Source organism: Emys orbicularis, chromosome 6 (assembly GCF_028017835.1).
Source record: "Emys orbicularis isolate rEmyOrb1 chromosome 6, rEmyOrb1.hap1, whole genome shotgun sequence".
NCBI classification, from domain to species: domain Eukaryota; kingdom Metazoa; phylum Chordata; order Testudines; family Emydidae; genus Emys; species Emys orbicularis.
The window spans coordinates 4988770-5251455 of NC_088688.1; the positions used below are offsets into that span (position 1 = coordinate 4988770).

At 46.3% G+C, this 262686-nt stretch overlaps 6 protein-coding genes across 11 annotated transcripts in view; 3 read left to right on the forward strand and 3 right to left on the reverse strand.

The window, feature by feature from the left end:
* The window catches only part of MYORG (myogenesis regulating glycosidase (putative)), a 2037-nt gene extending 916 nt beyond the window's left edge, over nt 1-1121 (forward strand). Inside the window, exon 1 of the mRNA XM_065407065.1 lies at nt 1-1121. This exon is cut by the window's left edge and continues 916 nt beyond it. Coding sequence (XP_065263137.1) covers nt 1-1121 — 1121 coding nt within the window.
* Nucleotides 1122-13050: 11929 nt separating this feature from the next.
* LOC135880709 (myogenesis-regulating glycosidase-like) lies at nt 13051-15147 on the reverse strand. Its single transcript, XM_065407066.1, has one exon. The coding sequence runs from the start codon at nt 15145-15147 to the stop codon at nt 13051-13053; it is 2097 nt and encodes a 698-aa protein (XP_065263138.1).
* A 46227-nt stretch (nt 15148-61374) lies between these two features.
* NUDT2 (nudix hydrolase 2) lies at nt 61375-72242 on the reverse strand. Of its 2 annotated transcripts, none has more exons than XM_065406237.1 (3): nt 72191-72242; nt 67808-67957; nt 61375-62325 (listed from the first exon to the last, which is right to left on the reverse strand). In XM_065406237.1, exons 2-3 carry the CDS (start codon nt 67941-67943, stop codon nt 62012-62014), a joined length of 450 nt encoding a protein of 149 aa, XP_065262309.1. In that variant the 5' UTR covers nt 67944-67957; nt 72191-72242; the 3' UTR covers nt 61375-62011. The 2 variants fall into 2 exon arrangements, with proteins under 2 accessions (XP_065262309.1, XP_065262310.1); XM_065406238.1 differs by having other exon boundaries at nt 67808-67953; nt 72191-72236.
* A 9002-nt stretch (nt 72243-81244) lies between these two features.
* On the forward strand, nt 81245-109682 carry KIF24 (kinesin family member 24). The gene is made up of 12 exons (XM_065406944.1): nt 81245-81861; nt 86672-86861; nt 88641-88738; nt 90062-90277; nt 92349-92436; nt 94963-95084; nt 96266-96371; nt 99295-99366; nt 100454-100563; nt 101598-104084; nt 105916-106009; nt 109542-109682. Exons 1-12 carry the CDS (start codon nt 81245-81247, stop codon nt 109680-109682), a joined length of 4341 nt encoding a protein of 1446 aa, XP_065263016.1.
* A 7964-nt stretch (nt 109683-117646) lies between these two features.
* On the reverse strand, nt 117647-176935 carry UBAP1 (ubiquitin associated protein 1). 5 transcript variants are annotated; one of them, XM_065405874.1, is made up of 10 exons: nt 176797-176935; nt 172774-172885; nt 165293-165392; nt 142645-142685; nt 135187-135311; nt 130141-131055; nt 124807-124842; nt 124030-124230; nt 120942-121043; nt 117647-118914 (listed from the first exon to the last, which is right to left on the reverse strand). In XM_065405874.1, the coding sequence occupies exons 4-10, from the start codon at nt 142676-142678 to the stop codon at nt 118774-118776; spliced, it is 1554 nt and encodes a 517-aa protein (XP_065261946.1). In that variant the 5' UTR covers nt 142679-142685; nt 165293-165392; nt 172774-172885; nt 176797-176935; the 3' UTR covers nt 117647-118773. The 5 variants fall into 5 exon arrangements, with proteins under 5 accessions (XP_065261946.1, XP_065261947.1, XP_065261948.1 ...); XM_065405875.1 differs by lacking the exon at nt 172774-172885; XM_065405876.1 differs by lacking the exon at nt 165293-165392.
* Nucleotides 176936-194370: 17435 nt separating this feature from the next.
* Nucleotides 194371-243250, forward strand: DCAF12 (DDB1 and CUL4 associated factor 12). The gene is made up of 9 exons (XM_065406406.1): nt 194371-194451; nt 196872-197126; nt 208588-208794; nt 212491-212551; nt 226029-226222; nt 227300-227365; nt 238339-238501; nt 240942-241126; nt 242525-243250. The coding sequence occupies exons 1-9, from the start codon at nt 194371-194373 to the stop codon at nt 242681-242683; spliced, it is 1371 nt and encodes a 456-aa protein (XP_065262478.1). The 3' UTR covers nt 242684-243250.
* The last annotated feature ends 19436 nt before the right edge of the window (nt 243251-262686 follow it).

The window sequence follows — 262686 nt, forward strand, 5'->3', positions numbered from 1 at the left end:
ACCGGTTTAATTGCAGCCATATTGAAATCGACGACACCTACACACAGACTTATGGCGACTTCGACTTTGATCCGGTAAAGTTCCCTAATGTGACAGAAATGTTCAAAACGCTGAAAGAAGAAGGATTTAAAGTTACCCTGTGGACACATCCCTTTATAAACTACAATTCCTCCAATTTTGGAGTGGGGATAGAGCGGCAGCTCTTTATCAAGGAGCCGACGGGGAAACTGCCCGCGATGGTGAAGTGGTGGAACGGCATTGGCGCCATATTGGATTTTACCAATCCCACAGCCAGGGAGTGGTTTCAGAGCCACCTGAAACAACTGCGGTCGAAGTACGGCATAGCGTCCTTTAAATTTGACGCTGGTGAGGTAAGCTACCTTCCAAAGCAGTTCAGCACCTTCAGGCCCTTGTCGGATCCCAGCATCTGGTCCAGACGGTACACGGAAATGGCCATTCCGTTCTATGAGCTCGCCGAAGTGAGGGTCGGCTACCAGTCCCAAAACATCTCGTGCTTCTTCCGCATCATCGATCGCGACTCAGTTTGGGGATATGAGCTTGGCCTCAAGTCCCTGATCCCTACCGTGCTCACCATTAGCATGCTGGGATACCCTTTCATTTCAGCTGACATGATTGGTGGGAATATTTTCCCCAACAAGACAGAAGGTGCTGTTGAAATCCCGGACCAGGAGCTATACATCCGCTGGCTGGAGCTGTCAGCCTTCATGCCCTCCATGCAGTTCTCCATTCCCCCCTGGCTCTATGACAAGGAAGTGATTGAGATTGCACAGAAGTTCACAGAGCTGCATGAGTCCCTGGTTGCCCCTCTCCTGTTGGAACTGGCTGGAGAGGTCACCGACACGGGAGACCCCATCATACGGCCCATCTGGTGGATTTCTCCCAGTGATGAATTCGCTCACAAGATCGACTCCCAGTTCCTCATTGGGGACACCCTCATGGTGGCCCCTGTCCTGGAGCTGGGCAAGCAAGAGCGAGATGTGTACCTCCCGGCCGGCAAATGGCGCAGTTACAAAGGGGAGCTGTTTGAGAAGACCCCAGTCCTGTTAACAGACTATCCCGTTGACTTGGACGAAGTTGCTTATTTCCTCTGGGTATCTTAACAGACTCCTCCATCCGCTCTAATCTTTGTGATAACCATGCCTTACTTTAGGATCTTAAAACAAATAACAATTCTAAATGCACCGTACATTTCTTTCGGGGGGGTGGTGGTGCTGGAGGGGAATGGGAAATTAACAGGACTTTGTTTGTTTTTTAAATACCCTATATCTTGTCCATAAGAGATGCTCCAGTTTGGGCTGTGGTATCTATAAATGCAGAAGGGATAATAGCATCACAAGATGCATACAGGAAGGCAAGGCCTTTTCAAATCTCTGAGCTCAAGAGGGAAAAGCAACCCTTGGTTTTTAGCTGGGCAGCATGTGGGTTGTTTTTTATTATTATTATTATTTTATTTCTCCTTTAGAAACATGGCCCCTGGGGGGCCTACAATATTTGCCTTAGGCCCCCCTCTTCTAGGTGCAGCCTATGAATCCAAATCCCATAGTGCAATGCTCCATCTTGATCTCAATGAAAGGCTGTGTGCTTCAACAGGGAGCAGTGCATGCTGGGGCCTGTAGTTTCTGGGCCACGCCTCTCCCCAAAGCAGGTGCAGCTGCAATCTGCTGTTTTAATGCAAATGAAATGCAGTCTTGGAGTTGTTGCAAGTTGCCAAGATGGTCTGCAGCTGAACAAAGGGAGGACTGCCCTGATCCCAGGGGTGAAAGCAATGTTGGAAGGGAACAAGGAATGACTCGAACACGGGAAGCAATGGGTTACTACAGCACAACCAGCCTTACATTTTATAATGTGGCAAATATTATTTTCAAATGACTTTTTTAAGAGGATAAATCTAGCTATATATTTTATTCCTTAGTCCAGCATTGGACTGGACCTCAAATGCCCAACCCCCCCATCTCTCTCGAGTACCAGGCTGGCCAGGCTATTCGACTTACCTGCAAGTATTTTAACTGTATGTTACTTACCTGGGCAGGCTGCATTAGTCCGTCCTAGCCCGTTGCTAATATCTACTGGAAGGGTCTCCTCCTAGAGCACTGACTCTGCTGTTAACACTGTTCCCCATTGAGCAACAACATTTGTACTGTGTATTTTCTTTCAAGGGAGTCAAATGGATTTCTTTGTTACACACCTACCCTGCAGATACTTCTCTTTCCCCTTTGAAAGATGTGCTTGCAGCTATTTGTCAGAGGAATTGCCAGAAGCAAAATAACCTCTCAAAAGGTGCATGTGACACTCCCCAGAGACTGCAGGTGCCTGCCCGCCGCGCACAAACGGATCCACCAGGTTTGCTGCCGACCAACGTCTCCATATGAAAAGCAATGATGTTTGCACTGAACAGGGCTGTGTCGATGGGGCTTTTTCATCCTTTCCAAGGAAAGGTTATGGTATTCATAGTCCAATTAAGCTAGTATTGCATGGCAGGCTCTTTTAACTGTCTCAATTTTGTCTAAAGTTTCTTGGACCAGTTTTTCTTTGTTTGTTGCTATTTTTAAAAAGCCCAACGCTCACTAGCTCTCACGCAGGCATCTAAATGAAGTGGCTCAGTGGAAGCCGTTGAGTGCTGAGCACTTTGGAAAACTGGGCCCCATGTAATTTACTGTCATGCTAGAAGTAGGAAATCTGAAGTTTTGCCCCGAAGGTAAAATGCAATTCTAACCTACCTGTGAGTGTGTGTTACCCATTGTCCTCTGCACCTGAGCCATAGAGGATGTGAGTCTACCGCTGCCCCTCCTACGAAGCCAATCTCTCTATCTCAAGCTGCAGAGACTTGTGGTGTTTGCTCTGGAAGTCCCCGGTTCAGTGCCTGGGGTTGGCTGAGATAGCAGTCACTGTCGTCCTAGGGGCTTGATCTTGCACCATTGAAGTCAATGGGAGTGATGCCTCTGAGTTCATTCTTAGCAGGATTTGGCCCTGGGACTGCAAGGCAAGGATAGAGCTGAGTTGCTGCTGGTGAATTCCAGCAGCCACCCAATTCTAGTCTCCTATCAGGGAAGATGCAGGTGCAAGCGAATGCCATGTGCTCTGTCTCTAATTCAAGTGGTTTGAGCTTAAATGTGCAAAGTAGGTGCTCGGCCTGAGCTCATCCCGAAGGCTACATTAGCAACTTGCTCTTGCAAAGTTTGGATGCCCCAGGTTAGACCCACTCCTTCATGGTGCGACTTGAAATGTAACAAACTGATTTGAGCACTGAAAATATGTCAAGACTATGTCTTGGAGGACTCCTGACTGTGCCTCATTTTCAACTCTTGTGGGGGTTTTTTCCTTTGGTTAGATGTATTCATAGTTTTGGGGAAAGATTCTTGGGAGGGCGGCTTTGCTACAGCCTCTGGATAAGATCAGAGATCCTGAGTACAGGGCAAATTGACCACAGCAGCCTTGCACCATTAAAATTTTGGCATCTGCTAGCATGGGGTTTTGCTATATTGACTGGTGAAATGAGCCAACCCTCCCTTTATCCGAGAGGACTGACAGACATGACAGTGCCCCTACAAAACAGCTGTCTTCAGTGCAGAAAAGCTGGGGTATGGGTGCGGGAGGGAATCCTGAAGAGGGAGAACATGCCTGGCTCTGCTTTCAGTGTGAGCTTGAAGACTTCAGCTGCACAAATCTCTGTTCCAGAGGTTCCAGTTGGCCGGGGAACTCTTCAATGAAAAGTTTTCATGGGTGGTGGCAGGAAACATTTGAACCTCTCCATAAGATTGTTGCACTTTTTGTTTCCTGCCACCGTTGAAGCAATGGGGTTGCAGAAATGCAACAGAAGGTAGAACCAAGGCCTCTGTGTCATTGGATACCTGAATTAACCACAGGCTGCTCCCAAAGGTAGAACACCCAGAATTAACTAGCAGCTGGAATTCCAGGGTGCTTTGTAACTGCCTCTTCGTTGTGTAGAGGTTGACTAGGGAGTGAGAATGTGAGCAATAGTATGTCAAGTCTCTGTTTAATGGAACTGGATCCTTGTGGTTGTGCAAAGACGGTATTAGATGCTTAATTGGGCCACTGTTGTGAAGGCTACAAAGGAACTTAACCAGAAAACTCATCACGGCTTAGATACATCCAAGTTTCCTATAGACACATCCTCCCCTTCAAAGGAAAGAATTTTATTATTGAAAGTTGAACTATTTAATTTAACTGTTTAGGAAGAAACGTTAGTAACGTGAGCATCCTTATTTCTCCACCAAATGCCACAGCGGCTGGGAGACAAAGTGAAACAGCTGCTAGGAAACTACAGAAGAAACGGTTAAACCTGTGTCGCACGCAGCTGGACCGCAGCACAAATACATCCCCAGGTTCTGTGGCAACCTCCGTCCTGTGCAAAACTGGTGTTGAGAGGAGCCTCAGCATTGCTATGTAGAATTCGTTTAGCAGCCTGCCTTCTCCTACCACTGCAACAAAATGGGAAGTCGCTCAGCTCCTTAATGACACTGAGCAACCTGATGGGGGCCAAAAAGGTGTCTGTCTTGAAGTTCCACTTCCCTGCTCTGAACTAGGAGGGACTGGGGGAATGGATTGATCTGGATCCTCTCCGAATGCAAGTGTTCCACACTAGAATGTCCTGGGCTTGAATTCTACTTACTGTACCACTAAAAGGGATGAAGTGACCCAGATTGTTCTAGGCTTGTAAGGTGGGTAACTGCCCAAAACCCAGGGTCAAGGAAATACCTGTGGTGATGGAGTTGGGTGGACTGGTTCAGATTTGCCACCCAAATGTCTGTCTATCCTTGCCTCTGGGAATGGCTGAACTGCAGTTGGACCTGATGCAGGGATGGCCCAGATTATGTTTGTAGTATTATTTTATTTGAATCCTGCACAACTGTATTGGTTTTGCACAATGCTGTAAATCTGCACATGCCTTTGCAAGTCAGATTCTAATGTTCGTTTTAACCAGTTTTCTAAGGCCAGGTCTACACTACCGCGGTAGTTCGACGGCTGGCAATCGAAGTTCCGGGTTCGATTTATCGCGTCTGGTCTGGACGCGATAAATCGATCCCGGAAGCGCTCGCCGTCGACTGCGGTACTCCAGCTCGGCGAGAGGAGTACCGCGGAGTCGACGGGGAGCCTGCCTGCCGTGTGTGGACCGCGTCTGAACCGCGGTAAGTTCGAACTAAGGTATGTCGACTTCAGCTACGTTATTCACGTAGCTGAAGTTGCGTACCTTAGTTCGAATTTGGGGGTTAGTGTAGACCAGGCCTTACTCTCTTAATTACTGAAGAAACAACGCAACTCTCCTGTTAACTGAAATAGCTTTGGGAGGATAAAGGGCATTTTAACTAACTAGGTCCATCTGCAACAACTTTGTGGGAACAATTGCATCAGCAGTGATGAATGTAGGTTGTAGGTTACTTTCACACCTGACATTCTATAAAATTAAAGCTGAATCACAAGCCCTTTTTAATTGCTCTTTTTAAAATGTAAAAGCCTCAGAGAATCAGGCTTGTTTTCCTTCCCTCCTCCTCCTTCCCCCCCCTTTAATCTCTCAGGGGTCAGGGCTTGATGTATAAATGGTCCGTCCTAAACTATAGATCTGTTTGCTTTGTCGGAGGGTTTTTTTCCTTCTTGTGAGCTCTGCAGTCAAGGAAAGATGTACGTTTAGGGCTGGCCTATAGAAGATCCTTCTCCCACGGGATAAGGGGAAGTTCCATGTGCCCTTTTCTTTTGGAAGATCAACAGAGCAAAGGGAAAGAAGAGAGACAATTTTGCTCCCAATTCCATTGTGTGACTATGGAATAGCCCAGCTGACGCTGGAATTATTCAACACTGGTGAAAGTGAGAGCAGAATGTAGCCCAGAGAATGCACCATGTCCAGGATTCAGCAACGTATCAAAGCATGCACTTGTCTTTAATGGGACTATTTACCGGCTTAAAGCTCGGCCCACACTGAAGTACCTTGCTCAGTTGAGGACCATATCTCTGGTAAAGAAAGAAGAGAGGCTATTTCTCTGATTCACAATAACAGTCCAGAAAATCATTTGGGGACCTAACCACTTGCTTATTTACAGCACAGGGTGCATTTTCTATTTTAACATGACAGGTTTCACTTACAGCGGAGCGCTGGGAAAAGAACGTGGCATCTATTTGGTGCGAAACAACACAATTCACTTATGCCACCAATCCAGCCCCAGTACATATGCTCCCTGCAATGCTGGCTGTCAAATTTCAAAACTGAGATCTACACGAAGAGTAGATGATGATTAAACTTTAATTTAAGAACCTGTGCAGAGCTCCTTTGCTGCAAATAGTGTTTCCCTCCTGACTTTTCTTACTTGTTTTGGTATGAAACTTGGCCCTGCCTTGTTCCACACTAACCAAAAAGAGAGGGAAATGTTTGCATTTTGTTTAACATTGACTTTGGGGGGGTCACATGATCACTGATGTGTCATGTTTCAAACTATTCATTTTGAATAAAAGACACTTTCAACCCCTTGACTTTGCCTCCTTCCTTCAGTGTGAGTGACCCCATACACCAAGACCAACTGCCATTATATTGAAAAGGGTAACGCTGCAGTCAGTTTGTTTACACAACCCCCCAGTGCATGCTCCCGACTGGAGCTCTTTAATGGGAAGCATGAACCTGGAAAGTAATGGAGCTGAAAGAGACGCAGGGCTGAGAGTGGGTGGTAAATTACAGCTGGGTTTGAAGGAGGAGGTGGCTGCAGAATGGATGGGTGTGATTTGGGGCTGTGTATACAGCACAGAGCTGGGAGTAAGTCCTGCTCTATCTGGATCTGGTATAGCTAAACCTTCTCTTAGTATTACAGGAGCACATAGCGGCCCTAGGTGAGGGGGTATTGTGCTGTACAAATGCAGATAGTGAGAAATGGTCCCTTCCCCGAAGAGCTGACAGTCTGAATGACAAGGCAGGCAAAGGGTGGGCACAGAGAGGCATAGCGCCCTGCCCGTGGTCACCCAGCAGGACAGTAGCAGAGCTGGTAACAGAATCCAGATCTCTTGAATCGCAATCCAGTGCCCTACTCCATAGCCCCGGCCATCTCTCCTGTTATGGACACCTCATTAACTGAAACAGAAAGGAATTCAGGGCATAGCAAAGTGAAAGACAGAGGTGGCTGAATGAAATGATGCGTGAGGAAAGGTTAGAAGGGCTGAATATGTATATCTTGGCTCAGAGATGATGACTAAAGCCTTAATTCAGCAGCTCTTGTTCCCCTGCATCATCCATTGACTTCAGTCGGAGCACTCCTGTGGGTGAGACCTGCGAGGCTGGGCCCAGTGGAGGTGGGAGATGATCATCGTCGTTGAATATTTGAAGGCTGCAAAGGTTGTAGAAGAATGGGAATTGCTGAGTGTGTTACAGGGGCATCTAAGTGGAAGCAACAGGATTAAGTTAGGAAAGGGAAAATGTAGGTGGAGTATCAAGGGAAAGCCTTCCTGAGGGTGAGACATAAGCTGTACAGCAGAACTAAAATTCATTTGCAAATTTAACACCATTAATTTGGGCTTGAACAGGGACTGGGAGTGGCTGGCTCATTACAAAAGCTGCTTTGCCTCTCCTGGAATTGACACCTCCTCATCTATTATTGGGAGTGGACCACATCCTCCCTGATGGAATTGGCCCTATCAACACTGGTTCTCCACTTGTGAGATAACTCCCTTCTCTTCATGTGTCATTATATAATGCAGGGGTCGGCAACCTACGGCACGCGTGCCAAACATGGCACGCAAGCCGATTTTGACTGGCACGCTGCTGCCTACCTCGGTCCCGGCCCCCAGCCCCACTCAGCCCCCCCGCCTCCCTCTCTCCCTTGTGGGGGCAGGAGGCAGCTCAGAGGGATAGCTCAGTGGTTTGCGCATTGGCCTGCTAAACCCAGCATTGTGAGTTCAATCCCTGAGGAGGCCATTTAGGGATCTGGGGCAAAAATCTGTCTGGGGATTGGTGCTGCTTTGAGCAGTGGGTTGGACTAGATGACCTCCTGAGGTCCCTTCCAACCCTGATATTCTATGATTTATACTTAAATTGTAAGCTCCTTGGGGTAGGGGCTGTAGAGCACAGTGGTGGACTGGGTCAATGAGTAGGGCACCTAAGAGCTGTGGTAATAGAAATAACAACACACCATACATGTGGGAAACCCAGGGGAAGGTTAAATCTTAGAGCTATTGGGTTTAGAAGGCCGTTGTCTCCATTTGCATCCCGATTTATTATAATCACTCACAAGGCAAAGGTCTGTGGGGCTTTGGCTAAGAAGCAACTACCTGATTCTTCATGCTGCAGCCCATAAATGGGCTTGGGGGGTCACTTGCGCGGGAAGCTGCCCCAGCGCCTCACACCCACAAACAGAGGTGTGGTGAGCGAGATGGGGCACCTGCATGAGAGTGGCCACAGGCAATACACTGCGTAGGGAAGAGCCAGACAGGTTACTGCTGGGGATGCTGGATAGTTCAACAGCCGTGATCACTGCCCCTTCGAAAAGGGTCCCCCTAGGCTCTGGGCAGCAGCACGACGGCCAGGGGGACGGTGTCCTGATTGCACACCTGCCTAACCTGTGGCAGCTTTGGGCTAAAGACTCTGGATTTCAGGCCTCGCCAAGGAGTCTCCAGCTGCCCTCCCCACAGCCTGCACCTGCCCTCCCCACAACTTTCCAGTGAGCGACCCAGAGGGGGCAGGGGGAGGAACCCAGAGCAAGGTAAGAGAAGAAGCAGCAGCAGTCAGAGCCTGCTCAGCCCAACCTAATCTGCTAGGATGGGGTAGCCGGGAGACAGGGAGCTTCAGCAGTACATGGAAGAGAGGATGGATGGAATGGGGGGAGGAGAAATGCATAGACTCAGAGAGTAGAGGGCCTTGGTGCACTGGGGGGGGACTCTGCACCTGGGAGCCCAGTTCATGCTACATGCACAATGTTGTGTAAAATTCTCTTTGCTTTGTGCTGAGCCCAGATAGGCAGATCTACCTGGCCACATCCCAATCAGCTGGCCTCCTGCTCCCCCAAAGTGCTGCCTGTCCGAAGCATGGGTGAGTTGGAGCCACTCACTAGGCACAAATTGAAGAGAATTCCTGCAGCTGTCCCTATGAACTCTGGCTCTGCGCTGACCAGCACAACAACTGTGAGTTGCGCGGGGGGGCATACTACAAGAACTCGTGTGTTGGACTCACGAACCTGAAGCAAAAGACACTGCCCAGTGTACTCTGGGGAGGGTGTCTTGCTTATGCTTTTATGTTTCTGAATCCCGCTTGTGCTGTTTTCTCAGATTAATGCTAGAAACGCTTTCTACCTCCGACTCTGTGCTTGCGAGAGGGGAAGTATGGCCTCTTAGAGGTGCCCAGAGGGTAGAGTGACATTCTCCCGGGTGGGGGCCTGAGCCGGTTTTGGTTATATTGTTGAAAAGGAACCCCCTGAGATATTGAACCTGGCCCTTCTTGCTGCCCACGCCCACTGGCAGAAGGGTTACACAGGTTTGCACATAAACCACTTTCATGTGACTGAAACAACCCCCTAGTCCTGCCCCCCCACACACCCCTTTAGCACTGCCAAGCACAGCGGGTACACCCTGGTGTTCCCTGCACTTGAACATCCTGTCCTGAGAAACATTACTCTGGGAAAGCCTCTGTTCCCAGACACAGCTGCCTGCAACGAAGGGGTTAAGAGAAGTATATCTCCTCCAGGCAGTGCTGGTAGGAGCCCTTTCTTTGTCCAGTAGGTATCAAAAGCACAGGAACTATATTTAGCCCTGAGCGTCGGTCTGTTATGTAGAATTGCTTTTCTTTCATGGTCTCAGATAAAAGGCCTCTCTCGGTATTTTTCCCCACCACTGCGTGTGCAATTGGCTCAGGGTTGTTTTTAATCAATGCCCAGAAAAAATGTTTTGCCCTTGGCTCTGTGCTGCCCTTTCCAACCCTGACACTCAACACGGCGGTGTTTGTACAGAGGCTGGAAGGGGGTTGGGACAGTCACCGGGGGATGGGTTCATGTTCTAGGTTTTTGCAAGGAGTGGGCAGGTTGCAGGAGGCATCACCCAGGGGTTTCCTCGGCCTTATGGCAGGCAGCTCGGAGCTGCCCGATAGGGTGTCCTCACTAACTAGGTCCTGCCTCTGTGAGATTGGGGAGGTGTGTTCACCCCCACAGAGGCAGCGGAGGTGTGTTCACCCCCACAGAGGCACCAGGTGCTGCTGCCCTAAAGCCCAGAGCTCATTTCGCCCGCTGTGCTCCTCTGCCAAGCACCAGCGCTGTGTGGCCCACGGGAATGGAGAATCACGCGGGAGAAGGGCTGTGCACAAGGGTGAAAGTAACTTAAAGGACTTACTGGTATACCGAAGTGCGGAGCAGGGGGCGTGACCTCAACCGGAAGAGGTGGGGCCTTTACATACCTGGGCCCTTTAAATCAAGATTTAAAGGCCCCGGGGCTCCGGCTGCAGTAGCAGTGGCCGGGAGCCCCTGGCCCTTTAAATCACCAATGGAGCCCTGTCACTGCTACCCCAGGGCTCCAGCAGCAGGGCTCAGGTTGCGATTTAAAGGGCCCGGGGCTCAGGCCACTGCGGGGAGCCCCCCCCCCCCCGCCCTTTAAATCGCCAGCCTGGGGAAGCCGCTCTGGTCGGGCACGGCACACCGGCTCTTGCCAGTACGCCGTACCGGACCAGACCAGCTTACTTTCACCTCTGGCTGTGCAGTTCATCTTTTGTGTTACAAGAGGAAGGCTGGTTCAGTGGTTAGAGTGCTAGCCTGGACTGTGGGACACTCAGCTTAGATAGTCTGGAATTAATCCATCTGCGGGATTTATATGGCCACCATCACCTTGCAACCTTTAATGTATTTATTCACACACAGCCCCCTGCCCCATGAGGAAGGGCTGTGCTAGTATCCCCATTTTATGGGGGGAAACTGAGGCACGGAGTGATTAAGGGACTTGCCCAAGGTCACACAGGGGCTCTGTGACGGAACAGGGAATCAAACCCAGATCTTCCAAGCCCCTAGCTAATGCCCCATCCACCAAGACCATCCTTCCTCTCCCTGTGTGACTGATAATAGCCCTGCTCTATCTCACATTCCGGGAGGAGAGGGGGTGAGGATGAATACACTAATGACTGTGAGGTGCTCAGACACTGTGGTGAGATATGTACCATAGATAGATCATGCTGTTTGTTTACCTTGTGAGTTCAAAAACCTGCATCACTTTTGTAACAATAAATTCTATTTACTATTTTTTCAGGAATAACAAAACTGAAGCGTAAAACAGAAAAGGGACGTTACAATTAGGGTGACCAGACAGCAAGTGTAAAAAATCGGGACAGGGGGTGGGGGGTGATAGGTGCCTATATAAGAAAAAGCCCCCAAAATTGGGACTGTGCCTATAAAATTGGGACATCTGGTCACCCTAGTATCAATGTAACCAATGCCAGCGTATATTCTATGTGTAAACCTTATGGTCAGAAGCTCCAAAGGAGAAAGAGCTCTCTACTCCCTCTGTTGGTGAAAAGGGAAAAGTGCTGCCATACAAAGCTTTAATTGCATAGGCTACCGACCCCCAATTCCTCAAGTGACACTTACTTGGGAGCTCACCATAACTACACGTAAACTTGGATTTTGGGGGGTAGACACCTCCCAGAGAGGCTGGGAGAGTGGATCGAGTTTTTAACCTTGTAGTAAGGAATAGATTTCTAAGCAAGCAGGGCTTTGCTGATGGGTTCTAAGGTTCTTGACTCCCCTCCCATGGAAGCTTAGGTGAGAGATGTTGTAGATGGAAAACTTTGCTGCATGAACCAGCTATTGCAAAAGGCAGTAGCAGAACTAAATGGACTCCAGGGAGGTCCTGCCAACACAGTACCTTAATAAAACTGACTCACTAAACTGGGTTAAGTGGGGGGAGGACAGGTGAGAAGCTCCGTAGCTGCTGGAGACAGATCTTCTAAGAGATGCTTGGCCTACTGCTACTCGCTGAGCCAAACCATGAGTGGGGCATGGTGGATGGGGGAGGTGGTCTGGTTGTTTTCTGTGGGATATTCTCAATGGTGAATGGGAAGGGAGTTAAATGAGTATTGCCAAAGTTATTGGAAAGGGGGGTGGTACTTTTTAATAATAATAATTCCTGGCTCTTAGGAGTTCCGATCATTATCCCCCTTTTACAGATGGAGAACCTGAGGCAAAAGGAAGAGAAGTGACTTGTCAGGGTCACCCAGCAGGCCAGTGGCTCATCCAGGAATAGAATCTCGGTCTCCTGAGTTCCAATCCAGTGCGCTATCCCATATAAAAAGACTGCATAATAATAAAAGCTCCTGTTCCACAAAGCACTTAAGCAACGCATTGGCTTTGGGATTTAATCTTTGAAGTCAATGGGATTTAAGCGTGTGCTTAAGTGCTTTGCTGAATTGGGGCCAAAGGTATGCTAGCTTAGTTTTACTATCTATAACAGTCACTAATATTTCCCAGTGGAAGGAAATTATTGCCACAATGTTACTGAGTGCCAACATTAATTTTTGCTTGTTCTGATAAATCAGTCTGCAGTAGATTGTTACCATCCTTTGCTACTGCATCAAACGCATGTGGTGGTGGCAAGAACCTGAAGGCCCCAGTCTCTGCAGGAGTGTCACTGGTTGACTTTTAACGGACTACGCTGCTCTGAGCAATTCCTCAGCCAATGACAAAGTAATTTTTAAATAAAATAAAGATATGCGATCAACAGAGTCAGTGTGGAATAAAGGAAGCCATCTAATGTACCTTTTAAAAAAAGAGCATCAATGTCATTTAGGCCTGGGGGAAAAACCCTAGTAGACTCTTTGTTTCTATATGTTATATCTATAAATAATACCATAGCCAGGACGAAGTTTTGGAACTGGACCTTTTAAAGGATGAAATATATACAAAGATATTTTAATTGTCCTGTTTATTAACACACAAAAATGGTTCTGTGCAATTGGAATCATGATCATTATTTAGAACGTCACAGAGACGTTATCTCAGGAACTCAGAGCTACCTAGTTTTTTCAATCCATCACCCATTCACAAAGCTTAAAACTGATGGCTACATTTGTTATGATACCCAAAGGAAATAAGCAACTTCGTCCAAGTCAATGGGATAGTCTGTTAACAGGACTGGGGTCTTCTCAAACAGCTCCCCTTTGTAACTGCGCCATTTGCCGGCCGGGAGATATACATCTCGCTCTTGCTTGCCCAGCTCCAGGACAGGGGCCACCATGAGGGTGTCCCCAATGAGGAACTGGGAGTCGATCTTGTGAGCGAATTCATCACTGGGAGAAATCCACCAGATGGGCCGTATGATGGGGTCTCCCGTATTGGTGACCTCTCCAGCCAGCTCCAACAGGAGAGGGGCAACCAGGGACTCATGCAGCTCTGTGAACTTCTGTGCAATCTCAATCACTTCCTTGTCATAGAGCCAGGGGGGAATGGAGAACTGCATGGAGGGCATGAAGGCCGAAAGCTCCAGCCAGCGGATGTATAGCTCCTGGTCCGGGATTTCAACAGCACCTTCTGTCTTGTTCGGCAAAAAGTTTCCTCCAATCATGTCCGGTAGTATGAAAGGGTATCCCAGCATGCTAATGGTGAGCACAGTAGGGATCAAGGACTTGAGGCCAAGCTCATATCCCCAAACTGAGTCGCGATCGATGATGCGGAAGAAGCACGAGATGTTTTGGGACTGGTAGCCGACCCTCACTTCGGCGAGCTCATAGAACGGAATGGCCATTTCCGTGTACCGTCTGGACCAGATGCTGGGATCCGACAAGGGCCTGAAGGTGCTGAACTGCTTTGGAAGGTAGCTTACCTCACCAGCGTCAAATTTAAAGGACGCTATGCCGTACTTCGACCGCAGTTGTTTCAGGTGGCTCTGAAACCACTCCCTGGCTGTGGGATTGGTAAAATCCAATATGGCGCCAATGCCGTTCCACCACTTCACCATCGCGGGCAGTTTCCCCGTCAGCTCCTTGATAAAGAGCTGCCGCTCTATCCCCACTCCAAAATTGGAGGAATTGTAGTTTATAAAGGGATGTGTCCACAGGGTAACTTTAAATCCCTCTTCTTTCAGCGTTTTGAACATTTCTGTCACATTAGGGAACTTTACCGGATCAAAGTCGAAGTCGCCATAAGTCTGTGTGTAGGTGTCGTCGATTTCAATATGGCTGCAATTAAACCGGTACTTTTTAATCTTTTCTGCAAAACGCAACAGCTTGTCCTGGTCAATATCATTTTTGTACAGAGCCCATGTAGACCAGATGGGGTACCGGAAGGCGTTTTCTGATGGGATCTTAGAAGGCTTGTTAAAGTACCTGCGCACCATGTATTTGTGAATGGAGGTCACATCCGAGCCAACGCAGACACGGTAGCTCAGCTCCGGGAAAGGCTGCTGCCCAAGGGGAGGTTTGTAGGGAGAATCCTTATACCTGGCTTGAAAGAAGAGCGACCGTTCACTGGCGTTAAACCCCAGGTGGAAGGGCACCAAGTCGTTGATCTTTATAGCCGCTGCTTTCGAGGACAGCCAGTACCTTTCCAAGATGCCTCCAAAGCTGCCCCGGAAGGAATACACGTCGCTCGTCACAAAGGGCATGGGCTCCTGGTACCCTGGGAGTCTGATTGGCCAGTGCTGGATGCTCATTTCACAGCCCCCGTACCAGTGAGCATCCTCCCAAAACATGGTGTGCTCGACCACCGTGTCCACGACAAACTCCTCCCAGCGGACGCGGTAGCACATCACCGTGTCCTTGGGCTTGACCGTCTGAATGAAGAAATTCAGCTTCCCTCTGTCCGACCTGGTGCAGGTTAAAATTTCCCCTTCTTTCGAGCAGGACTCCAGGTCGAGGGTGCCCGACTGGAAAGCCAGTCTGAAGACCACCTCCCCGTTGTGGTTTTTGATGATGAACCCATCCTTCCTCAGGTCCATCAATTCCATCTTTAGCCGCTCTGCCTTCCTGAGAGACGCCATGTAGTAGCACCAAGCCACCACCGCCGAAATGAACAAGATGAGCCCGACAAGTACTGCACCGATCATTGGCTTCCGCTCCTTGGACGGCTTCGGCTTCCCCGGGGTGAAGCTGTCAGGCAGGTGTGTTCCCATGGCATTCCCCTTTTCAGAGCTCCTGTTCTTTCTTAAACGATGAAAGGGCTGATTTTCCATGAGCCCCTGAAGCCAAACCTTGTGGCCAGGAGCTTTGTTTCTTACTGTGTTGTTCTTCTCTGGCTCGTCAAGGAGAAATACGAACAGGAGAATCAGTCAGTCGTAGTGTCCCCTCCAAACCCATTCAGTCCTGCGGCTCTGATCCCTGACACAGCACGGGAGTGAAATGTTACAATCATCAACTAAATGAATCCGGTGAAGAGTCCCTGTCCGTGCTGCTTTCACTTGCAGCTCTGCTCCAGTCTGGTACATTGTGTTCACTGGCAGCTGAGCGAGGGTTATTATAATACCACTCTCTCAGCCGTGGGTATGCCAAGGTTCCCGTGAGCTCTTGGCTGCAAGGTGGCTCGGCTCAGCCAAGCTGGGAGGAGGGGACGAGACAAAGCTAGAGCACCGGGGAGAAGCAGACAGGGCTCTACGGAGAAACATGGGTAGGTAGCAGAGAATTCAGGCTGGAAGCTCCGCAATGATCTCGGGCTTCTTGTCTTTTGGTCAAGTAGATTCCTGGATGTATTTTCCCCACCCTGGCTGTATCTCTCTGCCTTCATGCTGTAGTAAATGTGAGCATGCTGGCAGCTGGGGCATGCACGTCCCTGGACCAGTTACAAAGAAGTGATGCATCATTTCTGAGGGGACCTGGTAATCACAGCCATCTAGTAGCATGGAGGTTAATTGTCTGTCTTCACATTGCTCCCTGAACGCCATTAAGCTGCTAAAATAGGAAGGCGCAAGCTCCCGCAAGAGAGCTATTTATAGCCTCACCGTGTAGGCCCTGATTCAGCAGCTTGGTTGTAGGACACAAACAGGTCCGGCCCATCAGACTGAGGGTTCGCCGAGGGCAGGTTCAGTTGCTGACTGGCAGAATCGCAGGTGGCGCTGGACCATTCAGCCAGGTAGGCATTGAGTGGCGTATGGCACTATCAGCGCCGGCAGGTGTCTCCTTCTCTCAGTGCTGGAGGCCAGTCTCCACTCATTCACACTAGCACAGCTCTACTAGCTGCAGGGGAGTGGCTCCCGGTTTACCTCAGGGTCAGTGAGAAAAGGTGCAGTGTCATTGGGGTAGAGGGGAGTGTGCGTCCCACTGTCAGTGGAAAAAGGGTTTGACAGAAACCTCAAAGGAGAGCAGTGTGGGAGGGAAGATTTCCGGGGAAAGCGTACGTGGGTTTTTAACTGGGGTTGCCGTAATAGAAGGAATGTGTTCATCGTAGAAATGTCGGGCTGGAAGGGCCCTTGAGAGGTCATCTAGTCCTGCCCCCTGCACTGAGACAGGACCAAGTAAACCTAAACCAGTGGTTCTCAATCTTTTGGGGCTCAGGACCCATTTGTAAATGTTTACGGCCTTTCGCAATCCAGTAACTAGTCTGGTGGTGGAGGCCCTTGGGTGGTTTTGGTCGGATCCTGTCTCCCGCAGGGGTTGGATCCTGCACGGCACTCACCCCATAGTGGCGGCTCCTACAGCTTCTGTGCTGTAGGACTGGCTGGGCTTGGCTCTCTGCTCCGGGTATTGCAACCTCCAGGTTTGCAGCGCCTCTCAGGTTTGGCCACACACGCTCATTCAAATTTGGCCTACCCAGACTCCCGTCATCATGACACCTGGGCTAAACCTGAGTGGCTAACCCCAGAGGTTGCAGTGCCTGGACCAGGGAGGTGAGCCCAGCCACCCCCATGGGACAGGAGCCACAGGAGCTGCCATGTAACCCTTTGAACCATTCTGGAGACCCAATTTTGGGTCCCGATCCACGGGTTGAGAAACCCTGGCTTAGACCAACCCTGACTGGGGTTTGTCCAACCAGTTCTTAAAAACCTCCAATGACGGAGATTCCACAACCTCCCTTGGAAGCCTTTCCAGAGTTTAGCTACCCTTAGAGTTAGGAAGATTTCCTAATATCTATCCTACATCTCCCTTGCTACAGATTAAGTCCATTCCTTCTTGTCCTACCTTCAGTGGACACAGAGAACAACTGATCTCTTTATAACAGCCTTCAACATATTTGAAGACCGCGAGGTCTCCTCTCACTGTTCTTTCTCAAGACTAAACATGATACCCAAGCCCAGACATCTACACCATAATTAAACAGCCCCTTAGCTCGAGCCTGCAAGCCCAAGTCAACTGGGGCGGGCCAGTCGCGGGTGTCTAATTGCAGTGTAGACATACTCAATGAGGCACAGAGAAGGGAAGGGACTTAGCAAAGGACACCCGGCTGGTCACTGCAGTGCAGGTCAGCTCAGAATAGACTCCAGGTTTCCTAAATCCCAGTCCAGTGCTCTGACCACCAAACCACACCCTTACTTTGCTCTGTGGAATTCTCTCAGTCAGGTGAGAGATCTGTGAAATCAGTGGGGGTTAGGAACCTAAACTCCTTTGAGGATCTGGGCCTGAGTGGTTAATAATACAATATATGGAGATATACCTATCTCATAGAACTGGAAGGGACCCCAAAAGGTCATCGAGTGCAGCCCCCTGTCATAACTATAAAGGGAAGGGTAACAGCCCTCCTGTGTACAATACTATAAAATCCCTCCTGGCCAGAGACTCCAAAATCCTTTTACCTGTAAAGGGTTAAGAAGCTCAGGTAATCTGGCTGACACCTGACCCAAAGGACCAATAAGGGGACAAGATACTTTCAAATCTTGGTTGGGGGAAGGCTTTTGTTTGTGCTCTTTGTTTTGGGGGTTGTTCGCTCTTGGGACTAAGAGGGACCAGACATCAATCCATGCTCTCCAAATCTTTCTGAACAAGTCTCTCATATTTCAAACTTGTAAGTAACAGCCAGGCAAGGCGTGTTAGGTTTATCTTTGTTTTCTCAGCTTGTAAATGTACCTTTTGCTAGAGTGTTTATCTCTGTTTGCTGTAACTTTGAACCTAAGGCTAGAGGGGGTACCTCTGGGCTCTTTGAATCTGATTACCCTGTAGTTATTTTCCATCCTGATTTTACAGAGATGATTTTTACCTTTCTTTCTTTAATTAAAAACCTTCTTTTTAAGAATCTGAGTGATTTTTCCTTGTTTTAAGATCCAAGGGTTTGGATCGGTGTTCACCAGGCAATTGGTGAAGAAGTCTCTCAAGGCTACCCAGGGAAGGGAGTTAGCACTTGGGAGTGGTGGCAGCAAAACCAGATCTAAGCTGGTAATTCAGTTTTGAGGTTCTCATGCAGGTCCCCCACATCTATACCCTAGAGTTCAGAAGGACCCTTGACACCCCCTGCCTTCATTAGCAGGACCAGATCTCTAAGTGGCCCTCTCAAGGATTGAACTCACAACCTTGGGTTTAGCAGGCCAATGCTCAAACCACTGAGCTATCCCTCCCCATCATTGGGCTGTGTAAAAACTAATGAGTTTTAGAAATCAGATCTATCTATCGCTTTTTAAATGTTTTGTCAAATTTATCAATAAAGGAACAGAACAAAACAAAACAAGGCTTCCAACGAGACCTATCAGCACAGCTTGCGGAGGTCTGGTTAAGAAGCAAGTCCTCAGAAACATCTTGTGGGTGATGGTGGGAAAAGACAATAAGCTTGACCATCTTAGCTACGCAACAAGCGTCTCAAAGTGTTTTTCCATCGTTCTTAATGACATCAGCAGCTCGACAGCGTAATACTAAGCTGCTTGAAGGTCCATTAAAAATGCCATAAATCAGTCATTTCAATATCCATCAGAACGGCTTCCAAGTGACCTAAACGATCTGCTGTGGTTTTAATAAGATCTCAGAAAAGATATTTTGGCTGATCTTTGTACAGCCTGGGCTTTGCTGCCCCGAGGCCTGAAATGGAAAAAAGATCAGCACTGAGAAAAAAATAATTTCTTCTGTCTAACTGACATGGCCCTGGAGGTAGCTGGAAATGGGGAGCGAGTGAGTTGTATTCTAGTAGCACCCGAGAGCTCCAGTCATAGTCCAGCAGCCCCATTGCTCTCGATTTTATAGGGACAGTCGCAATTTTTGGGTCTTTTTCTTATATAGGCTCCTATTACCCCCCACCCCCATCCCGATTTTTCACGTTTGCTGTCTGGTCACCCTATCGGTGCTGCCCAATACAAGGAACAAAAGAGGCCCTGCTCCAAAGAGTTTACGATCTAGGCATTTTCTATACCTTGAAAGTAATAAACAAGAGAAAATGGGGAGCAGGAAATAAACCCACAGGCTCAGGAGTTTTAGCACCAATCAGTGGGGGGACAGCATGCCTGGGCCTGGCCAATAGGAAAGACAAAACCCATCAGCACTCCTCCCCTTCCAACTTCCTTGAGACTAGGGCTTTTGTTTTGTGGTTGGAAAATTCCCTAACTGGAAATGTTTATGAAAATGTTTTGGATTTTTTCCCCCAGAAAAGTTTCTATTCCCCCTCCCCCCCCACTGAAACAGGAAAACTAAACAAAAAAATAGTCTTTTATTTTTTATTTTTTCAGTTCATCTTTTTTTTTAATGCACTTTCCCCTCCCCCGTTTTCGGTGGCAACGTGGAAAGGGTGAGAAATGGGAGGCAGCAAGAAAAAGGGGGAAATGAAGAATTTCAAAACTAGTTTTCAATAAAACTTTGAGTGAAAACTTGTTCCCCTTTCAGAACCTGCGGAACAAACAAATGTTTCAATTATATTTTTTCCCTTCCACTTTTCAATCATCTCTTCTCCCACCCCAGCCTTATGGTGCCCTCCCTCCTGCTGGGGGCAGGGGGCAAGGCACAGGCTCCTTGGGGCAGCAGGCCCAATACGCCCAGGGGCACAATGTCACAGAAGCACCTGCTGCATGTGGCTCCACACTGCCCCCTGCAGTTCTCAGTAGCACAATTTAGTCATCAAGGCGACGGTGGGAGCTGTAGCGGGAGAGGTTCTCGAACCAGCAGCAGGATCTCTTGGAAAAGGAGGAAGGTGGGAGGCAAGAGGGAGGAGCGGGGAGGGGAGTAGAGAGAAAGAGACAATGTGCCTGATTTGCCAGGTGCAGCTTCATTGATGTGAACGGAGTCACTGGTTCTCCTGATTTGCACCGGTGCACATGGAATCAGAATCAGACCCAATGTGCATGAGGGAGCCTGGGGCAGGTCCCAAGCTGGAAATGTCTGTACTGTGAGTCTGCCTAGCACCATCCTCCACCCTCCATCCTGAGTTCTCCTGAGGGGCCTTTGTTCCTTAGGGCTGGCACTGGAAAGAGCAGCCTCAGCCCTGGGAGTTTGCAATTTGCCCTATTTCTGTGTCCTTGAAACCTTCCGAAAGGCTTTCTGTGTCAGCAGAGAAGGGGGCGGGTGGGCAGCTGCTGGAGAGCGCTGCTGGGGACAGAAGATGGGCCCATCCCTTTTCCACCCTGACAGCGCCAACCATGGCATGTGACAGCCCTGACAATCTCCCCGCAGCAGCTGTGCCCATCTGTCAGCGGGGATCCGGACGCCAGCGCTCTCCGAGCTGCTGCTGTCCTGGTGTCACGGGTGGGACGTCTCGGTTGGCTGGCAGATTTCTGCAGCAGCTGCCGGAATCCATCATCCAGTTCCAGGGCAGTCGAGGCAGGAGGGGAGAAGGGTCTCATCCATGCTGAAGGGGCGAGTGCTCCCCGTGCCCGTGCTCTGCATAAAGACTTCTTCATAACCAGATTAGATACAGAGTGCTGACCGGACAGATGGAAACACTCCACTAGGAGGTGCTATAGATGGCTATAAGAAGACTGTTGGACTCTATAACAATTAATTTACCATTTATTAACACCGCTATTAATCATTTATTAGCCATTTATCAACTAGTGCTAGATGGAACCGTAATATAAAGTATGGCCAAAAGCATATATACTTTCCCACAGCGGTCTGGCATATCGGGTAGCTATGGCTGGCGCGTAACTTCGTGTTACGGGATTTATTATTGAAGGAATTTGGAAGCATGTTTCTTCACCAGTCTCTTTCCTGTGTGTATAGCTGACATGATAAAATAGGCATCGGCGATCGCCATGGATAGGGGGAAAAGCCAAGTTTATCACAAGGGATGCTGCCAGGCTACAAAGACCACGCGCTTCGCATGAGCAAGAGATAAATCATAGAGTGGATACAGATGGTGCAGTGACATTCTCAAGGACTCTCTATGATCTATAAGGATGGAGAATAAGGACACCTGCTTCTCTGTTAATAACAATACATAGCACTTATGGAGAGCTCTGCAATTTCAAAGCAGTGTGTGAGCTTTAACTAACCATTCCCCGCAGTGTCCCCATGCAGCTACTAAGTAGCAGGGTTGTCTTTAAAGGAGCTGTTCCTTTCCTACCAGGATGCTGTGAGATCTCTTGTTCCTCTCAGACGTCTCTAAGAAAACTCAGTGCTGGAGACATGTGCCTGACCAACAGCACTAGAGATTCATACCTGTGTCTGTCCAGAACAGGGATAACATGGGCAGTGGCAGTGCACGCTTCCACTACCTCCCTACCAATGTGCTTCACTGCTGTCTTAGAGTGATTGCTGCTATACCCAGAGGGGAAATGGGAATTCAGGCTCCCTGGTCCATGCCGTCCTTGGCCTCTCTGCCCAGACTCTCAGCCAGGTGCAAATGGCCACTTGTGATGTGGATACTTAGACTGAAACCATTATTTGCTGTAATGAGCTGTAAAACCAGTGTCCCTGTTGAGTCTGTGGTTTTTAGTGTCCAGCAGAGTTATGAATTGAAATTCCTGGGCTCATCTTTTGAAGGTGTTGTGCAGGTTTCCTTTGAGGACGAGGACTGAGGGTCAGCTATGGAGTGATCGCTTTGTGAAAAGTGTTCACCCATGGATGATGTGTGGTTGTTTTTGATCATTTTACTGGGTGAATTCATTTGAGAGCTTAGCAATTGTCTGGTTTCACCCACATTTAGTGCCCAGCATGAGGTACACCACATGTTGTGACAGGTTTCAGAGTAGCAGACATGTTAGTCTGCATCCGCAAAAAGAACAGGAGTACTTGTGGCACCTTAGAGACTAACAAATTTATTTGAGCGTACAATCAACTTAGGCTTGAATAGAGACTGGGAATGGCTGAGCCATTACAAACATTGAATCTATTTCTTCATGTAAGTATTCTCACACTTCTTATCAAACTGTCTGTACTAGGCTATCTTGATTATTACTTCAAAAGTTTTTTTTCTCTTACTTAATTGGCCTCTCAGAGCTGGTAAGACAACTCCCACCTTTTCATGCTCTCTATATGTGTATATAAATCTCCTCAATATATGTTCCATTCTATGCATCCAAAGAAGTGGGCTGTAGCCCACGAAAGCTTATGCTCAAATAAATTTGTTAGTCTCTAAGGTGCCACAAGTTCTCCTGTTCTTTTCACATGTTGTGACAGGCCCATGTGGGACCCCTGGATCTTGAAAGGCATGTGGTGGTGATATTGATCATTGTAGCAGCAGAGATGTGTCTCTGGGGTTTGCATCTGTTGTTCCAGCAGGATCTGCTGCTGCTTTGAGTTGGTGTGTCCTGCAAACAAAGTCAGCAAATACAGAGAAAATCCCAGAACCTAGGACTCTTGCAGCAGCCCTGACAAACATCCATCCATAAGGCCATAGCCTGCTCTGGACATCAGTGAGCATCTCACAACAGCAGGCAGTTTCACCTTGGATCGAGGGCACAACAATTAATGATTGTGCGCTGACGCCGTCGAGGTTCCATTTTTGCCATCTCTCTAACATCCAGTAGATGGCAGCACTAGGCAAGCATTTCCACTCTGAAGTGATTTGATTTAATACTCTCTTATGGCCTGGGAGATATTTCCTGGAGTGGTAGAGGCCAATGGATAGTTTTGTGTAACGGGCTACAGACAATGACTGGCTGAACAGACATGAAGGGAAATCTGGAAAAAAAATTCCAGGCACCATCTCACTTTGAATTGTGAATGTGGCTCGGTGTAGATAGAAACATGATCTGATTGCAGGATCTTGGTTTGAAAATAATTAAATGGCGGGGAGAGGGGAAATCAAGGAGTGCCAATTCTCTAGAGAGACCACATAAAAGAAACCAAACATCTCACTCCTAAAAGTATTGTTACCTGCCCACATGTGTAGCCAGACCCACGCTCGCACCTGGACAATCTGGTTACCTCTTCAGCCATGCAAGCCAGTAATCAGCATTGAGGGAAACAAGACTGCATGGAATGGCTTATTCGAAAAACAATGTTCATCAGCGTGTGTCAGGCCACTGAAATCAGACGAGGAGATGGGACAGGGGGAACATTGGGACTGGCTGGACCAGGAGACAGGGATGAGGAACCAGTGGGGAATAGGTGTAGAGGGGAGGAGAGACAGATCTGACCAAGATCCAGAGTATAGGGGGAGAACTGGGAAAGGCTGTGCAAAAGGACCTGGACAAGGAGCCAGGGATAGAGAGTAGGAGATTGAGATTGTACGAGGAGCCTGGGAAGAGAGACTGGGACTGGGAGCCGGTGGGGAGAGTAGGAGAGAGACAGATCAGCCGAGGATCTGGGAGGGGGAACTGGGACTGGCTGGGCAAGAAACCTGGGATTGGGTGTGGGGAGGGGGAGAGACTGAGACTCAGCGATCTGGGAGGGGGAGACTAGGACTCCTCACCCTATATACAGTGGTTATTGTTAGGCTTCCAAATGAGAGTGAACACATATGAGGAAAATAAGAAAAATAGCAGCTGTGTATTGAAAGCTAAATTCAACTGCACAAGCAAGCTGAACGGGACTGCCCTTGCTGAGTCCAGCACGCCCAGCACAGCGCCCCTCCTGGGGTGCTGAAACCAACAGTCACAGGAGTACGGATACCTCAGCCCTGCCACTCATTCTCTGTGTTACCTTGGGCAAATCACTTAACCCCTCAGAGCCTCGGTATTCCCTCTATAAAATGGGATTTAAAATAACTGTTTCCTTTACAGGGGTGTTGCAAGGTACAGTGAATTAAAAATGCTTTGAGAGCCTTGGCTGAAAGGTAGTACATAATCACAGAATCATAGAACATAAGGGTTGGAAGAGACCTCAGGAGGTCATCTAGTCCAAACCCCCTCTCAGAGCAGGACCAATCCCCAACTAAATCATCCCAGCCAGGGCTTTGTCAAGCTGGGCCTTAAAAACCTCTAAGGATGGAGATTCCACCACCTCCCTAGGGAACCCATTCCAGTGCTTCACCACCCTCCTAGTGAAATAGTGTTTCCTAATATCCAACCTAGACCTCTCCCACTGCAACTTGAGACCATTGCTTCCTGTTCTGTCATCTGCCACCACTGAGAACAGCCGAGCTCCATCCTCTTTGGAACCCCCCTTCAGGTAGTTGAAGGCTGCTATCAAATCCCCCCTCACTCTTCTCTTCTTCAGAATAAATAAGCCCAGTTCCCTCAGCTTCTCCTCGTAAGTCATGTGCTCCACCCCCTAGTCATTTTCGTTGCCCTCCGCTGGACTCTCCAATTTTTCCACATCCCTTCTGTAGTGGGGGGACCAAAACTGGACGCAATACTCCAGATGTGGCCTCACCAGTGCCGAATAGAGGGGAATAATCACTTCCTCGATCTGCTGGCAATGCCCCTACTTATACAGCCCAAAATGCCATTAGCCTTCTTGGCAACAAGGACACACTGTTGACTCATATCCAGCTTCTCGTCCACTGTCACCCCTAGGTCCTTTTCTGCAGAACTGCTTCCTAGCCATTTGGTCCCTCGTCTGTAGCAGTGCATGGGATTCTTCCGTCCTAAGTGCAGGACTCTGCACTTGTCCTTGTTGAACGTCATCAGATTTCTTTTGGCCCAATCCTCTAATTTGTCTAGGTCCCTCTGGACCCTATCCCTACCCTCCAGCGTATCTACCACTCTTCCTAGTTTAGTGTCACCTGCAAACTTGCTGAGGGTGCAGTCCACACCATCCTCCAGATCATTAATGAAAATATTGAACAAAACCGGCCCCAGGACCGACCCTTGGGGCACTCTGCTTGATACCGGCTGCCAACTAGACATGGAGCCATTGATCACTACCCATTGAGCCCAATGATCTAACTAGCTTTCTATCCACCTTATAGTCCATTCATCCAGCCCATCCTTCTTTAACTTGCCAGCAAGAATACGGTGGAAGACCATATCAAAAGCTTTGCTAAAGTCAAGAAATAACATGTCCACTGCTTTCCCCTCATCCACAGAGCCAGTTATATCATCATAGAAGGCAATTAGGTTAGTGAGGCATGACTTGCCCTTGGTGAATCCATGCTGACTGTTCCTGATCACTTTCCTCTCCTCGAAGTGCTTCAAAATTGATTCCTTGAGGACCTGCTCCATGATTTTTCCAGGGACTGAGGTGAGGCTGACTGGCCTGTAGTTCCCTGGATCCTCCTTCTTCCTTTTTTAAAGATGGGCACTACATTAGCCTTTTTCCAGTCATCCGGGACCTCCCCCAATCACCATGAGTTTTCAAAGATAATGGCCAATGGCTCTGCAGTCACATCCGCCAACTGCTTTAGCACCCTCGGATGCAGTGCATCCGGCCCCATGGACAGGAAGTACTGGTCATATGCACTAAGTGAGTGTACATCCAGGCCAGATGTATCCTGGCAGGTCAATGCAAATGCTTTCAGGGCCATAACATTTTCTAAGTATTGGACACGGAGAGAAACATTTCACTCTCTGCTCCAGAGGGACTATTCCATCTTTGCCTGGTGTCACTGATGTCTCTGCATGTGCAGCCCCAAATTCAGCTTGTCTCCTTTTGCTGTCATATCATATTTGCAAGACTCAGAAAGCCCTAGATCTCTGAATGGAAAAGAACATCTGCAGTGACCTCCAGATAAGATGGAGTTCTGAAGCTGATTGCAGGAAGGTTTCCTGCAGCCTCTCTATACCATGCACAGTTGGTCTGGTGCATTAGGGTGGGGTGGGATCGCCTTCCTGTGATATATCAGACTCTGGCTGCTGCCAAAAGCAGTTTGAGAAACTAGAGAACCCAACAGAAAGGAAGTATGGTCCAGTGGTTATGGCTGTGATTCAAGGGTTTAGTTCCCTGGTCTGCCACAGATGTTGTTTGACCTTGATCAAGTCACTTAATCTCCCTGAGACTCAGTTCCCCATCTGTGAAGTGGGGAATCACAGCACTGTACTGCCTCATGGGGGGATTGTGAGGAGAAATACATTAAGACTGTGAAGCATTCTCAGACCCTTTGGTAATTGCAGCTGTAAAATACCCAAGATGGATAAGATATAAGAACATAAGAATGGCCATACTGGGTCAGGCCAAAGGTCCATCTAGCCCAGTGATGGAATAGTCAATGATACCTGTAACAAGGATTCCTACAAAAATGGACCTATTACTTTGTGACAAAGCTACTGTCCCAGGAAGAGGGATGGGGAACTGAGTAATTTGTTTTCTCATTGTAACAAACATCCTTTCTCAAAAGGAAGGGAGGTGGAACCACTAATCAAACAAATGGATTTCCACTTGGCTGGGAATGTTTAGACTTTGTATCTGAGAAACAAACTGAATAGGTTGAAAGAAGGGGCAGTGGGGAGAAGAGGTTTTAAGGAGGAAATGCAATTCCTTCATGGCCACTTCTCAAAAATGCCTGATGTTTTGTACAATCTGGCCCATTCCAATGGAAAACATAACAACGAGAAACCATTGGTCTTAAGTATTTTTATGAGCCCACAGGATCTGGCAGGGATAAGTCTGCAGAGATGGGGTGACTCCATCAGGGGAAAGGAAATTGCTTCTATTGTCCCTTCAGTTTGGTGGTGGAATTTTAACAAGGCATTCCCCTGTGATCCCATCGGCACTTGACTGGGATGAATAGTCCATTCTGGTGATAGTAACCCCCATGATCCCATGGGTAAGCAGGATTGCCAAGAACCTTTGTCCTTGATCACTGGGTTACATTTGATTCCCAGGTAAGACACACAGGAAAAATTGCATAGCATGCAGTAGCAACCTGCATGGAACTTGAAGGGAACGGGTTGCAGGAGGGAAGAGTCTGGGGGAGGCAGAGGAAGCCAGTCTGTGTGCACATGGCTAGAATGCTAGCTGCAGTTGCATCGGCTACATCTACACTACTATACAGCTGGGATCGACGCTCTGAGATCGATCCACTGGTGGTCGATTTAGCGGGTCTACTGGAGACCTGCCAAATCAACAGCAGATCGCTCTCCAGTCGACCCCTGTACTCTACCGCCGACGAGAAGAGTAAGGTAAGTCGACGGGAGAGTTTCTCCCATCAACCCCCCGCGGTAACTCGACCTAAGGTACGTCGACTCCAGCTACGTTAGTCACGTAGCTGGAGTTTCGTAGCATAGGTTGACTTACCGCAGTAGTGTAGACATAGCTGTAGTAAAGAGACATTTTAGTTTTAGAAGTATGGAGCCCTCTCATGTTATTACTCAGCACATGGTACATGAAACATGGTAGCTGTGGCCAGCCTAGTGAGACCCACAGCAAGGAACATATAGTGTGATTAACAGGCAAGCAAAGCAGCACCTGGAAACAGTGCGAAAAAGTCAGCATGGAATGACTCAGACAAGCAGGAATGCTGGATTTCCAGGTGTAAAAAAACCTTGCACGAGATGGAAGCAAGATCTGTTTCTGTATCCAGATCTGGCCCTGGGGGTGTCAAAATGAAGGTAAAGCTTTTTTTACTATCTCATGGGGAGGGAGGGGGAGGAAGAAGAGAAGTGAGTGACACAGTGTTGCCAGGATTAATGCCCCAAACATTGGAACAGCAGATAAAGGAGTGTGATCAATACTGTGACTCCAGACAAAATGAGACCGTAGAGAAATACTATGGGTTTTTTTACCCAAACCCAAGAAGCAGGACAGAGAGTAGATACTCATGTTACACAGCTGAGAACTCTGGCATCCACATATAACTTTGGCGCTACTCAGGGCCGGCTTTAGGCCGATTCCCCGGAATCAGGCCCTGTGCTGAAGAGGGCCCCGTGCCCGCACCTAAGAGGGCCCCACGCCTTACTCACCCACGGCGGTCCGTTCCGGGTCTTCGGCGACACTTCGGCGGCAGGGGGTCCGCTCCGGGTCTTCGGCGGCATTTCGGCGGCGGGGGGTCCTTCAGTGCCACGGAAAACACGGAGCAGACCCCCCGCCGCCGAAGTGCCGCCAAAGACCCGGACCGCCGCCGGGTATTTGAATTGGGCCCCGCAGGTCCTAAAGCTGGCTCTGGCGCTACTAAAGATTCCCTAATTAAAAACAAGATCATTTGTGAGACACGTGATTCCAGCTGACAGCAAAGAGCTGTTTTTCTCAACAGTCTAACCCCTAAACTAGAGAAATGTCTCCAGAGAGCAAGGGCAGATGAACTGTCCAGGGAAAGGATGAAAACAATCGGAGCAGCTAGTGCAGAACAAGTAGACAGGCTCAAAGTAAAGGAACCCAGGAAGCAGGACTGAGACAGAGCAGGGAGTGGAGAACCCCAGGTGCAAACCCCGTCAGACAGTTCATACAGAGGGTACTCTCGCCTACGGCTCAGTCTAAGGGTATGTCTACACTACGAGAGTAGTTCGATTTTAGTTAAATCGAATATGTGGAATCGATATTACAAAGTCGAACGTGTGTGTCCACACTAAGGACAGTAATTCGACTTTGTCAGTCCACACTAACGGGGCAAGCGTCGACATTGGAAGCGGTGCACTGTGGGCAGCTATCCCACAGTTCCCGCAGTCCCCGCTGCCCATTGGAATTCTGGGTCGAGCCGCCATTGCCTTCTGGGTAAAAAAATGTGTCGAGGGTGGTTTTGGGTAACTGTCGTCATCCAACCGTCACTCCCGCCCTCCCTCCCTGAAAGCGCCGGCGGGAAATCAGTTCGCGCACTTTTCTGGTCAGTGACAGCGCGGACGCCACAGCACTGCGAGCATGGATCCCGCTGCGACCATCGCTGCAGTTGTGGCCGTTGTCAACGCATCGCAGCTCATCATCGACCTTTCACTGAGGCAGATAGAGAGAAATCAGGCGAGGAGGCTACGGCACCGGGGTGAGGACCTGAACTCCGAGAGTAGCACACGCCTGTCTGAAACCACGACACCCAGTGCCGAGGACATCACGGTGGCAATGGGTCTTGTGGATACTGTGGAACGGCGATTCTGGGCCCGTGAAACAAGCACGGACTGGTGGGACTGCATAGTGCTTCAGGTCTGGGATGAATCCCAGTGGCTGCGAAACTTTCGCATGCGGAAGGGGACTTTCCTCGAACTTTGTGAGTTGCTGTCCCCTGCCCTGAAGCGCAAGGACACCCGGATGCGAGCAGCCCTGACTGTCCAGAAGCGAGTGGCCATAGCCCTGTGGAAGCTTGCAACGCCGGACAGCTACCGGTCAGTCGCGAACCAGTTTGGCGTGGGCAAATCTACCGTTGGGGTTGTTGTCATGCAAGTAGCCAAGGCAATCGTGAAGGTACTGCTGTCAAAGGTAGTGACCCTGGGAAACGCGCAGGCCATCATAGATGGCTTCGCCGCGATGGGATTCCCAAACTGCGGTGGGGCTATAGATGGGACTCACATCCCTATCCTGGGACCGGACCACCAGGCCAGCCAGTACATCAACCGAAAGGGCTACTTTTCAATGGTGCTGCAAGCACTGGTGGACCATAAGGGACGTTTTACTAACATCAACGTTGGATGGCCGGGCAAGGTTCATGACGCTCGCGTGTTCAGGAACTCTGGTCTGTTTAGACGGCTGCAGGAAGGTATTTACTTCCCGGACCACAAAATAACTCTTGGGGATGTGGAGATGCCTACAGTGATCCTCGGGGACCCAGCATACCCGCTAATGCCCTGGCTCATGAAGCCCTATACTGGCGCCCTGAACACAGAAAAAGAACTGTTCAACTACCGGCTCAGCAAGTGCAGAATGGTGGTGGAGTGTGCTTTTGGCCGTCTCAAGGGGAGATGGAGAAGCTTACTGACTCGCTGTGATCTCAGCGAAACCAATATCCCCATTGTTATTGCAGCTTGCTGTGTGCTCCACAATCTCTGTGAGAGCAAGGGGGAGACCTTTATGGCGGGGTGGGAGGTTGAGGCAAATCGCCTGGCTGCTGATTACTCCCAGCCAGACAGCCGGGAGATTAGAAGAGCCCAGCGGGACGCACTGTGCATCCGTGAGGCTTTGAAAGACAGTTTCCAGACTGAGCAGGGTCACCAGTGAATTTTAAGTTTGTGGACTCAGAACCTGAACTTGCCACCGTTTCTTTACCCAGTTACCGTTGACTATCCTCTCCAGTTACATACCCCCTTCACCCCCTTCCCAAAAAATAAAATCTGTTCTGTTTTGTTAATGAACACCGTTGTCTTTATTACTGTTTTCGCGGGAATGTTTTAAACCTGGACGCAGACTGTGGCGGGGTGCGGGTTTAGTGTTGTGATGCAAATGATGCTTCTAAACTCCAGGAATGACGGGTTCCGCAGTGGTGGACTGGTTGTTTCAACAGAGCCTGCCAGCCCTCCTGGGCGGGACAGCGTGTATGTGTCGGCTATGTGACTGTCTGGCAGGGGGAGGAGGGTTACAGCTCCCCTGCTGCGGGGCTCTGTGATGCATTAGATCTGTAACTGCCCTCCCCCGCCACAAAGTCACAGAGCAACCCCCCCCCCCGAACATGAAAACCACCTCCCAGATTGAACAGGGTCACTAGTCACTGCACTGGGTATGTGTCCTGATCCTGGACCTGTCCAATTACCATGCCCCTTCCCCTCGTTCAGACAGACTCTCCTCCAAAATAAAATCATGGAAACAGTAATTAACAGAAACGAATATTTTATTATGAACCAGACATGAAACGTGGGGGTTGAAACTTGCACGGGGGCTTCTGTGAGGTGTGTAGGAAAGGACTTTTAAAATTTTGGGGAATGAGAGCCTTCTAGTGCTAGAGCAGTCTGCAGGGGTTGACTGAAAGTTTTAACGGCCCTTGCCGCCCCTCCTTCTTTGTACTTTGGGTGAGGGGGGTGTGGGACTTGGTGGCGGGGGAGGGCGGTTAGAGATAGACTGCAGCGGGGCTCTGTCCTCCTGCCTCCGGTCTTGCAGAACATCCACAAGGCGCCGGAGCGTGTCCTTTTGCTCCCTCAGAAGTCCAAGCAGCTTTTCAGTAGCCTGCTGGTCCTCCTGACGCCACCTCTCCTCCCGTTCCATGACTGCTCGGTGCATTTGGGACAAGTTCTCCCTCCACTGTGTCTGCTGGGCTGCCTGGGCTCGGGAGCAGCTCATTAGTTCAGAGAACATGTCCTCCCGCGTCTTCTTCTTCCTCCTCCTAATCTGCGCTAGCCTCTGGGAGTGTGCTGACAGGCTGGGTTGGGAGACAGTCGCAGATGTGTGTGTGTGAATGGGAAAAATGGAGTGAATTCCTGAGACAGATAAATGAAGTTGTGTACAAAGAACCTAGTCTTTCTCTGTGAACAAGACCATGCACTGCACCTCTCACATGCGCACTCAGGACAAGGTCGAATTTTCGGCCGTCGCCTTCAGTGCCTGGGGTCCTGAAGTGGTCTTGCAGTTATCTGAGAAGCGTGGCAGGACACCTGAACTTCTGTAGCGTGCAATCATGGTAAGCCGTAGACTTCTGGCTGCTTAAAACTGTACTAGTAGCACTGGCCTCCTTTCACATTGAAAGCAATGCCAGTCTCTGCTGCCAGCAATCAGGACAGCATGAACTATGCCCCTGTCCCACCCCCTCGCGGCTGTTCCAGGGAAAGATCCCTGTATGCTGCCCCTCTCCCTCCACCGCGTGGCTGTAAAGCAGTCCCAATACTAACATTCCCCTCCCTAATTCAAAGCAGGGCGTAATGAGCGACATCACCCTGCTGAGGATCTCGGAGTCCCAGAGGGAAAGGATGTTTCGAGAAAGCCTTCAGAAACCAGGGCCGTTTGCCGCTATGCTCTGCAGGGCAATGATACCAGAGTATCTGATGGTGTCGTGGCGCGGTAACGTGTCCTACCACGGAGGGCCCAATAAGATCGCCCTACCCAGGAACCTGATGAACAGGCTGGAAATGTACCTTCATGAGACCTACGAGGAGTTCTCCTATGAGGATTTCGCCTCCATCCCCGGCCATATTGACCGGATTTTCGCATAGGTGCACTGGGACTAAAGAGTGGAGCGTCTTGGGCAGCATAATCATGACTTACCGGACATTGTAAAAAATTTTTTAAATACTTGGGACTAAATTGTGAAGAGCCTAAGGCAGACAAATCATGAAAAACCCTTTGTTACTATTGTAAATATTCCCGTTTTTTTGCAGATAATTGTTTACATATTTAAGCACTTTAAGAAACAGCCATTGTTAATATTATAAATATTTCAGTTCTTGTAAAAATAAATGTTTAGATATTTAAAGCACTTACTGCTTGATCCTTCCCCTGATTCTGTCTCCGGGGTAAGGGATGGGGACGGTTGGTAGGGGATCTCGGTAAGGGTGATGAAGAGATCCTGGCTGTCGGGGAAATCAGCGGTGCCAGCGCTGTCGACTGCCTCGTCCTCCTCATCTCCTTCTTCATCTTCCCCGTCCGCTAACATGTCCGACGAGGAACCTGCCACGGACAATATCCCATCCTCAGAGTCCACGGTCAGTGGTGGGGTAGTGGTGGCGGCCGCACCTAGGATGGAATGCAGTGCCTCGTAGAAACGGGATGTGTGGGGATGGGATCCGGAGCGTCCGTTTGCCTCTTTGGTTTTTTGGTAGCCTTGTCTCAGCTCCTTGATTTTCACGCGGCACTGCGTTGCATCCCGGCTGTATCCTCTCTCTGCCATGGCTTTAGAGATCTTCTCGTAGATCTTTGCATTCCGTCTTTTGGAGCGCAGCTCTGAAAGCACGGACTCATCGCCCCACACAGCGATGAGATCCAAGACTTCCCGATCAGTCCATGCTGGGGCCCTCCTTCTATTAGATTGCACGGCCATCTCTGCTGGAGAGCTCTGCATCGTTGCCAGTGCTGCTGAGCTCGCCACGCTGTCCAAACAGGGAATGAGATTCAAACTGCCCAGACAGGAAAAGGAATTCAAATTTTCCCGGGGCTTTTCCTGTGTGGCTGATCAGAGCATCCGAGCTCGGACTGCTGTCCAGAGCGTCAACAGAGTGGTGCACTGTGGGATAGCTCCCGGAGCTATTACCGTCGATTTCCATCCACACCTAGCCTAATTCGATATGGCCATTTCGAATTTAGCGCTACTCCTCTCGTTTTGGAGGAGTACAGAAGTCGAATTTAAGAGAGCTCTATGTCGAACTAAATAGCTTCGTGGTGTGGACGGGTGCAGGGTTAATTCGATGTAACGGCGCTAAATTCGACATAAAAGCCTAGTGTAGACCAGGAGAGTCTACAAGAGTGGAGAGAATTGTGGATTTCACCACAGGAGAGGTAAAGGCACAAGGCCGGACACCTGAGAGCGTGCACTCAGAGATGAGACATAGGTGCAGAGACCCCTATAGCCTGAGGGTATGTCTACACTACGAAATTAGGTCGATTTAATAGAAGTCAATTTTTTTAGAAATCGATTTGATACAGTCGATTGTGTGTGTCCCCACTTAAGACCATTAAGTTGGTGGAGTGCGTCCACAGTACCAAGGCAAGCGTCGACTTTCGGAGCGTTGCACTGTGGGTAGCTATCCCACAGTTCCTGCAGTCTCCGCTGCCCATTGGAATTCTGGGTTGAGCTCCCAATGCCTGATGGGCATAGGCGTGCGCAGCACATTTCATTAGGGTGTCCACCCAGGGAATTTTATTTATTTATTTATTTTAAAGGCGAACATCATAAAGGTTGGGGTGCGGGAGGGAGTGTGGGGTGTGGGAGGGGGTGCGGTGTGCAGGAAGGGGCTCAGGGCAAGGGATTGGGGCAGAGGAGGGGTGCGGGGTGTATGAGGGGCTCAGGGAAGGGGGTTGGGGTGCAGGAGGGGTGCGGAGTGCAGGAGGGGGCTTAGGGCAGGGAGTTGGGGTGCGAGAGGGGAGTGGGGTGCAGGCAGGGGGCTCAGGGTAAGGGGTTGAGGTGCAGAAGGGGTGCGGGGTGTGGCAGGGGGCTCAGGGCAGGGAGTTGGGGTGCAGGAGGGGTGTGGGGTGCAGGCAGGGGGCTCAGAGTAGGGGGTTGAGGTGCAGAAGGGGTGCGGGGTGCGGCAGGGGGCTCAGGGCAGGGAGTTGGGGTGCGACGTGCAGGCAGGGGGCTCAGGGCAGGGAGTTGGGGTGCAGGAGGGGTGCGGGGTGCAGGCAGGGGGCTTAGGGCAGGGAGTTGGGGTGCAGGTGGGGGCGGCAGGGGGCTCAAGACAGGGAGTTGGGGTGCAGGAGGGGTACGGGGTGCAACTGGGGGCTCGGAGTTGGGGGGTGGGGTGCAGCAGGGGGCTCAGGGCAGGGTGTTGAGGTGCGAGGTGCAGGAGGGGGCTCAGGGCAGGGAGTTGGGGTGTAGGAGGGGTGTGAGGTGCAGGCAGGGGGCTCAGGGCAGGGAGTTGGGGGGCGGGATGCCGGAGGGATTCGGGCTCCGGCCCGGCGCCGCTTACCTGCAGCGGCTCGGGGTGGCAACGGCGCGCTCCCTGCCTGCCTGCCCTGGCCCCACGCCGCTCCACTCACCATGTCCCTGCGCAGCCCCGGGGGGGGGGGGGGCCACAGGGCTCCGCGCGCTGCCCTTGCCATGCCTCCAGGTACCTCCCCCGAAGCTCCCATTGGCCGCGGTTCCCCGTTCCCAGCCAATGGGAGCTGCGGGGGGCGGTGCCTGGAGCAATGCACGGAGCCCTCTGCCTCCCCCACACACACCCCGGGGCTCCAGGGACGTGGTGTCGGCCGCTTCTAAGAGCGGTGCGGGGCCTGTGGCACCACGGAGGGCAAATCCCACAGGCCGGATCCAAAGCCCCGTGCGCACACCTGTGCTGATGGGGCAAAAACATTGTCGCGGGTGGTTCTGGGTTCATGTCGTCAGGCCCCTGTCCCTCCCTCCCTCTGTGAAAGCAACGGCAAAAAATTGTTTCTCGCCTTTTTTCCTGGGTTACCCATGCAGACGACATACCACGGCAAGCATGGAGCCCGCTCAGCTCACCGTCACCGTACGTCTCCTGGGTGCTGCTGGCAGACGTGGTACTGCAGTGCTACACAGCAGCAGCTCCTTGCCTTTGCAAGTTAGCGAAGATGGTTAGCAGCCATATTGTACCGTCTGCTGCTGTCTCCTGGTTCCTCCTGGACGGCCTCGGTGAGGTCGGTCGGGGGCGCCTGGGGAGACATGGGTGCTCCTGGCCGGCCTCGGTGAGGTCGGTCGGGGGCGCCTGGACATAAATGGGAGTGACTCCAGGTCATTCCCTTCTTTAAGTTTCGTCTAATGGAGATTCAGTCCTGCCTGGAATATCAGGCAAGTCTACCAAAGAACCAGAGAGGCAAATGGCCGCTCCGGGTCAGAGCCCCAGACATCCCGCTTCTATGATGAGCTGCATGCCATTCTAGGGGGTGCCCCTACAACTACCCCACCCCTGTGCTTCCCTCCCCCCCCACCCCCCCCCCAAGCTACCTTGGCAGTTATCCCCCCATTTGTGTGATGAAGTAATAAAGAATGCATGAATTTGAAACAATGACTTTGGGTACGTCTATACTTACCTCCGGGTTCGGCGGTAAGCAATCGATCTTTTGGGATCGATCCCGGAAGTGCTCGCCGTCGACGCCGGTATTCCTGCTCCGCGAGAGGAGTAGGCGGAGTCGACGGGGGAGCCTGCCTGCCGCGTGTGGACCTTTGGTAAGTACCTTTAAGTTCGAACTAAGGTACTTCGACTTCAGCTACGTTATTCACGTAGCTGAAGTTGCGTATCTTAGTTCGAACTGAGGGGTTAGTGTGGACCAGCCCTTTATTGCCTCTGCAAGCGGAGATCCAAGGCGGGAGGGGAGGGCGGTTGGCTTACAGGGAAGTAGAGTGAACCAAGGGGGCGGGTTTTCGTCAAGGAGAAACAAACAGAACTTTCCCACCGTATCCTGGCCAGTCATGAAACTGGTTTTCAAAGCTTCAAAGCTTCTTCTTTGCTCTAACCGCCCTGGTGTCTGGCTGCGCGCAATCATTTAGTCTTTTAGAACGGAGTTCTGATAGCACGGATTCATCTCCCCATACAGCGATCGGATCCAGTACCTCCCGTCCGGTCCATGCTGGAGCTCCTTTGCAATTCTGGGACTCCATGGTCACCTCTGCTGATGAGCTCTGCATGGTCACCTGTGCTGATCAGCATGCCATGGTGGCCAAACAGGAAATGAAATTCAAAAGTTCGCGGGGCTTTTCCTGTCTACCTGGCCAGTGCATCTGAGTTGAGAGTGCTGTCCAGAGCGGTCACAACGGAGCACTCTGGAATAGCTCCCGGAGGCCAATACCGTCGAATTGCGTCCACACTACCCCAAATTCAACCCAGCAGGGCCAATTTCAGCACTAATCCCCTCGTCGGGGAGGAGTACAGAAATCAATTTTAAGAGCCCTTTAAGTCGACAAAAATGGCTTCGTCGTGTGGACGGGTGCAGGGTTAAATCGATCTAACGCTGCTAAATTCGACCTAAACTCGTAGTGTAGACCAGGGCTGAGACTAGGCACTGGGTGGACCCCGATCTAAAGCAGTATTATGGCCTTTGCCTTGTGTATTGTCCCATAGCCCCAGCTGAGAATGGCCCCAGCAGTGGGGGGAAGGGGTAGATATACCTGTATATCCCTGTGAAAGGCTGGGAGCGTCTGTCTAGCTCAGTGGCTTTCAACGTCTTTTCATTTGCATTTGCATTTTGCTAAAAAAATTTTAATGGAGATGTGGGACCCCTTTGGAAATCGTAGATCTAGTCTGCAGACCCCAGGTTGAAGACCACTGTTCTATGGTAACAACAACCTTTCACGCACCCCTTAGACACAGTCAGATCCCGCAGACCACAGGTGGGAAACCACTGGTCTAGCTAAAGTACTTATATCCCACCCCATCCCGTTACAATCTCATCTGAACACCCCACAATCTTTAATGCATTTATCCTCGCAGCCCCAACACTTTGAGGCAGGGAAGTGCTGCTACCTGCTTTTACAGATGGGAAACTGAGGCACAGAGAAAGTGACTTGCCCAAGGTGACCCAAAACAGCTGTGGCAGAGAAAGACTTGAACCCAGATCTCTGGCTAGTCCCCTAATCACTGGACCAGACTTCCCCTGAATGAGCCTGTAGTAAGATGAGGCCCTGAAACATAAACCCTTGGTATCAGAGGCCCAGTATGAGGCCTGAGGCCTGAACTAAAGTAATGGTCAAGACTTTGCTAACATAAAGCAAAGTTAAGCTGTGAGCCAGAGGCAGGCCCTGCTCACAAAAATTGGCAAGAAGAAGGCTGCTAATTGGACCTAAACACATATCTAAAGGGTATCAAGCACTAATATGATAAACATGGACCAGGATGGCACCAGAACAGTCCGGTACGAACACATTCCACAGAGATAATGCGGAACAGGCTGACCCTGTATCCTAAAAGACAGGGTCAAAAGGATACTATGATGGATAGACTTGTTTGTTCAAACCAACATGTACCAGGAGAGAGACAGCACTCCCACACGCAGAGGGGTTGTACCTTGCTATGTAGAGGGGTTGCACCTCAATACCTCAGGAGTGATGTGTAACTTGTTTGTACCTGTGTATAAGAATGCACCCCTGAGGAGTTGTCTTTGTCCAGCCTAGGGGGCAGTGGAGTGTCCCGCCACTGACTGAGCTGTGTCCATTGTCAGGGAGCACATATGTACTAGCAGAACTGTAGACATCTGATCCAGGGAGCTAGAGACTGTGTTTTGTTTGGCAATAAACCTGGCCGGGTGCCTTCGTACCTTATCGGAGTCTGTGGTTATTGGGGGTTCTCTCGGGGTCTGCTGTGCAGAGCCGGGGCAGCACCCAGAGGGAACACACGCACGCAGCCGACTGTTATCAACATTGGATAGAGCAGACAGGGCCGGCTCCAGGCACCAGCGGAGCAAGCTGGTGCTTGGGGCGGCAGCTTGTAGGAGGCGCCATTCCACCCAATCCTAGGGCGGCACGGCCGCTTTTTTTTTTTTTTTTTGGTGGTGTTCTGCTCCGGCCGCCCTGTAGGGGGCGGCAGCGTGGAGGACGGGAGCACCCTGCAGCAAGCCCAGCAGGGCAGCCTGCGTCCTTCCCTCCCAGCCGACCGGAGCAGCACAGAGCCCTCCCGGCAGGCGGCGGGGCCGCGGGGCAGCGCCCCGCTGAAGCCCTGGCCACCCCCCTTCTCTCTCTCTCCCCCCCGCTCCCTCCCCTTCCCCCTGCTAGCCGGGGCACATCTGCAGAACAGGGAAGTCCCCCTGCACCCGCGCTCCGGCCACGCCACAGGTTTTTTTTTTGCTTTGCCATTCTGGCCGCCCCGTTTTTGTTGTTGTTGTTGTTGTTGTTGTTTTTTTGCTTGGGGCGGCCAAAAAGCCAGAGCCAGCCCTGAGAGCAGAGCACCACACCGGTGGCGTCTGACAACAGAGCCCTGCAACCTCCCCCATCTTTCTGTTGCTCTCTGGCCCAATTTATGGGAAATCTGCTGTGGTTCCATTTGCCAACAACCACTTTTGTAAAATGCTGGAACTGAGCACTTACAAAGGCCACCTGCGCTCGATCAGCCCAGGCTCTGCAGGAACATGTCTCTTTAGAGACAGCAAACTCAAGCAGCCAGGACCAGAGCCACCGTAATCTCAGTGTGCAGCATTCAGTAACTGCCCTGAGTACCGGGAAACTGTCTGCTCCAGCAGCTTTGCCTGCACTTTCCCTTTCTACTCTTAAACCGATCTCTGGATCCTTGGCCAGCCCAGCCTCTTTAGTATTCTCGCCTTGTTGCCCACTAAGCAACTGCAGCTGCTAAAGAGCTGAACTTTATGGCCTCTGACAGCTTTGCTGGTGTGTTTCCCCTGGTCTGGATTGTCATCCAATTTCCCATAAGGGATCTGCAATTCCAGCTGGGCGTGGGAGCAGGAGTCCCCTGAGTGGAGCAGCAGGATTCTCTGGAAAGCAGGAGCTGAGCAGAGTGTGTCTGGAAGCTGGTTCTTTGCCAGTCCTACAGTGCTAACACAGAAAGTGGGGACTTTTTTTTCTTTCTTTCTTTCCCTTTCGCGTTGATTTTGAATGAAAGCAAGAGTGAGAAAAACAAACCAGCTCCCACTCTCCAGTCCTGGTCGTTCTTTTCGGGGGCTCCTCTTCCCCCTTTGTTGCTGGGAAACAATGGAGCTTTTCAAGTGGAGCCTGAGATGGATGTGCCTCCTTCCTTTGCTACGGGGTAAGTTTTTCTCCTTGGTGATTGCCAAACAAGAACCCCTTTGCCCCGTAGACCTGAGTCCGGTTTGCTGCTACTGTAGAGCCTGTATTTGTTTTATTGTAAAGCTCTAAATCCAGTAGCAGGGAAATGTGTTATTCTGCAGGTGCACCTCCACATAGCATTTAACAACCGCTGGGTTTAAATACATAGAGTGACCAATTTCTAGCTGTAAGCAGACAGGCATCGCATGAGGCTAGAGAGCATTTACGACAGTGTCCCAGCTGCACTGGGCGTTGAGAGGCATTGCTGGCTAGTGGTCTGCAGTCAGAACTCCTAGGTTCTAATTCTGCTTCTGACCTTGGGTAAGTCACTTAACTGTCCAGTGCCTCAGTTTCCCCATCTGAAAAAGTTTGTCAGAATGCAATGAATTAGTACGAGTGTTCAGGGTGTGCTAGGAAAGATGCTTAGCTGCTAGAGCCTGAAGGACTACAGCTCTCATTGCTCATGAGGGATGCTTTCATCTAATTCATTTATTTTTGAAACTGCAGACAGAAACACAACTGTTTGCAGAGACGAACCGAACCCATTCACCCCAGAGTTTAGAGGAGCTCAGGCATAACGAGACTCTAACCCAAGCCAGCCCGACTTTTGGTCTGCAGGACCACAGCCTGCCTAACAAGATTTTGCAAAGCCACAACGAAAGCTATCTGCATAGCATGCTCAGGGCTGGAATATCTCACAGTACTTTTGAGATCCTTCCCAGCTGTCACTCAGAACAGCAGCGATGAGCTCCAAAGGGTGCCCTGTCCCCAGGTCAGAGAGGGCCACCACTGTGATGTAGTATGTGTGATGTTGGGCAGCAGTAAAGAGTTAAAATTGGGGGGAACCTTAAGCATCATGTCCCCACTCAAAAACAGTCACTAGTAAAATGAGCAGGGACAGATACAGCTATAGATCAACTGAGGGGCTCTGGGTGACGATGGATGAACCTCTCCAGCGGTATGCGTAGTGCACATAGCTATCAAACTCTGATGCCTTTTGTCCTGCATAACCCCAACCTGGATTTCCCCTTCCATCCGGCACAGGCTGAAAGCCAAGACGGCTGATTTACAGCTCATGCTGTAATAGCATGGGATGTGGATTGCACTCTGCTTGGTGATGACTGAGAGCTCTGAAATGATAGTAACATGAACCATTTGGAGATAAAGGACATTTTCCCATTTATCCCAGCCCGGGCTGGGTAGCCTCAGAGTGGCTTTCGCCACTTCCTATTTTCATCATAATAACAGGAAAACTCTATCCACTTTTACCCTAATACCAGCCATAAACACACATGCCCCAGTTCCAGACACATTCTCTCTAGGCCCCTGTTGTGGGACAAAAGTGAAGAATCGCCAAAAGTATTGCTTTCTTCTAACACTGACCAAGGAACTTTATTGGAATAAAGAAAAACAACATGATTCCTAATGCTTCTCTCTGTCTCTCTCTCTCTCTGTGTATTTCACTATAGAACAGGGGTTCTCAACGTTTTTCTTTTTAAGGCCCCCCAACATGCTCTAAAAACTCCACGGCCCACCTGTACCACAACAATTGTTTTTCTCTATATAAAATGGCTGGCATTAAGGGTTAGGAAGCAGGGCAATTGCCTGGGGGCCCACGCCACAAGGGGCACCACAAAACGAAGTTGCTCAAGCTTCAGTTTCAGCCCCAGCTGCTGGAGCTCAGGGCCCCGGGCTGCAGTCCTGCATGGTGGGGCTTCAGCTTTCTCCCCTGGGCTCTAGTGAGTCTAACGCAGGGGTCGGCAACCTTTCAGAAGTGCTGTGCCGAGTCTTCATTTATTCACTCTAATTTAAGGTTTCGCGTGCCAGTCATACATTTTAACGTTTTTAGAAGGTCTCTTTCTATAAGTCTATAATATATAACTGAACTATTGTTGTATGTAAAGTAAATAAGGTTTTTTAAATGTTTAAGAAGCTTCATTTAAAATTAAATTAAAATGCAGAGCCCCCCAGACCGGTGGCCAGGACCTGGGCAGTGTGAGTGCCACTGAAAATAGGCTCGCGTGCCACCTTCAGCACGCGTGCCATAGGTTGCCTACCCCTGGTCTAACGCCAGCCATGCTTGGCGGACCCCCTGAAACCAGCTTATGGCCCCCCAGGGGGTCCCGGACCCCTGGTTGAGAACCACTGCTATAGAGCTTTTCCCTAACCCCCAATTCCTTCCTGCTGTAGCTTTTTAAAGAAACAGTACACACCCTTATACCTCCATAGGAGCTACCCTGACTCCTAGCTGACAGGAAAGCAATTTGGGAAGCAAGTCATCACTGAATCTCGGGGCTTAGAAAGCAAGCCCTCATTGAAGAGCTTTGCAGTGGGCACCAGATTTGCTTGAACGGGCCCTGGTTTTAGGTACCCGAAATCAACATGTGAGAGAACAAAAGTAAAGTTTCTGTGGGAGAGCACAGTGCATACAGCAACGATGTCCTAGGCTGTAGCCTCCGGCTGCTGATTCTATGAGCTCTGCACACAGCGAGTCCTTAAGAATGTAGGGCAGAGAAATCAAAAGGCATCACGGTCGTAGCGGCTGGGGTACAGGTTCAGCTTGAACGAGCAAAAGTTCAAACCGTCTAAAGATCACTGGTCTACAGGACTGGGTGCAAAATCTCAGGAGAACGGATTTCGGAACAGGAGATTTGGAATACAACTCTTCCTGCACCTCTAGGGACAGAAAAACTGCAGATGGAACCTGGAAGCTCAGAGGCAGCCGCAGAAAGAAAAATAAAAGGGAAATGAACTCCTTGGTTGAGTTCTGGTGGGGCAGGTCTGGGCCTGACCTGGTTCTTATCTGAACTGTTTCTCTGCAGCCACCACTGGTTTAGATGTAAGAGTAGAAATCACAAGTGGGCAGCTCACGCTATTTAGGATATCGGAGCATTACAGCTGGTCTAAACCAGAGAAATTACCCAGATTAAAGCCTCTCAAATGTTTGTAAAACACTCTGCAGACAGACACCCAAATGGTCTAATGAGCTTGAACAGATGATCTTTCATCAGGTTTAATAACCATCTAAAGCTTCACAGGTTCGAACCAGTTCAGCACCAGTGTGGACACAGACAAGCTGAAACAGATCAGTTAGTTCTAGGGTTACCACCTTTGAAATGCAAAAGAAAAATGCCACCTCCCCCACCTTCAAAACAAGCCCACTGCAACCTCAACCACAAGGCAACTCTGCATCCTCCTGCCCCCTTCAACAGCCACTTAAAGTGACTCACACCCTCTCTCACTGTTGGAGGGCCGACAGCTGCTGTACTTTCAACAGTATTGATCTACCACTTAAACTGCGGAAGTGGGAACACTGCAGCATCTTTTCTGGACACAAACTTTGAACATTAGATACCCCAGTGTATTGAGATAATAATGCAATCTTTAAACACACGTAAAAAAAACCCCAGCAGATTAAATTATTTTTCTGGCAACTGGCAAATCCATAAAAAAAAACGGGCAGGCTGGTCAGATATTGGCCAGGTGGTAACCCTAGTTAATTCTCTCAGGGCTGACAATGCCAAAATATCTCCCAGAATGCACAGTGACTGGGAGAGAGTGAAGAATTATGGGATAGGTACCCAGAAGGTGGTGCAACCGAAAACAATCTAGGTGAATGCTTGAACCCATTCAATACAACTGGGTCAGTTCTGTAGTGTAAACAGGGCCTAAGTCTCCAGACATTCTCCTATATGCAGCCTCTTTCTCCCCCACCTAACACAGTCCTGTCCTGCTGGCATCTTAAAATCCCACCCCACCCCCTGCCGCTGCTGCCACCTGCAGCCAGGGCGGCTCTAGGCACCAGCAAACCAAGCACGTGCTTGGGGCGGCACATTTTCAGGGGCGGCATTCCGGCCATCTTTTTTTTTTTTTTTTGCACTTTGGGCGGCAAAAGCCTAGAGCCGGCCCTGGCAGCAGCAGCGCGTCGTGCGTGGGGGCGCCCTGGGGCTGCTGCGGTTCGCGCCGAGGGGGAGCAGCACCCACACCTTGTGGCTGGGCCGGGCAGGCTCCGAACAGGGGACACTCGGGCTGGGGGCTGCCCTGCGGGGTACACAGAGCTGCCTGCAGGTGCCCCCCAGCACTGCAGCTGGAGCTGGGCGAAGCGGCCCGAGCCACTCAGGGACTGCGGCAGGGCGGCCAGGAGCAGCAGCAGCAGCAGGGCCATAGAGGGCGGGGCGCTGCCATGCGGGGCCTGCGTCCCGCTCTCCGGGGCTCCGCTCCCTCTGGGGCTACCCTGCCCCGGCTCCTCAGCCCCCTGCCGGGCAGTCCCCCAGCTCTGCCCTCCCGGGTCCCACCGGTCCTGGAGGCGGGAGCCCTGGCTGGAGGGACCCTGGGCTGAGGCGCGGCCCAGGAGCCCTGCTGCTCACCCTGACCCTGCCAGCGCCGGACCGGCTGGAGGCGAGGGGGGAGCCATCACTGGTGGGGGGGAGCCCAGGGCTGGGGTGGCAGGGGGTGTGCAGGGGGTGTGTGGAGAGCCCAGTGCTGGGGAGGCAGGGGGTGGGAGTGGGGGGGAGAGAGAGAGCCCAGGGCTGGGGTGGCAGGGGGTGCGGGGGGGGGTGGAGAGCCCAGGGCTGGGACGGCAGGGGGTGCAGGGGGGGGAGAGAGAGCCCAGGGCTGGGGCGGCAGGGGGTGCGGGGGGGGGAGAGAGCGAGCCCAGGGCTGGGGCGACAGGGGGTGCGGGGAGGGGGAGAGAGCGAGCCCAGGGCTAGGGCGGCAGGGGGTGCGGGTGGGGTGGGGGGGAGAGCCCAGCGTTGGGGCGGCAGGGGATGCGGGGGGGGGGGGGAGAGAGAGCCCAGGGCTGGGGCGGCAGGGGGTGCGGGTGGGAGAGGGCACTGGTGGGGGGAGTGAGAGCCCAGGGCTGGGGTGGGAGCAGCCAAAAAAATTTTTTGCTTGGGGCGGCAAAATATCTAAAGCCGGCCCTGCCTGCAGCAAAGGAAGTGTCTTTCGTTTACCAGCACTCGGTGTGTTCAAATTCTCTGCTGGGGTGTAATCAATGGAATGATGCCAGCAGAGAATTTTGGGTCAACGTTTTTCACTGGAAATCCCCTGCAGGACAGCTGGGGATTTGAGCCTCCTGGTCTGTGTGCAGAATTTTTCTTAAAAGGAGCAAACCCGTGTTTGTAATTGTGTGGATAACTCACGGCTGTTAACCAGGTTCATGCGTGCCACGGGAGACCCCCTTCCCTGGGGCATGAAGGAATCTAGGGTGGAGTTTTCAAAAGGGCTCCGCAGTGTCCTAACTCTGCTCCTATTGAAACCAGTAGTAACGTTCCCATTGCCCTTACCCTATTGAGTAGCTGAAATAGTGCTCTTGAAATAACCCTCGCCGAGCTGGGCTGTTCCTTAGGGTATGTCGCCACTGCAGTCGAAGGTATGACTGCCGCCCAGGCCAGCGTGCCCGAGCTAGCTTTCATCTAACTAGCGTAACTAAACATGGGCGTGAAGATACAGTGGGGCGGCTTCGCGCACTATCTGCACAAGCCCGCCTGGAACCCTGAGTACATACATTGGAGTCCATGCACGGGTATGGCGAGTGCTCAGCCCTTTTGAAAATCACACCACTTATTTATCTATCTATCCATGGGCTTAGGCTCCTAATTTTTTGTCCCCTACCTCTGGCCTTAATCTCTCTGTGCCTCACTTACCTCTCTCTCCAATTGGTAAAGACTCTTCTTACCTACCTCACTGGGGTGTTGGGTGGCCTCGCTGCCATATGCAAGCTCCAGCGATATATTTGGATGTGGGGCAGCAGCTTAGATTTATGGAAATCAGAGACGGAGCAATACGCGCCTCGCTTGAGCCTCCTGTTCAGTGCGTTGGAAGATGCACTCCTTAGGGTTTGTCTACGCAGTACGGCGATGCGCACTTCTCTAGAACTCACACTTCCGGTGTGCGGGTTGCTGTGCCATGTAAACCAACCCTAAGAGGGGACCTAATGCAGGGATGTCAGACTCATTCTGTCCCAAGGCCTGAATTACCCTTTTGGTCAGAGGTCACAGCAGAGAGGCAGGTGGCAGCAGAAGGTGACTGACAGTCGGCTGGCGAGGTGGCCAGCGGAGAGGGACGAGCAGCTGGCGGGGCGGTCAGCCAGCACAAGTGCTCAGGTTGCGAAGCGAGCAAGGTGCCTTCTTCCCCAGGTGGGAGGTGAACTCACACAGATGCACCTTTGAACCCTGGGGCCTCACTGACCCAGGACAAGCACTGTGAGTGGGGTATGGTGAGGGGAGCAGAGGAGGGCACAGAAAAGGAACTTTTGGTGGTAGAACTCAAGAACATGAGGCAGAAGACACTGCCCCACGCACTCTGGGGTGGGTGTCCTGCTCACAGTTTTAGGTTTATGAATCCTGCTTGTGGCATTTTCCCTAATTAACGCCGAGTTACTTCCTTCCTTTCATTAAAAGTTTCTTTTCTACACTCAGACTCTGTGCTTGCGAGAGGGGAAGTTTTGCCTCTCAGAGGCACCCAGGGGTGGGGTGTAATTTTCCCAAGTTACTGGGTGGGGGCTCGAGCCGGTTCTGTGTTGTATTGTTGAAAAGGGACCCCTAGGTATTGAACCCGGCCCTGGTTGCTGCCGGCTCCACCTGGAAGAAGGGTTACAGGTGATGGGCTGTTTGAGCATCCACATGAGGGATGAAATTGACCTCTGTGCAGGGGACCAGTACAGGGCTTATCCACTACTTAACGTCCTCAGAGGAGGACTTAATCCCTGCATAAACCTTGTGCTGGTCTTTGCACAAGGGCAAATTTCACTGTAGAGGAGCTGTAAGAGAAATGGCCACAGACCCACCTGTGGCATAAGGAGCTGTCAACAGGGAATGGCAGGTCAGCCCTTGCAGTATTTTCCAGAGATGGTATTAACCACAAAAGCCTTTGATGGTTGAGTGTTTAACCAGCTGCCTGATGGGTTTTTCTTTAGAAATACTCTGTGACTGTGTTTCTCTGTCTGGGCTTGAAAGCATGAATGGGCAAACACATGTATTAAAACACTGTGGTGTTTACAGCCCCGCTTCAGGAAAAGGAAACAACCATACCCACTCCTTTAATTCTGGCATGGCTTGTTACGGGTGCCCATATTTTAGTTCTTGACACTATGATCCTTCCTCTCCTTTCTTACATGCTTTGACAAGCAGTGAAATAGGTACGCTGACCATTAAAGTCTCACCATTGCATCTGCATCCAGTGAAATGGATGGGGTAGTTCACACTTCACAGCTATTGTTTCAGGCTCTCTGCAAACTCAGATGAGTTCACTTGGGTCACATTTTGAAGCTTTTCTCTGCAACCATAATAGTTAGAGACTAACTTTTTCTTTCAAACAAAAGCTGAGATTCTGGAGAACAGTTGAAAGGTCTGTCAGGGCCTCCCCCGGCAGCTAGAGCTTCACACCCTCAAGAGGACACATCCTATGCTTTGGATAATGCTGGGGGGGGAGGGTTACACTGAAGTACAGTTTTTCCTTTGGGACTGATATTTGGAACCTAGCGCTCTATGTTACTATGATATCTTCTCTCCCTCTCTTTGTCTGCAACCTTATAACTAAGCATTAAAGGGTAACATCCACCCCTGTTCAGAGAGCATGCACAAGGCCCATGTAGCACTTGTCTTAAGCCCTAAAGGGGTTTAAAATCTGGATCCAAATTTCTGTGCTCTCCAATTGCTAATATTTAACTATTTCCCTTATATTATTAACCTTCAGGTTTTGAGCTTTAGGAATCTGCGTTTGCTTTTACAACCATTTGCAACAGGGCTTTCCACTGCTGTCTTCCAAATTGAGGCACTTTAAAAACAAACAAAACCCTCCTCGCTTGGCAAACTGTCCTTTGACTTCGCTGTGAGTTTTACCTGTGTCACAACTGCTGGGTAAGGCCCAAAGGGCAGCTACCAGAACAGCCATCCTGTAGCATTCACTGCCACCTTCTCACCCCTCGGCTCTTCTTGGTTTGAGTCCTTACTGATCTCTTTGCTGATTGCCAGGGGCTAGGCCCTCAGCTGATGTAACCTGGCATGACTTCCACAGAGCAGTGCTGCTTTAAACCAACCGAGGCTCTGGCCCAATAATTGCTTGCTATCTTTGGTACCCCTGGTAGCGCCAGGAGAGCGAGCTGGATTCATTCTGCCTCATGCATCAGCCATAAAATTGCCACGGCATTTCAGCTGCAGTGTCTATTACCGGATGTGACGGAAGAGGCAGAAAGACACAGGGGTAGATTCACCTCTGAGCACTGAGACAGAGGGGATGCCGTTTGTACGCCCGTATTCAGCAGCTACAGGGGGCCTAGTGCAGGCTGAGGCAACTCCAAGGGCTGCCCTAGGAGGTGCCTCTGCTTCATTGGTCCCTTTGGGGCTTTGCAAGGGTGCAGGTCCATTGCAGCCATGCCCCCCCTTCCTCCTCCAGTCCACCTCTGCCTTGGAATGCCCCTGTGATGAATATTGCAATCCCATGCAGCATGTTTGGGGACTGCATTGTGTTAAGTGTATGGATCACTGTGGGCCAGGGACTGTGTGCAACTGCGGGGGGAGGGTTACCCCAGCTCCTCCAGGAACCAGAAGCAGTGGGGGGTGATTCAGGTAACCCCCCCACCGAGAGGCACTTCCACCCCCCTCACCCCCACGCCCCAGGAGGCTCATACAGACTGGCTCAAACTGGATTTTCAAAAGACCAGCAGACAAAGAGAGGGCTTTGGATATAAAAAGGCTGGGATTAAACTGACTCAGGGCCTTCTTTCTGAGCCAGCAAACGGACAGGACCTTCTGTCTAAGGGGGCCCCCAATCTTGCGGAAGGACTGGGAAAACATTGGCCTACTAGGGCCCCATAAGACTGCGGGGTGATTCCTGGTATGCTTAGTGTGTGTTTACATCTGTTTGCTTTTGATGTTTTCTCTGTAATGCTTTTACCTTATGAATAAAGGTACTGGCTTAGAAAGAGTTTGGTGGTAACTTGTAACAGCGGGCAATGTACTCTGGTCATAGCCCTCGGAGAGAAAGCAATGCACCAGTGCTGGCCTTTAGGCAGACTGGCTCGCTGGGGTTATGACAGTGTAAGGCAGGGAGCTGCCTTAAAACTCCCATCAGGAGGGAGAGAGACATGGGTCTCCACCCAAGAGAAGTGACAGCTCAGAGCTGGGAATCTTAGTGGGTGCCCTCAAGGGACCATAAAGGTGCAATACAGGTGCAGTTACCCTTGACATTGACATTGCCCAGATTTGCTGCAAAGACGGTACAGGGCCAGCGCAGGGTCTGGGAGGGATAGAAGCCCTCTGCCTTTAGGGGTATTCCCCAGGTTGAACTATGCCTGCCTGATGCCACCTTTGCACCAGCCTTACTGTCAGCCCAAGACACGTCTTTATAGAAAGGGGGTTCCCCTGAACTCTGCTAGATCTCAGACACCTGAGATGAGTTTCTCAAGGTGGGACATAGGCTTGGTCATGAGGTTACTGGGGCCATTTGTAAAAGCCTGATACTATCTCAGCCAAACTAGGATTGCTGGTCACCGGGTCTTTCCTGCTGCCAATACTTTAGCAAGGGGCTGCTGCAATCATTTCCCTCCCTGCTTTACAAAAAGGCCCATGTCCCGGGGGTACATGTGCCACTGAGAGGAGAGGTAAGTGACTGGGGAAACCTATTCATTCGTTTTCCTTTCTCATAACCAGGGAGGAAGGCTGCATCTCTGAGAAAAAAAACTGATATCAAGTGCCGTTTACTGGATACATTTACACTGTTCCTGAAAAAAATGTGTGGATCGCGGATTGGATGTGGATACAAATTTTGTATCCGCGCAAGGCTCTAGAGATACTTACTCTGCTGTGGACCATACTGTAACCTGTCTATAGATAAACTTCACTGTCTAGGCCTCTCTCCTTGTTCACCAGCATTAAGCATTTAATTTATTAATATTTCAGTGAAATAACATTTTAGAAGCTGAAAAGCAAATTCTGCCCATTCTCTTCCCAGTAGGTTCAGAAACAGCCAGAAAGTCCCTTTGTACTTTTTCCTGAATTAACAAACAATATTAGACATGTAGTCTAGCAGGAGACTGGAGTTTCCTACAAGCAAACCTAACAGTTCTTTAATCTATTGTTTCCTTCGCCCCCTGCTGTGCTCTAAGTTTTGTTTGCCCTGTTGCTCCCTCCCTTCACATACTGAGCTAGTGACTTCCTGCCAATGAAAAGCATTGTTCTTTGTGCCAGGAGGGGAAATTCTGCAGAGGAAGGTGTTAAGATCATTATCAGGATTCCATTCTAAAGTCATCATTCAGTCTCCTTCTTGGTCTTCACATTTCAGACTTTTTCCTTCAGGCTTTGCAGGTTTTAACTCTCGGGGTGAATGTGAGAATTTTTCACCACTGGGGGAATAAATGATCAAATTCTTAAAGTTACAAAGATTTTTTTAATGACCTAGGGGAAATGTGGTGAGAATCTGAAACATTTGTTTCCATACCTCTTTCTTCAAAACCAAATTATCATTCAAAATTTGGTAGGGACATAATATGTTTTGTGCAGCAGAAGAGATGCATCTATTAGAGATGTACGGCAGAGTGTTTAAAGGGTATTTCAGGATGCTCGTGGGTCAGATTTAGGTTGATTTTGGAATGAATACAGATGCAATCCTTTCGGTTGACTGGCTGGGATCTACCCTTTAAAGGTCCCAGAACCTTTGTTGCTCATTGCAAAAAATGATCAGTACAGAAATTCAAAAGCTAAGAGTATTGTGACTCGGGCTGTCTTCCTACAGTTATGAGAGAATTATAGGGCAGTTCTATGGACCATCACTAGGTGGGTAACTCAGTTGCCTGGGACTTCTCGGATCTGGAACCCTGACATCTGGGCAGTGATATTGGACGCAATAATTGTATTGTTGATTGAATAGTTGTGACTCACCTTATCTAATCATTTCCAGTGTTTATAAGGCTTACCATTTTATTTCCATTGTTGCCATAGGAAGTAGCCACAGAGCCCAGCGTAGTGATCCACAGTGAAGTACTAAGTGAGATTAACTGAGCTTGTCAACATTTTTTGAATTTCAATGAATTTTTTCATAGGAAAAACTTAATTCTGATAGGGAAAAAATCATCAGATTTTGGGAGGTTTCTCACTGGCTCTATAGCTGCCTGAAATTTTCCAATTTTTTAAAAATTTCATAGAAATTCAAAAAAATGGTTGTGAAATTTGTAAAAAAAAATTCTATTGGCTTTACACATTAATGACGATATTATTACTTCTTCCCAACCTTGTTCCTTGGTACCAATGCACCATGCCTTCCTCTAAGAAATGCAACCCTAGGAAATTAAAACTTAGAGGGTGGCCTTTTTTTCTCTCTTATATCTAGAATATGAAAATGCAGCAACAAGTGGTAGGCTAATACCACTGTTGATATCCAACAGTTGTTGTCTCTTGCCTTAGGCTTGGTCTACACTTACCCCCCAATTCGAACTAAGGTACGCAACTTCAGCTACGTGAATAACGTAGCTGAAGTTTGAAGTACCTTAGTTCTAACTTACCTCGGTCTACACGCGGCAGGCAGGCTCCCCCGTCGACGCCGCGGTTCCCCCGTCGACGCCGCGGTACTCCTCTCGTCTAGCTGGAGTACCACAGTCGACGGCGATCACTTCCTGGTTCGACTTATCGCGTCCAGACAAGACGCGATAAGTCGAACCCAGAACTTCGATTCCCAGCCGCCGAACTAGCGGCTGGGTGTAGACATACCCTAAGAGTCTCTCTTTTCCTAGGCATTAGCTAACAACTGATGCTCTGCAGAAGCGTGTTTGTCTTGTGCATGTAAGGTACTAAACTCTGCTTTGATTGTACTGTAGTATCAGAGGGGCAAAGCTTCCTCATAAAGAACATCCGGCTGGAAAAGTGCATGCAGGTCACCCACCAGGAGAGCAACCAGATCAGCCTGGCTGATTGCAAGCTGCATGCCCAGCAGCAGCAATGGAGGTGGGACCCCAGAACAAAGTCCATCGTCAGCCTTAAAACCAAACAGTGCCTGACCATCCAGAAGCCGCAGGAGTTCGCATCAGCGTACCTGCAGCCATGCGGGGACAGGGAGCGCCAAGCGTGGGCTTGCAGCAAGAAGGGACACTTGACTTTGCATGGCCTGGGCTTGCATCTCAACGCGAAGCAAGGCCACAAGGTCTTTGTGTCTCGGGAGAAAGACAAGTTCAGCAAGTGGAAGACCCTGTCAGATGAAACCGTCTGTGCTGTCAGCCCCACAGTGGCTCCCAGGCTTGGTGACCTGATGCAGGAAGCTGCGTTGGTGGGGGTTCACAAAAGTAAGAGGTGGATTTAACCATTAGTAACCCATTTACTCTTTGGGATCCATCACCTAGAATCCATCTAACACCTGACTTAACAGGCTTGTAGCTCATGTAAAATCATTCTCATGCATGATTGCTCTGGCCCTGATCCTGCGAGATACTGGGAAGCTTTAGGGACATCCCAAACACCCTCAGCTACCATTGATTTCAGCGGCAAATGACAGGTGATCAGCACTTCACAGGTTTGGGTCCCTATATATCAACATATAAAACTAGTGATGAGCAAACCTCAAAAGGTTTCTGACAACCCTGCTTGTCAACTCTGCCTTGCTACATAGTTTAAAGCCTATTTGGGGGATGAGCACTTTATAGTTTGGAATATTCTCTGAATCGCCTGAAACTTTGGGGTTTGCTAAAAGTGGGGTGGCCATTTCACTAAAGTCAGACTTTCGTTCATGGGATTTGTGATACTTCCTGCTACTGGATGGGCCCTAAGGCCCCAGACTAACTACCTCCTCTTTCATCACACCCCTACTCTGGATTGATCAGAAAAACAGTCTTTTTTTTTTTTTTTTAAGTTACCTGCATTATTGAGAGGCTGTTTAAAAAAAAGAAAAGGAAAAGAAAGCTTGATTCAATTTTCAGAGCAGTAGATTGCAGAGAATTCTCTTTCTCTGTTCAGTTCCAACCAGCTCACTCATCCCTGATGAAATCACAGGTCTTTCCTCACCCTTGTGATCTGCTGACCACAATCATCTAATCGGATCTTCTTATATTGCAAACCACCGCACCCTAACCCCAGCAAGGAAGGGGAAGAAGCAGAAATTGGTATTGCTCATTGTGAAGCGCCTGGGGGTACTCAGAGTTGGGAGGCACCTCACCACTATCTGCCCTTAGCGTGAAGCAGTTCTGCCTCATGCCTGCTGAAGCACAGTTCCCTGAAACCAACAGCCTCTGGCCACCGACAAGCCCTGCTTTCCAGGTCTCTGCAGTCTCTCTGTGCAGGCTAGTGACAGACACACCCCAGCCCCTTCTATCAGCATCCCCCTCTGTAGCATCCAGCCCATCACTGGACTCTCACAGGACTTACCAGGAGAACATAAGAACGGCCATACTGGGTCAGACCAAAGGTCCATCAAACCCAGTATCCTGTCTGCCGACAGTGGCCAATGCCAGGTGCCCCAAAGGGAATGAACAGACAGGTTATCATCAAGTCATCCATCCCCTGTTACCCATTCCCAGCTTCTGGCAAACAGAGGCTAGGGACACCATTCCTGCCCATCCTGGCTAATAGCCACTGATGGACCTATCTTCCATGAATCTATCTAGTTCCCTTTTGAACCCTGTTATAGTATTGGCCTTCACACACCCTCTGGCAAGGAGTTCCAGAGGTTGACAGTGTGTTGCGTGAAAAAAATACTTTCTTGTGTTTGTTTTAAACTTGCTACCTATTAATTTCATTTGGTGGCCCCTTGTTCTTGTATTATGAGAAGGAGTAAATAACACTTCCTTATTTACTTTCTCCATACCACTCATGATTTTATAGACCTCTATCATATCCCCCCTTAGTCGCCCTCTTTTCCAAGCTGAAAAGTCCAAGTCTTATTAATTTCTCCTCATACGGAAGCCATTCCATACCCCTAATCATTTTTGTTGCCCTTTTCTGAACCTTTTCCAATTCCAATATAACTTTTTTGAGATGGGGCGACCACATCTGCACGCAGTATTCAAGGTGTGGGCGTTACCATGGATTTATATAGAGGCAATATGATATTTTCTGTTTTATTATCTATCCCTTTCTTGATGATTCCCAACATTCTGTTCGCTTTTTTGACTGCCGCTGCACATTGAGCGGATGATTTCAGAGAACTATCCACAATGACTCCAAGATCTCTTTCTTGAGTGGTAACAGCTCATTTAGACCCCATCATTGTATATGTATCGTTAGGATTATGTTTTCCACTGTGCATTACTTTGCATTTATCAACATTACATTTCATCTGCCATTTTGTTGCCCAGTCACCCAGTTTTGTGAGATCCTTTTGTAGCTCTTCTGCCTGGGACTTAACTATCTTGAGTAGTTTTGTATCATCTGCAAATTTTGCCACCTCACTGTTTACCCCTTTTTCCAGATCGTTTATGAATATGTTAAATAGGAGTGGGCCCAGTACAGACCCCTGGGGGACACCACTATTTACCTCTCTCCATTCTGAAAACTGACCATTTATTCCTACCCTTTGTTTCCTATCTTTTAACCAGTTACCAATCCATGAGAGAACCTTCCCTCTTATCCCATGACTGCTTATTTTGCTTAAGAGCCTTTGGTGAGGGACCTTGTCAAAGGCTTTCTGAAAATCTAAATATACTATATCCACTGGATCTCCTTTGTCCGCATGCTTGTTCACCCCCTCAAATCAATCTAGTAGATTGGCAAGGCATGATTGGTGAGAGACAGAGTACACACAGCTTGACTGGAACAACTCAGGATCAGGCCCTTTATAACCACACAGCACTGTAATCTATTTCTAGTGAGAACAAATATGTTTATTAATGAAGGTTCCGATTTTAAGAGATGGTAAGAACAACTGGCTATATGTGACACAAAAGGTATAATATGCTTCTTAGAGTCTAACCCTGATTTTAACAAGCTAAAATCCCTGTCTAAAGCTGTTTCTCACACAAAGCTTCCTTCCAGCGTCACCAGCCCACAAGGTGGGGATCCACCGTTCATGGATACAAAAAGCACTGTCCTTTTTGTTCCTTCAGTGGTGGATAAAAGAGGGGTCCTTCTAGGCTGCCTCCTATGCCCCAAAGCTAATTGTCTTTGCACCCCAGTGATAGGACAAATGCCTGCAGTTCTGTCTCCAGTGTCTTCCCATGCTGACATCACATCCTTATGTTAACTGGGAATGCAAATGTAGCTCCCATTGTGTTTGGCTTACAATGCTTAATTTTACTTTGGAGACAGGGATAAGTGAACAAACATGCTTTGTCTGGCAGAAAAACCTGTTTGTCAACTGTGCCTTGTTCCATAGTTTAAAACATATTTTTAGTAGGCCCATAGAACTCCTTATATAGTGCCAGTACATACATTCAAAAGCAATAGTAATGACCGGTGTGTCATCAGCTTTAATTTGATACCTTACAGGACACTTTTTGGATAAATACTATGGAAGTAGTGTGTTAGGTGTAGTGAATTTGTCAGGCCTGACAAGAGTTGCTGATACAGAGTAGTTGGCATTGAGGGGCTCTTAGGGTCACACGTGATCCCAGAATTGGGAACAGGGCCGGCTCCAGGGTTTTGGCCGCCCCAAACAGCCAAAAAAAAAAAAAAAAGCCGCGATCGCGATCTGCGGCGGCAATTCGGCGGGAGGTCCTTCGCTCCGAGCGGGAGTGAGGGACCGTCCGCCGAATTGCCGCCAAATAGCTGGATGTGACGTCCCTCTCTGGAGCGGCCGCCCCAAGCACCTGCTTGCCAGGCTGGTGCCTGGAGCCGGCCCTGATTGGGAAGTAACCAATTAAAAGTCACTTATGTTCGAAAAGGAGAATAGTGGGGGGAGGTTGGTTGTTTCAATATTGCCAACCCCAGATGTTCAAACCTCATGCTGGGGCCTCCAAAATAATGAGATCATCTTTGAAATCATGATATTTCAAACTGATCATTTTGGGGTTCTCCTTATTTGCCTTCTGGTTTTGGGGCCTTTAGGGTGCCCTTAGATCATGTTTTCAAGCCTTCGTCAATCATGAGAAACGTACTTTATGTTAAAAAAAATGAAGGCTGAGGTTACATGATTCCACATAATGGAACTTTAAGCCAAACACCAGAAATCAAGAGACTTGTGATGAAATCACAAGAGCTGGCAATGCTATTGAGAGAGTTTTCTTTTTGATTTCAAATGAAGTATAATCTACTGGCTATGAGTTCATAGCTCTGTCCCTGGTCCTACCTCAGGGAGCTGGGCAGTGCAGCTCATGTGGTAGTCAGAGTTAATTTCTAAGAAGGAGAAACTAGTCTAGAATACAGAGCCAGCCTGCCAAGGAGCTAGAAAAATCCTTTTGGGTCCTTTGGCATCACCATTCTTACTAGAGACTGGAGACAATATGGTCTGCTGGCCTGAGCGCAGGTCTGAGAGCCAGGAACACCTGGGCTCTAAACCTGACTCTGCTCTGGTTCCTTTGTGCAGGCCACTTAGCTTCCCTGTGCTTCAGTTTCCTCATCTGTAAAATGGGAGCAACACTTTTAAGTGACTGTTGCCGTCTTAGTCATAAAAGTTAGAACAGGTTAGACGAACACCTATCAGGGTGGTCTAGCTAATACTTAGTCCTGCCTCGGTGCTGGGACTGGACTAAATGACCTGCCTAAGTCCCTTCCAGTCCTACGTTTCTATGATTCTGTGCTTTCACTAGTTCTAGTGTCTAAACTCTAGGATAGCTCCCAGCAATAGATATCGGATGGTGGTAGCGTTTCCAGGATCTTTAGTTAGAAGCGATGCGGATAATTAGCCAGCTCACCATCCAATCAGATTCCTCCTTCCTTTCAGCCCATTTGGGTTATAAACTGGGAGATGGGTTCATGACAAGAACATTTCCCTTACAAAGTTGTCTACAGAATTAAACATCTGGAGATCACATCCGTTCCCCACTCTTCAGCTCCAGGGACCACAAAAGGATTGGGACATGCAGTGAATGGTCCAGTGCTTTCTGTAAGTGACCCATGTAATTCCCTTGGGGACACTATTTCACTGTCACAAGGTTTTTCCTGACATCAAAGCTTCACTCTTCTCTTGGGTTGTTTGAGTTGCTTGGTAAATTAGTCCCTTGCTCCCCACAATCCCTTTACTTTCTCCAAGACTAAGACCAGCTGGACCCTCCAGCTCTTCATTCGGACAATGAAGCTGTTGCCCCTGGAGTGCAAGTCTCCTTTTATTCTTTATACTGTTTGGTGTAATAGCATCACTCCTGGTTATACACACTGTGAGTTCTCCAGAGAGGCTGGCATGACACCTCTGCTCCCACAGCAGCGTCTAATGGAGCAATTGTATGCCAGAGGCAGGGGACCTCCTCTCCTTCTGCTACCCAATCTAGACTAATGATCAAGAACAGGGGAAGGGGGCTCTGATTTGCCGCTCTCTTAAAGGGTCTACCCTTGCAGTGCCAAGGTCAGTATGCTAGTCATGTACCCCCAGACCATCCGAAATAACTCCCCTAGTCTTTGGTGCTTAGAACTTTCAGATACTTAATCACCAGCATTTGATAACTGAAAAGCTTGTGCCTACTTCATTTGTCAGTAATGCTCATAACAACATATCCTATCATTTAATATCCATTTGGCCACGTCCAGTCATTTAACGTGTCAGGAAGGCGTGTGTGTGTATCTCAGCTCGGACTCTGCCTGCACCCTCCGTCACGCTTCAGCTTTTAACTGTTTGTTTGTATTGTGCCCATCCTCCTTAGACTGGATGTTCCTCAGAACAGGGACCTTGTCTAACCCCACGGGCCAAATTCTGCCCTGACTACCGGTCTGATCTTGCAAGCTGCTGAGCGCTCTCAGTTTGAAATTCATGAAAATTGAGGGCCCCACTGGATCGGGCCCTTGCAAATCATGCAATCCAAACTACCTCAGGGAGGCTGCAGGAGAAATAAGCCAGGGCAGGCTTTGTCCCAGCGTGGTTTGCTGAGGGACACGCAAGCCCATGGTGCTGTATAGTGAATAAACAATAACTGTCTGCATCTTTGTTTTTTCTTTCTAAGCTAAAACCATCAGTTCCTCAGCAAAGATCCACACCAGCTCCAGGGGCTCTCTGCTGGAGTTGCCTGCCTCCACGTTGGCTGAGTTTAACAGCACAGTTTCTCCACCACGGAGCAACCAGATGCTTGAAGTTCTAGCAACGGACAAGGGTGGGTACTTTGCTTTCCTGAATGCACATGTCCGAAGAGCAGCAGCGGCTGTAGTTTGGTCCCTGTCACGTCACACCGCTGTGACGCTTGTCTTGCCAGTGGGAAGCAGTGCACTGATGTGGGGCTCTGGCTGCCCCAGATGTGCTACAGTCAGAACGATAGTGGTGCACAGCCACTCTTAGCACCCTAGCGCAACAGCAGGGCTCCCAAGCTCTTTCCACCCTGATAGCAAGGGGTCCTGCAACTAACACGTAGCCATAAAGAGAAAGGATAATGCAGTGCAATGCTCCCTCCTGTTCGGCAGTACAGCCCACTAATGTGTGCGTCTCTGCTCCTTCCCCACCCCCACAGAAGTGTCTGGCCAATTTAAAAATCAACCTGGACACCGAGGGAAAGGTGCTGGGGCCAGGCCTACAGGTATGTTGAAACAACCAATGAGAAAAGGGAAAAGTCAGGGTGGAGTGCGGGTACCAATGTCCCTTCCTCTCCCTGCAAATAGGAAATTGATCCCCCCCCCACTTGGTGCTATCTGATGCTGATGCTGCTCAGTGCTCCAGAAAGAACTAAAGCACCCCCCTTCATCCAACTGCCTGCAGTATGCCCTGGGGGGAGAAATTCCTCCTGGGGATCAGCTGCACCCCCAGCATGGGAGTAAGAGTTACCATGATGGAGCGCTGAATCCCACTCCACCCTGAGCTTACTGTTGATATCCAACAGTTGTCTCCTCTTGCTCCTGCTACCCCTTGCATCCCAGAACTCTGGATTGCAGGGCAGAGAATTCTGAATATTCATTACCCTCTGAGAAAGCGGGGGAAGCTGCCAGGGACAGGCTGTAAAAATGCAGCCCTGAGCATATGGCAAAGCTGGCCCATGACCCCATGAACAAGGAGACCACCCATAAGTCATCTCACCCACCCACATCCTCTGCTACTCTTGATGGGGCTATAACGGTCCATTTGAGTCTGGAGCAATATTACAGAATAACAAAGCAAAGGGGTTAAGTGAGGAAATGTGTGTGATTGTGCAATTTGATTCCATTTCAGCCACCAAGTGGAAGACAGCCATGCTAGTCCTCAGCCCCTTCGCATTTATACTGGGGCTGATTATACTGACATTGAATGTTCGCTACAACAAGTAAGTGGGATGAAGTTTCTCCCTTAGCTGCTTTTCTGTTGTCACAGCTGTGCAACTAAAGGCTTGAAAGCCACAAGTGTACTAGCATATCAACCCCCAGGCCACATGTAGGCTCTCACCAAGTCCTGTTACTATGTCCCCACCTCTTCCCATCCCCATCTCTGAAAGTTTTGTCCATGTTCTGGTCATCTCTCCCCTTTGACTATAGTAGGACCTCGGAGTTACAAACACCTCAGGAATGGAGGTTGTTCATAACTCTGAACAAAATGTTATGGGTGTCTTCAAAAAATTTACAACTAAACAATTGACTTAATACAGCGTTGAAATTTTACTATGCAGAAGAAAAATGCGGCTTTTAACCATCTTAAATTAAATTAAATGAAACAAGCACAAAAACAGTTTCCTTCCGTTGTCAAATCTTTTTTTAAAGGGAAAGTTTAACACAGTAGTGTACTGCATTTGCTTTTTTGTTGTCTCTGCTGCTGTCTGATTGCGTACTTCTGATTCCAAATGATGTGTGTGGGTGACTGGTCAGTTCGTAACTCTGAGGTTCTACTGTATAATCTTTTCCTCTCTGGCCTCCTGCTGCTTCATCCCTCCTTCCCTCCAAAATGCAGCTGATGAAGTCTTCTCCCTCTCCCGTTTCAGTCACATGATACCCAGAGAGGGGCCGGTCTGTGTGGGAAGCTTGCTGCTGCCCATAGCATACCTGTTCTGGGGATAAAGGATTCAGGCTCCAGGGCTGCTGATTCAGCTCTAAATTCACATAGGAAAACAAGTGGCAGGCAGATGCAATTACTAAGTCTGTTGAGAAGGGCATTGCCCACCTTGGATATAAATGAAATTTTAGATGAAATAACTGATTTTTTGGTCCCACTTTTTTCTGTCCTCTTAGGAAGAAGAAGCTCTCTGCTCTGAAGAGCTACCCGGAGAGCTGCAGCAGAGCTGGCTTACAGGAGCAGTCTCCACTAACGGTGACAACAGGCAGCTGGCAACGCAGCATTCCAGCCTCTCGTTCCCCTTCCTTGCAGCACGGGGAAATACTGATTGAGTGGAAGGATGGGACCGTCACTCCCCTTTTTGATAATGCTAACTTTTAGATGGGCTACCTCACGACTAACTGAGCCCGTTGCTTCTATACTATAGTGCCCTCCAATAAGATACTCCCACTGGGAACAATCTATCCTTAGTGAATTTTTTTCAGTAGCCTAATGGTTTTGATAGAAACCAGCAAACACTGTTTAACACTTGAGAACAATCACATGATGCAGCACAAAGTTATAGCAAACAGGGCAGATTGTGTTCTGTTTGTTGAGGTGCTCAGTGCTTAAACTTTCTCCAGGGTTCTGATTTATTCTGTAAGGAGGCCCATGTGTAACCACAGAGTGCCTGGCTGGTTCCTAATGCTCCTTGCCTTTTGCTTTCCTTTGGATTCTAACACCACTGATCACACGAGAAATGTTATTCCTCCAAGTCAAATGGAAAGGTGAATAAACAAATCCTGGTAGGGTTTGATTTGACTTCAAAGAGGAAAACTGGATCCCCGAGCCAGCTACGCACTCAAAAAACTGCTCAGTGACTTTGGCCATAAGAGAATTTGTGACTTATCAGCTCCGCCTTCAGCAGCCAAAAACAAAATGACCGTCCCTGACATTCTCCAGCCATTTGCTGAAGTTTCCCCCCCCCTCTAAAATATTAAGGAAGAACAGTTTCTTTTCTCTAAATAAAAGACATTGCACGCCACCTTTCCACCCTGAGCCATTGCCAACCAGCCGATGGCAGAGCAGTGACTCACCAAGAGTTTTATATTCCTGGTACACAACACTAATTTACAATTCTACAGCACTTACCATCCCTCCAAACCATAAAGCATTTAACGAATGCTACATATGCAGTGCCATTAAAATGCAGCTACCAACCATGGCTTTAACTAATACAGCACTTTTTGTTTTGGCCAATGGCGGTTCACTACTGTTGACTGGGTAGAATGGGTTACTTGAAAATGGCTCTGTATTCTTGTTTAATATATATTCTTGCACTTAAACAAAGCAATGCCATTGTTTACATGGTGCTGGTTAAGCAGAAGCTGAAAAATAACCATGAAAATATGACTGTGAAACAGCACACGTGGTTAGTAATTTCTCTCGCTTGTTTACTGATTTTCTTTAAAAAAACAACAACTTTGCTCTTTTATTGTTCTGCCTGTTACTAAAACACAACACCCCCCACATGCTCTTCATCACTCCCTGACATTTGGTTTGAAACAGTGTTCATAATAAAGTTGAGTTTAAAAAAATATCAGGAGAGTTGAAATCATTTCTCTTGCTAAGGCACAATGCACTGCTGTATCCGTGCAAATCATTCTGTAGAGATAAAATGGTCTCAATCCTACAAGGAGCTGAGTGCTCTCAATTCCTACTGATGTTAGCGGGAGCTAAAGGTGTTCAATGGCTTAGCACCTTGGGAGATAAGGCCCACAGACAAGAATTAATTATAGCTCTCACCTCTAACGTTCTAGCTCGTGTGTGCGTAGCACTGCTAGCTATTGCATGGAATGCCAGATGTGCTCAACGGCAAGTGACCACATTGCCCATTAGGGACTGCAACCCATAGGGAATATTAATACAGCTACTGGAGATTCAGCATTAGCTTAGATTTCTAGAGCAGAAGGTCCTCAGCTCAAAGTAGGCGTAGACTCATTATGCCACCAAGACCAAGTGTATAATATACTGCTGACCTTCAACGTGTGAGACACAGACCAAAATAAGAGACAACAAAACTAGCAGAGGGAGTTGGAAATTATCAGTTAAATTTTGTTCATCTCTAACAACTTCCATCCCAGGCTCTCAAAGCACTTTGCAAACATTAAACGCACAAGGTAAGGAAATACAACTCATGTTACAGTTGGCAAAGATGAAACGATTTGCCCAAGTTACCAGAAGGAGTCGGTGAAGCTGGGAATAGAGCCCAGCAGTTCTGGCTACTGCTCTTCTGCGCGAAACTCAGGATCTAATTTTTGTCATTGTATTTTATTATTAAAATTCTCCGTATGCTCCGTTTCTCAATACCGTCCTTCTGGGGTCAGGAGAGGTCAAGGATTCGATTTTCAATAGGCCCTGCAGCTGCTCAACACTTCTGAAATTCAGGGCATAAGTGACCTGATCAAAGCAACAAGGGGAGGGAGGTCAGTGCAGGGATCTCATCTCAGAGCTCTCTGGTTCATGCTTAGATCAGACCATGCTTTATGTGAGCTAGGATAACCTAGGGGAGATAAAAGCATAAGCGCCACAGAAGCTCAGAGTATCTTAACCCCATACAACAGGTTGGTATAAAATTTACATTTCTGCACAACCCCCGTTTTAGTCTTGTTAAAAGAGCAGCCCAGGTGTCTTTTAAAAATCCCCATTTTCCTCCATGAAAGCATTTATGCTTTGGAACAGAGAAACTGATGCACAGCTCTGAATGCGGCCTGCATCTCCTTATACTCAGCACATTTGCAGGCCTCTTCCAGGTTCAGCCAACGAAAAGCCTGATGCTCATCTGAGAGCTTGATCTCCGTGTTACAGTCGTTCATTTCTGCCAGCCAGTAGATGACTGTTTTGGGTTTGCTTCTGACAGTGTATTGCAGTTCCTTCTTAAACCCTTCAATGAGGGTGAACTGACTGGAATTGAGTCCAGCCTCTTCCTGTGTCTCCCGCAGGGCTGTCTGCAGGTCATCTTCACCCGGATCCACATGGCCTGCCCAGGGAGGGGAGAAAAATAAGTCTCTGAGAAAAAAACTGGCTGTTCTGATTGTGTTCATTCAATTGGCAATAGGGAAAACACATGTGCAGTATCTGATTTGCCACAAAGAACAGCTCACATGTCCTGTTGTTTAGACCCATTTGCATTAAAGATTGCAGAACACACATTGCAGTTCAAACCTTTTTATGTCCCTCTCAAGGGTTTTAGGATTAGGGTTCATCCCACTGCCAATCAGCACCCAGTGCACCAAATATGTGCCAGAAATCTCTTCCCATGTTATTCTCCTCCTTTCCAGTTCTGTGTTCCTATTGGAGCCCTGCACACCTGCAAAGCCCCAGATGAAGAGACCATCTTTCTGGCTAAGGAGAACAGGATTCATTAATGCTGTGCCTTAAGTGGCTTAGGGCCTGATTCTGCATCTTTTAATCAAGCAAGCAAGCCCATCAAAGTCAGTGGGATGTCCCACATGAACACAAACTAATCAACAAAAGGGATGCATAAGCAGGCCAGAACCAGAATGAGGAAGTCAACAAGCCTGATGCTCATGAAGGGCAGCACCAAGCACTTGATCTTCAGTTTTCATCATTGTTTTATATCCAAACATGAAAACTGCTGAGTAGTGAATCACAGAATCATAGAATATCAGGGTTGGAAGGGACCTCAGGAGGTCATCTAGTCCAACCCCCTGCTCAAAGCAGGACCAATTCCCAACTAAATCATCCCAGCCAGGTCTTTGTCAAGCCTGACCTTAAAAACCTCTAAGGAAGGAGATTCCACCACCTCCCTAGGTAACCCATTCCAGTGCTTTGCCCCCCTCCTAGTGAAATAGTATTTCCTAATATCCAACCTAAACCTCCCACAAAATAATAATTATTTTGTATCAACATACAAAAAATTTTGGGACAAGGAGTGAAGAATGCCAAATCTGATTCAAACTGCCTGGGGAAATATAGGTAGGCGTAATCTACCCATGTTGGATCCAGGACACGGACTAGCACCCTTCTCTTATTAAAAATGCCAGGGGATTGTTAATGATCAGGAACCTCCCTTTTATATTTCGGATGAAAGATGGCACTTCCTGCGCACAGTGCCCCTAGCAAGCCAATGGTTCACTACTGATTCAGAGGAAAGAGCATGTCCTACTGACCCATGAAACCAGGTGTTCCTTAGAGGTCTTTCACCCAAGTATTGACCTTGTCCAGATCAGCGTGGCTTGTGACTTCTCATAAGATGATATAGCAGCCTTCGTCCTTCATCGGTCCCCTTTTTGCCAGTCTCTGAAGCAGTCTTGGTGGCTGACTGCTTAGATGCCCTGGGCAGGAAGGGAAGCCTAGTTTTATTTATTTAGTCTGCAGAAGAGAAGAGTGAGGGGGGATTTGGTAGCAGCCTTCAACTACCTGAAAGGGGGTTCCAAAGAGGATGGATCTAGACTGTTCTCAGTGGTGGCAGATGACAGAACAAGGAACAATGGTCTCAAGTTGCAGTGGGGGAGGTCTAGGTTGGATATTAGGAAACACTATTTCACTAGGAGGGTGATGAAGCACTGGAATGGGTTCCCTAGGGAGATGGTGGAATCTCCATCCTTAGAGGTTTTTAAGGTCAGGCTTAACAAAGCCCTGGCTGGGATGATTTAGTTGGGATTGGTCCTGCTTTGAGCAGGGGATTGGACTAAGTGACCTCCTGAGGTCCCTTCCAACCCTGATATTCTATGATTCTATGATTATTAGTGTAGCTCTGCACTGTTAAAGTGGAGCTGTGGTTCACCTCCCGTACAGGTGGCTGCATTTCAGTGGTGAATCAAGAGATTATGAATACTACACACACACACACACACACACACACACACACAATTAGTAATGTTTCTAAAGTGGTTTGGATGGAAGCTGCTGTGTAGCTGTATGACTAATATCAAATTCAAGAGACCAATATCGCTGCACTGGGATGATAGTCCCGTGGCATGCAGCAGCTTGGAGTAAGGTTATTTCTCTTTCCCTCTCCAAGCCAGCCCTCTAGCCAGCCAGGTTACTATTCTAGTTCTTTCCATTCACTCTGGATTCCTCAGGATCACAATCACCATTTCAAATAGGGATAAATATAACATTCCCAAGTTGTTTTTACTTTCCCTGAGAAAAGCCAGATTTAGTTTTCTCATGAAAATTCCAGACAGAGACACAAATAGAACAAACCAGGCCAGGGCTCAGAAAAGCACATGCAACTGGGAGTCAAAGTAACTTTCAGAAGGAGAACAATATAAAGGGCTCAATTCATTCATGGTGTAACTCTACTGGTTTCAATAGAGGGCTATAATGGGATGTGCAGCCTCCCAGCCATCTATAGAGGGAAAGACTTATTTCATACCACTATTTATAACTGCAAGTCTAGGATCACCAAAGGGTCAAACAGGCTCCTAGTAGTGGGCACTAACTTGATAATCTGATGGCAGACATCCTCCAGAAAGGCAGAGGTCGATGTACCAGCTTCTCTAATAATTTCCCTCTCCTATCAGCATGACCTCAATTTTATTTAGGTTGAAAACACTGCCTTATATAAATTTGTTGAAGCCCAGATACCATGCTGATGGGAGTGTCAGTAATCTAGATGCGCTTCATCCACCCTTCTTAAGTACCAGGGGCATATGGGCAATGACACTGACTACCCCAGCTAAGGTAATAGAGGAAGGTTATGGTGAAAGTAATGGTAAGACAGCTGTGGCATTACCAGGAGTGAACACGTATTTAGACCTGCTATAGAGACAGCTATAGGTTTTTTTGGTCCATACCTGATGATGGGGAAAGACAAAGACCCAGATCCTCAAAGGGAAAATCAATGAAAGTTAGGAGCCTAATACCTTTGAGAACCTGGGCAAAAGTGTCTGTGTTGATTTCCCCCCCCAATCTGCAGCCTTCAGTGTGACTGATCACAGGGTGTTGTGCACAACACTTGCAGAGCCCAGAACTGCCCTCAAGTGGCTCTGCTCTTTTTCCCCTGAGAGAACCAGAGACACGAGTGGCATCATTCTGCCTATGTCCCAAGATCTCTGCCATGTGTACTACGAGGCCCAGTACTCCTACCCCTCCTGTTAGGTATGCATGCAAGGCGGCTATGGGGGATGTGGTATCGAAAGCATCACAGTGGTTTGAGCATTGGCCTGCTAAACCCAAGGTTGTGAGTTCAATCCTTGAGGGGGCCACTTAGGGATCTGGGGCAAAATCAGTACTTGGTCCTGCTAGTGAAGGCAGGGGGCTGGACTCGATGACCTTTCAAGGTCCCTTCCAGTTCTAGGAGATAGGATATCTCCATTAATTTAAAGTGTGAATGGCCAGCATAAAAGACAAAAAAAAAGACCTCCATGCAGTCCTGCTGTAGCATGATGGTGAGCTTCAGATGGTACAACATGCAGTAGCCTGAGCAAGAAAGGCCAACGAAAGTCCATCACACTGGGGGTCCCTGCTCTCCAATGACTCCCCATCTGAGACCTGATCCACTTCAAGGGTTAGGCTGTCATGCCATTAGGCTGTGGGAGGACAGTTAACTCTACATCTCTCTTTTCATCAGGGTCAGTTTTCTAAGTATGTAGCTGAACTTGGGACTCACGTCAAAGGAGATGTAGTTGATGCTGGTAGGCTAAGGGAAGCATCTGGAGATGACAACGCAGAGCTCTGCCTGCCTTTTGGTATTTGGAAGTACGAAGTGACACTATGGGGCTGGGAGCTGCATAAGTTACTTTTAAAAGATCAAAAAACAGCTGTGGCTCAAAGTGGCTTTTCCACCCATGTGCTCTTGGCAAGATGGTTATGACTTTTTCTTTCAAATCTGGACCTTGCCACGTTTATCCATGACTTCATCACCTCCAGATTTTATCAGTGCAATGTGCTCTACCTATGCCTGAAGCCCTCTCAGCAACTGCAGAACGCAATGGCTCATTCACCTAGTATTCCAGGATCTGCAATGGCTACCAGTTTGTTTCCATATAAAATTAAAGATTGCCATAATGGTATGGACCTAAAAAGTCCTAAATGGTGTGGCTCCTGGCTATCTGAGGTGCCTCTATATCCCTTTGGGATACTGTGGCAGCTAGGATCAGCTGGAACACTTGTGGCTAGCGTCAGGACATTCTCGATGAGGAACGCTCAATCACAGAACTCTCTTTACGCAGTGGATGGTCACAGTCCAGATTTGTTCGCTTTCCGGCACACTGCAAATTCTACTTACCCATGTTTTTGACTCGGAGGATACGGGGAGAGGTTTGCCTACCTTTTTCTTTATATGGGGCAGAGTTGCACTGAGATTACGCTATGAGATTGTTTTGGTTAGTGCACTGTACAAAATAAATATTTATCTAGGTGTGGTCAGCGCATGCGACATTGTGTCTGAAATATCCAGGAACTATCAAGACGAGTTGAGGAAGTGGGGGAAGAGAGAATAAAATCTGAAAGTTAAAAGTGATTTCTGCGTTGAATGCTCCCCACTACCAGAGTCTGAGGGAGGTTCAACCAAATGCCTTCTCTGCCATTCACCTTGAGTGATGAGCAAGGCTGTGATTTAGTCACAGAGGTCAGGGCAATCATGGAGTCCGTGACCTCTGTGACTTCTTTGGCTTCAACTGTCAGAAGCTGAAGCCGGGCCGGAGGTGGGACTATGCATCCCTGCCCTGCAGCTGTGGCTGGATCTGGGGCCGTGAGCTCCTGCCCCACAGCTTGCAGCAGGGGCTGGAGCCGGGGCTGTGTGCCCCTGCCCTGTGGCTTGCAGCAGGGGCTGCATCCCCCTGCACCAGGGGCGGGGCTGCAGTGGGGGTCGTGTGCCCCCCTCCTCCCCCGACCCAGCTGGGGCTGTGCGCCTGTGGCTGGGGTTGAAGCTGGGACTGCGTGCCTCTGCCCTGCAATTGTGGCCAGCTCCGGAGTGGGGGCTGTGTGTCCCCGCTGTGGCTGCGACTGCTGGAGCACGGGCTGTGTCCCTGCTATGGTGGGAGGGCTTGGCAGTTTTCCCCCATACCTCCCAACAAGACTCCAGCTGTCATTCCCCCCCCCCCCCCCGACCTAGCCCTGCCCCCCGGTTATTTTTAGTGACAGCACAGACAGGTTACGGGCTCCTGTGAATTTTTGTTTATTGCCCGTGACCTGTCCATGACAAAAATCTTAACCTTAGTGATGAGCCTCTGTACTACGCCCCAGGGCACTACCAGGGCCTGCCTCCCAATTAGTTATGCACATTCTACTTGCCATAGAGCTTCGGCTAATGCAAACCCAGGTCTGGCCATTGCCCAAGCTTCAATGCAGGATAAGGTGCATGCAGTTGAGTAAAAGGTGGGTGACACAGCTCTGGTGTTAATATAGTTAATTGTCTCAACTGCCACAAAAGACTGGTAGCCATTAGACTATTTGCCCTCAGAGGTCTTTACATTCTATAACGTCTCTGGTTCTTGGATACAAGGAACATTAGTGTTGATCTCTTTTAGCGTTATTGGAACAAACATCACCTTTGGGCGGGGTCCAGTGATGACTGCCATAGGATGTCTGCAGGAGAAGGTATTCAATGTTGTCACCGACTTTAGAAGAAGGGGATCCTGCCTGTAGCCTCCTGTAGATTATCAAACCACATGCTCTTAGAGCCATGGTCCTCCTGCTACCTGCAATGAAAGCAAATATGAATGCAGAGGATTAATCATGACAAACAGGAATAACAGCATCTACGGAGGCAATTGCACTAGATGTGAAGTATGTGATGGGGTAAAGCCCTTATTGAACCAGAAGTGAGGGGGAGAGAGCTGATTTGCTCGACAAACTGTCAATCACCCAGACAGACAGGGGGGAGACTTCCTTTCTCTGCAGGATTCTGGATAAGGAAGCCCTCTATAAAACTCCTGTCTCCATCTCAGCTAGAGTCATAATTTTAGGACTGGTCATCTAGAGGAAGCTAGGCCTGTTATAAAAAGTTGGGAGTACTCTGGATGGGTAAATGGACTCATATTATAGTATAGAAAGGTGTGTTTTGCTTGTTGGTTTTTTTTTTCTGATTTAAAATATATTTTTTGTTATTACTTTTTGTTAAACTCCTCTGAACTGGCCCCTGGTGATTTGTTTGGACAACCTTGCTACGGCGCTCTGCTAGAGTTCAGATGGACACCCCAAACTTCTCCATGATATTTATCTCCAGCATGCATGAAGACATGCACATAACAATGTCAGTAGTTATAGTTACACCTCTGCTTAGCAGGGTGAAAGCATATCCTCTTTCCTTTGCCTTGAAACCACCAAGTCACGAACTACATAAAACCTGACACAAAAATCAAACAAGCTCAGCTGGTTCCACCCATTTGAGCATGAAATCTTAGCAGTTGTTAACTACAAACCACAAAGAATATTGGAAGAGAAGAGAATAAAACAAAGGGAAATTAATGATAAATACTCCGTTTCTAAGTCTTCTATCCTCAGAGACTGCTTACACCTTAAAACTCACAGGAAGTAGCACAGCATTAGACAAGCTCTTTTCCAGATGTGATACAGGTTGCCCGGGGCTGGCCAGCAAGTCAGTGGTAGAAGTGAGAAGGGGAAGCCCAGTGGCCCGGGACCCCTGTTTCCATGGCTCTAGCCATTAGGTTGTAATGGAAAAAGGCACAGAAGTAGTTTAAGCCCTAATATGATGTTCAGTGCCACATTTAAATAATACATTTAAACATAACATGTTTCATGTTTGGATTGTCTAGTTGTATACAGAGGTGATGCATCTGAAGAAGTGAGGTTTTTACCCACGAAAGCTTATGTCCAAATAAATCTGTTAGTCTTTAAGGTGCCACCAGACTCCTTGTTGTTTTTTTAGAGGTGATACTGTTACCTCTATTTTACAGATGGGAAAATTAAGGCACAGAGAGGGGAAATGACTTGTCCAGGAAGCTGTGGCAGTCCCAGGTTAGTATCCAGCTGTCCTGACTAACCAGTAGAAAGGCTGCTCCCCTACTGTTTAGTTGCTGTCAATAGGCTGCAAGCTATGCCGGTATTTCCACCCATTGGTACGGCACCTGTGGCACGAGGGTAATCAGCAAAGCTCTGAGATTTGTATGTATCCATTCTGGAGGATCTGAAATCATTAGGAGTGATTCTACCTGCTCTTCAGGTCTGTAGCAATGCAAACCAATTATGTAGGATATTAGCACCATCTCCTGTACATGCCTGGAAATTCCATGCTTCAAGAGTATGGAAGCTAGACATGGGAAGAACCTCCACTCTGAAACCTGTCAACAATTCTCATTTGCAAAGCACATCTGTGTACAAGCAAACAAGTCCAGCTGTGAGTTGTGCCTAGACAGCAGACACCAGCCCTGCTGCGAAACAGGTGAAAGCAGGATTAGCCCTGGTGTGTGTCGACCTGCAAACATGTCCCCCACCACCAGCTGGTTCATTCTAAACATCTACCCAGGACCTTAGCTCTTTGCACCCTATGTACATATTCATAGCTTTTAAGGCCAAAAGGAACCATTATCTCATCTAGTGAGTCTGACCTCCTGTATAACACAGGCCAGAAAATCTCACCCAGCCATTTCTCCATCAAGCGCACGTGATTCTCAAGTCCCCTCACCAAACTTTTCAGTGACAATTTAACACTACATCTCTTCAACCTCCCTCTCATTCCTGTATTTCTCACAGAGCCATTTCAAGAGTTTGTCACCTACAGATATTAACTGATTCATCCTCCAACCCTCCATGAGCAGGGCCCTACCAAATTCACTGCCATGAAAAGCGCGTCACGGACCGTGAAATCTGGTCTTTTGTGTGCTTTTACCCTATACTACACAGATTTCACGGGAGACCAGCATTTCTCAAATTGGGGGTCCTGACCAAAAGGGAGTTGTGGGGGGGGGTCACAAAGTTATTTTGGGGGGGTCACACTGCCTTCAGAGCTGGGCGGCCAAAGAGCAGCGGCTGTTGGCAGAACACCCAGCTCTGAAGGCAGTGATCCGCCAGCAGCAGCACAGAACTAAGGGTGGCAATACCATACCATGCCAGTCTTACTTCTGCACTGCCGCCTTCAGAGCTGGGCGGCAAGAGAGTGGCGACTGCTGACCAAGGGCCCAGCTCTGAAAGCAGCAGCGCAGAAGTAAGGATGGAAATACCATACCATTCTTACTTCTGTGCTGCTGCTGGCGGCGGCTCTGCCTTCAGAGCTGGGCTCCTGGTCGGCAGCCGCCATTCTCTGGCTGCCCAGCTCTGAAGGCAGTGCCGCTACCAGCAGCAGCGCAGAAGTAAGGGTAGCAGTACCGCAACCCTCCCTACAATAACCTTGCAAACCTCCCCATAACTCCTTTTTGGGTCAGGACCCCCACAATTACAGCACTGTGAACTTTCAGATTTAAATATTTGAAATCATGAAATTTACAATTTTTAAAATCCTATGACTGTGAAATTGACCAAACTGGACCATGAATTTGGTAGGGCCCTATCCATGAGGGAGGTAAGGGCTGTGATCCCCGTTTAAGAAAGAGCAGTAGAGAGACATCACTCTCTCTGGTGGAGCTGGCTGTATCATTTGTGGGTCCCCAAAAACCCACCGGAGAATTAGGCAGGGAGCAGCCTCACCCTCTGCTCCCACCAACTGCCAGCTGGCTCCTACTATGCGGTGTTCTAACTTGAACCAAGGAGGTAACAGTGCTTGTTGGAGACACGGAGTTCAAGGCCACTAGGGTCGAGGCAGGGTATGAAACAGTGAGACGTTTAGGTGGAGGTGGAGCAGTACACATTGAGAAGTGATGGGAAGTGGCTTGGCCCACTTGCATGCTAGGAAGTGGGAGAGCCAGGCCTCTCCATTCAGGGAGGAATAGTGTACATGGGGAAGAGAAGGAGCTGGCCTGCTGGAGGTTGAGTAGGAGATGCAGAGGGAAGAGGAAATCCAGGTTGCGCAGATCAAAGCTGAGTAATAATATATCTACCTCTTCTATAGTGCTTTAACTAGCGCCAGGGTCAGCCAGGTCAGCGGCAGAGCTGGGAAGAGAACTCAGCCAACGTGATTTTATTGTGATTCTTGTACTATGTGGCGTGTTTTTTAAAGCCACGTGGAAACGTGAGACCCTCAGTTTTCATTTAAAACTAAAAAATAAGTGTCTAATCCTGACTGTGGTGCAAAGCTTGAAAACGTGACCCCAAGAGGCACGAACCCCAGAAGGCAAGTAAAAAGAACCCCAGCTGTGTTGTGTTGTTAGAAACCTTGTTATGATTTTCAAACCAATCCCATAATTTTCTGCGGCCCGACTCATGATTTTTGAAAACTTGGAGCTGCAATGCTAGTAATGCATGGGAGTGGTAGGATGGGATGGGGTCTGGAACTCTTCGGTCACGGCAACGCAGCACATGCTGGGAAGAGGAGGGGTCTGGGTGCTCTGGGTCGAGAGAGCAGCGTACGCACACTAGGAAACAAGGGGTGTCTGCGCCCTTCAGACTGAGCCAGGGCAGCGCACTGTGCAAAGCATGTGCCGGAAAATCTGCTGTGGAGGTGGGACAGTAAACTGGGAATCGAGAGGCTGGGTTTGCCCACTCCCACAACAGTGTTAGCTCCCCCCTCTCTCGCCCCCAATCAACCCCAGGGTTCCCCCTTCCCCCAATCAACCCCAGGGCCTGCCTCTCTCTCTCCCCCCCAATCAACCCCAGGGCCCCCCCTCCTCTCCCCACCCCCCACTGCCCCAATCAACCCCAGGGCCCCCCCTCCTCTCCCCACCCCCCACTGCCCCAATCAACCCCAGGGCCCCCCCTCCCAATCACTCGCAGGGGCTCCACTCCTCTAAACACCTCCCCACCCCGCCCTCTCAAATCACTCCCAGGTCCCCCTCCCCCCTAACCGAGCCTGCCCTGCCCCCAACCCAGCCCTCTCTCACCTGGCTGCCAGCTCCTGCTCTTCCGGGACAAAAGGAATCAGCGCTAAGGGGCGGGGCTGATACACACTGACACCAGCCTCAGCCAATCACACATGCAGGAAAGAGCCAATGGGAGGGCTCGATTTGGGACGCTCTGAATGGGATTTGGCAGCTCGCGCGGTCCGTCACACACCCCTAGCTTCCGATTGGTCAGCGGGGAAAACGCCGCCCCTTCCTTTGCGTCCCATTCGCTTGTTCCGGGTACGGGCGGCGCCAGTCTGGGCGCGAGCGTTCGAACAGGGCAGGCGGGGTTGCTATGGGGACGCGGCCTAGTCGCGGCTGCCAGAGCCTGCGTGGGGTGCGAGTCACGAGTCTGCCGGGGTCTAGCCCCGGGGAGGGCGGGAGCGGTGCTGCCCGCAGGTAAGTAGCACGTGGGCTCATGGGGTGAGAGGGCAGCGGGGTCAGAGGGCGGGGGCACCCCAAATTGGGGGAGGTTAGGGTGCAGTTGCCAGAGAGACGATGGGCCCGGTGGGCCCTGACCTGTCTTGGTCCTGGGCGTTACCATGGAGACAGCGGGGCCGAGGGGGCGCTGCCCATCCTCGATCCGAGCATCGTGCAAACAAGCAGGTCAAGTGGGGCCCGTTCTCTAGACAGCCGTGGCCATGGAGATGGTGGGTCCGGATGCCTGTCTCCATCCCAGCATTAGCAGGCATGTTACGGGTCCCACTGAGCAGGTGAATGTCACCAGCGGGTCCCACACTGCCCCAGAGACCAGGAGGCCCAGATCTGCCCCTGCCCTTTCTCAGAATGGATGATGCCATGGAGACAATGGGTCCTAGGAGGTGCTGCCCCGTCTCATAGACACCCAGAGTCCAAGGCCAGCAGCAGCGACCACCAGATCAGCTAGTCTGACCCCTGCTTAGCACAGGCCGCCCAGCTCCCGGCACTCGAAATGAGACCAAAGTATTATAGCATACCGAAAACCAGAGTATTGAAATTGAAGGAGATATCCCATCTCCTAGAACTGGAAGGGACCTTGAAAGGTCATTGAGTCCAGCCCCCTGCCTTCACTAGCAGGACCAAGTACTGATTTTGCCCCAGATCCCCAAGTGGCCCCCTCAAGGATTGAACTCACAACCCTGGGTTTAGCAGGCCAATGCTCAAACCACTGAGCTATCCCACATAATCATTTCCCTATTATGTGCCACAGGCAGAGAATAGGAGGGACTGAGGCACAATAGGGAAATGATGAAGTGAAATACACCCAGGTAATCCCGGCAAGTGCCCGCACCTACATGCTGCAGAGGAAGATGGAGGGAAAAAAACCCAAGGTCACTGCCAGTCAGACCTGGAGGAAAATTGCTTCCCAACATATAGCGATCAGTTAGCACTGATCTGAGCACTGCCAAAGAAGTGACAAGTCCCAGCATGCATTGCCTCATTCTTATTTGAACATCGGTGTTGAGAATATGGATTCTACTGGGCACTACCCCATTGTGAGCCAAGTGCCACCACAGAGCTGCCAACTGCCTTTGGGCAGTACCCCGTCTCGACCCTCTGCTGTTGCCAAGCCAATGGGTCTCATCAGGCCCTGCCTTATTTCACTGTGGATATTGCCCTGTGGAAACAGGATCTCAGCAGGTGCTGCCACATCTTGATCTGAGCATCGCCACAGAGATGATGGGTACCAGTGGGCACTGCCCCATCTCAGTCTGAGCTTTGCCAGGGAGTGACAAGTCCTAATGGATGCTCCCCATTGTCTGATTCGGTTTGAGTGTCACGAAGGATGTGACTACTGGACCCAGCGTGGAATGCTCTGCCTCGATCCTCTTGGTTACCCTGACATTGTATTGTGGCTTCTGCAATCTCAGGTGGGCTGCCACCTCCCCATATCTATTAAGAAAACCAGATTGGCTGCAATTTGCTCTATTTTATGCAAATGAGGTCAGGCCCATGGATTCCTTCCAAGTTGTGAACATGACACCTAGTATGGTCATTTGCCTGCTCAGATTTATATTCAGCTCATTATGACAGAATGTTTATTTAGATTGTAAGCTCTTTGGGGTAGGGACTGTCTCTTTTTCTTTCTTCTGTTTATACAGTGCCTGGCACAATGGAGTCCTGGTCCATGACCGGCTGTGAGGAGCCACAATAATATAAATTATTAAGAATAATAGTAGAGATAAAAGTCTTTTTGTCTCAAAGCATCCAGCACATGGATATGCTGATACACACCCAGGAATCACTGAAATGCAGCCTGCTGAGGGGAAAGGCCTAATAGATGTTTGAAATAGACGCTGTTAAGTTAGACAGCATATTTATAACAATTATCCTTCTTCTCACATACTCTGAAGGAGTTCACTGACATACCCAGTCTATCTACTTTTATGGCCCCCACCACGTCTGAGTGCCTGGCACTTTCTCTTTGGGTGCACTAGCAATAGTGACTGGATCACGTTCATTTACCTCTCTGAAAACCATATGCCCTCTTACCCATTCACTCTTTAAGAGCACTGTGCAATGAGATGAACTGCTCAGAATTGTCCGACCGAGAGCGTCTCCATGACAGAGCCTAAATTGATTTTGATTTTTTCTTCTCCACTGAACTGGAAAATCTAAGCAATTGGTGAAATGTGGGGGCTTTTGAGTTGGGGAAACTATAAATACAGAGGAAGTTGGTTGCTATGAAACTGATTCAGTAAACACACACACAGAGTGAAAGGATAACTTCAAACATACAGCAACTTGCCTTTATGTAGTTACAAAATGAAACAAACATTCTAAACCATTTGGAAGCGTTGCCTACAGGAGGAGCCTAGGCACAATTTTCAAATAATCAGCATCCTAATATAACCCACAGATTATTTTTCATTAGCATGTGGTTGAATATTAGACATTTCCCATCTCCATTCAGCTGTTGTTTTAAGCAGTTGTCGAGTATCAGCTGTGGAATGGAGTCTCTTCTGCTGAGGTCATCAGCCTATAATTAATAAGAGGGAATGATTATAATAATTAGCAGGCTTTTGTAAATTAAAAAAACCCTAATTTATTTCAAAAGAACAAAATTTGTGTTTGGTTGTGGCTTTTTAATCAGTTTCAGATCACGCTTAAATTTAATGGTAGTCCAATTACCAGGTTGGGGCACGATCATTAATGTATCAGTAACATAGGAATTAGGAAACTTGGTGTATGGGGAGGATAGAAATAGTTTTTCATTGTCCAGATGTAAAATGTTTATCAGATAACATGGAAGATATATGCTCCTCTTCCAAATGCTTTTCTCATACTAGAATATGTAAACAGTTGTCCTTTTCCAGTGTTCAGCTTTCTTCCCTGTTTCTTCAAAATGGGCTTGTATAATTCTTGTTCCAGCAACATATAGAAGTATATAATATCAAGGTGCATAAATACATAGTGAGTAGCATGGTATAATATTGTGGCCTTACAAATGTGCCCTCTGCTCTGATAAATATTTTATATCCACAAATCACATAACTAATTTATGGAAAATTGTGCTCGTATTACTGTTATCCCATTCCCTCTCACACTTTTGCACCTGTTTGATTCCTACCCCCATCTATTGCATTTTGTATTCACTACAATTGTGAGTTCTTTGTTGAAGGGACTGTCTTTTACTATATGTCTTGTACAGTGCTTAGCACAATGGAGCCTTGCCATGGCTGGCACCTCTAGCCACTGATGTAATACAGATCATAATAATTGATAAAATGATAGGGAACTACAAATGGTCAGAGAAGTGTAAAATACCTTGCAGAGTGTAATGGGATAGTGCACTTGTCCAGTAGTGCACAAAATTTCCAGTCATGCTCCCCCTTACCATTAATGGAATCTCTCCACGCCCACCCCGCCCCCTTCATTACTGCACAGCCAAGGCTTCCTCAGCAGCGGAGCTTGGGCTGAAGGTGGAGCTGGGGGCAGAACTGGGGATGGGGGAAGAGCTGGGGCTAGAGGCAGAACTGGTCTGAGAGTGGAGCAGGGGGGAGGAGTGGTACTGGGAACGTATCTGGCATGAAGGCAGAGCTGGGCCTGGAGGTGGAGCAGGACTGGGGGCTGAACGGGACAGAGGTGGAGCTGGTCTGGGGGCGGAGTGAGGCTGGAAACATGGCGCTCACTCCCCACCCTTGTGGGGGCCAGGCCGGGCACTGCCGCAAGCCCTCTTGAACATTCCTCTGTGCCCCGCTAGGCATACCCCCCCAGTTTGGGGACCACTGAATTAGCCTTTCACCTCTAGAGTCCTGAGTTCAGATTCAGCCTTGGGCTACTGCTGAAAATCAGTTTGGAGTTCAAAGAAGCTAGAGATGGAGTGAGATCTATGAGGTCATGTAGTTTATCTCTACCCTTGCACCCGAGGCCAATGCAGAATTGTCTGGCTAGACTGGTCTCATTCTAGTCCCCTATTTATATACTTCATAAAACCACCAAGAACTTTGGCATGATTGGCAGTCTGTGCTCAAGAGAGGTTCAGGGCTGGAGTAGTATTGTTGCAGATGACAAGTGAGATGTGTTGGTAGAACTGTGAGCTGGAGAGGTAACATGCATAGGACTTGCCTATTCTGTGTCTCCCAGTTCCTCACATTCATGAACTTATTTTTAAAAAGTAGTTTAAAAAGCCAGAGATACTGCAGTGATAGGCACCATGCAAATAGGTAAACAAGGTTGTAGGACATAGATCACCAATTATTAGTTAACCTTGTCTGACATCAACTAAAATCACCATGAGTAAAACATTAACGATTAAACTATCATTAAGATTTAGAGAGACAAGGTGGGTGACGTAATATCTTTTATTTGACCAATATCTGTTGGTGAGAGAGACAAGCTTTCAAGCTTGCCTCACCCACCTTGTCTTTCTAATATTCTGGGACCAACATGGCTAGAACAACACTGCATACATTAAGCTTTAGAGTTAACACCCCACTGACTTGAAGGCAGACATTTCATGCCTCCCTTACACCTGTTGATTTGAAAGGCATCATTGCATTTGTTCACATTTTTAAGGTTGTCACCACTTTGTGCCTCCATTTCCCCATGTCTGAAATGGGGATAAAGATACTCTGGTTTATAAAGTACTGTGAGAGCTGTGGATGAAAAAGTCTATAAGAGCTAGTTTATGATTATGGTTATTATTATTAGAAACATTTTTAAATGATGGCTCTAATCCTAGAGTACAATTTTGTGGTAAGAGGCGGATTGTCTAGCAAATTCCCTGGCTTCTGAAAACAAGGTTTCCATTGGCATCCACTCCTGTTGCCCAGTTTTTCTCTATCTGTATGTCTTTTTTTAGAAAAGCAAACATCTAATACCACGCACTGGAATTCTTTTCTGATGACAAACCATTCATGGTGTGATTCTATGATTATGATGCCACCATGATATAAAACTAAAGTACTGCATTACAACACTATTTTTCTGTTGTTTTGCTTATATGTATATTAGCCATCTGTTCCAGCAAGTATAACAGGCACAGGATTGTCAGAAGATAAGTTCATAGTATAAGAAAACATGTAGCACTTTACACTAAGTTTTGGATATAGGTTATGATAATATTGTTTTATATTCTCATAATGCTTTTCAACTTACATATATTGGTACTGAAATGGAGTCAAATGGTTATTTGGCACACAGCACTGCATTGTGTGTGTGTGTAACACTTTGGCTGAGGACATTCCAGCAAGCCCCTCTTATACCAAAATACCATGGCATTTTTAATGTCCATGCACAGCAGACAGGCCCTCGTTTACTGTCCCTAAGCCAGAGATCCTGGATGTTTCAAATCTGAAACTTAGAAGAGTCAATAACTATCCCTCTGTCAGGGTGTGTGTATATTAGTAACTAGGGTACTGTAGGTAACAGACTCAATATGTTTCATTTTTGATATGACAGGCCTGCTTCGGTGTCTTCTGTCAAAGCAACTGTGTCACTTTGCATGAGACGAATGTGAGCACTACAAAATAAAGCTGAATCTTTGTGCCATCCAAAGATGTGAATGGCAACCACTTTGAATTGCAAAGAGTTGCAAAGCGCCCTGTGTTTCTATGAAGAACAGAAATCTAAAACAAATTGAGTGGCAAATTGCTCTCTACACTTGATGTGGCTTGACCTTATAAATATGTTTCGATAGAAAACTCAACTTGCACAGAAACAGCTCCCCTTTTTCCAAATGTATTTCATAATCAAGTATTTTAACAGATCCTAGGATTGGGGCTCAATTCTGTTCCCACTGGAAGTTGTGCCATTGACTTCAATGGGAGCAAGATCAGGCTTTGATATTAAAATATTGTAATGAAGTATGTTGTTTTAGATTTTTGCTTGAGAGAACATCATTGCCTGATGTGTACAAAATGAATGTACTTGCATCCTGATGAAAACTCAGAAGACTGATGGTTATTCACGATAAGAAAATCAGGGAAGTCTCCTTCTTCACCAGCAGATGGCACTGGAGTTAACAATATAGTGTTTCTAGAAAACATGCAAATAACTGGGCTAGCCCCTCTCAAGAAATGAAACAAGAAAGCAATTTTTTTGAAGAATTGAATTTTTGTTTGAAAATCAAAATGTGTACTCTTCTTGATGCCTAAAAATTATTACATAAATTAAATTATCCTTTTTTGGGGGAAAAGCCATTCAACTCTTTGTACACTTCATCATGGAATATATATAAAAACTTAATTTCTTATAGAATTTTGGAACTTTAAAAAAAAAAAAAATCTCATAACTTCTGTACCCAGGCAAGTCTGCCTATTTTCCCTTCTTCTTTCACTCGCCACAAAGCTGAACCCAGTTCAGTTATATGGGAGTAAATATTGTAACTGGCTTTTATGCTGCTGTTAATGTGTTTGTGTTTAATATTATATATAATATAAAGATGGTAAATATAATCTAGGGCATAATCCTGCACTGGCCAACAAGAAATGGACAGTATTTGGTCCTGCCATGAGGGCAGGGGACTGGACTTGATGACCTCTCGAGGTCCCTTCCAGTCCTAGAATCTGTGAATCTATGAAACATGGAATCTAACAGATCTTTTCCATCTTGAACGTCTATGATTCTTGGCATCTGAAATGAGTTTGCCAGCCTAGTGTTCCATTTACTCTTTTCACCACACAGACAAGGTCATCTGTACCAGTGAGTGGGATCCTAACTAGAGTTACTGTTTGAACATATAGGCTGGGATAATGATGGCTTAACTTTCTCCCATTAACTTCCAAAATAGTAGAGTTAGCAGAATGCTGAGTGCTTTTAAACATTCCACCCATACTGTATATGGCGGCTAGACTACGTGAGCTATTGGATTCCTCACACCTTTCTCTTTTAATTCTCTGTTCTGTTTTTTCCCGAGGAACTAATAATCTCAGCAGCAGCTCTATCTTTACTTGGACTTTCCCACCGAAACATTGAGTAGGACTCCCCATTTAACAGTGGTTTTGCCTTCAAACTTGTTAAGTTTTATTGCTCAACCACTGGTAATTTCATTCTGGTTGATCCTTCTTTATAAATCAGACCCTTGCTCCTAAGTCTAATGCAGCTTTTAAATTTCTGTAATATCCTATTCAGTCAGCATATTATTAGACAGAAGGTATATTTTTACTAGACAGACTTAGTTTGCCATTGATTTTAATGATAGCAGGTGAAGATTTTGGGGGGGGAGGTTTCCAGCAAGTTAATTTTCTTAATATATTAGGCTAGGTCTACACTACGGGGAGGAGGGTCGACCTAAGATACGCAACTTCAGCTACGTGAATAGCGTAGCTAAAGTTGCGTATTTTAGGTCGACTTACCTGGCTGTGAGGACAGCGGCGAGTCGACCGCTGCCCTGCTGCCGTCGACTCCGCTTCCGCCTCTTGCCGGGGTGGATTTCCGGAGTCGACGGCAGAGCGATCAGGGATCGATTTTATCGCGTCTTCACTAGACGCAATAAGTCGATCCCCAATAGATCGATTGCTATCCGGCGGGTAGTGAAGACGTGCCCTTACTGTGGAAATGAATGTAACCAGCATTACTGGTGGGGGGGAAAGGCTTTTAGTAACACACAATTTCTTATTTGTAGGCTGATGTTAACAGTCAAAAATCTCCAGTCAGGAGTGAAGGCCCATTGGTTTTAGATTATGTACAAACAGCTAGAAAGATATTTTCATATATATAGGCAAGGATATAGGTTGTTTTAGGATTTGTTTTTCTTATACAATAAGTAAGAATTTTTGCAGATGTTAATTGTGCTGGAAATAAACATTTGCAAAATACATCATGGTAGGAAGACAAAGGTTTGAGAATTGAGAGTAATTTTCACATATTTAACTACAATGCCGGATATTTTTCAAATATTTCCAGAAAACCTGAGTATGGAGTTCCAATAACTTTATACAGATTTGGAGAGGCTACAATACATTTCGGTTTATGGATAATATGTTCCTGTCAAATACAGCTGAGAAAATGCACATGGTCCACAGAATACACAGGAAATCTAAACTTAAAAAAGAAAGCATGTAACTATGCCTATGCTCTAGAGTGTGATTTTTCTATATATAATACATATAATAATCCTTTACCTTTTAGGCTTGATCTTTGAATCTGTCCTTATCCATTTCTTACCCATGATTAATTAACAAAAGTATATCAATAGGACCACATGCCTGGACATTAAGTTGAGCATCTAAAATTAGGCATGTTACATTCTGTAGCTGGTGGACTGGGTTTCCGTAGCCTGTGGCATTCATTGAGTAGACATCACAAGTGCAGGGAGTCTGCAGCAGTAAGTGACTGTGGATATGTGGATATCTCTGTTTGTTGTTTTATTGTACATTTTTGTATGTATAGAAATAATTTGCTTTCCCTTTATTTGGTATATTTTTTCCAGTTACTACATTTCATAATGTTAGACAGTTCAGTCTATGGCAGCCTGGATTTTAATTTGTGCCTAGCCTAGTTGTAGATAATAACATCTATAGATAGCTGGGGAAATGCTATGTTTTTTCTTTGTTACCTTTGTCCGCTATGACTGTTTTGTATGGATCTAATGTTTCTTTCGTTTGATTTCTAATAGAGCTTAAATTGAAGATGGCATCGTGTCTGTACGAATGCCTTTGTGAGGCAGAACTTGAAAAATATTATCCTCAGTTTGTTGCCCTTGGCCTTCAGAAGATAGATGAACTAGCCAAGATTGCCATGAAAGATTATGCCAAACTAGGGGTTCATAACATGAATGATCGCAAGCGCCTCTTTCAACTCATTAGAATCATCAAAATTATGCAGGAAGAAGAGGAAGGCGCAGACACAACCAAGCAAGATTTTCAACCATGTGACCTCTACATCCAACCTCAGGTGACCAGGTCAGGTCCTCGTAGACAACTACATTTTGAGTCCCTCTTTGAGAAAAAGGATGGAACAGGTAAAGACTGTGAACTTGAATTGCAGAGTTTCTCTGATTTCTGTGCTAACAAAGAGAAGGAAAGTTTGGTGGAAATGTTAGGACATGTTCTACCAGGGGACTCAGAGGACAATAAAATAACCAGAAGAGACATCCTGAATGTTCCTGGAACATGCACACAAAATGAACTGGCAATATATTCATCAAATAATATTGCCCCTCTATTGGGGGATTCTGAAGCTCCCATCATACAAAGAGTAACTCATATTTCCGGGTATAATTATGGACTACCTCATTCTTGTATCAGGTAATAACTACTAACTTTTATTTCACTATGTTTGGAGTTAACCGGCACAGTTAATCACGCCTTTAGGAGTTTAAAAAGGAAGATCCTTCTTCATAGACTCTAAATGAACATTATGTATAACTAGAATCAAACAATGCATAACTTCTACAAGGGTGATGGAAAATCCTGTGGGGAGGGAAACATTAATTAGCACTTGGGACTTTCCAACACTGGAAAAAAAAAAAAATTCAGTTGAATTCACCAACTGCTATTTACCAGAATTGGATAAGAATAAGCTTTAGTATCTTGCGGTGCTTATGCTTTCGTTTTGCCTTTGTTCTGGTCAGTTTCTCATATTTTTCAGTATAGCCACCTTGCATAAGCAGGGGGTTGGACTAGATGACCTCCTGAGGTCCCTTCCAACCCTGATATTCTATGATTCTATGATAATTAAAACTCTTTTTTCAGAAAATCTTGCACTCCAAGCTGAAAGCAAACTGTGTCACAAGTTTTCCCCAGTAAAAGTGACACACATTACAGTGGATATAGTTTTTTGTTAAGGGAACTCCCGAGGTATCACTTTAAAAAAGAATCTGGATAAATTTAATGTTTATGAAAACTAAGAACTAATAGTATTGACTTAGACTGGCAGAGTGCAGGCAAGTACTGTATAAAGATCACCTGCATGGAGACCAGCTGATGAACTTCCTTGCTGAGCTGCGGCACTCCCAAGTTAATCCAGTCATGGAACTCCCATGCTGCTCTGCCAATACACCTCCGTACTGAGTTACTGACCACCTCCATGCTGTTCCAATCTAGGGCATTTCTTAAGTCTTGGGTATTTTATGATGTGCGTAGATGAGACTAGAGAAAACCAACAAAGTCATTTTCATTTGTGAACTAAATCAGAATTTGAACCAGAGTCTCTAGAGGTGAAAATGTAGTGCGTATAATGCCTCTGTGTTTCTCAAAGAGCATTACACTTTACTGGAAATACATCTGAAAACCTGTTAGCATTTTCTCTTATTTTGCTTGGACTATTTCCATGCACACAAATCCAAATCAAAACCAAAAGCACTACATTATACAGAATGTTTCTGAAAATACCTTTATGGGCGTGGCAAATTCTACAACGACATGAGGTTTATAAACTGCCCAAGACTGAGTCGCTGTCAGAAGCTAGTTTTACAGCTGTACTGCTGGAAAATGATGTGAAACATACTTTGGCATGGAGAATTTTTAATCCACATCATATTTAAATCTATGTTTTCCTGCTTATAAATGGGTTTAGGATCAAATTAAGTAATATTTATTATTATTGCCATTTGTATTACTGTAATATTTAGAAGTCCTAGTCAAGGATCAGGACCGCATTGTACTAGGTGTTATACAAACACAGAACAAAAAGACAATCCCCGCCCCAAAGAACTTATAGTCTAAGACAAGAGACAGCAGATGGATACAGATAGAGGAGTCCAAGGAAACAATGAGACAGTATAGGTCAGCATGGTGGGCACACCAGCAGCTTAAATTGTTAGAGAGTTTTAAGGAGGGAGTGAAGGTAGATAATGAGGTGGCTTTGTGGATATTTATGGGGAGCTCCTTCTAAAGGTGAGGGGCATCACTGGAGAAAACATAAAGGTACTTGTTTGAAAATCTAATAATGGGTAATGGAGGCTGGCATCTTGGGCCAATCAGAAGTGGGAGTTTACATTTCAGGAGTGAATGAGAGAGAATAGGCTGAATGGGGCTAGGTTCCGAAGGGCGTTGGAAGTGAAGGCAAATATTACTACATTCTCAGCTATCAGGAACACATAAATAAAGCTCTTGTTAATGTTTTTAAATGTTTTTCACTTGCTCATAGCAAATGATTTGATGTTAATGTTAGCAGACAGGGTCACTTGTAAGTTTCTTCTGCCCTTATTGCCTCTGCCAGGCTCCCAATTGCCTCTCTTCTTTTGAAAATAATATAAAATATATCTCTCTGCCACCTGAGAACAGAATCATTATTTGTTTAGATTTCCTATAAATCTGTCTTAAATGCCAAGTGCAGTACATGGAATTAAAACAGATACTTTCATCCAGTACAAAGTATATGTAATACAATGTGTGTCTCAACAAGACAGAACTTCTAAAAATCCTGTCTCTAACATCAATAAGGTCTCCATTAAGGCTTCAAGCATTCCTTTTCATCAATCCCTCACTAATTCTCCCTGCTTCCTCAACACCCAGAAAAAGCCTGGGAGAAGAAGTGACTCCTTCATTGTGTCCTGAAAGTCACCAAATCCAGGCTCTGGTGAACTGAGCTGGGAAGTAAGTTCCAGACCCAGTGACCCTTCACTGAGAACATCTGTCCCCTAGCATCATCCTGCTTATACAGGGGGTTCCCGGTATACATCTCCCCCTTATCCATCGTTTTGCGTATCCATCGCTCGTCAATAGGGGAACGTGTTCCGATTCACGTTGGTTCCGATCCGCATATCTGTCACTTCACCTTTTGCATGACTTTTCTTTCGGTGTTTCCCCTGGCATTCAGGAGGCGCGGGGAGGAGTGGGGACGGGGTGCGCTTGAAGAAGGGGGTGGAACTGCACGGGAAAAGGCGGGGTGGGCCATTATTTCTTATGGGGAAAAATTCCCCGGTATCCATCGTTTCAGTATCCATCGCCCTTTTCAGGAATGCAACCCAAACGTATACCAGGGACCTCCTGTATCAGGAGGGGACTTTTATCTCAAGTCATGTCAGATGATCTCAACTGTAATGTTCTCTCAAGGGTGAAGAGGTTTCCATTCAAATATAGAGACTGTAATCCTTATTCATGTGAGAAGTTCTACTGAGGAAAATTGATGGGAATACATGGTTGACTAAGAGCTATAGGATCAAGCCCCGTATTTGAATGGAAACCTCTTTTTCCCCTTGAGAAAACAGCTCTTAACATTTATTTCTGAGCACTGTACTTTTAGATTAATCAAAACTGGCAATGCAATAGCATTGAAATCACAAGCCTATAGTCCCAATAAAAGTGGAAGAGCTGGTACAAATACCCTTGTTATATTGTTGTTTTTAATATAATGGAAGTCTAGTGCATGTTTGCTTTAAAGTTGTGCATTAAAAGATTTTGAAAGAGCTTTTGGACATCAGGACAGAAATTTTACTTTCAGGTAAGGCAAGGGTTTGATTAAAATGATAGTTACTGACTCTAATTCACATTCACAGCCAGGTGGAAAATCATTTTTCATTTGGCTGAAGAGTGCTTGAAAATTGGAAATGACCCACTTTATTTTAATGACAGCATCTTCCATATATTGTATGTCAAGGTGTTTTACACAGTGGGTTAATCAGCTAGAGAAGAAATGACTTAGGCCTGGTCTACACTGGGGTGGGGGGGAATCGTGAATAACGTAGCTGAAGTCAACATACTTAGATCGACTTACCGTGGTGTCTTCACCGCGGTGAGTCGACTGCTGCCGCTCCCCCGTCGACTCTGCCTGTGCCTCTCACCGAGCTGGAGTACAGGAGTCGACGGGAGAACGCTCGGGGGTCGATTTATCGCGTCTAGACTAGTGTAGACATACCCTTAATGTCTCTGAGGGTGGCGGGAAGAGAGTTGAAGTAGACTTGGCAGGCAACATAACTGCTCTGATTATAGATCGTACCCCTCTCTTTCTTAGTTCTTCTTAGACTGAGCATTTCAGGTTACAGACAATGTCTCATGATCGGGTTATACAGCACCTTGCACATTGTGGGTGCTACTGTCCTACTACAACTAATTATTATGTGATCAGAATTTAAGGGTCAAAGAGGTATGAATTCTAGCAACACCATACGGATGGTAATGGGCAGATTTACAGCCAAGGGAAATGTGGGAGGAAAAGATCATTCAGAATCAAGTTTGACTGAGATTTATGGCCTTGGAACATAGGGGTTATATCTGAATTATGGAGTGTGACAGATACTAGGGATGTGGGAGAAAGGGCTTCTTACCAACTAATCAAACTTCAGTCTCTGAAGCACTGAGTAATAGAAAGTTATGGTGGAGCCAGAAGCTGGCAAAGTAGAGACACAGGCCGATAGAAAAGAGAAGGATTAACGGGTATGTTGAAAGATATATAATGCTGGATGCCAACCACACAAAAGTTGTGTCCACAGCTGAAACTGGCAGTGAGACAAGAAAGGGTGCTAAAGGAAAAAGCTTGTGGTATTCCATAGTGAAGGGGGTAGTGGGAAGGTGTAAGCCTCTACCCAAAATGAAAAGGAATGATTAGAAGAACAGGATTCAGGCCAGGAGAAGAGACTGCAAGAGCCACAGGTTTCTTAATGAAAGTATTCAAGAAGGACAAAGAGAGACTGATATTAATGAAAGCTGTGTGGAGATCTATTAAGAGAGCTAGGTCCGTTATGAGAGGCAAAGAATATGTCATCGCCTGGGGCAGGGCAATCTTATTATGAAAAAGTCCAAAGAAATTCCTGGTCACAACAATCTCCAGAAAATGGGATCTTATGTTATTTTGGATCATCAGTTTGTGGACACCCGAAGTTATGCTGGGTCAGCAATAGGCTCAGAATTACAAGGAAAATAGATGTAAAAAAAATCAGTGCTGTCACTTTAACAAAAGTACCCAAAAGAATTGCATCCCTGCTTTTAAGAGAAACAATAGAAGCTTTCCCATTTATAATGTCTAATTCTTGGAGAGCTTTCAAAATGAGAGAAAAAGGGCTAGCTTCACTAAACAGTAACAGCTAAAAATTGAGTTTATGGCCAAGTCCATGGGTAATTTGAATTGTCTAGCATCCTCTTTTTTTAAACACAAATTTGTGATCCTGTGTTCTAGATCTAGTACCGCTGAGAAGGAGATGCCGTGGACAGAGACTGACAAAATCCGAGTGTGTGTCAGAAAACGCCCGCTGGGCCTGAGAGAGGAGCGGCGGGGGGAAGTTAATGTCATCAGAGTGGAAGATAAAGAAACTCTTCTTCTCCATGAGAAGAAGGAGGCAGTTGATCTTACCCAGTATATTTTGCAGGTAATGTGAGCTTACTTGCTCTTAAAACCCCTTTCCATTTATAATACGTAGGAGTAGTGTGCTAGCTGCCTGAATGGTGGAGCGACAGCGTAATGCATTAACAGTCAAGTGAGAGATGAAAACAGGCTTGGGATTTCAATAATGGAAATAAAAAAAGACCTTTCTTTCTTTTTCACATTAAACACATTTCTGGGTTCTTCTCTCCCTCATCCCATGTAAATCCATTGGAATTACTCTTGATTTACACGAATGTGTGAGAGGAGAAGCGAGCCCAGAATTGTAATCCCCAATAAACACCTTTTTTCTCTAAAAACTATCATTTGCTCCCTGTCTACCTTGCTCCTCAAAAAATGAACATCCTTTTTCTGATCCCCGGGTGCCAAAAGAGGACCCTCTGCCAGGGTCTAGAATGCAGTTGCCTGCTGAGTTCCCTATAGCCCCTTTCCACAGGACTTCAATGCAGTAGTTCTATTTTAATGCGTCACAAACGTCCTCTGCTTCTTTCCTAGTTTTCCTTCACTCCAGAGCCAAATGCTTTTCAAAGTGCAGTTCTCATTTGGTCTTTGTTTCTAAATCCTGGGTACCTTCTGCTGCCATAGTTCAAATTCTCATTCTGACTGACAGCACCAGGAACAGAACTGATTGCTAGAGAGCAGAAGCTATCCTGACCCGAGTGTGTGTTATTTTTATAATCTGAGGACTGGCAACAACTGGTCAGGGTAGTAAAATGAAATTTGATAACTCTCTCAGGCACCATTCATATATCCCCTTTTACAATCCGATACATGCTGTAATTCCACTCCCTCAGTCTCCATGTAGCTAGCTAGCTTAGGTGCTATCTAAATGCCTATCACCTTGGCATCTAAATGCTGAAATAAATCTCCTCAACTAAATTATATTCTGGCAATACTGTCAAAACAAATCTTGCTATAAATCACTGTAGTGCAAGCAGAAATATGCCATAGCCTTACTGAAACTGATTTAGATTTGCATATATGTTAGTGTGGATCATTTATGCATAATTCATGTAGTCATCAGTTCTGCAACTCTTCTATTTGAGATTGCCCAGTGCTGTTTTGTTTGTACTGTACTGAAGTATAATGTTATAGACGCTGTCCTACTGGGGCCCTCACGGAAGTGAGATGTGTATCTTATAAAGCTACCCCACTAAGCGAAATTTAAAATCTGTAAGGGGCTGATCCAAAGTCCACTTAAATCAACAAATATCTTTTCATGGACTTCAGTGGGCTTTGGATCCGGCCCTAAGTGCAGGAGTTCTTCTGCTTCTCAGATAGTAAAATCCAGCTTTGCATGTGAATGGTTTGATCCTCTCCAGCACAAAGCATTTGAAGTGTGTGGACTAGATCACAATGGATCTATGACCTGATTTTGATCCTCTCTACTATATAACCATACTGTGTTGCTGTGGGTTGGTTCATTTCAGGAATAGATTAATTTTCTTTTTAAGTTACTCTCGTGCTTTTGTTTCTTGGCTGCTGTACATTCTGCTTGAAGATGATGGGGTCCGGGGACACAGAATCTTCTCTTAATTTTCTACTTGCATATTCTATTTCTTGGTGGGTTGTGGCTGCATGCTGCTGAAAAGTGAGTTTTACTTGGTTACTTAGGACCAGCTCCAAAGCCTCCTGAAGTCAGTGGAAAGACTTCGGTTGACTTTAGTTAGCTTTGGATCAGGCCCATAGCATGTGCTACACATTATGGGGTAAAGGAGAACTGAGAGAAATTTCTTTTCGTATAAAAATCACATTTATTTTTCAGCATGTTTTTTATTTTGATGAAGTCTTTGGGGAGGCATGTACCAATCAGGATGTGTATATGAAGACTGCTCACCCCCTCATTCAGCACATTTTTAACGGGTAGGGAGCCATTGCTTGCATTTATTCCTTTTAGTTTTCATTTTTCATGTATGACTTTGGTGTAACTTAAGTTTTCTCTAAAAAACATTAATTTCACCTTTTCAACTTACCCTGTTTTTTTAAGTGTGTGTGTGTGTGTGTGTGTGTGTACACAAAATATAGAAAAATGTCTGTTTATACAATTTTGACAAACTAAGGGCCTGACCCTGCAGTCCTTATTCAGGCAAACCTCCCCTTGTATTCAGTGGGAGATTTGTCGGCAGAAAGAGTGCACAATCAGACACCAAGGATTACTAGGGAGTCAGTTTGGTCTAGTTAGAACAAGAGATTCGGTGTCAGGATTCCAGGATCCTAATTCTCTGCTCTAACAGACTTTCTTGTGATTTAGAGTAAGTCACGTAGAACTCAGTTACTCAGTTTACCCATCTGTAAAAGAGAAATAAAACACCTTGATGAGACTGTTGTGAGTATGTTTGTAAAGTACTTTGAGATGTATGTATATCGTTCACAGTAGTATAAAGGAATTATACACTTTATCAATAAAACTGTGGTTTAGCTTTATTTTATTTACTTATTTCTATTTAGAGAGAGAATTATAATATACCTTCTGGTTAATGGAAAAATCAGGGTGGTTTTACATGTATAATTGTATTTGAGTACAGAGAACAGCAAGCTTGAATAGGTCATAATTTCATTTTGACCTCTTGATGGAAAGGAATTACATGTCTATACTGGAAAATTAACAAGATGAAGCTTTCTGTTATCAAGAAGCTCCAAGTGTCATCAGCTGGGCCAGAAATTCTATCACTAGTGTTCTCACTGTTGGGTTTACAGCATGCAAAGTGTAGTGCTGGGGTTGTTAAGCTTTTTTCCTTGAGTGGACCATATGTTAATATGGAAGTGGCTTCATGGACACCCTACTCCTTGCTTTCATAATCATGCAGACTTGCTCTCCTTCAATTCACAATCAGTCCTTTCCCCCACTCATGATCACATAACATCCCTGTGGTAGCTACAATTTTTTACTTGGAAAAGTAATACCGCAAAAGTATTTAATGCATTTTTAGTTTCTTTTAATGTGGTTTTAGCACCTGGAAACAAGGACAAGAGTCAGCACTGTGTCTCTACCCCGCTGTCCACAGAACACAATTTGAGAATCTCTGATATAACAGATTGTATTTTTCAGGATCTCAGATGGCTATGAATGATAAAATCCCATCGCTGAGGGTCAGCAGTGTGTGTAGATATTAATATTGCAGAATCTCTTTTAATAGACCTCAATGGATCAGATGTATTTTTAAAAAATAAAAATTATCTTTACAGAGGCAACGCCACTTGCTTTGCATATGGACAGACTGGTGCTGGCAAGACTTACACTATGATAGGGAGTCACCAGAACCCAGGACTCTATGCACTGGCTGCTAAAGATATTTTTAGACAACTAGAGGCATCCCAGTCAAGGAGAGAGCTCCGTGTATGGATCAGTTTTTATGAGATCTACTGTGGACAGCTTTATGACCTGCTAAATGGAAGGAGAAGGTATTTAAATAAGAGACACGTTGCTGTGAAAAAAGGATGATACATCAGTTTGTTATTTCATTATGGAGTTGGATTGAACAGAATTAAGTTTTCTAATAAGTGAAATTGATTTAAATGGAGCTATTTATGGAGTAAGGTATTGCTCAATGTGAGTAAACATAGTCGAATCTGGCCCTAAATTTTGTCACATCTATAGATACTCCCCCTTTGGGTTATTTCTACAGGAATAAAATAAATCAAAGCAAAGACACAAATCTGAGGGATGAGCTCTGTATTAGATACGCTCTGCCAGGCTTCACCCCTTGTGATGAATAGTGACAAGACAGTATCATGTGGCACAGTCACATTAGCTTTTCACCTTTCTTTAGCAAGGTAACCTGAGATTGAACTGGAATTTTACACACTCTAGGAACAGCTGAGTAGCACAGAGCAGTTGAAAAGAAGCAGAATGAATTATTGATAGGAGTCCCATAGGAAGGGAAAAATGCAACCTGCTCCCCAATCGTCTCTCCACCCTGGCAATGCAGTGGGGCCCCTGACTCCCCTAAGATGGCTGTTTAGTAATCTCTTTTCTGAAGAGGGTGTGACTTGGAGTGTGGACATTAATAATTCTGTAGCAAAAGTATCTAGGTCAGTACTGTGGCACTAAACCCAAGGAAAATCAAAAGAACTCAAGATGTTCCTCAGATTAAAAAACTTACCTGACCGAAAATATCTAAACACAACAAAGCAAGATAACGTTCAGTCTAAATCCTGCTGAAGAATAAAACCATCCTGCCAGGCTTTTAACTTTCATCTGGAACTAGTGGGGCTCTTGAGGGGAGCGCACTTTGAGAGCATGTTGCAATGCTTAGGAGAGTCTGTGCCTTATCATGAGGCAAGCATGTTTCTCTGTGTTGTCTCTCCTGCAGCCCTTTTTGAAGGCCTTCTTAATGTTGAGCTATAGTCCATAGGGCTGTGGAAGTTCCTTTTCCTTGGACGTAAGCCAACCAGTTGGTATTACCAACTATACCATAACATTCACTTCTCTGTAATTTGTAGCAGAGAGTCACCCGTGTACTCTGATTCTGCAGCTGTCGGATCTGCTGCAGAATCCACCTATTGCCACAGAACTATGTTCCAGAACCTAAGCTGTCATTAAAACGAATTTTTGAACCTTCGTGGTTGTGAAGATAACCTTGAAAACATGAATTGAGTATAAGTGATGCAGTGTAATCTTCCTGAGCCTGGAGACAGCCTGAAACAAAAGCTCTCAGAGAGGTGTGAACTCTGAAATCTAAAGATGACAATTTAAATGCCATCATTAACTATTTGAGTGCTGATCATCTTAGCAGGAACATCCAGCTAATAAACACTTCCAGTGTCCCTTTAACAGTGAAATTTGAAAAGTACATATTATACATGACAAGTGGTATATTAATGACAACCTGATTTGTAGCCTTGCTAGTCACTACTTGCAGTACTTCTCTAGAGCAGTGGCTCCCAAACTGTGGGGCACGCCCCCCGGAGGAACATTCAGGGAGGCATGCGGCAGGGCTGGGGCCAGTCCCAATGGGGGGCAGAGAGGGAGTGCCACACTTCCAGGTGCGCGGTAGGGCCAGGGGCAGGGAGGGAGTGCCACACTTTCAGACCTACTGCGCCCTCAGTCCAGCACTGCCTCCAATCCTGTTCAGCCCCCAGTCCTTCTCTGCCTCCAGGCCCAGCTCTGCCCTCACTCCCTGTCCGCTCCCAGCCCAGCTCCAGCAGCAGGTCCATTCCACCCCCTGCTCCAGCCCCATTCCCTCTCTGCCCCCAGACCAGCTCTGACACCAGCTGCAGCTCCTCTTCCATTCCCAGTTCTGTCCCCCACCTCCGCCTTCAGCCCAAGCTCCACTGCTGAGAAAGCCTTGGCTATGTAGTCATGGGGGAGGGAGGCATGGACAGATTCTGTTACTAGTAAGGTGGGGGCGCGACTGAAAAAGTTTGAGCACCGCTACTCTATAGCACTGAGATGTAGCCAGAATCATTACTACTATATAAGACTTTCTTCAGAATGACCCTTTCCTACTAAGCCCTGTTGTTTCCTCTGCAGACTTTTTGCAAGAGAAGATAGTAAGCATGTTGTACAAATAGTTGGCCTGCGTGAGGTTCAAGTGGATACCGTAGACCTACTATTAGAGGTAATTTGATTGTCAATGCTTATTTTATCTTCTAAAGCCCCTGTTGCACTAACTCATCCAATAGGTTACCATGGAGTGGAGAAGGTCATTTCTGGCATACGCAGGTGTTGCTGCTCCAGGTTGTATAATGTACACATTATGGGGCTCCAAAAGAGCATCAGAACAACTTTGAACAGCTTGGTGGCCCCAGCAGAGCATGAAGGGACACTTTCAAAACTGCCTTTAATGAATGAGCTCATGTGCAGCTCAGACAAGTTACAGGGACACACATCAAAAGCTGCCTTGGAGCAGTCACTGCTACAGCCACACCTCAGGTGGGATCTTTGCCAAGGGGTTGAATGAACCACCCAAGAAATGACAATATCTCAGCAAAACAAACCCTGAAATATCTTAGAATATAAAAAAAAGGCTATGTCCATATTTGCAGAAGAGATGTATGAAATATTTTTGCAATAACCTTACATCACTAAAAAGAGTTCTAAAAGGAAAATGTAAGTAAACTTTACAAACCGGCACGCACTGCATTTGGCAAACAAGTCAAGACACGGATGGCTGATCTGAAAAGTTTACAGTCTAAGTTGAACACGGCCCAACAAGTGAAGGCAACAAAATGTCAGAAATAGCGAAGAGAGAGGGACAGGATTACATCAATAAGATCATGTGGTTGCTTAGTTTATTTTTCACTTACCTTCATGGTTCCAGGTTTTTCTCCAAAGAGGCCTTCTTTGGCTCCTACAGTTCTTTTGTTTTCTCTCTTCCTTCTGTCTTCTGGGTAGTTTGATGGTTTTTGTGTAAATTGGAAAGTAAATAAAGTTGAATTAGAAATTATAAAATACTTTGGATTCAGCAGAATTATGATGGAGAAACCACGTGGAGTAACGAACTGTGCTGGCTGGCAGCTAACTTTTTTCTTTTGATAAACAGCTGATACTCAGCACAAGCAGCGCTTCAGTCTTCTTATCCCTTACTCAGCTGAGTAAGACATGGGCACAGTCTAGTTCTCTACTGTGTCCTGTACTGAGCAAGCTGGTCCTGAGTCCAACTGCCATCAGACTTGGATTTTGTGTAGTTTAATTTTTGCTCAGTAAGGAATTGAAAACTACCTGATAGTGTAGTTGACTTATTGTTTCAGACTTGGGACAATATTGTTCATTTATATACCACTCGACGGACACTGTCTTCTGGGGTTTGTTTTTCCATTAACTCTAAACGCAGGATATGCTGGAGACATTTCTGCAAATTGGAGTGCAGATCTGGTATACAGTAGATTAATACATTCCTCTAGATTATCCTGCCCACAGAAGAGTTAGTACATGGTTTTGTTCTCACAGGTATCTTGGCAAAACAGCTCGTTTCATATTGTTCGTGGGCTCTTTTGAACACAGAAAGAGCCTTTAGACTGATTTGATGCTCTTGAATAGCATGCTACCAAATGTATTAGAAGAGTCTTCAATGCATGCCTCATGATTATTCATTATTTATGATGCATTGGCCTCCGTTCACAAACTCTCCCTGAATTTAGCTCTGGTTTAACAAATATTCAGGAGCTATAGCAGCCAGCTAGATTGCTGATTAAGAGTGGACAGCCAGTAGAAGGCATGAATACTGTATATTTGTATCTAAAGAGTGTCTTGATTTTGCTAGGTTAACATTTTATTGTATTCTTATTTTTCCAGAAACTATAATATAGACTCTATTTTGTTTCCTTGTGATGCCCATTGTTGGTGGGCTCGCTGAAGCAATCTTGTGACTCTTCAGAGATTTGGGACAGAGACTTAACCAGAGTTGAGTATCAGAGGGGTAGCCGTGTTAGTCTGGATCTGTAAAAAGCAACAGAGAGTCCTGTGGCACCTTAAAGACTAACAGATGTATTGGAGCATAAGCTTTCGTGGGTGAATGCCCACTTCGTCAGATGCAGTGGGTATTCACCCATGAAAGCTTATGCTCCAATACATCTGTTAGTCTTTAAGGTGCCACAGGACTCTTTGTTGCCTTTAACCAGAGTTGTAGCCCTGAAGGTCCCTTAACCCATCTTCCACCTCTCGCCTTGTTCTGTTCTTGGTAGTTAAGTCTGAGTGTAATTGATCACGTCAGCCTTGCTGCTTGCTTTGGCAATGTTTCATTTGCTCCTGGGTACAGAGATGGAGGAGTGGATTGGCAAGTGGTGTCACACTACATTACATGCTTCTTAGATTTCTGGCTGACTAAACCTTTCGATGAGATTAGAACATGCATTTTTAAAAAAATCATCCTGCTCATGAGTTCTTAACAGTAACCTCTGAAGCCTCATTTTGTTCTTTTCATTTCCACCATACATTTATTCCACGTGATTTTGTATTGTAGTAATTTAACAAATAGGAATGGAAGTTCAGTACACTGACATTCTTACGGATGGTCTCACTTTATAAGCCCTTTGTCAGCTGCACCGAACACCAATACGTGGGGTTCTGAATCGATATGCGATATGAATAGTGTGCATGTTTTGTATGTACAATTTACCTTTGTTTTGTCCTGTTTGTTTTCCAGGTAATTTTGAAGGGTGGGAAGGAGCGTAGCACTGGGGCGACTGGAGTCAACTCCGATTCCTCCCGTTCTCATGCTATCATCCAGATTCAGATTAAAGACTCTGCAAACAGAGTGTTTGGGAGGTGAGGTTGGAAGCTGACTTATTGAATTTGATAGAGATATTTCAATTTCATCCGGTTGGCTTTAAATGAGACCATGCACAGCTGCAGTGGCAGAACAGCCATAGATGGTTAGTGAGTGGTAGTGAAGAAGTCAAGTGCAAGGACAGTCAGGATGCAAGCTGTGATTTGAAGGGGTGTTTGCTGAGCTCCTGGGCTGTGTAGAATAGTGACCCAGTACCAGAGGCCCTTACTGAATGGTTGCAGCAGTAAGTGGGTATCCTTCCCACCTAGTCAGAGAAAAGATGGTCAGCTGCTTATTATTATTTTTGCATGTCAAAAAATGTGGTAGGCACCTTCCAAACAAGTAAGATACAATCTTTATCCCAAAGAGCTTATTCTAAATGTAAGACAAGAGAGCAAGTCTGAGCAACAACTAATTGGGAGGGTGGGGGAAGAAGGAGGGAGGAAGAGTGCATAAGATTACAAAAAGAAGGATATGTGGTTATGTAGGTGTGCCAGGTTTTTAGTTATTGAAGGAGTGACGAAGCTGGGAGGGATGCAGGTGATAGGAGAGGATAGGGATATTGTGGAAGAAGAGGAAGAGAGAGGGAGAAATTACAGATCGGTAGAATAGCTAACAGCCAAAGAGGAAAGTTAGGGAAGACTATGAGAACAAATGGAGATCTTGAGGGAAGAAAGAGCAGCAGGAACATAGCTCTGAAACCATCTGACAATTCAGTGCATCAGTTACTTCCCTTTAATTTGCTTTATAAACTGCACTGCATTTCTATCTGATTAGGACAGACAACACTCGAATGAAACATCTGTCTTAGCTGGAAGGAGACCCAAAATGTTATTCTTTTTTAAGTAATCTGTGTTCTCTCTCAAATTACTGGCATTGTGATCATCTAGAGATGAGAATGTGTTACACTTGAAATAGCTGTTCCATTAAACCGTGGAGCACTCTCATCACAAGTAATTAAACTTCCTGTTATGACTGTTTGTTACAGTGCCAGAATGCTCTGACTCTGTTCCAGTAGCTACTGGTATTTCATTACTGTGATGCCTCTGAGACACTTGCAGTGGGTATTTCACCCTGTTTCATGGTAGTAATGTTTCATCTTTCTACTGATGATATCGTGTGTTGCTGCTATCAGCTTAAAAAAAGAAGCTAAAGTAAAAGCATCTTTTGTTTTTTCTAGGATCTCTTTCATTGACTTGGCTGGCAGCGAGAGGGCAGCTGATGCCAGAGACTCAGACAAACAAACAAAAATGGAAGGAGCAGAAATAAACCAAAGCCTTTTAGCTGTAGGTTACTCACATTTGTAGGAAAGATTTTTGTAATTGTTCTTTAGGTTGGTTCTTAGACTGACAGTAAACAAGGAAGTAACATGTGGATGGATCCCAGTGGAAAATACACAGTGCTAAATGCTGACAATTAAATTGCTCTCTAGTCATGAATCAGATTAGAAGAAAAAGACTTTGTGAGGAAAAACAACTTTTTAAATATATTCCTACAGCCAGATAAACATAGCACTGAAAAGTCAGATATTTTATAGTAAGTCCATGCCATATTTTCTATAGTAAATTCAGGTTCTCTTTTTCTGTGAGGCTTAATGCAAGTTGTGAAAACACTAAGATCCACTACTGAAAGGCCCTCTAGAATTGGAGAGTATTTATTATTATTATGGTGATAATCTCAACTCTAATTTTGTGCATATAAACACATTCTAATACCCCAGAACAAATGGTTGGAACCACTGTCCATTAGTATACCACAAAAAACTGTTACAGGACACAGAAATCAGGCAATTTAGACCCAGGGTTCCTACAACAACCTTATCTCCATCCACTTGAGTCATATATGCAGGTAAATATTTTACATTTCACACTGCTGTGTGATTTTTATGTGGTGGAACCTATTGTAATATTTGTGTACAACACCTTTGTTTTGTTATCGGAATGCAAAATTATGCCTCTGAAAAGTGGGAGGAAAACCATTCCCCTGATTGCCTCTGTTCTCATACAGTAGAACCTCAGAGTTACGAACTGACCAGTCAACCACATACCTCATTTGGAACCGGAAGTACACAATCAGGCAGCAGCAGAGACAAAAGAAAGAAAAAAAGCAAATACAGTGCAGTACTCTGTTAAACATAAACTACTAAAAAAATAAAGGGAAAGCAGCATTTTTCTTCTCCATAATAAAGTTTCAAAGCTGTGTTAAGTCAATGTTCAGTTGTAAACTTTTGAAAGATCAACCATAATGTTTTGAACAGAGTTACGAACAGTCTCCATTCACGAGGTGTTCGTAACTCTTAGGTTCCACTGTAATTCCAAAAAATCTGGATGAATTTTTATCATACTTTCCAGAAAATTTCCCTTCGGGATGGGGAAAAAGCATGAGACTTTTCATGCTGAAAGGAAATATTATGAAGACATTTATAAGCTCATTGAAACAAGTGTTTAAAGAGAGAGAGTCAACTTGATATTAGTGAGTTTATGAGTTTAAAGTATTTTCCTGTTAAAAGGAGTAAAGCCCGCTCATGAGTCTCCCTACCAATTTTGGTTGTTTTAGAGTTGAAATTTTTTTTTCACTTCTTGCTGTGTGAATAACCCACACAAATTAGAGGAAATTGACTATGCAAGACAGAGTGAAACTGACTAAAGGTGCATTACAAAGCAATTTGTGAATAAATTGAAAAGAGAAACTTTTTCTTCTCTAATCTCCCCTCAAAGTGCGATCACAGGGGTCTACCATTGAACCCTACCCCAAGCAGAGTTTTTACCCCAAAAAGGGAGAAATACCATAGAATTTTAAGAGTAATTCACCACTGGAACAACTTACCTAGGGCTGTGGCAGATTCTCCATCACTTGAACTCTTTAAATCAAGGTGGACATCTTTTCAAAAGATCTGCTATAGCTCAAACAAGTTTATGGGCTCAGTGCAAAAATTATTGGATGAGGTTCTCTGGCCTATGTTGTTAGTAGCTCAGACTAGATGATCATAATGGTCACTTTGGGCTTTAAAATCTATGACATTCACTAGAGACTTTGTTGCTATTGATTTCATGTGGAAGGTGCTCAGATACTTGTTATGGTCAGCAGTATAAAACCCTAAAATAGAGAATCTCTTTCAGTTAGAGTCCTTTTAGGTGTAATTTCTAACAATAATTAAAATACATTCAGAAAAAAATGTGATTTGAAGTGGATTGTGTCTCATTAAGAATGCAATGTCTGTCTCAAGCTAGAGTTACTACCACAGTACTGTAATCTATCTCAAGATATTTTCTCCTCTCACTGCTAGTACTCTCACTAGTAATGGCTTGCCTCAATGAGCCCACAGTCCATTTCCTCCATCGTAGAAAGCATCAGAGTCTGGTATGGATTGTGACACACTTCTACTGTAGACACATGGTAAAAAGAGAGGGACATTTGAAAATATCAGTCTTTTAATAGGCACCGAATAAATCAAGAGGCAGATGTTTCTCCAAGATAACGTGCTGTTCTTGCCGATAATTATTAACAAGAAAATAGATCATGGGTATCTTTTTCAGGAAGGCACACTTGCATTTAGCTGCTCAAGACCCATTAATTTTAATGGGAGTTCTATAGCTAAACTCCCACTCTCTGTGTTGAAAGTGTAGCCCTGATGTTTTGTGTGTGTCCATTATTAATCTGTCAAAGGGACTCTTTTGTTATGGGATGGTGAAATAGTCACTCAGGCTTTAAGACTGCAAGTGTTATTGTGCACATGTTTAACTGTGGGTCTCCAGAAGTTGGCAGCCTTCCCCACTCCTTAGTGTAAGGATGCGTAGTCTAAGGGTACGTCTTCACTACCCACCGTATCGGTGGGTAGCAATCGATTTATCCGGGATCGATATATCGCGTCTTATCGATCCCCGAATGCGCTCACCGTCGACTCCGGAACTCCACCAGAGCGAGCGGTGGTAGCGCAGTCGACGGGGGAACCGCGGCCGTCGATCCCGCGCCATGTGGACCCCAGGTAATTAGATCCAAGATACTTCGACTTCAGCTACGCTATTCGCGTAGCTGAAGTTGCGTATCTTGGATCGACCCCCCCCCTAGTGTAGACCAGCCCTAAGGATATAAGGGTGATAGGCGCTATTGCCAGATAGGGGAAATAGTGACCTCATAGTTTTGGGTGCAGGTTCAATCTCTCCTTTTTGTTGCGTGACTGATACATTTTGTTCTCTCTCTCCTTTTTAGTTAAAGGAATGTATTCGGGCTCTGGATCAGGAACATGCTCATACTCCTTTCCGGCAAAGCAAATTAACTCAGGTAAAACCAAAAACAAAGCCAGTGATTGACACTGCACTGAACAGAGTTGAAATGATAGTAATAAAATGAAATAAGCCGTGATTTGGTGACTGTATATTGCAGGGGTCGGCAACCTTTCAGAAGTGGGGTGCCGAGTCTTCATTTATTCACTCTAATTTAAGGTTTCGCGTGCCAGTAATACATTTTAACGTTTTTAGAAGGTCTCTTTCTATAAATCTATAATATATAACTAAACTATTGTTGTATGTAAAGTAAATAAGGTTTTTTAAATGTTTAAGAAGCTTCATTTAAAATTAAATTAAAATGCAGAGCCCCCCGGACTGGTGGCCAGGACCCAGGCAGTGTGAGTGCCACTGAAAATCAGCTTGCGTGCCACCTTTGGCACGCGTGCCATAGGTTGCCTACCCCTGGTATATTGTTAACCCCTTGGAGACTGGACACTTGCATAGCTTCCCAAGCATGCATTCTGATCATAGAGGAAACATCAGCATTCATAGCAGGGCTTTGGAGCTGTGCTCTGGCTCCGCTCCAGCTCCAGGCAAAAACCTGCAGCTCCTCTGCTCCAGAGCTGCTCCGTGCTCCAGCCCCAGGCTCCGCTCCAAAGCCCTGATTCATAGGGTTAATGCCAGTTACTCCCTGGGGAATGGTGTGGTGGAGAGTTCACTAAACTCCAGGATAACATTATTTTATTCCTGTGTGAAGTTCTATATGGAGAATCTTGTAGGCCAATTGTTCTGAGATGTTCATATGGCGGACAACCACTTAAAGAGATAGTCTTGTGATTACATTCTTTGTGGTACTATCATGCAAGCTTTAATTAGTATTGGGTTACTCTAATTATAACATATGCTTTATTCTCCCAAACACACCACCAGTTTTGGGGTGCCCAGTAAGAAAATGGGCTTGTTTAAAGGACAGATTCAGCACTTGAATTCATTTTAAATCTTACATGAAAAATTGCAACAGAGACAAGTTGTTTAGGTGGGAGAAGAGAGGAACACTTGGTTCTAAACTGTAAACTGGATTGTTTAAAAGAAATACACTAGTTGCTAAGAATCTTAAGCTATATTTTCCCTCCTCCTCCAAGGTACTAAAAGATTCTTTCATTGGAAATTCTAAGACGTGTATGATAGCTAATGTGTCACCTAGCCACATAGCTACGGAACACACCCTGAACACGTTACGATATGCTGACAGGTAGGTGACTTAAATTTTCCATGTTGAGAGTCAAAAAGGAGTAATGGTTTGGGATGAAAATATTTAGATTGCATCAACTGGTGAGTTCATAGGGCAAAGAGCAAAAAATGCAACTTACAGTGCACAAACAATCTTCATCTGCTACACTATTATATTGGGGCACTTAATTCGCTGGGTCTTTTAAATTCTTCTTTCAGATGATACATAAATTAGGTCCTAACAGCTTGTAGTGATTCAAATCTCATGGTACTCCTCATAACATAACCCCAACATCCTTGACAAACTCTAGTGTTATTTGTATTCTGGTACTTCCCAAAATACGTTAGATGCTGTCCATACCCAGAGGAAGATGGATTGTGAACTCTTCGGGGCAAGGACTCAGAACAAAAGCAACACAGAAAAGGGTGGAGGAGAAAGATAAAAGAGACAATCAAAAATGTTCTTGATACCAGCTGTCACCAAAAGCCATGTTGTTAGTTCATTAATTTCCTATAGACATCAAGATGGACGTGGGTCTTGAGGAGGGATTTGGAGGAGAGGAGAAGTAGATACAATTTCCTTCAGTTTAAATTGGTCAGAGGTATTCTTCACTTCCTAATTTAAACTGTTGTGTACTGTTATTGTTCCCTATTGAAACAGCTGCTGCAAACCTCCATAGAAGTAACTGCATTTCTGTAGCAGATGATCTGATGCCTTCATGGATTAGCCAATGATTAAAATCCAAATTGTGACATTGAAGTCAATATTTAATGTACCAAAGTATTAGTTTGCTCTAATGAGATTGTAAATTACACCTTTACCTCAATATAACGCTGTCCTCGGGAGCCAAAAAATCTTACCACGTTATAGGTGAAACTGCATTATATCGAACTTGCTTTGATCCACCGGAGTGCGCAGCCCCCCCCCCCCCCCCTCTCCGGAGCACTGCTTTACCGCGTTATATCCGAATTTGTGTTATATCGGGTTGCATTATATCGAGGCAGAGGTGTATTTGAAAGCATTTAATTTTTCTAATGCACAATCCTTATTTACAGGGTAAAAGAACTGAAGAAAGGGATTAAATGTTGTACCCCTGTCACAAACAGACGTCGGATAGCTGGAAATGTATCTCCAAAACGTATCCAAAACTCTCCTTCCACGCCCATGGGAGATAAGAGCTCTCCAAAGAAAGTAAAACTAGGACTCCATCATCCTTTAAGTTCTTTGAGAATAAAGGCATCCCCTTCAGTGTTCCATCCAACCAATGTCCCTTTTTCCTCTACCCCAAAAGGAGCCAAGGGTCATGCCCACAAAGGAAATCCTAGCTCACCATGGCTCAATCACACCAGTCCCATTAAAGGATTGCTAAAGATAGGGCATCATCCCATGAAGAAAAAGATTGATGATCTGACACTGCCATCTGAGAAGCATCATACTGCAAAAGATTGTGTTGTCGCTACAGCTGCAGTCCCAGAGACAAGAGAGAGTGGGCAAGGAGATCATTGTATTCAAGATAAACAACCTGTCAGATGCCTGAAAGTACAGACAGTGCAACCTGTACAAAAGCAGCTCATTTCCAGAAACGGCTTTTCCTTTGGAGATGGAAACCGCCCACCAGACAGCAGTCAGCGCTCTGCAAATGTTTTTACCAAACAGTGCATTGAAACCTGGGCAAATCTCCCTCCACATCAGAAAGAAAGGGAACAACATTTGCGCCTTTACCACCAGCAGTTTCAGCAGCCACCTATTCTACAGCAGAAGTTGAACTATCAACCACTTGAGAGGTTTTTAGCCCAATACAAGCCCCAGGAAATTAGAGTTAAACAAGACCGGAGCCTTCCTCCCACGGACTCACAATGCAAAGAGGGGATGCTGCTGGAAGACCTGGACGACAGTGATTTTAGTGAAGACTCTTTCTCACCTATATCCAACCAAAGGAAAGTTAAAAGAAACACCAGCGAGAGCAGCCAACTTTCCTTTTTCCTTCATCAGAGAGAACAAGAAAGTGAGGAGGAGAAAGGCCGAGAGAGACAGGGTTTATTTTTCGAACATGCAACACATACACAAGAGCATGAACTTAATGACAGCTGGGACTACGGGAAGGGCTTTGCATTTCCAGAACCGGGGGAGCCCATTAGAGATGGAGAAAGCAGCAAGACTCAGTCTGACTGGAGCACAGAGGATGACTTCACTATTGATTCTTCTGTGAACAATAATACTGCAGAAAAACCTTATTGCTTGCGGGAAGAACTTGTCAGTACCTGGAAAAACAGCAAGGATTTACCAGCTGATCACAAACAATACAAATCCGAATACAGACATCTAGTTTATCCCGGTGAAAGCTCCTCATTCCCAGAAAAGGGGACACAAAGCCCACATGTTCCCCACGCATTGGATTCAGGGACTACAAAATGCAACAAGATCAGCCTTCCACGTGCACAAAGGGAAGAATCCATCGAAGACGGACAAGCTCCAGTTGCAGGAAACTTCGAAGGGAAGAAACTAAAAAATGGAACTGGCCCCTGTGGAGCTTTTAATACTTCATCAGAATTCACTTCTGAGCTGATGGCCCCTCTGACAATGTCTCTCCTTGACAGTGAGGAGGCAGCTGATCAAGAGAACATCCTTTCTGATCAGGAAAAGGCTCTCCAAGTGAAACAGATGTTGGAAAGAAAAACCTGTAGCCCCAGCAAAAGATTAGAGGGAGAGGCCAGGCAGTTTCCTAGAAATAAAGCCTCACCAACAGGCAGCATGCCAGAGCTGGGTGAACAAATGTACCACGGTGAAAGGAAGTCCACTCCGCAGCACTCCCCACAAACTGAGAACAAGCGGCTCTCACAGTCCTGTCGTGCTGCAAAGCCTTCTGGTAGCCTTGGAGGTTCATCTCCATGGAACACACATCAGAGTTCTATTAATGGTTTATTTGTCCGAGATGAAGACTTGACAGAAGCATCAGCATCTGTGAGAGTCAAAAACCCTTGTGGAGAGAATGAAGATGAATTGTTTCTTCGTAACTTAAAGTGCAGAGAATACCTGGATAACAGCAGGCAGTATGATGCTGATACTGAGAATACCACTGGTAGCCTGTTGAGCGGCCCAGAAAAATCTAGCATGGGTAAAGGACCCATTGCTGGGCCCACGTCTCAGACTATACATGCTGATTTGCCTGAAAAGGGTTATTTTTCATGTGCCCCATCCATTCTGAATGCAGGAAGAGTGGAGTGTACAACTTCATCCCCCTCTAGAGAAAGCAGCCCACTGCAGCCCAGATCAGAATTCAGGAGCGAGGACTTGAACCATGCTGAAGATACATTCAAGTTGTCATTCAGTGGTGAGGAAATAGGGCTGCTTAAGAATAAACTGATGCAAAGTATTTTTACACCAGACTGTTTTGATGCTGCAGAACAGGATTCAAGATCCGTTACCAAAGAGATCAGATCATTAGCAAATCAAAACACTCGCCGAAATCCATCCATCATTAGTGCCCAGATTGATACGTCAGAAACATCAGACCGGCACAGAGAAGCCCTGGGAAAGGCACAGTAAGTTTGTATCTACTACACTATCTTCTGTTGTGTGAACTAGAGACACTGAACAAACACATTGTACGTTTGCTTAAATGTTTTATATAGTGCTATATGTACTATACAAACACACACACACACAAGCACACTTGTTTGGAGTCAGATATATAGAGAAGTTGTTAGATAACTATTGCATCCCTACAGAAACAAATATGAAACAGCCACTCCAGTTAACCAGATAGTGAAATCAGACACCTACATTCAAGTTAGTAAAAGCTAGACCAGGGATGGGCAAACTTTTGGCCTGAGGGCCACATCGGGTTTCTGAAATTGTATGGAGGTCTGGTTAAGGGAGGCTGTACCTCCCCAAACAGCCAGGCATGGCCCGGCCCCCGCCCCCTATCTGATTTCCCCCCCCCCCCGCTTCTCACCCCCTGATGCCCCCCCCGGGACCCCTGCCCCATCCACCCCTCCCTGTCCCCTGACCACCCCCAGACCCCCCACTGCCCCATCCAACCCCCCTCTCATTCCTGACTGCCCCCCTGGAACCTCTGCCCTATCCAACCACCCCTTCTCCCTGACTGCCCCCAGAACCCCTGCCCGACTGCCCCCCGCTATTGCATCCAACCCCCCGTCTCCTTCCTGCCTGCCCCCCCTGGACTCCTGCCCCCATTCAACCCCCTGTTCCCTGCCCTCTGACCGCCTCGACCCCTATCCACACCCCCACCCCCTGACCACCACCCCGAACTCCCTTGCCCTCTATCCAACCCCCCTTGCTCCCTGCCCCCTTACCACGCTGCCTGGAGCACTGGTGACTGGTGGCACTACAGCCGCGCCGCCCAGAGCACCAGGACAGGCAGCCGCATCGCCTGGCTGGAGCCAGCCACGCCACCGCGCAGCACAGAGACCGGGTCAGGCTGTGGCTCTGTAGCCCCGCCGCCCAGAGCATTGCGCCGGCGGCGCAGTGAGCTGAGGTGGGGGAGGGGGAACAGCTCCTGGGCCAGGAGCTCAGGGACCGGGCAGGAGAGTCCCGCACTCCGGATGTGGCCCGTGGGCCGTAGTTTGCCCACCTCTGAGCTAGACGTTGCCCTCCCATTATCTAACAGCCATGGATCCAGATGAACTGGCTGTGACCCAACCCATTTCAGACAGAAGCAGTGCTTGCTGGCAGAGAGAAGCACCTAGAGGAATTAATAGAGGTGTCTGCACTGTGTATTGAAGGTCATGTGCCTGACTTTCACCAGCATGGTTCACAGTCCGTCCTACTGGGCAGCATTTTTGCTCCTGGATTCCAGCTGGTAAGAGGCATTATGGGCCACTGTGCCATCAATGACTAGCCAAGAAGCTGTGGGCCACTCCCTGCTTAGTCATCCATGGCTAGACTACTGCAATCCACTGTCCTTGGGGCTCAGACCTGTGCAGGTAGCTGCTCAACCTTCTTTGGGGTGTGGGCCAGCATAAATACATAGCTTCTGTGCTAAGGTCTCTGCACTGGCTTCTTGCTTACTTCTAGACTCAGTTCAAGGTGTTGAAGACTCTTCTTTTCTTGTACCCCATCATCACAGCAAAGACCAGCTGAGAAGTGCTTGCAGCTGAAGCCTGTTCAAATACCCCAGGCCAGCTCTTCAGCTGATGTAAATTGGCATAGGCCACTGAAGTCAATGGAGCGACATCAGTGTGCACGACATGAAGATCTTGCCTGAATATGTTCAGTGGCAGGGCTTTCCCAGCTGAAGCCCTCCATCTGTGGAATTTCCTGTCCTTAGAAGTTTGTCAGAGCCCACTAACAATCGTTACAGGTGGAACGGAGGGCGACGTAACCATCATTATTTTTTGTTATGTTAATTAGGCAGGTTGTGATTCAAGCCCATCGAGAGCAGCTGGATGAAATGGCATCCCTGTGTTTTAAGGAAGAGACCTTGATCAATCAGATGTCGGCAGCAGTAAGTGTTTGTTTCAAATGATGACTTCAGTGCTCACTGAACTTCTGTAAGGATCCTAAATCTGAATTAGTGACATCCTACCATCAATTCCTGTTCTCAGTCTCTCCCCTTTTTTGGAGCCTACCTTTATCTGATCCCCGAGTCAGATTAATAGGAGACTGCTCGGTTCCAAGACTCGTTGTGCTTTCGCTGATCTCCACTCTGCCAGTTACTTGGCTAGAGATTGAGAATGACATGCTGACTACGAACAGTTTAATTTAAAACATCTTTTTCTTATCTCACACCAGTCTCCAGGGATATCACAGCATTCACGTCCCGCATGAAGCTTTTGTCACTGCAGTGTGGGTTAAATGACAGTCAGTAGTACAGAAACATGATGTCTCCCTGTACATAGACGTTAGTAAAATGTCCTCACACATCAATCTCTCATCTGGGATTCTCTTACCTGTCCCACCACAGATCTGCTGATTCCTAGTCAGCAAGGCCTCGCTCTCCCAGTTCTTTCTACTGTGCCCTGCTCCATCACCGCAGCTCTGGCTGCTTCCCTCAGTCACATTACGGATTTCTTAGGACAGTGGCTCTCAACCAGAGGTACATGTGCCCCTGGGGGTATGAAGAGATCTTCCAGGGGTACATCAACTCATCTAGATAGTTGCCTAGTTTTACAACAGGCTACATAAAAAGCATTAGTGAAGTCTGTACAAACTAATACTTCATACAGACAATGACTTGTTTATACTGCTCTATATACTATACACTGAAATGTAAGTACAATATTTATATTCCAATTGATTTATAATTATATGGTAAAAATGAGAAAGTAATCAATTTTCCAGTAATATTGTGCTGTGACACTTTGGTATGTTTGTCTGATTTTGTAAGCAAGTAGCTTTTAAAGGAGGTGAAACTTGGGAGTACGCAAGACAGATCAGACTCCTGAAAGGGATACAGTAGTCTGGAAAGGTTGAGAGCCACTGCCTTAGAATATCCTTGTCACAGTTCAGGGCAACTGCCCCTGTATTCCCCCTTTAGGGTCCAGGCAGGGTTCCTACTCCAGGCTCCTCTCCTATCCCCTCTCTGGGGTGGAGACCCATGTGTCTCTCCCTCCTGATCAGGGTATTTCCAGGCTGCACAGTTCCCAGACTATGTTGTGATATCCCCAGCAAAAGACAGACTACCCAAGCAGGCCTGCTTCACTTCTCTCCTCAGAGAGAGTTAACAGTGTAATTGACCACAGGTTAGTTACCACCCAGCTCATTCTACAAAAACACATTGATCCTTAGGGTAAAAGCATTACAGAGAAAAGATATTAAAACAATAAAAGAACCTGTGTGTATGCTAATAAGCTTACCAGAGATCACCCCAGCTGCAACCAGGACTCAAGGTGGTGATCAGTCCTTCAAGCTCCACCCAGGGGGTTTTCTGTGGTCACACGTTCATAACAGCTTTCGCTCAGAACAAGCACACTCATTAGTAAGTCAGTTACTCCTTTATACAGTTTGTCTTTGAACTTCCCTAATGTAACAGGTGAGCAGCAGGCAACCCTCCCCTCCCCCCCCGCCCCGCCCCTCTGAAGCTTCAGAGGTTGAGGCCGTAGGGGGAAGTCTGCAATCCCCTCCTCCTAAGTAGTTCCTAGGAATTCCACTTCTCAGAGATTGTCCCAAAAGATCAATCATGTCTGCTACATTGTTCAGCATAGTCTTTTGAAGCTCACAACACTTCCCAGAGATTGCATGAATCTTGTCTTCCTACTAAAGAAGTTCCATACAGTCCCACAATAATCCATACTCCTTTGCATTTGTAATACAATGAACTCCGAAAATACTTAGACTTAATTCAATAAGGTTTAACTTAATTCAGTCAGTTTTGTCCAGGATATCACAGGAAATTGGATAAGTGTCACAATCCGCACCTTGGGTGCCATTACCTTGTGCAGGCATCCGCCCAGCCCCATGTGCATCATTACCAGCCAGTGCTCTCGGGTTATCCTCTTCTATTGCTTGTAAAAGCACACAGCTCTCAGCTGGTTTTGTAACAAGGCCCTCTGCTCCTCTAAACCCAGAATTGTTTTACTTTACATGTCCCCGATCAAAGTCTTGCTGCCGTTTCAGCTCTCTGTCCGTATCACTGAAGCTAAGCTCCCCTTCTGCATCACCTCTGGTCAAAGGCATTTTCATTCCAAACAGCTTCAAACTTTAAGTGTGGCTGCAGGGACTCTTGCCTCAGAGAATTCAGAATGGGAGCCACCATGTGGCAAGTCTACCAAGCTTTCCAGCTGACAGCACAGGTGCTTCTTTACTGTTAACGTACCAGGGATGTTCAGTAAGGGGCTCGACAAGCGCCGTCCTAATACTCCTTTGGTTAGCCAGAGGCAGTTCTCCTTTTTTAATATTTCAGTCTTTCCTCCTGAATTTCTATCATTCACTGGAAGGGACCTGGAAAATATATTCACCTGCTCCCTATGGGCAAGTAAGAGTCTTTCCATGGCATTGGTGTGTTACCCTGAAAAACAGGTTTTGGGGTGCTCCTAGAATAGCCCACCTATTGCCCCCTTAATCTCTTTCCTTGGGCATGGGTCTTGAAGGTAGCTTAGGAAGTATATGGAAGACACAGATACAGCCTTCCAATAAAATGATTGACACAGGCAGTATTCTTTCCCTAATAAAACACCAACTAATAATCCCTGATACAATAATAATCTAGAAACGCAAATCCCCTTATAACAAGTTGTAGAGCATCCAAACTGCATAACACACAGTTCAACTGATTCTAAGTGATTGTGCTCTGTAACCAATCGCTGACAGCAATTCTTTAAATTTAAATTTACTTTGGGATTGAATCAGAGCTTCCTTACCAAAACCACAAATTCCTACCATGTGACCTAATGGACTCCGTTCAGTTCTTAGTATACAGGTATCAATATCACCAGCCCATCCCCACCACCTTCCCTGCCCCCCAAAAAATCACATGGACAGGCCCAAGTGAGGGGGACCTAAGACTGAATGGGCTATGGAGACTGTCACAGTGCTGATTCCCACCAGGTCAGGACTGAGGTGCATTGCATCTTTCCTGTAGATTGGAGAGAAGGGGGGGGGACAGCTGAACTGGAGAATGGCAAGAGCAGAGCCCATTTCAAATGTGCTTTTCTTACTACTGTATCTGGCACCCAATCAATACCATAGTGATGTAGGACTGTTACCATCCCGACCTATGATCCAGCCCCTTTGCCAGCACTAACTTCACTGGAAGACAGAAATACAGGGGGATCAGTAAATAAGCCAGTTAGCCCCAGGAGCCAGGGCCCCGAGACTCTTGCCAAAAGAGCTGTGCTGTTTTTCAAGGTCAGGCCTTTAACAAGAGAATATTGAGTGCTTTGATGACAATGGAAGTAGAATGCAAAACGTACTTTTATTTACTGCTTCCAAAGAGCAGCTCTTTTCCTCACGCCTCACTCTGTGCGTGCTAGTTATTCCCCTTCCGCCCCATCATCCACCGTCCAGCATTAATTCTGTTGATTTGTTTTCCACTCTAGGATTTTGAAAATTATGTGACCAAACTGGACGAAATCCTGATGCTGAAATCAAAGTGTATCCAAAGCATGCGAGCCCAGCTTCAGCTCTATTTAGCCTGGCCCGAGCCTGACGCTACCCTGCAACGAACTACACCACCTTAGTCCGCTTCAGATTGCATTCATCCCACACGGACTAGTTACGGCAACAAATGCTCACTATTTCCCCACCGTTGGGGGTTAGGTTCCCCTGCAGCAAGGGAGGTGGTTAGTGTCAAATTTGGTGTTTATGATTAACATATATTTTAGATAATGGCTGAGAGAAATGTAAGTCAATGAGAAATCTTTATAGATCTGGTTTGAAGCCAGAGGCTCTGCATTCCCAGGTCCATCCTTATAATAGGAAACCATGTGCTTTGAAGCAATAATTCTGTCGCCTTCAAATGCACCCCACAGCAGCAGGAGTCCCCGGCTGAGGTTTTCAGACTCGCTTCTCTCGTTAACGGCACTTGTGTGCTGCTGAGAAAATGACGCCGCTAGGAAAACCCTTTGAAACCAGAAAAGTCTGTGAAAAGAAATATTCCAGACTTACAAGAACGGTTTTAAGAAGCGAGTGAGGACATGAAGGGGAACAGCTGTTTGCTGGAGTAAAATAACCAGGCAGGTGTTCAATGAAAATCTAGTTAGAGCCAGACTGGTTTATAGTTTCGGAAGAACCAAGGAGGTGGCTACAGTCATTCTGTGCCTGGTACGAACATTGCAGACCTAGTGTAAGGATGCTTTAAGTGATAGACAATAAATGACTTCTTAGAAGGCTCAGTGCAAGAGAACTTGCACTGAAAATTCACATGCTGCTGCCTGTATTGATTTTACATTGGTGCCAGTTAATCAGAGGATCTTGGCCTAGTGGCAAGTGGGATGGCTGTGGGTCTGTCCACTGCTGCAGCTTACGCAGTAGTACAGTTCTCCCATTCAGATCAAACTGCAGAACTGATTTTCCCCCTCAGAGCCAGCTGCAAAATATCACCAGCTTGTTTTGTTTGGGTTTAGACACTCATTAGCCTCACTATTTCCTGAAGTTGGCTGCTGAATCCCACACCTCAGAGCCATCAACTGGATCCCTCCACAGATACAACAGACAGGTCTCTTACGTCCCACGTTTGCTCCACAAAGGAGTATACCAGCTTAAGCCATAAGTGACCTTGAAGAATGTGTATCTCAGATCATGTACTCCAGAAACTGAACACATTCTAAAATCTATTCTCAGAGAAATCTGAGTTTATAAAGAACTTAGACATAGGCAAAAGGGGCTTGATTAAAATATTGGAGTTAATCATAAATGTCAGGGGTGAAATAACAGCGTATCCTCTGAGAATCTGAATTTCCAGTCTGCAACCATAACTGCACTGGAGCCTGGGCTTGTGACAAGCAGTAGTACAGTAACCTTTCAGCTAGACAGACAGACAGTGTTAGCCAGTGGCTTGGGGCTTTGCAAAGGTAGCATCCCTGTGCAAATGCTCCTAGAAACTTTACATATAACAAATGCTCAGGAACAGAATTCTAAGGCAAGAAATATGCAAAGCAACCTTAAATTCAGAAGTGATCTTTCGAAGTTCTCTGACTTCCCTTGCTGTCAGGTCTCCCTCTCGCAACCGGCTGGCTTATCTCTGGGAGCAGAGAGGCTGTATTCCAAGATGTGAGGAGTTAAGGTTTTTCATGTATTCAGATTCCAAGCCAGCATCACATCACAGTTGAAACCAGCAGCTCCAGGAAGCCAGCCAGGTTGCCTTTGCCTCTTAGAAAGCAGCTTTCACTCCTCAGGGAAATGAGGCATTCAGACATGGAGCGAGAAAGTACCTGTTTTATATCCTTTAAGCATAACACCTTGGCATGTACCAAGGCAGACATGTTTGATTAGTCAGTAGTCAAGAAAAAAAAACATGGAGGAACATGGATTTCCTTCCACTAGTTCCTAGGTGGGGTGGGTGGTTCTAATTACTGAGTGGTAAGAGGAGAGGTGACACTGAGTTTCTTTGGGAATTTTCCTTTAAAATACATGATTGTTGGAAAGCCCTTTCCCCTCCCCTCCGTCCCTTGTGGGTCAGGAATGCTCAGAGAGGGGCCAAGATACAGCAGAGAGTCTATCATTGAACGTTCCAGGACTGCAAGCAGGTAGATACTGACATTTTACAATAGCGTCCATAGCAATTTCTTAGCATATTTGCAGAAGACAAAGCTTGGTGGTGGAGTGCTGTGGCTAGCATGCAGGTTAGGCAGGAGGTGGGAGGGAAGTGTGTGGAGCCGTCACAGGAAGAGGAGAGGGTTCCTCTGGGCAGATGGTTATATACAGAGCAGGAAGTGAGCGCCTGCCAAGGCGAAGACTAGAAGCAAGTGGCAGGACTCTGTGTCTTTACATTTGGGAAGCAGAGGGGCCCCAAAGGCACGCAGGCAGGCACAGGTGAGTAATAAAACCTCCACATACCAGGGAGAAGACTTTTAAAGAAAGGCTCAGCAAAGCAAAAGCCTGAAAGTTCACCGGGAGAAGGGTTAGACATGTTCCTACGGGGTTATTAAAATGGCCATTTCTAAGCAGGCGGCCGGAGAAGAACCATTTGTGACACCAGTTGCATGAAAAACCCATTGATCTTACCTCACTAGTTTTCCAGGATGTATCAGTGACAATATGGATGAGCAAACCAGCCATCCGTCCAGGAGGTGGGAGCCAGTTTGGATACAGGATTTTTGCACCCAGCTGAATGTAAACCTTAAATGCTCTGTCTCAGTGCTCAGTCTTCAGTGCTGTATGAAAGGGATTAGAACTGGCACATTTCAGCCTAGCAAACCCATTTCACAAGGAGAGTTCACTGAGCAGAGCGTGATTCTCCCTATACATTTTAAGTTAAAAGGGCCCCCAATAACTTGAAATCTAGGCAGTTTTTCAAAAGGAGTTAACTCCTCTCAGATACTACATGTGTCCTTGGGTTGTGGTGGCACAATCTAATATTTCTACTTAATATTTTTCTTGCCTGTTACTGAGTAAGACACGCTCATAAACAGGAGAGGAAACTAAGGCACCAAGCCTGGAAACACTTGCACGCATTAACATTAAGCACAGCAGTCGTGTATTACAGGCCCACTTGTTTGGAGAATTGGATCCTGAGTATAGAGAGGAAACGGTAATATTGACTACACGAACTGCTGTCGAATGCACTAACCATATTTCTCCCCTCCAGTCTTTCAGTTCTGTTACTTAGATGTTACTTTAATTCGTGTGCAAGTTGGCGTCCCTTTACAGGTATGCGCTTGCTGTCTATTACAGTGAAGTCTGATCGAGATGGTTTTCATTTCAGATTGATGAATGGGGTGTGTACTGTTTATAAAACAACCTGGTTGTATGAAGAGCCTGACCATGTAAAAATCACGTAAACTAAAAACTAAAATGAATTCACTTTTGAATTTGAGTGCAGTGAGTGGATGCTAGCGTGCATGGCCGACTTTTGTGTTGTGCTTAAATTTACTGTATTTAAATTAAAATTCTATTGACTACAAAAGGCTCTTGTACACTTTGTCCACGATTAAATGTATTGTTGTGATCTAATCCAAGTTAGATTGTAAAAGATAATGCTCAACGGGGCAGAAGTATAAACACCACGTCCCCACACACAAGCCCAGCACTTCCCTTGACATCTTGGTTCACAAGCATCATGCCAGTAACTTGGCCAGCTGCACGACTGATCATTTAAATTTTTTTTTAAATAATTTGCAGCCTGCAGCACCTCCACTCAGAGGGTCTTGCACTGTTACAATGAGCACAGTGACAGGGAGAGATGACTGACCACACCAGAAACCTGGGGCAGAACAAAGAATCGAAATAGGTTTTGAAGTTTAAAAATGGACCCTGGTGTAACAAGCGCCATGATAGGCTGCCACTGGCAGCCTCGTGCCTGTGTGCTCCGGAGACAAACAGAGGACGCTGAGGCAGAGGTAGAGTCAGTTATAGCAGTGAGACAATTGTGGACTGGTCCCTAAAAGGTTCAGGGGCAGCTGTGCATGTGAGCCACAGTGCTGTTCTTAACTCACGGAATGCAATGGGCACAGAGTGGCAGCTGCCACCACCTCTCCCAGAGCTGCAGAACATGGGCTTTCTTCAAGGCTTTCACCATTAAAACTGGTGGCAGCCATAAGGTTCTCTCTCAGCCAACAGGCAGGGTATGATTAGGGTTTTGCAGCCCTGTCATTTTAATTAACCCTTAACCATTTGGAAGGCAGACAGCTTCAGAGATTCTAAGGCCAGGAAGGACCAATGTGATCATCTAGACCAACCCCTAGAGCAGATTTTAGAAAAACATACAACATTGATTTGAAAATGGCCAATGATGGAGAATCCACCACAGCTCCGGGTAGATTGTTCCAATGGTTAATTACTCTCACTATTAAAAATGTTCACTGTATTTCCAGTCTGAATTTGTCTAGCTTCAACTTCTAGCCATTGGTTGGTGTTATACCTTTCTCTGCTAGACTGAAGAGCCCATTATTAAATATTTGTTCCCCAGGCAGATACTTCTAGACTATAAACAAGTCACCCTTTAACCTTCTCTTTGTTAAGCTAAACCGATAGACTCAAAGAGCTCAATCACTATAAGGCAGGTTTTCTAATCCTTTAATCATTCTCATGGCTCTTCTCTGAACCCTCTCCAATTTATCAACATCATTCTTGAATTGTGGGCACCAGAACCAATCCCTGTGGAACCCCACTGGAAACAGATCCGCTAGATAATTCCCCATTTACAGCTGCACTTTGAGAGCTATCAGTTTAATATGTGCCCTGTTAATTTGATATCATTTTTGTTTTTTAATCAAAATATCTTGGAGCAGTATGTCAAATGCCCTACAGAAGGCTAAGTATATTACATCAACATTATCTTTTTGTCAATCAGATGTATAATCTCACCAAAAAAAGATAGATAGTTTGACAGGCTCTGTTTTCCATAAACCCATGTTGATTTGTATTAATTACATTATCCTCCTTTAGTTCATTAGTAAATCAAATCCCGGATCAGCCACTCCATTATCTTGCCAGGGATCCATGATAGACCTATAATTCCTGCATCATCCCATTTCTCCTTTTTAAAAATTGGCACAGCATTTGTTTTCTTCCAGTCTTCTGGAACTTCCCCAGTGCTCCAAGACTTACTGAAAATCAACATTAACAGTTCAGCAAACGCCTCAGCCAGCTCTTTTAACACACTTGGATGCAAATTATCTGGAGCTGCTGATTGAAAAATATCTAACTTTAATAGCTTCTGTTTAACATCCTCTAGAGATACTAGTGGACTAGAAAGAGTTATTACCATATGAGACTGAATCGTCTTTTTCCCCAATACAGAACAGAAATATTTATTGAACACCTCTGCCTTATTATTGATAATTCTACCATTTCCATCTAGTAATGAACTAAATACCATTGTCAGTATTTTTTGTTCCTAATATATTTTAAAACCTCCTTATTGTCCTTACCGCTGCTGGCCATACATGTCTCCTTGTGTCCCTTAGCTTCCCTTTATCAATTTTCTACAGTTCCTAACTTCTGATTTATATTCATTACTCTCCACTTCCCCTTTCTACCATTTGTTTTATATAATATAATTTAACCACCACCGCCTTTTCCCTAGATTATGGCTTTTGGGGCATCTCATAAGACATTCATAAATAATTCCCAATTATCATTCGCATTTTTCTGATTAAATTATTCCTCCCAGCTGATTTGGCTCCTAATTTATAGAATCATAGAATATCAGGGTTGGAAGGGACCCCAGGAGGTATCTAGTCCAACCCCCTGCTCGAAGCAGGACAGGTACTTGTTTTCATCTTTGTGAAACTGGCCTGATTAAAGCACCAAGTGTGTATATATTACTAGTCTGGACTTTATTCTGCTTGAACATTATAAATGTGATCAAATCATGATCACTTGTAACTAAACTACCATTAACCTTTACTTCTGTGATTATGCCTCTGTTTAGACAAACTCTAATCTACAACTCCCCTGCGTTGCCTACAACACTTTTTGAGTTAGGAAATTGATATAATGTTTAGAAATTCCAAGGCTGTTTTAGGCCTGGCAGTATGAGAACTCCAGCATGTCACTCAAATTGAAGCCCCTTGTGATCTCACAGGTTTTTTTCCCTACCCATCGGCTAAGGAAACAGCCATCTTATACCCTAGTGTGATTTGTGGTCTGTAGCAGACACCAACTACTACCCCAGCTTGTGCTTTAGCTGTTAGCACATTGATCCGTAGGCATTCAAAATCATTTTCTTCAGTTATCAGTGACTCGGAAACAGGTAAATCCCTTTTTGACAGAGTGCTTTTCCCCCTTCCCTTTTGCCCATTTGGTCCTTCCTAAATAGGTTAACCATTGACTAATATTCCAGTTGTGTAAATCATCCCACTAGCTTTACGTAAATCTCATTTATGCTCATAAACAAGCACTTCCTATTCCTGTTACCCAGGCTCCTAGCATTAGTGTGCAGGCAATTCAGGAATTTCTTCTCTTCAGGGCCTTTGGTTCCTTGATTAATTTGTTCTCAACATCCCCATTTTGTGCTAAATGAGTGCTCAGATCTTCCCTCTTTTTACCCTCCTCTTCAGCTATTAGTTTAGCCCCCTCCTGAGTACTCTAGCCAACCTATTCCCAAGGAGATTGGTCCCCCTACTACACAGACTGCTGCTTTGAACTGTCATACACTGGCCTCTCTGAAACAGATCTGCTTTCAGAGGATATTCACCTGGACACTACAATGGGCAAATATTCCTCGGGGACCTTTCATACCAATATTAGTTGAGAAAAATACACCCCAGGAAAAAGGTGTGTCAATGTAAGTGTGCCATGTCGTTCACCTACCACTGGTTTCCCACTCTCTACCAGCAGGGGGAGACAGCCAGGGCCCTGTGAATTTCTGGGCTGTAGAATCTGTTTCTTGCCTCAGAGTTGTGCTTCAAAACAAAACCTGAGGGTTTTTTGTTTTTTTAAGTTACTGTTTCTAGCCCTCACAGTTGGATTGCTTCCACGCCTCATGTTTTCACTGTTTTCTGCCTCAGACAGTATCTCTGGAGGCTGCAAACTGCCCCATTAATTTAAACGGGTTAACTCTGAAATCTAAAGATGTCAATTGAAGTGTGTCACATTGATCATTTTGCTGCTGATGGTTTTAGTAAAAAAAAAAATCCCCCAGATGTGCTTATCCCAGTCCCAAACTTCCTGAGGTGAGGAATAAGTACTGGCTATTGCACTGACTGTATTAAGTTGTATATATATAAGCCACTAATCTTCCCCCCACCCTTTCCTTAAGGTAAAAATGAAGGTGCCAGAGAATTTCCACCCTGTTGCACCAGGTACTACAGAATTCAGAGACCCTGCTCCATAATTTAGGACCAGCTGGCTGGGGAAAACATTGCTTGGGGTCTTCCATGACAATTTTTGTTTAACAACCTGAAGCAGGCTGGCTCTGTATATGCCCACTGGTAAGTGTCTCAATAGCTTCTCTCACAAGCTGGAAAGTGATATTGAAACTGCTGTGCGAGTTAGCATGAAGCAGCTAACCGCTCCAGGGTAAATCGGCGCCACAGCAGGTTAGTGTGTGCTTGGATACTCGAACAAGTGCTGACATATTTGCTCTCCTACAAGACTGTTTTTTTTTTTTTTTTTAAATGTGCTGACACAGAACCACAAAGAGGTGAATCTGTATAAAAGGAGGTTTGGTTAAAGTAGGCTATGCTTCTCTGGCGATGCATTTCATGCCCATTCTGAGGGGGGTTCCTTCCTGGGCAGAGATTTTTCATGGGGAAAAATTCAACTTTCAGAAGTAAGGAGCAAATAACACAGACAAGTGAGAGTCTCTGTAACAGCGACATTTTAAAAACTGTTCTGATAGTTCCTTGTGAGTTGTGTCCAGCTCTGTCAAATAGACACAATACAAGCCTGGAGCATTTGGGTGTGGCAGGAACTGCCTGGGTTTGGAGGACCTACTAGGTGGGACTGATTATGATTACATCCCTCCTCCCAATTGTAACAGGAGTTCACCTCCTCTACTGAAACCAGAGCGCAAGAGATAGAAACGTGACACTGGGAATTCCATTTTAGGGTTTTATTAGTAGTTTTCTACAGAATCAAAATATTTAGCAAATTAAAGATTCAATCAAGAAACTGCTTATATTTTATGTATTTAGATCTTTAACAATGTACAACATAATACAGTTTGAACTATCAAAACCAAACGAAAAAAAACTGATGTCTATTACTAGATGTTATTGAATATGTAAGTAAAGCAGTGTGGAAAAAAATGGAACTAATGCAGTGAGTATATCGTTTGTATTTAAAGAAAGTGCTTGAAAGATAAACCCCCTGCTTCACACTGAATATCATTTAAAACAGACCATCAACTGATTTCCTAGGAGGGCATTTGTTTAAATAACCTATAAACCTGGAGGAGAGAGATTGCAGCGGCCCAGTTGACCTCTTCGGTTCAAGCCACTGGCTGTGAGTCCAGCTAGAGTTCAGAGCTTACCTGTTTTGAAAAAAACTCTGTTTACACACCACTCAAGCACTGGACACCTACGCCTGGCAGAAGTGTGTGGCAGAAGGGCCAAAAACAAGAGGGAAAGGAACAGCTTCTCTCTTTATGCATAGTGACAGGTTAGAAACCAGTGTTCCACTAAGTTACAGACTAATTTTCAACCCAATAAAAATAAAGATCCATTGCACTAAACGTCAACTTCAGTTACTCTGAACTGCGATACAGTCCGTCAGTGTTTCAGTAGAAGCTGACACCATGAAAGCAGCTTCAAAGAACCAGAGCATTCTTGTTTCAAAACCAACTTTGCATTCCTCTGTCCAAGTCCAGTGCAACAGTGAGAAAAAAAAAATACTTCCAGCTTTGTCTATGTACAATTCCAGTCGAGGTCGGGCAGTCTAAACTCTTCGTGGCCAAACCAGAAAAGGGAACCTAGGAAAGGGCACTTTCAAAATTTAATTTAAGAAAGGAAGTTAACTCCTCTCAATGGGAAGAGCGCGCTGGAGTGACGCACGCAGATGGGCTCGGTCAGTCGCATTCTCCAATGTACACGAAACGCAGGGCTTCTTCCCAAAGAGAGAGCACATCACACTCTTCGGCTGCGAAGATGGCAGAGGTCTGGTTACATGGGCAGGCTGCCTTCCCCTGGAGGCACTCTCCATTATACTCCAAGAACCACAGCGTCTTCAGCTGGCTCCTGCCCGGGCCATTAGATCTTCCAAAGCATTGTCCTGGTCATTGTTATGTAATAATAAGACCTCCTTAATGTCTTTCAGTTCAAAGCCCATTTCTTTAAATTTACTCATGAGCTGGAGAAGTTCTGTTGTCTAGAAGAGAGAGACACATTCAGTGTTTGAGAAGGGGAAGGTTCCGGGGAAGGGTCAGCTTTGATTCAGGGGATGCCGACAGGGGGCTGGGAAGGTAATGCAGGGCTGGTCTCTTGCCACTGGCCAGAATGGGGGCTGCTCAGTTAATGGCCAAAACTCCCAGATGCCCTAGACAAACCAGTTCAACCGCACTGGTTTAAAGGACGCACACTTAGCGGCATGGCGGCCATTCGGCTGTCCTCGTTATCCACCTTCAAAACCCTCCTTTGCCTTTGTAATCCCTACAATGGTTAGATGGCTGGTGTCAGAGACCACTGCCCAGCATGCTGACCTACACTGCCTCATGGTTTCCTTGTACTCCCCCGTCAGTCTCGACTCACACTTAAGACTGCTGGCTCTTTCAGACAGTCCTGTGTTCATACAAGATCTAGCACAAGGGGGGCCTGATCTAGGATGAGGGCTCCTAGGCACTATGGTGATACTATTACTACTAAAGAAAACAGCAGGCAATGAAGCTTGGGCTGCAGTGCGTCTGTTATGCCTCATTAGCTTCTGTTGCGTGAATTAACCATTCTAGGCTAAAGACCATCATTGGGGCCTACATAGTCTCCATCAAGAGTTGGGGATCAGTCCCCAACATGCTCTTCACTGAGGCCACCCAGCAGCCTGCTGGTTTCGTGGGCCTTTCCCAAGGATTGGACAGAACCAGTCTGAACCCTGCATTGGCCACGTAGGCCAAAGCCTGCCCTTTCCGTTTCTGCTGCATCAATTTGAAGTCGTGACCATGCTCGTTGGAAGCTAAAGGCTCCTGGGGCTGAGTCTGGGACCTGTACAACTGCCCTTGCTATCAGATGGCTCTTCAGAGCTTACGGGACATTGGTGGGATCAACCCAGTGTCCAGCAGACAGGTGTCCACCAACAGCACCACCAGAACTGGGAGCCCCGAGTCTCAGCAGAGACAACCAGGGCTGACAGAAGGAGGAGACACCTGAATCGTGAATTCACAGAAAGCGGTTTCATTTGCAACTCACGTCCCTAACAAGTCCCCTGGCTTCCTCCTCTCCCACCAAACTTATGTAAGCTTTTCCCAAAGTGGGTGTCACCTAAGGACTGGCTATTTCCTGGGTTTGGGTGAGGCTGGTTCTGTTGCCAGGTTTACAGGAGGGGCTGGGTGCAGATTCCTTCCTGCAGCCAAGTCCACGCCACTCCACCTCTGCCATGCCAGGAGCTGCCCCTCGTGCTTGCCTGACCCTCCTTCTGCCAAGTCCCATTCCCATCCTGAGCCCAGGAAAGAGCAGGGGAGTCGGCATGTACCAGCAGCACAAGCTAAAGAGGGAGCGCGGGCACTGAAGGAGCAGCGACTATGTGGAACAGACGGGTGGGGCGAGGCTGGCTGCCTAGTCTTGCTGTCAAAGCCGTAAGTCAGGAGACGGCTTGTTTTAAAGAGGAAATGGTACAGTAAAGGGGGCACAGGGCACAAGCTGAGGGCACAGCCTCACCCTTGAAGTGCTCAGGACACGAGCCCCAGGACCTCAGTGCAGTGTTTGGAGAGTGAATGCAATGATCCTTAGCGTCCGGGAGATTAAACACCAACCCTTCCTACAGTCAGCTTCCCAGCCTCACAGGAGCCAAGTCTCTGGCATTAAAACAAAATCGGAGTTTAAAATAAATTTACGGCTGCTGAAATCAGTCCTTTGTGACATCGGCTGCAGCAAGCAGTTGGTGCCACAAACGGATGCAGGACTTCAAGCAAGGCAGCTGGAGCAGATGAGATCTCAAGGCAGGTCTCCTGTTTTCATGCAAATGTTGCAGTAGCAAAAATACTGAAAGTGGCTGATATTCGGAAGCGGAGGAAACAATTCTGTAATCGGAGCGGAACCGCTCCCAAATCAGCAGTTTCTCAATGGCCGAACAGGCATTCGCTCGACTTCCACGGCGAGAGATGCTCTCTGAAAGTCAGTGAAATAACCCTGCCGCCACAACACAGCAAAGCACCTCCCCTTGGCATGTAACCAGCACAGCCTCACCTTCTCCTCTGAACACTGGTACATTTCCAGAGCTGCTTCGACAAGGAGAGGATCGAAGCCCTTCTCACAGAGGTGGCTGTGTGCAAACAGATAATCAAGCACCTGTGGGGGGAAAAGTAAGATAGGAGAGTAACTCACCACTGGCCCCACAGCCCATTGACAGGGCTTCACTAACTGCTTAGAGAAAGTCCTTCTTGTCGCGACTAACAGGTTCTCAGCACGGGAACTAGTTCAGAGAAGCTGAACTAAACTCTTTGGGCCTTTCATTCCCTCCCTCCGTGAGCTTTGGTTTTCACTCTTTCAGCCAGAAGCAGTCTATAAATTAAAGGCTGGCCATTCTTTTGCCTTTTAATGCTGATAAAATCTCTGCCATCAAGTCATTTTTTCAGAAGTGGCTAGTACTCCTACACAGCAACCATTTTTAACACCCTCCTGAGCGTTCAGTGATCAAGATGAAAAGTCTTTTGAACCCTGGTTTCCCCACAGACTTCAGGGAGCTGATCCAATCTGAAAGCTGTCGCACCTTTTGAGATCAGTTCAGCTTACTGGATGCTCTCCTGAGATAAGAGCCAAATTCACGGTCCATTTTGGTCAATTTCACAGGCAGAGGATTTTAAAAATAGTAAATGTCATGATTTCAGCTATTTAAATCTGAAATGTCAGGGTATTGTAACTGTAGGGGGTCCTGACCTGATAGGGAGCTGTGGGGGAGGTTACTGTAGAGAGGAGGGGGATCATGGTACTGCTACTCTTACTTCTATGCTGCTGGTGGTGGTGGCGCGGCCTTCCGAGCTGGGCAGCCGGAGGGCGGCAGCTGCTGGCTGTAAGCCCGGCTCTGAGGACAGAGCCACTGCCAGCAGCAGCACAGAAGTAAGGATGGCCTGGTATGGTATCACTTGATGATAACCTCTCTGTTCATTCCCTTTGGGGCACCTGCCATTGGCCACTGTCAGAGGACAGGATACTGGGCTGGATGGACCTTTGGTCTGACCCAGTACGGCCGTTCTTATGGTGTTGCCACCCTTACTTCTGTGCTGCTGCCTGCAGAGCTGGGCCCTCAGTCAGCGGCTGCCGCTCTCCAGCCAACCAACTCTGAAGTTGGACTTTTCATAACTTGGCACCTTATGCAGAGTCTCCAGAAGTCACACACACCAAGACTGCCAGCTCTTTGTTGCTCCTCTAGACTAGTGACTCTCAACATGTCCAGACTACTGTACCCAATTCAGGAGTCTGATCTGTCTTGCGTACCCCCAAGTTTCACCTCACTTAAAAACCACTTGCATACAAAAAATCAGACACAAAAATACAAAGTGTCACAGCACATTATTACTGGGAAATTGCTGACTCTCTCATTTTTACCATATAATTATAACATAAATCAATTGGAATATAAATGCTGTACTTATATACTTCAGTATATAGAGCAGTAGAAACAAGTCATTGTATGAAATTTTAATTGGTACTGACTTCGCTAGTGCTTTTTATGTAGCCTGTTGTAAAACTAGGCAAATATCTGTACGCGTTGCTGTACCCCCTGGAAAATTCGTGCGTGCCCCTGGTTGAGAACCACTGCTCTAGAGTACAAAAGAGGCTTTACGTTTGCTATTGGCTGGAAAGAAGATGAATCACTCAAGCAGCCAATATGAAGTATCCTTTCTACCAACTGCAAGCACTAAAGAGGCACTAAACCCATCCCCCTCTGTGCTCTTGGTGGCCAGGGAGACGCTCTGAAGAGGGCGCAGAGCAACTGTAAGAACAAGGAAAATCTGGCAGCATTCTTCCCCTATTTGTTTGGGTAGAAACATTTTCTGGGTCTGAAACAGATCCGACAGACTCGTAACTGCCACTTCACTATGCAATAAAGTGAGCTCTGTGACCTGACCTTTCTGAGGCCATCTGCACCATACGCTGCAGTGACTGAAGAACGCCACACTCTCAACAGAGCCAGCTGCTGCATCACTGCTAAAGCCAGCATGTGTCATTTGTACCTCATCAAACCCTTTGGGGCCAAGACTACGTTCCCTCTAAGCTGCGTGGCCACCCAGCAGCCTATTAAGCGCCGCACAGGTGCTCAGGGCTGCAGCAGGGAGAGATGCCTCTCCCCGTTGGCTCCAGCCCAGACCCGGACCTGCTGCGGCCGGGGGAAAAGGTGCCTATAATGCAGCCCCAGCCCATCCCTGGCCCTGCCGCGCCTACCCCGCGGCCCCACCCCAGCCCCAACACAGACCTGCCACAGCCGGGGGAGAGGTGCTTATCCCGCGTCCCCAGCCCCAGAGCTCCTGAGGTGGGGAGAGGCACCTATCCCCCACATCCCAGATGCTGCTGTGGGGAGAGAGAGCTGCGGGGGGGAGAGAAGTACTCTCTCCCCACTGTAGCCCCAGGGCAGCCTGCACCCCAAACCCCTCATCCCCAGCCCCACCCGAGCCCGCACCCCCCTGCACCCTAACCCTCTGCCCCAGCCCTGCCACATGAATTTTGTTATGTGCCCCAATATGGAGGTGAGGTGTCACACATCACCTCCATATTGGTGCACATAACAAAATTCATTCCGCACATGGGTGGGAAAAATTAGAGGGAACACTGGGCCAAGATCTCCCAAACAGTGAGCCTGCAAAAAAGTCTTCAGGCACCTGTAACTGCAGTTGGCCCAGTTGTGTGGCTTTCACCACCGTTGTATCTGAACAAGGCGAAGGTCCATGCTGAAATTCCTCACCTGAAGTCTAGATCTCCAAGCCCAGCCTCTCTTCCCCCCAAAAGAGGAAAGGCCACGTGTGGTTGAAGTTCCCCGATTTCAGAACAGTGGGCAGGAAGCATTTCTAGGCTGGTGCTGACCTAAGGAATGTCTCACGTCTGAAGCTGCCACTGGCGGCAGCCAACGGACGCGCTTTCCTTGTAGCCAGTTCACCTGGTACTAGTGACACCCACACTTCACCTCCAAAATTCATTCCCCGTTAATCTGCAAATTATGGAAAACTCCAGACCTCCATTAGGTCTTAAGTGTTTTGGTTTTTGTAAGGCCATGGGGTTCACACTACTGACAGAGATGGCTGCACCTTTGGAGCTCCCACTCCTTTGCAAGAGCTTTTACCTGTTCTATATTCTGTCCTTTCTTCTTCATGGCTGTCATGACGTCTTCGTAAGAGTATCCCATGTTGACGACTGTTTCCACACACTGCCTCTCACTGGCAGACAGGGCCTGCAGCACGTCTGAGTACGTGGGGCCGCTTGACCATTTAGTACAGCTGGTATTACTGGGCACTTTAGACACTGTGAAGTTTTGGTGCGTTACCTAGGAATGGGAAGCCAAGCAGAAATGAGTGGTGATACCTCTCTATCCCAGCACCAGGCCTTATCCCTCCCTGGCCAGTGTAGGACTACTCCTTACAGGACTCTGAAGGAGTTATCTGATCTCGTTTGAAATTAATGAAGCAGGGCTTCCCACACTTCCTTTGGGAGACCAATCACTGTTGGGATGAAACTGAGCAGTGGTGTACAAAAACATTCCCTCCACTCCCAATGATCTCTTCTAGGTTCACCCTAGGCAGTTCCTCACTTGATATCCCCTTCTACTTCTACGTACTAGAACTACGTTTGCTAATTTAGCCGAGCTCTGTCATCATCAGATGACAGCCAACTAGAGAGATTAGGTAACAAAAAGAGAGCATTTATGGAATAAGCAGAAGCAACTCCTGGCCCTAAGAAGGTACAGATGACCACACCCAGGTGCTGACCACTTTATTAACTGCCAGTACACTCATAGGAGCCATTCATTGCTTCTTTCACACAAAAGAGCATTACCAATGTATGGGTAATTTAAGAATATACTATGCAACATACTAATTTATGTAGGTATTTGGGGACTTACCATAGGGAACTCTGATTCCTTGTAGTCTGGCTGTACCTGTAAAAACAACAGATTAATGAGAAGCTTGAAGAGATGTCTACTATACTGGCAAGCAAAGTGCCTACTGAGAGGGGGGCCTGGAAGGACAGAGATAGGAAAGATGGGTAGAGGAGCAACAATTGCCATACTGGGTCGGACCAATGGTCCATCTAGTACACACCTGTCACTGACAACAAAACGTAAGACCTCCTGTAGTGGAGAATTACGGAATAGCCTGCCCATAAAAGAGGTTTCTTCCCAACCTGTCAGTCAGCAGATGGCCCAAAGAGGAAAGATTTATAGAACCTTCTCGGAATAATTCTAAAACATTTTAATCTAATGTAATTGTGGATGCTAATTATCCATATAATTGTCCAATAGATTGCTGAAGCCTACTAAACTCTTGACCTGAGTGATGGCTTGCAGCAGAGTTCCACAAGCTGATTTTGTGCTATGTAAAAGTATTTCCCTTTATCAGTTTAAGGCTGTTGCCGATAGATTTCACTGAATGTCCCTCCGAGTTTGTATTATGAAAGAAAGTAAAAGGGACACCCAGCAATTTACCTCCTCTCACCCATTCAGCACTTTGTGTCTCTTTCATCCCCCCCTTACTGGTCTTCTCAAACTAAACTAGCCCATTATTTCTACTCTCTAGGCCTCTAACTACTTCTGTGGCCCATTTCGGTATCCCTTTGGCTATATTCTTTTCTGAGGTGTCTACAACTGACTGCAGTATTCTAGATGAGAGCATAACATTGATATTTACATGACAAAATTGCAGTATTTTCAACCTATCCCATTCTTGATACATCCAAACAAGGCCTGCTTTTTTCACTACCCTTTCACCGATCGACACACACTTTGTCTAGAAGCTGGGGGGTGGGAAGGGCTCACTGTTAACCTTTTGCCGTGTTGAAAATTGGCCGTTTATTCTTACTCTGTTTGGTCTCTGAGCCAGTTTCTAATCCTCCCATCCCAGGCTCCAGAAAGCAGCTTTGGGTTCTCCCGTGACTGTTTAAAATGCCCAATGGATCTTGGGTTTGCCTGTTATCTAGATTAAAATTCTAAGTTCAGGAGCATTTGTGTATCAAATACTGGAACGTGATCAGCTGCGTGTCTCTATCCCAGTGAAAGATTTGCTCCCCTTTCACATGCGCAGTAGAAAGGTGTTGCTTACCCACTACTAAATCAGCACAGGCCCCCATCCAGCTAGCTGGAACTCGGGCCAACTCAGATTTATTCCAGGCTGGACCAACTTTGCCCAACCCTGGGCCATGTTGGAAACTCGCCAGGAGCCTGAGGGCCCCATCTATTTGAACAGAAAGGTGCAGGCTGCACCTATCCATGGAGAGAAGCCTTCAGACTACACATCCCAGCATGCAATGCTTCATCACAATACAATAGCTCAAAAGTTGGTTGCCAGAACTTTACAGGCCTGAAGTATGAAGTGAGCACGCTCTCAAAACTCACCAGCACCATTTTCAATCTTACAAAAACGTAAATTGCCTATTTACATGTTTTTCTTGTGGGTGTGGGAGCAGGACATGGATTGTAACTGGAGCTAAGAGGAAGTCACCATTGGAGTTCCCTCTTCAGAAAGCTTTCTCCCCACAGCTTCCTCTGACCACATGGCTAAGAGCCATTTGGAGAAATGTAAGTACAGAGATTTCAAGCAGAGATTTGCTTGGCGAGGGAAAGCGTTGTATACTAGCAGGCTGCATTCTCCATAGCTGAAACCACTGATGATCCTGGACTGCATCTGGCCCACACGCCAGCCAGATCTGGCTTACATAAAAGCATTTAAATAAGAAAGCCAATGAGCAGCACCCAACTCATGGAGGTAGTTTCATTTCACTTCACTTGTTCCAAATCAGCTATTCCAGCCTCAGAAGCCCCAAGAGAATGTGACTTTACAGTTATTCATAGTTGATATCACTTCAGTGCTGGCAGGACAGTAAGTGGGTTCTCTTCTGGGAGCAGATGCTTGTTAGAGAAGGCTCATGTATTTGGATACTGATTTGTCCCAGAATGTCTGATTTCTGTGGGGCAACAGTAGGTCAAGTTAATTAATGGTACATCCCAGAGCTGCTTAATCTTCGGGCGAGGCAGGAGACATGAGAAGAGGACAGTTGCTCCTCATCATCCCCCTCCCCAAAAATATTCCCAACCAAAGGAGGAAACTAAAACTCCAGAGGAAACTAGTGAGAAAGGAACAAGTGAACTCTTTTCTTTGCAAAGTGAAAACCATTCACCACGCTCACCAACCTGCACTTCTATAAACCACACGCCTGTGTTTAATGTACATACAGGATTGTGGCTCAGCACCTGCCCTGTGCATGCTTTGACAATACCGCACAGTCCAGAAACCACAACAAAGATCAGATAGGAAGTCCACTGAAAGTGTAGAGTAACATCAAAAATTCAGTATATAATTATACCAATAGCCCAACTGTCAATACCCACATCCTAAGCAGCACCAGCTAGAAACAGCACGCATCACAAAATGAAGCCTGCACTTCATTTGTCAACACTACACCCAGATCCATTTAATTTCAATCCATTAGTCCTCATAAGCAGTTTTTCTATTTGTCTTCTTGCCTACTTTGTGTAAAATGAATTGTGAAGATCACCAATTGTCAGACACTGTATGACATCCAGCAGGGCAGAGGCCAAGAAGTTCAGCATCTAAAGATTTAAACTCAGAAGAGGAAAAGGAAGCCACATTTACAACAAAAGGCAACTTGTGTAGTTTCAGGTAAGTCCCAGTTTAAAATGACTAGTATTCTTATGCAACCACCATAAAAATCTAGTCTCTATCGGCAGTTATTAAAACATTAACGAGTAACTCAAATCCAAACCACTAAAGTCTATCTCGACTACAGGAAAAGAAGTTGTGATGGGACACCAAGACACACGTGGATGATCCTGACGCTTCCCAAATGGGGCAGACAGACAAGAAGAGGCTCTGTATGGACATTTTACCCCAGATGTCAAGAGCTGCTCTTAATAGACGAAACCTTCAAAATTACCTCAGACAACCCCTGGCTTTCATCCATACAACCATGATCTTCTGATGCTCAGGACCATAAAACTCAACAAGAGCAGATTTCCCAAGTCCTTAGGACCATAACATGGGAATCCAAAAAACCCTCAAGCTTATTGTTAAGACTCCTAGGAATTCGAGACAGGAGAGCCCAGTTACGTCAGCGTACCTATTTCTTAGCTCTAAAATATTGTTCCCAACAGCATTTTTCCCTACAACTTTGTCCAGTCTAGCATTAAGTGTCTCAACTAAGGAGACATCCATCCCCTTCCTTGGGAAACCGATCTCAAGTGTGGGAAGCTTTCCTTGCTATTCAGTCTAATTGTTGAGCAATTTCCTTCATGTCAGTCCACAAGTCCTTATCCTCCCTGAAGCATCCTAAAGAGTGCCTGCCTCCTTGGGGCTTGCAAGGGTTTCTCTAGTGTAGATGGGCCCAGCGACGGTCACATCTCACCAACTCTAGCTGCTCAGCAGAGCTATTATTTAGATTTTCATCTTTCTCTTCTCAAGCTCTTTAGAGCCACAGGATATTCTGCCTGAGACATGTGTGAAGATAAAGCTATCACAGCCACACGATTTGATGAATGATGCGCTCTAATAAGAAACAACATTCAGAGCAATGACTGCTCACTGATGGGTTGGACATATTTTCTTTTCCTGCTGCTTTCTGGATTAACCGTGTTTGCCTCTGCACAATGCTATTTTTATTGCTAAAGGTAAAACTCATCACTTTTGCTCTGCTCCAACGGGTTTCTGTATTAGCATTATGCGTGCATACGCCTGCCAATTTATTGATGGACTTTGGTTTCAAGGCTGTATGTACTGACTGTGGAAGAATGATCACCAAAAGGCAAGTATTCCTCACGGGCTCTCTACCCCTTTGTTTGGGTGTGTGCTAGGTCATTTGCTTTCTGAACTCCAGTGTCATGTATCAATCTGCAATGCCTTTGAGTGGAGAATGTATACCAGTGTTACCAAGGCACCATGATGTAATGTTTTATATGGAACACGAGGGGTCTCCCCGCACCCTACCTTCAAACCCTTCCCTGCAATAGCTAGGGTTGAGATTTTCAGAGCCAACTTTGGGTCTGACGGTCCAATTTCCATTCATTTTAACGGGAACTGGATGTTCAAATCCCTTTGGTTCTTTGAGAAAGTTCAGCCTATGTTTTGAAGGGAAAAGGAACAGATGGAGTAAGCAAAGTTTGCTTCTTCCCTTCAAGCTGTGCTGGACTGAAATGGTCTCTGATCTCTAGGCCAGAGCCAAATGTTTAGAAGCATTTACCAGTCATGACAAAGTAGTTCTAGAACTCAGAGCACAGGAAACATCTAACTTATTCCAAGCACTTTTTCAGACCGTTTTTATTACTGTACAGCAGCCGATTTTACAGTCCTGGTGGTTTGAGACTGATCTGTAGAACTGTCAAAAGGACCTCAGAGCAGCAAGGCACTTTTGGCCCAGGTTCAGGCCTGAGAAAAGCAGGTACCAGGTTTCAGACAAGTGTCATTTTCACTCAAATAAAAGCCCCCTTATGCATTTGGCGGGGATGCTGGAGGGAAGAGAATTAAAAGGAGAGGCTGCCAGTGCACACATTTATTGTACAGGTCAGAACTGAAGCACACAGCTCTACAAGGGAAGTGGGGATACTTGCACTACCACTGTCTGTAGCAAGGCTACGTCAGCCTCTTGAGCTATAAGCCGTATCACTTTTTGCAGCTTGATAAAGTCATCTAAAAGTGTCCTGCGTGGAGATGCCATGTCTCACTACTGACCGTCCTCGGACGTTCCTAACACAAGCATTTCAACGGAATGTTTGCATAAAGCATTTGATTAAATCCATCATGGTAGTTTAGAAATGAATGTCTCAGTTTGGGGTGAACAGCCAGAATGTATGAAAATATAGCAGTGAAAAAATCTTACCAGAGCCTTAAACCCAACGTGTCCAAGATCTCTTACCACGAATACCTCTAGCAACTTGCCAGGAGCCAGAGAACACCTCATGGCCTAAAGTGAATTAGATTACAGCTGTCTACATCCAAACCAGTGACATGTGATCCTCTGAGACTAACTCCCAGCATCCAGTGTTTCATCTTTAGCTGATCAGTTTTCCATTTAGATCAAGATGGAGCAATACATGAGAGGACACGTATTGTCTGCAGCCCACATCCGAGTATTAAATCAAAGGAAGCTACAGGATACATTTTAGAAATATGAGTCACATTCACCTTCCCCTTGAACACCCCAAACCTATTTTAACCTGTTGAATCCTTACCTTCGTTGCTGTGTTTTGAGATGATTGTTCTTCTGTACAAGGTGTTGACATAGATAGGGAAGGCAGCCTGGATGAAGAGGATAATGTTGACGTCTCCATTCCACTGTCCACATTTAAAGCAGGAAGTCCAACAACATGGTGTCCGTTGAGTTCGCTAGCCTTACTCGGAGAGCAGGCCTGTAAAGAGCTGAGGAAAGTGCCGTTGTGGAGACAGGTAGCGCTGTGGAAAGTGCTTGTGAGCTTTGACATTTTTTGATCGCTCTCATCTGAGTCGAGTTTGGGAAAGGAGAGAGATTTGATATTGCTCACTGATGTGATGGGTGAGAGGGACACTTTGGAAGACAGGGACATCTTTTCACAGTTTTCCAACTGTGGTAAAGTGATAAAGCCATTGGGTTTGTGAAGGGGCTTGAAGTCCAAGGTAGCCCTTTCTATGGATGCCAGAACTTCCTGATCTTGTAACACAGACTCCGGCCCTATTTTGGGCAAGTTATTCTCCAACAGTTGGGTGACAATTGGCCCAGTCGTACCAACATGAATTTCAAGAATATTTTTCAGTTCTTCTTTTTCATCAATAGTTTTTAGCTCCAGATTGTCAAATGGGTCTTCTTCACATTCAAAATCTGCTGGGTTGAAGTCTGCCTTTGGGTAAGGTGGACTAAGGACCTTTTGCTTTATGGCACTGCTGTTGGCTGGGGTGGGAGTAAGAATGTTATTGTGCTGTAGACTAGCGAGAATAGGGTTAATGGGGAGCGGCACAGCCTCTGAGAAGCCCATTTTGCTGTTGCCGTCTGAAGCAGCCCTGGAATTAGCTATTGCTTGCGCAGCCTTTCGCTCGGCTTCTCTCTGAGCTGCTTGGATTTTTTTGATGTCTTCCGCCCACTCGATAGTTCTCTTTTCCAGGGAGAAGTCATACTGTAAGGAGAAATGAGATTCAAGGGTAAGGAGCATATCCACTACTTTATGACGGCAACATCATCCCATACGTAGCAAGGAACGTGGAGTAACAACTTAGGTATATTACCCAAAGGGGGTGGGGATGATTTCTCTTAACTAATATCTCTGTTGCTCACCTACAGATAAGTAGAAGATGTTCTTTGTGCCTCTAGAACAGGGGTTCTCAAACTTCACTGCACCATGACTCCTTTCTGACAACAAAAATTCCTACATGACCCCAGGACAGGGGACCAAAGCCTGAGCCCGCCCTGCGAAGGGGGGGCCAGAGCCAAAGCCCAGACCCCACCACCCCAGGTGGGGGGCCAAAGCCATAGCCGAAGGGCTTCAGACCCAAGTGGGGAGTCTGTAACCCTGAGCCCCACCACAAGGGCTGAAGTCCTCAGGCTTAGGCTTCGGCCCCGGGCAGTGGGGCTTTGGCTCTGGGGCTTGGGCCCTAGCAAGTCTAACACCAGCCCTGGCGACCCCATTAAAAAGGGGTCTCGATCCACTTTGGGGTCCCAATCCTCAGTTTGAGAACCGTTGCTCTAGAACAGGGGTTGGCAACCTTTCAGAAGTTGTGTGCCGAGTCTTCATTTATTCACTCTAATTTAAGGTTTCGTGTGCCAGTAATATATTTTAACATTTTTAGAAGGTCTCTTTCTATAAGTCTATAATATATAACTAAACTATTGTTGTATGTAAAGTAAATAAGGTTTTTAAAATGTTTAAGAAGCTTCATTTAAAATTAAATTAAATTGCAGAGCCCCCCGGACCAGTGGCCAGGACCCGTGCAGTGTGAATGCCACTGAAAATCAGCTCGCGTGCCACCTTCGGCACGCGTGCCATAGGTTGCCTACCCCTGCTCTAGAAGCTAACCTTGGCTATATGCCAATGGATCTATTATATTCCTCCTTTCCACATGGTTTTGCTTAAAAAACTGTTACGTAGATTAACACAATACCACAGCATCTATCTCCCACAGAAGAGAGCATGTGTAGAGTAGAAATCAAGCACACTACTCAACGGTAGACCTCTACTATGATCTAGCTTCAGGATTTGCTGGTAGGCTGCAAATTTCCCTATTGATGAACAAGCCACACAAGAATAGAGTAGATTCTGGATTACTGCATCACTGGAAAGATCATGGAATTTTTTACCTCTCTTCAGAAGAGGTTAAAGTCCAAATCAGAGTTTAGTACCCAACAGAAAGAAGAGGTACTAACCTAAGTACTGCCCGTGCTACCAAGTCAAGAACCCAGCAAAGGAGTCATAAAACTGGGATATTAACCTCTAGCTTAGAAGCAGATCTGTGTCGCTATTACCAGCATGACAGGGCCCCCTGAGCTTTTTCACATTTTAATATGAGCTCTTCCAAGGAAGTGCAAGCACAAGGATCAACTCTTACATAACCCGCTGTGGTCGAATGTCCCTCCCCGTATTCACACACCACATACCACTGTAATAATCTTTCTGCAAGGCATACCTTGTGAGGTATCATCTGAACAGTAATAAACTTGCTGGTCAATATCATGCTGAAATGTACGTAGTAACATGATCTGCAAAGTTATGAACCCAAGCTGAAATGAGGATGGAGATGTGTTTACCAGGCAAGTCTGGGGAGGGGGCAAACCTGTTTCTCAAAGACAAAAGACAAGCTGACACCTCTAGCCAGGTGTCAAAGTTGACTGGCAATCACCAGTCAAGTGGCCATTCTTTGGCAGTGAAGGGGGGCAGGAACAGATTGAGAATCCATGCCTCCATCCTCATGGCTGGAAGGAACTTTAACTGGGATAACCCTCAGGAAAATGCATTTCAAAGGGTGACTGGACTATAAATTGAGGGACAAAAACACCCCAGACTCTCTCCCCCCCTCACCCCATTCCACCCAGGAAGATAAAGGAACCAGCCTTTGGACTTTGTGTGAGATCCTGACTTGAAAGTTTGATCAGTAATATTGCTGGAAACCTGTGGTAAGGATTTTATCTTGAACCAAGCCTAGTTTGTTAAGTTCACTTACTAAAAAGCATTTTTCTCTGCTTCTCGTGTAGCCATTTCTGACTTTAATGCCTTATACTTGTACTCACTTAAAATCGCTCTTTGGAATTAAATAAACTTGTTTTACTCAATCAAAACCAATCCAGTGTTGTGTTTCAACTGAATTGTTTGGTAACTCCAATTAAAGTAGCAAACTGTTGTATACTGACCCCTTGCAGTGTCAATGGACCGCTAATATCCCAGCTGTCCAGGAAAGGGCTGGGTAGTGCAGAACACGCGTTTCTGGGGGAAATCTGGGACTGTGAGTGTCTTGGGGTCACCCTGCAGGTCGTAACCAAGGCTGCTGGAAGCCAGAGTGGGGCTGGTGTGTACCTGACAGGCTGCTGGGGTCAGAGTTGGTGGACCAGGGCTGTGGCTATACGCAGACACTCAGCATGTGACCTGCATGCTGTTTGTGAGAGGCCCAGGTTGGGAGCTACAGCAGCACCCAAGGCTGCAGGATGGGTTGTGACAAAACCCCTCACTGGTCTGGGCAGCACCCCAGAATGTAAGACCTGCCCACAGCCAGTTTGCAGGACAAGAGAATTTACAGTTGCACAAGTGACAGAACAGTCCAGAGCCAGAATTACTTAACGTGCTAATGCTTTATAAGAGCAAACAGTGGTATGTTCCGAGAACGCAGGCTTAGCCTGTGGATATTCAGTGCAAAGGGCAGACACTTCACAAAGTGGCCTTGGTCCTTACGCCGCGCTACAACGCTTGACATGCTGAAAGCAGACAAGCAAGCTGGACTGTCTTCCGCTGCAGAGAGTCAAAGGAAGCAGTGCGCCATGATACATGAGCAGCACCTTGACTTCACTGCAGCAGTCACGTCCAATTTGTGTGTCGCTGGCGTGGAGGGGAAGGAAAAGGAGTGTTAGCACTACATCCCAGGCTAGCCATTTAGTGTTAACATAGACCTCGAACACATCAGATCAACTCCTTGGAGAAAGTAAACTATGAAATCAAAAGACTTAACTATGGATTTGATTGGCTCTGTGGTCATGACCCAAAATCCATATTCCAGGGAACTCTGTGGAAACATCACATGGCACAAAGAACACCAAGCCACTTGATTGAGACCTGCCATTCTCTCTGCAGAAGGATTGGCAGTAAACAGGACCTCGGTTCCTAATTTAAACGTCAATTAAATTAGCGCGGTTGGATTCCTAGTACCAATTTTCAAACGAGAAGCATGCAAGGATTTTTTTTAAAAGTTCGTCTATTTAATCTGTCGATTTCAAACTAATCAAAAAATTAAGGCAACTTAAGGCCACGTGCCTAGAAGAGAGTGGAGAGATTTACCTGCCAAGTGACATAACTTGGCCACAGGGCTGGGTAAACAAATGGTCACTGAGCAGTACAAAGGAAAGCAAGAGGTAGAAGTGTAGCGCTCCACCCAATAAAAAGCAGGACAGGGGAAGTCAGAAGCCAGATAACATCATAAATATGCACCAGAGATTTTGTGCTACTTTTTACACAATTATACAAAAAAAATTAAATGTATTTGGCAGAAAAAAAAAAAAAATAATATCCACTAACTCCAGACAACAAGGATTTTGTTAAAGTGCTATAGCGCCTATCTTTGAATTTTCCACTCTTGTTCAAACAAAAAAATCCAGACTTGTAAGTGAAAACTGCCAAAGTGTAGGATAGTCAGGGATAGAAGGAGCAGAGTTAAGGTTGTGGTTGGAATCTGGACTCTGAATTTCCCAACTTTCCCACTAAAAAGTTCCATTTAAGTATATGTTTACAACTTGAACTGTATCAAAGCTCTGCTTCAGAATTTCCTGGGCTTTTATTCCTTTTTGATAAGTGATGACATGGAAAGCATCTGTGATCAGCACTGTAAAACTTGCAATTATAGCAGGAACATAAAAATTGCCGTATCTGTCTGTGCAGCCTAGTATCCTGTGTAGGACAGTGACTGGAACCAGAACTTTCAGAACAGGGGGCAGGAAACCCCATAAATGGGCAACTGTAGAACAACCAGGATAAGACCTAAATCTGGATATTTTAAATGTATGACAAAAATTAACAACAAAGGGAACAAACAAACAAAAAACACCCACTTACCTGGACTTCTCTGACAAGCTGGGGAAAGTCAGGCAAGCAGAAACCCATGGGTAAGCCAACCTTGGCTGGTGTTTTGAATTTGTCTCCAATCTTAAATGGAACATCATCAAGGTAACTGAAAGGCCCTAAGATCAAAAGTAAAAGTTACATCAGAGACTCAAAATGTATTATGCATTCCTATTAGCTTTCAAATATGGAAATGTGAATCTATTTTATCTTTGCTAACCTACCTGCACAAAAATGAAAATAGCATTGAGCTGAGAGCATGCTTGAGTTTGCTGCCCCACTTTTATCCAAAATATTTTGTTCAACCTTTTAGCCGTTTGAAAATTGTGTAGATTTGGTATCAGATTTCTGGACAGATCATCAAGTAAGTTTCCCTGCACTAGTTTATTTTGCCTTTAGCTCTTTGTACATGTAGTGGGGTGATCACCTGCTCCTGCCCAGAAGGGCTTAAAACAGCCCTGGGGCAGGGGAAAAACTGGGCTGATTGGCAGAGCAGCAGTAGCTGGGGCCACGCCCCAAATGGAGCACAGCTGGCCCTTATAAAAGGGCTGTGAGCCAGGGGCTGAAGGAGTCTCTCTCCAGGCTGGGATAGAGTGGGGCCTGGCTGCCTGCAAAAAGGGTACTGGGAGTGCAGCAGGGCTGGGGAGAGCCAGGGGAGCTCCGGACTGGCAACTCCCCAGGCTGCAGGGCCTGGTCCAAGGCCCACAGAGGTACTGGGAGGCAGAGGAAGGCAGCAGGTCTGAACCCCCTTGCTGATGAGTGGCTTTTACACTGCAGTCTGCCCCAGGGAGCAGGGGCTTGGTGATGACTGGCAGTAGCCCAGACTGAGGCAAGGTGGGGATTAGAGGGTTGGGGGTTTCCCAGAGAGGGGAGACCCATAGAGACTGGTGGGGGTATTGCCGGGGGCAGCTCCTGGGTAAAGGGGCACTGGGGTCCGGGAGGAACACAGGGGCCAGCTACAAGCAGGACACCGGCCTGCAGAGGGCGCCCAGGCTGGAAAAGAGCTAATTCCCAGAGACGACCAGCAGGAGGCACCACAGGGGTGAGTCTCGCACGTTTACAGTACACCTAAAAGTTATGTTGACATAGTTGTTATGACACCATAACCAGTGGTGTGAAACAATCACACTCCTGACCAATATAGCTAGCCAACAAAACCCGTGTAGATACTGCTATGTTGACACAGCTAACGTTTGCGCAAGGGGTGTTCCTACACTAACAGAAAAACTTCTGTTGGTGTTAGTTGTGTCTACACTAGGGGACTGTGCTGGTATAGCCTCTGCAGGGCAGACAAACCTTTAAAGATGTGTCTGCACACAGATCCTTATTTCCAGTTGAACATGCGTGATATTTTGATATCCCTCTATAAAATAAAAACCTTCACTGCGAGTCATTATTTCAAGTTATTCAAGAAAGAGATTTAAAAAACAGCCTCAGGGCGAGGGTGGCTGTGGTTAGATAAAACTCAATTTGTGGCTGAAGGAAGGGGCGGGAGCAAATCTGGTCTAAAAACATGTCCAGAGTTAGGTCTGCATAGTGATGCTCTTAAAACAAAAAGTACAATAGCCTAGAAGAACCACACTGAACCTCTTACACACAAGTCACTTCTCCTTAGTGAGAGTCTACAGTGACTCAACTTTGGTACAGAAGCTGGGATCCCTAAACTATTCTAATTTCACTTCCTTGATCAGTCAGCTGGTATACTGTGACCTCTGCTTACCACGCTCATCACACACGTCTCACTGTTACTGTGTTCCCCTTGTCCCCCCACAATCCGTCAGTTTTATCCATCTGTTATCTAGTCTTGTACTTCGATGGTCCCTGCCCCAGACAGTCTAGAATCCAGGTGTTCTACGTTTGTACAGAGCTCAGCGTAGTTGGGCTACCAGAATACAAGTAATAAACACCAACAACCATCCGCAGTTTTATGACAGCGCCCCCAGCTGGGAGAATAAAAGGAGTTCCAAAAGCCAATCTGAATGGCACTTTGTTTGAAAGGGATATTAACCCCACTCCTATACCAGTATTCAATGATCAGTTCATCTGTACGTTCACTGTTGGGGTTGGAATATTATAAAAGATGCAGCTACAGAGTACGGCCACCACCTTACAGGAGAGGCTGAGCTGAGTAACTAACCACTTTTCACAGCTTGAGCAATCCCAAAGATCACCAATATGTCATCTCCCTCTGACCAAATTTCAAACTTAAATGGCCATCCATAAATACCTCCTGTGCTCCTCTATTACTGAATCATCTACAAGAATGCAGCCAGGCGCTTTAATGAAGGACAGGTTTTCAAAAACAGGCAACACCCTATCACCTGGGGGCTGAAGACTTTCAGCAGGCCCAAGCGATGACAGCATTGCAGTATGTAGCATATCTGCCTGCTCTCAGATCCGTGCTAGAGAGATAGTGGCCTTCCCGCTTTGAATCCCTGGGACGGACTATTCTAGAGCCGATCTTGTTTCTCACCATGACCGTGAACTGAAGAAGTCTCTCAGAGAATTTAACAGTATTTGTATGCATTGCAGCTGCAGCAGAGAGAGCAACATACTCCGTGACTGCTGAACAGCACCGCAATTTCAGTGTCTGGAGGGGACCACGGCCATTACTGCAACAAGGCATCTAGCTTAAGGATTTGTGTATTTGAACTGGGAAACTAACAACTCCGAAGTGTTACGTTTATGCAGAGATAGTGACTATAGAGTGCCAATCAATGGGAATGGGAATCACAACCCATCTGAACTGGACTAGACTCCCTTTGATTGTATGGGAGAGACAGGGTGGGTGAGGTGATATCTTTTATTGGACCAACTTCTGTTGGTGAGAGAGACAAGCTTTCAAGCTTACACAGAGGTCTTCTTGAGGTCTGGGAAACATAAGCCTGGTCTACATTACAGACTTAGGTTGAGGTAAGGCAGCTTACAGTGAGTGACCTAACTCTAAGTGTCTACACTAAAACTCAGCTCCCACTGATGCAAGTTATCCACTACACCGATAATCACTCCACCCCCACGAGCGGCGTAGCGCTTAGGCGGATGTAGTTAGGTCAACGCAGTGTCAGTGTAGTCACTGCGTTGCTGACAGCGACTGCTGCTGCCTTTCAGAAACCATCCCACAATGCCCCACGCTGACAGTGGTAGTGATGGGGGACTTCAACTATCCGGATATATGTTGGGAAAATAACACAGCGGGGCACAGACTATCCAACAAATTCTTGGACTGCATTGCAGACAACTTTTTATTTCAGAAGGTTGAAAAAGCTACTAGGGGGGAAGCTGTTCTAGACTTGATTTTAACAAATAGGGAGGAACTCGTTGAGAATTTGAAAGTAGAAGGCAGCTTGGGTGAAAGTGATCATGAAATCATAGAGTTTGCAATTCTAAGGAAGGGTAGAAGGGAGAACAGCAAAATAGAGACAATGGATTTCAGGAAGGCGGATTTTGGTAAGCTCAGAGAGCTGATAGGTAAGGTCCCATGGGAATCAAGACTGAGGGGGAAAACAACTGAGGAGAGTTGGCAGTTTTTCAAAGGGACACTATTAAGGGCCCAAAAGCAAGCTATTCCGCTGGTTAGGAAAGATAGAAAATGTGGCAAAAGACCACCTTGGCTTAACCACGAGATCTTGCATGATCTAAAAAATAAAAAGGAGTCATATAAAAAATGGAAACTAGGACAGATTACAAAGGATGAATATAGGCAAACAACACAGGAATGCAGGGGCAAGATTAGAAAGGCAAAGACACAAAATGAGCTCAAACTAGCTACAGGAATAAAGGGAAACAAGAAAACTTTTTATCAATACATTACTGGGAAATGATTTTTAGTTTCTTCCCAGTATACTGATTTTCTGACTCTGTGACCACCACTGTAACCTGGTATTTACCGAAGGTCTGCCATAGACATGGGAAATGTATTCTCTCTCTCTGGGTATCCTTTCCAGGACATTTCATGATGGGTTTATAGATTTCCTTTTGTGGAGGAGAAAGGAATATTTCATTTGTTTTACCTGGGTCAGGGATTTTCCTTTGTATCAGAATATGGTTAGAGTCCTGCCCAGAAGGTGATTTAAGCCAATGGCTTTTTTGCAGAGGGCTGAACACGCCAATTCCCCAGAAATGATTTTAAAAAGCAGATTCTTCAAAGCAGGGAACAACAAGAAATTGCATTTTGATACAGACATAGGCATGGCTGTTACTCAGTGTTCATCCACAGCAGCACGCACACATGAGTTTGTTACAACTCACATTAAGTAACAGGATGATATTTAATACGTGGCTACTTGGAATTTGGACTCTCTTTAAGCCATTATTATAGCAGCCCCAGGAAGTTCAGAAAAACATGCACCCACCTGCTTTATTCAAACCAGCCTTTCTGCCTCGGCCAAGACCAACAAAAGAGCCACTATCACTGTGTATCGCTGTTTATGTAAACATACGACTGACCCCATATGCCTTAGGTGCATCGCCAGGAAACACTGGCCTCCAGTCTGGCAGCTTGATTAGTGAACATGTAAAGAGGTCACCACTGATGTGGGGAATCAGTTCAAAACAATAAGAAGGTAACTTTAGCGGTCACACTGGGTGGAGGGGGTAAAATGGGGTCCAGCCAGGGTTACCCCTCGCCCAGCACTCCCTGGAACCAGAACTGTGCAGTGAAGACCCCCATATATACACACACACACACTCTGGGCACTAGGATCCAGGTGGTGTCTCCTCTCCCCATCATGTAGCCTTGGGGGAAAACGTGCAGAGAACAGCCAGCCAGAGACTCCAGCTGGTAGGAACAGGCAGCCACCGCAGGGACCTAGGGATAGTCCAGTCAAAACTGCAGAATGTTCTCCGACTGTCTCTGGCCGATCGACTGTTTTCTCCAACCCTCCCTCGCTATCACAGTGTCTTCACCTCAGCTTCACTCCTGCCTGTCCCTCCTTGCCCTCTTCCCTCGCCCCCTTCCCTTTTCCTTCCATTTAGCTGATCCCCTCCTTGCCGCCATCACATTGTTCATCCTGCTTGCATGTTACACCCTTTCCCCCATCGTATGTCGGTCTTGTCTATTTAGATTGTTAGGTCTTCCGAGAAGGGACTGCCTGGTACTCTACACAGCGCCTGGCACGATGGGGCCCCATTCTTGGTTGGCCCTTCGCACTACCCTTATAAACACGAGGAATAATTGGAGTAGTTTTCAGACATCACCTGAGGAAGTGGCAGCAGCAACTTTCCACCTGCGTGGCAACAATTAGCACTGCGTTAGCAAAACATCACACACTGCCCTTGGGAAACTTCACTTCACCCTTTCAACACACCTGCAGAAAGCTACATTTCCAGGCACTGACATCCACTCGGCTTGCAAGTCTCTAGCGTCTAGCTCTTCAAACACACAGTGCACTGAGCTGTGTGCTCAGAGAAACCCGCTGGAGCATTCTCTTTCTGAAGGATGAATTCAGAAGGTGGCTTCCTCCAAGCTCCAGTTATAACCCAGGCCCCATTCCCACACACCTTTCGTAATAGCCTCATGTAAATTCCCATGAACAGTGAGCATGGCGAGTGTGTTTATTTGAAGTGTCAACTCTGTACAGTTCCAGAAGCCTGCTGTACATGCTAAGCTGCAACTGCTTGCTGGGCTAGATGTTTTGTAGTAAGCTGCAATTATAGGGACAGTATCACCTATTTGTTCTTCTGGACACTGGGAGGTGATTGAAAAGAATTTCCCCCACTAATTCCCCAAGAGATGACAAAACAAAAGTTGTGCCCATCCCTCCCCAGCGAGTTTAAGTCAGCACAGCAATAAACTTAGTGTTAGAATTGCCAACATCAGCAGAAACACAGAGGGCCTCACAACAGGGTATTTCGGTTAACTACTGATGTTGCAGAGCCATTTCTTTTGTTCTTGTTATTTTGAATACAAGGGGCGTTCCCCACCAGGTTGTAACAATTAGAGCCCAGAACTGTAAAACCTATGACTCCAAATGCAATATTATTTCTGCATTGCACACATACTTAGATAATTTTTTCACATCTTAGCTCGCATTCAACAGTAATCAGCAATTAAACAGCACATGGTCCAGCTAACTTTGCTCCTGAACTCTGACAAGACATATTAAAAATTAAATACCATTTCTTACCTATTCACACCTTTGATTAAAGACAATTTTACAGTCTAGTTTCAGTATTTATTATGTTTTCATTTTGCATTTCCTAGGCTAGTCAGTCTGACTTGTTTATAGTCCTTTCCCTGCTAATGTCACTTTCTGGGCATTAATTCATGTCCCTTTATACTAGGACAACGAGAAAGCGTAAAGGTCAAATTAATGGTGCAGACGTTTTCAAGCCTTCATCTCCCCCATGGTGGAGTGCTCTAGTGTCATCTTGCTCACCTGAAACACTATCTGGAAAGAGAAGGGACTCTGCACTCTATGAAAAGGAAGAAGTCTGCATGGACAATCGCTTTAACTTAGGCTGGTACTGGTAATTTCACATGCAATTCTTGATAACACATACAATTGCAATATTTGAGTTTCCCACCCTCCCATTCCACAACTTTAGGCCTGACTCCAGCAAACACACGCTTAGCTTTACACAAATGGACTTCAGTGAGATTACTCGTGTGTAAAATTAAGCACATGCTTAAATGTGTGCAGGATCAGGACCTTACAGAAAATTCATTTCTTCTCCTCCTCCACTTACCGGAATGTAAGTTACTTAAATGGATTTAGTTCAAACTTTATTTGAAATAAATTCATCACAGGGCAGACACCAAAAGCATGAGCAGTTTCAGTCATAAGGAAACTTTATGGAAGTTATAAATGATGAAAAACAGTTTAAAATTAAAGTGAAGTTGCAACCTTCACGATACAGAGTTTGCTTCTGCAAACGCTATTCCACTGGCCTACTATTGGTTTAATTTCACACGCACGTGCATACACCAAGCTAGGGATTTTCTCGTTTCATGTTTGAAGTGTTCTTAATGCCATGAGTGAAAGATACCAGACTGAAGTCCTCTGTTTAGAGAGAGAACAGGCATAGGCTACAGCAGTGTAAGTTTCCTCATCACTGCCCCACCAATGCCCTATCCAGGCCTGATATGGAAAGACCAGCTCTGGCAGAGACAAAGCAGACTCATCTCCATTGAGCACTCAAGCCATGGCCTCTGTGCTGACTGCCAGTTAATGCCAACAGTGGAGGTTTCTGAAGTGCACACATCCACTGAAAACCTAGATTGAGACCAAGCTCATTTCACACAGGTCAATCAACAGCCAACAGAAAATGGCTACTTTGGGTCAGTAGCAGGATGGTGAAAGGCTCTAGAGTCTCCTATTAATCCCAAGAGCCACCCAATCCCGTTATATTATTAGATGAAATAAAAATCTATATTAGTGGCAACACAATGTTTTACGGGGAGTTTCCTCACATTAATATCTTTCCAATACAAAAATACTGCACTTCACTTACCGTGAAAGTCGGATCCCGACTTCTTAGAAGCCATTTAGAATCTGAAAAACAGTTTAGAAGCATTAATAATCTTTCACATATGTTAAACAGTATAATACTATGAGCTTCTGTTTTGCCTCCCACCCAAGGATCTCAGGACGCTTTGCAAACATTTGTTCTAATTTAGCCTAATGCCCCTGAGACGTGAGTAAGCAAACCCATTTTACAGTCTGCAAAACAGATCCGGATTGTTAAGTATTTATTTAGCGTGTGCATAGTCGACTAGCTAAGCGATGGCATCTTCAGTGGCGTGATGCAGTTCTTCTAGCCACTGCTGAACCTAGTCAGCAGGCATTCAGCAACAACGTGTGTCATCATCTGTGTTGTGTTGCAGCTGCACAAAGGGCTGTCACGAAGGCCCCAGCGATACTGGTTGGCTGCAGAGACCTTGCCTGGTCCAGAACCTGTTCAACAGGGACCACTGGCGACGGGGCAGGTCAAAACCAGGCAGGAAAATTGTTAAGTAACGTGCCCAAAGTCTCACAATCGGGGCACAGTCAGGAAGAACCTAGGTACCCTGACTCTGTGTTTGAAGCACAAGAGCCTCCTTCCTCTCCAGCTGGTATTAAGATACTAAACATGTTTACCCTACATGGGGGGAAAAACAAAACCAAAGCAGATTTAGCTCATTTGTGTCCAAAACCCTATTTTCACTGATACACTTAGAAAGTACGAGCCCCTTTCAGGAACCCAGTCAGGAGATGCAGAGAATTATGCAGAAGCCAGCAGTGAAACTGACCTTTGTCCATGTGTACTTCCCACTACCTAGAAGGCAGAAAACTATATAGTGTAGATTCCATAAACATCATGTATTATTTGGCATCTTAGGACATTTTAACAGACAAACTCTCTTTAGTAAATGTTAAGAAAACCTCTGCAGAAGTTGGGACACAGGTCAAAGTGAATACAATGTGCCTAAGATATGCACAGATCTACTAGCAGTCCCTGGACTACACCACCTGTGGACAAGCACAACAGAGGCTGTAACTGACTAAACAAGCACAACATGCATCTGTTTTCTCTCATTATTAAGTTTACAGCGTCAAGGTTATTAGACCTAGAGGCCTTTGGCCGTGGTTTCATCAGGAAGGTCTTTATTTTGAGGATTACAGAGGGAAGGAAAGGGAAGGAGTCTGCTCTGGTGACTGGAGGAAGAGGATGGATTCAGAACTCCCAGATTTTATTAGCTTTGCCAATGACTTGCTCTCTGACCAGATTTATATCTTAACACTGGCGGCCATGAAAGGCCACTTTCAGTACAGCAGCAGGCAGCTCAGCAACACCCATCCTAATTAAAAGCTTTGTTTCTCAAATGCAGCTGGCAGTTTACCTAGAACACTTCCTGCCCTGATAACTCCGAGCACTAAAAAGTCTGAACGAGTGCCCAGCTAGCCCTGTCTAGGAAAAGTAGATGGTGGTTCCAAACAAGATAATCGCGCTCATATTTGAATTAATATGATTTTAAACAGCACTTAACATCTAATGTAGACAGGATTTAGATCCTAGGGTACGTCTACACTTACCAGAGGGTCCGGCGGCAGGCAATCGATGTTCTGGGATCGATTTATCGCGTCTGGTTTAGACGCGATAAATCGATCCCGGAAGTGCTCGCCGTCGATGCCGGTACTCCAGCTCGGCGAGAGGAGTACGCGGCATCGACAGGGGAGCCTGCCTGCCGCGTCTGGACCCGCGGTAACTTCGGACTAAGGTACTTCGAATTCAGCTATGTTATTAACGTAGCTGAATTTGCGTACCTTAGTCCGAAGTGGGGGCTTAGTGGGGACCAGGCCCTAGAGTTTCATATTATGCATGAATCAAGGTCAGCACGCATTCTTCATTAACATAGTCTGGCCCCACCTACACAAGTAGCAAAGAAATCTCACCCTGATTAGGGCAGACCTATTGTTGACACCTACTTAACACAGGCCATCTTCCTAGAGGAGAATGAGTCTAATAGATTGCATCATTAGAAAGCTCCCCCTAAAATGTTCCTTTTCTTAATTTAATCCTACTATTCCTGGTCAGACCACATTTATGGCACCCAAGGATTCTTCTCCTTCCTTAATGCCGACACCCTTCATATCTATGCACAGTAACATTCTCCCGCTGCCACCCCCCACCCCCATCACCCCAAAATGGCATTGATTGACCAAGCTCACTCTTACTCGGTCTTTCTTCAAACCAATCTCCTTGGATTCCCTCCAATATGTCTACCTCCTATCACTGAGAGGACCACATTTGAACAGAGCATTTTAGGTGTAACGTCACCTGAACCAGAGAAAGGAAAAGAACCACCTACCCTGATCCACAAGTAACGCACATGAAAACAATGACAGGTTTCTGGTGGGGTTTTGGGGGAGGGGAACAGAAAGCATTGCCTACTAGTCCATTGAGTAAGTCTCCTAGCTTGCACCCCCCCCCACAAAAAAAAAGCTATAATTGCGCTGCAGTGTCCCTTGCCATTGAAAGTAACAAGACAGCTGTGCATTGTTTATTGCAAATTCAATGTAGTGAATGTTCTAAATGTAACTTTAGCACCTCTCTTCCTGCTATTACACTTTCCCTCGCCTTTCATTCCTCCACTAAGTCCTGGTGCAGCTCTTCCTGCCTTTCCTTCTCCTCCCCCCCCATACCATCCCCTCACACCCAGGCCTTGGAAGTTGTTAATAAATACCCAGGACACAGGACTAAATCTAGTGGCCAAAGCGATGTAATATAGGTACCACCCCCATCCCACTCCTGGCACTGTCCAGGGGACGTACCCAGGTAAGAAATCAATCTACCCCAACCTACTGCCCCTGGACCAGGTTCACGATTACCAACTTTCATAGCCACATTCAGCTTAGATGAGTTTGATCGCCCAGAAACTCCTCTCTTTGCTGAATGGAAGAAAGAACATGCCAGTCTCTCTGCACCCCAGCCTACAGACACCTCAACTGCCCACAAGCAAGTTAGGAGTTTCTACAACTTTACCTTCCACCGGCTGCCTGGCTGCTACTCTTCCCCCCGCCCCCCAACCTCCTTTTTGGTCTTCCTCCTCTGTGAATAGCTCCAAGGGTGTCCTCTGCTACTATTACTAAGAGCTTTGACAGTCAGCAGCTGAACTACAATCTATTTCATTGCAAGCCAGAGGGCTCTGAGCAGCAGTTTTGAGCATGCTCCGGCCTGCCAAGTACTGAGTTTGAGCCATCTGCAGACTCAGGAAGATAGCAGTGCCTCAGTTTACATTCAATTCTCATTTGGAATGTTTCCTTTGCAGTTATAAGAGCTAGAAATGTAATGCACACCCTGGGAAAGTTTCCTACTCACCATGGGGAAAGGATTCTTCAAGATCTGTCTTTAATACTGCTCTACAGTCCTCTATCCCCCATTCCTTCGTGATTCCATATGCAAGAGCTTTTGTGAAGGAGCAGTGCCCTTTATGACTCTCTGGGATCTGTCCAAGGGGAAAGGACTGGGGTGATTTTAGCACCCTAGTAGCCTCACCTGCCAGGTCTTGTATGCAGGTCACCAGTATACAATCACTGACAGTGATAAAGGCAGAGAGATCCAGTAGTGACTGCATGAATGTGAGACTTTATTCTGTGCTCTTAAGGTCCCCCATCACCACCCCCAGATCTGTCTGTGAGCCATGTCCCAACATGAAACTGTAGTAGTAGGATTTTATGTTTGTATTTTGTATGATTTAGAATGAAGGATAAAGAATAATGAGATAATAATGTAGCTTGTATTAAATGTACTGGTGTAGGATTTGACCATATCCTGCCAGCTACCCTTTTGGAATAGCAGAAAGGAATGGCCTAATGGGTCATTTGGTAAAGATCCATCAGCCGGAATCTGTGTCTGGGCTGATTTCAAGGCAGTAACAGACATTTTAAGATCATTACTTTGTTGTAGGTTTAGCATTTTAAAATAAGTAAAAGAATGCCACGATTGTTTTCTTGTGCATCGCACAATGTTCTGTGTAAGTTTAAATAAATAAATAAATACACACACACACACCTATCTCATAGAACTGGAAGGGACCCTGAAAGGTCATCGAGTCCAGCCGCCTGCCTTCACTAGCAGGACCAAGTACTGATTTTGCCCCAGATCCCTAAGTGGCCCCCTCAAGGATTGAACTCACAACCCTGGGTTTAGCAGACCAATGCTCAAATCACTGAGCTATCCCTCCCCCCATTTTTAATTCTGTTGTGTGTGTGAATGAGGAATGTATGTGTAACGAGATAACTGTGAAGGCCATCGCTGAGCCAGATGTACGAGGGAGGAACTGGAGACAGACGCAAGGGTGCCAGGAGGCTGCAACACACCCCTATTGAAATGTCAGAGGAGGGCAGATTGATGACTCTAAAGATGAGACAGGCACCTATCAATGGGGACTAGATAGCAGTGGTAAAGAATGAGAAGGACAATGTAAGAAAACAAGCAGTCAAACAACAATTGATTACAGCATGACAGTGCAAAACTCATTGGTCCGAATGAAGGAAAATCACTATATAAACAGGGTGCCTTGCCATGAAACTTTGGGTTCGTCTTGGCCACTAGATTGATCCGGTCTGGTAACAGAGACAGAGAGAGAGAGAGAGACAGAGAGAGAGAGTGTGTGTGTGTGTACACAGCGTATTGCCTTTTCCCCTGAAAAAAGGCACATGTGCTTCTTATAAGCATAACAAAACAACTGTCCAGAGTCTAGCAAGCCTTCCCAGAGCACCATGGGCTGATTTTAGGCTGTGAGCAATGACTCATGTGAGGTAACTCGGAATCTATTTTTAACTCAACCATGTGTCATTCTGCTGATGCTTTCTGTAATACACCTCTAGGCTTGTTTATTTCACAATTTCTCTTAATTTCTGTACAATTTCCAAAAAACACTAAACCAAACACTACTGGCTTTGGAGATAGGGGATACCCCTGAAGAGGGAACAAAGAAAGTACTTCAGCTTCTCAAGGGATGCAGATCACAGGCACTAAGTCTGCAGCCCAAATAATGCAACGAAAGGCGGTCAAGGTCCAAGCAACCTATGGATTACCTTGGCCCAGTTGCACTGTTTAACTGCCAGTGTAAATGGGACTTAAAGCGGCCCCAGTTCAACAAAGAAAGGAATGAAATAGTAGATCACACACTATATTAAAGAGACTATACCTTTTAGACACTAAGGGCTTGTCTACATTACCGGCCAGATCAACGGGCAGCAATTGATCCAACGGGGGTTGATTTATTGTGTCTAGTATAGACGCGATAAATCGACCGCCGATTGCTCTAGCGTTGACTCCAGTACTCCACCTCAACGAGAAGCGCAAGGGGAATCGACGGGAGAGCGTCTCCCGTCAACACACCGCAGTGACGACACCGTAAGTAGATCTAAGTACGTCGACTTCAGCTACGTTTTTCACGCAGCTGAAGTTGTGTAACTTAGATCGATCATCCCCTGGAGTGTAGACCAGCCCTCAATCATAGGGCTGGGCAATAACTGAAGATATAATTAACATACAATGACTAAGCAAAGGAAGATTTGGGGAAAGTCAACTTGATATTTATTACAAGAAAAAGCAACATGAGTTCACATGTAGGTAGAGACCATATTTGATTCCATTGTCCTCACCCTTCATATGTCACTAGCCTTGGATTGTAAGATCTTTGGGACAGGCCCTGCGTGTACCTCTAATTTCAGCACCTAGCCCAACGAGGTCTAACTCAAAACAAGAACCTTTGGACACTACCATGGGTTACTACAAATCCTACATTCCTTACTATGATCATGTCTCTATTTACCGGCTAACGCTGGAGAACGGTCAGAAACAAAGTTTTAAAAGATACCTTAAATGGGAGGAGAGAAAAAACATTTTCAAACTTCAGTGCACAAAGGGGAGGGATTGCTCTGTGACGCCAACAGGAATTATCTAGAGTAAACTCACACCCTACACTACTGGCTGCATATCAGAGTACCAGAAGCAGCTTAATCTTTCCTGCTGCAGCAGAAAGACAGATTGCAAAGGTTTGGCTCTGAAACGGAAGAGATTGTAGATTATTATATCACTATAATCCTTATGAACCCGCTCAGACTGTGCAAAGCCCAGGCTACGCGTAACTGTTATACACAGGAATCTGCACTGGCTAAGCACTGCCAGTGAATAGGACACTGAACTTGGTCCAGGAACACCAAAGGCTAGTTGGATACATCTTACAAAATAAAGATGTGAATGCCCAGCACAAAAAGACTTCTACGGTACTAACAGGTATCAACCAGGAATCGCAGTCATGCCAAAAGACTACAATTTAGGCTGTCTTTACTGCCCCAAAAGGTATGTTTTTCCCATGGGATAATTAATGCACATTACCCATCTCACTGTAAAATCCTAATAGACACACGGCACGCTGCAGTGTGCTGCGTGCTGTGAGGGAGCTCAGGGAGGTTAAACTGATAAGATAGTAGATAATGTTTTCACTACTATGCTCGTCTCTTCCCACCCAAGCTCCTCTAGCGATCTCACAGTAAATAATGTTTTCACCCCTCAGCTCATACTACAATGCCTCGCCTCCATTGGGCTTTTACAGCAGTATAGTTACCCTACAGTAAACACACACCTGGTTTGCTTTTGGGGCTTGTCTACACTTGAAAGATCATTCGGATTAAGGTAGGGTGTGAATTTGAATTTGCAAGCCCTTAGCCGTGCATACAGCAAACACTGGAATAGCAGGAAAATGCAGGACAGGGAACTTATTGCACTGGGGGGCTTGGCTGTTTGTGGATTAGCATGCACATTACAGGCTCCTTTTCGAAAGAGGTTTCATTCTGAAAACCTCCCTCTTCCACCATTCTGCAATCGGATTGTGGCAGAGGGCAATTTCCTACAATGTCCTGGACAAACCTTATTGAATTACATTAAACTTTATCCAATTAAATGTAGTATCTTTTGGGTCCATTATATTCAAACTACAATTATGTGTTATCGTAGGATCATATGTAACTTTTCCAGGAAACTGACTAACGTGAACCTTGGAAAAATGTTAGAAACTTCAAAGAACAGTTTGGGACAATAAGTGTTTAGTGGGTTTCCTAGGAGGTACTTGGGAGGCCTTTTGAAGCTAAGCCCTGGGAAGAAAACAAACCTCATTGTCTACTGACTACCTGCTCCTGAAAACTCAAGCTCAAAGACCCCTGCACTATATAAAAGGAGGGACTAAACTTTTCATGAGTGTGCTAGTTCTGAGCCGAGATTGTTGTGAACTTCTGACCATAGAAGAGACCCTTTTGTGGGGTCTGAAGGACTGATCACCAGTCAGAGCCCTTGCTGGAGTTGGGGTGATCTCTGGCAAGTTTGTTAGCATGCATATAGGTTCTTTCACTGTGTTTTAATATGTTTTCTCTGTAATGTTTTTACCCTAAAAATAAATAAGCTCGCCTAGAAACAGCTGTGTGGTAGCTTAACTGTGGGCAGTTACATTGTTAGTCTCTGAACAGAAAGCAAGCAGGTCTGTCTAGGCTAGTGGTTCCTAAACTTTAACAACCCGTGAACCCCTGTCACTAAAATATCAAGTCTCATGAACCCCATCCTAAAAATGAATATTTCCAGGGATTTTCTCCTTTACCGGAGTTTAAATTATAAAAGCGGTGAGCTTGGAAATATAAAATTTGTTTTTATGACATGCTTATTACACACTATTTATTATTAATTACAGTATTTTTATTACATTATGAAAACGGCAACACTCTTCCAAGATCTCACTTTCGTAGCTTGTATCACTTTGAATAAGCCTGTTATAAGACAAGGCTCCTATGTTTCATCAAGGAGTATCAGATGTGAAACAGCATGAAGGTATTTAAGAAGCCAACTCAAAGAGTTCCTCCTACACAAGCATTCAGGTCTTGAGCAGTCCAGGCAAACAACGCATGTTACAACAAAGCTTAAACTTGGTCATAATAATTTTAAAAACAATACAAGCTGCCTATTTAATTTTAAAAACAGCAAAAAAATATCCACCTCCCTTTCCATTTCTTATAAGGAGTCTTGAAGTTTAAATCTCCTCACTGTGATAGAGATGCTTGCTTTGATCTGCTAAGCCCTTGGAAGTCCAGGGGCTCCGGGGTACTGGCCCCGTGCTGCCCTGGGTCCCTAGGGAGAGCTCTGGCTGCCATTATGGAATTTTTTCCCCCGAGAACCCCCTGTAACATTTCGTGAACCCCCAGGGGTTCTCAAACCCTAGTTTAGAAACCACTGGTCTAGGCAGTCTTGTCTTTTGCTACCGATAACACAGTGAGGGCAGAGAATTGCTCAGCCTGGAGATACCCCGATCAGAAGTGAGGAGATAGAAGTCTAGAATGGGTGCCCTTGCTGGATCACAGAGGGGAAATATGGGTGCGCTTGCCCTGAACTGTGATCCTCTCTGACAGTCTGTACACGGACTATGTGTGTGTGTGCTGGTTCTCCTCTACCAGGGTGGGCTTTGGGTGGCTGCAGCTAGTTTGTCACGCCTCATTTTTTAAGATTTTTTTTTTTTTTAAGTTAAAGAAGCTCTCTCCATACTCTGCCATCTTTATAGCTGTTGACATTAACACTGTCCCCAACCCTGCAATGAACTTCACACAGGCAGACCCTGCAACCGCAGGAGCAGTCTCAATAACTAATACAAGTTAGTCCCTCATTAGTGTCCACCTGCCCGGAGCTCACTGCAGGAGCTGAGCCCTTATTAGCTTTTCCTCATTAGGTAAGTACGGTTCCTCTCTATGCCACTTTCAGCTTAGCTATCACTAGTAGCTCATTCACCAAGTTCTCTCTGCAAGCAAGTAAATATGCCAAACCAAAGGCTTTCTGAAATAAGTACTGGGAAGTCTGCTTTCGAGGCGCTTCCTCCAGGATCACGCCAAGGTTGGAAAGGAGAGTGCTGCACAGCCACAGAGGCAAAGACATTAGCAGCCCCTTCTGCTAACTTTAGGCTTCATTAGGTCCACTCCCTCTCAGACAGAGGGTCAGATGGCACAGAAGGGGCCAGGCAGATGGGTGGAAGGTGTGGCCAAGGGACACTGTGGGACATTCTCACCAGTGGGTTAGAAGGGCGTTAGACAGACTACTGCTAAAGTTACGGGGGGGAGTTTACTCTTCATTTGCATACATATTCTGTTACTGTATTTTCCCGAGTTTATGACTGTGTTCCCTGTCCCCTAATAAAGGATCCCTTATTTGTACACGGTCTGAGTGTTTGGGAGTGGGGGAGTTCTACCCATTAAGGGCACCAGGGAGGAAGTATTTACTTTTCTCGGGTATCAGAGTGGGCTTTAGGCAGTTTAGTTATATGTCAAGAGGGACCTAGATCTATTTTTGCTGCCATTCACCACCTGGCAGAAGGGTTACAGATGTCTAGACTCCAGACCACAGGAGACCTTTGAAGCGACTCTCCCGCTAAGATTCAGATGCCTAAGAAAATATTTCTTGCCTCATTTCTTTTGATGCAATCAACAAACTTTCAGGCGTGATTGGCATCCACCACACGCGGTTCAGAGCCAGCTCCTCTTTGATTTCCAAACAATAAGGAGACTTAGAACAAAGACCTTGATCCTGCAATTTCCAGTGTGTGTTAGGCCTACTACACACACACACACGCAGGTCCACTAAAGTCAATAGATTCAGCAGCCTTCCCACACACTGGAAATTGCCAATCAAGGCCTTAATTATATAAAGGGTTAATTGTTTGTCATTTATATTGCATCAATTAACTACTTGGTCCTGCCTCAGCACAGGGGGCTGGATTTGATGACCTATCAAGTCCTGCACTTCTATGATTCTATAAGTGATTTGATTCAAATATGCAATTTCTGATGTAAATGCCACAGAAGGTATTTTAGTAGCAGTAGCAGCCAAAGACCATAATGGGCATCAGAGCTCTGCTGTGCTAGGCTATGAACACACACAAATGTAGGTACAAACCCTGCCTTGAAAATCTTACAACCTACAAATTTTAGATTGAAATCTTACTCCTGGTAAGTGTTAAAGCTTTGTTACAGGATTCAAATATTAATTTGGAAGTCTAAAGCATAGTAAAACCAAGGCTGGCCAGAGAAATAACCAATGTACAAAGCACAGACTCAATTACCAGTCTGTAGTCACTTCTGCTTCCATGCAGGTGACATTTCCCAAAAGTCTGCAGCATGAATCCAGCCTTGTACTTCTAATGTAACTCTGCAGACACCAACTGCATTCACATAACTGCTGTCGGTATTCCCCTTTCATGAAAGGAGATTTCACGGAACTACCCTCCATAATGTTTTTGATATCTAATGTCATTCGAAAACTGGATTTATGTCAAGTTACAACCACATTTCCCCCCCCCCCCCCCCCGAAACAGAAGCAGCTGCTTTTTCACCAAGCTTGGCAGAAAGGGAGGTCTGAAGCAGACCCACTCTAATCACTTCAAGTGCCACTTTGAAGTGCAAGCTTTGAAATCTGTAAGACAAAAGCCAAGACATTCCTTGTTTCAGGACTGAGAAATATGCACTAGCCCTCATTTCAGCTCAACTAAATGTACAGAGTTTGAAAGTCCCTCTGTGAAATTAAAACAGTATGCCCACTAGCTAAGGATTTAACAAGAAGCCCCACGTGATGTGACTCAACTAAGGGAGAACACTGTACTAACAGCACAATCTGATGAAAGCCACACTGCCAGTGCAGAAAGTTTATACTGAAGGATCCACGTAACACATAGCATGTGACTGTCTAAATCACAGGATTTGAAAAAAGTCTGGATGGAGAAACCTTAACCAGTTGCATTAAGGGCAACACAGTTTGCAGACCCAAAATTCATCTCAAATCATTTTTTTTTTTTTTTTTGGCAGGGATTGAGGGCTAGAGGGGCTGGAACAAAGAGTTGTTAAGAGCTTCCCTAAAATAAAACCAGAGCAGGAAGGAGAGAGAAAATACAAAATTAAAAAAAAGCAAACCCCAAAACAAAAACAAAAAACATATTAAGTAAACAGTTCTATGTCTACCAGGGGTTACTGGGTGGTGTGGAAATATGATTTAATGATCCCAGTAATATTCACTAAAAGCTCCTCGTGCCAATATTACTGTAGAGCAGTGGCTCTCAAACTTTTTTTACTGGTGACCCCTTTCACATAGCAAGCCTCCGAGTGCGACCCCCCCTTATGAATTAAAAACACTTTTTTATATATTTAACAGCATTATAAATGCTGGAGGCAAAGTGGGGTTTGGGGTGGAGCTCGCAACCCCCCATGTAATAACCTCGTGACCCCCTGAGGGGTCCCGACCCCCAATTTGAGAACCCCTGCTGTATAGCATGTCACTAGCAGTGGCAAAGATTCAGCAACTGCACCATTTAGAGAGATCAATTTCTTTTCAACACTCCCCATCTTTTTATTTTAAAGAAAGTGTATGAAGCATGTTATGATATTGCCTCTTTGTGCCTCCTGCTAAACCAACACCATACATCAATGGGAGCTAAACCTGAAAGCAGACCAAAAGAAAGTATAAATACAAAGGCTTGTAAGAATAGTTATTAAAGACACCAGATTTAAGAGCACATCTCATAAGTGGTGGTGGTTCTGGACTTTCAAGACCCTTAGTGGGAAACAGGGCAGCCAAACAACGGTTTTCCTTTATAACCCCAGTACAACCAAGACACTTTTGACCTTGACGTCCCAAATCAAAGTACACTACGTTTCCCATTCAATTAATCTATCTTTATGTAATGGAAAGAAAATAAGGACTGATGAGGTAGTAGGTGAGTAACTGGTTAATGGTTTTTCCATTGTTGAACAAGCCATCAACTATATGAGTCAGGGCAGTAATACTCAGACCTCAGTGGCTCACCCAAAAGAGCTACAGCGTGTGAATCAGGGTGGATAAAAACCAAGGATTTAAAAAAAAAAAAAAAAAAAAAAAAAAAAAAAAAGGATTTTTTTTTTTATTTAAAATCAGATTTTTTTGATAAAATGCTTTTTGAGGAAAAAAGTCTCTAAAGATAATGTATCTTAATTAAAACTATAGCTCAAAGATATCTCATCATGGAATAGGGATTATAAAGTCTAATTCTATAGTATGAGACAATATATTCATGTAATGTTTAAGAAAAGTTTTGTAAATGACTTCCAATTGTTCATGGATTAGGGACCCAATCTTATGGAGTTCCAGGGGCTTCTGTATAGATTATTTTGGTTAATCTTTCTATCTACCCAATGGGACTCAGTCTAGAAAATACCATCAGAGATGCTTAGTTTTGCAGTTCTCAAACTGTGGATTTGTGTCTCCAGAGGTAACATGTTTGTTAACAGCAACAATGTTTTTAAATAAATAAATAATATCTAGAGGTGAGAAATAACAGACCTCAACTCTATTGTCCCTCTGCACATTTGTGTTCACAGAATCAATCCCTTACACCTCTCTCTAAAAGTGAAAAGTTTCAAAAAGTTCAATAAATAGAAGATTGTTGGGGGTGGATAGATCAGGACAAGGAGAAGAAGTCTGGAGGTAAATGTGAGAAGCGAGGGACATATGCTTGTTTTGTTAAAATATGATATGTTTGCTGTTGAAGAAAAAAAATCCAGAATACATAACATTGTTGTTTTAGTTAAATAAAACAATTGAAATGTCTGCCTGGTGATGTTCTCCTCCTAATATAGCATGGCAAGAAAATCCTCCAAATATTAATGATTAACCTGTTGAATTTGAGATATTTAGGAAGTCATTGTGAGGTGAACTATCTGCTTCAATTACCTTTGGTAAATGAAATAACCAAACAATCATTCATTTTTTGATATAGCTGTAAAACTAATCTGAAAAGTTTTCAAAATAAATCACTTTAAAAATGTGTAGTGTGTACCTTCTAAAAATGAAACCTACATCTATCTCTGAGTTGTGAAGAATATGTATTAAGGTTATAACAACCAACAAGAATGCACTTTTATGTAGAAATCCATGATTAAATCGAGGCTTCCTGACAAGTGATTTAAATCATGATTTAAATCAAATCCACCCTGGTGTGAATGTACTGCTTGCACACCCACATGTACACTATTCTCATAGCAAGATGACTAACCAAGTATTATTTTATCAACTACAACTGGTTAATAACATGGTAACATATGGGCGAGAGCTGTGGCGGAGGCAGGCCCATGCATACCTTCTCTTCAGCTTGAGGCCATCTTTGGAGACATGACAGTGGAAATTGCATGAAGAACGAGACAGCAAAACAGTGGGACAGTGAAGCAGCGCACGAGCAGAGAAAGCAGCCTGTTTAAAACGAGGCCATTACAACAAAAAACAGAATTTAATTTAATTAAATATTAATTCCTGGAGACTTCAGGCCAATCCTGGAGGGTTGGCAACCTTAGGTTGGGGAGAGGGTGAGCTGCTAAGTCTCATGAAGACCAGTGGATGGTGACTGTCCTAAGGGTGGAGTACTGCATACATTTCCTGGGAGGGATCGGATTGGATATATGGAAAGGGGAAAATCTTCTGTTCTCTTCTTTATTTTTCCCAACCCCTCCTTTCTTCCTGAAAGGACTGGATTTGCCTCCCCTTGGCGCAGTGCTTCCCATAGGCTTCATGAAACTCTGCCAGCAAGGTGGCTGTCAGGCAAACGTCTCACCAGAAATTGGGGACACATAGAAACTTGGAGGGAGTGGATTTGCTGATGGCTTCTTCAGTAGCACCAGAGAGAACATCCTCACATAGGATATATGGAGTAGTCGAGCCATGCTGGACTTTCAAACCCTCAACAAATCAGAGAGGGCACAGTGCAGCAGTCAGAGCATAGGGCTGAGAGGAGGTGCAAGTTCTATTACCGCTTCTGCCACTGACCCTATATTGCACAGGGCAAGTCATTTACAGTTAATCTAAAAGGGGGGGAGGAAAATGGGCTTATGCCTTTTCTGGCTTCTTTAGTGGGCTTTATGGCCACCACAAGAATGTTTCCCTGAATGCGTTTTACATGACAAATGCAAGCCTTATCTACTCTGTTCTTCCCAGAACACTCTATAGACAACCAGGGAGCTAGCCGATTTATAGCATAATATATCAAGCAAGTGAAATCTGATTGAGAAGGGAAGTGATATGTATTCAGGCTGTTTACACTTTATTTGGCATCTATTCAATTCATACATTCTATAAACAGCTGGAAGAGAAGATCCACCATCATTACCTCTTAAATTAAGGACTGGGAAAAGCTCACAATACATCTCTGGGACCTCTAAGCCCTCTAGCAAAGCCAGGGAAGATAAGACTTGAAATCCCTGATATTTCTGAAGTAAAACAATCATTTCTGAAGAGCTTTCCAGGCCTACCTTGTTCTAGAAAAGGAAAGGGGAAAACATGCACTTTTGTCCCTTTTGCAAGTTATGTTTAACTTCTATTTTGACCATCTGTAAAATGCGGACAATACCAATTCCAAATAGCTCAGAGATCCTCAGATGAAGAGCTCTAAATGTCTATCATCAAATGATTTCATTTACTGGTTTAGCTGTAGTTGGTCTCATGACAGAACCATACCACTGAGGAAGAGAACCAGGAAGTTTTGAGAGTGTCTTCCTGAATCGGGCCTGGCTCTAGGCAGCATTATTAGCTTCTCCCCTTAACACATTAAAATTTAACCTAAAATTTAATTATTTTTAAAAAGGAAAGCACTATCTAGCTTTCTCTGGTCTATTTAACCATCACATACGGAAGAGCTGCTAACATTAAGATGAAGTGAAACAAATTACAACTTGATTTTATTCTATTCTTCTGGCCAAGTTGATTGAAAAATACTAGGTCATTCTGCACATGTGACAAAGATCTAGACACCAAGTCAGCATGTGATTAGAATTCTGCTCTAGTTGTTGCATATTGGGGGAGACGCCCGATAGGCAGAAAGTTTATACTCCGATATTAGGCACACAGGAGATCCTGCACAGTGTTTTCCCAAAGGCGTCCCAGACCCCATTTCTCTAAATCAGCTTTTGGGACTGCCCCATAATACTAATTTTGTGTCTCTAATCCATAAACTCTAGGTAAAAGTGAGTGAAAAATCCTATGCTAGTTAGGATTTCCTTATGCCTGTTGAGTTGAGGTTATTGAAAGGTTTGGCACAGGAATGATTTGGAATTAGTTAATACCTTTTGTTCTGTTACCTAGAAGCAAATTCTGAGTTTCTGGATAATGAATCCCAGTCCCACTGCTTTTATTAGAGATAAGCTCTAAACTGGTATCTCAAACTATTTCATTTGACATATGACCTTATGAAAAAAAACAAATGTTATATGATCTTTGGTTACATGCTGATGATCGGGGATTTAAATGATACTGTTAACTAACATCACAAGTTCAGTGGAGGTTTAACACACCATGATGTTATACAAACTCCCTCCATGCCATGGAAAGAAACCCATCTATAATGACATTCACTAAACTGTAAGCAACAGTTGCATTTTTCTTTTTAATGTCACTTCTTTGGGGTCTTTTGTATTTATAGTAGCTGCTATGGTTTTTAACAAGTGTTTTTGTCGGTCTTATCAATTGTAAACGTTTATTGGATTCTGGTTTTGTTTAGTAAAATTGTCTAAAAAAAAAAAAAATGCAGAAAAATTTGCAGAGAGATGCAGCAGATTTTAGCCTTTATGTTAAGCAGGTCAAATATCAGTCACTGTTTCATAACTGTGTGAAATCAGACTCCGCATACATGGGACATAAAACTGCCCAAGAATAATAGGGCCAGTGTTTAATTTGAATTATAAATTCATCCATTTGCGTTTATACTAAAGTCACATGCATTCCCCTTTTATCACATGCTTAACCTTTTCCAATAGGGCAGAACTTCTTGTTTCAATCAGTTTCACAGAGATGTCAAATATAGGAACTTCACACAGCATGTTGTATTTGACTTTTCCACCTGAAAAAGTCAACTCTCCCTGCCCCATCTGCTTAGCTTTTCAGACACACCTGCTTCTACTCTAGACCACCATGATTTCTCCACCCACCCCGTACAGCTTCTGGCAACACCCTATTCCCCCAAAATGCTACTTTTATCCCAGACTCTAATACACTGAAGCCCCCACCATTTTCCCCCTAGACAGGGTCGGCAACCTTTCAGAAGTGGGGTGCCGAGTCTTCATTTATTCACTCTAATTTAAGATTTCGCGTGCCTGTAATACATTTTAACGTTTTTAGAAGGTCTCTTTCTATAAGTCTATAATATATAACTAAACTATTGTTGTATGTAAAGTAAATAAGGTTTTTAAAATGGTTAAGAAGCTTAAATTAAATTAAAATGCAGAGCCCCCCGGACCGGTGGCCAGGACCCGGGCAGTGTGAGTGCCACTGAAAATCAGCTTGTGTGCCGCCTTCGGCATGCGTGCCATAGGTTGCCTACCCCTGCTCTAAGACAGATCTATCAGCCATGGCAACACAGCCCTGAAGCACTTTAAATATACAGATCCATCAACTGCAAAATTTCCACCAAATCTCAACGCACCTGGGAACTCATAACTGATACTGAAGTCAGTAATAAATCTCCATATTTAGTGTGCCCTTGACATCTCTTGATGACAGCTACATTAACAGGGAAACTTTCCCAGTAGGGACTGGATCCTACATTATTCTCTTCTGAACCATGCCTCATATTAACGTATGAAACGGGAAGGTCCAAAAATGTACTACTACTGTGAAAAGCACATGGGCTGAAGAATCATGGAATTCATTGAATAAAATGTGATTTTTGATTGAGCAACATACACATCTTGAATCTGACACTAAGTTTCCTAAAAAAACCCCTTTATCTTGTATTCTATTAAGCACCCCAATTTGCTAACAAATTTGTTATTCCAGTCAAGTTTGAAGTGGACAAAAAGAAGGCTTAGAATGCAAGCCTCAATTCAATCTTAATACTATGGAGTTGTGACCAGCTCATCCACAATACCATTTGATTTTAATTTAGTCAACTACCTGTTCCAATAGTCAAAGACAAATGATTTTTCACTCAGTCTGAGTAAGTTTCAATGCTAGTTCACTCTTTTCTATTTAGCATCAGGCACTGTACCTATCACGGGTATTCGAGCACCTAAAACAACGAAAATCTGTCCTGGTACAACCCCTGTGGTCAGGCTGAGAAGAGAGAATGGTAAGTCTGGGTCTTAGGAAAGAGTCTATGCAGAAATACGTGCAAGGTGAAGAGATTTTGACTTTCCTGTGGCAGGGCTTCTAGTAAGTGTTCTCTCAATATAAATTCTGCCAAGGATTACAGCCTGGGGAAGTGACCATTGCTATGTCTTAAGGGAAACAATACTCACTTTAGGTACTGTTTACAAGTCCAACGAGCTGTGCTGTCAGCTGAAACATTTCTTCCCCACATGTAATACTCAGCAAAGAAACTGTACAGCCAAAAGACAAGTTCTAAATTACAACCTAAAAAGACAAGCCAAACTTATACCTATGGTCCTATGTACAACTGGGACTAAAACAGAATCAGGAACCTTGTTTCATATCTGAACACAGTGCCAGCTAAATCTGTTTCTAAGTTTGTCCAGCCAGTCCAGACTGTGCTGAACAGTGGGTTATTTTATCATTTATTTTGGTTTTTTTTAAATTACAATCTACAGAAGAAGAAAGCTAGGTGTGGGTCAGTGCACAGTGGCTGGCCAAACTGTGTTAGACAGGTTTCACAGGAACCTTGTTTTTAAAAATGTAACCAAGGGTCAATGAATGGGTACAAAGCAGCCACGTTCTCATCGGTTACCCTGTTATTACCCTTTAGGGGAAACGAAAGCTGCAACCAGTGGACTGAATCTACAGGATTCTGGTTACTGTGGAACTAGACAAGCATAAGGAAATCCTACCAAATGTAGCCCTTCCCTAAAGGCGCTTCAGTTAAATGTCTGAGGGCCTATCAGCTGCAACAGGGCACCTAATTCTGTTTTAGCCACATCGGAAATGGGTCCTATAAAGAAAATCTATAGAGCAAAGGTGGCCAAACTATGGCTCTTTTAGAGTAAAGTGTGGCTTGCGGACCCTCTCTCCCCCCACCCACCCCATCCTATGCCTACCAGACGGGGGACAGGGAAGGAAGCTCAGGGCTTCTGCCCTGCTGCAGGGTGGTGGGGCTTGGGGCTTCTGCCAGAGACGACTGGTGCCTGCTGCGAGTGAGAGGGGGTGTCACAATTTAAAGGTTCAGCCCCCACCCCACCCCCAACAACTTGAGGGGCTGGTGTGCACGACACCGGAAGCAGCTCTGGAATGCAGTGTTCAGTTGCCAGGGAGCAACCCTGGGCAGCTCCTCCACTCCTGCCTGGCTGGGGAAGCTTGAACTCCAAAGCGTGCTGCTTGCCTGGAGCTAGAATTCAGGATGTGACAGTGTCTGCAGAGACTGATCAAGCCCTTGGACCGCTACCCCTTCCTACTTCTCCACATGGGCACCAATGATGCTGCCAAGAACGATCGTGAGCAGGTCACTACAGACTACGGGCTCTGGGAAGAAAAGAGTAAAGGAGTTTGAAGCGCAAGTCATGTTCTTGTCCATCTTCCCTGTTGAAGGAAAAGGCCCAGGTGGGGACCATTGAATTGTGGAGGTAAATGCGTGGTTACACAGGTGGTGTCGGAGAGAGGGCTTTGAATTCTTCAACCATGGGATGTTGTCCCAGGAAAAAGGATTGCTAGGAAGACATGGGATCCACCTAACTAAGACAGGGAAGAGCATCTACACAGGCAGGCTTGCTAACCTAGTGAGGAGGGCTTTAAATAGGTCTGCCGGGGGATGGAGACCTAAGCCCGGAGGTAAGTGGGGAAGTAGGATACCAGGAGGAAACACAAGGAGGAGGGTGCAACAGGGGAGGCCTCCTGATTCATACTGATAAAGTAGGGCAATCGACTAGTTATCTTAGGTGCCTGCCTGTACACAAACGCAAGAAGCCTGGGAAACAAGCAGGAATAATTGGAAGTCCTGGCACAGTCAAGGAACTATGAAGTGATTGGAATAACAGAGACTTGGTGGGGGTAACTCACATGACTGGAGCACTGTCATGGATGGGTATAAACTGTTCAAGAAGGACAGGCGGGGGAGAAAAGGTGGAGGAGTTGCACTGTATGTAAGAGAACATTATGATTGCTCAAACCTCCAGTATGAAACTAGAGAAAAGCCTGTTGAGAGTCTTTGGGTTAAGTTTAGAAGTGAGAGCAAAAAGGGTGATATCGTGGTCGGCACCTGCTATAGACCACCAGACCAGGAGGAGGAGGTAGACGAGGCTTTCTTCGGACAACTAACAGAAGTTTCCAGAACACAGGCCTTGGTTCTAATGGGAGACTTCAATCACCCTGACATCTGCTGGGAGAGCAATACAGCAGTGCATAGACAATCCAGGAAGTTTTTGGAGAGTGTTGGGGAGGTGGAAGTGCTGGAGGAACCAACTAGGGGCCGTGCTCCTCTTGACCTGCTGCTCACAAACAGGGAAGAATTGGTAGTGGAAGGAGAATTGGGTGGCAACCTGGGCAGCAGTGACCATGAGATGGTTGAGTTCAGGATCCTGACAAAAGGAAGAAAGAAGAGCAGCAGAATACAGACCCTGGACTTCAGAAAAGTAGACTTTGACTCCCCCAGGAGTCCATTTTGAAGCACTTGGAGGAGAGGAAAGTGATCAGGAACAGTCAACATGGATTCACCAAGGGCAAGTCATGCCTGACCAACCTGATTGCCTTCTATGATGAGATAACTGGCTCTGTGGATATGGGGAAAGCGGTGGACGTGATATATCTTGACTTTAGCAAAGCTTTTGATACGGTCTCCCACAGTACACTTGTAAGCAAGTTAAAAAACGATTGGATGAATGGACTACAAGGTGGATAGAAAGCTGGTTAGATCGGCGCGCTCAACGGGTAGTGATCAAGGGCTCAATGTCTAGTTGGCAGCCAGTATCAAGCGGAGAGCCCCAAGGGTCTGTCCTGGGGCCAGTTTTGTTCAACATCTTCATTATGATCTGGATGATGGGATGGATTGCACCCTCAGCAAGTTTGCAGATTACACTAACCTAGGGGGAGAGGTAGATATGCTGGAGGGTAGGGATAGGGTCCAGAGTGACCTAGACAAATTGGAGGATTGGGCTAAAAGAAATCTGATGAGGTTCAACATGGACAAGTGCAGAGTCCTGCACTTAGGACGGAAGAATCCCATGCACCGCTACAGGCTGGGGACTGACTGGCTAAGCGGCAGTTCTGCAGAAAAGGACCTGGGTATTACAGTGGACAAGAAACTGGATAGGAGTCAGCAGTGTGCCCTTGTTGCCAAGAAGGCCAACAGCATATTGGGCTGCATTAGTAGGAGCGTTGCCAGCAGAACGAGGGAAGTGATTATTCCCCTCTATTCAGCACTGGTGAGGCCACATCTGGAGTATTGCGGCCAGTTTTGGGCCCTCCACTACAGAAAGGATGTGGACAAATTGCAGAGAGTCCAGCAGAATACAGAAAGGGATTTATTCTTCAGAATCTCTTTACTTTCACGTTCTGCAGCAGGATGCAGCCCTACCACAGACCACTCTACAAACAGAAGAAATACAGCTCAGATAGCAAGTCCGATGACATCATCTTGAGGATCCAGAAAGAGGAAGATACAGGCAACACCGCCCTGATTCTGCAGTCAAACAATGAGGTTTATGTGAACTGCTGCACTTACACTAGCTAAGAAAAATTCACGAGTGCGATGAAACCCAGCTCTTCTGGGCATTAGCAAACCAACTGCCTACTGTTAGGAAGCAGTGTCCCTCCAAGGCAGACAATTGCAAGATTGGCCATTATGGATTGCCTTTCTTTGGTAGTTTGTTTTTTAGACCTCCCCGTAACAGACAAGGCCCCACCCTTCTCCTGAAGTACCTGATATTAGCCACTGTCAGAGACTGGATACCTGACTAGATGGATCCTGGTCTTGATCCTGTATGATAACGTCTATGTTCCAACAGTGGTGCTCTGAGTGTAATTATTTCTATTATTTAAAGCACCTACCAAGTTTTCTGTTTGTTCATTCAGAATCACATGAAAGAGAAATGGAAGAGACCTCTTGATGACCAGGTGTAGGATGTACATCAGCACTTCACCAAACTGACTCAGAATGGATCTGATTTAAATTCATGTACAGAAAAAACACATGAAACTATGCGAGACTGAAGGTGACAGAGACACACAGAATTACAAGCCTACCGGAGCCCAACCCCGCAATGTATGAATTAGCGTTCCCCGGACAAATGGCAATTTCATACTCATGAGTGGGGGAGCAGTAGAGAGAAGGAAAAGCACATCCAGAAAATAAGCTGCTTCTAAATAAACATTGGAAAAAACCCATCAGCTTCATATCCCATTCCAGAAGAAAGTGGTATTTCACTGTTGCATATACTTCCTTAACCAGCCCAAAGCAGAGAATTATCTTGCCACAGTCCCATAATAAATAAGAATAGCAACACCTAGTTCTAATACTGCCCTTTTCTTCAATAGGTGTCAAAAGGCTTTACAAAGGAAGGAAGAATCATTATCCCCATTTTACAGATGAGGAAGCTGAAGCAGAGGTGCAATGACTTGCCCAAGGTGATCCAACAGGCCAGTGGCAGAGCCGAGAACAGACTCCAGTTCTCCCAAGTTCCAGCCCAGCGTTTACACTGAGCATTTTATGAAAGTCTCCCAGCTTTAATCTCACACTGGTAAAGATCAAGTTTATCTTTCCCTTCTGCCCTTTGCTTCCATCTGAACACACAATTTTTCCCTCTTTTATGTTAAGAAAGCATTCATTGCCAGTTTATTCTCCTAGCCTTTTGATATGAAACTAAATTTTGTTAAAGGAACAGCAATTCATAAATTGGTCCATTGTCTTCATACAGGCTGGCAATTCTGCACTGATTTTTGCCTACATCACCTTCAGTTGCCCAGCAGTACACAGCGCATACTAGCATTTCTCTCTGCACATTAACAGTTGCTGCTACAGTTTCAAGAAAGCAGCCACCACATAAATGTTTAGGGCAGGCAATGCTATAACAAACCAAAGCTACTAGCTTTATAAGTAAGAGAAGTCTTAAGAAATACAGTAGCCTCTTTTTCTTCTGACCCAATTGCACCAGCTCCAATCCAGTTACAAAATGAAACCAAGACTGGTGTTAAACTGCTGGTTATGACAGCCACATGACTGTTCAACAGCTGTGCCTGTAGACAGCTCCACTGGGAAAACCAACAGACAGTGACTTCACATGCCTGAGTGCAGTGTGCACAGCTGATTGTCATTACTGCAAGGGAGAAGTGAGGCAAACTAACCCTTGGACTTTCTTCTAGGAGACAGAAAGCTGTGAGGGAGAATATGACAAGTCCCTGAACACTAGATTCCCTCCCCACATCACCTAGGAACCATTCCAGTCTGCCTTCCTTCCCCAGCATGTCTGAGCCAAGCCGGCTTACTTTAGAAAATAAATCCGGTGCTACCTGGTGACAACAAAGTGTCACATTTGTGTGTCAATAGTCTGGGTAAAAAACAGAAGAATATGCACTACAGGGCTCCATGACGGTATAAGAATGATCAACTGTCTTTGCTCCAAATTCCAAGGGAAACTAGGAGACAGCCAGTTCTCTTTGCAATACTACCCTGAATACTGCCCAGTTCACCAACCTCAGTATTAAAATCACAGGTCTTTTCATTAATGAAATGTTTCTCCAGAGTGCATTTGAAGTCTTCCTTTGTACTGATACCACAATACAGCCAGCACCTCCTGAAAGGAAATAAAATGTTCAGAACCTGTACACTGTGATGCGGAAGCTCAGTGCAAAGAAAGGGAAGTTACAGAGCAAGGGTATGTCTATACTACAAAAAAGAACCGGTGGCACCAAGTCTGAGCCCAGGTCAACTGACTTCGGCTCGTGCTACAGGGCTAAAAACAACAGTGCAAATGTTTCTGCTAGGTTCATTCTGCTAGGTTCACCAGGTTCAAACCATGGGCTCCAGCCTCAGTGGGAACAGCTAAGCTGCTATCTTTAGCCCCGTAGCGCAAGTCCAAGTCAGCTCTCCAGACTCGCTGCCAAGGGGTATTTTTGTGGCAGCATAGGTGTACCCTGAGAGAAGGCAGCTCATCTAAGTGGAGAAGCAGCATCTCCATTGGTTAGAATGGGCAGGAGCATTTCTCCATTCTTTATGCAGCTCTTGTCTCACTGTGACACCATGGGCAACTCACAACTATCTAAATATTTACACCACAATGAGTGTGGTATCTGAGCACTCCCAGCTTTGCAATCTCGCACTACCTCCATTTACCCTGTCTTTAAAATGGAGATAATACGTCCCAGGGTCACAAGGCTACAGTCAGTACTATTTGTCAAGTTTGGGATCTTCAGATGGAAGATACTACATAAATTGGAAGTCTGTGCCCACACTATACTTCGAGCTACCACTTTGCAATATCACTTAGCTATGACTAAAGCAAAAATTAAGAGCAGTATAGTTATAAATTAACAGAAACCTCTGACCTCTTCTCTTCCGAACATAAAAATCAGTTTAACTGTTCATAATCATCAGTGCCAGAGCACACGTTAAATGTTTGCAGTAACAATCAAGAAAGTAATCAACATGATGCAAGTGTCAACCCATCTCCTACACCCAAGGAGGAAGCTTTGGGGTACAGGATAGCTAAGTGAACTGGAGCCTCACCTGTCCTAGGACACCATTCAAATACAGTGATTCAGTTGTTCCCATCTGACAGTTTAGTGACTCTTGTGAGTCGATTGTTTCTGTCAGGTTCTAAGTACTGGAAGACTAGGAGGTGGCAAGCCCCAAAATAAAGAGACTGAATACAGTGAGTTGCTCTTGTCAGCTATTTCCTGGCCCATGACTGTTTTACAAAGACCCATTCCAGACAAAGATAGTTCTGTGTCTACTTCCCTAGTCTCATGATTCCACAATTAACTCAGGACAAAAAAACCTTTATAAAAAATCTCTTTCCAGACACTCACCTGCTAAGTCAGAATAAAAAGAGCTTCACTCAGAAGAGTATGAGAGTGAGCCACTTAAATACAGCAGTGTGATTACTTGTAAAATGACCGCAGAACTGTAAATACAAAGAGCTTCCTATCTGTCAATTATGCTGTATCCCTGTCAATAATGTTAATTAGTAACTCAAGTCCAGTCTTGTGAGGAGCCTACATCACAATGATATGCAAAAACCTGAAATATCATGGAGAGAAGCAAAACTTTAAGGACACAGTAACCACTGAGAAAGGAATACAAAACAAGGGTGGTTCTATCACTCCCCCCCCCCTTTTTTTTTTGTTTTTAAACACTTCTTTTACCTGATGTTTCCATGAGGGATATATGGGGGATTTAATTTTTTCTATGTTTAATTATACAGTAGAACCTCAGAGTTACGAACACCAGAGTTACTAACTAACCAGTCAACCAGACACCTCATCTGGAACTGGAAGTACACAATTAGACAGCAGCAGAGTCCAAAATAAACAAACCAACCAACCAACAGTGCAGTACTGTGTTAAATGTAAACTACTGAAATATAAATAAAGGGAAAGCAGCATTTTTCTTCTGCATAGTAAAGTTTCAAAGCTGTATTAAGTCAATGTTCCATTGTAAACTTTTGAAAGATCAACCATAATGTTGTGTTCAGAGTTTCGAACATTTCAGAGTTAAACAACCTCCATTCCCGAGGTGTTTGTAACTGAGGTCCTACTGTATTTTTGTTTAGTAATAATGAATAATAGTAATGTCTATTTCTTATATAGCACTTTTCATCAGTAGATCTCAAAGCACTTCACAGTCTTTAATGTATTTATCCTCCCAACACCCCTGTGAGGTAGGGAAGCATTATTATGCCCATTTTACAGATTGGGAACTGAAGCACAAAGAGGCTAGATAATTTGCCCAGGGCACACAGGAAGTCCACAGCAGAGCACGGAGCAGGATGTGGGAGACCCAGGTTCAAAGTCAGTGCTCTAATGCTTAATTAGAAACTAAGATGCCAGATACTCTTTTCCTAGGTTGCATAAGCACAGCACAATCGGATCCATTTTCCACACAATCAACTCAATGTGTTCCATTAAAGGTAATTTTCTCATTCTCACAAATTCCCATCTCTACTAAATTGTACATATTATACTAAACTATACTTCCATTTCAGCTTGTCTTTGTACAGAACTATAATGTAGTGCATGACAACAAAATTCATGATATCCAGGTAGCACCCAGTTGTTCTGCTAGAGTGAAAGGAAACCTAAATCCCAAGTCATATATAGGATTCTTTTACATGGTGCTTAACAAGAAGTCTAAGATTTTATTAAGATATTTTTATTTTAAGGAGTTTAGTGTCGGTGAAACATGCCAAACTGAAAGCCTAAGAATCCTGTGCTCTGTCCCTAGAACAGGCGTAACATAGGCACTGCCATGCCAATGTGCCTCCACATCTAGAAGCATCACTTCCTGAGCCAGGAATGGATGGAAGAAGGTTAAGGCCATAGCTACACTACAAAAGTCAGTCAATCTAACTTATGTCGGCATACAGTAATTACATCATTTGTGCATGTCTACACTTAGCTCCGTGTGTCAGTGGTGCGCATCCTCACCACGAGCGCTTGTATCGATTGTACTGTCAGGGTGGGTGTAGTGGGGCAACTCCCCCACTCCTGGAGAACAGGGGTTAAAACAGCCAAGCTAGGCTGATTGGAGTAGCAGCCAGAGCTGTGGCCAGCTCAATTAGGGCCCAGCTGGCCCTGATAAAAGGGCTGTGGGCCAGAAGCTGGAGGAGTCTCTCTCCAGTCTTGGAGGGAGAAGGACCTGGCTGCCTGGGAGCTCAGGGTACATGGAACGGAGCAGGGCTGGGGAGCTCCATCCAGGCTGTGGGCTTCGCTAAAAGGCCAAAACAGGTACTGGGGTTGCAGAGGCTGCAGCCCGGGCTTAGGCAGTGGCAGCTGGTCCTAACCCCTCACCAATGATGAGCAGCCATTACAGACTGCAGTCTGCCCCAGTGAGCGGGGGCTAGATGATGACTGGCAGTAGCCATTGAGGCAAGGTGGGTTTAGAGGGTTCCCCTCGGAGGGGAGACCCAGAGAGTGGGGGTACTGCTGGGGCAGAATCCTGAGGTAAAGGGCACTGGGGTCTGGGAGGGACACGGGGCCGGTGGCAGGCGAGACACCGGCCTGCAGAGGGCACTCCATACGCTGGAGAGCTAATTCCCAAGACGACCAGCAGGAGGCGCCGTGCCAGTGAGTCTTCGCTCGCTACAGTGGAGCATTGTGGGATGGCTCCTGAAAGCCAGTAACAGTCGACTTAAGCAACGGAGTGTCTACACTGACACTGCATTGACCTAATTACATCGACCTTGACTCTACGTTACTCATGGAGGTGGGGTTATTAAGTAGGCTAGTGGGGCAGTTACGCTGGCATGAGCAAAATTTAAGCATAGACACTTCCATAATTAGGTTGATGTAAGCTGCCTTGCAACGAACTAACTCTGAAGTGCAGACCAGACCCAAGTCTCCATAGCCATTTCAATCTGTGGCCTCTTGAGATTATCAGTAAGTAGGGCCAACTGTAGAAATGGTGTGTGTGTGTGTACACATCTGTCCATTCAGACTGGACTTAACCAAACTGACTTCACACAGGCTACCAGACAGCCATTGTATGAGAAGGCAAGGTGGGTGAGGTAATAGTTTTTAATGGACCTACTTCTGTTGGTGAGAGAGACACGTTTTTGAGCTACACAGAGCTCTTCTTCAGAGACTTTTAAATTAAACCGTGCTCCTCTTCTTCAGAGACTTGAAGAAGAGCACGGTTTAACTTAAAAGCTTGTGTCTGTCACCAACCGAAGCTGGTCCAATAAAAGATATTACCTCACCCACCTTGTCTCTCTAATATCCTGGGACCAATATGGCTACAGCACTGCAAACATCGTATGGAATGAATTCAGGTGCCTATAAACATAGGTTGGACTTTAACCAGCAGTTAAAAGCTCCCGATCCCATTACCAACCTCTGAACTATCCAGTACCACCAGCCAAATAGCTTTTTAAGTCAAGTTCATGTTCAGCCTGTTTTCTAACAGCAGAAGCAATGATGACTTCAGGGGTGCGAGTCATATCCTCCTAAGCTATTGATCTTCCCAGTTAAACTATTACTCCTATGATGTCAGAGTTGCTGATAGGGCAGCTAAAAATGTACGGCATTAGTCACAAATTTCTGTTCTAACCCTAATCATAAAGCAGCTGATGCAACACAGCATTTCAAGACTCCTGTATTTTATACGTATACCACAAGTTTAAGGATCCTGAATAAAGCCTGCAGCTTCTTTAAGGAAAACAGCAGACTCAACTCAACTTACAGAGTGTAAAGGCAGTCCTTTTAAAACTCACATAGCTCATGGAAAATAGGCTCTCTCAGATAATCTAGCATTGATGGAAATACCCAACAGAAGCAAAGATTTAGAACAACTCAAATCTGATCTCTCCTACTTTAAAGAGGCAAAACACAACCGACACTGGCTTTTCTGAACAGACCCTCTTGTCTCAAGAATGCCAGTCGAAGAACACTTCAACCTCCCTGGTTACTCAATTACAGACCTAAAAGTCGCAATTATTCAACAAAAAAACCTTCAAAAACAGACTCCAACGAGAAATTGCAGAACTAGAATTAATTTGCGAACTGGACACCATTAAATTAGACTTGAATAGACTGGGAGTGGATGAGTCATTACACAAACTAAGCGACAAAGAGTCCTATGGCACCTTATATACTAACAGACGTATTGGAGAATAAGCTTTTGTGGGTGAATACCCACTGCAACAGACGCATGCGTATTCACCCACGAAAGCTTATGCTCCAATACGTCCGTTAGTCTATAAGGAGCCATAGGACTCTTTGTCGCTTTTTACAGATCCAGACTAACATGGCTACCCCTCTGATACTTTACACAAATTAAAAACTATTTCCCCATGTTAATTTCCCCCCTACTGTTACTCACACCTTCTTGTCAACTGTTTGAAATGGGCCATCCTGATTATCACTGGAAAAGTTTTTTTTTCTCCTGATGAGAATAGCCCACCTTAATCAATTAGTCTCATTATAGTTGGTATGGCAACACCCATTTTTTCATGTTCTCTGTGTGTGTATATATACACACACACACACACCTCTCCCCCATATAACACGACCCGATATAACAAGAATTTGGATATAACGCGGTCGCGGTAAAGCAGCGCTCCAGGGGGGCGGGGCTGCACACTCCGGTGGATCAAAGCAAGTTCGATATAACACGGTTTCACCTATAACGCGGTAAGATTTTTTGGCTCCCGAGGACAGCATTATATCAGGGTAGAGATGTATAGATAATCTTCCAACTGTGTTTTCCACTGCATGCATCTGATGAAGTGGGCTTTAGCCCACAAAAGCTTATACTCAAATAAATTTGTTAGTCTCTAATGTGCCACAAGTACTCCTTGTTCTTTTTACTACAGACTCAGACACTGCATACTCAGACCATATCAAAGGACCTTGGCACTAAGCAATGCAACATACCATAGAGGATTAGCCACCTCGCTGATTAACATGGAGGTAATGTGTGCTCAAGTTTGTATCAATCAACTGCAATCCCAGAGGTAGATTACAGAGCATGCTCCGTAAAACCAATAGTTTTTCCTTTCTAGGGCATCAGGGATAGGTAAATATAAAGCAAAGGGACGAGAAACCAAATGGTTCTGTCATGACGCAGAGAAGCTCTTGTAAAGCAAAACAGCTCTTTTATTGTTCTCAAGTAACCCCCCCCCCCTTTTCCTACAAATCTCTCCTTAAATACGTTTTTCACAGAGCTTTTCTATTATGATCCCTCCAGAAATTCTCTAACACATCACACATACTGGGTTGAATTGTTCTGTCTGTGTCTTAACAAGACTAAGATCTTTAGGTCAGGGACCCTGTCAAACAGTATCAGATAGTCAAGGCCATGGAAACTCATCTGAAGAGGTCATAAGACAGGGACCGTTTACCTAACAAACAATGAAAAAGGGAGGACACGATAAATGTATATAAAATGATGAATGGGCTAGAAAAGGAAATTTGCAAGGCTCTGTTCTCCTTGTCTCATAACTAGGCTTGGCAGAGTTTGATTTTTATTATAATTGACAGATATTGATTCTTATTTTTAAAGCATTCCTTTATATTTTTATCAATTTAAATGTTCACAGTTGTAAGAAACTATGGGGGAAAACAGAGAATGGAGGGGGTTGCACAAAAACGTAATGACAGTAGATGCTGAGATCCAAAAAGTTAAAACTTTATAACTATTAAAACACTAAGGTCAATATCATATGTCAAAAAATACAAACTCAGTATCCTTAAATCAAACTCTAAGTTCTCAAGCACCATTTTTCTTACTTTATCTGTAAATTTTGATGGTCAATAAAAACATTTTTCATTAGTTTATGTGCATACAGACAAATTGATGTTTACCAATAATTACCAGTAAGAATCTAATCCTTCCGAGACTACTCATAGCACAAAGGAACAATCAACTCAATTAAAAAGATGAGGAATTAAAACCTGATAAGGAAATATTATTTTGCAAAACATGTCTCCCCCGCACCCCCCGCCCCATGTGTAGTTTAAGTGACTCTGGAACTCACTGCCACAGGAAATTGTTGAGGCCAAGAGCTTAAGATTCGAAAGAGGACTGGATATTATAGGACTATCAAGAGTTATAATTAATGATAAATTTTGTGAAAGATATTAACCTTGCGCTTCAGAATTTAAGTCATTCTCTAACCATTAGAGATCAGAATGAGACCTATTGTGGGGGCAGATTACTTCATCTGCCTACTGTCGGGGTCTTGCACCTGCCTCTAAATTATCTGGTGGACAGGATACTAGACTAGAGGGACTTGGATCTGGTCCAGTATGGTAATTCCTATGTTCCCAGCTACAAACTCTACCTCTTGGATTAACAGCAAGCCCTTTCAGCACCATATCTTGGATGAGTATGACTAGAGCTGGGCCAAACACAGTTTTCCCATCCCATGAAGATTTTGAGATTTCAATTTTTTCCTGTTCCTCCTTGGAACAAAACAAACGTTTCTCCACAAAAAACAGAGCAAAACAGAGACCCACCTCAGAACAGCCAACGGCCTGGTGGTTGGGGCACTTCTCTGGGATATGGGAGACCGAGGGTCAAGTCCCCACTCTGCCATTCTTCTATATATCCCAGATGAGTCTCAATCTCCTGTTGAAAATGTCCCACTTTGTATAAATAAATATACATAGGAGTAAGGAGCTTGAACCCAGGTTTCCCACATCCCAGGTAAGTATACTAACCACTGGACTATAATCTATTCTTCATTTTCTCACTCTCGGTTTGACCAGAAATTCCACTGTGGACCTAAAAAACTTTTCCCAACAAAACTTTTGCTGAAACTAGTACATTCCCAGAAAAAGTTCTGGTTTTGATGAACTGGCGTTTTTTTATGGAAAACTATTCCTGACAAGCTCTAATTATGTCTTCTTCCACAAGGTCTTTAAAGGCACAATCACAGTTTCTAAAAATCCAGTAAGATTTTTCTATCCCTCCAGCTACAAGATCATAGTTTTCTTTTAAGGAAAAAAGTTTGAGTACCTTAATAGTATGCAATTCAAATTTTTTTAATAGTTTCAATTTAATATATCAAATCTAATTTAATCTCCTATTAAAAGGAAAACTGATAGATTATTTATTTATCTGTGTTAGTAACATTACCTGAAATTTCTGGGGGCGGGGGGAGGGGGGGGAAAACACAGGACCTTTCAATTTTCTCCTTTGTTTATTTTTTGTGCTTCACTGAGTTCAGATGTTATTAAGTCTGGACACTTTCACTTTTGTTTCTAGTCACTTTCACTTTAGGACATATGAATCAGCAAAATGCTGATTATAAATATCACAAAGAAATGTTTACATCCAAACAAAAAACAATACCATTAGAACTTTAAAACCCTGCCAAATGTTTATATTAATTAGACATCTTTTAAACAAATCCTCAACTTTGGGATTCCTGACAGGTTTTTTTTACTTTTGGCAATATTCACTTGTTAGCTATGAAATACAGCACAAGAGAAATGCCATTTAAACTTTGGGTGCAATTTTTATACCCAATCCAGGACGGAGAGTCAGGAGAACTAGGTTTTGTTGCTCTGTTTGTCTTAACTTCTGTGTCTGTTTACCCATCTGTACCAAAGGGGCATTACCTATAACGTGGGATGATTTTTGCAAGGTTTAGTTAGCAGACATAAATGGTCTGAGATCCTCACTTAGGAGACCTATAGAATTAAACGTATTTAGTTGTGTGTTTACTTGTCATTTATGTGAGGTAACAATTTTTCATAAATAAGTGCACCACACGGTACTTTCAAAAGCAATTACCAGAAATCCTGAAACTTAAGGTTTGACATGGAAGACAACATTTAAATACAGATCACCCAACTCTCACCAACACCTCCCATTCAACTCCTTCCAAAAGGGGAAAAATGCCCATCAAAATCCATATAGCTATCACCTTATCCTCCTTCCAATCCCTCCATAAGACTCATCTCTGCTATGATGCCTAGAGACCATTACCATCTGAAAACGGCTAAGCAGTGGACAAGCCAGGTATACTGCCTATTTTGTAATACACGCACCTGTTTTAATGTTGCTTTTCTCTATCACCCAATTTGTCTGTTCCATCCACCTGCTATGTCTTGTTACAAACTTAGATTGTGAGCTCACCAGGGCACAGATTGCCATTTAGGAGCTTGGTCCGGGCCAGCTAACCCAATTGCTCTAATAACCATAAAGATTTTAAAGGTGGCAGTCAGCACCTAGGTATCGTTCATCAATTCACAGCTGAACAACAGATGGAGACAATACTGTTCTCGGCCTTACATTGCAGCCTCCTTTAGCTGAAGTGCCTCAAGGACATTAAGAGCCTTCTGCTAGGCAGAGTAAAGAAAAACCTGTGATTAGGGAAGCAACTCACACTGGGTGAAGCAACTGTGACTCAGGAAAAGGAAGTTTCACTTGACTACACTCAACTGTGTCAGCACTGGGAGAGTCCAACAAATCAACAAGGTGAGTGCCTACCTGCAGTCCACCCTGGAAGACCAGGGCAGAGAAAATGGCAGCAGGCTTGAAAACAAAGGAGTGGAAGTGGAGAAGGGTCCCCCCCAGCCATGCACAGTTGGAAAGTGTGGTAGCCATTGAGAGCCAAAAGTGTGCCTTCGACAGGGGAGGAAGAAATAAATCCTTCCCTTCCCCAGCAGAGGACCATCAGGGCCCTCACTGTCTGCCAAGAGGGGAAATCAGTCCCCAGCATTATGGGGGGAGAGAAATAGGAGGATGTGTGCATAACTCATACTCCCTACTAAAGCCGTGAGGGGGCTGCATCTGGTATAGATAGGTATGTGTAGTAAGGAAAAATAGAAGAGGCTCCCCACAAAGAGAACCTGGGCTGCATGGGAGGGCTAACAAGACCCTGCTCAAGATAGGGAGAAGGAGTCAGCGTGCAGGGGAAGTAGGGGAGTAAAAGACGCCTTGCACTCTAGATATAGAAGAGATGTGGGGTGCATGAGGAGAATGGGGGGGAACAGAGGCTCTCCACTGAGGATCAGGGGCCGGGAGATCTGGTGGCACAGAGGCTCCCCAGTCAGGATGGGGGGGGCGGGCAGGAGGGGGGAAACAGCTCAGGATCGGGGGGAGGAAAGGAAGGCGATGGGGGGGGGGAACAGAGGCTCCCCGCTCAGGATCGGGGGGGGGGGGGAACAGAGGCTCCCCGCTCAGGATCGGGGGGGGGGGGAACAGAGGCTCCCCGCTCAGGATCGGGGGGGGGGGGGAACAGAGGCTCCCCGCTCAGGATCGGGGGGGGGGGGGGAACAGAGGCTCCCCGCTCAGGATCGGGGGGGGGGGAACAGAGGCTCCCCGCTCAGGATCGGGGGGGGGGGGAACAGAGGCTCCCCGCTCAGGATCGGGGGGGGGGGGAACAGAGGCTCCCCGCTCAGGATCGGGGGGGGGGGGGAACAGAGGCTCCCCGCTCAGGATCGGGGGGGGGAACAGAGGCTCCCCGCTCAGGATCGGGGGGGGGGGAACAGAGGCTCCCCGCTCAGGATCGGGGGGGGGGGGGGAACAGAGGCTCCCCGCTCAGGATCGGGGGGGGGGGGGGGAACAGAGGCTCCCCGCTCAGGATCGGGGGGGGGGGGAACAGAGGCTCCCCGCTCAGGATCGGGGGGGGGGGGAACAGAGGCTCCCCGCTCAGGATCGGGGGGGGGGGAACAGAGGCTCCCCGCTCAGGATCGGGGGGGGGGGGGGGAACAGAGGCTCCCCGCTCAGGATCGGGGGGGGGGGGGGGAACAGAGGCTCCCCGCTCAGGATCGGGGGGGGGGGGGGGGAACAGAGGCTCCCCGCTCAGGATCGGGGGGGGGGGGGAACAGAGGCTCCCCGCTCAGGATCGGGGGGGGGGGGAACAGAGGCTCCCCGCTCAGGATCGGGGGGGGGAACAGAGGCTCCCCGCTCAGGATCGGGGGGGGGGGGAACAGAGGCTCCCCGCTCAGGATCGGGGGGGGGGGGGGAACAGAGGCTCCCCGCTCAGGATCGGGGGGGGGGGGGAACAGAGGCTCCCCGCTCAGGATCGGGGGGGGGGGGGAACAGAGGCTCCCCGCTCAGGATCGGGGGGGGGGGGAACAGAGGCTCCCCGCTCAGGATCGGGGGGGGGGGAACAGAGGCTCCCCGCTCAGGATCGGGGGGGGGGGGGAACAGAGGCTCCCCGCTCAGGATCGGGGGGGGGCGGGCGGGGGGAACAGCTCAGGATCGGGAGGAGGGAAGGAAGGCGATCTGGGGGGAAGCGAGGCTCCCCTCTCAGGATCGGCGGGAGGAGGGAAGAGAGGCTCCCCGCTGAGGATCGGGGGGGTGGCGGGCGGGAGGGGGTGAACAGCTCAGGATCGGGAGGAGGGAAGGAAGGCGATCTGGGGGGAAGAGAGGCTCCCCGCTGAGGATCGGAGGGGGGAGGCGGGCGGGCGGGAGGAAGAGAGGCTCCCCGCTGAGGAGGCGGAGGGGGGAGGCGAGCTGGGGGAAACAGAGGCTCCCCTCTCAAGATCGGGGGGACACGGAACTTCCCAGGGCCCCGCACTCACCTGAGCAGCGCCCCCGGTTCCGCTGACGGCTCCGGTTGTAGCTCTCAGCCTCGCCCCTCCCCTAGGAAGCCCGAGCGGCGTCTCCACCTCCAGAGCCGCGACGGGGTGACGCCATCTTGTGTCTCTGACCTCGCAGCTCCCCCTCACATCCCCCACGGCGACGTGCTGCGTACCCACGCCAGACGCCTGACCTCGCCGGCCAATCGGAGGAGGGGACGCGCGATGACATCTGCCCTCTCGAATAGGGGTGGGAAGATGGGGCGCCGGGGGCGGGACTTTAATTTGGCTCCGCCCCCAGGGCGGGGCACTGGCGGCTGCCGGCTGCTGCCAGGCGGCGGCGCCGCTGAGGTGGAGGCAAATGTCTTCCCCGCCCCCCCATCCCCCCGTGAGCTATTGGCCCCTCCCATTAGCTCCAGCCCAACCCCATCCTGAGGAGGGAGCTCTCCCGTGTCCCTCCCATGTGGACGGGGTGTGTCAGGTGTCAGCCCTCCTGCCCCACCAGCATGGGATCATGGGGGGCATTGCGGGCTAGTGCATGGTGCCCTCAGCCGGTACTCCACACCCTAGACTTCTGGTCCCAGCTCTGCCACTGGCCTGCCCGCTCTGTGCCTCAGTTTCCCCTTCTGCAAATCAGGGCTGATGATACTGACCCCTCTGGAGCTGCGTCGAGATCCACAACTGGAAAAGGGTTAGGGCAGAGCTAGGGGTTAGTGCCCCACCCTGTGGCTGGAGGAAGGGGTGCCTCAGATGCCTCTTTCCGGATCTAAGGTACAGCCCCCATTACCACAGTATCTGAGCACCTCCCAGTCTGTAATGTGTTTATCCTCCCTGGTCCTAGGGTGACCAGACAGCAAGTATGAAAAATCGGAACAGGGGGTGGGGGGTAATAGGAGCCTATATAAGTAAAAGACCCAAAAATCGGGACTGTCCCTATAAAATCAGGACATCTGGTCACCCTACCTGGTCCCCTGGAAGGTAGATCCCCCTTGTACAGATGGGGCACTGAGGCAGAGAAACTAAGCGATTTATACACAGTCCTCAGAGCAATATTTTGAACATTGTGTTAATATTTCTGAAACAAAACTGTAGAATAGAAACTGGGAGACCTTTCGGGATACCCTATATTCAGGGAAGCGCACATTCATTTCGATAACATTCATTTTGCCCCCTGTGGACAAGGGTTCTCAATAGGCCCAAAACTCTCACTACCTAGACTAAAATGGGCTCTAAATTAATGTTGACCAGATTCTTACAAAAAGTCTGTGGAAGAGCAAGGAGTCAAACCCAGGTCTCCAGCTAGTGCCTCAGTCACTGGACAATCCTTCATCTGTGCAGGGCGGGAAGGTGGGCTATAATTCTCCTCTTCGTACTCTTAGGTGTTTCTGTCGGTCTGTTTACAGTGGAAAATGGCTTCCTTGGCATTCTTCGCTTCCTCCTGCACCCTTCTGCCCAAGTTTTCTCTTTTTATAAGACCAAAGGGGAACAAAAAAGACTGTCTTTTAAATCAAGAAAAGAATAAATTCTCTGACTTCACGTGACTCTAGGCAGCAACAGGTTTCATGAGCAAAGGAACTGTCCTCTTTGCAGTCTGCCTGAACAGGACCCATCTCTGCTTTCTCTATTCTGTGCAATGTCACTTTCAAAGTTGCCGTACGGAAATGCCTGAGATTCTGGAGACAGGTCTGATGGCGTAAGAAATCCCATGCAAGCCTGAGGCTTGGTGGTACACAGGGCTCACAAGCCTGGTTAGGTGGTCACCATCCATCCAAAAGAGACATTTAGAAATTTGGATTTCTGTCATTTAATACTCTAATTTTCACCTCCATAAGTAACCTAGGGAAAAACATATAAGCTCATACATTTCAGGTATTAGTGCAATATAGCCAATACAAAATATTCCACATATCCTTTCAATACCCTAGAACAAGAGGACTTGCTAATAAGATGGAGTTGGTCAAAACCATCACTAAGGCCCTGATCCTGCAATGAGCTCCATACATAGGACTCCTGATTTTAGCAGGGCTCTGCCCTGGCACAGGTTCTATCCACATAGAATTTGGGCCAAAGTATTGCAAGCTTGAGTGGGTGTGGATGTATGCAGTGTTGCTGTAGCCATGTCAGTCCCATTATATTAGAAATACAAGGTGGGTGAGGTTATCTTTTATTGGACTAACTTCTGTTGGTGAGAGAGACAAGCTTTCAAACTTACACAGAGCTCTTCAAGTCTGGGAAACGTACACAGAGTATAACAACTAAATACAAAGCAGAACAGATTGTTTAGCGTGTGATTACACATATTGGATCTGAATTGTGAGTGAAGGAAGAAGCGGTGGGGTGTAATGTCTATATACAGATTCTCTAACAAGAGATCAGTCAGATACCTTATAGCTAGCTGAATTTTTTTTAAACTAACACTTGCTGCAGGTCTCCCTGGAAGGCAGGGACAGCTAGCTATAAAGAACAGGAGTACTTGTGGCACCTTAGAGACTAACAAATTTATTAGAGCATAAGCTTTCGTGGGCTACAGCCCACTTCTTCGGATGCATATAGAGTGGAACATATATTGAGGAGATATATATACACACATACAGAGCATTTGGAAAGGAAGATGATGTCTGTCTGTATCTGTACGAGTTTTTTCATGAAGTTGATGGATTTCCAAGTACTGTTCTTTTTGTGGATACAGACTAACACGGCTGCTACTCTGAAACCTAGCTATAAAGGGATATGCTAGAATGAAGAATGTGTATCTGCCTCTGAAGGCAGATGATCTGCTAATGTATCCCTCATACCACATAGGCACAATGGTGTCAACTCACTTTCTCCAGCCTAGCCCTCAGGACTGCGATGTAACAGCCCTTTTGTCTCTCTCCCCTACTGCAGTCATGGTGACTGCCAGAATAATGTCTGTCCCTGCCTTCCAGGGAGACCTGCAGCAAGTGTTAGTTTAAAAAAAAAAAAAAAAAAGACAGGAGGAAAGCAGCCAGGCTGCAGCCTCTCCTGCCTGAAATTGGCAAGGAGACAATATCTTACAAGGTGATTTATCCTATATAAAAGGAAAGCAGTGGGTTTAGGATTTGTATTATAAATTCAGCAGAACCCCAGAAATTTGCATATCCCATATAATCTATGCACAAAATGCAATAGTATCTCCCCACTTCTCAGTAGAGATATAATAGCAAAGTGTTATAGTGAGGTTTCATATCAGAATCAGAAGCCAGAGGTGGAAAAACAATATTAAGCTAGGGTGATGGTTGCATTAGGATATTTATGTTTATTTATAACAACAGAAATGCACATTTATATGAAATTATAAATATCTGACTGTGTCTCCCCTCGCTTTTCATGTAACTTGTCTTCTTGGGCTCTGTGATGGGGCATCTACCCCACCCAAGGCTTGGAGGGCTTCCAATGACCAATTAACTGTCCAGGCTGCAGCTGCAGAAGTGGGGATTTAATTAGAAAAGGCTCAGCTGGGAGGAGCAGGCAGGGCCTATATAAGTCAGGAATCTGACACCAGAAAGGATAGCCATTAGGAGGCAACACTAGCAGTGAGTGCACCTACTACAGGCCTGAAAAGATTTGTGTATATGCAAGTTTTAGGCATGTGAATAGTCCCCCTGAAGCTAAGTGGTCTCACTGAATGCACAACGACAGAGAGTCAAGGTTCCTATATTCTCCTCCTCAGCTCTGCCACTGAGTGACCCTGGGAAAGTCACATTGCCTATATGTACTGCAATTTCTCCATCTGTAAAACTAACCTATCTCCAAAGGAGTACTAGCATGAATTTACTATTATTAGATAGGAGGTGACAGGCTGAATAAAAATATCCATTCAATTCATGTGCTCACATCGACCAAAATTTCACTTATGGAGTTATTTTAGAATGTGGCAGTTCTGAATATGCTCCCACAGATTACACACAATGGGCCAGATCCTTGGCTGGTGTACCTCAGCATTGATCCAACAGATTCTCATAGATTATATATGTACAGCAAAATATGCATCCTCCTTGGAAAGTTGCATATATAATACATTGCTCCCTACATTTATAACTAAATAAAAGTGTAGTGTAATAAAGGACTGTTATCCACAGCTTCTGTTTTACTAACATTCCAAATCAGAGGCAAGTTAACTGTTTATTCCAGAACTAGGATCACTTAAAAAAAACTACTATTTTTCACATATTGTGGCTGTGACAAGCCAGACATGTCGGGGGCCCATGGTGGGGGAAACTTACCCAACTAGTTACTGTTATTGGGAGCTGCAGAGTGACCTTTGCAGTCTACAGAGGCTGAGCTGTGATGACTTTGCAAACACCCTCCCTTCTCTGTTACTTCACTCTTCCACAATGCAATCAGGATAGCTGGATGAGATTGGCAGGAGATCTCCCCTGGGGGGGACAGTGTCTGGAGCGACCGAATGTTCCTTTGGGAATGGGATCTGCATAAGGATGGGATGCAGCAGCCAGGCTATCCCAAGGGGTGCCACAAGCAGGGTGCAGCATTCAGAAGGGTTGGGTAGGGTCCTCCCAGGCAGGGGGTGCAGCATTCAGAAGGATGAGCTGTCCCAGTGGCTCTCCTGAGGGCAGAGAGATCAGAGGATTCTCGGAGTGGGACACGGCATGCAGAAGAGGTGAGAGTCAGCATTCAGAGGGATTGCAGGCCTGTGATTGGACACCCCCAGGGGGCACGGTCTTTGGAAGGCACTGGACTGTTTTGAGGTGTCTCCCCAGAACTGGAACACAACATTCAGAGGGACTGGGATCTTTGTATTGAGAGAGGAGTTCCTAGGCTCAAAGGAGATGAGGTGTTTTAAAACCCTTGTTTTACTCTCACATCATTAAACAGCTAATTGTGGTCCAGGGTTTGCATAAAGTTAAGGCTGGCCCAACCCCACTACAAACCAACACCATAATACCATTGTAACCATTTACTAAACGCACTCCAAAAGAAGGGGGGAAACAATAAGTTAAGTAAAAACTTAATTTTAACTATTCCCCTTGTTTTGGTGTAAAGAGCACTTTAAAGTGAACATCCCTTGCTTGACAGTCCTTTATATGATATCAAAGGTCCTTATTAGGGCAAAGAGGGTCAGTTTTAGATGGTAACACTTACATTACTCTTGTTGAAGTCCCATCCTGTTTCTTTTTAAGATAAAGCAAGAAGAGCAGACACAAAAGGGGGAGAGAAAGAAGAACACTTAGAGAGAGTCATTCTAGTTGTATGAACCATAGGCGCTGACTTTCCCTCTTTCCCGTGGGTGCTCGACCCCCCTCTGCCCCTGGTCCCGCCCCCACTCCACCCCTTCCATGAGGCTCCACCCCTGCCCCACCCCCATTCCAACCCCTTCCCCAAAGTCCCCGCCCCAACTCTGCCCCCTCCCCGCCCCTATTCCAACTCCTTCCCCAAATCCCCAGCCCTGCTTCTTCCCTGCCTCCTCCCGTGAGCGCGCCATGTTCTCGCTCTTCCCCCTCCCTCCCAGAGCATGCTAATGCTGCCAAACAGCTGTTTGGTGGTGGGCGGGTAGGAAGCGCTGGGAGGTAGGCAGAGGAGTGAGGACGCGGTGTGCTCAGGGGAGGAGGAGGTGGGGCAGGGGGTGAGAGGAGCTTGGCTAATTTTTCAGCCCCGGAGCACCCACAGAGTCAGCGCCTATGGTATGAACAACAGAAAAAGTGCATGCATCTCCAAGCATAAAACTCTTTTGGGACTATAGAGATGAGGGATGGGATTATCAAAGGAGCCAGGTAACAACTCTCCCTGAAAGTCAATGGAAGTTGGGTGCCTCATTCTCTTGTGAAAACACCAAATGAAATTGCTACATGTGATGGGATTCTGTACAAAGTACCTTGTGTCCAAGCTGCACAGGATAATGTTGAAAATACTAGATGTAATCCATAGTGCGCATGGGAGTATTGAGAAGTGTAAGAACAGAGCTTGAGATGTCTTTTTCAGGCCAGGCATGAATGCTGCTATGTGAGAAGAGGCATCTGAGTATGAAATCTGCAATAAACACAGGAAATAATGGAAAAGAACCCCTGAAATCACATGAGATTTCTGAACACTTTTGGGTCAAGGTGGGCACCAGTCTATTTAAAATAAACGAGAAAGATTACCTGTTATTGGTATACTATTATTCATATGTCACCACTGCAAAACATAACGAGTAGCAATGTAAAAATACAGTATAAATTGCAATTTGCTTGCCATGGGATTCTAAATGAGTTAATAACAGATAATGTCCTGAGTAGCACATTTCTGCAATTTCCTTTGATACATCAGTTCAAGCCCTTACTCCATCCAGTGTTTACTGTACACAGTTAAATGGATTAGCAGAAAAGTCTGTAGGAACAGCAAAGAACTGGATTTTATAAAAACCTTAGTGGATTCAAGTAACCCATTGCTAGAATATAGCAACACACCAGACAATGTTTAATTAGGATCACCAGTTCAGAGGCTTATGGGCAGAAAGGCAACAAACTTACATCTAACATGCTCCTTGAGCAAAAGACAACCCTGAAATAGTTACAAAAGAGCTTAACACCATGAAAATTGAACAGAAGAAATGTGCTGTAACCCTGTCTTGGGCCATATATACACTAGGAAAATAGGTTTGTTTTTTACAATTAGAGAGCTGACACTTGATAATCTAACACTTTATTAATGATGGGTCTGTGAACCCACCTATTATTAAGGTTGTCCAATACTTTCCATTATAAGATCCTGTCTTCCATTTCTTATAACATGCCAAACTTTAACCATTCAGGCTGAATTTTTCCATGCTGGGTGTGCACCTCAAGCTGAACCTTTTTGGAAATGCCCAGCCATTTCTGAGAACGAGGCTAGAGAATAGTACATTGTCATGGCCATGTTAAAAAGTTCTGTCGACCTTTTATTTAAAAAGTTCTAGTGCCCTCTTGCTTTGAACTAGGGACTTGAAATTTGTCAGGAGGTTGGCCTCTGGTGTCAGGGGTGTAACTTTTGCCTGTCCAATGAAAAGCACCCAAATTATAAGTCTTTGAAAAAAATCACAGAGATTTCTTTTATTTTAGCAACTAAAATCTGTGAAGATTTTGTCCTCAGTGAGCATTCTTGAGCCTCTCACAGCTCCTGTGTGTGAACAGACACCATGTGCACCATCCCCACAAAGTGACTGAGCATAGTAGCTGAGCATGCTGTCTCCAGCCCAGGATTACAAGGGCAAAGCAGGACTCTCCCTCTAATGGCTGCTGCCAGCTGCTCCAGACGAGGGTTGGGCTGGCCACGGGAACTGGAAGCAGGGAGCCTGTCTCTCCTGTGCTGCCAGTGACCACTCTCTTGACACCGAGGCAGTATGGAGAAGGAAGACATGATTAAAATACACAGGGGATACAAGCTGGACAGGGCAGAGGGAAAGGAGTAGGTTGGGACAAGGAGTCTTGTGAGACTGGGACTGTGGGGAAGATAAACTGTGTGACTGAGACTGGCTGGGCAAAGAGATTGGACTGGGAGGTCGGGGGAGGAGAGGCTGGGACTAGGAGCCAGGGAGGAGGGAAGGTTGGGATGGGCAGGGCAAGGAGACTCGGACTGGGAACTTGTGTGGGGCGGAGGAGTCAGTTGGCTGTGGGGGAACACGGGTTAGTCAAGGAACTTGGGGGAAGGAGGGAGTCTGTGACTGACAGGTCAAGGAGACTGGAACTAGGAATCAGTGGGGGGTGGGATGGAAGGATGCAGGAGACTTGTCTGACAAGGAGCTAAGGTATGGGGGGAGAACTGGGACTGGCTGGGCAGACACTTGGACAATTTAGATTATAAGCTGTTTGGGGCAGTCTGAGTGGGTGAATTCCTGCCTAGCAGTTTCTGTCTGGGGCAGAAGCTCCACCTAGCAGTACGGGTAGAGGAACCTAGGCCTTCCCACTCTATGGGGTGCCAACCCAGGGGCCCTCTTGAACACCGTAAGGAAGGCGTCCACTACCGGCAATCCAGATAACACTTCCCAGGTTCTCTTAGTACCACTCTGTCCTTCCTCAGGGTGCATTATGGCTGGCGGCTGTCCTTGGCAACCCGGACCAAGGTTCTCTGCAGGCTAGGAGCCCTGGCTTCATGTTGCAGTCCTCCTGCAGGAGATACCCTCCTGGCCTAGTCCCTCTGCAACAGTGAATGCAGGTCTGTCTCTCTCTACCTGCCTCACAGCTGTGCTGAAGAAACTCCCTTTTAAATCCTTCCTCCAACTGGAACATGCCAGCAGCCCTGCTGGGGCGGGGCTTCCCAGACCTAGAGTTGTTCCTGAGCCCCTATCTCTCCAGTGTGGGGTTTGTCCATGCCATCATACGCACACACAAATCCTTAAGCCCAGTGTTGGAGTGTCTGAGTCCAGGCTTTGCTGTCTCCTGTATTCAGATGTTTGTTCCCTGGTCTGTGGGCTATCTGGATGGCATAAGGTTTGCATGGCCAAATACCATCTCCTAATCCAGGGGTTGGAGTCTTTCCTGGTATTTAGCCAGTGGAGGGGTGCATGATCAGTTATAAGAGGAAGGGGTTTCACAGTAGGTAATAATATCACAACACTTCTATGACTCACTTTACTGCCAAGGTCTCTTTCTCTTTAGTCAAGTAGGCCCTCCCTCATAGAAATGGTTTCTGGTTGATACAGGGTACTGGATGCTTTCCTCCCATCAAAGTCTTGGGACAACACTGCCCCTACCCCCCCATCTGAAGCATGTGTGTGGAGTATGAACTGTCATGTGACGTCAGGGTGGAAGAGGGCTGGTTGTTTGCTTTAAAAGTCTTTCAAGGTCCCAAAGGCTTTGTCACAGAGCTCGGACCAGGTGACCCTCTTGAAGCTAGAGTGCTGCTCTCATGGGAAGCTGGATATGAATCTATAGTTAGTGTTGCCAACCCTCCAGGATTGTCCTGGAGTCTCCAGTAATTAGAGATTAATCTTTAATTAAAGATTGTGTCATGTGATGAAACCTCAAGGAATATGTCCAACCAAAATTGGCAACCCAAAAATCACCTAACTTGTTTCTTGGTTGACAGAATAAGGTAATCATTCAAGACCTGGACCTTCCCAATCAGAGGTCTAAGTTTTCCATTTCTGAGGCCTGGTCTACACTAGGCTTTTATGTCGAATTTAGCGCCGTTACATCGAATTAACCCTGCACCCGTCCACACCACGAAGCTATTTAGTTCGACATAGAGCTCTCTTAAATTCGACTTCTGTACTCCTCCAAAACGAGAGGAGTAGCGCTAAATTCGAAATGGCCATATCGAATTAGGCTAGGTGTGGATGGAAATCGACGGTAATAGCTCCGGGAGCTATCCCACAGTGCACCACTCTGTTGACGCTCTGGACAGCAGTCCGAGCTCGGATGCTCTGATCAGCCACACAGGAAAAGCCCCGGGAAAATTTGAATTCCTTTTCCTGTCTGGCCAGTTTGAATCTCATTCCCTGTTTGGACAGCGTGGCGAGCTCAGCAGCACTGGCAACGATGCAGAGCTCTCCAGCAGAGATGGTCATGCAATCTAATAGAAGGAGGGCCCCAGCATGGACTGATCGGGAAGTCTTGGATCTCATCGCTGTGTGGGGCGATGAGTCCGTGCTTTCAGAGCTGCGCTCCAAAAGACGGAATGCAAAGATCTACGAGAAGATCTCTAAAGCCATGGCAGAGAGAGGATACAGCCGGGATGCAACGCAGTGCCGCGTGAAAATCAAGGAGCTGAGACAAGGCTACCAAAAAACCAAAGAGGCAAACGGACGCTCCGGATCCCATCCCCACACATCCCGTTTCTACGAGGCACTGCATTCCATCCTAGGTGCGGCCGCCACCACTACCCCACCACTGACCGTGGACTCTGAGGATGGGATATTGTCCGCGGCAGGTTCCTCGTCGGACATGTTAGCGGACGGGGAAGATGAAGAAGGAGATGAGGAGGACGAGGCAGTCGACAGCGCTGGCACCGCTGATTTCCCCGACAGCCAGGAGCTCTTCATCACCCTTACCGAGATCCCCTACCAACCGTCCCCATCCCTTACCCCGGAGACAGAATCAGGGGAAGGATCAAGCAGTGAGTGCTTTAAATATCTAAACATTTATTTTTACAAGAACTAGAATATTTATAATATTAACAATGGCTGTTTATTAAAGTGCTTAAACATGTAAACAATTAACTGCAAAAAAACTGGAATATTTACAATCGTAACAAAGGGTTTTTCATGATTTGTCTGCCTTAGGCTCTTCACAATTTAGTCCCAAGTATTTAAAATTTTTTTTACAATGTCCGGTAAGTCATGATTATGCTGCCCAAGACGCTCCACTCTTTAGTCCCAGTGCACCTACGCGAAAATCCGGTCAATATGGCCGGGGATGGAGGCGAAATCCTCATAGGAGAACTCCTCGTAGGTCTCAAGAAGGTACATTTCCAGCCTGTTCATCAGGTTCCTGGGTAGGGCGATCTTATTGGGCCCTCCGTGGTAGGACACGTTACCGCGCCACGACACCATCAGATAGTCTGGTATCATTGCCCTGCAGAGCATAGCGGCAAACGGCCCTGGTTTCTGAAGGCTTTCTCGAAACATCCTTTCCCTCTGGGACTCCGAGATCCTCAGCAGGGTGATGTCGCTCATTACGCCCTGCTTTGAATTAGGGAGGGGAATGTTAGTATTGGGACTGCTTTACAGCCACGCGGTGGAGGGAGAGGGGCAGCATACAGGGATCTTTCCCTGGAACAGCCGCGAGGGGGTGGGACAGGGGCATAGTTCATGCTGTCCTGATTGCTGGCAGCAGAGACTGGCATTGCTTTCAATGTGAAAGGAGGCCAGTGCTACTAGTACAGTTTTAAGCAGCCAGAAGTCTACGGCTTACCATGATTGCACGCTACAGAAGTTCAGGTGTCCTGCCACGCTTCTCAGATAACTGCAAGACCACTGCAGGACCCCAGGCACTGAAGGCGATGGCCGAAAATTCGACCTTGTCCTGAGTGCGCATGTGAGAGGTGCAGTGCATGGTCTTGTTCACAGAGAAAGACTAGGTTCTTTGTACACAACTTCATTTATCTGTCTCAGGAATTCACTCCATTTTTCCCATTCACACAGACACATCTGCGACTGTCTCCCAACCCAGCCTGTCAGCACACTCCCAGAGGCTAGCGCAGATTAGGAGGAGGAAGAAGAAGACGCGGGAGGACATGTTCTCAGAACTAATGAGCTGTTCCCGAGCCCAGGCAGCCCAGCAGACACAGTGGAGGGAGAACTTGTCCCAAATGCACCGAGCAGTCATGGAACGGGAGGAGAGGTGGCGTCAGGAGGACCAGCAGGCTACTGAAAAGCTGCTTGGACTTCTGAGGGAGCAAACGGACACGCTCCGGCGCCTTGTGGATGTTCTGCAAGACCGGAGGCAGGAGGACAGAGCCCCGCTGCGGTCTATCTCTAACCGCCCTCCCCCGCCACCAAGTCCCACACCCCCCTCACCCAAAGTACAAAGAAGGAGGGGCGGCAAGGGCCGTTAAAACTTTCAGTCAACCCCTGCAGACTGCTCTAGCACTAGAAGGCTCTCATTCCCCAAAATTTTAAAAGTCCTTTCCTACACACCTCACAGAAGCCCCCGTGCAAGTTTCAACCCCCACGTTTCATGTGTGGTTCATAATAAAATATTCGTTTCTGTTAATTACTGTTTCCATGATTTTATTTTGGAGGAGAGTCTGTCTGAACGAGGGGAAGGGGCATGGTAATTGGACAGGACAGTCACCTTTACCAGGGTACAGAGGCGGGGTCAGGTCCAGGATCAGGACACATACCCAGTGCAGTGACTAGTGACCCTGTTCAATCTGGGAGGTGGTTTTCGTGTTCTGGGGGGGGGGGGGTTGCTCTGTGACTTTGTGGCGGGGGAGGGCAGTTACAGATCTAATGCATCACAGAGCCCCGCAGCAGGGGAGCTGTAACCCTCCTCCCCCTGCCAGACAGTCACATAGCCGACACATACACGCTGTCCCGCCCAGGAGGGCTGGCAGGCTCTGTTGAAACAACCAGTCCACCACTGCGGAACCCGTCATTCCTGGAGTTTAGAAGCATCATTTGCATCACAACAGTAAACCCGCACCCCGCCACAGTCTGCGTCCCAGGTTTAAAACATTCCCGCGAAAACAGTAATAAAGACAACGGTGTTCATTAACAAAACAGAACAGATTTTATTTTTTGGGAAGGGGGTGAAGGGGGTATGTAACTGGAGAGGATAGTCAACGGTAACTGGGTAAAGAAACGGTGGCAAGTTCAGGTTCTGAGTCCACAAACTTAAAATTCACTGGTGACCCTGCTCAGTCTGGAAACTGTCTTTCAAAGCCTCCCGGATGCACAGTGCGTCCCGCTGGGCTCTTCTAATCTCCCGGCTGTCTGGCTGGGAGTAATCAGCAGCCAGGCGATTTGCCTCAACCTCCCACCCCACCATAAAGGTCTCCCCCTTGCTCTCACAGAGATTGTGGAGCACACAGCAAGCTGCAATAACAATGGGGATATTGGTTTCGCTGAGATCACAGCGAGTCAGTAAGCTTCTCCATCTCCCCTTGAGACGGCCAAAAGCACACTCCACCACCATTCTGCACTTGCTGAGCCGGTAGTTGAACAGTTCTTTTTCTGTGTCCAGGGCGCCAGTATAGGGCTTCATGAGCCAGGGCATTAGCGGGTATGCTGGGTCCCCGAGGATCACTGTAGGCATCTCCACATCCCCAAGAGTTATTTTGTGGTCCGGGAAGTAAATACCTTCCTGCAGCCTTCTAAACAGACCAGAGTTCCTGAACACGCGAGCGTCATGAACCTTGCCCGGCCATCCAACGTTGATGTTAGTAAAACGTCCCTTATGGTCCACCAGTGCTTGCAGCACCATTGAAAAGTAGCCCTTTCGGTTGATGTACTGGCTGGCCTGGTGGTCCGGTCCCAGGATAGGGATGTGAGTCCCATCTATAGCCCCACCGCAGTTTGGGAATCCCATCGCGGCGAAGCCATCTATGATGGCCTGCGCGTTTCCCAGGGTCACTACCTTTGACAGCAGTACCTTCACGATTGCCTTGGCTACTTGCATGACAACAACCCCCACGGTAGACTTGCCCACGCCAAACTGGTTCGCGACTGACCGGTAGCTGTCCGGCGTTGCGAGCTTCCAGAGGGCTATGGCCACTCGCTTCTGGACAGTCAGGGCTGCTCGCATCCGGGTGTCCTTGCGCTTCAGGGCAGGGGACAGCAACTCACAAAGTTCGAGGAAAGTCCCCTTCCGCATGCGAAAGTTTCGCAGCCACTGGGATTCATCCCAGACCTGAAGCACTATGCGGTCCCACCAGTCCGTGCTTGTTTCACGGGCCCAGAATCGCCGTTCCACAGTATCCACAAGACCCATTGCCACCGTGATGTCCTCGGCACTGGGTGTCGTGGTTTCAGACAGGCGTGTGCTACTCTCGGAGTTCAGGTCCTGACCCCGGTGCCGTAGCCTCCTCGCCTGATTTCTCTCTATCTGCCTCAGTGAAAGGTCGATGATGAGCTGCGATGCGTTGACAACGGCCACAACTGCAGCGATGGTCACAGCGGGATCCATGCTCGCAGTGCTGTGGCGTCCGCGCTGTCACTGACCAGAAAAGTGCGCGAACTGATTTCCCGCCGGCGCTTTCAGGGAGGGAGGGCGGGAGTGACGGTTGGATGACGACAGTTACCCAAAAGCACCCTCGACACATTTTTTTACCCAGAAGGCAATGGCGGCTCGACCCAGAATTCCAATGGGCAGCGGGGACTGCGGGAACTGTGGGATAGCTGCCCACAGTGCACCGCTTCCAATGTCGACGCTTGCCCCGTTAGTGTGGACTGACAAAGTCGAATTACTGTCCTTAGTGTGGACACACACGTTCGACTTTGTAATATCGACTCCACATATTCGATTTAACTAAAATCGAACTACTCTCGTAGTGTAGACATACCCTGACAGTATATCCCAAGTACATTACCTCAGGAAACCTAGGGTGACCAGATAGAAAGTGTAAAAAATCGGGATGGGGGTGGGGGGTAATTGGGACATCTGGTCACCCTAAGGAAACCCCAAATGGCACTTGGACAGGTTTGCAATAAGGCTGGCTTCCTCAAGGGCCATAGGACTGCCAATATATGCTTGAAGTGTTTTTCCCACTCACAACTGTAAACGACTATATTGTGTATGTAGGCTGCTGCATACTGACTGTGTGGTCACAGGACTGTGTCCATCAGCCACTGGAAGGTGGCAAGGGCCCCACGAAGGCTGAAGGGCATGGTCTTGAAATGGTACAGGCCAAAAGGTATTGCAAAGGCCATTGTTTCTCCAGATCCCTTTGATAAGGGATCTACCAGTAGCCCTTGGTCAGATCTAAAGTTGAGATATACTTTCCAGACCCTAATCACACCAACAATTTGTCAACCTTTGGCATGGGATATGTGTCAAACATGGTTATTGTTCTGTACTTCTGTACTATATATGGACCGGCTACAGAGCTTGTTTATACACACCAGATGTGTTTGTCATAATATCCTTTAATTTCCACCAGGTTTGGCTGAGGTTCATTTAAATAAGTTATTTTGCATACAGTGCCACCTATTGGCTGGACATCTCCCCTTTTAAGTTCTACATTCCTACCGTTTACAATATTTACAACTATCATACTGTCTTTGAAGTTCAGTACGTATCAGTCTGTTAAGTGTCTCTGAACTGTATTGGTTTTCAAGTTACACAACCCGAACATGTAACAACTTGGTCATCTGGCTGTCCATTAGTTGCAATGACTGGCTGTGTCGGTATGGAATCCTTGATTATTATTATTCTTGTTCTCCATCTGCATTTGCAGTTTGCTCTGCTGATTGTTCTTTCTGAGGAAAAAAACTATAGATGTCAGTGGTTTCTGTTGAACTCTCCACTGTAAATCCCGATCATGTATGACCTGGATGCTGAATTCCTTTTCTTTATGACAACTGGAGTTGTCCATCCTTTTTCTCCATCCAATTTAACACGAACACAGTCACCAGTTTCTAGACCTGGCAGTTCTCTGAGTGACCTCGGTTGTAAAAGTGTTCATAAGCTCTTTTAGCCTTTTTATCCCATTTGGCTACTGTCTGGCCACTCTGGAGATAGATTCTTTTCCAAAGCGGGAACAGTAGTTCAGAGTTGTTTTACTATCAGGAGTTGTGCTGGTCATGGACAGTGGGTGGAGCCCCCCTGGTTCTACCCCTTGCACCGGCGTGCCCCTCCCCCTTGGCCAGAGCCCCGAGACCCCCTGCCCCCTTGGCCAGAGCCACGAGACCCCTTGCCCCCCTCCGTGGCCGGAGCCCCAAGACCTCCTCCTCCCCTCCGCGGCTAGAGTCCCGAGACCCTCTGCGCCCCTCCATGGCCAAAGCCCCGAGACCCCCTCTCCCCCAGAGGAACCCTGTGTTCAACCCCCCACCCCCATGGCCAGAGGAGCCCCAGGCTAGCCGGAGCCCTGAGCCCCTCCCTCCCTCCAACCTGCCCGGAGGAGCCCCAGGCTGTCCAGAGCACGGGGCCAGCTGGCGCTGTCCATTTCTACCCATTTTAGTGCACAAATGTAGTCTCTCATAGCTACCCATACTCTGACCTGTGAGAATCCTTATGGGTTGATGTGAAGCTGTAGTTCTGTAGGTGGTCCCTCAGACCTGGAGGGAAGTGGTAGGAGTAAGAATGTGGCCCATGATGCCATGTAGTATGTTGGGAGGTGTAGGGAGCTGCTACTATGGAGTTCTCGAAGGACTGCAAAGAGTGGGAAGACTGGGCTGTTTGGACTTGTCGGTCAATCTGGGTCTGCAGCATTTGGGTTTGCCACCTGAGAAGACCCATTATGTCCTGCTGCATCTCCTTCTCCTTTTGATAGAGGGACTCCAGGGTGAGATGGGAGAATCACAGTGAAGCATAAATTGGGGTCAGATGGGAGGATCATGCTGGAGATAGATGGGAGGGTTGCACTGGGGAGTAAATGGAGGCAGATGGGGGAGTGATACAGAGGGACAGATAGAGCAAAAGAGGGTCACACTGGGGGGACAGACGGGGAGGTCATGCTGGGTGCAGACGAGGCAGAAGGGGATCACGCCGAGAAGTAGATGGGGTAGAAGCGGGGATAACCCTGGGGGGTGAGGACAGGGGGGGTCATGCTGAGAGGTAGATGGGCAAAGGGGGGATCATCTGGGGGGGGGAAGATGAGGGGGTCACGCTGAGGGGCAGAAGGGGGATCACCCTGGGAGGGATGACAGAGCATCACGCTGAGGGGTAGATGGACAGAAGGGGGGGATCACCCTGGGGGGGAAGACTCGGGGTCACACCGAGGGGCAGATGGGCAGAAGGGGGATCACCATGGGGAGGTCACACCAAGGGGTGGATGGGCAGAAGGGGGGGTCACCCAGGGATGGTGAAGACAGGGGGTCCTGCTCAGAGGTAGATGGGCAGAAGGGGGGGATCATTATGAGAGGGGAAGATGGGGGGGTCGCACCAAGGGATAGAGGGGCAGAAGGGGGGGATCACCCTGAAGGGAAAGACGGGGGGGGTCACACCGAGGGATAGAGGGGCAGAAGGGGGGATCGCCCTGAAAGGAAAGACGGGGGGTGACACCGAGGGATAGAGGGGCAGAAGGGGGGATCGCCCTGAAGGGAAAGACGGGGGGGGGGTCGCACCGAGGGATAGAGGGGCAGAAGGGGGATCGCCCTGAAGGGAAAGACGGGGGGGTCGCACCGAGGGATAGAGGGGCAGAAGGGGGGATCGCCCTGAAGGGAAAGACGGGGGGGGGTCGCACTGAGGGATAGAGGGGCAGAAGGGGGATCGCCCTGAAGGGAAAGACGGGGGGGGGTCGCACCGAGGGATAGAGGGGCAGAAGGGGGGATCGCCCTGAAAGGAAAGACGGGGGGGGTCGCACCGAGGGATAGAGGGGCAGAAGGGGGGATCGCCCTGAAAGGAAAGACGGGGGGGGGTCGCACCGAGGGATAGAGGGGCAGAAGGGGGATCGCCCTGAAGGGAAAGACGGGGGGCGGGGGTCGCACCGAGGGATAGAGGGGCAGAAGGGGGGATCGCCCTGGGACGGAAGACCGGGGTCACACCCGGGGCAGATGGGCAGAGGAGACGTGGTTCTCGCTTTGGGACAGTAGCGGCAGATCCCGTGGAAGGGATAGGGCGGGGGGGGTCAGGCCGAGGGGCAGATCACGCCCTGCGTTGCCTTCCCTGTGGTCTGCACGACAGGCCGCGCTGGGCCTTGCAGGCCAAACACCAGGCCTCTGAGGCAGGGCCGGGGGGTTGAGTCGTTCACGTCCGCCCCGTTCTCCTAGCAACCACGCAGGGCGGGGCGCTGCACAGCGAGCACCCCATCTCCGCACTGCCCGTCCTCGGCGGTTGCTAGGAAACCGCGCGACGGGAGCTCTGCCGTAAACTTGTCGTTGGGGCGTAAAATGCCGTGAAGCCCGGCCGGCTGGGCCTGCGGGCGGTGAGAGTGACCGGGTCCGGCTCCCCCGCACTTATATGCCCCGTCCCCTGGCGGCCGCCTCCCCCTCCTGCTCCATGTGGGGCCCGGGCCGGGGCCTCGGTGTCTCCCCCGCCTACTATGGCCAGGAAAACAGTTAGCAGGAAGCGGAAAGCGGCGGCTGCCACTGCGGCGGCGCCCGGAGGGCTCCGGGGGGAGCAGGTAACGGGGGAAGGGGGGAGCAGGTAACGGGGGAAGGGGGGAGCAGGTAACGGGGGAAGGGGGGAGCAGGTAACGGGGGAAGGGGCGCGGCGGGGGGGGAGCAGGTAACGGGGGAAGGGGCGCGGCGGGGGGGGGAGCAGGTAACGGGGGAAGGGACGCGGCGGGGGGGGGAAACAGGTAACGGGGGAAGGGACGCGGCGGGGGGGGAAGCAGGTAACGGGGGAAGGGGCGCGGCGGGGGGGGGAAACAGGTAACGGGGGAAGGGGCGCGGCGGGGGGGGAAAGCAGGTAACGGGGGAAGGGGCGCGGCGGGGGGGGGAAACAGGTAACGGGGGAAGGGACGCGGCGGGGGGGGAGCAGGTAACGGGGGAAGGGACGCGGCGGGGGGGGGAGCAGGTAACGGGGGAAGGGGCGCGGCGGGGGGGGGAGCAGGTAACGGGGGAAGGGACGCGGCGGGGGGGGGAAACAGGTAACGGGGGAAGGGACGCGGCGGGGGGGGGAAACAGGTAACGGGGGAAGGGACGCGGCGGGGGGGGGGAAACAGGTAACGGGGGAAGGGACGCGGCGGGGGGGGGGGAAACAGGTAACGGGGGAAGGGACGCGGCGGGGGGGGGGGAAACAGGTAACGGGGGAAGGGACGCGGCGGGGGGGGGGGAAACAGGTAACGGGGGAAGGGACGCGGCGGGGGGGGGGGGAAACAGGTAACGGGGGAAGGGACGCGGCGGGGGGGGGGGAAACAGGTAACGGGGGAAGGGACGCGGCGGGGGGGGGGGAAACAGGTAACGGGGGAAGGGACGCGGCGGGGGGGGGGGGAAACAGGTAACGGGGGAAGGGACGCGGCGGGGGGGGGGGAAAACAGGTAACGGGGGAAGGGACGCGGCGGGGGGGGGGGAAACAGGTAACGGGGGAAGGGACGCGGCGGGGGGGGGGGGAAACAGGTAACGGGGGAAGGGACGCGGCGGGGAACCCTGCAAGGGCTCAGCTCATGGGGGCGTGAAGCGGTTCTGCCTGCGGAGCAGGTAATCGACCCCTCCTTCTCCCCCCCCCCCCGGAAACCGGGGGACGCTGCGCGGGGAGAGCTGGGTCCAGGGAACAGGTAATTTCGGGGGGAGGGAAGGTCCGAGGTCGGTGCTCGGGTAGGAGGGAAAGGGCAGGGCCTAGGTCGGCGCCAGCGGGGGAAGGGCCGGGTCGGCCCCGGGGGAGGGCTGCAGACGGTGCAGGTAACGGGAGGCGGGGGCCCGGGGTGGGTGTCGGCTCTAGGGAAAGGGAAGGAGGGGTCCTGGGGAAGGAAGCGATGGCGGTGGGGCGGGCTGAGGGGGCCGGGACGGACAGGAGTAGGTTCCCTCCGCCCCCGGGCCGGCGGAGGCTCGAGGGGAGACTAGGTAGGTAATGGGGGGAACAGGTATCGGGGGTGGGCGCTAATCGACCCCGGGGCTCAGGCCTGGTAACAGGGGGAGTTGGGGTGGGGAGTAACCGAGGGGATGAGCCAGTTCCGTCCCGGCCGGCCAGCCTCCTGCCGCTCCCTCGGGTGCCGCCCAGGCTTGGGCCCTGGGTCACCTGCCCTCCGCCCCGGGAGAGAGGCTGGCACCTGGCTAGCCTGCTGCGGGGGGGTGCCAGAGGGGAGCCGTGGTGTCAGGGGCGGTCCCCTGGGGAGCAGCGCCCGGGCAGGGAGCCGGGGGGGCCCCTCCCCACATCCCAGCGGGGCTCCCGAGCAGGGCTCCGGCCGCTGCCCGTGTTTTGGTTCGATCGTTCGAACCCTGTAACCGACTCGCACTCCGGGGCCTGGGGCGGAGGGAGGCGGGCGCTGCTGCTCCTGTGTAGGAAACTCACTAGTGGGTCCTGATCAACCCACCCCTCCCTCCTCTTCAGTCACTGGCAAGCCAGTAGTGCTCGATGCTCCGGAGTGATTGTAAACGGAGTGGGAGGAGGTGCTTTGGAGCTCAAGTTACTACTCAGGTCGGTATTGAACCAGGCTGTGCATTTTAAAAAACCGCTCCTCCTTTGTGTTTGAATAAGGAAGCTATTTGCTGGAACACTTCCACACACACACATCCCAGTCAGTCTAGGTTTGATACATTTCTATCGAAATTGACATAATTAGACCTGTCATTAAACTATCTTTACCTGGGATACTTTCAGCTGTTTTAAAGTGCTTTGGGATTTCCTGTTGGTCATAGGCATCTTTGAAATTTCATTGAAAGAGCAGCACACTGCAGTCAGAATTGGTGCCTGACAAATACGTATTTTAAGATTCTTAATATGGCTGAAGTTTATGCTGGAATGGGTAACCCTCTCGTATAGTATTTTAGGGTAGGTTACAAGATTTCATTTGTTCATGGATAACTTCATCTTTAATACAGAACCATACATTATTTAAAATATACTGTTACTACAGCATTGAATTTTGATTGTCATTCACAGTATGGCTGGGATCACTCAGCTCACAAAAGGAAAAGACTACCCCCAGTAAAAAAGTCTCTGGTGTACTACCTGAAAGGCAGAGAGGTTCGGCTGCAGAATGAATCCAGCTACCACCGTTTGTTGCATGGATATGCAGCACAGCAACTTCCCAGTCTCCTGAAAGAGAGAGAATTTCATCTTGGGACCCTTAATAAAGTTTTTGCGTCTCAATGGTTGAACCACCGACAAGTGGTGTGTGGGACAAAATGCAACACAGTAAGTGTGACTTATTTGTTTTTTCCTCTGATAATTACAACTACTATTTTTATGCCTGGCCTATGTGTAAATTCAGCCTGTTTCCTTTCTATCAGAGGAGTTTACTACTTTTCTGAGTTGAGTCTTGGTTTCTATCATGAGGATGTCAAGATTTGATCATTATTGGCTTTTATGGAAGGTAGCTGTAGAGGTGTAGGCCTGTTTAGTAACTAAGGCTAATAATAAAATAAGGCTCCATTTCTCATTACTCATTCTTGTACGTGTTGCTCTCTGTGTACCATATTCTGTAAGTGCTTTTAAAGGGGCACTATGAAGATAATTTTGCATTTAGGTGTATGATTTTTTTTCTCAATTTTATGGTCATAAACTGCTAAACTCCATTTTAAATATCCATTTTTTCCCATTTTGGTTTACTTTTGTTAACTTTATTCCATTTGGGCATGTGAAGTAGATTAGTTAATTTCATTTGTTTCTGGTAAAGCTAAACATTTTCAGGTTCTTAGTGCTGCAGTATTTGGATTTCGAACACCTCAGAGAAGTCATTGCAAAAGTCCATTGACTAAACTGGGGCCAGGATTGCACATTTCAAGCTACATGAAGCTTGATGGAGAAATAAATGTTGGCCGTACGCTAAGTTGAGGGGACTCACAAAAAGAGAGCATGTGCTGGAGCAAACTGATAAATGACACAGCACCAAGTCACCTAGGCTGCATGGTATATGAGAAGCTGATTTAACTGTTTTTTGGCTTAAACATTTTGCAAAATGTGAGGAAATTGCATTTAGCTGTAATAAATTGGTAGAAATGGTATTTTCCCATTTAATTTTGTTTTTAAAGTATAACTGCTGTTGTAGTGATGGCTACAACAAAAATGGCTGAATTTAGAAAACTTGGCATGTAAATCTCTTAATGAGAACTAGTGCCTAGCTATATAAATTAAAATAGCTACATCATTTAAACAACTCTTGAGCAAAGCCTAACAACGCCTTGTCCTCTCTCCACTTACATTCTTCCTGCTCTGGGACTGCTGCTGGGACAGTTTACATGAGGGAGACTTAGCGAAACACAATAAATGCTTAGAAAATCTTTGTCCTTTCATGAGAATTGTAGGCCTTGCAGGGCTGCAGTGGTTTTTGCTTCATTCTGCACTTTTTATCCGTACATTACAAAGGTACAAATGGGCTGCTACCTTGTTAACAGAGTCTTGTGGGAAACTGTTGCTAAAGCTGAGGAATAAAAGTGGGGAAACTAACCTTGCTGTTATGCCCTCATCTCAGTGAGGTGTAAAAGCCAGAGACTAATGGGGGCTATTTAAATGTCAATATGAAGCACATAAAAGAGAAAAAGCAAAAGATGGAAGGTAACATTGCTTCTTCATAACTGTGAAACATTAAGGAAATGCAAAAATGAAGGTTCTTTAGCCACTCTAGCGTGGCCACTTTATGGTACATATTTAATAGGGTTTTAAACCACACATTTAAGTAGAAAATATTCCATGCACTGTAGTCATGTGCACTAACAATAGGAAGGTTAACTGATTCCCACAAAGGGCTAAATTGTGCTATATGGAATGTAAATCTGGAGTAATTCATTAGCGTCAGTTGAGTTGCATGTAGTTTACACTAATGTAAAGGATTTAGCTCATAGTGTTTACTTTAATGAAAACTTTAACACACATCAACAGTTTTTTGCATTATGTAAGCTGCCTTTGGCTATATCATAACAACATTAAAATTACTTTTTCATCATAAAATTAAAATGTATTGAGACAATGTTAGCTGTGGCTTTGTTTTTGATGAATCTGCAGTGCATGTGGTTGGTTATTTCATAAGTAATGTAAAGACCATGGACAGCTGTATCAGTTGCTACAGCTTCTATCAGATACAGAAGTAACTTCTTGTTTGAGTCTCTGGGTCCTTAATTTTTTCCTATAAATGTCCCTGTACATATTCTTGCACAGAGGTGGGCAAACTACGGCCCGCAGGACTGTCCTGCCCAGCCCTTGAGCTCCTGGCCAGGGAGGCTAGCCCCTGGCCCCTCCCCTGCTGTTCTCCCTCCCCCACAGCCTCAGCTCGCCATGCCGCCAGTGCTCTGGGCGGTGGGGCTGCGAGGTCCTGCTGGGCAGCACGGTGGTGTGGCTGGCTCCGGCTGGGCGGCGTGGCTGACAGACATGCTGCTCTGAGCGGCATGGTAAGGGGGTGGGGAGCGGGGGAGGGGGGGGTTGGATAAGGGGCAGGGGGCAGTCAGGACAGGGAGCAGGGGGCGGTTGGATGGGGCGGAGCTTGGGGGGGGCAGGGCAGCGTTCAGCGGATAGGGAATGGGGGGGTTGGATAGGCATGGGAGTCAGTCCCAGGGGGCCTGTCAGGGGGCGGGGGTGTGGATAGTGGTTGGGGCAGTCAGGGGACAAGGAGCGGGGGGGGGGTTGGATGAGTCGGGAGTTCTGAGGGGGGCACTCAGGGGCGGGAAGTGGGAGGGGGCGGATAGGGGGTGGGGGCCAGGTTCGATCATTGTCCTTAAGTATCGTGGATTTCACAATTGGCAAGTTTTAAATAAAATTTGGTATCTATTTTGTATTTGTTACTAAAATATATATGACAAAGGATCCTATCCTAGTATCTCTGCCAAAACTCAAACACACAATAGATTGACTTCTCTGAGGCGAGTTCTTATTTTGTCATTATTGTACAGTGACTAGCACAGTGGGGCCCTGTCCCTTGATTGGATTCTGTAGGTGCCAGTGCAATACACATAACCAAATACAGCTAGCAACTGTCACCCCTACCCTGCAACCTTGGGTGCTTTACAATATCTAAGCTGCTTCGTTTTAAGTGTAAACCAATTTTTACTGGAAAAAATGCTGGGTTTTACAAAAAGTAGTATTCGTTTTTTCTGATTTTCACCCTACTTTTGTATAATTCAAATATATACAAAAATAACTTGTTTTATTAGGAAAATGCAATAGATTGCATGAGATGTATGTATTACAATAACACATTAGTCTGTTTATATGCAAAGCTGCCTGTTGAAGTAAGGCTATGTAGAAGATACACACAGTAAATAAACAGGCACGCACACACACAAGCTCTGAAGTGGCATGTGCGTCTGAACATAGTGATGAATATCACCCTCACCGCATACACATTAAAAGCTGTTAGCAGATACCGTTTTAAAGATCTGACACACACAATGGGAAGAAAACAAAAATCTGTATCTGAATACGTTTCAGAACACAAGGAAGTATTCAAAAGTTTTAAAAAAAGAAAAACACTCAACTTCATCCTTTTCTCCTGTATGTGCTGCAAATGGTGTGACCCAGTTATTAAATGTAAATATTTATAGGCTAATAGTTCTAAGTCTACAACAGTAAACTGTTCAAATGAAAAGTTTGATTTGGAGATGTATTGCTATCTTAAACTCGGAGGTGGTGTTCTGTTTTAGTTCTGCAGCAAACCACATTGAATTCCATTAATCAAAGCATTAATCTACTTCTTCCCCCGTCCTTCCGTCCACCAAAATAAACCCCAATATTTACCCAGAATTTTTTCCCCCCACTGATTTTTCACTTGTTTTTGTTGTGGTGGTAATAAACGCCGATAGATTCTTGGGAAATAAATACAATAGGAAATGAAGGGCCCTAACAATGCCTTGCTGAAGTAGCTGCTACTTGGGCTGCTCGCAAACAGCCTTCCAGTTTGCAAGCCACACCATGTCTGTGTGTAACTGTAGCCTGCCAGCCACACTTGGGTTACACTCTAGCTCCAACCAGCCTTGGTTATACTGCAGAGTGATCCCAATACACCGTGTTTTGGATTTTCCCACAGAAATGTCTGTCCTGTACTGCCCAGCCCTCTCCTGGACAATATAAATTATATTAGGTCCACTATTTCTTTAAAAGAATAATATGCACACAACTTGTCACACCAAATGGAGTTACCCAGACACTTCAATTTAAACACAATGGATTAGATAAAACAATAAAGTAAGTTTATAAACTACAAAGAGATTTTAAGTGAGTACAAGTAATGGGGCATTAAAGTAAAAAATTATTACAAGAAAAATAAAGATAAGACATTTACTAGTATTCAGCTTCACAAACTATTTCAGATTCAAGCAGTTTCTTAACATATGCTTTCAGCAGTCTTACTGACCAAACCCTGTATGTCAGGGCCCTTTCTCCCACAGTTGAACAGATGTTTCCTTTGTCACTTCAGTGAATGCAATGGGCAGGGAGAGAGAGAGAAGGGTCCCTTGGCTTGTGTTCTCCTTTTTATAGTTTCAGTCCACTTCTTGAAAACATTTCAGCTGTGCACCAGGAGACAAAGTCTATGTGGAAGGATGGTCCCTGCTGCTTTTTTTTCTCACCTGTTTGAGCTTTTTGTTTCCCTTCCTGCTTGATGACTCCGTTTACAGCTTGAATGCAAATGAAGTAGAGAACATACTCCTTTGTTTTGGACAGAACTGTTTGCCAGCTCCTGTTTGGGAAGGGCTATGGGGATTGAAATGTGTTATTAATGCCATATGGGGGTATCTTATAACTTCAGTGTTGTCGCTCACTTTACCAGAACAGTGAGCAGCAAATAATGAGTTTTCAAATGATACCTCACAAGGCATACTTTGTACAAAAACTATTACAATAGTGCATAGGGTGTGAACAAAGGGCTGCATTCTGTCACAAGCCCTGTCCCTTGATTGGGGTCTCTAGGTGCCACTGCAGTACATGTAACCACATAGAGCTAGCAACTGCTCCTCACCCCCAAACTGAGAGACTTTTACATGTCTGTCAAAGGATATTTTAAGGCCCATATAACAGTATCTAAATACCAATGATTGGTACCAGATATTTAGGCAGAGGAGCAAGGATGGATATGATTGCAAACAAACTAGAGAGAGAAACTTCAGGGCTGTTTGGGAGATGACTAGATTTGGTGCTTGGAAACCCCATTGTGGCACCATAAAGGGGGCTGGAATGTCTGAACTTTAGTGTGTTTGAGGGGCCTCTCTCTTTAATCTTCCTAGCTCTGGGGAAGGTCTTTTTACTAAACCCCAACCCCAAAAATGAGTTGATCACTCTGCAACTTCAGGTTCAAAACACTGTCCAGAACATACACTGTTCTTGTTCGTAGTAAAAGTTGAGGGGACTTCCTGTAAGCTCCGACAAGAAAATATTAGAGCTATGATGTCACTCCACTTACCTAATGGATTTGGTTGTCAGTTGCTTCCTGTCTAGCAGAGGGAGGCAGCACTCCTTGCTCTTAGATTTCTTCTTTCGCCCTGTCAGGATTGATTGCTAAGTTTGGGCTCAGAACCTCAAGTTTTCCTTTTATTGGCTGTTTCTGAACTGGCTTTTCAAAGGGATGAGTGGTTTGCTTGCTAATGCCGATTAGACAGCCTTTCTCCCCCCAAGTGATTATTGTGTTGTGCTCAGAGCCTCAGCAGTCCCGCTGCAAGTCACCAGCTCTTGTTTGTGTTTGAATATTTGTCGCCTGTGCAGGAGGCTGTATGCCAGCACTGGGCCCAATCTCCTTTGCACTTAAGGAGATCAGCAGACTAGTCCCATGTGATCAGTCCTGAGTTTGTGCCAGAGCTGACCAGGTGGTGATCAAATGTAAGAGCGCTTTTTCTTCCTCTTAAATGACAAGACAATCATGAGGAACACAATGGGCTCCTGACATTGCAGCACTTTGCTACTAGAGAGCGTACATGGTAATTCTCCCCCTTGTCTGGATGCAGGCTCTGATAGCCCCTGAGAGAAAGCATGGTTTAATATTTCCTTTGCAAGCCAATTTACTTTCCACTCTAATTACAGCATAGACCTACCCTAAGAGGTAAACACCCACGGCTGGTCCATGTTGGCTGACTCGGGCTTGCAGGACTGGGGGGCTACAGGACTATTTAATTGTGGTGTAGACATTTGGGCTGAGGCCTCTTCTTCCCCTCCCCCCCCCGCCCCCCCGCAGGGTCCAGAACATCTACACTGCAATTAAACATCTCCAGAGCCTGAGTCCTGCAAGCCTGAATCATCTTACACAGACCAGCCGTGGGTGTTTAATTGCAGTGTAGACATACCCTATGTGTCTGAAATGGAGGATAGAGGAGAAGGGTGTTCTTCCCTGGCATCAGGGTTTCAGTCTCTTCTCTTATAAGCCTACATTTAGAGTCTGTAACCCTGAGGGTGCAGCCTCCTGAACAGACTAAATCTGACTTGGTGCAAATGAGCTTCTAAAGGAGACCCGTTCTTTCAGTTGCATGTTGATAAATAGGTGACCATTTTTTGTTCCCATAAGTAGTTGCTGTTCTGCCATCTGCTGCATGATGCCATTCATTTGCATTCATATTTTTCTTCAAATTCTGTTTTGGCATTTCTCAGGAGATATGTGATGGGGTGTCAAAATTGATGCCCATTGGTAGGTTCAGTCTCTTCCCTCTGCATCCTTTGCAGTCTGTTTAAAAATATTAACGGTCTTGGCAGCCTCTTGGAATTAAACACAATGGGAGAGGCACATGAGAAACTGACCAACTAGGCTTCAGCGAGGAGCAAATAGAACAATAACACTCGTCTCTTGTTGACAAGCATCACCCCAACCTGAAAACAGTTTGTAATTAAAATTGCTGAGTGTCGTAGGGACACCATCTTGGTGTAATGTGACATTTGGTCTCTGGTACTAAGGGCTAGTGTTCAAGTTTGCAAGTAGGCTTATATGCTGCTGTTGTAATTTCTATCTAGGTTCTTATTGTGCCCATCACATGGCATAGAACTTATGGCCTCTTTCTGCCTATTTGTTAGCTTCTCAAACAAATGTTCCTGTTCTACACTGCCCCTTATGCATGGATTGTTCTCCATGAACTGATCCATAAGACCACTACCCTTTCTTCACATCTATCCCTTAAGAAGCACCAGTACTGAGATACTGATAAGTGGGTTTTATGCTGGAGGTACTGAGATTTATGCTTATTCCAATCTCTTTTGTGAGGAAGTCCTACCAGTGTGAGAGCTTGAACTGTTCATAAAGAAATATTACTGTTTAAAGAGTGAAGGCTAATGCATAACCTACTGTAAACCACTTTCCATTCTGGTTTGACAAACTTGCTGTCAACTCTGTGACCTTACTTTTCAGCAAGACAGGCCTGGTCAACAACAAACTCAAATGCTGACATAACCAAAATACAGTTTAGTTTATACGGAAGTAGCAATGTTACTTCCTGCAAGAGTTTGAAAGAATTGCTGTGCAAAAGGAGTACAGTATGATGTGCTTATTTGTCACACAAGGAAAGTTAGCGTGCAGGCACAAACCTGGTACCGTATAAATTTAAGTTTGTGCCCACTTATGGCGTTTATAGAAAGTACACTAACTAGAGGGTCACACATCTTATTGAGTGTATAGTTCAGCCTGCATAAGCAATGAGAGCAGCATATTAAGATCTTGCCTGTGGTGCAGTCGCAGCTGCAGTATGCCAGAGATATGTCTTCAGCACTAAATGAGCTCTCTGCGGTTTGTAGTCAGTGGAAATCCGCTCTTCCCCATTTTTTCAGTTTTCATCAAAATCAATAGTTTTGCCTATTGATGCATAGAGCATTCCCTGGAATTTTGGAATTTATCAGATGGAGTATTCTAAATGTATCCTGTTGCAGACAGACAAATGCCACTGAGTTTGTAGGACTTTGCTTTGCCCAGCCAAACATTTTTGGTTACAAAAGATAAAATGGGGCATGCAAGTCATGTGGCTGTGTGCAATGTACTGATGAGTTTGGCTTTCCTCCTTGCTGTCTCTGAAAGGCTGGTAAAGAACCAAAATGGAACTGACAGAAGAACTTGCAAACTGATTTAAGTACTTTATTAAGAGAGGAAGGCTGGATTGTGCGGTAAAAGCACTGGCCTGTGTCTCTGGAGATTTGGGTTCAACTTCTGTCTCTGCCAAAGGCTTCACTGTGTGACCTTCAAGGAACTCACTTAATTGCTGTCTGCCTCAATTCTCCCACTGCGAAGTGGAGATCATTCTTTTGTATGGTCTAGTTTGATTGTAAGCTCTGTGAGGCAGGAACTGTCTCCCAAGTGCATGTATATCACCTAGTACAATGGGGCCCTGATTGCTGCTGGGATTTGTAGGTGCTACTGTAATACAAATTCTAAAGAATGCATAAAGTTAGTAATCAAAGAAGGTACAATGAGATGGGTCAAATGTAGCCATAGCTAGAGCACTGCAGATCTGCAGATATTCACGGACCATGTTTGTGGATCACGGATCGAATGTGGATAGAAATGTTGTATCCGCTCAGGGCTTTAGCCATAATATCCATAAGCTAAAGGGATGTGGCTGTGGCAACTGTAAGTCCCAGCATTCCGTGTTTACATTGACCCAGGCATTCTCGTCTTGATCCTTGAGCAGCGTAGACATCACAGCCTATACCTCTGATTCAGAGATGAGGAATCCTAGAAGCTAGAGATGGGAAAGGTCTGTTGGGTCATCCAGTCTGTTTCTGTGCTAGTGCAAGATTGTTCCCCGCTGGCCAGCTTGAGTCTGCTCCATTTGATACAAACTAGGTGTGATCCTTTGGTTCCTGGTAGTTGCCAAAGCATTCTTTTGTCTGGTTAAAGCTTAGATGCCATGTTACTGCATACTGACAATTGATACAAATCACTCTTTGCTGCTAGTTAATACGTTTATGAAAGAAGATAAAGAAACAAATCTACATAACTAACCATTCAGGTATAGGCAGCTATCCAGTGCTTAGCATGTCAGCATAAGCTTGCCCCATGAGTTGTGGTTTTTGAGCGCAGACCAGGATGAAAGTTCCACCCAAAGGTGAGTTATTGAGGGAGGGGTTCTCATTCTCACTTGAGATGGGGAGGTGAGAAGGGAAAACCACTAGGGTTTTATAGTGTAGCCATTCCAGAACTTTCTTAACCATCATAGAGACCAGACTGCTATAGACACCTGGAAGAGCATATGCATCCATCCTCTTATTTTCAGTCACAATGATGTCCTGGGTTTGTTTGGGACATTTAGCAAATGATGGGGAATAGGGCATTTCTGACTTAAGGTTTAGATGCCATAACTTGCTGGGTTTTAAAAAAAAAAAACTATTGAATTTAAAGCAACCGAATATTTCACACTTCTGAATGCATGAATTGATAACAGGATCATGGTTTCTGCCTTCCTGCTTCTTGCACTGTTGGACAGCACGGCATCTGTCTTACTGGCTGTGTTAAAGCCAGTTCAATAGACATATCAGTGGCTGCGTTTAGCCTCCTGTTAGTTCCTTCCAGTCCTACACTTCTGTGATTCTTACTAGATCATGAGCAAATGTAGTGAAACCAGAAAGACCTGTAGGCAGTCGATAGTGCAAATTGAAAATCGGCCACCGCTTCCCCTTTTTCACACCTGCTGCCTCATGATGGTCTTGGTTACCGTGCTAAACTCAAGCTATTCTGGTTATTTTATTCTTTGCTTTAATTATTTTTAGATCATTCAAAAATGTTAGGCACCTCACGGAAACAGTCCCTGCCTCTAAGAGCTTATAGTCTACAGTTTAGGTCCAAATCCTTAACACCGCTAAATATCTCTTTGTTAGAACTGCAGTGGAATTTAAGAAAACAGTGACATGCAGTAGAAGTAAGGGATTTCAAATGCAATGTGTTGGGGAGGGAGAAAGAGAACCAGAAACCTAGAACAGGACTGACAGAACAGGCTGGCACAGAAGGAGAGTAAAGTACTGTCACAGGCTCATAGCATGAGCAACAAATTGAAACTTAAAACATGTTAGTTTGGTTGCTTGCTGTAGGTGAATGCTATTAAGCATGGAAGACCAAAAAAATTAAAGCAGAAGGATTGGGTGTCAATAAACCTTGACATTGTTTGTCCAAGCCCCCTTTTATGTGTGTCTCTAGTTTCTCAACCCTCTTATAGATATTTGGTGGGGCCCTAATGGTTTTGCATTAGTGTCAGTTTTTTAGACTTTCACCTACAGTGTCAAATGCCTGCCCTGGGTGCCCGATGCAGCTTGTATGATATATTGATGTGATACATATGGCATATTCAGAGTCTACAGAATCAAAGGTTTTATTTTTTTTTAAAGAAGTTTCTAACACACACAGTTGTGAAGAAAACCTTCCAAACATGAACCAGGTGTAACCAATGCAATGCTGTTCCCCTCAGTCTGCAGGCATTCTGACTCCATTAATCTGAGTGGCGTGAACTGCCCTGTCTCTCATTAATCCCACTGCAATGCTAGCCTCCAAGCCTAGTGGTGGCACGTGCACATGGTTGCACTACTTATTTAATTGCTGATGGGTGAAATAAAGAAGAGGGCGGGAATTGGGAGTTCCTGCTGGAAGAAAATAGGACACGAATGAGAGGGGGAGACAATACTTTGGAGGAAGGGAAGAAATAGTCATAGTCCTAGGGAGAGTGGTGCTGAATGTGACCGTAAATACTGAACAAGTTGCGATGTTCAGATACTCTGTAAAGGCTGTTTTCTACTCTGATTTCTGTGCAAAACTCCCATTGGTAACAGTGGGAACTCCGTTGTGTATTGAAAGTAGTATGCAGTGCTAGACTTTTGTTTCCTAAACAAAAATGGACTTCATCCCTCTCCACAGAACGAGTTGGACTTCTCTGGCTTACACGGATGTGTAGATGTGTGGGATAGCAACTGTAAGATCTACAATTATATTACACGTTATGGGTTTAACTTAATGTTTATGATTTGATGCTTATTAGGGAATGGAAAAGAATTATTAGTTTTCTGAGGCAACTGACAAAGAAATGATACGTAAATATAAACTGCATTCTAAGCACCAGAAACTCTTGTGCTGACCCCATTATAGAAGTGTCCAGCAAAGTGATAAATTCAGAACATGTTCCCTGTACTTTTCCCATTTCATTAATTCAGCTTCTTAAAAGCCTTTGATACTAAGGGTATGTTCAAGGAAATGCTACAAGTGTGATTAAAAGGGACAGTTAGCCTGAGCCCCGCAAGCCTAAGTTAAGGGGCTGTTGAATTGCAGTGTAGATGTTCAGCAGGCTGCAGCCCAAGAGCTGAAAGTCTACTCTGCAATTCAACAGCCCTTTAGCCTGAGCCAGCTGGCATATGGGCCAGGGTGTCTAATTGCAGTGTAGACATACCCTAAGTGTCCTATGTTTGGATTTAAAGAAACAGTCAACTTAGCACTTTTGTCTTGAGTGCTGGATTTCTGTTCTTACAGGTAACACTTAAGAAGTTACCTTAAAATCCGTTGCTAAAAATTTAACTCTGTCCCTTTTAATCACACTTGTAGCATTTCTTTGAACATAAATTTTTGTGGCTTAGCTTTGAATTTAAGCACCATTATGAGAATCGACAATGTCATAACTCTGATCGAGAGTGGATCAAGTGACCTGCCATTTTGTTTCTCTTCAAACTTATGACGTGATTTTGGTTCAATGGCTCTGTCTCTACAACTTCATGTACATCTGTCTTTCAGCTGTTTGTGGTAGATGTCCAGACTGGTCAAATTACGAAGATTCCTATTCTGAAAGACCGGGAACCTGATATGGTAAACCAGCAGGGCTGTGGTATTCATGCAATTGAGCTAAACCCTTCGAGGACGCTCTTGGCTACAGGAGGAGACAATCCAAACAGCCTTGCGATTTATCGTCTGCCTACACTCGATCCCGTCTGTGTGGGAGATGTAAGTTAACGTATTTGGGCAAGGTACAGCGTCACTCAGTAGGTCGGGGTGGGCAAACTACAGCCCACGGGCCGGATCTGGCCCCTCAGGGCTTTGGATCAGGCCCGCGGGATTGCCACCCCCATGGCGCCGCGCCACTCCCAGAAACGGCTGGCACCACATCCTTGCGGTCCCTGGGGGATAGGGGGCAGAGGGCTCCGCACGCTGTCCTCACCTGTGGGTTCCACACCCGAAGTTCCCATTGGCTGCAGTTCCCCGTTCCAGGTAAGTGGTGTCGGGTTGGAGTCCGCACCCCGAACCCCTTCTGCACCCTGCACCCCAAGCTTCCTGCGCTCTGAACCCCTGCCCTGATCCCCGCTCCTGCACTCCGAACCCTTGCCATGAGCCCCCTCCCGCACTCCGCACCCTTTCTCCACCCCTACCCCTTGCCCTGAACCCCTTCCTGCACACCACATCCCCTCCCACACCCCACACTCCCTCCTGCACCTCAACCCCCTGCCCCAGCCCTACATTCATGGCCCTGTATGCAATTTCCCCACCCAGATGTGGCCCTCGGGCCAAAAAGTTTGTCCACCCCTGCAGTAGGTATTACAGTGAAGTGTCCAAGGTCAGAAATCTCATTTCGTGCAGAATTGAAGTGTCAGGGTGAATGCACTGGAGATATGGACACACATCCCTGTTTAATGTGGTCTGTGCACATCCTTAAAAATATTCCTTTTAGTCTGGAAGAGTTAACAGGCAAACAGTGCAAGGGATGAGTCAACTCTACTGATCCTGGGATTTTGATTCTGTCCTTAATAAGCAATCTTCTTGCAAAGGCTTCACTGTAGAAAGAGCTTCTTTGTAAGCCACATCCCCCAACAGACCCATTTTGGAGACCAGTGTTACCCTTTAGTTAGAAATTAGCAACATCCTAAGTTGCTAACGGAAAACTGAAATTTCACACACGGTAAACTGAGGCATAAACCAGGCTGCTTAGCATAAAAACTATATTGTGAGACGATACTGTGGGGGGTCAATGGTTCTTCTATAAGCCAGTGTGACTTGCACATGGATTCTGAGGACAGAATTGGGCTCTGTGGGTTAGTTCTAACTCTGTAGCTCTTGCCTGCATATGATGTAAACTGTACCATGCTCCATTTAATAATAATAATAATAAAAAAAATCTTATGACCTTTTAAAAGAGTTTCTTAAACAAAGTTAAAGGGAGTGTCTTCTTGAAAGCTTTGTTCTTGGGCAGGACCTTCACATGAGCATCAATGAATCACAGCAGCTGAGGTCAGAATGTCTGTGGTAGCTGTTTTAGGGTGATAACCAACTGCAGAGTAGCCTGATTTCTAAGGTTTATAGGACATCGCTTCCTATTCATTTGCATAGTACTGTGACTTAACCTCTCTTACGCAGAATTACTCCCATTGAAGTCAAAAGAGAGTGTCAGGCCCACAGTTCTCTGTGAACAACTACAGTGGCATCCCTTGAGTTATCTAGCTTTACTATATGGGTAACGATTGTGTATGGAACACCTATATTTCCAGCCTGACCTATTTTTCCAGAGCTGCAGTGTCATGGATTGTAAATACATAACTATTTTTAATGGCTTCTTAATATAAAATGTAGAACACGATTACATCAATAGTAGTGATGTGTGTATGAGAAAATACACAGGAAATGTGAAAAGCAATAGAGAGTCCTGTGGCACCTTTAAGACTAACAGATGTATTGGAGCATAAGCTTCCGTGGGTGAAGGCCCACTTCGTCGGATGCATGTAATGGAAATTTCCAGGGGCAGGTATAAATATGCTGGCAAGAATCCGTCTGGAGATAACGAGGTTAGTTCAATCAGGGAGGATGAGGTGCTCTGCTAGCAGTTGAAGTGTGAACACCAAGGGAGGAGAAACTGCTTCTGTAGTTGGATAGCCATTCACAGTCTTTGTTTAATCCTGATCTGATGGTGTCAAATTTGCAAATGAACTGAAACTCAGCAGTTTCTCTTTGGAGTCTGGTCCTGAAGTTTTTTTGCTGTAAGATGGCTACCTTTACATCTGCTATTGTGTGGCCAGGGAGGTTGAAGTGTTCTCCTACAGGTTTTTGTATATTGCCATTCCTGATATCAGACTTGTGTCCATTTATCCTTTTACGTAGTGACTGTCCAGTTCGGCCAATGTACATAGCAGAGGGGCATTGCTGGCACATGATGGCATATATAACATTGTTGGATGTGCAGGTGAATGAACCAGTGATGTTGTAGCTGATCTGGTTAGGTCCTGTGATGGTGGTGTTGGTGTAGATATGTAGACAGAGTTGGCATCGAGGTTTATTGCATGGATTGGTTCCTGAGTTAGAGTTGTTATGGTGCGGTGTATGGTTGCTGGTGAGAATATGCTTAAGGTTGGCAGGTTGTCTGTGGGTGAGGACTGGCCTGCCTCCCAAGGACTGTGAAAGCGAGGGATCATTGTCCAGGATGGGCTGTAGATCACTGATGATGCGTTGGAGAGGTTTAAGCTGAGGACTGTAGGTGATGGCCAGTGGAGTTCTGTTGGTTTCTTTCTTGGGCTTGTCTTGTAGCAGGAGGCTTCTGGGTACACGTCTGGCTCTGTTGATTTGTTTCCTTATTTCCTTGTGCGGGTATCGTAGTTTTGAGAATGCTTGGTGAAGATCTTGTAGGTGTTGGTCTCTGTCTGAGGGGTTGGAGCAGTGCTTGGCTGTAGACAATGGATCGTGTGCTGTGTCCGGGGTGGAAGCTGGAGGCATGAAGGTAGGCATAGCGGTCGGTGGGTTTTCGGTATAGGGTGGTGTTAACGTGGCCATCACTTATTTGTACTGTGGTGTCTAGGAAGTGGACCTCCCGTGTAGATTGGTCCAGGCTGAGGTTGATGGTGGGGCAGAAGCTGTTGAAATCGTGGTGGAATTTTTCCAGAGTCTCCTTCCCATGGGTCCAGATGATGAAGATGTCGTCAATGTAGCGTAGGTAGAGGAGGGGTGTGAGTGGATGAGAGCTGAGGAAGCGTTGTTCCAGGTCAGCCATAAAAATGTTGGCATATTGTGGGGCCATGCGGGTGCCCATGGCGGTGCCACTGGTCTGGAGGTATATATTGTCACCAAATTTGAAATAGTTGTGCGTGAGGATAAAGTCACAGAGCTCAGTAACAAGTTGTGCTGTGTCATCATCAGGGATACTGTTCCTGACAGCTTGTATTCCATCTGTGCGTGGGATGTTTGTGTAGAGAGCCTCCACATCCATGGTGGCTAGGATGGTGTTTTCTGGGAGATCACCAATGCATTGTAGTTTTCTCAGGAAATAGCTGGGAGTGCTGGTGGCATAGGGTCTGATTTATTTTTCTAAGTGCAACATCTGATTCTTCAGACTTAAATTTTGGAACTGAATGAAGTTTAATCTTCATCATGCGGCTTCTTTACTCACCACTGATGTTAAAGGGCCACTATCTATTTGAAATCTATTTCAAAAAGTAAGTTAAAAGTAGTTTCAGGTAATAAACTAAAATTTGCAAGTTTTGTGATGTTGCCATCACAATTGTCTATTTTTTTTTAAATAGGATTTCCTTTTGTTGCTGTACAAAAAACCAAACTCCCTGTTCAAGGTAAACTGTACAACTAGTTGCGCATTGCTAGCAGTTGGTATGTAAAATATACACACTGATAAATCGGACAGGCTGATTTGTCCTTTTTTCTCTTCAGGATGGACACAAAGACTGGATATTTTCTATTGCCTGGATCAGTGATACTATGGCTGTTTCTGGTAAGTTTATCTTCGCGTAAGCCTTTTAGAGAGTGGTTGTTCAATGTCTGTGTCTGAAGGAAAGACTCCAGAGTGCTACTGTGTAAGTACATGATGTCTTACGAGGTGATCAGAGTATCAGGAAGATGTATTTGTTGGAGGAACAATGGAGCACAATTTTTTTCATGATGCTTCCAATTTAAAACCTGTGAAACAAAGACACAATCTATACTTGAAATATAATCATGGTAGCACCAAGCTGTCTGATGTAGCTAGGAGCATCCTTTATCTAATGCATTTTGTTTGTAGTGTGGATGGTACAACATGGCTGTAGAACTGCTATATTGGCCACACTACAAACAAAAAGCCTTATTAGAACATGGGCACCTCTAACCATGACAGACAGCCCTGAATTGACATGATTCAACCTGAAGTATAGTTGGAGCCTAAATGTTGTGTGTGTAATTGCATGTGGATGGTGTCTCAACCAGGTCTGTATCTAAACTCTTTAGAGACCGCAAAAGTCTTTACCTGCAATGAAATAATTAAATCATGCTTTAAAAATAACCCCAAAACTCCACACCCATGTAGTTATACTGAGTGCCTTTAAATCCCACTAACCTAGTTGTTAGTGTGCATCAGGAAGAGAATGTATCCCACTAGGGAAAGTTTCTGCATATCCATGCTTATTGTAGAAGTTGTCACTGGAAAACTGAATAAAGTAAAGCAAATCTTGATTGTGGAGGTGGGAAGTCTCCAGGAACATGTTCTCTTCAACACTGAACAATGAGGTGCAGTACTTGATTGTGCTCCTTTAGTAGGTAAGGTTTAATACCATTTAATAAATCTCTTTGTAGTCATTAGATATTGGATACCATTCCTCTGTATGTAGAGGGAGATTTGGGCTCGACTGTGGGTGCAGCTCCACCCAAAACCACCTGCAGCCTCAGTGGTGCATTTTAAAGCTGCTTATTTTCAATCTTGGGTCAACTCTGAACGGCATTGGTCTTGCAGGGAGACTAGTCTTGCTTTCACACTTCTTTCTAGCTGATTATAGCTTTCCTTTACTATTGGTCTCAGCCTTCAATGAGCCTAGATTTGGGGAGAGGGGGGGGAGGAAGAGGAGAGTGTCCACACAGTGGGAAGCGTCTCAAGAAAAGCAAACTAGTAAAGTTGGAGAAAAGAACAGATATTACTGAGGATGCTTGATGGAGAGAGAGAAGGGAACAGCAGAGCAACAAGACACCTAGTACATGATTGTTTTACCCTGTTTGTTATCCCCACATAGCTTCATCGTTGTGCATTCAGGGGAAGAGAGCCTGCCACATCACTTATACCATGTGACGCTTCAGGTTGGCTCTTTGGCATGTGTCCATGGGGCATACAGGTTCTGCTGTCTGGACATGTCACTAAGGCAACAAATCCGAGCATAAATACTGTATTTAAAATTTTAGTCAGCTTGCCAAGTATGTTCCGGAGAGCTTGTTTACCTGTGGATCCTGGTGCAGAAAATGCCACGGATAAAACGATGCAGAAGGAGAATTAATAAACCCTACAAATATGAAACTAATTATATTTGGCCATTAAAGTCGAGAAGCAGAAATATTTGAAATAAAGCTGGGGGAGGAGTTACCACATGCCTCTATGTAGGTCGAGAAACTGAAGGCGAAATTTCACACCACCTTCTGGGAGGCAGATTAAACATCTTTTCCTCTCAGGGAAAGGAGCTATTGGTCCCACTGCAGGTCAGGTCAGATTGCCAGCCACTTCCCCCAGTTTGGGATTAGAGGCCTGCCAGTCTCTGATGTCTCATGTGAACACTCAGGGGAGGCCTTTTTGTATCCTGCTCCAGAGAGGGCTGGAGGGTTGACTTTCCGTGTCACTTTATCTAAACACCAGCAAGAACGATGCAAGGGTCAACCTCCACCCAAGTGTGTGGAGTGTCTTATTCAAGGAGTTCATAGACATAAACTAAATCTCTTTTGACCTAAAGCAGCTTTGAAGGAAGAATAAGTCTCCCATTATAGGCGAACAATAGGCTCTTCCTTGATAAGAGTTTCTGATAGGATGAATAATTCTCTAGATGATACTTATAAGCCTAGGGTGACAAATGGAATTCTCCCCTTGGCTTCAGGGCTAACCAGTTTAACAAGATACAGTGACACATTTCTCTGTTAGCAGTAATAAAAAGAACAGCTTCTTTATAAAGTGTATCAGGGTGTTTAGAAATTAATGGGGGTACTATTGAATTTTAAATCTCCATAACAAACAAGATTATGCTCCATTTAAAAGCCAGGACCGTATAAATTAATTGAGTGGTAGGACACTTGTATGATAAAATGTTATTGGGAAGCCCTTTACTGTGATTGTCAGTAATGAGCATTAGTGGGAGCTGATGGGATTTATTTGATGGTAAAAGACAAAATATGTTGAGCCAATGATGTCATGCCTGGATACTGCCATGTCTGGATGACTCAGAATCCATTTTACACACCTCTACCCCAATATAACGTGACCCGATATAACACGAATTCGGATATAACGCGGTAAAGCAGCGCTCCGGGGGGGCGGGGCTGCGCACTCCGGCGGGTCAAAGCAAGTTCGCTATAACACGGTTTCACCTATAATGCTGTAAGCTTTTTTTTTTGGCTCCCGAGGACAGCGTTCTATCAAGGTAGAGGTGTACTTTAAAAATAAAAAAGAGAGTGTACCAAAGGCTATAATTTCGAGGGGTATTGATCCTTACTTGCTCTTTCCAGCTTCAAAGGGACACTCACATGAACAGAGCCCTTTGTAAATCACACATTCACAGAGGGCACAGAAATCATGAAAATACACCCCACCCCCACACTGTGATCTTTGACATTTTTTAAAAAAAGGAAAACATCTGCAAATTTAGAATTCAAAAAATTACTTAGTCAATTTTAAGGACGGAATGAATTTTATTGAATTTACTTGTAAACGTCATTCCATGCAAACTGTGAAATTCCATACTTTGCCATTAATGCTGTTATGAATTTTCTTAAAAATTTACACTGCCCTACACATGAACCGGGCAGGAGTTGTTATCCATATTGTATAGGCAAAGAAGGAGAGGTACAGATGGCAAAACTGAGGCACAGATGGAAGTGAGTTGTCCAAGGCCCAGAGGGATTGGGTCTCAGGGCTGGGAATAAGAACTCCGTTCCTGTGCTCCTCTAGTGTCAGCGTGGACTAATTTAAATCAAGGTGACTTTAAATCATTGTTTAAATGATGATTTAAATTATCAAGTGGAAAGCCTCTATTTAAATCATCCGTTTTAATCAATTTTTCCATTTGTACTTGTTTTCTAAAAAAGTGCATTCTCATTGGTTGGCATAATCATTAAAACATGTTGATTTCCAAGTCAGTAGAGCCTTTATGTTAATTTGGTACATCTTTTTGCCACTTAAGAGGGTGCACTGTAATGTAATACATTTATTTAAGCAATTGTATAGCTTAATATTTTCAGATTCTTATTAATTGTACATTTTTAGTAGGTTAGAAAATGGTGGATTATATATTGTCTATTAGGTAATTAACTTTTTGATTTGTGTCAAATTGCAGTAGGCTGGTAATTGGAATTTAAACACACAACAGCATATAAAACTTATTTTTATGGAACAAAACAAACTTAAATGTTTTGGATACCTAAACTTTTCTTATCAAAACATGTCCCACATTTACAGCTAAAGGAACAGAGGGATTAACAATAGTCAGTGAATTAAACTGATTGCTTCAGGTCACCTTGAAAAATTTTCAAATTTCACTAAGTGAAAGTGACTGGAGCTTAAGTTTCTACTCGTCTAAGTCTCTTGAACATGAGACAACAGTCTCTTAGGCCTGGTCTACACTACACCTTTAATTCGGATTTAGTGGCTTTAATTCGAATTAACTCTGGAACCGTCCACACAACGAAGCCATTTAATTCGAATTAAAGGGCCCTTTAATTCGATTTCTGTACTCCACCCCGACGAGCGGAGTAGCGCCAAAATCGAATTTGTCAATTCGAATTAGCGTTAGTGTGGCCGCAATTCGATGTTATTGGCCTCCAGGAGCTATCCCACAGTGCACCATTGTGACCGCTCTGGCCAGCAATCTGAACTCGCATGCACTGGCCAGGTGGACAGGAAAAGCCCCGGGAACATTTGAATTTCATTTCCTGTTTGCACAGCGTGGAGAGCACAGGTGACCACAGAGAGCTCATCAGCACAGGTAACCATGCAGGCTGATAATCGAAAAAGAGCACCAGCATGGACCGTACAGGAGGTACTGGATTTGATCTCTATATGGGGAGAGGATTCAGTGCTAGCTGAACTGCGTTCGAAAAGACGAAATGCCAAAACTTATGAAAAAATTTCCAAGGGCATGATGGAGAGAGGCCACAATAGGGACACAGATCAGTGCCGCGTGAAAGTCAAGGAGCTCAGACAAGCCTATCAAAAAGCAAAGGAGGCAAACGGTCGCTCCGGGTCAGAGCCGCGGACATGCCGCTTCTACGCTGAGCTAAATGCATTTCTAGGGGGGGCCGCCACCACTACCCCACCTCTGACTGTGGATTCCGAGCTGGGGATAATCTCATCAGGGACACCTGATGATTCCGCGGAAGGGGAAGAGGAGGAGGAGGAGGAGGACGAGCTGGCAGAGAGCACCCAGCTCTCCGTTCTCCCCAACAGCCAGGAACTGTTTCTCACCCTGACTGAAGTACCCTCCCAAGCCTCCCAAGCCAGCACCCAAGACCATGACCCCATGGAAGGGACCTCAGGTGAGTTTACCTTTTAAAATATAAAACATGGTTTAAAAGCAAGCATTTTTAATGATTAATTTGCCCTGAGCACTTGGGATGCATTCGCAGCCAGTACAGCTACTGGAAAAGTCTGTTAACATGTCTGGGGATGGAGCGGAAATCCTCCAGGGACATCTCCATGAAGCTCTCCTGGAGGTACTCCAAAAGCCTTGCCACAAGGTTTCTGGGCAGTGCAGCCTTATTCCGTCCTCCATGGTAGGACACTTGACCACGCCATGCTAGTAGCAAGTAATCTGGTATCATTGCCTGACAGAGCCTGGCAGCGTATGGTCCCGGTGTTTGCTGGCATTCAAGCAACATCCGTTCTTTATCTTGCTGTGTAATCCTCAGGAGAGTGATATCGCTTAGGGTAACCTGGTTGAAATAAGGGAATTTAATTAAGGGGACTGAGGTGGCCGTTCCTACTGGGCTGTTTGCCTGTGGCTGAAAAGAAATCCTTCCCTGCATTTAGCCAAGTGCAAGGGGGGGGGGAGGATTGGCCCAGAGCTTTTCGCGTTTTGCTAGCAGGGATCTTCCCTGATACCAGCCAGGCGGTGGGGGGAGGGATAAAGCACTCATCCCAGAGAATTCATGGCGGGTGGGGGGGGGGGGGGTGTTAGTTTGGTTCCTGCAGGGATCTTCCCTGATACCAGCCACGCGGTGGGGGGAGGGATAAAGCACTCATCCCAGAGAATTCATGGCGGGTGGGGTGGTGGTGTTAGTTTGGTTCCTGCAGGGATCTTCCCTGATACCAGCCACGCGGTGGGGGGAGGGATAAAGCACTCATCCCAGAGAATTCATGGCGGGTGGGGGGGGGGTGTTAGTTTGGTTCCTGCAGGGATCTTCCCTGATACCAGCCACGCGGTGGGGGGAGGGATAAAGCACTCATCCCAGAGAATTCATGGCGGGTGGGGTGGTGGTGTTAGTTTGGTTCCTGCAGGGATCTTCCCTGATACCAGCCACGCGGTGGGGGGAGGGATAAAGCACTCATCCCAGAGAATTCATGGCGGGTGGGGGGGGGGTGTTAGTTTGGTTCCTGCAGGGATCTTCCCTGATACCAGCCACGCGGTGGGGGGAGGGATAAAGCACTCATCCCAGAGAATTGGATGGGGGGGGGGTGTTAACCTTCAGCAGCAGAAAACAAGCTAACAGGAAAACTGCAGCACAACGGGCTTTGCTTGGTATGTGGGAAAGCAGGGCGCAGAAGCCTAAAGACAGTGGCTTACCATGGCAGCATGCAAGGTGAATTCTGTTTCCCCGACCTGCGTCTGTGATCTCTAGCAGCAAAGCCACAGGCACTCAATATTAAGAGGCAAAATGCGACCTTGCACAGAAATCACATGTGCTATGTAATGTGAATAGTATACACCGTGAAAGAGTATAAGCATTGTTCTGAAAAATGTATCTTTTAAAAAAATTCTCTCCTTTTTTCACTCCCTCCAGCAGGTGCAAATGTTTCAAGCCTCCCTCCTCCTTCCCGAAGGCTATCCCAGATAAGGCGTCGTAAAAAAAAAACGAGAGAAGAGATGTTTTCCGAAATCATGCAATCCACCAGGAATGAAAGAGCTCATCTGAATGAGTGGAAGGAGACGGTTTGCAAGTATAGGAAAGAAGCCAGTGACCGTGAGGACAGGAGGGACCAACGTGAGGACATGAGGGACCAACGTGAGGACAGGAGGGACCAACGTGAGGAGAGGAGAGACGCTCGAGATGAGAGGTGGCGGCAGGAAGATCAGAGGAGTCGGGAAGCAACGCTGGGGCTGCTGCGTGAGCAAACAGACATGCTCCGGCGTCTGGTGGAGCTTCAGGAACGGCTGCTGGAGAACCGAGTGCCGCTACAGCCCCTGTATAACCCCCCTACCTCCTCACCATGTTCCATAGCCTCCACACCCAGACGTGTAAGAACACGGGGGGGGAGGCTCCGTACACCCTCCCATTCCACCCCAGTGGACAGCCCAAGCAAAAGGCTGCCATTTTTTTAACCTTTTTTTACTGGGCTTTTCCTTCCCGCAGATCCTCCTCCCAAACCCCACTCAGGTTCTGTGCCGCTACAGCCCCTGTATAACCCCCCTACCTCCTCACCATTTTCCATAGCCTCCACACCCAGATGTGTAAGAACACGGGGGGGGGGAGGCTCCGTACACCCTCCCATTCCACCCCAGTGGACAGCCCAAGCAAAAGGCTGCCATTTTCTTAACCTTTTTTTACTGGGCTTTTCCTTCCCGCTGATCCTCCTCCCAAACCCCACTCAGGTTCTCTCCCTCTTTTTATAATCAATTCATAAAGAATAAATGATTTTTAAACAATGGTGACTTTATTTCCTTTGAAAGCAAGCTGGGGGAAGGGGGAGGGTGGGTTCCTTACAGAGAATGAGTCAATAAAGGGGGCGGGTTTTCAGGAAGGATAAACAAACATAAATTTCACACTGTAGCCTGGCCAGTCATGAAACTGGTTTTCAAAGCTTCCCTAATGCGCAGCGCTTCATCGTGTGCTCTTCTAATCGCCCTGGTGTCTGGCTGCGAGTAATCAGCAGCCAGGCGATTTGCCTCAGCCTCCCACCCTGCCATAAAGGTCTCCCCCTTGCTCTCACAGAGATTGTGAAGCACACAGCAAGCAGTAATAACAATGGGGATATTGGTTTGGCTGAGGTCTGAGCGAGTCAATAAGGATCGCCAGCGACCTTTTAAACGGCCAAATGCACATTCTACCACCATTCTGCACTTGCTCAGCCTGTAGTTGAACAACTCCTGACTCCTGTCCAGGCTGCCTGTGTATGGCTTCATGAGCCATGGCATTAAGGGGTAGGCTGGGTCCCCAAGAATAACAATTGGCATTTCAACATCCCCCACGGTTATTTTCTGGTCCGGAAAGTAAGTCCCTTGCTGCAGCCGTTTAAACAGATTGGTGTTCCTGAAGACGCGAGCGTCATGAACCCTTCCCGGCCAGCCCACATGGATGTTGGTGAAACGTCCCTTGTGATCCACAAGTGCTTGCAGCACCATTGAGAAGTACCCCTTGCGGTTTATGTACTGGGTACCCTGGTGCTCCGGTGCCAAGATAGGAATATGGGTTCCATCTATTGCCCCACCACAGTTAGGGAATCCCATTGCAGCAAAGCCATCCACTATGACCTGCACATTTCCCAGAGTCACTACCTTTCGTAGCAGCACCTCCGTGATTGCTTTGGCTACTTGCATCACAGCAGCCCCCACAGTAGATTTGCCCACTCCAAATTGATTCCCGACTGACCGGTAGCTGTCTGGCGTTGCAAGCTTCCACAGGGCTATCGCCACTCGCTTCTCAACTGTGAGGGCTGCTCTCATCTTGGTATTCTGGCGCTTCAGGGCAGGGGAAAGCAAGTCACAAAGTTCCATGAAAGTGCCCTTACGCATGCGAAAGTTTCTCAGCCACTGGGAATCGTCCCACACCTGCAACACTATGCGGTCCCACCAGTCTGTGCTTGTTTCCCGGGCCCAGAATCGGCGTTCAAAGCCTATAACCTGGCCCATTAACATCATAATCTCCAAAGCACCGGGGCCCGCGGTCTCAGAGAATTCTGTGTCCGTGTCCATGTCCTCATCACGCTGGTCGCTGCGCTGCAATCGCCGCCTCCTCCTCCTCCTCGCCTCTTGTTTCTGGTCCTGTGTAAGCATAAACTCCACGAGAAAGCGCGAGGTGTTTATAATGTTCAAGACTGCGTTCTGGAGCACAACGGGATCCATGCTTGATGCAGAATGGAGTCTGCAGAGTTCACTCAGGAAAAAAGGCGCGAAATGGTTGTCTGCCGTTGCTTTCAGGGAGGGAGGGGGAGGCTGTACCCAGAACTACCTGCGACAATGTTTTTTGCCCCATCATGCACTGGGGTCTCAACCCAGAATTCCAAGGGGGGTGGAGACTGCGGGAACTATGGGATAGCTATGTAAAAGCTACCCACAATGCAACGCTCTGGAAATCGATGCTACTATGGTAGCTTGGACGCAAACCACCGAATTAATGGTGCCTAGTGTGGCCGAATACATTCGAATTTACAAAATCGGTTTCCTAAATTCGAATTATATAAATTCGAATTAATCCTGTAGTGTAGACATACCCTCAAGTTACATAAGCTGTCATTCAAACTTTTAAAATTAGTACATCTCATCCCTTGTTCTGATTCATAGACTGGAAGAGAGAGACAAGTTTTTCTACTTTTTCAATTCCCAGTTGATTTCTCAATTTTGAATGAATTAGAATATTTTCTTCATTTGGACTTTCTGTGCCTGCAGAGGAGACTACTGCTGCCGAAAGTTGGTTTAACACTTCAACAAACTCTGGTGCTTAGCTAGTGACTTCCACCAGCTCAGTGGTGTGACTATTTAAAACATCAGCAAACAAGTACTATTTTGAATGGTTCACCTCCCGCCCTGACATTATTTTAGTTGTAGCCATGTTGGTTCCAGGATATTAGAGAGACAAGGTAGATGAGGTAGTAGCTTTTATTGGGCCAGCTTCTGTTGGAGAGAAAAACAAGCTTTCAAGCCACACACAGCTTGTCTCTCCCACTAATAGAAGTCAGTCTAATGAAAGATATTTCATCACCTACCTTGTCTCTCATTATTATTGATGGGTGATTATTAGATGCCCAAGTCTCCCAGCAGCATCTTCTTCAGCAGTTATGCATCTACCTTGGTGCACCGGATTCAGAATATTGGTATGAAAATGAGATGGAGAAAATGCTCGATCCATCTGCTTTTTTTACTTCAATTAAACTTTGTTGTTGAATATTTTTTTCTTCAGTATCTCTTGAAGTTCTCTCCAAATTTCCACAGCCTCAGCAGTAAAGCAGCAATCTTTCTGCAATTTTTCCTAGGCTATGGAAATAGGTTTCAGTATATTCAGCATAGCTTCTACATGTCTCTTTAGTCAGATATTGATGACTTTGGCTGTGATAGCTCTATTGTGTCCTGATTTTCTTCACAAATTGTCATCAGAATAGGCCAGTTCTTAATAAATAACCGAAAATGGTCAACTACTTGAATTCCATTGTACATTAGTTTGTATCCTCCTGCTGAAGCAAAATGGCTGTTACCGTAAATGTTTTGTAATTTCAATATTTTCCTTTATTCTGGAGTCATACGTAATAGGTGCATCAAAAGAGCACTGCACCTGTATAAGTTTCAGGTTCCTTTCATTTATTTTCTTCTAGTTTTCTTGTCATCTTTGCAAATTTGCAGCATTGTTTGTGACAAAGCTATGCACTTGACACATTGTTCAGTTTGTTACATCAGGATGTGCTCATACAGCAGAATACTTAAGAGAAGTAGCAGTAACAGCTGTATCAATTGTTTCTGTAAAATAAGTGGTTCTCAACCTTTCCAGATTACTGTACCCCTTTCAGGAGTCTGAGTTGTCTTGTGTACCCCCAAGTTTCACCTCACTTAAAAACTACTTGCTTACAAAATCAGACCTAAAAATACAAGTGTCACAGCACACTGACTGAAAAATTGCTTACTTTCTCATTTGTACCATACAATTATAAAATCAATCAATTGGAATACAAACATTATACTTGCATTTCAATGTACAGTACATAGAGCAGTATAAACAAGTCATTGTATGAAATTTTAGTGTGTACTGACTTAGCAGTGCTTTTTATGTAGCCTGTTGTAAAAGTAGGCAAATATCTAGATGAGTTGATGTACCCACTGGAAGACCTCTGCATATCCCCAGGGGTATGCATATCCCCAGGGGTACGCGTACCCCCTGGTCGAGAACCACTGAAAGAACCCCACTTTTTGTTGGTACACAAGCACACGTTACTGGATCATTGTGTACATTACTCCACCCATCAAGACTTAATTAATTTTCCTGACAAGGTTTGTTGCACACAGTTCAATTTCCTTGTCGTACACGGTGTCCAGCAATGTCTGCTGTGCGGGGGGGGGGCTGGTCATAATAATTGAACCATGTGAATGAAATGTATGTTCTCAACAAGAAAAAAAGGAGAGAAGTTGTTACATAAATAGCTGAGCAACTTTTTCACCTATGGAGTTTGGCTGGTCCTGATCATGAACTCATCCATAAGCTTTACTGGATGATGAAGAAAGTCTTTCTGATACAGGTAACTTACTGTGTGATGTAGTTGAGTTGCAGCACTGCCGGTGACACCAGCAGTTGACTCAGAAGTTGCAGACATTGCAGATGATGGACATCCATAACCTTTAATGTCTAAGCTGGGCCCTAAAACAAAATGGTAAATACAAGTTACACTCTCACTGAGTGTTACTCAGTGCACTGCCTTAAAAAAAATTTAAAAAGTTATAAATGAAAGATTCCTCCTACTGCAGCTGTTTGTACCACTGTTGAAATTATATAATTTATTCTAAACCCAGTTTTGTAGAAAAAATAATTAAATTGTAAAGATTATCTAAATCTATTTAAACACTTATGTCTAGCAATATACCAAACAGCTTGAAAAAACTCTTGTTAAATGTTAAAATTCATACATGCCTAATAAAACTTTTAAAAAGGAAATCTTTGCCTAGGATGTTTGATTATATTGAGCAATTAAAATAATCTCCGAAGTCCAGCAATAATAGTAAAAATTTAATTGATAAATACTCCCACAACAAATTAACATGCCTGTTATGTTTTGAAATTCATCAGTAATCCACCCAAAACACACATGCATGGCAATAATCAGTGTTATCCTTTATTAGCATAGTAAGACATGGTAGGCAGTCTGTAAGAATGGTGCCAGAATAGGTTTACTGACCGGCTGATCCATATTATTCAGACATGTCAATATCATTTTCAGTCATTGCCTTTTTAAGAGCATTTTTCATATTGTTTCATTCTCACAATCAGGCCTTGCATCTCTTCCTTGCATTGTTTACATTTGGCATGTGTTCCTTTTTTACACAAAGGTACAGGAATTTCTTGTAAAATATTCCTATACGGGGTTTGTTTTACAACCTGCAGCCGTGGCAGTTTTTCTCCAGTTCCCAGGTGTTGAAATCAGTGCTGCAGGCTGCACTCTGAAGAATGTTGTCCCTTCTTCCCAGTGTCTTGATTTGACACCATTCTTGCTCCTTTCTGGTTGTGTACTCTGGTCCTCCTTCCTTGTTACATAACTCCCTTCCCCACTCCTCCCCTTTTGTAAGAAATACAAAAGAACAACAAACTAAGATTTCTGTTTGTGTAACCCACACACCTTTTGCACTGCAGTATTTTATTTGTTTAGAAGCTGAGGGAGGCAGTCGAGAAATTAATGGATTTCTGTTTGCTTGTAGTGCAAGGAGACAGGGCAAGGCAAGGCCATTTACTTGACGTGCCAAGAAGGCGAGGGCTTGGTAGTTAGTGGGCAGATCAGTGTTTTTCCAGGAGCTGGAGAGAGAGTTTCCATGGTGGGTGGAGTCATAGATATTCATAATTTGAGAACTCAGCCAATCTGATCTCAGTTAAGGAGAAGCTGTAAAATAGGAATATGGCACCACCTTGATGGGCTCAGGCAGTGATAATAATGAGATATATGATGGTGTCTCCTGGAGTCCTAGGCTGGGTCTCAACACCTATGATGACTTTGCCAGTCTCTTGTGCCAAGTGGCACAGCCCCTGCGCCCCACACAGGATCAAACTCTTAATACAGTATATGACCTATTGTGCCCTATTTATAAAGCTTGACCTCAAAAGTTAGGTTTTTTTTTCCCCCTGATTCTTTCTCTATATAGGAAAGCAGCATTTAACTGCAATTTTTTGATAGAGGTTCATGGATTTAGCATATTTTTTTAAGAGATTGTAATAAGTTTAGGCCTTAACATATTTTGTATTAAATTCAGACTTCATTTTAAGCAGTTTAGTTTTTTAAAAGAAAAACTTGGTATAAATTACATTTTTTACAAAATGGATTTTTTTATTTAAAAAAAAAAAAAAGATTTTATCCACTCTTGTCTAGTGTCATCAGAGACTATAAGAAGGATGGTCTTGCTGACTGGTGTCTGCAGACCCAATAGAGAGAAATAAAATAGTTGCTAGTCTGAAGATTATGCTTGCTCAGTCTCTTACCATCTGAGTTCCTGGACACATTCAGGGCTTGTCTAAACACACAAGATGCACAGGTTTAACCAAAATCAGTTTAAAAACAGGTTTAGTTAAAACAATGCAAGCCACTGTTTGAACACTTATGTTTGTTTAAAACTGATGTCTGTTTAGTTTGCACCTGTAAATATACTGCCAAGTTTAAACCTACTTGAGTGTTCATTCAGGGTTTTTCCACTGGTTTAATTAACCCCATTTGAAAATGCACCTTTAGTTAAACCAGTGCAACTATGTAGACTAGACCTTGCTGTTCCAGCCACCTCTAAGCTGCTGCTAGTTGTATGTTCTCTGAAGATGATCGCTCCAGTTTGATGGTCCTGTTTACTGCTTGTATATCTCAGAATAGCTCGATTTGATTGAGCTGCTTTAAAATGTATGTAGCCATTGGCAAGTTTTAATGAACCCAATTATCTTTCTAAATTTGACTGCTTTCAAATATCATACTTTTATTAGACTTTATTAATACTTAAAGACCAACAATGTGTTCAGTTAGATTAAACTAACAGTACTTTATTCTTCCCTTGTCAGGGCCATGTCTTACTTGCTTGACTGAAGTTCCGTCTTCAATAGGGAAATTTTGTATGCCTAACGCATGCTGCTATGTCCTTTCTATTCAGGTTCCCGGGATGGCTCGATGGGTCTCTGGGAGGTGACAGAGGATGTGCTGACTAAAAGCGATGCCAGGCACAACCTCTCTCGAGTCCCTGTCTATGCTCACATAACACACAGGGCACTGAAAGATATCCCCAAGGAGAACACCAATCCAGACAATTGTAAAGTCCGAGCACTGGCATTCAACAATAAGAACAAGGTCAGTAAGATAGAAACAGGAACCTGAGAGGAGTGAAAAATGGTAACCTTTCAGTTTGTAAAACTGGATACAAAATTAGACTGGAATCACTTTAGTAAATTAACAGCAAACCTGCATCTGCGGTATATTTTGCTTGCTGATTCTTTTGTCTTCCCCTTCTCTGATACTGTTCTTTGTCTGCTTCTTTTGTCTCTGCCATTAACAAACAGATAGGATCTGGAGCAAACATAAAATGTTCTTCTGGAAGGAAAAGTTTTCCTGTGGGTTTTCTGGTTTTAAGCTCTTTGGCCTATGGAATGTGTCTATACAATAGGCAAAATACTAGACGAGTTTGGACCATGCTCGCTGGTGGTAATCCTGTCCCCACTCTTAACTGGTGTACAAACAGTTATTACTGATCAGTGCATGTCTGCCAGTGGCCAGCTAATACGCATTCAACTGATTCGACTCCTAAGACATAACATTAGACAACTCCACATTTTTTGTTGGCCGAGCTTGTTTTTGGTATTTGTCAAACTGTAAAAATGTATTTTGCAAACTAATTAATACCAATTGTTAGGGAGGAGGATATGGCTTCTAAAAGACTGTCTCTATTGTGATGCAAGACTTAAGTTTTTGTTAAAATGCATACATACAATCTTATTTATTGCCCCATGTTGCTTTAGGTGCTGAGAATTGCCAATGCTAACTTGTAGTGCATTTTCTTAGACTCATAGACTTTAAGGTCAGAAGGGACCATTATGATCATCTAGTCTGACCTCCCGCACAACGCAAGAGCAAGAGTTGCTCACTTGACCGAACAAGGTTCTTCTATTGGCTAAGCTACCGTTTGGTTGTAGGCTTTCCATTTCACTTCTGGTCTTTCCCCACTGTCCCTTTTGTGCTCTTGTGTTCTACTGAAGTCAACGTGCAATTAAGACTTATCTTGTACAAATTCATCAACAGATCCAGGTGGCATTCATCTAGAAGTTCAACTCAAGTCATTAAAGTAGCCTTTAAACCGCTGCTTTGCATCGTAATTTATTTGTACGAATATATATCATATGGAAGCTAACTTTTTTTTTTTTTTTCTTCTAGGAGCTAGGAGCTGTGTCCCTGGATGGGTACTTTCATCTTTGGAAAGCAGAGCACACGCTCTCAAAGGTTGCCATTCTCGTGTATTTATGCTAAATTTCAATAGTTAACCTATCAGTTAAGGCTGCTTCCTACTCTACGTCAGTTTCCTTAGAATGTGTCTGAATAGACTCCAGCAGTGTCTGTAAGACACTTGCCCAAAACGTTGATTTGAAGGTTGAAAAGTTTCATAGCAAAGGTAACGTTTATTAAGTTAGAGCACTGGACATGTGAGTATTTATTTCCCTTTTGAGAGAGGGAAGCTCCTAATTTCTTACTAATCTTGGACAAATTAGGAGCTTTCACTTGTCTTGTTCTAGTGTTAGGGTATGTCTACACTACGAAATTAGGTCGAATTAATAGAAGCCGGTTTTATAGAAATCAGTTGTATACAGCCGATTTTGTGTGTCCCCACATAAAATGCTCTAAGTGCTCTAGTCGGCGGACCGCGTCCACAGTACCGAGGCTAGCGTCGACTTCCGGAGCATTGCACTATGGGTAGCTATCCCACAGTTCCCGCAGTCTCCGCCGCCCATTGGAATTCTGGGTTGAGATCCCAATGCCCGAATGATGCAAAACAGTGTCGCGGGGGGTTCTGGGTACATGTCGTCAGGCCCCTCCCCCTCCGTCAGAGCAACGGCAGACAATAGAGTCGCGCCTTTTTACCTGGGTTACCTGTGCAGACAACATACCACGGCAAGCATGGAGCCCGCTCAGCTCAGCTCACCATCACCATATGTCATCTGGGTGCCGGCAGACGTGGGACTGCATTGCTACACAGCAGCAGCAGCTAACTGCCTTTTGGCGGTAGACGGTGCAGCATGACTGGTAGCCTTCATCGGCGATCTGGGTGCTGGCAGCCGTGGGGCTGGCAGCCGTAGGGCTGCATTGCACCAGCCCTTGCCTTTTGCCTTTTGGCAGTAGATGGTGTATTACGACTGGTAACCGCTGCAGAGTCTTCCCTGAGCAGCAGATCGTGCAATAGGCCTGAAGGCCATCGTCATCATACAGGAAAAATGTGGCTATCAGTCTTAGTACACTAACTACCAAGCGCCCAGTATTTGCTGCCAAGCACCCAGAAGATGCCGAGGGCTATCAGTCATGCTGCACCGTCGTCTTAAGATGTAAAAAATAGATTTGTTCTGTATTCATTTGCTTCCCCCTCCCTCCGTCAAATCAACGGCCTGCTAAACCCAGGCTTTTGAGTTCAATCTTTGGGGGGGGCCATTCTGTGTGACAGTTGTTTGTGTTTCTCCCTGATGCACAGCCACCTTTGTTGATTTTAATTCCCTGTACCTGTACGCCATGTCGTCACTCGCCCCTCCCTCCCTCCTTTCCCTGGTCCGTCAGATACTAGTTTCGCGCCTTTTTCAGACCAGACGCCATAGCTAGCACTGGGATCATGGAGCCCGCTCAGATCACCGCGGCAATTATGAGCACTATGAACAGCATGCGCATTGTCCTGGAGTATATGCAGAGCCAGAACATGCCAAAGCAAAACCAGGACCAGCCGAGGAGGCGATTGCAGCGCGGCGACGAGAGTGATGAGGAAATTGACATGGACATAGACCTCTCACAAGGCACAGGCCCCAGCAATGTGGAAATCATGGTGTTCCTGGGGCAGGTTCATGCCGTGGAACGCCGATTCTGGGCCCGGGAAACAAGCACAGACTGGTGGGACCGCATCGTGCTGCAGATGTGGGACGATTCCCAGTGGCTGCGAAACTTTTGCATGCGTAAGGGCACTTTCATGGAACTTTGTGACTTGCTTTCCCCTGCCCTGAAGCGCCAGAATACCAGGATGAGAGCAGCCCTCACAGTTGAGAAGCGAGTGGCGATAGCCCTGTGGAAGCTTGCAACGCCAGACAGCTACCGGTCAGTCGGGAATCAATTTGGAGTGGGCAAATCTACTGTGGGGGCTGCTGTGATCCAAGTTGCCAGGGCAATGAAAGACCTGGTGATATCAAGGGTAGTGACTCTGGGAAACGTGCAGGCTATAGTGGATGGCTTTGCTGCAATGGGATTCCCAAACTGTGGTGGGGCGATAGACGGAACCCATATCCCTATCTTGTCACCGGAGCACCAAGCCACCAAGTACATAAACCGCAAGGGGTACTTTTCAATGCTGCTGCAAGCCCTGGTGGATCACAAGGGACGTTTCACCAACATCAACGTGGGATGGCCGGGAAAGGTACATGATGCTCGCGTCTTCAGGCACTCTGGTCTGTTTCGAAAGCTGGAGGAAGGGACTTTCTTCCCGGACCAGAAAATAACCGTTGGGGATGTTGAAATGCCTATCGTGATCCTTGGGGACCCAGCCTACCCCTTAATGCCATGGCTCATGAAGCCGTACACAGGCAGCCTGGACAGGAGTCAGGACCTGTTCAACTACAGGCTGAGCAAGTGCCGAATGGTGGTGGAATGTGCATTTGGACGTTTAAAAGTGCGCTGGCGCAGCTTACTGACTCGCTCAGACCTGAGCGAAAAGAATATCCCCATTGTTATTGCTGCTTGCTGTGCGCTCCACAATATCTGTGAGAGTAAGGGGGAGACATTTATGGCGGGGTGGGAGGTTGAGGCAAATCGCCTGGCCGCTGATTACGCGCAGCCAGACACCAGGGCGGTTAGAGGAGCACAGCATGGCGCGGTGCGCATCAGAGAAGCTTTGAAAACGAGTTTTGTGACTGGCCAGGCTACGGTGTGAAACTTCTGTTTGTTTCTCCTTGATGAACCCTCCGCCTCCTCCCCCCCCCCCCCGGTTCACTCTACTTCCCTGTAAGCCAACCACCCCACCCTCCCCTTCCCCCTTCGAGCACCGCTTGCAGAGGCAATAAAGTCATTGTTACTTCACATTCATGCATTCTTTATTAATTCATCACACAACTAGGGGGATAATTGCAAAGGTAGCCCGGGATGGATGGGGGAGGAGGGAAGGAAAAGGACACACTGCAGTTTAAAACTTTAACTCTTATTGAAGGCCAGCCTTCTGATGCTAGGGCAATCATCTGGGGTGGAGTGACTGGGTGGCCGGAGGCCCCCCCACCGTGTTCTTGGGCGTCTGGGTGAGGAGGCTATGGAACTTGGGGAGGAGGGCTGTTGGTTACACAGGGGCTGTAGCGGCGGTCTCTGCTCCTGCTGCCTTTCCTGCAGCTCAACCATACGCTGGAGCATATCAGTTTGATGCTCCAGCAGCCGGAGCATCGACTCTTGCCTTCTGTCTGCAAGTTGACGCCACCTATCATTTTCAGCCCGCGATTCAGCACGCCACCTCTCCTCTCGTTCATATTGTGCTTTTCTGTAATCAGTCATTGACTGCCTCCACGCATTCTGCTGTGCTCTGTCAGCATGGGAGGACATCTGTAGCTCTGTGAACATGTCCTCACGCGTCCTACGTTTTCTCTTTCTAATCTTCACTAGCCTCTGTGAAGGAGAAACATTTGCAGCTGGTGGAGGAGAAGGGAGAGGTGGTTAAAAAAGACACATTTTAGAGAACAATGGGTACACTCTTTCTTTCACGTTAAATTTTGCTGTTCACATTACACAGCACATGTGCTTTCGTTACAAGGTCGTATTTTTCCTCTTATATTGAGGGCCTGCCGGTTTGGTGTGAGAGATCACTCACGCAGTGCCAGGCCACAGATTTCAGCTTGCAGGCAGCCATGGTAAGACAGTCTTTTGGCTTTTTTAACCTTCTTAACATGTGGGAATGGTTTCAAACAGTAGCGCTCTCATTTCCCATACCAAGCACCCGTTGGGTTGGCCATTTAAAATGGGTTTGCAATGTAAAAGGAGGGGCTGCAGTTTCAGGGTTAACATGCAGCACAAACCCAACTAACTCCCCTCCCCCACACACCCAATTCTCTGGGATGATCACTTCACCCCTCCCCCCCACCGCGTGGCTAACAGGGAATATTTCTGTTCAGCAGAGCAGGAACGGGCACCTCTGAATGTCCCCTTAATAAAATTGCCCCATTTCAACCAGGTGACCGTGAATGATATCACTCTCCTGAGGATAACAAAGAGCGATAAGGAATGGATGTTGTCTGCATGCCAGCAAACACCGGGACCATACGCTGCCATGCTGTGTTATGCAATGATTCCAGACTACGTGCTACTGGCCTGGCGTGGTAAAGTGTCCTACCATGGCGGACGGGATAAGGCAGCCCTCCCCAGAAACCTTTTGCAAAGGCTTTGGGAGTACATGAAGGAGAGCTTTCTGGAGATGTCCCTGGAGGATTTCCGCTCCATCCCCATACACGTTAACAGACTTTTCCAGTAGCTGTACTGGCCGCGATTGCCAGGGCAAATTAATCATTAATCATTAAACACGCTTGCTTTTAAACCATGTGTAATATTTACAAAAGTACACTCACCAGAGGTCCCCTGTGTGCCCTCAGGGTCTAGGAGCACGCCTTGGGTGAGTTCGGGGGTTACTGGTTCCAGGTCCAGGGTGATAAACATATCCTGGCTGTTGGGGAAACCAGTTTCTCCGCTTCCTTGCGGCTGTGAGCTATCTACATTTTCTCCATCCTCATCTTCCTCGTACCCCGAACCCGCTTCCCTGTGTGTTTCTCCAGTGAAGGAGTCATAGCACACGGTTGGGGTAGTGGTGGCTGCACCCCCTAGAATGGCATGCAGCTCCGCGTAGAAGCGGCATGTTTGCGGCTCTGCCCCGGACCTTCCGTTTGCTTCTCTGGCTTTGTGGTAGGCTTGCCTTAGCTCCTTAATTTTCACGCGGCACTGCTGTGCGTCCCTGTTATGGCCTCTGTCCTTCGTGGCCTTGGAGACCTTTTCTAATATTTTGCCATTTCATTTACTGCTTCGGAGTTCAGCTAGCACTGATTCATCTCCCCATATGGCGAGCAGATCCCGTACCTCCCGTTCTGTCCATGCTGGAGCTCTTTTGCGATCCTGGGACTCCATCATGGTTACCTGTGCTGATGAGCTCTGCGTGGTCACCTGTGCTCTCCACGCTGAGCAAACAGGAAATGAAATTCAAACGTTTGCGGGGCTTTTCCTGTCTACCTGGCCAGTGCATCTGAGTTGAGAGTGCTGTCCAGAGCGGTCACAATGAAGCACTGTGGGATAGCTCCCGGAGGCCAATAACGTCGAATTCCGTCCACACTACCCCAATTCCGACCCCCTAAGGCCGATTTTATCGCTAATCCCCTCGTCGGAGGTGGAGTAAAGAAACCGGTTTAAAGGGCCCTTTAAGTCGAAAGAAAGGGCTTCGTCGTGTGAACGTGTCCAGGCTTAATTCGATTTAACGCGGCTAAAGTCGACCTAAACTCGTAGTGTAGACCAGGCCTTAGTTATACTAAGGGTTTATCAATATGAGGAAGTTGCCCTGGTTTGACTTAGGCCTTATCTACCTTTAAAACTTATACCAGCAGAGCTGTGTTGGCTAGGAGTGTGGAAAAAATCCTAGCCAACAAAGCTGTGCTGGCAAAACCCTCAGTGTAAATGCAACGATGCTGACAAAGTGCTGCTTTTGACATACAGCTAATGTTGTTCAGGGAGGTGGTATTACTGTGCTGGCTGAACGCTTCTGCCGGTGTACGCTGCATCTACAATAAGGGGCTATGCCAAAATCGATCCTGTAGTGTAGACGTAGCGGTAAGATGTACTTTCAAACTGGTTTAGACTGGTGCAAACTGCTGTTGATGCTTGGTTTGGTTTAAACTAGGCTTACCTCAACTTAGGCTAAGTTAATCAGGAACAGATTTAAACAAAGATGAAGCAAAAGTGTCTACACAGGGAATTGTACCAGTTTAACGAAGCCTGTTTAAAAACAGTCTTTAGCTAAACCAGTACAATTTCTACATGTGGGCAAGATCTAAATGCCTGTCTTTCTCCCTTCCCTGCTCTCCAAGAGCTGCAATTTCCAGCTTTTCTCCACCCAGTGGCATTACCATCTCTCCTTGCCCCTCTCCTTCAAGTCTTTGCCCTATAGATCAAATAGTTACTCTTCTTCCAGAAGAGTTTCCAAGTCCATGTTACTGCTTGAGGCCTTGTCTACACTACGAGAGTACTTCGATTTTAGTTAATTCGACTATGTGGAATCGATATTACTAAGTCGAACGTGTGTGTCCACACTAAGGACAGTAATTCGACTTTGTGAGACTTTGTGAGTCCACACTAACGGGGCAAGCGTCGACATTGGAAGCGGTGCACTGTGGGCAGCTATCCCACAGTTCCCGCAGTCCCCCCTGCCCATTGGAATTCTGGGTCGAGCCCCAAATGCCTTCTGGGTAAAAAAATGTGTCGAGGGTGCTTTTGGGCGCCTGTCGTCATCCGTCCGTCACTCAAGTCCTCCCTCCCTCCCTCCCTGAAAGCGCCGGCGGGAAATCAGTTCGCGCGCTTTTCTGATTACTGACAGCGCGGACGCCACAGCAGTGCGAGCATGGATCCCGCTGCGACCATCGCTGCAGTTGTGGCAGTTCTCAACGCCTCGCAGCTTCTCCTCCACCTGTACCAGAGGCAGCTGCAGATCAATCATGAGAGGAGGCTACGGCACTACCGTGACGGCATGAAGTCGGACACTAGCTCCGACCTCTCTGAGAACATGAGACCCAGCGCCCAGGACATCTCGCTGTCACTGGGTCTTGTTGATACTGTTGAACGGCGATTCTGGGCCCGTGAAACCAGCACGGAATGGTGGGACCGCATAGTGCTGCAGGTCTGGGATGAATCCCAGTGGCTGCGCAACTTTCGCATGCGGAAGGGGACTTTCCTCGAACTGTGTGAGTTGCTGTCCCCTGCCCTGAAGCGAAAGGACACCCGGATGCGGGCAGCCCTGACTGTCCAGAAGCGAGTGGCCATAGCCCTCTGGAAGCTCGCAACGCCAGACAGCTACCGGTCCGTCGCTAACCAGTTTGGCGTGGGCAAGTCTACCGTGGGGGTTGCTGTTATGCAAGTAGCCAGGGCAATCGTCAAGCTACTGCTATCTAAGGTAGTGACCCTGGGAAACGTGGAGCTCATCAGAGATGGCTTTGCCGAGATGGGATTCCCAAACTGCGGTGGGGCTATAGATGGGCCTCGCATCCCTATCCTGGCACTGGACCACCAGGCTAGCCAGTACATCAACCGGAAGGGCTACTTTTCCATGGTGCTGCAACCATCGGGGACGTTTTACCAATATCTACGTTGGATGGCCTGGCAAGGTTCATGACGCTAGGGTGTTCAGGAACTCTGGTCTGTGTAGACGGCTGCAGGAAGGTCTTTACTTCCCGGACCACAAAGTAACTGTTGGGGATGTGGAGATGCCTACAGTCATCCTCGGGGACCCTGCATACCCGCTAATGCCCTGGCTCATGAAGCCCTACAGTGGCGCACTGGACTCAGGGAAAGAACTATTCAACTACCGGCTCAGCAAGTGCAGAATGGTGGTGGAGTGTGCTTTTGGCCGTCTCAAGGGGAGATGGAGAAGCCTACTCACTCGCTGTGATCTCAGCGAGACCAATATCCCCATTGTGATAGCTGCTTGCTGTGTGCTCCACAATTTGTGTGAGAGCAAGGGGGAGACCTATATGTCGGGGTGGGAGGTTGAGGCAAATAGCCTGGCTTCTGATTACGTCCAGCCAGACAGCAGGGCGATTAGAAGATCACAGCGGGACGCGCTGTGCATCAGGGAGGCTTTGAAAGCCAGGTTCCTGACTGAACAGGGTCTCCAGTGACTTTTTATTTTGTGGACACAGATGCTGAACCTGCCCCCGTTTCTTTACCCAGTTACTGTTGACTATCCTTCCAAGTTACATACCCCCTTCCCCACCTTCCCAACAAATAAAATCTGTTCTGTTCTGTTAATGAACAAGGTTCTCTTTTTTACTGTTTTCGCGGGAATGTTTTAAACCGGGGACGCAGACTGTGGCGGGGGGCGGGCTTAGTGTTTTGATGCAAATGATGCTTCTAAAGTCCGGGAATGACAGGCTCCGCAGTGCTGGATTGGTTGTTTCAACGCAGCCTGCCAGCAGTCCTGGGCGGGACTGGATGTATGTGTCGGCCAAGTGACTTTCTGGCAGGGGGCGGAGGGTAACAGATCCCCTGCTGCGTGGCTCTGTGATCCAGGATAAGGACTGCGGCATAGGATCTCTAACTGCCCTCCCCCGACACAAAGTCACAGATCAACCCCCTCGCACCCCAGAACAAGAAAACCGCCTCCCAGACTGACCAGGGGAACTGGTGACTGTGCTGTGTATGTGTCCTGATGCTGGACCTGCCCCCGCCTCTGTAGCCTGCTACAGGTGACTGTCCTGTCCAAGTAACAAACCCCTTCCCCCCCTTCAGACAGAATCCCCTCCAAAAGACACTCTCGGAAACAGTACTTAACAGAAACCGATGTTTTATTACGAACCGCACATGAAAAGGGGGGGGGGGGAAGGAAACTTGGACATGGGCTAGTGTGAGATGGGTAGGAAAGGACTTTTCAAACTTTGGAACGAGAGCCTTCCATTGCTGCAGCAGTGTGCAGTGGCCGACTGACAGTTTTAACGGCCCTTGCCGCCCCTCCTTCTTTGTACTTTTGGTGAGGGGGGTGTGGGACTTGGTGGCGGGGGAGGGCGGTTAGAGATAGACAGCAGCAGTGCTCTGTCCTCCTGCCTCTGGTCTTGCAGAACATCCACTAGGCGCCGGAGCGTCTCCGTTTGCTCCCTCATTAGTCCAAGCAGGGTTTGAGTAGCCTGCTGGTCCTCCTGGCGCCACCTCTCCTCCCGTTCCATGACTGCTCTGTGCATTTGTGACAAGTTCTCCCTCCACTGTGTCGTCTGGGCTGCCTGCTCTCGTGAGCACTCCATAAGTTCATAAAACATGTCTTCCCGCGTTTTTCTCTTCCTTCTTCTAATCTGCGCTAGCCTCTGGGAGTGTGATGCCAGGCTGGGTTGGGAGACAGTCGCAGATGTGTCTGTGGGAATGGGAAAAAGGGAGTAAATTCCTGAGACAGATAAATGAAGTTGCTAACAAAGAGCATAGTCTTTCTCTGTGAACAACACCATGCACTGCACCTTTCACATGCGCACTCAGGACAAGGTCGAATTTTCGGCCCTCGCCTTATGTGTCTGGGGTCTGCAGTTGCGATCAGAGAAGCGTTGCAGGACACCTCTACTTCTGCTGCAGGAAAACATGGTAAGCCGTAGACTTGTGGCAGCTTAAACATGTAATAGTAGCACTGGGCTCCTTTCGCACTGAATGCAAGGCCACTCTCTGCTGGCAGCAATCAGGGAAGCATGAGCTCTGCCCCTGTCCCACCACCTCGCGGCTGTCCCCGGGAAAGATAGCCTGTATGCTGCCCCTCTGCCGCCTCCACCGCGTGGCTGTAAAGCAGTCCCAATACTAACATTCCCCTCCCTAATTTAAAGCAGGGCGTCATGTGTGACATTACACTCATGAGGATCTCGGAGACCGAGAGGGGAAGGATGCTGCGTGAGAGCATGCAGAGGCCTGGGCCGTATGCCGCCATGCTGTGCCGCGCACTGATCCCCGACTACCTGATGGACTCATGGCGTGGGAACGTGTGTTACCACGGGGGACCAAACAAGATCGCCCTGCCGTGGAACCTCATGCGCATGCTGGAGCGGTACCTCCAGGAGAGCTATGCCGAGCTATCCCAGGAGGACTGTCTGTCCATTCCCGGGCACATTGACCGCCTTTTCATTTAAGTTCAGCATAACGGACTACAGAGTGGAGCGTCCTGTGGTGGCCTAATCATGAATATCCGGACAGTACTTGATTTTCTATACATAGTTAGGAGTAAATAGTTCACTAAGCCAACTAAATCATGAACAACAAATTACTAATATAGTTAATATTCCTGTTTTGTTATAAATAAAAGTTTCTATGTTTAAATGAGTGACTGAAAAGCCCATTCTTAACAATATAAATATTCCACTTATGTTAAAATGAAATGTTTAGATGTTTAAAGCACTCACTGCTTGATCCTTCCCCTGATTCGGTGTCCGGGGTAAGGGCTGTGGACGGTTGGTAGGGGATCTCGGTAAGGGTGATGAAGAGCTCCTGGCTGTCGGGGAAATCAGCGGTGCAAGCGCTGTCGACTGCCTCGTCCTCCTCATCTCCTTCCTCATCTTCCCCGTCACCTAACATTTCCGAGGAGGAACCGGCCGTGGACAATATCCCATCCTCGGAGTCCACGGTCACTGGTGGGGTAGTGGTGGCGGCCGCACCTAGGATGGAATGCAGTGCCTCGTAGAAACGTGATGTGTGGGGCTGGGATCCGGAGCGTCGGTTTGCCTCTTTGGTTTTTTGGTAGCCTTGTCTCAGCTCCTTGATTTTCACGCGGCACTGCGTTGCATCCCGGCTGTATCCTCTCTCTGCCATGGCTTTAGAGATCTTCTCGTAGATCTTTGCATTCCTTCTTTTGGAGCGCAGCTCTGAAAGCACGGACTCATTGCCCCACACAGCGATGAGATCCAAGACTTCCCGATCAGTCCATGCTGGGGCCCTCTTTCTATTAGATTGCACGGCCAACTCTGCTGGAGAGCTCTGCATCGTTGCCAGTGCTGCTGAGCTCTCCACGCTGTCCAAACAGAAAATGAGATTCAAACTGGCCAGACAGGAAAAGGAATTCAAATTTTCCCGGGGCTTTTCCTGTGTGGCTGGTCAGAGCATCCGAGCTCGAAGTGCTGTCCAGAGCGTCAACAGAGTGGTGCACTGTGGGATAGCTCCCGGAGCTATTACCGTCGATTTCCATCCACACCTAGCCTAATTCGATATTGCCATTTCGAATTTAGCGCTACTCCTCTCGTTTTCGAGGATTACAGAAGTCGAATTTAAAAGAGCTCTATTTCGAACTAAGTAGCTTCCTGGTGTGGACGGGTGCAGGGTTAATTCGATGTAACGGCGCTAAATTCGATATAAGCTCCTAGTGTAGACCAGGCCTGAGTGTAGTTTCCTCAAATATGGTTTCAGGGATGTTTAGATTTTGTTCAGTCATTTGCATTCCTCCTCCCCCCGACATTTTTCAGTTAACTTCTCTCTCCATTTATTTCCAGCTACTTTCCACCAAGTTGCCATACTGCAGGGAGAATGTGTGTCTGGCCTATGGTCAGGAGTGGTCAGTGTATGCAGTAGGATCTCAAGCACATGTCTCCTTTCTGGATCCAAGGCAACCTTCCCACAATGTTAAGTCCGTCTGTTCCAGAGAACGAGGCAGTGGTAAGGAAACTTTGAAGTGAAGCTTTACCTTTTTGGAAAGATCAAAAGTTTGACAGTCAGGGCTGCAGTAAAATACAGTAGGCTAGTAAATATCAAGGCTTTTCCTGTGAACTTCCCAGATCAGTAGTAGTACACCTCTACCCCGATATAACGCGACCCGATATAACACGAATTCGGATATAACACGGTAAAGCAGCGCTCCGGGGGGGCGGGGCTGCACGCTCTGGCAGATCAAAGCAAGTTCGATATAACGCGGTTTCACCTATAACGCAGTAAGATTTTTTGGCTCCCGAGGACAGCCTTACATCGGGGTAGAGGTGTATATGTAAACTTAAACTTTGAACTAATATTCCCCACGCAAAACAGATTAAAACAGTATCTCTGAAGCTAAGGGAGAGAGGCAATCACCTCACTCTTTAATCAGGTCAAATTAAAATGTCTCTGTTTAGACTTTGTCATGCTTAAAGGGATGCTATCACTTCAGAGTATACGTTGTAAACTTGTTAATAATAATGCAGTAGATTACTAATATATTGGATTTTCAGTAACTATTGGTACTCTGTTTACTTCTTGCATTTGTGTGTGCTGCGAATGAATAACTGTTTAATCACCTTCATGCCCTGTACTACATTACTGAGTTTCAACTCTGCAACAGAATGGTTTTTTAGAATTTTAAAGCCATGAAGGAAACATTTCTAGGGTTTAAATTTTATAAAATCTTGTTCTTACAAAAGTTAAGTTGAGCCAAATGTAAATAGTCTAACTGTCAACTTCTGTACTGTTTTGGGTTATACACACTGAAGAAAACTTTAGGTACCCAGGTTTGAAAGTTAATGCCTAAATCCATATTCAGGCACCTGGATAAGCACCTTCTTTTCAAAGATGCTAAACATCTGTAGCACCAATTGATTTCAGTGGGATTTGTGGATGCCTAACACCTTTGAAAATAGGCCATTTTTATTGAGTTGAATCCTACACTAACTATGGGTTTAATTTTAGGCACCCAGGCTTGAAAATATTGGCCAACAGCCCTTTGCTGCTGAATGTTCCCCTTATGAACCAATTTGAAGTGCCATTTCCCAAAGTGTGTCTAAAACAGCCTCCTGATAAACTGGGAGAATCAGTGTGGTACTAATTATCTTGTGATTAGAGAAGGATAAAAGCTATAAAATGCAGGAATTGGCTTGGAGACCATATGTCCTCTGCATGCATTCATCATCACCTACTCCCCTTGTGTGAGCACCCTGATGGATTGCTCTTCAAGAGCAGCGTCAGAGTAACAGAAATTAAAGGGCACTCCCCTGTGCTATTTTTCTAGTTCAAATGATTGATCTCTTACTGACTATGCTAGCCTCTGCTACCTTATACATAGTCCGAAACCGCTTGCACACTGAATTGCCAAACCCAAATCTTTGTAACCTGTAAAACATAGTCATAGTCTCCTTAGCTAACTATAAACTTTTCCTCCATATATGTAATTTCTAGCGCCTGTCTCCCATTACTGCACAAATTCCTGTTTTTAATCCCACTTGGTTAGAATGAATTAAATTAGACAGCAGTTTGGCATAGCTGGATGGGAGCAGGCGTATTATTTACACTGAACTTTCACTTCCATTTTGAATGTTTAATTTTATCTTACTTTAAACAAACTGTAGCATGCTTCATAAGCTTCTTGTATCGTACTAAGAAGGTGGCAGAATCTGTTTTTGGTTCCTCACTGATTTATTGGGTTTCTTTGTGGATCTACAAAACTAATTCTTTATACAGCAAATAGCGAAGTAATGCTACATGCTTTTGTTTGGGTAAATTCTCTCCCCAAAGCAGATCAGTTTAAACGACCTTTTTAGTTCAGGGCACAAACCTAGATTTTTTGAAGTGATGTTTGGAACAGAAGGAGATGAATCTTAAAGGACAGACAGTCTCCTTCCTAGTGATTAGTACATCTGCATATGATAGCCCTCAAAGTCATCACGGGACTGCTCTTGCTCCTACTGAAATGAAGGAAGTCTTTCCATATTGTTTCCTTTGTGCTCCCCCTTTCTGTACCCCCCTCTCTGGTTCAGGTCTTATACTTAGATTGTAAGCCCTTGGGGGCAGGGACCATCTTTTGGTTCTGTTTGTTTGTTGTCTGGCACAAGGGTGCCCTGCTCTGTGAGTGGGGCTCCTTGGCGCGCTACTCCGATATAAATAAATAACGGGAGTTGGATCGGATCCTTTGTGGGGAGAGGGAAAGATATTTGCAATAGCAGCTGTGATTTCTGTAACATAAATAGAACTGACTTGTGCTGTCTTACAGTTAAAGGGAAACGAAATAATCTGCCTACTACTATATTCTTGTAACAAAAAAAACAACAACCCCTAAAGCAGCACCCACCACTGCATAGCCAGAGCATGCATCTCCTCTTAAATGTGATTGTAACATTCTTTTTCCCCTTGACAGGTATTCGGTCAGTGAGCTTTTATGAGCACATTATAACAGTGGGAACAGGGCAGGGTTCCTTGTTGTTTTATGACATCCGAGCCCAAAGGTTCCTGGATGAAAAGCCCAATCACACCTGCCGTGGACAAAAACAGAAACTCGGAGGAAGTGAAATTTTAAAGTTGACGACCGGGAAAGGCTGGCTTGTGAGTAGCTTGCAGCTGTTGAAGCTCTTCTATATAGGGATGCTACAGGGCTTGAAGACCAGTTAATTCTACGATTTTGGGAACTATACGTGTCAAATGAGCTTCACTAAAACACTGACTCAGTGACTGAAATCCCTTTAGCCTTTCCTCAAAAATAACGACCTGTTAGGAACATTTCTCTAACTCGTTGCAGTTCTTAGCAAATGGCCCTTTATATTTTCAATGTATTGTACTGCACTGTAAATCGAAGTGCTCTTTAAAATAAGATACATTCTGTACCCTGAAGAACTTACAATCCTAGACCAGGCAGAGGGAAAGGATGGTGCAAAGAAATACAGCACAGACTAGTAAGAATTAACATTTGATTTCAGCCTAACTCCTATTTTTCAGTTGCTCATAACTGTCCCTCACTTACTCTTTTTATGAAAGCTCGAGCAAAATATGGTGAGCCAGTTTTGAATTACTCCATCTTGACAAAATATTTTCCTAGCAAAACTTTTGCGTAACTCCTACTGAACGGACAAACTTCATACTCTATTTTGTAGTTCTCCTTGAAATCTCAGAAATAGATCTCGATGTTGAGCATTGGTACAGCAACATTAGTTACACACACTTAAAGTAGATCTTATGTGGTCATAGTAGACTTAGGCTATTTGTTTGTGGTCTAGAAAACTTCGTCCTGGAGGCCTACGTTAGATATCTGCATTCAGGAGGAATCAAGATAAGAGCTGAAATCAAAAAAATGAAACAAGTTGAGACACAAACAGCATTTTTTCCAAAGCAGTAATCTCTCTTTTATACTTGTCAAATAATATATTATACTCTAACTGTATTATACCCTTACATAATGGCATACACGCTGCATACACCAGGCTATGCTGTTGCTTAATAAAATGTGCATCTAACCTGATTTAGGAGACCAGAAATACACAGTATTGGTGGAATTGTGTAGGTTTTTCAGACTCGCTCCTGTTTGATTAGTACATCTACCCTTTTCACACTGTGCAGGGGTGGGGGACCATCATCAGTATGAGGAGGGGGGAACCCGGATCCTTGATTGAGGTTCCTAGGTGCTACCATAATATAAATTATTCAGTACAAAGTAATAGACTCTCTGTTCTAGTTATTAAATAACTAAGTCCGAGTGATTATAAATGAGATTTCCAACCTTATTTTCCTCCCCTCCCCCCAGTGTTCTTTCTGAGGAAATTTGGGCCACCAAACAGACTGCAGGATGTCCTTGGTATCTCCCAGTTCTAGCCTATCCGCATAAACCCCAGGGATCATTAATGCAAAAAGCCCCTTTTCAGGCTATGGAGACTAAATTTTGCTTTTGTGAAACAAGCTCTCCTCTTTTGCTCATTTGCAGCGATACTGATCTGAACTTTCCTTTAACAGAATCATGATGAAACCTGGAGGAATTACTTTTCTGACATTAACTTCTTCGCAAATGCTGTTTACACCCACTGCTACGACTCGTCTGGAACGAAACTCTTCGTGGCAGGAGGTCCCCTTCCATCAGGACTCCACGGGAATTACGCTGGTCTCTGGAGCTAATGAGAACTCTTCCCAAATGCCATCTTGACGCTGATTTCCACCTTGTCTTTCCTTTTTAACAAAGAAATTGTGTGATGACATTGTTTTCTGGTTTAAATGCAAGTTATTTTTGGCAGAGTTTTCTGTTGGTCTTCAACAGTTTTGTACATTTTTTTTTTTAAACCAGATTTTGCTTTAACTTTCTTGATCCTTTATATGAAGGGTTTTTTAAAATCCCTTTTTATTGTATTTACTCCAAATGACTTTTCCCTGTATAGGCTTAACTCAGCCATATGCCCCCTACTTTGCTGTGAGGTAGGATTCCTTTCTTATAGAGTGGTTGCTGCCAGGCTTTCTGTGAAAGTCCAGGGGCTGTGTGTATGCAGGTACTTTGTGTCGGTTATGTTACCTGGAGTGAGGACTACTTGTAATTAAAAATATTAAAAATATTTATGAGATAAGCTACTACTTTATCTGCAGAGCCTGGCTCAAGCCTGGCTTGATTTTTTTTTTAAAGTACAAGTCTAATGACACTGTATGCATAAAGGAAAATGTATCGAAACCATACTCATTGGAACCCAGGGACAGAGCACCATCAGGAACGTCTTATCTAGCCCAGAGTGTAGCAAAGACCCCAGCAGTGCATGAGCAAAATGACTGTCTCTTGTTACCCCTTCTTTCTCTATCCTGAGTGTCAGTTGGCAAGGTTGTTGGAGCTTCAGAGTAGGCTGCCTGTACTGCAGCAGGGGTATTGTGTGACGTGACAGCTGTTACGATGGTGCATTGCAGCTTATTGGGGCACTAAGGGAAATGGCATCCCAGAAGGAGACAGGTTTGCTTGGTGGCTAACTTAATTCAATCTGATTAACTTCCAGACTAGCTGGGGGTCCTCTGGGTGGCTGGGGCTGGATGGCAGGGAGGAGCCAGGACTCAGGTACCTGGAGTCTGCCTAAAGAGACGCACCTCTTTCAGGCTGGAGACTTTTTTCCCCCCTCTTGTAGTGTTTCCCCTCTTGCAGTTCTCCCACCAGCAGTGAGTAATGTTGGCAGGAATGATTTTTGCTAGCCAGTTACTGCTATTAAAGTTGGTGGGCAGGGAGATGTTATGCTAATATTTTCATATTTTTTTCCCTTCTGGCCTTTGGCAGGAGGGTGGCATATGCAGTTAGTTGATGCTATTAGCAAATACAGTTGTCTTCCCCTTCTCTAATGACTGTAGGCTTAATTTTTTAATGCAGGTTTGAAACTTACCAGGTAGCTAGACTTCCTGTTCAACTCATCATGTTAAGAAAAGCATAGGCTGTCACTTGAATTTTATAGGAGACTTTTTGTTTTTTGTTTTTTCCTGAGCACCTAGTTTATTGTTCAGTCCTGCCTTGGACTTCACCAGGAGCTGTGGGTGCAGGATGACAGTCTGGATACGCTTAGTGAACAAAATACAGGCCCAGTCATGGAGGGATTGTGCATTTCTGGTGAGGAAAAGATGGTCTTGTGGCCAAAACACAGGGTTAAGCATTGGACTCCTTGTTTCTCTTCCTGGCTCTAGCTGCTGTTGCCCTGTCACTTCATGTCTCTGAGCCTCACTGTGCTGATCTGTAATATGAGATGAATAGCACGCATGGCACCTGAGGTTTAATTTCTAACTTGAGATTATCAGACAAAAGCCCTGGTAGAAGTGCAGGTTTTCCCCCCACATTCTGATTGCATGTCAGGGTTAAGGAAAGGGTTGTCCCATAGGCACACTGGGATTTGAAATCTAGGCCTGACTTGATCACTTTGCAAACCAAGACATTTTACTACTGCATTCCAAACTTCTGCTAGTGGGTTGGTTGCTTAAAATCTGCATCAAAGCAAAAATTGACTATTAAATATGGTTTTATGACGCCGTTTCCAAGTAGTAGCCGTTAAATTATAGGGTTGTAAATGAAGTAGTTCTCTCAGAACTTCCATTGTTAAACGAATGTAAAGATTCTAAGTATTTTTATACTGTCACCAGTCACGCTTCCATGATGGGAACGTGTTGTTTTGGGGTTTCTTTTATGAATGTTTGGCAGGGCAGAGATATAGCCTTTGACTCTGTTTCAGAAATATGCAAAGGAAAATAAATATTTAATCTACATGAAATATGGTGACACTTCATCTCTGTGAAGGAGTAGTCTTAAATCCTGTCTAAGCTCACTCTCTCTTCTACAGATAGGTTCTGCATTCTGTTGGGGTGTGTTTTATTCCCAGGCAGGTCCTGTTGTTTGGGGTCAGATTTGCACAGGCACTGAGCACTCGGCTCCAGCTGACATCTCTGAGAGCAGAGCTCAGCTGTGTTAAAGTTGGGTCCACAATGTTTAGTAACATTTTAAATACATTTTTTTTAACGCTGAAGGAAGCCTTTTGGTCTTGAAATCTAACCCCCTTTATAGTTAATCTTGTTAATTTAAAACTCATTTGTTTGTAGCTTTGAGTCTGGAGAGAACAATTTCCCCAAAGATTATTTTGAGCATTGTCCAATGTAGATGTGTTAGTGTTAAAGGGACACCAATTTAAAATTAGTCAGTTTCGTTGTGGGGGGAGGGTGACATGGAGATGGCGTAGTTTCAAGTACTGCACTTGCTCCTGAGCGTTCTGCCAGGGTTTGTAGTCCTATTGGTGACTGTTTCCTGTTTTTGGGGGGGGACGGGGACTTTTTCCCTTACGTGAAAAGCCCACACAAACCAGGTAAATGGAATATACATCCAGTGCTGTCCAGTGCAAAAAGAAAACTGGGAAATACTTTCCTTTATCCTAGTAACAGTGTGTTGCTTTTAACAGTAATAGATTATAAAGTTTCAGACAAGGGTTTTAAGTAGCTGTCCCTTTAAGATGGGATGCCTTACTGTGATGTGATCCTGAATATCCAAAGTCAAATATTTCTTTTGATCCATTGAGCAGTTATGGAAACAGAGGCTGGGAGGGGAAGTGACTTGCCAAATGTCTCACGGTAAATCAGAAGTAGAAACAGGAAAAGGGCCTAGGTTTCCTGATTTCTAGTCTATGCCTGTTCCATTGCACTATGCTGCCTCGACCACACGGTTTTAGATTTAAAATTGAAATACCAGAACATGGTGGGGTGGATAGTAGCACATGGGGATCCAAATATGGGTCAGTGGTTTGCTGGTACAGCAGTGGGGAGGCTGTGAGCCCAGCCATAGAAGTGAGTGTGAAGGCAAAGCTCCCATCTCTCAAGCAACAGTAGAGAAACCCTATTGGGGGTGAATCTGGCCTTCTGACTAGATTTCGATAGCTTTAAAATAGGGTACGGAAACCCAGTGGTGGTCTCACTTTGTTTGTAGACCAGCTAATTTTTCCACATGCTCAAAGTCAGAAATCCTAGTGAGAAATCCCTAGAGAAATCTAGTCAGAAATCCCCTCAGAGTTGCTTTGAGGGAAAGAAGGTTCTTAAGGATCATTCAGACAGGCATTTTTCTGATATTTGACATTATATTAACATGGTATCCTATTTGCATTGTAATGTCTCAAGCAGTTTATTTGATCATCCAGCACTTTTCATAAGGCTGCTATACAAAGCATGGTATCCTTGAAGCACCATATGCATTTGTTCTAATGTAGCAGATTAATTATTTAACAGTGATGGACCCAATAGTAGCCAACTCATGAGTACTGAGTGGCAACCCTACAACAACTAACCAGTGTGCTCATGATAAGAGAGAACCAATTTCCATTTCTTTTTCCTAAACTGTCCAGCTTTTAGCCACCATCGAGTTCAGCGTTCTTCCCCCAGGCCATTTTTCTATTAACCCCTCCAACCTTAGTCCATCATCTCAGTCTGTCCTGCCAGCCAAGGAAGCTTGACACAGCTCTCTGCAGTATCGCTCTGAGTGAGCTAGAGGCCACGTTAGACCAAGCAGCCTCCCGTTAGCGGCTGAGCGTGTTACCACCCCAGCACTCCCAGCTCCGGAGAGCCACAGACCAAGCACAAGTTTCATTGAGATTCATAGTTTGTGTTAATCCTGGGCCAGTTCCAGTGGTGCCAAAGATATAGTATATTTCTAAGCTATTTAAAAAACCCACTTAAGACTGGTCTAATTCAACACCCATTGAGGTCAATGCAAAAATACACTATCCTAATAATCCTTGACTGGCAGTTTTCATACCTTCAGGAGTGAGTCACTTCCATCTAAACCTTGCTCCCTGAGGTGCTGCTCTTGTGAGAAGTTTGTAGCTGCAAAGTCCCAGAGAAGACTTGTATTTTTCGGATGCCCATCTTTGCAGTGGTATCAAAGAAGCTCTGAGAGTGACTCATCTCAAATTGCATCTCCATCTGACAATGCTGCGTCTGTTGTCAAAAGTAACTGCAGGGCTTCCTAAAACAGAAAGATCAATTTATTTTTTTTCAGATTGTCATTGTGGATTTTACAGCAGTTCGTGGAGTGTTGGTTTCACTGTGGTGTTGGTGGTCAGTTGCATCATTCCCATGTCCTAATCTTAGGGCAGAATGGGGGAGAGGGGAATGTATTCACACTCTGCTCTAGGGGCAGTTTGTGCATGCTGTTCCCCTGGGTCTGCAAGTAGCAGCATAGGGGCAGGCAGGAGTGTGCACAGAAAGGAGGGCAGGTTTGGTGTTGCTCTCAGAACCACCCAGAAGTTCGATTTAAAGGAGAAACTTGATTTTTGTTAGTTTAAAAAAAACTTAGGTTGATATTGTCCCTTTATGTGGAATCTATTCTGGTTGTTTTCCATGTGCTTGAATTTATTGATTGGGAATTAGGTAATCCTTGTAGCTTCATCTGTGCTGGGTCTCCTCGTCAAAATTGGATACTTACAAAAAACAAACACCACAGTGTTTTCAAGAGTTGTCTGAGTGGAACCTGGTCTGTTTTGTCCCTAGACTCCAGAGGCCTTCAGAAGCCATTTTTCAACCACCTCTCTTCTAGCTGCATGCTGGGACCTGTAGTTCCTGCAGGCCATTCATACTAAAACAGAAGTGCTGTGGCTGGCTCAGTTGTAGGCTGCATCTGACCATCTGGGTAAACGGTATTGACCGTATACAAATTGCCACAGTAATGGACTGAAATAAAATACAGGGCTATGTAAAACACATGGAGACATGTACAGTATCCTGTCTGTACCCCTTCAAACACCGATTCTCTGGTCTCAAAACTAATATCTTGGAGATAGCGCATGATTTTTAGAATCTGGTTTTCTATAGATTTCCTTAATTAGAAGGGAATTTTCAGGTGCTGAATCTTAAATCTCATTAAACTTGTACTTTTTGTTTACTTGCTCACCTGGTTTCCTCTCCTATTATGGCCTCCTGCAGTCTCAGGGTATATAAATCACTATGATTCATCCAAATAACGAAAAGGACCAATCAGAGGTTAACGTGCCTTTCTCTTATGGTACCTTGATCTTTGTAAAGTTATCTGATGGAAACTCATCATTGTCTTTTTCTAAGATGTAAACAGTGAAGTTGCAACAAGTTTGTATTGTTAGTTGTGACTTTTTTTTTCATTTGACATTCAAGAATATGGGATAGACACAAATCAAATGCACTGATTTTTGTCTTGGGATGAGTCCTTGTACAGACATCAGTGCTTACATGTTTGGTAATATGTACATAGGATGCTGGATCTTCCCCACTTGCCTATGATGTACATGTTAATATATATGATGCACAAACTACACAGGATGTTTAAAATATGTGGGGATCACAACTTGTGGCTTGGGGTTAGGATGTCTTAAAATGAACTGTAGTTCTTTTAAAATGTTTTTCCATGTAGACTACACTTCATAGACTTAAACATCCAGTGCATTGAAAATATCATGACTTCTGTCACTTGCCTGCTTCCGTTGTAAATTCAGGACCCAATGTTTCTTTGGCATATGTTGCTATTGTGCGCACACATGCACAAAAAAATTCTCAGTATAGTTTATAGCCTCAACTATTTTGATACAGTGCAGAATCTTGAACTTGCACCTAAGCAGTTAAGCAAAGGGAGTAGAGGTTTTTCAAATGTTCTGTAGTTCATGTGTTTAACTTGAGGGCTAAATGTTTAAAACTGTCCATGCAATTTGCAAATTAAACAATGGAAACTTGCAGACTGCATGCAGAAACCAACTGATTGATTTGTATATGCAGCTCAGTGTCTAGAAAGTTATCCTATAAACAGCTGTTCTTCTCTGAAAAGTGACTTCAAAAAGAAAAAGGCTTTGTGGGGTTGGTTCTGTTTCTCAGTGACTTCCAATGTGCTGAATTTGAGTACAAAAATTACTTTTCTAACTGCCCTGCAAATTCAATATGATCTGAAGTTCAAGCTGGGTTTCTTCTTGTGTATCACCAATCCCCACTGCCTTCAGTGAGCTTGTAAATGAGTCACCGATTGGAACCTTAGCACAAAAGTTCTACTGAGCTAGAGGAATAGATTCAGTCACTCCCTCTTTTCTGTTAGCCCTACAAAGCCAACACAGCTGTGTCAATGTATGGTCATTAGTCTCTGGATATAATGTGCACATACCTAAAATGGAGTAACCTAGAGGTCTTATTTAGTGTAGCTTTTGGCCCTACTTACCCTCATTAGATCCTACTGAGCAGACCTAATCTGACTTGTTTTCTGGTTTGTAATCTTTAATGGTTTAACTTTTTTCTCCATTCTTTCCAGTTCACCTTTAAGAATAAATTCCAAGTTTTTGTCTGGTCTGAAAAAAATTCAAATAGTTTTGTACTGAAAGTTGTACAAAAATACTGGTGGCCCCTGGGTAGAAAGACCACTCTGTGGTGTGTCGTAAACCTGTTGCTACCTAGCTGCATGTGAAATGACAATTCCTGCTTTTTTGGCAACCTATACAGAAGCTGAAATTCTAACATCCAGATTTCATAAAGCAGTGGTCAGTAAGGTGGGAAGTGATGGCCCACTGCCTGCAATCTGAGCAGCAGGGGAACAGCTAACGATATTGTCATTCCACTTCAGAGTTAACACCCCATTGGAGTACTGGGGGCGGGAGGGGATACATCACACTTCCAGGCTGATTGCTGGTTCCTTCTGGTTACAGCACAGGGCTTTCTTCACAACTGTAATGGCTAGAATTATTTTAATAATAAAAAAAAGGCAGTTTCCTGCAGTAATTAATGGTGGGGGAGAACACTGCTGCTGGGACCGTATGGTTAAGTGGCAAACACGTATTGCACACAGTTTTTCCAAGGGGAATTCCACAAGCCAGTTACTTTAGAAGACAAGCAGCTATTTTAATACACTTGAACAATGGAGGCCTAGGGGTTCGGCTGCAGATCTTCTTCATCCCTTATCTGACAGTCGATTACAACGCCTGGAGCTTGCCTGTGCAAGGCGGCTGGTCTTCTAGCTTCAGAGATGCCGTGTGACGATAGTGCGGGGAAGCACCCGTTTCTTCATCGATTGTCGTCCGCCTACCACCCACCCATTCCTCCCCAGGCTCCTACTGCACTCGAGCTTTCCAGGATTTTTCCTGGCTTAAGAAACTGCTTCATTTCTGGGGTGCTGAGGGGCAGCACTCTTCCCACTGCTGGCAGGCCATAGTGAAGAGGGCCCTTGTTTGTGGCTTCCCTCACTTGGCTCTACCTATTGATCCCACATGACTTGTGGGTGCAGGGGATGAAGAATTCCAGTTGGGACTTGCTGCTTCCCCAGGGCTTCACAGAACGCAGCAGGGGCTGATCCCCTGGTTCCGTTTTCCTGCTCTCAAAACAGCCTGCAGCAGGCTCTGTCCCTCTTGTTCTTCCACAAGTTTTGTCTCCATCGTTCAGCCTTTTTTGTCCCAGTCGCTCTTCTGTGGACTCCAGCGTGTTCCATTATGGCTTGCCAACTTGGGCTCCTGTTCAGCGAAACACCGGGGCATGTGCTTCTGTCCTGCTGAAGCTGATGAGACTTAAGCACCTACTTCAAGCCCTTATGTACTTTGCTGGATCAGAACTTCTACAGTTTGATTCCCTCCTTTCTCTTCCTCGCTCTTACCCAGCCCTGGATATTTCCCTAAATTGGTCTCCTCTGATCTGGAGGGCTGTGCTCACCACTCATTCCTGCTCTGTAAACCAATTAATTCCTACACTGCTGGCTATCTAAATCTGGTTGTTTTTTACTTTCCCCCTTCTTGTTCTGGGGATCACTGCATATGTACAATCTCTGATTCCCACCCTCAGCTCTCCTGACCTGCTTTTGGGACCTACCCTGTGAGGCATTGAGGTTACTTGTTTCCATTGTGTGCAGAAGAAAACAAGCCGGGGTGGGGGTGGGGGGTGAGAACGGGCTTTTGTATGCAGAGAACTGGAAAGGTACCTCTAGTTCAAGTAGATGAAGGAGCAGTTTAAAATCATCTTCATGGAATAAGAACAGAGTTCCTGAATTTTGTTTAAATCACTTCCACTGGAGGTTCATGTCTCAGATTCCAAATTCATTGAATGTTGCAATGTATATCAAGGTTATTTTTGATCAATGCAAAATGTGCCTCTTGGATTTCCTTAAGTATAATGTAAAGAAAGGTCAGTCTGTTTCACTTTGTCTTCAATGCAAGGAGTTTAACTGAAGACTGACTTTAATATGTGATTCTTGCTATTCAATGCTAACATCCATAGAGCAGTCCTCGCTGGTCTTTCTTGAGCAGCATGCAGTGCTATCTCTCGCTGTTTAATGCAGAAAAGGGGGTATCAATAACAAATGGAATCTGCTGGGCTTTCCTTGTGTTAAGGAGATGGCTTAAGTTAAGGTTCCATGTGTTTTTATTCATTTTAAACCCTCTGCAGTTACTCTACAGATCCAGCACCACTTTCTTTCTCTACTTTAATGTGGGATCGCAAAAATATGAATCCAGCAACATGTGATCCCAGCTGGCTTGCTTGTATATTTTTTTTTGCGGGATGAGGTGTTTTTTCTTGTGTGGAAGAATTCAAACTGGCTGCAAAGATTTGGTGACTGTCCCATGTCAGCTTCCTAAATGCAGCTGAGTGTTTTGGACTCCCCTTGAGAATGTTCTAGAGCCGTTAAAGTTGGGCTGTAACTGTGACTGCTTTAGGTCCTGATCGTATGGAGAGCATAATGAAGTTTGGTTTGCAAGTTGACTTCCTTGTATCGATCAAGGAATAAAACTTAATTCCTGGTTTGGGGAGATTTGTTAGTAGATTCATTTCCAAATCAAATTAAGATGTTAATTTTCAATCTCACATTAAGCGGGTTACTGTGTCCACATGCCAGAAAGATATTGCTCTTGGAAAAAGCATGTTAGTGTATGTGGCAATGACCAATGCACTTTTTAATACATAGATCTGTACATTCTCATCTGAGTGTTAACCATTCTGTAGTCTGACAAATGGATCTTTTACTACTGCCCTGTTATATAGAATAATTGTAACTAACTGCAGTTTGTTTTTTCCACTACTTGAAGTTGTGTGAACTGAAATTGGTGAACAAAAGTATTTGTGCATCTTAATATGGATATCTCTAAATAAAATGTATTTGTATAGTGTTGATTAGTGGTGTCCTTTACTATTTAACCCCACCGTTGTACATAAACCCAGGGGCAACTATGCTTAGCTGTATTAACAACCTGCTAGGAGCCGGAAGTAGTGCCTAACTGCCGTATATAGCCTAGTATAAATGCCTGATAGCTAGCAGTGCCAAATTGGGACTCTAACTTCAGACCTACTGTTTTGGTCATGCCCCTTTTAAACAGTCAGGAGGCCTCCTTGCTGGCCTGGCTTGTTCAAGGGGAAATAAATCTGAACTGCTTGTGGCATATGAATGACTGTATAGTGAAGAACATAATCTCAAGGACACTACGGAGCAGTCCTCTTGTCCCCCTCCTCACAGCCAGAATCTATCCCATGCCCTGCGTGGCCCCAGCAGCAGAGTAGTCTCTGTTTCACAAGGGAATTGCCCTAAAGGCAGTAATACTGTAGGTATACTTTAGACTTCCATGCTGTCTTATCGGAGGGTCTCAAAGCCCTTCATAAACATGCTGTAGTTATGCTCCTGCTGTCCCACCCTCTTGAGGCAGGCATAATCTTCATTTAACTGCTGTTTTGGCTTCACTACCTCTAGAGACGTCTTCAGGGTGATGGCGAGAATGTAATAGAAGGCCCTTAGGATCTTTGGCAGGTCTAGCACACCACTCCCAGGCTTGCCTGTGCCACTAGATACTATTCAGCGCACCGCTCATTATTTCTGTACACAGGAGACATTTTGCATCTACACGCCCATGGCACTTGTTTTCTCATTCAGTTTCCTTTCTCACAGTGAAGTGTTTTGTTTTAACCACTCTACAGGCACGTTTGCCTTCTCTCTCTGTTTCCCTACCTATCCCAAAAGATTTGAGACCTCTCCTGGCCTCGGAGGGTGGGATGGTGTTTCTTGCAGAGCCCATCAATCCCCAGGTGTCTCCCAGGTGAATTAGGAGACATTTCTTCTGCACAAGATTTAATATACAGGAACAAAGCCCTGTACCTCGAAGAAGCTCCTAGCTAGTTCAGAACACAGCTGCTTGCGGACTCAGCAACACGGGTGCCCAGGAATCGCTTGCCCTGAGACACTGCCCTCTGCATTGGCTCCCCCTTGAACAGACTCCAGTTCAAAGTCATGATCTTTACTCTTTTTTTTTTTTTTTTCCTTTTTGTTCAAAGTGCTGTATGGACTGGGCCCCAGTTTCCAGAGACCCTCTCTCTGACCATTGCAACTGTGCTGTACTGGGCCAATAAAACGACCAATGGGGGAGGCTTGTGAGCACAGATAAAACTCTGAAGGAGCTAGGCCTATACTACAGAGATCACTGCCATGACTGCTACCCGCCTGCTTTCCTGCAGTGGTAACACTTCCGTTCCATAAACGCCCACGTCCCTCTGAACCATTGCTCCCAGGGAAGGCAGAGGGAGAGCATGGTCACTTTCACCTGTGGGAGCTCTGACACCACGGTGATGAAGGCCAAGAACCTAGAACATCTGCACTGCGCTTTGAAGGGACAAACCCAATGTCAGTGCCCATAGTTACTTTGCTTCCTCCCAGGGCCGAGTCCTTTGCCTCCCTACTGCTCCTAGGCCAGGTACAGCAGGGCTGCCTCTAAAGTACAAGTGTTGCTTGTTTTGCATTTTCCAGCTCCAGCATATTTTTGAGAGTAATGTGGTGTCTTGTCTCTGCCAGTTGGTGGTGCTGTTGCAAAGCAAAGAATCTCAGTGGAACAGTGCCCAGGGTCCTGGCACATGGAAAAAGCCACTGACCATTTCAAGATGCTAGCTCATCAGACACCGTTTAGTTTGCTCTGCTTGGGCCCAGCTCCACATTTCCTGAGTGGTTGTGTGCATTTCCCAGCTGATCTTGGTGTAACTGTGTGGAGCCTGCTTGCTGCATTTTGGGGGCTCCCAGGCAGTGGTCCACTCTGCCCTCTGCTGGGAAGGGGGAGCAGTTACATCTTGAAATTTTAAATACAGCCCAGAGTAAAATATGGACTGGGAAAATCTGTCTCAGATAATGGGGCTGCCTCCCCCTGAGGAGAGAGGAGTCTGTTCTCAGCCAACCTTCAAACTCAGTGACATAGGCACTGACTCTGTGGGTGCTCCAGGGCTGGCGCACCCATGGAAAAAAGTTAGTGGGTGCTGCTTAGCACCCACCGACAGCCCCCCCCCCCCATCAGCTCTTCCTCCTTCCTTCCAGTGCCTCCTGCCTGCTCCAATCAGCTGTTCAGCAGTGAGCAGAGGCACTGCAGGGAAGGGGGAGGAGCCGGGATAGGGTGTGCTTGGGAGAGGGGGCAGAACTGGGTGGGGAATTGGGGGAAGGGCCTGGGGCAGAGTGGGGGTAGAGCACCACCAGGGCAAGGAGGAAGCCAGTGCCTGTGCTCAGTACCTCACCCTTGGGAGGGGAGCTGGTCAAACATGACCAATCCCTAAACTTGGGTTGTCTTTGGGTGCCCTCTGCAATTGATAATTCAATGATAGGAATATGCCAGTCAACATAGTTTTATGGAAAACAGATCTTGTCAAAACTGATTCAATTCTTTTAGGAGATTGTAGGTTTTATTGCTAATAGTAATGGCATAGCTATAGTATACTTAGACCTTTCTAAGGCATTTGACTTAGTGCAACATGACATTCTGACTTAACAATTAGCACTTGATGTGTCAATAGACCACACATTAAACAAATGAACTGGTAAGGGACAGATCTCAAACTGTAGTTGTCAATGGGGAATCCTCATTGAATGAGTGTGTTTCTAGCGGGGTGCCAGAAGGATTGGTATTAAGCCTAACACTAGTCAACATTTTTCATCAATGAGCTAGAAGTAAATCTAAAATCACTGCTGTTAAAATTAGCAGATGGCCCTTGTTGCCAAGAAGGCTAACGTCATTTTGGGCTGTATAAGTAGGGGCACTGCCAGCAGGTCGAGGGACGTGATCATTCCCCTCTATTTGACATTGGTGAGGCCTCATCTGGAGTACTGTGTCCAGTTTTGGGCCCCACAATAATAATATATGGAGATATACCTATCTCATAGAACTGGAAGGGACCCTGAAAGGTCATTGAGTCCAGCCCCCTGTCTTCACTAGCAGGACCAAGTACTGATTTTGCCCCAGATCTCTAAGTGGGTCTGTCAAGGATTGAACTCACAACCCTGGGTTTAGCAGGCCAATGCTCAAACCACTCCACTCCACTCTGATGTGGAAAAATTGGAAAGTGTCCAGCGGAGGGCAGCAAAAATGATTAGGGGTCTGGAGCACATGACTTATGAGGAGAGGCTGAGGGAACTGGGATTATTTAGTCTGCAGAAGAGAAGAATGAGGGGGGATTTGATAGCTGCTTTCAACTACCTGAAAGGGGGTTCCAAAGAGGATGGATCTAGACTATTCTAGTGGTACCAGATGACAGAACAAGGAGTAATGGTCTCAAGTTGCAGTGGGGGAGGTTTAGGTTGGACATTAGGGAAAACTTTTTCACTAGGAGGGTGGTGAAGCACTGGAATGGGTTACCTAGGGAGGTGGTGGAATCTCCTTCCTTAGAGGTTTTTAAGGTCAGACTTGACAAAGCCCTGGCTGGGATGATTTAGTTGGGAATTGGTCGTCTTTGAGCAGGGGGTTGGACTAGATGACCTCCTGAGTTCCCTTCCAACCCTGATATTCTATGGTTCTAAGGTTGGTGGAGTAGTAAATGATGATGATGAGGATGGAGTGGTCATACAGAGCGATCTGAATTGGTTAGTAAAGTGGGCCCATTCAAACAAAACCTGTTTTAATAAAGCCAAATGCAAGGTCACTGCGTCTAGGCACAAAGACTGCAGGCACTAACTAACAGAAGGGATGGACTATGTATCCTGGAAAGCAGAGAGTCTGGAAAAGCTTCAGGAATCATCATGGAAAAGCAACTGACCATGAGCTTCCAGTACAACAATGTGGCAGAAAGGGCCTATGTGATCCTTGGATGTATTATTTATATTATCGTAGCACCTACGAGCCCTTGTCAGACCAGGATGATATATAGACGGGAGTAGGAGTAGAGAGGTGATTTTACTTCTGCATAAGGCGTTGGTCAGACTGGTGCCCACAGTATTAAAAGGATGTCAAAATGTTGCAGAGGGTGCATCAAAGAGACACATGATTTGGGGTCTGGAGAAAATGCCTCACAGGGAGAGACTTAGAGATGCATCTATTTAGTTTATCAAAAAGAAGACTGAGAGGGGACTTGATTGCAGTGTGAAAGTGCCTTCACAGAGAGACAATACTGGCTACTAAAGGGCTCAAAGACAGAACAAGACTGATGGCTGGAAGCTGAAGACAGACAAATTTAGATTGGAAGTAAGACACATTTTTAACAGTGAAGGTGATTAACCATTGGAACAAACTACCAAGGGCAGTGGGGGATTCTCTTGATGTCTTCAGACCGGAACTGGCCATCTTTTTGGAAGATACTTTAGCCAAACACAAGTTATTGGGCTCAATGGAGGGGTAAGTGAGTGAAATGTAATGGCCTGTGATTTACAGGAGGTCAGACTAGATGATCTAATGGTCCCTTCTAGCCTTAAACTCTATTAATTGCCTCTACCCTAGGCGTGTTTGCCAGTACAGCTATATCAGCAAACCTTTTAAGTGTAGACAAGTCTGGGCTCCACCCCAAGATTTTAGCTTAAGCAGTTTAGCACATGTTAAAGACAGTGGCCCAGATCCACAATGCTATTTAGGCTCCCAATTTCTATTGATTGCAATGGGAGTTTGGCCCAGATCCACAAAGATATTTCGATGCCTATGTGCCTTATTTCCACCTATGACTTTTAGAACATTTCAGCTAACCTCACACCTAGTCTAGCCTAAAGGCCTAGTCTAATCTTGAACTGTTTCCATGGGGAGTTTCAGCCTGAGTCCATGCATCAGTGACCCTATTAACGTGCATGAGGGTATCATCTGTTGACATAACCCCCTTATATCACTGATGTCCAAACTTTTCTTTGTGCCTCCAACTGCACCTAAGTTACTCTTACAAACAGCATGGAATCTGAAAGGCAGTTGCGTTTTTTTTGATCACTCATCATCGTTACAGCGTCTGTGGATGGAACTGTGCTGCGTTGGCTATGCAGCACTAACAGAAGTGAAATATAGGGAACAGGTGGTATCCCTGAAGCCAGCTGGTCAGAGTGTGATGCACACATTCATTATTTACATTATCGCTTTGCTGACCCTACCTTTGAATCTAGTTCTGAATTATAAAGCACTGTGGAAGATACATGAAGAAACAGTCCTGAGGCAAGGGAGGATAAGCTAGACAATCCAGTAGGTCAGAACACAGGAACTGCCAGAATGGGTCAAAGCACTGGTCCATTTAGTCTGGGATGCTCTCTCCAATAACAACATGTACCTGATCCTTCAGAGGGGAACGCAAGAATCCCCAGCATGAGCAATAATAGACGCCTTTGCTATCATTTTTTAAATCTCCTTTGAAAGGCTTTGCAATGAAGTATTTGCTGTTTCCTCCTTTGTATTTATTGCACGTGCAGCTTAAAAAAAACCCACCAAGCTTTCTGGCTTGGTCTCCTCTTTTTTTTTCTCTCACTCCCCAGGCTCATAATCTGACCTCTTGTATGAAAACCTAAGTCAGTCTGTGTATCATTACAGGAATGGGGGCTCCACCCTCTGACTGTAGCATCCTCTAAAACTTCGGTCTTTGTTGCTGTGCATCGCATGGCAAATAGCCATCTTCGTTAGCATGGGATTGCCAAATGATGATTAAAGAATGCTAATAATACTCATTAATTGTGCACAGATTAGGGAGTGCAGAGAAGTGTGTCATGGAGCTTGTGAAACTCTTTAGACCTATAATTATTTCCCCGCCTCTATCATAACAAAACAAAATATCAGTGGCTGGCTTGAGAAAAGCAACTTTACCTGCTCACTGTTTCATTTCAATTTAGCTAGCAGAAAGGGCCTTTTAGACAAGGAGCTTTCACTGTTCCTGACTAGTGTGAATGGTCCGGGCACCTGCCCATCAGAAGGTATGTGAACGCTGCATTAAAAAGCTGTGTTTTCAACTTGGGTTAAAACAGCAGTGAAGACACGGCAACTGGGCTTTTAACTCTGGTTAGCAGCTCAGTTTAAAGCCTACAGGGCAGCCTGGAGTTGAACTCAAGCTGCTAACCTAAATTACAAACCAAGCTGCCTGCTCTTAACTGCGATTTTAGCCCGAGTTAACTCAGGTTAGCTAACCCATGATGGCTAAGACTGCACCTTTTTATTTGCAGTAATGAATATAAATCAGGATCAATCCAGATTTATTAAGGTGGTGGAATTTCCTTCCTTAGAAGTTTTTAAGGTCAGGCTTGACAAAGCCCTGGCTGGGATAATTTAGTTGGGGATTGGTCCTGCTTTGAGCAGGGGGTTGGACTAGATGACCTCCTGAGGTCCCTTCCAACCCTGATATTCTATGATTCAGACCTCCAGTGCTTAAAATGTCTGTCTTACTGCGTGTGACAGAATTTTTTTCATAATATTTTGGATGAATACTTTGTGTGCCTCAGTTTCCCCTCTGTGCTGCATGGTTAAATAGGTGGTGGTAGGGGGAGGTTGTTTTACTCTTTGCAGAGATCCAGGTGTGACTGATGCCTGGATGTCTGGGGCCTGGGCCCATGCCCTTGAAGAGTCTGAAAAAGACAATGGCCACTTCATTTGGCACTTAGCAACTAATGACCGTGGATGGCCCATCCTCTGCAGGAAGCCAGCCAGTTGTGATCAGCTGGAGAACAAAGGGATAAGAAGGATGGCCAGGCAACCATGTTTTTTGGGAACAAGAACAAAGGAATAAGGAGGGGCCCTTTGGGGTTGTTAAGTGTGGGCTGTTCGAGGAGAAGTTTTGGGACTGGGACTACAGAGGGGTCAGAGAGGGCTCTGGACTGACACCAGTGGATTATGCTGTGACTTTGTTCTCTATCTTAACTAAGGAGTTTCTATGTTGTGTTCCAGACATCTAATAAACCCATCTGTTTTTACAACGCTGGCTGAGAGTCATTCCAATGTAAGTAAGTTGGGGGGGCATTGTTCCCTTTGGATGTGTAAGTCTCCCTCAAGTGTCCACTTCAGGTGGACTCACTGAGGGGAGCTCATGGTGTAAAGCAGAGGTGTTGAAGGTGCCAAAGTTCGGTCCCAGAAGGTGGTGAAGCCAAGGGGCTTACACTCTATCACTGGGGTAACACTGAGGGGGCTGGCACACTGAAAGGGTCCTCCCAGGGACTGTTCCAGAGCCGTTCAAGAGCACCAGTCCTGTGGATCCGTGTCACTGAGCAAGGATGTTATAGGGTGGTGTATCCTCAAATGCTGGCCACATAAGTGCATATCGGAGGCCCTCTGCTCATCTGGTGAATGTAGGAAAGGAGGAAGTGGAGGCAAGTGAGGTGGGACCACAGAAAGGGGCAGAGAATGGCGGGAAGAGAGAGCAACCATTCCTAGACCAGTATGGGGTTTTGTCATCACCTGCCCTGTAAGCCTGGAAGTCTCTATGCTGTGCAGCTTTGGTTGAGAGCCCTGACACCAACCGTGTGCTCACAGCACAACCACCTCACACTGGCTTGTACCAGCCCGGTTACTCCTTGCAGAGTGACACCATCAGCACCCTCCCAGTCCCACATTCTTCCCCAAAACGTCTGTCTCTGCACTACTCAGTCCCACTTACTGGAACCCCCACAAAACCTTATCAAGTCCACTGCTCCTCTCAAGAAACCGCGCACCAAAGCTTATCAACTGGGGCTGACAAACCCTCCACTTCAATCAAAGCACCGCGTTGGTTTATGGTAAAAGTGAAAGAAGTTTATGAAGAAAGGGACAGGGGTTGAAGTGACACCAAGCACAAGGAATAAGAGTAGGAATGGTTACAAACTAATACAAGTAAAAATACACTTCTAAAACTGGACTTCTAAAACTAAAACTCAACAAACTAGACTCTCTTGTTTAAAGAGGTTTTTCTCACCATAGTCATTCTTCCAGCATGGCGCAGCTGTTCTTTAACCAGGCCCCAATACATGCTGCTCAAGGCGCTTGGCTTCTTTAACTCCTCAGGTGACGGACAACTTTAGGGGTTCTCTTCCCCTCGCTTTATAGTTCCAGTAAACCTTTGAAATGTATTCTGAAGTATATCCCATGATAATGTTCCTTTTCCCTGCTGAATGTGGATGCCATGCAGGCTTCTCCCCCACTTGTGATTTTTACAATGCAAATGATCTTCCTTCAGTCTCTGCTACAAATGAATAGCCCCCTGTCCTTGGCCACATCTGGCTTGAAGTGTCTGGAAAATTTTTTTTATTAACTTCCCCTGATGTGCCTGGCTTAATCATTTTAGTCACATATTTCCAGGACATCTGTATAAGTCTTTGTAGGTTAACTGTACGTACCTCACACAAGACTATTCAGTGAGTTATTAGTTTTCCACTGATACCTTACTTGACACCCTTTAGATACAGATTGAGTATGTCAGGGCTGACGACAAGAGTTGCTGACACAAAATAGCTAACCGCCTCTGTGTCTCTGAGGCCCTCCGCTCGTGGTGAATGGAGGCAAAGGAGGAGGTGACGGCAAGGGAGGCGGGATCACAGAAAGGGGCAGAAAAAGAAGGGGAGCGACAGCAGACATTGCGCTGGCTGAGTGGCCCATGGCTGAGCAAACGTTCTGAAGGCTCTTCAAGTCACAGGAGATGGATTGGCAGGAGCTGCACAGCGAAGAGTGGGAGAAGGAAACTAGAGCTGGGCTGTGGGAAGGGGTGTGCCGGTCCTCAAAGGTGAAATGAGGGGACTGAATGGCCAGAAGGAAGGGAGGAGAGGGGTAGAGATTTTCAACCTGTCCTTCCTCATGTTAGAAGTCTCTCCTCTGTCACTGTGACTGTGCCTCCTCTTCCGCAGTCAGGCCAACTCCCTCCCTTAGTTCTTCAGCTCTGCCTCCCCCCTTGCTGTCTTTCTCTCTGCCAGTGCCATTGCTGCAATGGGGGGACGGGGAGGTGGCCACCGCTGCATCCTGCGTACCAGGTGAGCTTCCACTCCCACAGCTGTGCCATCCCCACTCACTTCAGTTTCCATTTGTCTCTGGCTGATTCCCATGTGCCTTCTTGGCCTTTCCTTGGTGCAGCTGAGCCCTACACTGGTGCCATCCAGGATTCTTCCTCATTAATCGCCACACTCTTTCCTCGCTCAGCATGCTAGATGATCATTATATTTAACACACAGGCTCTAGTTTAGTGCCTCACTCCCAGACTAATGCGTGTTGTGATTTGTTGCCTGCTCGGGCCTCTATTTCAGAGCTTGCTGCACCCAAGTAAAGCACCAGGGAGGAGAATTCTACAACCTGTCTTCAGCTTTCTACATAGTAATCCAAGACCTATGCACCCCAAGTTTAGCTGAGTCAGGCCCATCTCTGAGCATGGCTAATGTGTGAGGGGAACTAGAAAAAGGAGCCTTATCGTGTATTGCCTTAGGACAGTTTGGCCTAGCAGTAGTCTGATCTGCTCCAGGCAGTTAAGAGGTAAATGCTGAGGCCTCTAGGAGAAGGAGAAGTAGAGAGGGAAGTGGAGGACTGAAGCCCAGAACTGCAGCCTGTTGAGCAAAAGGATCATCTGCAATTACTGGATGTGGGGGAAACACATGAAACCTAATTTTCAGAATGCACACTATATATGTACATCTGTCAGTTTGGACGAGCCCCCCGCTGGAAGAAAATATCAATCTTAGAACAAGAAAAAATCCTCCTGAACTGGAACACTTGGCCCAAACTGCTGCTGTGGCCAGCCATAAAGGAAATGAGCTGTGTTTTTTTGAAACTCTATACTTCTCCCAGCGTTCCACTGTGCCATCAGACCATAGGCCGTGTAGGGGGGTTGGCTCTCTGGCTCCTAGCACCATTCTCAGCCTGTCCAAGATGGCTGAACCGCACTTGAGATGGGCTCCTTCGTTAATAGTTTGAGCCGGAGAAGTGCTTTCCCCCCGCAACTCCCCTTGACTTCAACTGAAGTTGTGGGTGCTCTCACCACTCAGGATCAGGCCGTAACGCATTACACACTGACCCTCTCGGAATGGATGTAACTATTCACTCGATAGTATGGGTGGGCCCCTTCCCCCCCAAACTGTAAAGGGAGGGGAAGACTCTTCTTTACATATGTCTGCACTCTTATTCCTTGACAGCATGCCTACGCTGAGACCTCCTGTTTCTCCCTGGGAAGGGTCAGAGAACACGATGCTATAGTCGGATCCCACTTTCACCTCTACTTTCTATAAATTTCTAGCTATGCTTCATTGTTTTGTACTGTAGTACACACTGTGTGACTATTTCAGGTCCATTCCTGTAACATATCAGGCACATGGATACAGTTAAAACTCAAAGCCCACAACTTTGGTCAACATGACTAAATCTCTGGTTCTTTTGCCCTGAGGATCCCTATAGTAGCAGACTCCTAAGAGGCTGGGAAAGAATCCCTGTTATGCTAGATGTTCCAAAAGTTGGCTGTAGGCCAGGGAGTATGCAATCCCTTCTCTAGGCACTGGGTATGTGATGAATGCCCTAAAGGGT

Excerpts from the sequence above, each read along its gene's own strand:
- KIF24 (XM_065406944.1), top strand. The coding sequence starts at position 81,245 with ATGGCATCGTGTCTGTACGAATGCCTTTGTGAGGCAGAACTTGAAAAA. Across the intron at positions 92,437-94,962 it reads CCGTAGACCTACTATTAGAG|GTAATTTTGAAGGGTGGGAA; the intron begins GTAATTTGATTG and ends TTTGTTTTCCAG. Across the intron at positions 95,085-96,265 it reads GCAAACAGAGTGTTTGGGAG|GATCTCTTTCATTGACTTGG; the intron begins GTGAGGTTGGAA and ends TGTTTTTTCTAG.
- DCAF12 (XM_065406406.1), top strand. The coding sequence starts at position 194,371 with ATGGCCAGGAAAACAGTTAGCAGGAAGCGGAAAGCGGCGGCTGCCACT. Across the intron at positions 208,795-212,490 it reads ATCCCGTCTGTGTGGGAGAT|GATGGACACAAAGACTGGAT; the intron begins GTAAGTTAACGT and ends TTTTCTCTTCAG. Across the intron at positions 226,223-227,299 it reads CATTCAACAATAAGAACAAG|GAGCTAGGAGCTGTGTCCCT; the intron begins GTCAGTAAGATA and ends TTTTTCTTCTAG.
- LOC135880709 (XM_065407066.1), bottom strand. The coding sequence starts at position 15,147 with ATGGAAAATCAGCCCTTTCATCGTTTAAGAAAGAACAGGAGCTCTGAA.
- UBAP1 (XM_065405873.1), bottom strand. The coding sequence starts at position 142,678 with ATGGCTTCTAAGAAGTCGGGATCCGACTTTCACG. Across the intron at positions 124,843-130,140 it reads CTCAAAACACAGCAACGAAG|GTACAGCCAGACTACAAGGA; the intron begins GTAAGGATTCAA and ends TTGTTTTTACAG. Across the intron at positions 118,915-120,941 it reads ACCAGTGTTCAGAGGAGAAG|ACAACAGAACTTCTCCAGCT; the intron begins GTGAGGCTGTGC and ends TCTCTCTTCTAG.
- NUDT2 (XM_065406237.1), bottom strand. The coding sequence starts at position 67,943 with ATGGCTCTAAGAGCATGTGGTTTGATAATCTACAGGAGGCTACAGGCA. Across the intron at positions 62,326-67,807 it reads TCACTGGACCCCGCCCAAAG|GCCATGTGGATCCGGGTGAA; the intron begins GTGATGTTTGTT and ends CTCCCTGGGCAG.